Genomic DNA, 288,358 nt, shown 5'->3' with positions numbered 1-288,358 from the left:
CTTGATTAGTTTCCATCCATTGTTTCTTGTCCTTCACTCTGGTGCTTTGGAAAATAAGTTGACTCCCTCCTCTTTGTGACAGCCCCTCAAATACTGGAATACTGCTATCATGTCCCCCCAGTCCTTTTTTCTAGATTATCCAAACCCAAATTCTACAACTGTAGGATCCAAGCCTTTAATCATCTTAGTTGCTCTTCTTTTCACTTTTTCCAAAGTGCAAAGAAAGCACTTTCCATTGTGGGTTTCCACAAATCTCCAATCTTGATATCTTAATCTGGAGCTCTGGTTTACCGCAAAAAAAACCAAAAAAAGTAGCAAGCCTACAGTAGCTTTAGGAATTGCAGGGGAAATCATCATGTTACATGGCAGAGAAAGGTAAAAGGGGAAGACCTGCTTTTAAACATTCAGGTCAGTATTAGTGCTTTTGTGGGACAGATGAAGCAGAGAGAGGTGAAAACCTCTTAACTTTATCATTTGGTCCATGAGTTTTTGTTTTATTTTTCCCCTATACATGCCCAGAGTGGTTATGTGATTACCCACTCTCAAATCTGCTTTAGTTGATTTGTGGTTTATTTTATATCAAAGCCACAAAATTTCCCTCTTATTTGGCTTTCTCCAGTCCTGATCAAAACAACCGCTCCCCACCCATTCATCCAGGAAGAAGGTTTTTTGTTTTGTTTTGTTTTTACAAATAGGATTTCCTTGCATGAAGCTTCCTTTAAGCAAGCAGTCTAAAATATGTCACAGGCCTTCCCCTTTGTAGAAGCTATTATTGCTGGTCATTTTTTTCAGGAGGTTATTATAACTCTTATTTTTAAAAAAATAAAGGATTGTACTGTTGCTCAAAATCTCTGCATCAATTTTAATGAAATTTGCCTTGTGGTACCTTGCTCAATAGTAGTAACTGTGAGAGAGATCTTGGAGTCTTAGTGGAGTCATGAGCCAGCAGTGTGCAGCAGCTGCCAAAAAAGCCAACACAGTTCTAGGTTGCATAAACAGAGGGATAGAATCAAGATCACGTGAAGTGTTAATACCACTTTATAATGCCTTGGTAAGGCCACACTTGGAATACTGCATCCAGTTTTGGTCACCACGATGTAAAAAAGATGTTGACTCCAGGCTTAAAGTTGCCAAGGTTAGAGACCCCTGCTCTACAAGGTGGGTGGGCTCAGTTACAGTATGCAAAAATGGAAGATCTGAAGGACCAGGCTGTAGACAGATTGTTCTGGAGAAAATCTATGTGGCTGCTAAGAACTGACATCAATTTGATGATTCAATATAAAAACCAAGTGTCAACAAATTCAGAACTATCCACCATTGAATCTCTATCTTATTCCAACTTTAATTGCTCCCCTCCCCCCCCGGTTTATTCGAGTATGTCCTGGTTATTCTGGGTGACCCTTTATAGTGAAAGAAAGAACAGAAATCATCCATTTTGGGTCAGGATAGCAATAGCACTTAAGCACTTAGATTTATATATCGCTTCATAGTGCTTTTACAGCCCGCTCTAAGCAGTTTTACAGAGTCAGCATATTGCCCCCAACAATCTGGGTCCTCATTTTACCGACCTCGGGAGGATGAGAGGCTGAGTCAACCTTGAGCCTGGTGAGAATCAAACTGCTGAACTGCAGGCAGCCAGCAGGCAACACAAGTAGCCTGCAGTACTGCATTCTAACCACTGTGCCACCATGGCTCATAGGATGACTATATTCATCTAACTGAGATGACATTTGAGGGCTTGAAAAATTAAATAGACCTGTTTGTGGAGAATAAGATCTCCAATAGCTATGAATCAAATATTAAATGGTTCCTCTAAAATCACAATCAGTATGGAGAAAAATACAGTGTTATTGCCTTCATGTCTGGCTATGGAGGTTCCATTAGCATTTTATTGATTGCTATAGGAAATAACTATATTATAATGGGGTGAGCTCCCATTACTTGTCCCAGTTTCTGCCAACCTAGCAGTTCAAAAGCACGTAAAAAATGCAAGTAGAAAAATAGGGACCATCTTTGGTGGGAAGGTAACAGCGTTCCGTGCGCCTTTGACGTTTAGTCATGCCGGCCACATGACCATGTCTTTGGACAGCATTGGCTCTTCAGCTTTGAAACGGAAATGAGCACTGCCCCCTAGAGTCGGGAACGACTAGCACATATGTGCGAGGGGAACCTTTACCTTTACCTTATAGGAAATAAGATAAGCCTTTTTCTGATCCAGAAAAAAATCCTTATATTTTCAAAAAAAAAAAAAAAAAAAAAAAGGTGGAATGATAACAATACAAAGTATGATTGGTCACTCTTTTTGGCTATGCTTAAGGTTGATTCTGAACTTTAGGAGAGACATTATTCAATTGTTTTTAGGTTTTTTTTAAAAAAAATCTGCTCAACGTAAGGTCTCATAAGCCCTAACTTGACAAAGGGGAACAAATATTTTTTTCAAAACATCTTCCTGACCAAAAAAACCCACAAAACACCACCATTCCCTCAAACTGAATGGGGTTATTTTAGGACCCTTCTAGATTTGGAAGAAGACAGAGAAGATGGCCTCTATGTTATCACCCCATATATTAAAGAGCTCATCCCTAATAACAATTAATCTGATCGCTATGCAGGGCACTGACCTGTGGTACAAAAAGCGGGTGGGAAAACCCAGGGAAAGCAACGAGATGCAATATTGACACAAATGACAGGCCTTTTAACTGCAAAACAGCCTCCAGGATCTGCTGACATTCTGGTTCCTGGAATTCTGTGAAGGTGTGACCTTGGAGAGATAAAACGATTGATCGTTCAGCTGGATCCTTCCAGTTTGAGTGTTGATTGGAAGAGCTTAGAACTTCCAGAGAAAGAAAGCCGAAACTTTCATTTTTGGTCATTGGAATTTCCAAATAATCTTAGAAAACATGGTCCGATCAGGTTCCAGGTCTCTTAATAGCTACTTGATTTGTAAAAATTAGCAGCATGCTGCATCAATATGTAAATATGCAATATGCAAAATTTATCTGCAGGTACTTGAATAATTGTAACTGGGAGTGTTCCTGAAAAATAATCATATATTATTCAGCTATTTTTCTCTTTGTCCTCCCTAAATGGCCATTTTGAAATGGAACTTTGCAGCACCACTTTCAACATGGCTACAGTACATACAGCATGTATATGTCTAGTCTAATGAAAAGAAGGACTAGGGGTGACATGACAACAGTGTTCCAATATCTCAGGAGCTAACACAAAGAAGAGGGAGTCAAGCTATTCTCCAAAGCACCTGAGCAGTGGTGGGTTCCTCCCAGTTCGGTCCGGTTCGGCCGAGCCGGTAGCGGTGACGATATGATGTCACTGAACCGGTTCTCCCCCCCCGCCCTCCCACCCCCCCACCCCCCACCCCCCCATGTTATTCTTACCTTTTATTTGGTCCCACCCCCAATCTATTGCTGCCTCCTGAGTCCCAGCTGATGACTAGAGGGAAAAAAACTGTTTAAACTCTTGCCGCGGGGCTTCAAAGGGCCGTCCTACAGCTGATCAGTGTTAAAAGCAAACAAATGAGTCGGGTCGTAAGTGCGAGGAGTGGTCGTAAGTGCGAGGAGTTTCCAGAAATGACTCTGACCAGCTAGCCACGACCACCTAGTCACATGACCTCCAAGCCACACCCACAAAATAAGCCACGCCCACAGAACCAGTAGTAAAAAAATTTAGAACCCACCCCTGCACCTGAGAGTAGGACAAGAAGCAATGGGTGGAAACCTAATCAAGGAGAAAACCAACCTAGAACTAAGGAGAAATTTCCTGACAGAGTTAAAACAATCAGTGGAATAACTTGCTTCCAGAATGTTATGAATAGATGTTCCAACACTGGAGGTTTTTAAGCAAATATTGGAGAATCATTTGTCTGAAATGGTATAGGGTTGGAAGATGGATTAATTTAATAATCAAAATTTATATCAACACAGCCAGCCTGTAGCTTTTATTTCCACTTTTTAGGAATTGGTCACATGTCAGCACATTGGAAGATTATATTCCTTTCTTCCCAGCATTGATACCATCCAAAAACATCTGGACTCTCACCTTGAGATGCTCTGCTCTGAATTGTGCTTGCTGCTTTATTGGTGGTCCTGGGCATTTAATCTTGAATTAATCCCCTTTAGGGCCAGAAGCAGTAAAGTCAGAAGCAAATGTTCTGAAACCAGGTTGGTCCATTATAGTAGCAAATGCAAAATTATCAACCATTCCTTCTGCCCAGAAGCATGGGGCTCTCAGCCTGTTACACTTCACAGGCAAGAGAAGAAATATGAAAAGTGAATCTTGCTTCTACTATAAATATGGCTTGCATAAGTATAATATAATATAAATATTAAACATACACCAATACATATATGACTTAACATTTTATGGATTTTAAAATGGCTTTTCTAGTTTTTGCAATAATTATAGTTTGTCAGTGAATGTGTCCTTGATACAATATCTGGGTGGTTTCGAATACTTGCGTTGTTTGGGAGAAGGCAGACAATCATCTCATCCTATCAATTCAAGTAGGAATCTGACTATTATAAGATGATTTATGTCACTAGAGAGGCCTTGATACTTTAAACCTAAAAGAAAAACAGATAGATAGATAGATAGATAGATAGATAGATAGATAGATAGAGATATATAGATATAGATATAGATATAGATGTAGATGTAGATGTAGATATAGATATAGATATAGATATAGATATAGATATAGATATAGATATAGATATAGATATATAGAATCGAGAATCGAGTGGATGTGACTCCACTGAGCTAGGGCTGTAGAAAAATCTTGGCTACGTAGGAAAAACCTGGCTAAAAGAAAAACATATATATATATACATACATACACTTAGCCTCTACAGGGAGGGAACATATGGTAAGGGTGTGGCTAACTGATGAGGACCAATCAGTCCAAAATAGATCTATATTAGTCTCCCAATAGGCAGCAAAATGTATACTTGCTGTCTAAAGAAGCCTAGGATAGCGGATATGATTTCACTGAGCTATGGCTGCAATTTGAGAAACTTAGTTTACGTAGGAAAATACCCGGTTGAAGAAAGTGAGTGAATGTGTGTGTGTGTGTGTGTGTGTGTGTGTGTGTGTGTGTGTGTGTGTAACAGTTTAGATTGGCTCAGCATGGCATAAACTAGGAGAAAGGTGGAAATGCCAAACTTTAAAAGCTATAATGTACCATCTTGACCCATATTGTGATATTCCATGCAGATATGAAAGGGCTGAGTTTGCATTATGATTTCAGGATCAATAAAGGAGAATATTTGTAGCTCAGGGTTGAAATGAGCAGTCTTGGTGCTCTCTGAGCTTGATGGTTTTCATTGCTCAAAGGCAACATCATCAGTGCTAGTAAGGAGTGGAGTTTGCTCTCAGTTTATATTCTAGCACAGCGGTACCCAACCTTTATCGCTTGGCAGCCTGGCAGGGGTGGGGGTGGGGAGAGGGGAACTGGGTCATGTAAGCAGTGGGCCGGTGCATGCAGTTCAACCTGAACAAACAGCGGGCTGATGTGTACTTACATGGGCATGCAGCTCAACTTATGCAAGTTGAACTGCAGGCACGCTGCCCTGCTACTCGCGGAAATTGAGCTGCACATACATGTGTGTGCGCCACCCTGCTGCTCATACAGCCCAGTTGCAAATAGGCCATGGTCCAGTAGTGGGCTGTGGCCCAGGGTTTGGAGACCCCTGTTCTAGTGGCTTGCCCTTGGACGGTCTTAAATGTTTTTGGTTGCACTGTTTACTGTTGACTTCTTTGGCAGTTCCTTGATTGGGGTATTGTTTGCTTGTTAGTTTGGTAATCTTGGAATTAATCTATGATAATCTGGGTGCTGATTGCTGGTGGGAAGGTGTTTGGGCGTTTTTTGTCCCTTTTTGGCTGGTTGATTGTCTCTTTTGCATAGTATATAGATATTGTTTACATCTGTGTTTCTACTGATGGCTAATTTGTCAGAGTTCCAGGCTTCTAGAAATTCCCTAGTGTTTTTGGACTTGGTTTGGTCTAGGATGGTCACAGTTTCCCAATTGAAACTATGGTTAAGTCTGTCCATAGGTTGTGAAATTAAAGAGTTTTCATCATGTCTTCTGACTGCTAGTTGGTGTTCATGGACACGTTCTGCCAGTTTTCTGCCTGTTCGTCTTACATAGTAGCTGTTGCAATCATTACACTGTATGTTGTAGATGACTTCTGTCTTTTTCTTCTGGGGATGCTGGGTCTTATAGCAGAACTGGTCTTGCCATTCGCAACCTAGAGAAGAATAATATCAAGAGCAGCTGTGTTCTATACCAGCCTGTGGGACAATCTGTAGCCTTCCAATGTGTTGAGGCTGATACTTTGAGGCCTACGGAGACAGATGCATAGAACTCACTTGAAAATTTACACTCTTAGTACATGGCTCTGACTAGCCTATATCTACTGTTCTGTCCAAAGGAAGGAGCTTTCTACAGCAGTAAATAAAAGTGCCATGGCATTCAGTGGCAGCGTTGCCCGTATAGGTATGCACTTTTCAATAAATTAGCTTATAGCTCAAATTAGCTTGACCTGGCTTGAACCTCATAGGAATGAAAGAGCTCCAAGTAACCTCCAGAGTGGACACCTAAGTTTAGATGAGTGCAGTTGGTAGCCTTTTGGGCTTAGTTTGCTCCCTGCTTATTTTAACTCCCAAGGAATATGGCGGGAAAAATAAACTTTTGCAAGGTTCACTTGTACAATTTAATGGTCGTTTTCAGCTGAAAAATGCCATTTGGAAAAGAAGAAAATAAAGAATAAGAGCTAAAAACAAGGTGAAATAGTTATATAATAGATAGACTTCAGCAATTTAATACCTTCCAGATCTGTTCAATGGTGCAATTTTCAAATTTCTCACACATGTGGCCTTTGGTTACAGTTTTATTTTAATGGATTGACAAAGCAGTGAGGTCACCAAAGTGGGCAGAGGTGGAATGGAAGGGGGTATTTGTTCAGATTTGTTTTGGAAGGGGGTATTTTGGACATAATCAAAGGGCTTCCTGCCTGCTTTTTTTTTCTTTCCTTCTTTCCTTCTTTCTTTCCTTCCTTCCTTCCTTCCTTCCTTCCTTCCTTCCTTCCTTCCTTCTTTCTTTCTGTCTTTCTTTCTGTCTTTCTTTCTTTCTTTCTTTCTTTCTTTCTTTCTTTCTTTCTTTCTTTCTTTCTTTCTTTCTTTCTTTCTTTCCACTTTGTAATGTGTTAGGATGGAAGGAATCCAGTTCCTTTAAAACCACTATTCCTTGAAGGTCAGAACTCTGAAAATTGAAGGTGCCTTGGGTAATTCAAAGTGCTGAGGATGAACAATTTAGAAACAGTCATACTTGAATGGAACATAATGTGCAAGTACTATTTAACTCTTCTAATATTTTTATCTCACTTCATTAGCTCAAAAGGGGAACTCTTTTGTCATATGCACTTACCGAGATCTCATCATTTTTAAGTCCCATTAATTTCAATGGATCTGTTCAATATATGGTTTACCAGACCCTATATATTTACTGATCATATAACAGAAACTTAAAACCCAACTTGCTTACAATGACAAATGTGCACCTTCCATTTGTAAACAGAAGAACTGTTTCTTCCAACCAGGACAAAAAACAATGGTTGGAAAATAATCAAAGAGAGAAGCAAATTAAGGAGAAACTTCCTAACAGTGAGGACAATTAACCAATGGAATAGCTTGCCTTTAGAAATTGTGGGTGCTCCATCACTGGAGGTTTTTAAGAAGAGACTAGACAGTGACTTATCTGAAGTGGTATAGATTCTCCTACTTGAGCAGGGGGCTGGACTAGAAGACCTCCAGGGTCCCTTCCAGCCCATTCTATTCTAGTATATAAGATCGCACCAGCACAAGAAAGAAGCAATTTTTAACATTTCCCCCTTCTTCTCTATAGTCCCATGATTAATCCAGCAGGGCCTTGAACTATATTTAAGGAAGACGCAAGCTGCAAAGGGAAGAGGGGAGCAACTAAAATTACCCACTAGGACCACTGGTGGGAGCATCCTGTGTGTTGGATTCTGGTCAGAGGGATCTTAGAGTAGTAAGAGAGAGCAAACTTGCGAGGCTTCTATAAAGCAACAGAGCAGGAAGTAGAGGAAATTATCGGCTGTAAAACAGCTTCTCACTTTCATTTGTACATGCATAATTGAAAAGGTATCTAAGAATCCTGGCCATAAATCCTGTGGCATGCATGCACACAAGGAAAAAAAAACAAGGGTTAAAAATGTTTTATCTGTTTTGGTCCTAGAAAGAAAATAAATCCCAACGTGGAACGACACCGTGTGGCAGATGCGGGAAATACATGTCTTAAGGATGGAAAATTTCTCTGAAACCATTACGTTTTCGTAACAAAACAGTTGCAATGGGAAGCCCTTCTTGCATCATACTGCTGCTCACATTTTAAGGATACAGAATGAAAACAAGTCTAGAGGATCAGATGTCAGGGCAAAAATGATATGGTAACACATTTTCTGAGCCTTTCTTGGACCCAATAGAATTTCTCATAATCACAGCTGATTTTCCTGATTTTATGAAATGGTCATTTTCTTGCTTCTTGCTTTACACTGCATTATTCCTACCGTAATATGTAATTGGGGCAAAATTAAACAATAACATAGATATGATTTAGCCCCTGAAAGTCAGTTCATTCTTTGACTGTACTGCCACGGGCCCTTTTATAAATGGCAATGGCACTTAGACTTATATACCGCTTTACAGTGCTTTTACAGCCCTCTCTAAGTGGTTTTACAGAGTCAGCATATTGCCCCCCAACAATCTGAGTCCTCATTTTACCCACCTCGGAAGGAGGGAAGGCTGAGTCAACAGTGAGCCTGGTGAAAATCAAACTGCTGAACTGCAGGCAGCCAGCAGGCAACATAAGTAGCCTGCAGTACTGCATTCTAACCACTGTGCCACCTCGGCTCATAGATTGACTGTATTCATCTAACTGAGATGACATTTGAGGGCTTGAAAAATTAAATAGACCTGTTTGTGGAGAATAAGATCTCCAATAGCTATGAATCAAATATTAAATGGTTCCTCTAAAATCACAATCAGTATGGAGAAAAATACAGTGCTATTGCCTTCATGTCTGGCTATGGAGGTTCCATTAGCATTTTACTGAACTGCCAAATTGCAGGTAGCCGGCGGTCAGCAGAAGTAGCCTACAGTACTGCATTCTAGCCACTGCAACACTATGGCTCTTCTTAATGATGAAGTTAAATTGATGCAAAAAAAATTTTTTTTAAAGAATAATGAGATCTCCATATTTAACTTTAAAGAGAGGCATGCACTCACTTGCATAAAAATAAAGCTAAAATCAGTGAATTTGGTGCCACGTCTAAGATTTACAATCATAAGCAAGGCCATTCAGTCAAATATACCTACACTTCCTTTTCAAATTGCCATCTTACATCTCCTATGATCTTTGCAATCAGCCACATACATGCGAATGTGCACCCATGTCTGTATATGGTCTATAGCATTAAGGCAACTATGTGTAATGGTTGCAGCTGTAGATGCAAAATAAGGTATGATTTTGGGATACATGGGATACATTGCTGTGCTGTTGATCACTTAGACCAGGGGTGTCAAACTCACAGCATCACGTGATGCGGCTTTTTTCCCCTTTGCTAAACTGAGGATGGGCATGGCCAGTGACGCATCCAGCTCGTGGGCCGGGAGTTTGACAGCCCTGATTTAGACTGACCTGTGAAGAAATGTCAGTTTGGAATAATTAAGTTAAATGTTGCTTTCTCCCAAAACCGAGAGATCAAATAGGTCAAAAATGATTAAGGACTAGGGCAAGACTTACAGGGATGATCAAGTTGGTTCACTTCTGTTTGTGTAAACAGGTTGTTCAGTTGTTGTTTTTTTAAAGTCCCAAATGGAAGGCAGAAAATCTGTGGTTTTTCATGGCCTGTGAGCAGGAATATTCAGATTAAGGATCCTTGCAAAGAATGGGACGTAACAGGCACCACTCTTTGGTGACCAGCCCTGCCAAAGGTACCTGTCCATAGCCTGTAATTAAGGTCTGTCATGTGATCTAATGAACTTATTAGCTTCTGTCAAATGAATGTTGTTTAACTATACTGTGGGAAATTAACCTAACAGCTCTAAGAACTAAGCAAGACAAGGGGCTCTGCAATCTTACCTAGACAGCCAATGACTGCCTAATTTAAATAAATCTTTTGTTAGCAAAGTATGGGGATGGTCTAATCAAAACAATGTTTAATAGATTTATATACCACTTCACAGTGCTTTTACAGCCCTCTCTAAGTGGTTTACAGAGTCAGCATATTGCCCCCAACAATCTAGGTCCTCATTTTACCCACCTTGGAAGGATGGAAGGCTGAGTCAACCTTGAGCCGGGTGACATTCGATCTGCCAAATTGCAGGCAGCCAGCAGTCAGCAGACTGCAGTACTGCCCTCTAACCACTGCACCACCGCGGCTCCTTGTCATGTAAGATGAAACAATATCAAAAATTCATCTAATATAGCAACTAACCAAGTCATTATCAAGTGGAAGGAACAGCTGCGGGCACACTGCATATGATCTAAGCCAATCGCCTGCCTGATATAGGGAAATCAAGAGGCCTGGCAACTTTAAGAGTTACCTGCTCACTTTCACACCTTTCTCCCTAGTAGTTATCCTTCAGTATTTCCTTCAGTTATCTACTTCTATAGCTCTTCACATTCATTTCCCCCGCTCTGCATAATACATCAAAAGTATGGAAACAATATGCTAATGTTTTTCTCACTCTGTTATTAGAGCAGTGTTTCTCATTGGCAACTTTAAGATGTGTAGAATTTATTTCCCAGAATTCCCTACTCAGCAATTATGTTTGTTTGCAGTTAACTTTTCTGGTATTTTGTTGTCGTTCCTTATAAGTGCATATTGCCTGTAATTAGGTTTCTTGTATGGGGCTGGTAAACTTATTCACATCTGTCAAATGAATTTCATTTAACTACGTAGCAAAAAGCAGACTTTTTTCCCCTTAAATTCTGGATGGGAAAAGTGACGCTTATATCATGTTTAACATCTGTGTCTCCTACATATATATATAATTTGAACTTCTGCTCTGGAAATTCTAATTTATGACAAAAAACATACACTTGGAAGAATTTATTTATCTCTTCTTGATGAACACTCCAGCCAAACAGATGTTTGGCATGTTACTGTTTATTTTTTTCCTCTGATATTTTCATTCTTTCTTGCTTTGCTTCATTAAGTGCTTCTTACTGACTCCAACATTGGAATGATTGGCACTAAGGGGAAAGAGTGTTTTTGGATACATAAATAAACGTGTGTGTAAAAGAATAAGCATAATCAAGCATTATAAATAATGCCTAATCTCAATGTTGAAATAAATCATCTAATAAAGACAGGTAGTCCTCGATTTACAACTCTTTGTTTAGTGACCGTTCAAAGTTACAACGGCACTGAAAAATGTGGTTTATGACCATTTTTCACAGTTGCTACCTTTGCTGCATCCCCAAAATCAAAATTGGCAACTGGTTCATATTTATGACCATTGCAGTGTCCCAAGGTCATGTGATCACTTTTTGCAACCTTCCGACAAGCAAAGTCAATGGGGAAGCCAGATTCACTTAACAACTAGGTTACTGATTTATAAACTGCAGTGATTCACTTAACAGCTGTGGCAAGCAAGGTTGTAAAATGGGGCAAAACTCACTTAACACATGTCACACTTAACAACAGAAATTTAGGGCTCAATTGTGATCGTAAGTCGAGGACTGCCTGTATCACAAAGACATGCTTTCTATGAGATGGTGCTCAGTGCTATTCCAACACTGCTGATGGCTGCAGATTAAAGAACTGTTAAGGACATAATGGCAAGCAAAGTAATTTTAGATTCTGAACTTAACTGTTTTAGGTGTCCCACCTTATGGTATTAGTATTGTTGCGATGGGAACTCTTTAGACCTGAAATGCAGTTCTTCATTTACTTCAAAATGTGGTCAGGAAGGCCTGATTAATTTGGATGGGTTTTGCTGGATGGCAGCCTGTCTTGTGCCTCAAATTGAGCCCCCTTCACTGTCTCCGGACATTGACATCTGTTATACAAAATATCAAATTATTTCCCACAAAACAACAGTATCCAAACTGTTGTTTGGACTAGATGTTGAGACTCTAGATGTTGGACTAGAAGAGCAACCAGGATGATTAGGGGACTGGAGGCTAAAACATACAATGAACAGTTGCAGGAACTGGGCATGGCTAGTCTAGTGAAGAGAAGGACCAGGGGAGACACGATAGCAGTGTTCCAAAATTTGAGGGGCTGCCACAGAGAGGAGGGGGTTAAGCTATTCTCCAAAGCACCTGAAGGCCAGACAAGGAATAATGGATGGAAACTGAACAAGGAGAGATTCAACCTGGAAATAAGGAGAACTTTTCTGAGAACAATCAACCAATGGAACAGAAGTTGCTTCAGTGATGAAGCTCCCACAACAGAAGTTGTGGGAGCTTCATCACTGGAAGCTTTCAAGAAGAAACTGGACTGCCATCTGTCAAAAATGATGTAGGGTCTGCTTGGGTGGGGGGGGTTGGACTAGATGACCTACAAGGTCCCTTCCAACTCTGTTAATCTGTAATCTGTATATCTACTGACCATCTCTATCTCCCGCAGCAATTAATGTTTTATGAATTAAGAATATAATTGTCTTGCTTTTTAGGATATTCTCCCCTGACTGATCAAAAATTCTTCCCTTACTACCTTGTTTTATTTAGTTTCCCTATTTAGTTTCCAGATTGTTGGAACTTGTGGGTGCTTCATTCCAGATGGTTAGAACTTGTGAGTGCTTCATCAGTGGAGCTTTTTGAAGAAGAGACTGGCAGTCACTTGTCTGAAACGGTACAGGATCTCCTGCTTGAGCAGGGGAAGGAGGCGGGGGGTGGACTAAAAGACCTCGAAGGTCCCTTCCAGCTCTCTTCTGATTCTGATTTTGATTTGGACGTGAGGCGCTCGATTCCAGCTCGCTGCACTCTCTACGTCCCCGTCGCATCCCCTACCTAGCGCTTCTTTTCATTGTGACGTCAGCACCGCCTGGCAACAGGAGAAAATGGTTTCCTCGGCAACGTAAACAAGAACGGAGAACAATGAAAGAGGCGGAATGCCGAGGACGCTGGAACCTGCCTCTTGTCCGAAAGCGCTTGCGGCTCTTGAGTTAAATTGGCCAAATCGACTGGCAAAACCTCCGGGACGGATGTTCGCCGAGCAGAAGCAATTAAAAGAGCAACGCGGGACCGGAAAATAACTTCAGTCACTGAATTGTGCTTTCCTTCCATAGAGAGTCATACCTTTTTTTTTTCTTTTTTTTTTTAAATTTCCAATCGGGAGAGAATTCAGGCTGAGCGCGATATGTTTTCTTGAACTTCCAGCGCTGATGAAAAGGCTACGCCTGGGTCGTCGAAAAGCAGGAAAAATCTACAGGGGGAAAAAAAATCTCAATATTGAAATTAAGCATCTATGTCTCTGGAGTGAGCTTACAAACATAGTTACCGTCTGTGGTAATTCATCTTCTATTTCTATCAGGAGGTTTTAAAACTAATTTTTTTTACTACATTCTCCTCTCTCTCTCCCTCTCTCTCTCTCTCCTCCCTCCCCAATTGATTTATATAGTTGTGCTTTCAAATGCAATGTACCTGTTCAAGCACTCTTTTTTTTTTTTTTTTTTGTACTTTGGTTTTTATGTATGTAACCTTTTCTGGGGAAGAGAAAGAAGATGGTAACCTGAGGCTGTTTCCAAACATCAGCAGGATAATATTAAACAGGCTCTTAAACAGTAATCCTGCCCCAGCTTTTACAGTGATGGCAGGCTTCAAGTAAAAAAAAAAGTTTTTTAGGCTTCAGCTTCAAATGGAATTGGCAATGGAATTGTTAGAGTGGTTTGCTCGGCCCATTCCCCTTCAAAGGCAGATGCCAACTTGCTTCCTTACCTGAGCCTTTTCACTCTCTTGGTAAAATGCAAGTAGTTCTTGACACAACAGGGGGCCAGAATTTCCATTGCTAAATTGTTAAATGATTTTATGATTATTATTATTTTGGGGGCATGATTATTAAGTGAATCCTTGCTGTTGTTAAAGAGAATCAGGTGGTTGGTTTATCCCATTGACTTTACTTTTTGGAAGCCCCTTGAGAAGGTTGCAAATGGTGATCATGTTATCCCAGGACACTGCAACCAGAGTAGCCATAGCAATAGCATTTAGGCTTCCTGTATATACTGCCCCATAGTGTTTTATAGCACTCTTTGGTGGTTTATGATATAAGCACTATTTGCATATTGTCCCCAACAATCTAGGTCCTCATTTTACGGAACTCGGAAGGAGGGAAGGCTAGGTCAACCTTGAGCTCCGTCAGGATTGAACTCCAGGCTGATGGCCAGCAACACTGCACTTTAAACCACAGCGCCACCAGGGCTCAAGAATAAATGCACGCTTGTTGCCAAGTGCCCAAATTTTGATCACATGACCACAGGAATGCTGCAATAGTGATTAGTTCAAGGACCAGTCATTAAGTTCCTTTTTTCAATGCAGTTGTAACTTGAACGGTTGCTCAATGAATGGGTGTAAGACAAGGACTGCCAGTAGTTTAGATAATTCTGAGAGATGAGACCTGCTACTCCTAAAATGAGTGAATACAATGCTGAGGCTTCAGGGCTTCAAAAACCATTTCACCAAGCAGAGAGGTGTTTTCTAAATACTCTGATACCAAAGTCAAGCCTTTGAATCAAGCTTGACTATTGGTGACTTCACAGACATAGCCATGCAGTTTTCTAGGCATCAGCATGGAATTTTTTGCCATCTTTTTCTTACAGGATCTTTTTTCTCAACTCCCAGTCTAGCCTACAACCTTAGATTTTCCTGGTGGTTTCTTCTCCAAGTATCTGACAAGCCCTGCTTAACTTCTAGGCTGAGGTAAGGTTGATCAAGGACTACTATCTCTACAGGAAAAAGGTAAAGGTTACTCTGTCTGATTCTGTCCAACTTTAGGGTACAGTGCTCATCGTCATTTCTTGGCTGAGGGAGCCAGCATTGTCCAAAAATGTTTTCCATGGTCATGTGGCCAACATGGCTATATGCCAAAGGTGCATGGAATGCTATTACCTTCCCACTGAAGTGGTACCTATTTATCTATTCACATTTGTATGCTTTTGAATGCAAGGTGGGCAGAAGCTGGGGCAGGAATGGGAACTCTACCCATTGCACGGTAGAGGTCTTGAACCTGGACTCAGTTCTCAAAACTTGTCTGTCAGCTTTCCAGCTGACAAACTCAGTGTCTTTAAGCACTAAGCCATCACACCCCATCATCTACTGATGTACTTTACAGTACATCGAGTTAATTTGTTAGAAGCTACTGAAATGAGTGTGCATGAAGTGAGATCATTTTCTTGAAAATAACTGCTTCAACGTGAACCACTGATGTATCACTGAAAAAACACCTCATAGAATTGGTAGCCATTAACATTATAGTGATCCTTCCCTCTATGGCTGAATGGGTGTTAACAATTGGGAAACAATTTCCAGCTGCAGATTTCCAAATCCCTTTTAAAAAGCAAGCAAGTCATTTAAAATTATGGTGGTGATGATGATTTCTACAGATCTTTTGTTTGGGTTAACACCATTTTATTAGACCCCATGCCTATTTTATGTGCATGTTTCCCTTTTTTGTTTTGTTGTGCTTAAAAAGGAGGGAGGGAACATGCCATCCTTTCTGTGAAAAAGATTCTTTGGATTTAATAGGATATGGCAATAATGATACAAAGATTGGGAGCAATTCAGGTTTTTCTATGGTGAAAAAAACTGAATCTGCACAAAATTCCTTTCTTCTACATGAAATTGTAGAATGTTAATGTTGGAAGGGGAATTACAAATCATTCAACCTAGCCCCTTTCTCAAGAATAAAGTGGATGTCCAGTGAATCAAAGCCCACTATCATTTACAACTGTTTGCCCCAGTCTCAATTTTAGTTATTAGGAGGGTTCTTCAAAATCTTTTTCATTATCATTTCAATTTCTGCTGAAAATGTTAGCAGTTGTAAATTAGTTTCTATGTTGTTAAGGTTTAGCTGACCAATGAATAAAATCACATTTAACAAAGGATTCCTTATACACATCTCTTCATAGGCTAAGATTCAGTGTTGCATCTCAGGACATCTGTTCACCAAGTGGGAATTTGTCAGCCTTCTTGTTAAGCTAGAAGAGTCTCAGGATGTCTGGAGTGTCATTTGCCCCTTCAACTACATCTACTGGCTCAGTGGACTCTGAAGAAATTTACAGTAAGATTCCTTTGTTTTATTTGCTAGAATTCAATGCTTCCTTCTCTTCATTGTTTTAAAATTCATGTTAGGGTGTGGGCAGCTCTTGAAGCAGAATACAGATCTATCCTTATTGTATATGTACTGTAGATTGTTCCTTTTGAAACAGCCAACTTCATTGATGCTTGGTTTCTTTAGAATTTAATACCTGGAGCATAAACATCTCCTAGGTTGAAGTGAATACTTCTTGCAGGTCATTAAAAAAGTATCTGTTGATATGGTGATACTCAGAGGCACCAGGTTGTTTATTGAGAATTTACTGTATGTGTCACCCCCAATGAAAGATACTCCAAGGCTTGAGTTTCCTCAAAGTTCCATTTTATTAGAGATGTCATATTGGCACATCTGGGAAAACCCGAATCTGAAAGTTTCCAGGTTTTTCCCACCCAAGTGAAAGTTCAAGTCCCTGCCCAGCACCCACATGTCCATCATATGGTCCAATCATCCACCGTCCAAATTGGAGATACCTTCCAGTCATCCGACTCCCGGTTCCAGGGCAAGGCGTCTCTGAGAAAGGAATATTATTTTGACTACATTTCACCCATATCCTATGCAATCCCCACTCCCATTTTCCCACAGTAGAAAATATGGCAGGCCTGAAGGCCCAAATGTAAAAGATGGCTTCCAGGTTTGACATCATGTTCGTGTGTGTGTGTGTGTGTGTGTGTGTGTGTGTGAGAGAGAGAGAGAGAGAGAGAGAGACAGAGAGAGACAGAGACAGAGACAGAGACAGAGACAGAAACAGAAACAGAGACACAGAGAGATTAATGTAACTCTGTTCCCAATGATATATACAAAGTGCCCCATACAAATTGGTCTTCAATCTTCAAACACTGAAGTATGGTAAGTCCTATGATGCTGACACTTACGTCCTAGCAACTTTCCCTATAATATAACTTATTTCTGGATAACTAAGTGAAGTTTGTTGTTTATTGGATCAGGGACACGGCTGACAACTCAGCAAACTGGAGATGTGTTTACAATACCCTCCTCTAAGTCCAGCTCTAGACCAAACACCAAGTCATGTAAGTCTCTCATTTTAATTGCTTACTATCAGCTCCCAAATTCCATTATGCAAGCAATCATCAGATCATTGAGCAATTTTAACACAATAGATTGATTTTTAGAATTTCCACACAACAGAGGAAGCCATTGCCATTTTAGCAACTTTGAGCAGATCAGTTACCATTCTTGCATTATTGTTTCTAAACTTCCTTGACAATAGGATCTTTCAGGATCAGAGAATCTTCCAAATCATGTAGAGCCAATGTACTTTGATTTTCTCTTGGGTCTGAAATCCAGTTGTATGTTTTCATGAACAGAAAAACCTTCCCTGTGCAATCTTCCCCACACTTTTGAAATTCTTTTCAGACCGTCTTGAAGTCACAGAGAATAAAGAAAAGAAGAGAAGATAAAAAGAAAGTTGTTTTCAAAACCAATGTTTATCATGTGGGAAATAATAAATTGTCTTGATTTTAAATAAAGCTAAGTATAGAGCTATTCCTAATTTGGAAATCATTTGGACTAAATGCTTGAGATTCCATTAAAATGTGAACATAGCACTACTGTGTCCAAATCGCTTTTCTAGTATGATATATTGCAAGGTTTCCAAAAAGTCTTTTAACATGAAATAGGATAACTTGCCACAGCCAATTTGTCCTGGTCAAATTGCCACGGCCAACTTGCCATGGCTAACTCACTGCGGGACAATTCAATGCCTTATTAATAATTTCAATGTTACTTTTATTATTGGTGACCACATTTCATTGAAATGACTATAACTCTTGTATTTCTGGATTGCCTTTATTTTATTATTATTGGCCACAGTTCTGTTGAAATGAATTTAACTTTTTTATTTGTTGAATTGTCCTGCGATGAGTTGTCCTGCAGTGAGTTGGCCATGGAAAGCTGGCCAGTCAATTATATATGTTCAAATGATAATTCATTTGTGATGAAGTTCACCAACATTCTTTCATTCTTCTTTGCCTAGTTGAACACATTTTGGTTATTCTTATTAATTTCCTTGTTATATTTGGAAGACAAAATGCTTCTCGGCTATTGCTTTCCTAATATTCTTTTTGCTTGTTTGTTTGTTTTGCAGCCGCTCCTCGAAACACAGACTTTCTGTTGGAACAAAATCCATTCAAAATCCCTGCAGATATTGATATTTTTTTGCTGCGAGATAAACAGAAAGAAAAGGCCAGGATGGTATGTAGAAAATACAAGATGTTTCCAAAAGAAATTCTTCCCAGCCATGGCCAATCAGAATGCTGACAGTGTGATGTGCCCTCTTCCCACTCAACGGGTGTACTGTCTCATTGAATTAAGAGATTTCATAGCAGAAATAATGTTATTATTCATGCAATATTATTTTGCAGGGGTTAAGGAGATTCTGAGAGACTTTTAGAAAAACTCTGTGTATTAAATAATAAGATACACTGGTGGTTCTGTAAAAGTGTCAAAAGTGCAACCTAAACTGAAGTGGGGAGAGCTTTTTTTTAAAAAAAAAAAAAGATTACAAATGAGAAGAGAGGATTGAGTGTTCAGACAGCATGGATTAAGAGAATCTTCTTTCTCGTAAGATTAGAATCCAGCACCATCCAGTGAAAATGATTGGCTATGCTTAGCTGGAGATTACAGTAACTGGAATTCAATCCAACTGGAGGGCAGCTGGTTAAGGAAGCCTGATCTTTGTTTTCTTTGTGTAGTCTTGTTCGGCACTAGATTAAACAAATGTGGAATAGCAGCATCAAAGCGAATTTCATAGTAAGTTCTGAGAGGAGGATCCTCTGCCCCATTTTTATAGAGTCCCAGGTGTGTGATGTGGTATAGGGTCTCCTGTTTGAGTAGGAGGTTGGACCAGAAGCCTTCCAAGGTCCCTTCCAACTCTGTTATTCTATATTCTGTATATTTCGTATACAGTATAACTGATCTCACAGAGTGAATAATTAGTTCCAATGTTACAAAATACAATCCCATGTTGACCTCCTGAGAAACTGCATTTTCTTATATGGCCCTTGATGCTGGAGATATACTTTTGCTGGGGCAGCCATCTTGTGAGGCCTCCGATAACCAAGGCAGCATTTAATCAACTCCTTCCTTTAGGAGCGAGAGCGACGGAAGACTTTGAAAGTCCACGAGAAGATGACTTGCTCCACTCTGCAGAGTTCCAAACAGACGGGATTCAAGAGAGCAATCCAAATGGAAGAAGAAGCTGAGGACAAGGAGTTATTAGCAGAAGCCGAACGACTCAAAGCTCTCCGAGAAAGCATCTCCTGGAAGATAGCAATTACTAAAGGTAGCTAAGGAAAGCATTCAGATCCTAGGCTGCAATGTAGCGGGATAATTACTTGGTATCAGAACATAACACTGTATAAACTTCCAGCTTAAGATTCTTATTTTTTTTTCACAGTCAGACTGAAATAATTTTAGACATGGTTTCCCAAAAATCTGATCTAAGTGAGGGTGCAAACTTGCTTTAGGTTTGCTAGTCTTTTCCTGTCTCTGGTTAGCATTATCACTCAAAAGTAAAACACATTTGGAGTTATTTGTTCCAAGCTTTTAAGAGAAAAACAGTTGGGAAGGGAGGATTATTTTGAATAGGGAAATAGCCAAAGCAGCAGGCCTCTGCTTCAGAGGTGGGTTTCAGCAGGTTCTGACCAGTTCTGGAGAACTGGTAACGGAAATTTTGAGTAGTTCGGAGAACCGGTAGTAAAAATTCTGACTGGCCCTGCCCCCATCTATTCTCTGCCTCCCAAGTCCCAGCTGATCGGGGGGAAATGGGGATTTTGCAGTAACCTTCCCCTGGAGTGGGGTGGGAATGGAGATTTTACAGTATCCTTTCCCCTGCCACACCCACCAAGCCACACCTACAGAACCAGTAGTAAAAAAATTTGAATCCCACCACTGCTCTGCTTATCAATCTTTCTATAATCTTTCATTTGTTGGTTGGGATTTTTTTTTTTAAACAAGTTAATAAAGGAAACATCTATGCAAATAATTTCAGGAAAGATCTTACCATAAAGGGGAAAGTATGGACTCTTATTTTTATAGGATCAGCTTAAAATTCGCTTTACATCTTGACCATAAATTGGAGTATAAGATGAATAAAATTTTCTTAAGTCTCTTCAAAATGTTTCTAACATACTCTGTAATATAAATGAGATTCACCAGAGTTTGGAAGTTTCTGATGGGCTCTTATCATATGCCATAGGGTCATAGCATATGAAAGATGTCTATGGAGATTCTCAGTCATCCAGGTCATGGTTGTCCCAAAGGTGCTTTTTTCAAGAGGCAAGTTCAGTCGCCTCTTGAAAAAAGTACCTTTGGGATAGCATATGAAAGAGTTTTTTATGGGCACCAAATTCTACAAAAGCCTGCTGTCTCCAGAAATGGTATCTCCTGCTGTAATACACATTAGTCAGCTGCACATCTAAAACGTCCCTGATAAAAAGATCCAACTGTTATTTACAAACGCTCAGAAAATAAGATTAAATGAAATAAATAGAGCAAAGATGAATAGAAGAGATGAAGAACAGTTTTACATAGAAGCAGAACACTTTTAGTAATGGAACGGGCCAGTTTCTAAACTATAGAGGTGGTAAAATTGTTGGCTGCAAGTGTCTCTCAATCAACTCAGTCAACGGAAAGAGATTTTGGAAGCTCTGCTAAAAGCATTGTCCGCTCACTTCACTGTGAGTGGCTTGCACTGCTGCCCCTTTTTTTCCCCTTCCCTCCTTCCTTCTTTCTTTCTTTTCTTTCTTTTCCCTCCAGACCAGGTTGTAGAGAGAGAGACGATGCATGATTACATCAATCAGAAACGGCAGATGTTCTTGCTGCAGGTATTTCATTTTCTTCTAGTGGTGTTGCCTACACGTCAATTTGAGATAGTAAAGAGGAGCTTGAGATCTGTATTGGGGACAGTTGGGAGTCAAGTCTTTTTTTTTTTTCCCCGCTGTCAAATTCACTGGAGGGCCTTGGGGGAGACTACTCTTTCCAATCATATTGTTGCGAGGATAATATGGGAGGAAAACCAGCACCAGTCTGATTCTGAATGCTTTGAAAAGGGGAGGGCTGATTACAAATGCAGCATTAAATGAAGTTGCTTCAATGCAACTCGATGGTAGCTTTTAACATGAGGAATCATTTCAGTAAATTGCCTGGTGGAAGATGCTAGATGGCTTATGCCCGTGATGGCGAACCTATGGCACGCATGCCAGAAGTGGCACACAGAGCCATCTCTCCAGGCATGCCTGCCGTCGTCCATTACTCTTCCAGGTTTCCTGTTACCAGCTGGTCTTTGCACACGAGAGCGCCAGAAACTGGAAGAGCAGTTCCCTGGCGTGCATGCGCACACCGGAAACCAGAAGCTGAGCTTCCTGGCACGTGCATGCGTGCCAGGGAACTGCTCTTCCCATTTCTGGCACTCCCCCGCGCGCATGCGCACATTCCTGTTTCGGCACTTGGTGCCGAAAAGGTTTGCCAACACTGGCTTATGCAATGGGCTTATCTGCTTACATAGAGTAAGTTCTATGGGAAAATACATAGTCATATCCCATTTATAGCCATAGCATATTTTCCCATGTCTAGGAATAGGCATGTTTGTGTGCTGTATATAGATAAACACAGATACAGATATATGTTACCATGTCTATTTAGGAAATTCTGCACCACCTATCTCTCGTAAGTGGCCGTTATCTGTTATCTGTCTTTAACAGTGTATCTGTTAAAAGAGAAAGATAGAAATCATTGGACAGTTTGGGAGGTAATAGCAAAGATGGGTAGAAGAGATGAAGAGCTGTTTCACATAGAAGCAGAACTCCTTTAGTAATGGAACAGCCAGTTTCTAACCTATGGAGGTGATAAAATTGTCCATTAACTGCAGAGACATTACTGAGCCTCCTTTTCTCAATCACTTTTGGCTTACATTTCAGTACGCTGTAACTGTGAAAAAAGATGAAATTCAGAAACTGGAAAATCTGGCAGTGGAAGAAGAAGCAAAGCTGGAAAAAGCTGAGGAAGACTTGGAAAAGGACGCTGCCATGTTTGATGAGTTCCTGAAAGAGAATGACAGAAACTCTGCCCAAGCTTTGAAAATGTAAAACTGAACCACTGGATTTATGCTGTAATGTTCATAGACATCTCAAGTCCTGGGGAAGTTCTACAGTTTTCAGCAGGAGACACAAAATCTGCCACTAAGTGTTGCAGGAGCTTCCTACAAGCATTTCTGCAATCATATTGAATAAAGGGGCACTTAGTATTTTTGGGGGAAATCTCCCAGGATTACAAGGGACATGGTAGGACATAATATCAGAGGGGGAGGAATTGCAATGTTGGCTTTGGGTTTTTTTCCCTATACTTTTTGTAGGATTAAAATCTTGAAGAAAATATAATCATAGGCACACACAGGCAGACAAAGGTTGAAATATCTGACACATCATTTTCATAACTGGTCTGAAAGGGGAGGCCAGAGATACTTGGTGAACTAAAGAAGTGGCTTAAGTGATGCTCACCTTCTATCTTAAGATTGGAGAACAAATTATTTCAGAAATGACATCCTGAATTTCTAGTTTCAACAAAACACGGCAGCTTATATCAAGAGAGGGAGAGGGAAAGGGAGGGAGAGAGGGGGAGAGAGAGAGAGAGAGAAAGAGAAAGAGAAAGAGAGGGGGGGTCTGTGCAACTTCAGCTTGCTGTGGACAGTTAAATTCAGACAGTCAAAGCTTGCTGTAGAGTCAAATTCTGACTCTAATGCTTTCATTGGAGATGAACCTGCTAAAGTTTCATACGCTTTGAGAATGATTCAGAAATACTTGACACCATATAACCCTGTAGCACACCAAGATTGTGTCAAAAAAGGAAACACGGTGATCTCATCAGACAAATACCACCCTTGTATTAATCCCAATATCTAATACAGGTATGCATGTTGGGTGGTTTGCATCATGGCTCAGAGTTATTCACCTTGACTCCTGCAGAGCTTTGTGATTCAGATCTCATCAAGTGCAGCATCTCTCAGCTACCCCTTAAAGGAACTCAAAGGCTACTCAAACTTCAGCCTAGGCCTGAAGAAAAAAAAAACACTACTGCTTTAAGAAACCCATTCAGAGTTAATGAAATTCTCCATGGAATTCAAAATGGAGACTTGATTTATTTGTCAAATCTTTTCGACTGGGATTCAGATGCCCAATAATTCATGAGTTAATTTATTTCTATACTATTCTTTCTTCTTGTTTAAGAAACACAAGAAAACCCACCGTCTGATATTTTTAAAGAGTTACAAAGCTGCTAAGTAAGCAGCTAAATTTCCTGAAGCTGGTTAGCTAGATGTCTTCCACTTCCCACCCAGACTAACAGAACTTTTTCTATTAAAAAAAAAAAGAAACAGCTCATATTGAAGTTCTAGAATTGAATCTATGTTGACAGTTTAGGAGAGCTGCCTTCTCTGTTCTCCAACTAACATATAGGCTGTCCACCCCCCACCTTAAAGAGAATATTTACCAGACAGAAGTCAATTAAAAGGTCCAAAAGAAATTCACAGGTAGATGAAAGTTGCAGTAAAGCACTATGGAGCACTATATGAGTCTAAGTGCTATTGTTATATGATCCATCCACAGTTGACCATGAAAAAGAGGGTCAGCCCATTCTTGTGTCATCTAATGTGTCAAACCAACTTGACTGAGAATCATTACATTCTACATATTCTTCAGCCAAATTCTCAATCAATAGATGAGTAGACTGGGGGAAGGAGAGAAATGGAACACCACCAGGAAGAAATTTATATCTCCCCTAACCATTGCCTCTGACTTTTCATGGTGGCCTAAAACTTTGAGATCTCCCTTAATTCTGATATCACTTATCTCCAGTCATGCTCTGCAAGTAATTTCTGTCTTTATTTCTTCTTTCTTAGTGCTGAAAAAGAAACCAAAGCAAAACTGGAGAAAATAATTGAGATCCGAGAATTGACAGCGCAAATGATGAACATCCAAAGGTAGCAGTTACAGAAGATATAATCCAGGGTATATTTTCCTTCCTCCCTGTTTCCCTTTCCTGGATGTCCCAATACAGTTAAAAGTACACTAGTTCTATAGATCTTTATGACATGCTAAATGTTTATGCTTGATAAACATTAATTATATGCCTGAATTATGGGTAACAAGATTTTATAGGTTTCCATTTGTGTCTCTCTCCAATGAATTTTAAATCCATAGATTGCTAAAAAATATTATGTCCCCAAAGATAACAATCACTGTTGTTATTTCCATTGATCCTGCCTATGAAACATTTGAGAAGATGCAAATAAATACTTTGGAATGTATTAAAATGAAAATTGCTATTGTTTTTCTAATTCAATATTAGAAAAAATGAATTAGACTTGTTTCAGGAATTATTTTAAAATAAAGCAAAAATTTTTGCTCCAAGAGTTACTGTCTGGTAATTATTATCCAAAAAGACAAACAAATAAAAGGTCTGGAAATAAAAAAAGGAAATCTTCAAGGTGCAAGCTTTCGCTGATGACCTTGTGTTCATTCTAGAAGACCCTTTACAATCGGGTGAGAGGTTAATGGAAGTATTGGGCGAATATGGGGAAGTTGCAGGTTTGAGGGTGAACAAGGAAAAAACCAAAATTTTAGTCAAGAATATGAGTAAAATGCAAAAAAAAGAATTGGCTGAGAAAATTAAAATACATACAGTAAAGAAAGTGAGATACCTAGGTATCTATTTGACGTCAAGATGTGCTACACTAAAGGAGGACAATTACAATAAATTAGTGGATCAAATAAAGGTAGATTTGGATAGGTGGAAAAACCTGCAACTTTCCTTTATGGACAGTCAAAATGACTATTGCCAAAGATACTCTTTCTATTTCAAATCATACCAATAAGATTGAAAAAGGATTTTTTAAAAAATTTAAATAAAATAATAATTAAATATATTTGGCAAGGAAAAAACCCAGAATTAAATTGAAATTATTGCAAGACTCGAAAGAAAGAGGTGGATTTGGACTCCCTGACTGAGAAAAATACTACCAGGCAGCAGCACTCACGTGGATCAGGGAGTGGATTAATTTAAAAAACAGGAGGCTGCTAGCACTGGAAGGACATGATATGCAAACTGGGTGGCACGCAATCCTCTGGGACGGGAAGCATAAAACACACCAATACTTCCAGAAACACCTCATCAGAAGAGCTCTATTGGACGTTTGGATTAAAACTAAGCAACAAAATTATATAGAAATTCCCAATTGGCTGTCGACTCTGGAGATGTTTGTACATCCAAATTTCATGAAATTAGGAAGAGTGATTACATATAAAGACATATTGAATGAAAAGGGAGCACTGAGGTCTAGACAGGATTTACAAGAAGAAGGGATAAAACTAGAATGGTGGGCATATCTTCAGATTCCATCCCAATACATGAGAAATAAAAATGAATGGGGCATAAGAACCGAACCGATAGAATTGGATGAAATCTTACAAGGGGCAGATGTGAAGATGATTAGGAAATTATATAAATATTTACTGGATTATGACATGATAGAAGAGCAAGTGAAAGACACCATGCTCACCTGGAGTAAGAATTTTGGCTATGGCATAGATCTAGATAGCTGGCAAAAACTATGAGAGAGGAATAGAAAGCTTACCCTAGCCATTGCATATAAAGAAAATCAATACAAGATGTTTTACAGGTGGCATTACCCCCCACACACACACACACACAAGACTGGCCAAGATGTGCAAAAATTGGTCACCGAAATGTTGGAAATGTAAAGCAACATTAGGCACCTATTATCATATATGGTGGGGGTGCCTGAAAGCCAAGGACTTTTGGTGCCAAATAAAACAGTGGCTAGAAGAGATGTTAAACAAGACGATAGATATGATGACAGAACTCTTCCTTCTGGGTATAGTAAGGGATAATTACAAAAAAGAAGAAATATATCTTATGGTACACATACTAATGGCAGCGAGGTTTGATATTCGCACAAAATTGGAAATGCAGAGAGAACCCACAGGAGGTAGAAATAATTAACAAAATATTGACCTGTGCAGAAGTGGATAGGTTAACAATGGAGCTCAAAGATAAAAATGAATCGGAATTCTATGTAACCTGGAATACATTTTATAAATGGCTAGAGAAAAGGAGGAAAGGGATAGAGAATTAGAAACAGGGTGAAGGAAAGGGGAGAAAAATAAATAAAATTAAATTAAGAAATATTAGATAGGAATAAATTGGATTTGAATAGGTATGAAGGGAATATGTATGTAATTGAAGTGTGATTGAATGTACAAAAAGTATATATGGAATATGCATGATATTATATTGTAATATACACGAAAGAAAAAGTGCTAGAAAAATATGTACCAGACAAGTCGCACCAAGTTTAATGTTTTAAAATTGTATATTTAATAAAATTATTTTTTTTAAATCAATTAAAATTTCATTTAAAAGATTCGGACTTCCTTGAATTAAGTTTGACCTTGGGGGAATTACATAGATACAAGAATGTCGTCTTCTTGGCAAGAATGTGAAACTAGTTTTCTATTATGTTTTCCAGAGTGGATTTTTTTTTTTTTTTACTATTGCTCTGGGATTTAATGATAGCCATCTAAGAAATACATTTTAGATAGCCATCTAAGCACTTAACAATCTGAACTTGATGACTTGGCAAGGTCAGCTAGATGCTGCCACCTGCTGGGACAAATTTCATTTAGCCTTGTCTGAATCCCTTCTTTGAAGGCAGAAGAAAAGAGAGTCAATGGAGTCCCGTCAGAGGAATTAGCATTATGGTAGCAGTATGGGGCCATAAAGTAAATGGCATCAGGAAAGAGATGGGACTCTTGATAGACCAGATTCTTCTCATGACCAACCTACAAAGAGAATCACACATCAGTATGCCATAAAAAGATGTCTTTTTATGAAGATATCTTAACTTCAGGCAATATAAATTGTTTATCTTCTACCAAAAGCATTCAGAGTAAAATTAAGGGATATTTTAGGAACATCCATCCATCCATCCATCCATCCATCCATCCATATATTTTAGATGTTACCTTCTTGCAGTTTCACTTCCCAGAACTCTTACTGTCTCCTGGTGTCTTATCCAGCATTCTTTAGGTCTAAAGAATTTATGGCTAACAATTTATTTTCTCTGGGAACATGTACAGTGTGCTTTGGAAGTACCGCAGAGTAATCTCCATTTGCTCTTGATGCAATGACTGTTTCTTTTCTTCAGTGAGATAGCCCGATTTGAGGACACTTTGCAGGAATATGTGGTGTTCAAAGATTTCCTCTACCAACTATCTCCCAAAGATTGGTGGGAAGATCATGAAAGACGGCGGATGAAAGGAAAGGCAAATAAACTCAATTCTGATAGTAAAGAGGATAAATCAGGACTGTCAAAAGGTAAGCACTTCCATAATCCCAAAACTGTGTGTGATTCTCAGATCTACATAGAAATAACAATAGATCTTCAGAGGCTGTTGCTGAACCTTATCCATCTTCAGAAGAAACCAACCAGAAGCAAAGCGGTTTGATATAATTACAGAAAATAAAAATAGTATAGAGAACTTCCACATTAAACAGGTAAATTCGACTATCTTGTCAAATTAATTGGTATTAAAGATGCTTCCATTCAGCTATCATTGTTCAAATTATAATCCATACATTCATGTTATCCCATTTTTATGTTTCTTCTTTCTTTTATATTGTTTAAACAGGCTGTGGAGTCCATTGTGAAGCAAAATCAATATAGAGTTATTTTTACATTTTTTTAAAAAAATGGAAGCATTTGAGCCAACTTTTTACCACTGCAAACAATTTAAATTTCTTAAGCTTTCTTAAGGTATTTCACAACAATACTCAAATGATACTCTGAGTATTTTCTTTCCTTCTCCTTCTGAAAGCATTTTGCTTCACATGCACATATATCCATATGGATGAAACAAAACAACCCAATTTTGAGGTGACTTTTGTCCATCCTGTAAAATTACAGTATGAATATGTGTTTTTTAACATGATTAGCTTATCCATTTATTCTGTGAATTGACCCTCAGACCAAGAGAAGAAAATTACTGGTCGTTTACATCATACTACTATCGTTTTTCTATGCAGTTTTTCCAGGTGATGAATAAACTCATTTGCCAAAGAACATAGGAAAATCAATGTACCTATTTTTTTATATCTCATTATGATCTAACAGCTAATGAGTATCTGTGCTTAATGTGTTTGATGTAGGCACTTGTGACTGTTACTGTCTGCCTTTGTTTAGTCACAAGTGTTCAGTCCAGAAGTGTCTTAGCTTGATAAAACTGTTTAGGACAGTTTTAACCTTGACAGGATACTGTATACCAAGTTATGGTAAAATACGTCTTATTGTGTCAGACATAGGTATAATATGGGAAATAGTAAAAGACTCCTGAACCTCTCATGAGGTGAGAACATGAGCAAAATGCTATCATTACAGTATTTAAAATACTTCCAATACAGGATTTCTCATCATGTTTATTTTATTAATTATTACTTACCGGTATATTGCTCTAATTCAGGGGTGTCAAGCCCACGTTGTAACAGCATCATCACGTGACATATCGTGACTTTTTTACCCTTCGCTAAACCGGGTGTGCGTGTGGCCAGCGCATGAGTTTGAAACCCCTGCTCTAATTTCTATTTTCCTTGTATTTGCTTTTATTTAAAGGGTAAATAATGAGACTCTTATAACTTACAAGACTTTGGTCTTTTTCAGTCTTCAGTGTCAGGGAAGATAAGTTTATTCTGCAGTTGCTTACTGTCAAAAACAATGAGCAACACTGAGGAAAATGTATGACCAACACAGATTTTCATTATATGATTTTTCTTTCTCAGTACTAGAGCTGTGTACATATTCATCGGCATTAACAGAAAAAAAGCCCTTCCCTTGATTATATGCATTTATTTTTGAAAGAATGAAAAAGAGTGGTGATATCAATATTATACTAATGATTAGCATTTTATAGAAAGTTTTATTTAATTATTTATTTCTTAAATTTATATGCCACCCATTTCACTATCAAGCAACTCTTATTTCTTGAAATGATGCAATAAACCTAGTTCTATACCTTTTAATTAATCAAAAACATAATGAATTTCAAATGTTATACTTGTAAATCCTTTATTTATTACTAATTTCTTTTCTTCATGCCCTATGGCTTTTTCCATTTTTTTATTGTATGTAGTTATTCGGTTCTTCAATTGTTTTTAACAAATATTATTAATAATGTTAAAAAATTATATCTGGAGCATGTACTCATGACAAAATTCATACTTTTCATATCTTAGCTAACAACCCAAATATTCACAAAAACACATAGTATTAAGGAATTTTGCCAGCCCCAAAGCCAAGAATGACATGTGTCAAGCTGAGTTCTTTATTGCTTCATAAAATCGTATCATACTAAGCAGTGTACTATTTGTACCTATAATATACTCTTTGAACTATTAGGGAGGGGCTGTCTTATTTATTTATTTGTTTGTTTGTTTGTTTGTTTGTTTGTTTATTATTTACATTTTTATAACGCCCTTCTCCCGAGGGACTCAGGATGGTGCACAACCATACTAAAACATGTGTATCTATAAAATTTAAGTCTTGAGTTGACCCCAGGGGTGGGTTCTATTTTTTTTACTACCGATTCTGTAGGTGTGGCTTATTTTGTGGGCGTGGCTTGATGGTCATGTGACAGTTATTTAGGATTTAGCAGAGGTACTGGTCTACCAGGCTTTTAACTGCTTGCAGAGCTGTACCGATGCCATTTATTTTTACAGGCACTGATCTACTCATGTATTTTTGCAGGCACTGATCTACTCATGTATTTTTGCAGGGACCGGTCTACTCATTTGTTTTCTTTTAACACTGATCAGCTGTAGGGTGGCCCTTTGAAGCCCCACGGCAAGAGTTTAAACAGTTTTTTTCCCCTCTAGCCATCAGCTGGGACTCAGGAGGCAGCAATAGATTGGGGGTGGGGCCAAATAAAAGGTAAGAATAACGCAGGGGGTGTGGGGGTGGCCGGGGGGGGGGGGCAGAACCGGTTCAGTGATGTCATATTGTCACCGCTACTGGCTCGGCGGAACCGGGCCAAACCGGGAGGAACCCACCACTGGTTGACCCTCTTTCTCTCACACATAATATCTGAGCTGAGTTGCCTCTTACTCCTCTGGAATGTGCTCCCTCCCTCCTGGAAATCTACCTCCTTACTACATTCCATCACAGATTTACCTTAAAAAAAATATTTCAGAGGACATCTTCACAGAGGTGTAAATAGAGAGGTGGATGTTCTCTTTTCTTTCGGCTGCATTCATAAACTGATGTAGAATCAAACTAGTCATTAAAATGAACTGACAATTGTACCCATCCCTCTTTCTGTCATGGCTTTTTCTGTCTAAACAGTAACACTCAAATGGGGATGACACAATTAATTAATGGGTTTTTCTGTATTCAGGTTCAGGGAAGGATGTTCAAGAACTTCAAGACAAGGGCCGACGTCGAACAACAAGCATAGCAAAACGTTCTAGTATTGAAATGACCAACGTAGAACCTCCCACTTCTAGAACGCCAAGCCAAATTTTGTCTAGAAAGGAATCTTTCAAATTAAGCCGAGTATCTTCTAGGCAGACTCTAAAGTCTCAACAAAGCAGAAAGCCGTAAGTATGTTAGGGAAGTGAGTTGGAAGTAAGAGAGGCAGAGAGGAATCAAAGTCACCAAAATTGGGTATTGGATCTTACAGGAAAATATCATAGTATACTACCCTACCGTAGCACAGCTTTCAAATTATGCCTTTATTTTGGCCTCTCAAATGAGAATAAATGCAAAGATATAGGATGTGTGGAGCACTACATATAGATGTAAGTCAAACTTTGTATACAGTAATGGCCAAAATTGTGGAAAAAGTGTATTTTTGAGGTTTGATGGCTAATAACACCACTTTTTTTTTTTTTTTTTGGAGTTTCAAGATAATCATATTCCGCTGCTGGAATGGCCTGGGAATAGCCCAGACCTTAACCCAATTGAAAATCTATGGAGCCGACTAAAGAAATTTGATAGTCAGAAGTGACCCAGCAATAAAACCCAGCTAATAGAAGCAATCATTCAATTTTGGTTTCACATATAACAGCTGCAGAACTAAAAGACTTGGTTCACTCCATGGGAAGATGTTGTAAGGCCGTAATTCATGCTAAAGGTTACCCAGCTATTAACTGACATGGTGATAATTTTTGTATATCTCATTTTTTCTAAGTGTTTCACTTTTCTTCTTTATACTGTAACTGCTATTCTAGTAGCAAATATTCATAAAAGTTATTGCATTACATTCTTGATTAAATTATCTTTCCATTGATACATAATTTTATGGTACTACTAAAAAAAAAGTGGTGTTATTAGCTAGTTTTAGAAAATACACTTTTCCCAAAAGGTTTCCACAATTTTGGTCACTATTGGATGTTACCAATTTACATGATGTAAATGGTGAAAGAATTTGCTGGTGACATCACCGTTGCCTGGGAGATGCAAGTTGAGGGCTCCTTTAAGGTCCCTGTGAAGTTGCCCACTGAAGTGGTACCCATTAATCTACTTGCAGTTGCCCACTTTCAAATTGCTGGGTTGGCAGGAGCTGGAGAGTGTGACAGGAGCTCATCCTCACTGCAGGAGCAGTGGGTCCTGAATGCAGGCGTGCCGATTGTCAACCCAGCGTTCTAACCTCGTGAGCCACCACACTCCGTGATGATGTCAGTTTACATTAATTTCTAACTGACTGTATCTTCAATGCTTTTTTTCCACTTCCACTCTTCAGAATTATGTATCCATTGTTGTACAAAGAGGTCTCTGCTTTTTTAATGGGACTTCCCTTCTTTTCCCTCTATATTCCCATTTTGAAAATTTGCCATGAAATGTTGTCACACTTACAGGGGGAAAAATGGAAGTATGCAGGAGAGAAGGTAGTCCAACCATTAACTGAAAGGAAACAGGTAGTAGCAAATCTTGTAAAAGCTAAGGAGTAGTAAATCTGGTTAACATTTGGGTAACAGACCATCAGAGAATATTCAACTTGTTGGCTAGATAGGAAAATAGGGGTGGGGGGGGATTCCCAAAGGAAAGTAATGGCAAACTACTTTCATGAGCCGTGGTAGCTCAGTGGTTAGAGTGCAGTACTGCGGGCTACTTCAACCGTCTGCTGGCTGCCTGCAATTTGGCAGTTTGAATCTCACTAGGCTCAAGGTTGACTCAGCCTTTCATCCTTCTGAGATGGATAAAATGAGGACCCAAATTGTCGGGGGCAATATGCTGACTCTGTAAAGCACTTAGAGAGGGCTGTAAAGCAGTATATAAGTCTAAGTGCTATTGCTATTGCTGCTATAACATGGCCAAGAACATTGTCTCATTGCATCTAGGTAGTCATCAGGGCATCTTCAAAATAATCTATAAGAAAAGTGTGTGATTTTCTGGAAAAAAACTACAATTCCCAGAGTTTCAGAGAAAGAGGATAAATGATTGAATCAGTTTAATATTTTTCATCTATGGATAGCCTGTCATCTCTTTCAACTTTCCACAAAGTGGAAAATAGTTGCTTGTAATCCATTTCCAATTCCAGTTCAAAATGCAGGTTGAGGGATTGGCAAGATAAATGATTAAATAAATATTGCATTATAATGCCCTGTAAACAACTGACTCAAGAATAACCTCTACAGGAGTGTACAGATTGCCCCATCAGAAGAAAAATTTAGTCCAGAATTATCTGATGAAGATGATGATGAGGTCAGTAATTCAATGTTTTTAGCATATAACTGGAGAACTAATGGAACTCAGCAATTAATTGTACATTTTTAAGTTGGAATTCTTAAGGTGAAATAGTATTGAAAAATTTTAGTAGCTTAAAAAGTACTGAAACGTTTAAACTAAGCAATGGAGGAAAATCGCGCCATTAAAAATTACAATTTTCATCTTGAATTTTGATGGCACAATTCTGACACTGTGGAAAATGCGGTTAGGCTCTATACAGATTATGAGTTGCCCATCCTGCTCAAGGTGATCACATGTAGATGGGATCTTTCCTTATTTAATCTTTCCTTATTTACTCAATAATCTACTGAAGTAGTTTGAAAGAAGAAATAGTAGCTCAGGGAACTCTGTCATTAAATAGCGACGTGAAATGGATTTTCACAGGCTCGGTCTAACATGTAACTCCTATACTTCATTAGCTGAATTGGGTGTACTCATTGAAGTACAGCACCAAGATCAGAGGTGATATTCAGCAGGTTCTGACCAGTTCTGGAGAACCAGTAGCAGAAATTTTGAGTAGTTTGGAGAACCAGTAAATACCACCTCTGACTGGTCCTGCCCCCATCTATTCTCTGCCTCCTGAGTCCCAGCTGATCGGGAGGAAATGGGGATTTTGCAGTAACTTTCCCCTGGAATGGGGAGGGAATGGAGATTTTATAGTATCCTTTCCCTGGGGTTGGGTGGGAATGAAGATTTTACAGTATCCTTCCCCTGCCACGCCCACCAAGCAAAGCCCACCAAGCCACGCCCACAGAACCAGTAGTAAAAAAATTTGAATCCCACCACTGACCAAGGTATAGATGATAGACAGAGATAGATGATAACTAGATAGATAGCTAAATAGAGATAGTAGATATTTTATTTATTTACTTTTTTATTAAATTTATCTGCTGCCTATCTCATGGTTGAAATAGATAATTGTTTTTCTCTCTTTCACCATTTTCTTGCCACTAAGATTAGCTATTATTTAATTTTTTATCAGTGCTGTGGAGAAATGATTATCAAAGCTTATCCAGGATAAACAAAGATTGCTTTTTCTCTCAATCTGTACCTTTGATTAACAATATGGGAACTCCTTCATGTTAATACTTTCCTTGGCAGGTACCTGAATTATTCTTTACAGATCCACACCAGCTGCTGCAGCTTTTCACAGAGCTGGAAGAACAGAATTTGTCTCTGATTCAGAATTCTCAGGAGACAGAGGAAACCTTGGATGAGCTCAGACACACTTTGGAAACCACACGCAATAAAATGTAAGCAGTTGCAAATGATTGGCCATACTAATCCCTTGCAACACAAGGATGTTCTCTGTTTCTTTCCAAACATGAGCAACTCAGTCATTATTTCTGTACCCTCCAACAACACAGTATTGTTTTTCTGCCCTACTGTTAAAGAACGTTCTACCCTACATCTTCTATAGCCCCAGACATAATAGCATCTATTGTGGGAAACAAAAATGGAAGAGGCATTTGTAAGGTTTGCAAACACTTTCTTCCATTCCACTTTTGAGAGTGAAAGATCAGGAGACACACCAGCCTTCATTCATCTATTTCTGCCAGCTGCTGCACTGAATACATATACAGTCTTGCATGTTTCCATAAGCTAAAATATTTTAAATAGTTCAGATTGCCCCAAATGTTAAGAGTAGCAGCTTGAGTTAAAAGGTGCACAGACTAATGTAGACGATAAAACATTGTTAGCAGCAATTATTATGATTTAAATATTAGTACACAGCATCTTAGCATAGAGAGCCAGTTTGGTGTGGTGGTTGAGGTGCTGGCCTAGAAACCAGGAGACTGTAAATTCTAGTTCTGCCTTAGGCATGAAACCCAACTGGGTGACCTTGAGACAGCCACTCTCTCTCAGCCCAACTCATTTTAAGGAGTGGTTGTTGTGAGGAAAATAGGAGAAGGAGCATTAGGTATGTTTGCTGCCTTAAGGTACTTATAAAATAATAAAAGCGGGATAAAAAATCTAATAAATGAATAGTAGGGAAGACGATGATCAGATTAAGTTTACCCAGATTTTTTCCCCAAGTGTTAACTGGTTCGCAACCTCAAAGACACTGTGCTCCCTTCTGAAAAGGACACCAACCAACTTCTAGACATTTTATATCAGTAGTAATATCCTGCAGCCACTATTCCACTCTTGTACCCAGTTCCCTTATGGAGGCAACCAGCATTTGTGTCAAGAGAAAGTACAAAAAGCTCATCACATGGAGCAAATGGAGGAATGCTAGCAAAACATCACAAAACTTTGCCAATAGTACAGGTAATCCCTAGGTTACAAGCGCTCCTTTAGCAAATGTTTGAAGTTACGAGATAAGTGGCCCCTAGCATTTACAAACAAGTCCCGAAACTACGAATCTTACAGTACCACAGCAGTTGGTTGCCCTTACGAACAACCACAGAGGCTCTGCAACATTCATCCTGCACTTTGCTGGCCAAAATGGAGGTTGAGAGGAGCGGGCCTGCCTCTCGGATGCTCCGTTTAGGCCTGCGCAGGCCTCACCCGGCACATTGCTGGCCAAAATGGGAGGTGCGGAGGTGAGGATCCACCCTTCCAATGCTCTGTTTGGGCCTCACTCGGCATGTTGCAGGCCAAAATGGAGCTCTGTAGGGATGCCCTTCCAGAGCTCCATTTCGGTCTGCAACATGCCGGGTGAGCCTAAACGAAACTGCAGAGGGATGCATGCGACTGAGAGGTTGGAGAGGACACAGCTTGCTAGATTTTCTCACAGTAAGTGATCTGGCACGGCACAATGGATGGAAGGGAAAGCAATGAGATATTTCATTGGATCAGGGTTGCCTTGGGTGGTCTTAGACAGGTGGCCTTTTCCATTAGTAGGCTCCCCCATGGCCTTCCCCACCCTGAAATACCTCATGTGCACTTATCAAGCCTCACATTCCATTAGCAAATACGTGGGCGAAAGGAGGGAGTGATCCTGTTCAAGGTATGAGATTCATTCCCACAAATCTTCAGGTTACAAATGGAATGGGCAGGTTCCATTACATTCCTAACTCGAGGACTACCTGTATAGAGGGGCTGGGAAAATTCAGGACCTGGGCATTGAAAAAAGATGATCTTGCCAGTGGAAAGCTGCTCACTTACAGCTCCAAAAAAAAATGCTTGAAAAACTGGTTTAACCGAGTAAGAATTGAGCAGATATTGAATTAGGTCATCTTTCCAAGTAATTAAAGTAATTGAAGTATAAAATTACTCATGTCAAACTCTTCCAAAAAATGACTTCATTTTTTTTTCTGGATTAGGGATCGTGAAATAGAACAACTGAAAATGCTTGCTATCACTCTGCAAGCCAACATTGTTAAAGAGGAGGAGACAGCAGCAGACCTGGAACTTAAAGCACGCGTCTTTTCTTTTGGGGAGTACAAAGCTGACGTTCAGGTATGTATAACATCAAGTCAATTGATAAAAGCTTGAACCTGAAGATCAGAAGTTACGTGCCGTGCCACAGAATGGTGCAAATAGGAAATGGCTACTTTCCCCCCCCCCCAAGGGGAAATATTATAACAGTTCACTTTTGAGGACTTTTGAGATTAATATAACTGAAAGCTGATGTTAGAGTCCCAATATCTAGATTTCTGAGCCCTGAAAGTTCACTATTGGTCCTTAATTTGCAGGACAAAATGTTGGTGAGTTTGTATCGAAAGGTGTTGGAAGTCTATCGTCGCTGCATTGGAGAGAATGAGGCAAACCTGGGAACCTTGCAGATGCTTACTGTTATAGAACATCAATTAGATGACTTGCTAGAATGCCTTGAGAGGGTGCCTCCAGGAAAGATAGAACAAGCTGAGAAAGCCAAAGAGAAAGAGAGAAGGATGAGGTAAGATAAAAACCCTATTCAGAGTTGGATCCAATTACATTCCTCCTCCTCCTTCTTCTGTGCAACTTCTAGTTAATCTTATTGATGCTATGATTTTTGTTGCCATCAAAACTGCTTTGTAAGCATGGTAAGAGCATCAAAGAGCCGTGGTGGGGCAATGGTTAGAATGCAGTTCTGCAGGCTAACTCATTGTTCACTTCAGGAGTTTGATTCTGAACAGCTCAAGGTTGATTCAACCTTCCATCCTTCCGAGGTCAGTAAAATGAGGACCCGGATGGTTGGGGGCAATATACTGTACTGACTCCATAAACCACTGAGGGCTTTAAAGCACTATGAAGCGGTATACAGTTGCAAGAAAAAGTATGTGAACCCCTTGGGATTACGTGGAGTTTTGCATGAATTGGTCATAAAATGTGCTCTGAACTTCATCTAAGTCATAACAATAGAAAAACACAGTCTGCTTAAAATACTACTACACAAACATTAGATGTTGCCATGGTTTAATTGAACATAACATGGAAACATTCACAGTGCAGGGAGGAAAAAGTATGTGAGCCCCTAGCCTAAGGACTTCTCCAAGAGCTAATTGGAGCCAGGAGTGAGCCAACCTTGACTCCAATCAGTGTGATGATATTGGATGTGTTGCTGACAGCTGTCCTGCCCTTTAATAACACACACCTGTTTTGGGTTTACTGGTTTCAAGAAGCACTGTCTGATGTGAACCATGCCTAGCAGAAAAGAGCTCTCAGAAGACCTACGATCAAGAATTGTTGACTTGCATGAAGTTACAAAAGTATCTCCAAAAGCCTTGATGTTCATGTGTCCACGGTAAGACAGACAGTCTACAAATGGAGAAAGTTTAGCACTGTTGCTACTCTCCCTAGGCGTGGTCGTCCTGTAATAATAGCTGCAAGAGCACAGCGCAGAATGCTTCATGAGGTAAAGAAGAATCCTAGAGTGTCAGCTAAAGACATACAGAAATCTCTGGCACACGCTAACATTTTTGTTGACACATCTACAATAAGGAAAACATTAAACAAGAATGGAGTACATGGGAGGACACCATGGAGGAAGCCATTGCTGTCCCAAAAAAATATTGCAGCACGTTTGAAGTTTGCAAAAGAGCACCTGGATGTTCCACAGCACTACTGGCAAAATATACTGTGGACAGATGAAACCAAAATTGAGTTGCTTGGGAAGAACACACACTATGTGTGGAAAAAAAAAAAGGCACAGCACACCAACATCAAAATCTCATCCCCACTGTAAAACATGGCGGAGCATCAGGGTTTGGGGCTGCTTTGCTGCCTCAGGGCCTGGACGGATTGTTGTCATTGATGGGAAAATGAATTCCAGAATTTATCAAGACATTTTGCAGGAAAACGTACGACCATCTGTCCGCCAACTGAAGCTCCGCAGAGGATGGGTGATGCAACAGGACAATGACCCAAAGCATACAAGTAATTCAACAAAAAAATGGCTTCAACAGCACAGAATACGCCTTCTGGAGTGGCCCAGTCAGTCCTGACCTCAACCCGATTGAAATGCTGTGGCATGACCTTAAGAGAGCGATTCACACCAGACATCCCAAGAATATTGCTACACTGAAACAGTTTTGTGAAGAGGAGTGGTCCAAAATTACTCCAGATCATTGCGCAGGTCTGATCTGCAACTACAGGAAATGTTTGGTTGAGGTTATTGCTGCCAAAGGAGGGTCAACCAGTTATTAAGTCCAAAGGTTCACATACTTTTTCCTCCCTGCACTGTGAATGTTTACATGTTATGTTCAATTAAACCATGGCAACATCTAATGTTTGTGTAGTATTATTTTAAGCAGACTGTGTTTTTCTGTTGTTGTGACTTAGATGAAGTTCAGAGCACATTTTATGACCAATTCATGCAAAACTCCACGTAATCCCAAGGGGCTCACATACTTTTTCTTGCAACTGTATAAGTCTAAGTGCTATTACTATTGCTATCAAATGAACTTGTAATAGTATGACACGGATGAATCTTGTGTTCTTACATTACATGCATAGAAATAGCTGGCCTTATAAGTATCATCTGGATGTTTGCTTTTTGTCAATCATACAGGTTTAGTAAGGACACGGCAAACTGAGTTTGAACTGCACCAGCGCTTTCAATAAAGCTTCTGACCGAAGTAATAAAATGAAGTGTCAGAAAAGGTCCATTTTGCAGAGTACATACTACAGATATTTTGTCAATATACAATACCAATCCCAGAATCAGATGAGACAATGAATCAGATAGCATTTAATCCCTTTGGAGCCAGTTCTTTATCCTAGAAGAGGCTTTCAACGTAGCGTTATGTGAAGAGCAAAGTTCTTTGTGGATGCAATGCTCTCTATGACACAAACCAGTAGAATTCTCCAAGACAATTTTGGGCTTATGTGACTTGCAATTGTAACTTTTAACCTGCTCTTTTATTTGGCCAGGATGAGAGAAGAAAAGATCAGGCAGCAGAGACAATTGCAGGAAGAGAGGCTGCAGCGGGCCCTGGCAAGAGCACAAGCTGATGTTAAGAAGAAGGTATGTTTATCTCCTGAGCACCTGCTGTTGCATCCTTTTGTGATTTTAGTAGCTCAGACTGTTTTATCAATTCTTCCACCCGAAGCCTTTTGTAAATCTAGTTCCAAACTGTCTATACATGAAGTACCAATAAAGGAGGATATTTGTAGCTCAAGGTTGAAATGTGGGGTCCTTGGTGCTCTCTGAGCTTGCTTGTTTTCTTGCAGATGTTTCATTACCCAAACTAGGTAACATCGTCACTAGCACTGATGATATTACCTAGTTTGGGTAATGAAACATCTCCAAGAAAACAAGGAAGCTCAGAAAACACCAAGAATCCCTCATGTCTACACATGAACAAGAATAAAGTCTGACTGGATTCAGTATCTACATTTGTGCCTTGTTTCTATACCTTGCAAGTCCAAAGAAATTTTTGGTTAGTGGTATTTCTTGCTATAAAATGAAAACCTAGCTCAGGCTTTCTCCTTTCTAGACTTTACTATCACATATAAATAGTAAATAGTAAGGATAACTATTACTATGACAACTTATAATAAGAGCTTTAGTGGTGCAATAGTTGCAGTATTGCAGGCGAACTCTGCTTACCACCAAGAGTTCGATCCTGACTAGCTCAAGGTTCCCTCAGCCTTCCATCCTTCATCAGTAAAATGAAGACCCAGATTGGTGGGGGCAATATTGAGTTGAGCAAGTTGTTCATGTTCTGAATCATTGGGATTGACCACAATGGACTAAAAGAAAATCAATCCTATAAATGGGAACAATCTTAAAACAAAGATGCCTGAATGGAAGAAAATAAAAATTGGAATAGTAATTCAGCCAATTTTTAAGTAAGTATTGAATATTCCTTGCTGGAAGAAGCAATGTTTTTTTTCTATTATACTCATATTGCATGAAATAATGACAGAAGGGAAGAAGCATAGTTAGAAACTTCTTTGTGGAAGGAAGAAATAAAACTGTGCTCAGGAAAAAAATGTGGTCAGGAGAAGTTGGGCCTGCTTTTACTGATGCATGCTTAGTGCAAAATGAATTTATTTGCATTATTTCAGTATAAAATGTGCAGAGTTGTTCTTAAGTGTCCCTCTGATCATATTTTAGACTGGCAGAAGATTAATTTTTCGTTCTGAGCCTCCCGCTTTCAAGGAGAAAGAAGATCAGGATCAGGGGATGATCGATAAAGAAAAAGAAGAGCTGCTCTATTACTTTACTTAGCAGTCAAAAGGTGCAAGACATTATGAAGCATACAGCAAATGACAAACTAACAAGAAAATGTTTCAACAGATACTCTGTAAATTTGGGGAGAAAGCTACTCTATCCTAAGTATAGTGACATCTAGTAGATCAAAATATAGATGACATCTTTTCATAGTTGTAAAATTATTATTTTTTTTGGTCAGTAAATTAACTTAGTGATAGAAAACATCTACCAAAGTGATCAAAGATCACAGACTAATCTAAAGTCTTGCAGCTAGGAAAATAGATATACCAGTGACGAGTACTAATTTCTTTTTTAAAAAAATTCAACCTTCAATATCAGATTCATTTTTTTATTTTTTTTTTGTAATTAAGCAGATTGTATGGACATAACAAAAATAAAGTTGAAATGAAGAACTGGACATTAATTAATTTTATTAGTCCTTTTAACTCCGTGATTATAAATATCCATTGCCAGCAATGGACTTTGCCAGAATAAATCTAATGCTTGCTCTCAAGCCATTAGGAATTTACAATGAGTTAAAACTGAGTATATAAACTTCATAAAAGAACACATTTGTCTGTCCACAGAAGCAATTACTTATTCTTCAATAAGCAAGACTCCGTATAGGAGAAGCACCACAACAAATGGATACAATTCACATTCTTACCAATTTAGGGATCCTCTTTGGATTAAAAAGAACAGAGTGGTCTGACTTACATAAACTTTGAAGAAAATGTAGGCCACATCTACTGTGGAAACCACAAAATGTTTTGGTTTTTTTTTTGCTCAAAGAAAATATATGAGGAATAAACAGGCTTCTTATGGTCCACCTATTTAATCTAAATCTACCTCTGTGTCTTTATAATAGACAGTTGTGCTTGGATTCCAATTTATAGAGGATCACTATCACAGTAAGTATGTGAACTATTCCACTGAATTTTTGAGGTGACAATTGTTTAGGACAAAATGCCCCCATTTCTCTTTAAAACTGAACCTTGGTGATAGAAAGAAAAGATGTTTAAAAATAAGCAATTTCTTCACTTTTTCACCGAGAGGTTTTATATCAGAAATAAAAACAATTTGTTTTGATAATGTAAATGTATAGTAATAGGTCACGATAGTCAGGTAAACGTTTTACAGTCAATGAAAAATACCCACTCAAGATTTTTTTTTTCTAAAAAACATCCACAAATGAAATTCTGAATTAATGTAATCTGTATAAAATGCTTCTAAACTACATTCTTCTGAAAATGAAGTTCAAAAGGCACAGGAATCAATTAGTATATTTCTGTTGATGGATAAACCTTCTTAATCTGGAATAATCTATTGTGAATAATCCAAGACAGAAATTATCCATGGTTTAATTAACACAGTAGAAAATAGTATTTCCAAAGCCATTCCAGACAGAGAATCTTCCTGGTATATAGTATAAAGGGACATCAGGCTCAAGAATCTCCCTTCAGATTTCAACAGCTCTAAGAAATATATTTCCTAAGGCTCCTGACTTCCAAAGCATAGATGCCCACATGATGCACAGTAATAGTTTAAAGACCAGAGAAGACTGTTGATCAGTCTTCCTCTTTGTCAGTGCTACTAGAGATGTTGCAGAGCAATAGGGCAAGGCTACTTTTACTTAAGCATGAGTTCCAAGAATACAAATTTCGAATGTGATGGTAGAAGGGTCAATTTAAAGATATTTGTTGCTCACTCCTCATATATTCAAAACAATTAACCTTTAATTTTCTCCTAACTGTAAATAAATAAGAAAAATTCAAAAGTGTTCCTTTGTAGGATATCTTTGTATAAAAAACAACAATGCTCACACAACTTTTTAACGAAGTCATACATATGTATAATTTTAATGCCATGTGGCATATCATGAATAAAATGTTTTAAGTTCCAGACTTAAATTCTTTTGTAAAACACTGACATCTTATTTCTCTGCTGAGCTGAAAGCTTAGTATTTTTCTTAAAAGTCTGCATGAATTAATTCTATTATCTATAATAAAAGATAGGTGTTTTAAAAACATATATATTTAAAGATGTTATTTTCCATTTCGGTCAAGATGTTACTTTTATATGCTGTTACTAGCTGGCAGCTCTGTCTTCAGCCAGATAGTCTGTATGGAAATAATAAGCAGATCATCATATCAATATTAATTTGGGAGTAAATTCTACGGAAATCAGCAAAAGCTATTTTTGACCAAAAATGCACCATGATAGGTATATGTAATAAAGGTAGCTTTGTACAAATTGGCAATACTGTTTTATATTACTGTAAACATAACCAAAGTGATAAGAAATAACATGTGCTAGGCAGCTTTCTCAAGTTCAGTGTAAAATGCTAAATTAGAGATAGCAAGAGCAAGAAATCACATTGCTCTACTAATTCAACCTTTACTATCCCTGAGTATGGTACTATTTTAATGCTCTTATCTCTTTAAAATGTCAGTTTGTAAAAATAAATTGGTCTTCCTGCTTATTCCTTCATTTTAACCCAAAATTTAATTAGGGATTCATTTCAAGAAAAAAAAAGTGCTAAGCTTAATTGTTATCTACTATTTTGAGAATTATTATTAATTCTTAATTATTCTTAAAATCACTGTAGGCTATCACCATTGCGCTCTAATGCAGGACTCTAATTCTGCCATATGTACCTTTTCCTGACTCTAAGATAGAACATACCAAGATCTCCAATTGCCTTATCAAATAAAATTTACTGGTCAAGATTTTTGTTGCACGATAACCATCAAGTATCCCAGCACTGGTGATCATGCTTCCATTGTTCACTTTTTCCTTTAAAAGCAGGAACAGATTCTTATTTCTCAGGATGCTTCAGTGTCTGAATGTTCTAATGGTTCTGTCTCCAACACAATCATTCAAGGTCTTGTAGATTAATGGTGCTTCCTGTAAACTGGGAATTATCAGAATTGGCATCTTCTTCAGCAGAATTGTGTGGCTCCTGTTTAAAGCAAGGTGTTAAAAGGTTCAGAATTTCACAATGTGCAATTGATTAACTACACTCCTTAGATTACACAAACACTGCCGTCTTCAAAACCTATTAACTTTGTTTATAGGAATAAACTACTCATATTTCTCAACAGGTAAAACTCTCACTAAAAAGCCTGCAACATGTTTCATTGTTTTCTCCTCCTTTACCTTAACCTACCAAATTTAAAAGACACAACCAAACACAGAAGGAACCTTATTGTAAACTTAAAGTAGTGGTTAATTTTATTATAATGAAATCAGCTGAAGCTGCATTTTATCCAATTTTGAAACTAAAAAGTTTTGTACCTGAAGAATATGAACTGGTAAATCTACTGTCAGCTGAGAGTGTGAGGAGGAAGATTGAGAACTGAGCTGGAATGGTAGATCTCCTTCTCCTGGAGAATCATCCTAGCAACAAAGGAGACAATATATATATATTTAACAAAACACTTTAACTTCAATTAGGAGCTCCACACACTTTCATTTAGGCAACCCAATTTATATCATTGTCTAACACTGACTTAATACACACATATTAATCAATAAATTCTATTGCCATCAACTTCTTTCAGAAGGCAGGGTTGTTGATGATGTGGGCAAAATAAGAGCTGTTCCAAGTAATGCTCCCTCTATAGCATTTTTTTTTCTATTGCAAGTAATCCTCACTTAATAGTCACAATTAAGACCAGTAACTATCACTAAGTGACACGGTTGTTAAGCAAAACATAATGTGACTGTGACTTGTGATTTTACTATTGGCTTCTCCATTGATTCTGTTTCTCAGAAGCTGATTGTGAAGCAACTTGAATTTATGTCCGGGGGATGCTGGTCATAAGTGCAAGGACCTCTCATAAAGTTACTTTTTCAGTGTTTTTGTAACTTCAAACATCACTAAACAGAGCAGTTGTTAAGCAAGGATTAGCCGTATTCCAAATATTATCTTAATTTCAACTTTAGCATTCTAGGCAGTTCCTATAATCTATATGATGCCATGTTAATAAGATGCTACAAGTCCTCATAGGTTCATCTACAACTGAAGGCTAAGGTAGGTAAATTGAGGACCCAGTTTGTGGGGGCAATAAGCTGACTTTGTATAAATATACAAAAGTATGAAGGCTATTGCTTAACGCATTGTAAGCCGCCCTGAGTCTCCGGAGAAGGGCGGCATATAAATCAAATTAAAAAAAATAAAATTAAAAAAAAATGTGACACTGATCAGCTTGGTTTGTATCATTCTGCTGTTTGGGAACTTTGAACCCTTTGACACCCATGTATTCGCAATGCTCAATTTCATCTATGATTTTTCTCCTCTGAAAATGCTTCTCTGATGCAAAGTGACTCATTCCAGCCCATTTAAGTTTGCCAGTTCCTATAATGTCAATAATGAATCTCGAAATTTCTAATCTGATATGAAATATGTCTTGGTTCATGGTTCTAACATTACATCTACCAGTAGTACCTTTATTGCTGAAGCAGTGTACCAGGGAATTTTTTAGTAGCACATCTCTCTTTTCACAGGTAGAGAAATAGCCACTTAGTTGAGGAGCACAAAATTGCGCTTGAATTCATTTTTCCCCTTTCCCTGACTTTATCAACTGCCAAATATATCTTTTTACATTTCTCTGTTATTTATTACCAGCATTCTTCAAAGAAATAATAATTGCAAATATTTATTTCTGAATCAAAAGGATGGCAAAAGTGATCATGTGATTAAAAAAATCAAGATGGAAATTTTAGACATGTGATAAAAAAAATAATTGGAAAGTTAAATTTTGCAATTATTTTCTAAGCAGAATTTGGATTTGCTGCACCAAATCATAACATACTTGCTCTATCTAGCTATCTCCACCAACATATTGTATCACAAATCCCAGTTACATGTTCTTGGAAAAAGAATATTATTTTCCATAGGTTAAATTGCCAATTGTTACCTGAAGCAATTGAATTTGAACAAACTGTGCGCCAGCTGAAGAATCTCTTACAGTTAGATTTCCATTAGGCAAAATACTGCTGCATAACCGATTTCCATGACTAAAAGAGTTAACTTTATCATTTTTGCTTTTTCTTATAGCAGAATCACTTGAGCCTGAAATAAAGAGGTGGCATTTGTAAATATAAAGCTACATTCTGGAGTAAGCTTCATTACATATCTGAAAATATTTCTCCTGAACAACTTTGAATGCAAGATATGTTCTTACCATATATAGAGCAGATTATTTAAGCACTGTTGTTAAGCATATTAATAGTTGAGGCTGCATACAAGTTGTTCACAAAAAGGAGTAAAAGTAAAGGTTCCCCTTGCACATACGTGCTAGTCGTTCCCAACTCTAGGGGGTGGTGCTCATCTCAGTTTCAAAGCTGAAGAGCCAGTGCTGCCCGAAGAAGTCTCCATGGTCATGTGGCCAAAGGCGCATGAAACACTGTTACCTTCCCACCAAAGGTGGTCCTTATTTATTTTCACACCTATTCATCCCATGGTTACTTTCATCTTCTAAAAACGTATTCCCAAGAATTGAGAGGTATTTCAGAATAGGAGGAAATATTATATATACTCTTATATATTCACTTGCCTTGGAAAGGAAGAATTATAAAAATTACCTAATCTAAAAATGCCATCAGTGCTGTTTCTGTCCTGTATCAAGGCCTGAAACCTGACTAAAAAGGGCCAGATAATCAATTTCAACCAACATCCTCTGGAACTGAAGCTCCACCATCTTCTAAGATTGGATGAAAATTATCCACAATGGTGGGGCCCAGTAATGGCTTCTGGTGGAAAGGGTACTAGTTCCTCTTTAAAAACTGTAAACACCACCGCCCATCAAGGATGAATTCCTCATTGCTTCAGCCACCCACATGAGCAGCCAGGAGGGACATGGATCTAGCTCACAGGTATTTACAGCCCAAAGGAAGGACCCTGCCCACTTCCTCAGGTCCAACAAGGTAAAAGTGTCCCAGATAATGGGTTAAGTCTATTCCCTGGGCATCTCCATAAGACTTGAACCATGCTTGGCATCCAACTGATCCAGATCTGGGCAATTTTATCTACCAGTTAAGCACAAAGTTCCTCTGCATGGCTGATTGTCAGACCTAACCCAGTCTGATCCCTTAGGGAAGTAAAACTCGCGACTCCATTTGAAGTGAAAAGACACTTTTACTACGAGGTGCTTGATTGCAGGAGAATCAAGGGGAATTTAAAATTCCTGCATGCCAATTCAGAAATATAAGCCCTGGTTTCCCTTAGCCCTCCCCCCAGGGTCTGCCGGGCATACCCAATCCAGCATACCATGATGTTTTGAGGTGTTTGGGCTGGTGAAATTCCACACTCAGTGCAAACGGCCTTGAAGATGCCAGTGCGCCAGCACGAACCAGCTTTCAAACTGCTCTGCTCTTCCTCAACTGTCAATCCCCCCTCCCTATTTCCCATAATAAAGGTATACAGCGTTATTGTCCATGTGTTCCCCCCTCTCTTCCCCAATTGATGACAGAAAGCCAGCAAGGCGCCCAGCTGAAGCTCCTTTTCAGCTGCCTCAAGTCTTCTGTGAACCACAGGGAGCAACAGGCCAAGACAGTTCGAATGGGCACAATCCTGTACAAGGCTCTGGCCACCTCCCTACTCAAATAGCTGCCAGAGCATCCATAGGACTGTGCAGGGCATCAAGTATTATCCTCAGCTCCCTTGTAATTGCCATAAAGAAGACTGGAAGCAACTCTTTAATGGTTTTTTTTCCTTTGCTCATCTGTACTGTTTCTATCATTTTTTCTACTTTATATACTTTTTCTCGTTTTATCATTTAATTACGTAAAAACTCTTGATAAAATTATACACACATATATAGAGGGAGAGAGAATGAGTTGCTCTGATTAAGAATTCTAAATACTGTAGCCTACAGCACTCCCAACCCTAAAAATCACTTTGTAAATAGTGGTTCAATATGTATTTCAGCAAGTGGTTTGTTGTGCATGGATGTGTTCAATGGTGTTTTCAGAGGTCTGGTGAGTACTTGGTACCTATAGGTAATGTGTGCTAATCAAGAGTTGGTTGATTGTTTCAACTTCAAGGATCTAGTATGTATTTATATGCTGCAGAAGAAAAGTATCTCACAAAGCTAAAAAATGTCTTGTACAGCCAAGATAAATGTTTCAATAGGAGCTTCAAAATTGAGGTACCCATCAGCCATCTGAAGGCTTGCCATTCCTTAATAAATGCAGATTTAGATAATATTACAAATTTTAAGTTATAACGGATACACTATTTAACCTGGCCGGTGGGGAAGCGGGGGGAGGTTTTGAGTCTTAGCAACAGCCTGGATAAGTTCCTACAGTTTTCTTGGCAAGATCCTTTGGAAGTGGTTTGCCCTTGCCTCTTTTTAGGGCTGAGAAAGAATGACTGGCCAGTCACCCAGCTGGCTTGATGCGTAAGGCAGAACTAGACCTTATGGTCTCCTGGTTTTTAGCCCGATGCCTTCACCACTACAGCAAAGTGACTCTATTCAATTTAGGGTTCTAAATTTAACTATGATACTATCCTTAGATCCAGTTTGATGTATACACAATATACTGTACTGAAATAATTAATACTCACCTACGTCATTCCCATTTCCCTTTTGTTTTCTTTTTTTGGCAAGCTGAATAGCTCGATAATCTGTTCTTGCAGACCCACCACTCTCCTGATGAGATAAAAGGGTTTGTTCACATCACTAAATCCAGGTAGTTAAGATATGCAGCTTTTCATTATGAATTCCATTTTCCCCTAATAACATGTATTAATCCCTAACAGCTTCCTTGCTTATATTTAATTCTGTGTAGCATCCTTCTGGTTAAGTCCATGGGAAAAGAGTCCCTGTTTATTTTACTCCACTAGACGTTGCTGATTACAGATGCTCATCTTCGTTTCAAGGCTGTTGATCCAGCATTGCCCGAAGACGTTTCTGCAGTCATGTGGCCAGCATGATGTCACGGAGCGCTGCTTCCTCCCCACCAAAGTGGTACCTATTTATCTACTTGCATTTGCATACTTTTGAACTGCTAGATGGGCAGAAGCTAGGCGAAGATGGGCACTCGTCCTGTTGCATGATGCTCGGGTTTCCAACTCCGGTTGTTGGCTTTCCAGCCAATAAATGTAGCATATTAACCACTGAGCCATTGCAATGCCCCATCTATGGTTAAGTCCATAGACAAAATAAATTTCCCTTCCTTTTGTAAAACACCAACATCTGCCAATATAAAACCCTGCAGAACAGATTATTTTTCAGAGGGGGCTGCAGAAAAAAAAAGTGTCATTCTACTGTGCAAGCTATCTTTGCATGCAGTCCTGTATATACGTCAGTGTGTATTTTAATAAGTCATGCAATCAAAGGCATATTTCAATAGCATGAGGGAGAAAACAAAGTCTAACAAGGGCAAAATTTTAAGAAACGCCTTTTTCTATAAATATGGAATACACTATACTTTTTCGTCACTCAATCCCAAAGCACTACCTAGTTTTAAATATTTACAATGGTTTGAGAAGGAAGTAACGAATAAAACTAAGCATTGGCTTCTAAACTTCTGCTATGAAAAAGACTATCTATCCTCTTTCACTTGATGCACAACATGTAACAGCGTTGAATCCCTTTCACAGGCAGAAACAATTTATGCCACTTACATTATACAAAATATATGGTGACTTCACTCGGGGCAGACATTCCAAAAACTTTTTTGATCTGGTAGAGAATGACACACAATGACAATATCCTCAAAACCAAGATACTAATAAAAATTAGTTACTTAGAGTTATTGCATACCGGAATAGAGCTGCTAGTCACCGTGCTTAGATCAGTTTCTTTTTGTGCACTGTAACTTCCTGAAGGATTGGAGAACACATACTGAGTGACCACTTTGCTGCCTTCTTGTTGCTCCACAACGTCCAGGCTAGGAAGCAAAGTTTGCTCTGCTTTATTTGGAGCTAATAATTCAGCTGTATTGTTTCCACCAAGGCTGCTAGAAGGGGATAAAGTGGCTGTGTCTGCTGACAAGTTATTGCTGGAAGTCAAACCATGCAAGTCTTGACTGGAACTTCTCGCTGACAAAGATGCTAATGAGCCTAAGGCTTCTGCATTCACTGTCTGTACTTCATCCAAATTTAAAGTGCTTTGCTGTAAAACGGTGGTGGTGGTTCCCAATAAAAGAGAGCTATCCAGGCTCTGTGGAATGTCACTACTGGCCACTAAAATCAGTGGGTCAACTGTCTGAGCAAGGGAATTGCTATTGACAGACAAACTGCCTCCAAGCGTGGAGCCTACTGAAGCGACATCTATAGTAAGAATTCCAGAGTTTATTAGAGCCATATCAGCTGAAATTCCAGAGGAGTTCCCAGATACACTAGAAAAAAGGGATACCAGATCTACATTGCTGAGGTCACTTTGTCCTGAATTGGCAAGTTCGTTGCTAGGTGTGAGGGAACCAATGGTTTCCATCTGATTTAATAGATCTGAAACAAAACAAAACATGTTTATAAGATTACCTAGTTAGTATGATAGGTATCATACAAATCTTGCCTCCTTCCTCTCCCTCCAATTTGGCTACATAGCCACATTCCAAGTATCTGATCTTCCCTTTCTGATCAAAGCAGCCAACACTACCCTTTTTAAATTTGGAAGAAAACAGTACAAGTATTCCTCAACTTACGACCACAATTGAGCCCAAAATTTATGTTGTTAAGTGAGAAATTTGTTAAGTGAGTTTTGTCCAATTTTAAGACTTTTCTCACCATGTTTGTTAAGTGAATCACTGCAGTAATACGGTTGCTAAATGAATCTAGTTTTCCCATTGACTTTGCTTGACAGAAGGTTGCAAAAGGAGATCACATGACTCCTGGACACTGCAACCGTCATAAATGTGAGTCAGTTGTCAAGAATCCAAATGTAAATCATGTGACCATGGGGGAATGCTGCAACAGTCATAAGTGTGAAAAATGGTCATAAGTCACTTTTTCAGTGTCGAGGACTTCCTGTAGAGCCAGAACTCAATGCTACTATGCCACGGTAATGTAACTTTGTTAGGATTTCAGATAATCTCTACTTCCTGATAGCACATATTCAGACCTCAATAATATGCTATGCATCCCTAGCAAAAATGGATGGTGTTAGAAGTGATTTTCAGTTAGCAGTAAGTGCCAGCAGAATTTACAGAGGGTGTGAAGGGAGGCATTATGGTATAGGCTCTATCCTTAAGTATGAGTGTTGTGTTATCTTACTACATATAAAAGGGCAGATCTTTGCAGCATTATGGCACAAGCCCCACCCCTCCTTTATGTGCATTTTGTTATTATGTAAGACAGAATTTAGGGCAAAACACAACATTGCTATTGTCATTCTCAGTTTGCTAATCTTTGCTGAACTAAACGGAAAAGCAGGTCACAGAGAATACTAGAATTTCTACATTAATTATTCAGAAAACATTTTCAATAATAAAGAAGGTATTTGTAGTAGTATCAACTGAGAAAACCTTTGAGCAATACCCAAAACAAATGATTGTTTCACTTAAGTGACTTATTGCTGAGCACATTGTAAGCCGCCCTGAGTCTCCGGAGAAGGGCGGCATATAAATCAAATTTAAAAAAAAAAAAAGTGACCCATTTATTTTGCATTCAATTTTTATGCTTCTCCTAATATACCCACTTCTTGCTCCCATTGAACAAAGTGACATAATCACCTTTGTCCCAAAGGTGCTTTTTCAAGAGGCAACTGGACTTTCTTGTTTTTATTTGAAGACGTTTCGCTTCTCATTCAAGAAGCTTCTTGAGCTCTGACTGGATGGTGGGGAATGGAAGGATTTATATTCCTTGCACACAACTGGTCCATCTGCAAGGAATATGAATCCTTCCATTCCCCTCCATCCAGTCAGAGCTCAAGAAGTTTTTTGGATGAGAAGTGAAACGTCTTCAAAGAAAAACAAGAAAGTCCAGTTGCCTCTTGAAAAAAGCACCTTTGGGACAACTATGACCCAGATGACTGAGAATCTCCATAGACATAATCATCTTTGCCTCTTTTGATGGGCATACATTATTTGAAAGAAATTACTTAAAATCCAACACTCATATTCCTATCTTTCATGAACAGTTTATCAACATTCTTTTACTTGCTGTTATTTTTGCCATTTATGTATAGCCTGCCATCAGTCACTCATTTTGTTTGTTAAATATAACTATTTTGGCCTTTGATACATTAATTTTCAAAGCCACAATCCTGGTTATCATAAAATTACCCCTTACTACTGTCTGTCCATGAAAGTATATACATAATATTTCACCAAACAATACCTCGTGTAACATCACTACAATCTTTTCTTTATTAATTTATCTTTAAATAATCAAGGAGGATCACTCACTCATCCTTGGGTAACTCACTCAATTCTGAACAATCTGTTAAGCATTCCAGTTTTCATTACTTATTACATTCAGCAAATAATTAACGCTATGTTGATATAAAATAGCTCAAAATCATTCATTTTATTATATGTTCTATAAAAATCAATAGTAAATGTTGTTTTTAATATTTATACATATATCAAGTATATACAAAATGTTTATACATATATCAAGTATATTCAAAATAACAAAATTATTTGGGTTATAGGGACTCAAATAATTAGCTTTTGAATAAAGAAATCTTTTTTTTGCAAGATCTTTAGATATAACACATTCTATGCATTATTCAAATTCCCAGATAACTCAAGTCTTCTAAGATAGCAGATCATACCTGCACTAAAGTTGTGTTGCTTGACCATATGTGTTTTCATACTATGCTTTGAATTGAATAATTTGCTACAACTGGATACAGGGCAACGCATCTTCAATGAGTCCACATCCTGAAGGTGTTTTTTGGAGTGAATATACAGACTACTGCGTGCTGAGAACTTTGCACAACAACCTGAAATATACAACAACTGGAGCATATGAATATAATATATACTTATAGATTTAAACCCTATTATAAAAGTTTCCTATGAGATTGCAGATAGCACAATTTCTCACAATTCCTTACTCATAGGCCTCAGTGTTTTGATTCCCCAGATCTTTTCTCATTCAATTTTCAATGATTTATAAAGCCTCAAGACAGATGACAATGCTAAGAAACTGCTAAGGAGAGAAAGCCAGTTTGAATTGTTTGTATGCACTGTACTCTTGTCACATCGTTAGAGAGGAGCAAGAAGGACAGCGATAACTATACTGACTACATTTAAAAGGTGATCTTACAAATCTTAGAACAAAAGTTATGCGATACCAGCTTCAAAATTTTGTGAGAACCCTGCATGCAATTCAGAGCCAAATTAACTAAAACAACTGAACTATTCAACTATGGATGCATTCATCAAGGCAGTGGAAGCTTTAAATATAATACAGAATTTAAATCTCCATCCTGCACCCACTCCAATTTTTTTTTTTTTACTTGTGGATTTCTATAATCCCTAAAAATAAAAAAGAAGTGTTGAAATTAAATAATTTTTGAGGGAACAGCATGCCTTTGGAAGAAAGATTTATTTAGCTCCTTCTTCACAATTATGTTGTAATTTGAAAGTATTTTCTTTCCTGTCATGGAATTCAGTAGCAATTCTTCTGTCTATATAATGTATAGTTTGATCATTTATACATATCATCAATCTATGCAGAAATAGAATCAAGTGTTTGAGTAATACCTTCCACAGGGCATTCAAATGGTTTTGTACCAAGATGAGTTATACTATGGCCTTTCAAATGTTCTGCTCTTGTAAAAGATTTTCCACAACCTTCTACAGAGCATGTGAATCTCCTGTCATCTTCATGTTTCCTACAAGAGCAATTAAATTGACATTAACATCAAGCACTTCGTACACAGAACTGAGAAAATCATATATCAATAGATTGAAGTCTGATAAGTTTGTAAAGCCTATTATTAGACTTGACTCCAAAAATGTTTTAGCTAAGCAGACTGCTTCCCCTCAACTTAAAGTCTATTTATGTTAAGAGCATTTATTCAAGTTCATTTTCTATTACTTAACTTATAACTCCAAAAACTTAAACTGCAGGTTCTTTAAAATTTTGTATATAATATGTGTATGGCATTGATTTTTAGTATAATCAGTTGGAATATTTACCTTTTATGTCTTAATAGCTTAGACATACTGGTGAAGGACCAGCCACAGCCTTCAAAGTCACAAATGAAAGGTCTTTCCCCTGGGGGAAGAAAAAAGGCATACAAAAACTAGCACATTTGTTTCCAAAAATGATTAGCATTTATATTCATTAACTTCTTTACATTGATTTTACCAATCAAATTCTTTACAAGATACAATTAAATCCTTGCCTAAAACCAGATTATCAGTTTTTAAGGATAAATCCATCCAATCAACATAATTGTTCTTTAAGCCAACCAAATGCCAACTTTAACACTACCCTAGTTCACACCTGTGTGACTTCTCATGTGGATTTTCAGCCGGCAAGCTTTGTCATATTGCTTGTTACAGCCTGGGAAGGAGCAGGAAAACAATTCTTGTTCCCTGAAGTGGACTCGATTATGAGAAAATAATGCACTCACTGTTATGAAGGTCCTCTCACAACCTACAGAAAAAAGGAACAATTAACCATGTTCTGCAGGAAAGCAGAAACAAACAAAACAAGTGACTTCAATAGCTCAAAACAATGTTACAAATAAAAACACAATTTTCAAAAGCAGATATGCTGCTAAAAGCCAATAAAGGAATGTTTTCATGTTCAATTTCTACATCTTCATCCAACTAAAAGTTTTTGAAAATAGAATACTAGCAGACTTATTTTGCTCTACGTACCTAAATTACAACATAAGAATCTATTATCTAACTTCCAATCTACCGTAATAGGGCCACTAAGGTATCTAGAAATGATAGAAGTTGAGATCCAGCATTTGCAGAGGACTACAATGGGAAAGGATGCCAATTTTTTTACCAATTCCCATTAATGTTCCTCCTGATAACCTATATAACATTAAATTAGAATTTAGATTTGCAACAAAAATTCCAAATAATAATAAATTCAAGTCATCTTAAAATCAGCGTACCACAATGGAAGGTATATTGAATTGAGGTTAAGGAGATCTGAGTTCAAATAAATCATGGTAAGCGTACAGAGAGATAATATATTTCTGAATATTCCATTTTACAATCAGAACAGGCATACCACATTTCACAAATCTGCTGTTATCCCTAAATGGTACTCTTAATATGAATTCAGCTATGGTAGTCCACAAAGCTTTTTAAAAACTTTCTGTAATATATCATGTAATTATTTTAAACAGAGTATATTTTATTTAAAAGTGTATGGAACAAAAAGGGATTCTTTTCCATGTGGACACACATAGGATTGCAGGTCTGTGAGCCCCTCTAGAAATTCAGAAAGATCAGTTCATATCAAAGGTCACAGAAATATTCATGGGTATTTTTTCTGATAACATGTTCAACATATAAACATACAAAAAACACACCAAGTAATAATGCAACAGAGATTTTAGTACTGGGAATTAGTTCAAGGCTGAAGCTATTATCATATAATAATACTTTGATGTGAATTTGTGAATTGCAGGGTATTTCTTTTACTTTGTACAGGTAGTCCTCAGCAAACATCCTTTTTTTCAGTGACCATTTAAATTTATAGCGACTTATGACCAATTCTCAAAACTCTCGCCATTGCAGTGTTCCCAAGGTTATGTGATCACAAGCTGTAGCGCTTGGCTTGCAATTATGACATATTATGTGATCGACATTTGTGACCCTTCAGTATGGAAGCTGGCAAGGAAGGTTACAAACTGCCCTAGAGTTGGTTCAGCTACCTTTTCTCCTTGAGAGACCAGCTATGGAATCCAAGAATCCAGAGATCTTATACTCTGCAGCACCTCACCCACACTTTATTGTAGGGGTCTCCAACCTTGGCAACTTTAAGTCTGGCGGACTTCAACTCCCAGAATTCCCCAGCCAGCTTTGCTTCAATAGCTCAATAGCTTTGCTGGCTGGGGAATTCTGGGAGTTGAAGTCCGCCAGGCTTAAAGTTGCCAAGGTTGGAGACCCCTGCTTTAGTGCATGCCTGCCCACACCACCTTGTCCTCTGGCTAAGGCCTCTGCCACCCCTTCTATGCCTCCACTGGCCCTCCCATTGGCCCTGCCAATTTGCCATGACACCTGTGTACCCTCTCTACACTCCTGAGTTGGGGTTCCCATCTCTTCCTGCTTAAGAACTTGTGGGCCCTTGGGTTACAAGGGCAACCAGAACTGCTGTCACTAAGCAATGCAATCACATGATCTCTCTTAGCAATGATCCCAACTGCAGTCATAACCCAAGGACTACCTGCACTCAATTATGGATTAAAAGTTAAATAATTGTATACTTCTAACACTTTTAAGGGATTTTTTTTTTACCTTTCTCTTTTTATTTTCAATTCTTTAAAATGTTTAAATAATAGAATGTTAATTTTACAAATTAATTATATTACTGCACTGAAATCTGCAGAGAAATAATACAACGATCCTGATTTGCTATTTTACAATGAAGAAATATCAATGAGTATTTCTGTTTTCGATATTAATTGGAATATGAAGATCTGGAAAGTAACTGGACTACACCCTCGATTTAAAATAGCTCTCCTTTTTCCCCAGTTCACGGCTACACACGAGCAGCGCGAAAGGCAGTTTAGTTTGCCCAAACCAAACCAACCCGGTCCGGATCGACTAGATTACCTGGGTACTCGCAGCGGTAAGGCCGGTCTGGCTCCAGGTGGCTCCGCCGTTGATGCGCCCCGAGCCGGGCGGCGCTAGGGAAGCGCTGCCCGCAAGCCTCGCACTTGAGCCTCGCCTCTTCCTCGTGAGCCCTGCCGTGAGCCCGAAGGTTGTAGATGGTGGTGAAGCGCTTCGTGCAGCCCGGCGCAGAGCAGGCGAAAGGCCGCAGCTTGTCGTGGGAATGCAGGTGGCGCCGCAGTTTGTAGGCCGTGGCGAAAGCCCAGGAGCAGCCGGGAATCGGGCAGCTGAAGGGACGCGCCGCCCGGCTTGCGCCAGCCGAGGAAGCCGGAGCTGCTGCTACCGCCGCGGTCTCTCCGCCCTCCTGCCCAGCGCCGGTTGGGCTCCCGCCGCGCGCCGACAGTTGATGCAGCCGCAGAAGCTGCTTGCGGGAAAAGGTCTCGGCGCAGTGGGAATCCGGCCGAGGATACGACGCCGGAGCCCGCGAAGATGCAGCCGAGGGCTGGGCGGCGTCGGCGTCGCTCGGCTGAGCCTGAGCAGGCGGCGGGGCTGCCGGCGCCGGTCCTCCGAAGCTAAGCGTCCCATTTTCGAAGCGCACCAGAAGGCTCTGGTTGTTGATGGTCAACGTGCCCGAAAAGGAGGAATTCCCCTGGCCGCCGCCGCCGCCACCCTCCTCCTGAGGCCCGCCGCCCTCCGAGAGCGGCGCCGAGGCCTGGCCTTCTCCGCCCGCCTCGCCGCCCGCCTTGCCCTCCCGGGGCCGCTGCGCCGGCGGGGAATCCTGAGAGGAGCCTCGCGAGGGGCTTCCGGAGGCTCCGCCCCGCACCAAGTTAAGCACCAGCAGCAAAGCGTCACTTTCCGGCGGCTGCCCGGGGCCTCCGGCTGGCGGGGATAAGGCGGCCGAGGCGCCGCCCGAGTTAGCAGGTCCCGGCGGAGGCGGCGGCGGCAACTGCTGAGGCGGCTGCGGCGGCTCCGGCAGCTTCCCTTCGAGGAGCAGCAGCACCGGGAATGTCACGTCCAGGCCCCAGGCCCCCGCCGCCGCCGCCGCCGCCCCCGCAGAGTCACGAGGCTGAGGAGGTCGGCGAACAGGCCCTGAGGGGGCAGCAGCCCCGTCGTCCGCACCGGCGCCATGTTGTTGGGTGGCGGGCTCGGGCTGGGCCGCCTCCGCCGCGGCAGGCAGCCCCTGCGTTTCCATCTTGGGGGTCCCTGTAGCAGCGGCTGAAACCGGAGCCGCGGGGCGGAGCCGGCCGAGAGATCGGAGAAACCCGGAGCGCGGAGCGCAGGAGAGGAGTCGATCCTTGCGCGGCCGACTGTAAAACCAGGAAGTGGTGTAGTTCTGCCTGAAACCGGAGGATAGATCAGAAGTCGGGAGGAGATCCTGAAAGATTCAAAGCGTCACTGAAACTGAAGAAAGAAATCCCAATTTGCATGAGATTTTATACTCCTAGGTAAATAGGGATCTTGTAATCATTTACGTATTACTGTAGATAGATTAACAGAGTTGGAAGGGACCTGGTAGGTCATCTAGTCCAACCCCAAGGAGGAGATCATAATCGCGAATAGAATAGAATAGAATAGAATAGAATAGAATAGAATAGAATAGAATAGAATAGAATAGAATAGAATAGAATAGAATAGAATAGAATAGAATTCTTGATTGGCCAAATGTGACTGGACACACAAGGAATTTGTCTTGGTGCATATGCTCTCAGTGTACATAAAATAAAAGATACATTTGTCCAGAATCAAGGTACAACACTTCATGATAGTCAGGGAAACAGTCAATATAAATCTTAAGGATACCAGCAACAAGGTTACAGTCATATCAAAGTTAAGATATTAGAGCAATAATTAACATGTAACTTGTTAGATTCACAGGGCACCATATCTCTTAATACTACTAACAATAGGCCTCGTAAATAAAACTTCGATATGTGTGTAAATGGTGTTTTCCTTCATTCCACTTCCGCGAGGACTATGGAGCGCTCTCATCAGACCTTCGCCTGGTGGGTAAGCTGCTGGGATTGCTAAATAATGTCGGAGAGCTCAGAGTTCTTGGTCCTTTGCCCTTGGATGTTTCATTATTACTGAAACTTCCATCTAACAATACCTTCCTAAATTTAATCTCGTATAAAGTGACTTTCTTTCATCACAGCCTTAATGCACCCTTCCTGTATGTTTGAAATTGATGTTTCCAGGCCAGTTATGACTTTCCAAAAGATTTGTGCTTGCCGGTATTTGCTTTGCCTCCAACAAAGCAGCTACCTGTGTGTCAGAATCATGCCTTTTATTCTGAAGTACGATAAATATTTTAATGGTGCTGGGCTGTTTTAAACTTAATGCTAATGTCTGTTTTTTCTGTAACATAGTTTTCAGTGTATACTTTGTTTAGTGATGTTTAGTCTGATAGGTCCCATTAGGGAGGCGAACTCTCTTAAAAACCAGAAATAAAGAGTAACTGCTGTAGGAGAAAGAGGGGAAGCCAGGAGAAAGGAATTAGCTCCCTGTAGCAGTTAGCAGAGTGGTTTCCAAACATGATGTGAATTCTTCAGTTTACCTGTCCAATTTAACATGTTGAGAAGGACAGTAAAACTGGAAAGGCTAAAAAGTTGGAGAAGAATAATTAGATAAGGAAACAATGAGTGTAATGTTGGGTGGAGATTGAAAAAAGGGTTGCTGGGATGCATGAGCTAAACTTATTTACTTATCTATTTTACACTGCATTCAGATATAAACCGTTCAGTGTAGTGCACACAATTCAAAATACAGAAGTATGGAAAAAACAGCAAGCTGGATAGTTGAGCAAGTGAAGGAAGTGGCAATGAAATCTGGTTCCAGAAGGAACCATCCTTAAACGGGTGGGCAGCCATGGGTAGCTATCCTTAAACTCGAGTCTTCCCAATTGTAATGGAAAGTGAGATTGGTGGCATATAAATTTAATAAGTCAATAGGTCAGAGTATCGTATATGAAGAGAACTATCAAACTTCTAAGAAAGAAGATGGCATGCATTGATATATTGAAAGAAAGCTGCTTCTTTAGTTATTATTTAAAGTTGTTGACATGTTTTATCTATTACTAATTCTCTTTCCATCTTATAGAACTGGACTGCAGCTGATTCTGAGGCTGGACTCACACTTTGTGTTTTAACCAACCAATCTTTTTGATTAGATGATAGTTTGCTAGTTTGCACAACACACTAAACCATAAGTCATTATTTACAAGTCAGCCACTGGGTTTACCCAACACATGAAGCAAAAGCCAGTTGAACCAGGTTATGGTGTGGTTCCAGTCTGAGTGGCACACATAATGTCCTCAAATATTTCCCACCGTGCTGTTATAGATTTTATTAATATTTTAATACACCAACTACTGTAATGTCATGAAAATTGCCATAAAACATTTAAATAGTTAATAAAGGCACTAGAGCAACAACCATTAAAAATGAAAATAAGCATCCATTAACGTATGTTTTAAAATCTAAAATACAAACAAAAGAATATACTTCAGACATCACAGGTAGCAACTCTCTAGTAAATGTGTTTGCAGCAACTATGGGTCAGATATCCCAATAATCTCAAGCATGAATGTGAGAGAGTGAAATTATATGAAAGAAACACAAACAGCTTAGGGACTTAGAGCAATAACCAGCTCTTAATATTCTACCTGAAAATGATTTGGAAGCTGACATGATGCTTTTAGCAAAGGTGTAAATGTTATGTCCTTGACTGGCTCCACAAATCAGTCTAGCTGCTGAATTGTGTGTAACTAAAGTTTCTTTAGTTGCACTAATCAGGCTGGAGGTTACCAGTATGTACACCAGTTCTTAGTCGTTGGCTTTTAGAAAGGCCAGGTTTATGTGTTACTAAAAAATGATAAAGGAACTCCTGGCAATTAACTCAGCACATAGAAAAAGAAATATGGATCCAGAAGCGCCATTAAATTGGATACCAGTTCCTTTGGGAGAAAGGTAACTCCAAGCAGAGCTGGAAAATCTCCCACTTATAAAGAAGGAAAGTAGATCTCAAATTTGTTGAGACTATTAACAATTCTACAGAGAATTTATAAAGAGGTTATGTAATAGCCTGGGGAGATTAATTAATGAAGCATGGCATAAAAAGGTGCACTGACTTTCTGGGAAAAATTAACCAGAGGGAGTAGAAGGAATTGCATTCTGAATCTTTCACATGAAGGAAATGTGCCAATTCATGCCTGTCCAGATGGTTTCTGCATGACAAAATTAAAGTATTAAAACCAAATTGGATACTATATATAGAATTATGTGGAACTAGCCAGGATCTAGTGTAGACTTTCACAGATGGTATCTTTTGGGCATCTTCGGTTATAGTTGCTGGTGAAACATCAGGAAATTTGCTATCTATGCCACAGTCACCATATCCTAAAGCCAAACATTGCCCTCATCAGGATTCACCTAAACCTTATTAATTTGATAACTAAATGATGTTTCTTTCCTTAATGCACTCATATGGTTTGCTACAGTTTTCATCTTACTGCTTTCTTAGACTCCCTACAGCAGCATTCCAACATTTGGTGCCCTCCAAATGTCTTGGATTTTAATTCTCAACTTTGACCATGCTGACTTGAAATTCCACCCACTTAGGAAGAGAGAATTTGGCCTAGAATTAGCCAGGTAATACTACAGCTGAGATTTAGTTTTAAAAATGTAGGAATTGATAAACCTTAACTTATGGATTTCACCCCATTATTTCAGTGAAGTTAAAAAGATATTCTAACATGCAATTTGATTGAGTTAGCAGGTATTGCATGTATATACACTATGATATATATACACTATGATAAACCATAAACTGGTTGGTTTGGTTTTAACATGAAGTAAAACAAATCTTTGGCTCATATTTTCTCAAGTTGGTCAGTCTTCATTTGGTCCTTTGGAAAGTCTCCCCCCCCCCCCATTTTCTATTCATGGATTTTTGCTTTTGTATAAATTTTGAGTGAGTTATGTAGTTGATTTCACTACATAAACACCATCATTATTTTGTAACTTGAAATGAAAACAAATATGCGATATCTAGCATCCCTGGGGAGAGCAGGGATGGGGAGTTAAGTGAGGCAATTCATTTAATGTTCAAACTTTCAACCATAACGGACAGGCTACATTATAGTTGCAATAAAAGAACTACCTATATACCAAACTGCCTCTCTCACATTATTAGTTACAATATAGTATTGTATGGTAATTTTTTCTTATATTATTCAAACACTAGGTGGTGCTATATTACCTTGTATCTGTTTGCAAATAAGCTAATTACTGTATTCATTGCTAAATAGGCCATTGTAGTTTTAAATGAAGCTGAACACACATCTTAACTAATATTGAAAAGCAAAAGGTGCTCCAATATTCCAGTGATTTTACTGATTGGTTACTACATTTCTAGCAATTTGTTATCTCTTACTTTCAAAAATGTTAGATGCGGAATAGCTAGCTTTTAATTGTCAAATTTAACACTGCATGGTTTGTTTTACTAAGCTTGTACTTGTAGTCACAAAGATTTAAACAACAAATCATAGTTTATAAATCAAAATCCTTGGGTTCACATATTATCCTGAACTCAAGACATAATCAGTTTTGTGTGTCTGATCATAGCAATTACATTGTTTAGTAACCACAGTTACAACAGTGATGAAAAAGTAACTTTATCACCAATCCTTGCATTTATGACCTTTGCAGGATTGTAAATCAAAGACAGGCTGGAGTAAGATCACGAGCCCAGTTGCAGTTTCACTTAGTGACTGCTTCACTTAATAATTGAGTTGCCAATTGTCACTAAATGAGGACTATCTACATTACTTTGTATTGCAGGAAAGGTAGCATATGTTATGCTTCCTAAGTAAAAGTTGATTTTTCCAAAATGTGTGCCCCCAGTTCCATCATTCTGCAATTCTCCATGTTTCTCATCTCTCGTGACCAGCTTTCCTTGGTTATTCCTATGGCATCTCATTCTAACCTCTTGTCTATAACTAGTTGATATTGTTGAAGTTGCCAACTAAGACTGCCTCTATCAGTTAATAAGAAGATAACTACCTACTGGAAATGTTTCAAGGAATTGGAGTTGGGAGGGACTTCACACTAGTCCATGCCACTACCACCATTCCCTGCAAGTTCTGCTGAAGCATTTTGGATAGATGGGTACCCAGCACCTGAAGACCTCTAATGAAAGACAACATGATCACTATACCATCTGAGCCTCGGTGGTCCAGTGGTTAAGAGTGCAGTACTGCAGGCTATTTCTGCTGACTGCCAGCTGCCTTGAATTTGGCAGTTTATATCCCACCAGGCTCAACCTTCCATCCTTCCGAGGTGTGTAAAATGAGGACCCAGATTGTTGGGGGCAATATGCTGACTCTGTAAACCACTTAGAGAGGACTCTAAAGCACTATGAAGTGGTATATAACTCTTAAGTGCTATTGCTACTGCTACATGAAACAGAGCCTATTCTACTAAGCCTACAGCTTTTACTGTCAGCAATTTTCTTAACTCAGAAGTCTACTCTCACTGCATAAAAACACTTTGGACAGAAGAAGGATGCTATTATATCTCCCTTACTACAGGATAAATATACCCATTTCCTCCACAGTACTTTTTTCCATTACCCTTGCTATCTTGATAGATCTTCTATAAAATTATTCCAGTTATGCCTTTTTTAGACTCTGACCAAGGAAGACTAGAGTGGAACTTTGTGTGATCTGGATCCTACATCTTTTAATACATTCCAAAATTGCATTTGCCTTTTAAAAGCTACATCACTTTATTGGCAGATGTTAAATTTGTGATCTAGATAGAACACCCAGATTTTTTGAGGTATGGACTCTGGCCAAATCACACCTCCATCTTATACTTGTGCTTTTCATTATTCTTCTCTTGGTGCAGGAATTTATATTTCTCCTTAAATTCTGTTCAGGCCATGGTTTCAACCCATATAGTTTTTTTTTAATCTTTCCTTTTTCTTCTAAAGCATTAGGCACTGATCCTAATTTAATGTCATCATTAAAACAGAAAATGATCCTGTCCAACTTCCCATTTGGCCAAGTCATTAATAAAAATGTGGAACAATATGGGTCCAGCCCAGAGTCCTGTGATACTCCACTTGATACTCTTCTCCAAGCTAATGGATTTGGTGCAGAACTAGCTTAGACTGATAAACAAGGAGTGATTCACTTATAATTTAGCTTTTAAATTGTTGCCATGGATCTGTGGAACAAAATGCTTGCAAAAACCACATTTTGAAGGAGTTTAAATTACTTTGTTCAGCTTCCAAATCAGAGAGTAAATCTCACTTTTAACAATTATCACAGCACATCTTGGCCATGTCCACTTGCGTTTCATGACAGTGCAAACGTCTATCAACCTCTTTCCCCCCCCCACATAATCCCATGATGCCACCTTCACCTCATAGTTTTCTACCCGTTCTAGGAGATATGAAGAGCACTGTAAATCAGTAGTGAGGAAAGATCTTCATCCATCTCTGGCTTTTCTTTGCCTGATGCAGTATATGATATCCAGCCCCCACTTCACATGATCACTTTTTTACCTATGTCTCACCGCCCTTCTAAATCAGAGCCAGACTGCAGTGTGCTCCTCGGCTAACTCCTAGGTATGAAAGTTACTCGGTATGCTCATGTAAATTCAGGATGACAAGAAATAAATCTGGCACATTGGTATGAAACTGAACATCTTGTGCTTCAGACAAAGAATACTGAAGATCCCGTACTTTAAATCCACAGTACATTTTTAAAGTGAAAGTATCCAACTTTAAAATGTCCAGGCACCAACTTCCAAGTGAGATGCTGAAATATGTTGACTGTTGAAATGTATCTCCACCCCAGGCCACCCCAACGATGCCCTTGAAGTGATGTCTCAGTGCCTGGAGGCTGTGCGGATCTGGATGGGGAAGAACAGGCTCAAGCTCAACCCTTCCAAGACTGAGTGGCTATGGCTCCCAGCATCCCAATATAGTCAGTTGACTCCATCACTGACTATTGGGGGCGAGTCTTTGGCCCCCACAGAAAGGGCTCGCAATCTGGGAGTCCTCCTGGATATGCAGCTGTCCTTGGAGGAACATCTGACGGCTGTAACCAGGGGGACCTTTTGTCAGGTTCGCCTGATTCGCCAGTTGCGGCCCTTTCTTGATCGGGATTCCCTGTGCACAGTCACTCACGCCCTCATCACCTCTCGCCTTGACTACTGCAACGCTCTCTACATGGGGCTCCCCTTGAAGAGCACCCGGAGGCTCCAACTGGTCCAGAATGCAGCAGCGTGGGTAGTGACGGGAGCAGCATGGCGCTTCCATGTAACACTGCTCCTGCGTGAGTTGCACTGGCTCCCGGTGGTCTTCCGGGTGCTCTTCAAGGTGTTGGTCATCACCTTTAAAGCGCTCCATGGCATAGGGCCTAGCTATCTTCGAGACCGCCTGCTGCTACCGACGACCTCCCATCGACCCGTGCACTCCCACAGAGAGGGCCTCCTCAGGGTGCCATCAGCCAAACAATGTAGGCTGGTGACCCCCAGGGGGAGGGCCTTCTCTGTGGGGGCACCTACCCTCTGGAATCAGTTTCCCCCGGAGATAAGGAGAATCCAAGACCTCAGTGCCTTCCGCCGTGCCCTTAAAACCCACTTTTTCCAGCAAGCCGGGCTGGCTTAAGAAGAAATTTTTAAAAGTTTTAAATTGGTTTGTGATTTTTAATTTTTGGGCCAAATTTATATATATTTTAATTGTTTTTTAATATTTGTATTTCATGTTCTTAATTCTGGCTGTACACCGCCCTGAGTCCTCAGGGAGAAGGGCGGTATATAAATTGGAAATAAAATAAATAAAAATAAAAATAAATCTGAATATAAGTAGCTCAGGTTGGTAGTTGGGCTGTTGGGCTGTGCTCCGAGTTTGGCAATTTGGTTGCAAATATTTCATCACTGAGAATGTCTCCTTGAATGATGATGAAATGTTTTCAACTAAATTATCAAGTTCAGAGCACAGACCCAACAGCCCATATGTTGACTGTAGCTGTATTCAACGGTATATGCAATCATTCTCTAATAAAATTGAAAGCTTTTAAAATTACTGGTAAATACAAAATATGAAAAATGCAGGAAATTGAATAATGTCAGTGGGATTATTTGGCACCAAGTTAGAAATATTCTGATATTATTTTCATGATTTAAGATATGCATCATCTCAGTGATAGCCTGGAGTAGAATCCATTACTGTAGCAATGTAAGTGGGAAAAAAATTATCCATGTGCAGTCAAGGATAATTTTATCATCCATTCCAAGTAGCAGCCACAATTGTTGTATTCTGCAGGCTGCTTCTGCTGCCTGCCGGCTGCCTGCAATTTGGCAGCTCAAATCTCATTGGCTCAAGGTTGAGTCAGCCTTCCATCCTTCCGAGGTGCGTAAAAATGACCCACATTGTTTGGGGCGATATGGTGACTCTGTAAACTGCTTAGAGAAGGTTGTAAAGCACTGTGAAGCAGTATATAAATCTAAGTGCTATTGTTATTGCTATTCTATCACAACAAAAGCCATTAGTGAAGACATTTAAAGATTAAAGAGCAGAATGATATATTAAAAATCTTTTTGTATATGGAATTCTCAAGTGCAGGTAGTCCTTAACTTACAACCATTTGTTTCGTGAATGTTTGAAGTTACAATGGTACTGAAAAGTAACTTACATCTGGTCCTCAGACTTATGACCGTTGCATCATTCCCACAGTCACATGATCAAAATCTGGGCACTTGGCAACTGGCATGTATTTATAACAGTTGCAGCATCCTGGGGTCCTCTGATCACCACTTTGCAAACTTCCCAGCCATCTTCCAATAAGCAAAATCAATGGAGAAACCAGATTTGCTTAATGACCACATGATTCACTTAAGAGCTGTAGTGATTTGCTTAACAACCATGGCAAAAATGGCCATCAGATCAGGCATGATTCATTTGACAACCATCTTGCTTAGCAATAGAAATTCTGGACCAAATTGTGGTCGTAAGTTGAGAACTACCTGTAGCTAAGAAGATTCATGATTTTAAACGTTAGAAATATCATCTGGTCCTCTCTTTCCAGAAACTTATGGCATACAAGAGAACAAGTAAGAAAAACACAGTTAAATAAGTAAAATGTTATTTTAAATTGCCACAATCACACCAGCCAAGAGACAAACCAGTTGACTTCATTTGGAAAATGCTTATATGGGGAAAAAGACTTACTGTACAGAAGAAGGATAAAGAATAGAAATCAATCTTGATCCTTCTTAGCAGATCATTCTGAAGCCTGTAAACAGCCATTGAAAAGGCTCCTTCTTGTGTTTCTTTCAAATAAACCTCTGATAACAGCCTCTCCCAATGATCTTAAAACTTGACCAGGCTCATAAGGGAGAATGGTTTTTTTTCCCCCCTTTCAGATAGACTTGTCCCAAGTCATACAAAACTAAAAGCCAACTATAACACTTAAAAGTGAACTTACAATTTGGTTGGGACAATTTCCACACTGTATTATGGGCAAAAAAGTGGAAACCTGAATAAACATTGGACCATGTGATAGCTGCTCCTCACCCAGATATAACAAAGAGGAAATCAACAGACTGAATTGTTAGGGAGCTAAGATAAACATATTCTATATCCTTAGTCTCCATATAAATCAGCCAAAAAACACTGTATTGAAATCAAGGCTTTTCAAAATGCATTTTGAATGTACCTCAGCGTGAGTCCGATTTTGCTGTGAAGTTGAGGGTAGGAGAAGAGATGTCAGCGAAATACAATAATGCTGAGTTTTCACCACAAATCTTAAAAAGAACCCAAGTTGCAGCAAGCAGTAACATGATTAGCAGTAGAAAAAGTGTTGCCTGTTGCTTTTTCTGCATGGATTTCTAATCAAATAACAATGGGTTTGCGCACTAATTTTAGAGAGCATACCAAGATTAACCAGTTCCTAGACTAGAAATCACTTGGTGACTTGCGTCTGAAAAGCTTGCATTAATGTTCAACTTGTGCAGAAACCAATGTTACTAATGTGGATTTATTTTAGTATTACATTCCTGAAAGATAAAATTCAACCATTCTTTTATTGTATCATCAAATGGGAGCTTTGGACTAGGACAAGAGGAAAGTAGCAGTTGGAACCTGGTTCAAAAAAGGCAGAATAAATGACGATTGTACAATTAACAACTCAGAGCTTGTTCCAAGATGCTGTCATCTAGCACCTTATGTGGAAGTGTCACTTTCAGATTCTTCTCTTTGTCCATGGCTTGACAGATGGTTTCATAAGCGTTGCTGTTACCAGACCAACAACGTCTAGCAACCTGCATTTATGGAATAAAAATGAGTAGATACAATATTTAAAGTATAAGATAGCCAATTGTTTAAACGTATATTGTTTTAAGAAAAATATATGTAACATTTTTTTTCTAAATTGAGTGATTCCTTTAAATTCTTGCAGTAGTATCCGAGCTGTTACTGTTTAATAAATAACCTGAATCATAAAGATAATATTTTTAGTTCTAATTTAAATGTTCCAGCATAATATCTATAAAGAGATTGACATGGTATAAGGAAGATGTTTTGCGAGGTTACTTCCTTCCGATTAGAAGAATAGCACACCAAATATATTCTGTAACACACTGTTTTATTTTAATTTGTGTCATTTCTTGTGCACGGTAATGAATGCATTTCATGGAAAATATAATCACTTAATGCTGAATTTAGAAACAATGGCTGGGAAAGTATTGTTTGAATATTTTCAAACTTGTCTTCAAATATTGCTCGAAGACAATGTTTGAAAAACATGCATACTGAATTATTCAGCTATAATAACTTTCCCTGACCTTGGTGCCTTTTCCTGATGTGTGCCAATTGGCAGAGTTCCCATCTAGTGTGGCCTTTGAAAAGTTTAGGAATTCCAGTCCTGGTACACTGAAGCTGCCAAGTTGGAAAGAACTATGTCACTGTTTCTCCACCTTGGCAACAGTAAGATATGTGGACTTCAACTCCCAAGATTCCTCAGCCATCTTAAAAGTTGTTAAGGTTGAGAAACACTAAGCTAAGTTAACATATGTTTAATTCAAGATTAATGATTCTGGGGAATAGAATCAGTGGTGAAATTCAAATTTTTTTTACTACCGGTTCTATAGGCGTGACTTGGTGGGCATGGTGTGGCTTGGTGGGCATGGCTTGGTGGGCATGGCAGGGGAAGGATACTACAAAATCTCCATTTTCACCCCACTCTGGGGCCAGCTAGAGGTGGTATTTGCCAGTTCTCCGAACTACTCAAAATTTCTGCTACCGGTTCCCCAGAACCTGTCAGAACCTGCTGGATTTCACCCTTGAATAGAATGACATTTCTTCTGATTACTGTATGTATGCCAGAGCAAGGATGTAAAAAGATGAAGTTTGGGAGAACTCTGGTATTACTTGCAGTATATTGTTCACATCAGTAGGTTATAACAGAACCTTCTCTAGTTTTAAATTTAAAAAATAGCCCTGGAATAAAATAAGCACCTACACTGTTTGGAAGTTACATAATAGAGGATGGTATTAATACCCCAAAGTGCTCTCTGTCTACTCCAGGGGTCTCCAACTGTGGCAATTTTAAGACTTGTGGACTTCAGCTCCCAGAATTCCTCAGCCAGCATGGCTTGTGAGGAAATTCTGGGTGTTGAAGTCCACAAATCTTAAAGTTGCCAAGGTTGGAGATCCCTGGTCTACACTTATTCTAGAACAAGGGTGTCAAACTCGTGGCATCACGGCAGCATCATATGATGTATCAGGACTTTTTTTCCCCTTTGCTAAACCGGGCATGGGTGTGGCTAGCACATGACGCATCTGGCCCATGGGCCACAAGTTGACAGCCCTGTTCTAGATGTAATCAACGCTGAATTGAGTTGAGAGGCACTGCTAGGTTTGAGTGGGCTGAAGGCAAATATGTCTTCAGCCTCTTCTTTACTGCCCATCCTAATTAGCAGCTGTGGCTATAGCCAGCTACCTACACTTCGTCATCTAGGTTCTAACCAATGAGTTTATAACCATCAAGAGAAAAAAAAATGGTGCTGGACTAGAAATTAGGAGACTACATTCTAGTCTTCCCTTAGGTCTGAAAATTTGCTGGGTGACTAAGTCTCTCTCAGTCGAACCCATCTCACTAGCAGGAACACTGGGTGCCTCACTCAGAGTTTTACAAAATAAAGAAGGGATATAAATACAATAATAATAAAAGCTAGTCAGTTGAGAATGAAAACACAGATGAATGGCAGGCACCAAAACTAATTCATTTTTGCCTTAAGTTGGGACCAATGAGGTCCTATTGGCACTTTCTTTCTTCTCAAATGCTCTCATTAACTGTCAGTCATTATATTGTGCAAAGGCAGCTCCTTTGATTGATTCAAATGGAAATTCTTTAAAATAGTGAGCCGCTGCTATTGCTGCTATCAATTAACTGCCTAGTTAACACACCGCTGTTGGTTTCTGGAAGCTATTTGGAACTCAAATCAAGACCAGTATAATGGAGTATGGGAGAAGAACCAGCTTGATAGGATGTTGAATCCAAAAAACTCATAACTGATAAGATACTACTAAGCTGGGGCTATTTGGGTGATTAATGTAATTACTGTCAAAAATCACAGCAACAATATGCTTTACTCTTTTACCTACTCTTGCAGTTATGAAATATGATGATTATACAAGCTGTTCAGATAGCACAGGGTGTGAATGCATGAATTGTGAGATAATGGTATTTGTGCCCCTTGAATGACATTCTCACAGTATTCTAGTTCAGAAAAACCAATTTGGAAGTTATAAACTTTCAGTAAATGGAATAAGCAAGATTTTATGATGCCATGAGCTTGTATAATATAAATATGAAAGCATTTGCAATTAAATATATATTTTATTTGGAAATAAATTAAGAAACTCCCTAAGATGACAAGGTGGGGAAGCTGAATATAGCACAAGATTTGGGTATATTTGTATATGTATCTTCCTCAGGATGGAGCGACTGGAATCATCTTAAATTCTATGTCATCTTCCTTTAGCATAAAAAGGAAAGTGATATGGATTTTGTCCTGAAAAGTTTGTTCCTCATTCTGTAATTATCCAGTACAGATAGTAAGGAAATCCTGAAGATCCTCTCCCAAATTACATCAAATATGTAATATATTGTATATCATTAGAATATACTGTATTTTTCGCTCCATAAGACGCACTCTTCGTCCCCCAAAAGTGGGTGGAAAGGGTGCCGGTCCTTTGGTGAATAGCAGCCTGGCCACGGTGATGGGGTCCTTTTACAGTGCTGAGCCCCCCTCTTCTGTCTTTGTCATTGCCCGCCTCTTCTGTTTCTTTTCCACAGTGCAGGAGTCAATAGGCAGAGCTGGCACATGAGAGGACACCTATCTGTAGTCCTCTCAGACTCCACCTGATAGTTTTGTTTCTTATTTTCCTCCTCTAAACCTAGGCACATCTTATGGTCCAGTGCATCTTATGGAGCGAAAAATACGGTACATAGCAAAGAAATGTACCCCAATATCTTTGCTATAAATAATAAATTTACTAAGTTCCATAACAAAATCTATTAGTTTACACTTCTTTTAAAAGGTACAATTTCAAATTGATCTATTTTTACTTACCCCATTAGAAACATCCCAGTTCAACATCATCTTTGCACGCTCTTCGGCACCTGTTGAACCATCCAGGACAAGACCAAATCCTCCGTTGATCACTTCTCCCCTTCAAATTTAATAACAAAAACAGCTCTTCATTTTTGTGGCATTAATAAGACAGATACACAGTGTGGGGTTATCTGTATGCCAACCAACAATGGTAATCTAGCTCCAAGGTTGAAAAGCACAAAGCAAACAATTTATTAAATTGTGAATAAAATGGAAGAAAGAACTGCTGATTAACTGCTGTAGATATATACAAAAATTTGCACTTTGTATTGACAGAGGGAAATCAACTGTGCAAAGTGGTTCCATTATACTCAAAAAGATATTAACTAGGGAGGAGATGTTAAGTGTGTGGAAAGTTGCATCAAATTCAAAGTCTGACAGCCAGCTGAATTCTAGCCTGGGAATCTGCCATCCTCTTCACCAGAAGTGAAGTTTTCAATGAACAGCTCCAATTTCCATCCTAAACAGGGCTATTAAGGTTTAAGTGGTAGGGGAGTGCACCATGGTAGAAAACCCAGCACTAAAGTAAGAAAGAATAAAGGGGTTTTGTTTTAATAAGGACAGCAAAAGAAAGACTTGAGGAAACAGGATAGCAGAATGAAGGTGTTTAAAACTAAGATCTGCATATCAAAACTAGCGTAGACAAACAGAGAGATGGAAGGACAGAGAATGGGACAAGAGTGCCTCAGTGAGAGAGACGAGTTGTTTAAAACTGTGATGAATAAAAATACATGAATAAAAAACACATACCAAAAATATGGCTATAGAACAGAGTTAAAGCAATACTAGGAAAAAAAGACACATAATCTGGCATAGCCATTCCATATTTTTCCTGCCAAATTTACATTACTGAATGTAGTTCCCAGGGAGATTGGGTAGAAGGTCTACATTTTAGGACAATTCAAACAAAATATACTGTATTTCTTAACCTCCTTGCTTTTCTAAGGACTTCTGGCCAGGGGTGCCTGGGAACCAAGAAACTTCTAATTCATTCTTCCCCTGAATCCCACATCCCAATTCTCATTGGAAGAATTGGCAATTTTAGTTATTTTTCTTTATTTGTGTGTTTATATATTTGTATCCTGCCTTTGTTATTTTTACAAATAACTCAAGGCAGCGAACATATCCAACACACCTTCCTCCTCCTGTTTTTACCCACAACAACAACAACCCTGTGAAGTGGTTTGGGCTGAGAGAGAGTGACTGGCCCAAAGTCAACCAGCTAATTTTTATGGCTAAGACAGGACTAGAACTCACAGTCTAGCCTGGTGCCTTAATAAACAGACCAAACTGGCCCTTTGTGGAATAGTTATTATGGAACACTTTAAGTCACCAGGTAGCCTGTAGGCCTCTAGATCCATTATAGGCTATTCATTTTTAAATTACCCCAAATCTGTGGAAAAGTAGAATTATTGCTCTAGAAAAGCATAACTATTACACGTGCCAGAGAAATTAGGTATAATTACTGTAAGTGTGCTGTTGAGTCATTTGTTGGGAATGTTAGTACTGCAAGTTTCTCCCACAGAGTAGGAGTCTGACTGGATTTATTCCTCTGCTTCTCTCACCCCCCTCCTCTCTCCTTCTGGGTGGGCAGCAAAACACATAGATGGTGACCTTTAAGGAGGCTTTCCATTCTAAAATTAGGTAACTTCATTGTTGAAAATGTCTTAAGGTATTTCAGAAGAAATGAGATTCTTTATATGGGATAAGGAGGCAACCATTTTATTATCTTTACATTATTAGTTTTACAATGTATACAGTACAATGTACTCTACAAGATCAATTGTTATCCTAGTGTGAATGCCAAGGCTTTTTGCGCCTGCCTACTGCAGTTCCCCCGAAGACTGAGCCATCTAAAATGTACTTGTTCAGACAAATAATGAAAATGCCAACATGTCTGAGATTAAGTAGCTGTTGCCTTAAAGTCCAGACGATTTAAGACAAACTTATTTAAGTTTATTGCATGGCGGTTTGAAATTCCATCGTGATGATGTCAAATTAGTTGTTGCAAGTCACGTCAGTTGAAATAAAGTCTCTTGCTTCTGCATTATCAGGAGAAAATGCATTTTTAAAACATAAATAAAATAGAGATAAAGTGAAGAAAACTAATTTATTAAAAGGTAGCGCAAAACAGATGGGTCCTTGTCATGCATGTGGGCAAAAGCAAGAGGATTTTTTTCAATAATGTTTCTTGATTTTTAGGCAATTTTTGGGATAGGATGCTTCGATGAATCAATTTAGAATGGTGTATGTTTAGCTTTTGTGGGTTTCTTGCCTTTAAGCACGCTCACAATTTGGGGCAATTGTTCAAAGACAGCTCAAGGGCATGCATACACCAATGGAGGCCAATGGAGTTCAAAAGCCTCACTTTGTCTACTCTTAGGTCTAGGGCTCCCAGAATAATTATAGCATACCTGAGCTACAATAATCCAGGATAGGTACAAACACATTTGCGGCACTGTAGTGATTGTCTGGTTTTCACCGCCCAAATATGCTGTAGTATACTTACTAATTTACATCTTTAAATCACAAAACAATAAAGTGGCTTGTTGTCCTTGAACATTTCAGTGCACAGCGTAACACACCCAAAAATCAGTTATATTTAACCCAAGGCAGAGCCAGTCTTGCATAGGAGTAAATGAACACTACCTAGTCAAGGAGTAAATGAACATTACCTAGTCAGCGCTATCATGGGAAGGCTAAACCCCCATGTGATTCGCCCATCATCATCGTCATCATCATCATTTAATGACCCCATAATCCCTTGCAGAGTGGAGTCTGGGCAACTGAATGGAGCTGAGTGTTTACTGGCCAGATGCCCTTCCTGTCGCCACCATGTGATTCACCCATATTGCCTACCTAATCATAAAAGATGCTGCAGAGAAAAGGCCACTGAAAAAGCAAGCATCTCTGTTACGGAATTCCTTGCTAGCTTCCTTTTTGGTTCAGGGAAGGAACTTTTGATGTGATGAAACCTTGCCAGACTTTCTCTGGCATAGGGACAAGAGACACAAAGGTGCCTTATAGACAAAGTGGGTAAGGATTCTGAACAACACATATGATTACTTTTGACCCTATTAGTGTGTTTGTCTCCTGCCAGAACCACCACCAAGGGAAAAGCTAATGAGGAAAGCTAATGTAACAAATACTGAGCCATATAGTCAAAGATTTGATATGATATAATATGGCACATATACCATATGGCATATATAACAGTGTCTTCTTAAAGAAATCCTATTTCATTGTCATCAAATTTCCTTTTATCCCAAGTGGTCAGCTCTCTATGGAATCAAATGGAATCAAAATATGAATGAAGGCAAATACGTGTCCCAAGATAATGTTGTAGGATCCAATATGGATAGGTTACTGGGACCAGAGGTTTTGTCTTTCGAGCTATTGTACACTTAAGAGAACTTCTCCCTAGCAGAGTGTGTGTTATTCTGTGTGTGATATTTATAGTGCCTGTTGTGAGTGAACAGCACACGCTCTGCTAGAGACAGGTTTCCTAAAGATGGGCTCCAGCACGAATCTGAAAGCTCGGAAGACGAAACCTCTGGTTTTGGTGTCTGACCCAGATTGGATCCTTGAATCAAAATAGTCCAAGGAATTGAAAAACTCTGTGGAAGTACTTTAACTAACACATGTTTTCTAAAGCAAGGATAGGCAACTCGTGTGCCATGAGCTGTATATGGTCCCAACAAGCACCTAAAAATCATCTCATTGAAATTGAGCAATAGACTGCCCAGTTTCCAGCTGTAGAGTATTTCAAACTTTTGTTCCCTTTAAACATAAAGCCTGAAATGAGAAGAGAAAACTACTGGGAAATAAATCATTCCTATTCCGCCATAACTGCTCTAAAAAAATTATGAAAGAATTAGACAAAATTGTACTGTCAGAGTTTAGCAAATACTCTTTGTGGGGGAGCTGCATGATTTTTAAGCATGTCTGCTTCTTTCTCATTCCTCTCAATTCTACCTTTAAATCTTACTAAGCCTCCAAACAAAGCCCTCATTTGTTTGGCCCTGTCACTACTGGTGACATCCACATGGCATTCAAAAGTCTCTTACAGCTGCAGCAAGGCAGGGGGACTGAGTTGTAGCTTTTACAAGTCCTTTTAGTCCTTGGGATTAATGGACTTGTTAGGGAGGAAGCAGATGTGTTTTTAATGTATTTTATTATTATTTATATCCTTCAAAACATAATAAGCTGCTCTTCTCATCTTTGGAGGCCTAATGCTTAACCCACCCAGTAGGGCAGAGGTGGGTTTCAGCAGATTCTGACCAGTTCTGGAGAACCGGTAGCGAAAATTTTGAGTAGTTTGGAGAACCGGTAGTAAAAATTCCAACTGGCCCCACCCCCATATATTCTTTGCCTCCCAAGTCCCACTGATAAGGGAGGAAATGGAGATTTTGCAGTAACCTTCCCCTGGAGTGGGTTGGGAATGGAGATTTTACAGTATCCTTTCCCTGCCATGCCCACCAAGCCACATCCACAGAACCGGTAGTAAAAAATTTTGAAACCCGCCACTGCAGTAGGGACTCAAATTTCTACTTGGAGGTCCCCTGGAGAGACAAATGGCAGATGTGAGAAGCTCAGAATGACCAAAAGTTCAAATGAGTTCTTCCTCTTATGCTCTTTAAAAAACACACTAAAAACAATTAGGGGCAGAAGCGAAGAAAAAGATGGCTGTGCACCTGATCTGTTTTATGTCAGCAAATCCTGCTGCCTTTAGCATATGGGGATGTTATATTGAAGTCCAAAGATCACAGATGTAAATGTTATTTGATGGGAGTCTAAATGCACAACTCCTTTACAGACACTTTGAAGGCCAATGTGAGAATACAGAATTGGAAGTGAATGCTAATTTAATACACCTACACACCTTAAGGAAACCTGTTTTTTGCTTCATAAATTGAGGTTTCCAAAGGGTGCTATGATCACTGCCTAACTAACATGGGATACTAGAAAATAATTAAATGGAAAAAAAATACTTAGGAGATGTTAAAGTGACATATGGAGAGGAGAGGGAGAAAAAGTGGGGAAGGAGGTATTCAGTGTATATTGTCCAGACACCCATATTGGTAGATGGGAATTCTCCTAATTAAGTGAAGTTGATAATTTTAAAAATGATCCTTTTGCATATCATTCTGAAAGGTTGGATATAGTTGAAACATAATCAGTAATGAAAGAAGCCATCAGCTGAATGCAGATTCTATAATCATTTCACCAGTACTTTTACTTTTTACTTTTATTTGATTTGTATACCGCCCTACTCCCGAAGGACTCAGTAAACATATTAACCTCAGGCAATTCAAGACCCAGAACTTGTATAACTTTCATGTTGAACAATTGTGCAGTATTTACAAGTATTTTATTATATTTTAATTTCTTTTAATCCTAAAGCCAGTATGCTCAAGAGAACTTTTGGGTTTCCTAAGAAACAAGTGAAGATCAAAGACAAATTTGCTAAATAAAAGAAAATAAGAAAAATGTAATCATCAGTTATTCTGAAAAAAATCATCATCATCAAAGAAATACTGCCAGAACTGGGAAAAGAGACATATTTCATGAAGTAGCCTATCTTTTCCTACTGTTTTGGGATGATGGGAGATAAAATTCAATATTGCTGGAGAACACATTTAGGGAAGTAAACCATATCAGATTTCCTCAGCAAAACCTCATTTTGGTACAATGAATAGCTGCAGCACCATATATATATCTTACCATCTGTCTATAGTTTCCATTGCTCATCTTTTTTTCCCCTTTGAAGGTAAAATCTCCTTACCAGCCAACACCACCACCGTTGTGTAAGGCAACCCAGGTTGCTCCTCTAAATGCATCTCCGACAAAATTCTGAACAGCCATATCTGTTAGGGAAGAAAAAGAAAGACACGACAACAGAATTCAATGGTAAAGGAAAAGAAAGATATTTCTTTCAAGAATTGGGATGGGACGCAAAGGTTTTGTTTCAGCACTTCATGAGCTCTATTCAGGTATTGCTGTTTCTCTTGCATTCTTTTTTTTAAAAAAATCCAAAGTTTGTAGGACTTCCCTTCTGAGAAAACAGGACACTGAGAAGCTCCTGCAGATACAAATCTACAAAATAAATAAATCTTCCATGTCCACTGATACAAACAAAAATGAGTCCATGAGACCTTTTGCCTCTCCCAAATCTCTCTTGCATTTATCTGAATTAGTCATTTAGAATTAAAACATCCTATTTAGCCTGAGCTCAAATGAATGCAAATAATATATATATATTTAATAATATATATTTCTCCACTGCTTACCAGTTAATAGCTGGATGTTTAAACTGGGTTTCAGTCCTATGCAAGCTATGCTGGCTATTAGAAGCATCATGATGAGAAGGTTCAATAAAGAACTCTGGTGCCAGTGGGGGTGTCAAAAACTGCAAGCTGGCAGTCATGACAGCATGATTGAAGACCTACCCATTTTGTACCTGAATGGATGTAGTCTGATGTTTTAGTGTGCTGCTGTGATCACCATCTTGGGTTTTTTAAAAATATCTATTACCACTTCCCATCCTGCATGCAGTTGTCAGGGCATTACTGAGCCAGAGAAGCAGATGTTTAAAATGCCCTCCCTTTTTTTCTTCTGTTCAATCAAGTCCAAATCTCAGAGACTGTTTGGACTCTGACTTGCAATGTTCTTGGCAAGGTTTTTCAGAAGTACTTTGCCATTGTCTTTTTCCTAGGGCTGAGAGGAAGTGACTGGCCCAAGGTCACCCAGCTGGTTTTGTGCCTATGGCAGGACTAGAACTCACAGTCTTTCTGTTTCTAGCCTTTCTGTCTTAACCACTACACCAAACCAGCTCAAACATTCTCATAACAACCTAGCTGATATGAAAATAAAGTGACAAAAAAAAAATTTAAATCCTGAAGGATTATCAGGAAGTAGGAACATAACTTTACTATCCTGAATGGCACAAACTATTCACTGCAGTGATTGTGCTAATCTAAAAATTCTTATCGCTGTTCATTCAAGAGAGACAAATTTGGTTTGAAATTTATATTGGAATAAAACCAGGATCTATTTAAATCAGTAGTTCTGCCTGGGATAATCAAATGCAAAAAGAGGGCAGGACTACCATCTGAGATTTCCAGTAGGTACAGTTAGACAACTGGAAGTAGGGAAAAGTAAGTTGTGAGCCCTGGTGTTACAGTGGTTAAACTGCAGTACTGCAGCAAACTCTGCTCACAGCCTAGAGTTCGATCCTGATGGGGCTCAAGGTTGACAGTCTTCCATCCTTCTGAGATTGATAAAATGAGGACCTAGATTGTTGGGGGCAATATGCAAATATTGCTTACATTGTAAACTCCTGAGAGAGTGCTGTATATGGTGCACTATATAAGCCTAAAAGCTATTGCTATTGTTTGAAATTTCTCCTTTTAAAATGCATTTTGCTTTCTGTTATATTTGGCCATTCTAGAACTATCTTGGTCTCAGGTTCAGATTACACATAATTAAGACATACTTTGATGCCTATTACAAAATGTTACAGTCTGGAATACTCTTGGATTCAAAATATTCCATTCTAATCCCTCTTTTTCCTGGTTTCCTTCTGCCCCAAAGATCACCAGCAGAGAACTCCTATGTCTCTTTCCTTCTAAATATTTTCTGTAATTCAGGCTTCAAATACAGATTTCCCCTCCCCTTTTACCCCCTTAACTCTTTGTTGCATCTCATCTTGCAAGATACAGTTTCTCACTGATCATGTTTTAATATTACCTTTTCTGTCTACTCCTTGCACCTGATTAAAGATCTGCTCTGAACTAACAGCAGAATTACTCTCCAAGGTGCTGCAGTTTTGGGGAAGTTTGATTTACAAGCAACCATTATGGGAAATGAAATCTTTACATCAAAAGGTGAACCAGTTATAGGCATGAAATGTAGTTGTTCATTGTATAGAAATTATGTTTACTAGAAATACTTGCAATCTATTCAGCTAACCTGCACAAAATGCAGAACCGTCATAGATATTTGAGGTTTCTCGGTAAGGACTGTCTGCTCCACTCACATCATGGTGGTCTCGACTAAGAACAACTGGTGCCTGAAAAAGAAGTACAGGTTTACAGGGAAAAAAATAGAGTGGAATCAACTAGGCTCCTTGGCATAATTCTGTTCATTTAGATGAAGAGATCAATTGTTCTGTTACAGGTAAAGTTCCTGAATAGGGAAATCAGCAATCTGATATTTGCATTTTTAGTGCCAAAAAAACCTGGAAAATCATGCACCTGAAAACTGATAGTTTCAGAAGCTGTAAAATGTAGGTTGAGAGGTTGAATTTGGTCTTGGGGCTCTGCACCTCATCTGTATAATGAAAGAATCAGGAAGTACACAAGACCTACCTTCATTAAATTAGGAAATACTGTGAGGTTTTTCAATAAGAAATTATTCAGTAATCTGACAGCATGGGATATGTTTACAACCTACAGTTAATATTATATTATAGTCACACTCATTTCAAACAATCAGTCTTTGTTACTTTACTGGAAATTCATTGACTTTACATGGTTTGCATTTTTATAAGAAACATTCTTGTCCCATCATCTATTCTATTTCTCTCAGTATGACCTTTTCAATCTCCAAATCAATCTACCATGTCAAAGAAAATTAACAGGTTACGCTGAATAAAAGCACAGAAGAACTGTACCTTAATTCTTCCTTCAGCAATTCCTTTGTTAATAGCCACTGCAATAGCTACCCGGCCTTTTTGATCAGAATACAGAATTCTGGCTTGGGAACCAACAACCTAAAATATAGAAATAATATAATGATAACATCCATCAGTTATCTCCACAGTCCAGATGTGGATCAGAGACAAATGCCTGTCTGTTTAATGAAGAAAGCAGGACAGTGAATTTACAATTTCTATCCTCCATAATTAAGGATTTCTGCCTATGATTTTGTCTCCATTTACTTTTGAATATATTTGCCATTTTCCACTCATTTAAAATCAAGATTTAAAGTTTATTACTAGGTCTTACATTATTGTTAGATAAAATCTAGAACTAAGGATGAAACTGGAATCTAAAAACATAGTTTTTCTTGCCTGTAATATACAAAAACTTGCAATAATGACTTTCTCCTAGAGGCATTATATGGCTTTTCCCTGGAAAGATGAGCATATTGGCTCCCATTAAAAATGACTCATCTAAAGGATTTATTTTGTATAGTCATCATACAAGAACTTCATTGCAATGATAGCAAATTAGAATTAAGTTGTATTTGGAATTATTTTTTACAAATTTACAAATTCTTCAGGTTAAGTATTCAAAGTGCTTCCTGAGAATAAATAAACTCACAGATTCGGAGTCTGATTTTACCATTGTTAAAGCTGGTGAGGCAATGTTATTGTCCCAGGCCTGGGATATCTGAAAGACACTGCTAATTCTATGGCCTGAAACTCAGCAAGGAGACAGTAGCCTTCATTCTAGTAGGGCCTAATATTGCTTGCCAATGATAGGATGTGCCATAGCATGAAAATCCAAAATTCACATATAGGGCATATCTATGTGGCACCCTTACTCTGTGTTCTCATTGATTTAACTTCAAACCAATTTTAAGACAATCCTGTCCAGACTGAGATGCTTGTAAGGTATTCAGTCTAGAGTTCAAGCTACCATGATTAATTCCCCTGCTGCTGGAAAGAAATTCCTTTCTTTCATCTTCCCTCTGTAACATCTGCTGCAGATGCTGTGACAACAGATGTTCCTTACTAGGATAATAGTTATAACCCTTGCCTGATGTGCAAAATATTCCTGATTCAAAACCCAGCAGAAATATTTTCTTTTACATTGCTATTTTCATTTCCTGAGCTACTGAATTCCTTTTTTTTTTAATGAAAAAATGCTTCAGAAAAATATGTGACTCAAAGAAAGAAAAATATTAATTGAAAAAATACTGCTGGTTTCAAACCAGGGACATTTTGCATGTAAGGCTTTAGAGTTACTATGGGGTCCCTGGTGCTTTCTTAGTCTGGTGTTTTTCTTGCAGATGTTTTATTTCCAAAGTAGGTAACATTTTACCTAGTTTGGTAATGAAGCATCTGCAAGAAAACCACAAAATTCAGAGAGCACCAAGGATCTCCACAGTTCAACCTTGAATTACAAATATTCTGTTCCATTAGTACCATTTAGGCTATAGATGGCAGCCTTCTGCCCAAACTTTTTCTACTTACAAAGTCTAATCTTACATATAAACATCCTTATCTTCTCCTTGGCATCTGATTTTCGAGTAAAAGATTTTTTTAAAATAGAAAAATAACCATGAGGGTCCTGCTAGCCATTTTAAATGTTAAACCCAGGAAGTAGGTCAAGATGAGATTAATAGAAAGAGATTGGATTACAGTATGTGAAAATTGCTTCAACAGACAAGCATGAAGGGGTCTTGACTTTGATTGGATGCCCCACTGTGCAATGGAATTGGGATGATAAAACTGCTACATGTTCTTTCAAGAAATGATTTTAAGGCATCTTTTAACATTGTCAATCACCTTGAGTATCTTATGGGCAGAATGGCGAATTAAAAATCATAAAAATAAATAGAATTAAAATATAAAATAATGGCACTGTATTCCAATTAAGAATCATTGTAGTTGGATTTACATACCAAATTATGTCTTCTGGCTTCCTGAATCCAGCGTATGTTATCATAATACTGCTGTTTCACAGATGCATTTGCTAGGCAAGAGAAGATAATACAAAATGGTTCACCAAAGCAGTATCAAAAGACCACTGGCAGTTTACAAAAAGATTCTGAAGTATCCACGAAACAGTGCTGAAAACACCTGCCTTTGGGAGGAGTCCAGTGATATTATACAAATTATCACAGGAGAAAGGAATAAAATATTCAGTTGTCTTTAGATTTATAGGTAACTACATTGTCTGGAAGCAAGAAAAGGACAGCACAGCTGTAAACAAGTTTAATATATTATTCAAGAGAAATATAAAATGCGCCTATTAATAAATGCTTGATAATGAGATATTTCAGGCCTGCCTTTCTGAGTAGAGTACAAAATCTGAATCAGAATACAAAAATTAACATGTCAACCTTTTAAAGAGAAATAACCAAAATATTTGAGTCTTGCAGCGATTATACTGCATGACAAATTCTGCAAGAAAAACGTACTATATGCAAGTATTTACCAGATATAAATAATATTGGTAACTATTGAGGGTTTGGTGAACTATAATAGGACAGTCTTCCAAAATCAGAACATCTCCAAACATATGAGATAATATACATGTAGTCTTTGACTTACAACCATTTGTTTAGTGACTGTTCAAAGTTACAACGACACTGAAAACAGTGATTTATAACTAGTCCTCACGCTTATGACTGTTGCAGCACCTCCATGATCTTGTGATCAAAATTTATGCACTTGGCAACTGGCATATATTTATTATGACTGCAGTATCATAGAATTCTGTGATCCCAATTTGAAACCTTTTCTGCTGGCTTCCAACAAACAAAGCAGGGGTGAAATCCAGCAGGTTCTAACAGGTTCTGGAGAACTGGTAGCAGAAATTTTGAGTAGTTTGGAGAACCGGCAAATACCACCTCTGGCTGGCCCCAGAGTGGGGAGGGAATAGAGATTTTGCAATATCTTTCCCCCAGGAGGGGAGGGAATGGAGATTTTGCAATATCTTTCCCCCAGGAGGGGAGGGAATGGAGATTTTGCAGTATCCTTACCCTGCCACGCCCACCAAGCCACGCCCACAGAACCGGTATGGAAAAATTTTGGATTTCACCCCTGAAACAAAGTCAATGGGGTGTGTGTGTGTGATTCACATAACAACTGTAGTAATTTGCTTAACAACTGTGGTACAAAAGGTAAAACCGCAGATGACTGCCTTCTTTAGCAACAGAAATTCTGGTCACAGTTGTGATTGTTAATTGAGAACTACCTATAATTCCCAACCACTATGCTGGAAATTTTGGAACTTTCAATCCGATATAAGCAAGGTTGGGGAAATAACAGCCTTTAATTATTTTTTAAAGTCATCTTAGAAAGCAAATCTGATATTCGAAAGAGTTAAGGACCTCAGAACTACCATCTCAATTGCTCTACAATTTTTCTTCTTTTCTTTAAAGTTGCCTCTCATTGCAATGGCGAAATATGTGCCTCCTTAAAATAGTCACAGATTCTTATGGTATGAGATGGCACGATGGCATGATGATGGTTGTCCCACACAATCAAAAAGGTTACATTGCGTAAGCACTAACTGGAATTGTCTTTACAATTGTCAGATAAATGCTGATACAATTGTAATTTATAGACATATTTTAGTAGACATTCTGCAATTTATGTTTTTCAGCATTAACCATTTGACATGCTAATTAAAGCAATTCCCATATAATATCAGTGTAGATAATATGTACATTCCAGTAAATGAAAAATGAGAGGGGACAATTTGTATTCAATTTGGACTGAATAAATCATAATTAATTTTACATTTGAATCTAATGTCTTTGAGGTTTTATTACTTTAAGTATTCTCCATTCAGAATTTTTTCTAAGAATTAAAAAGGAAAAAAGAAATGCATGAAGAAATATGAGGGAAGGGGGAGTTTGATTATTCACCAGGGGCCGGGGCGACAGGGAATATTCCATCAGCCATTTTCCTGCACACAAGTTCCAGTTCAATATATTTGTAATCTAGGTTGACATGAATACAGGTAGTCTTTGGTTGCTGAGTGACCATTTGAAGTTATACTAGACATCTCAAAAGCTACTTACCACCCAGTTCTGAAGTTCCAACGTAACCCCCTGCAGACACATGACTGCATTTTGGACACTTGGCAACTAGACTGCATGTACAGCTCTTTGCAGCGCCATGTGCTCATATGATCACAATTTATGGTTTTTTGCCAAAAACTGGCATTTACTTCCAGTTTCCAGCAAAAAAATGCCTCCTAGTTCACAACCATTGCATTCACTTAACAACTGTCACAAAAAAAAGGTTGCAAAATTGGGTCCGGTCATATGGCAACTTGCTTTACAACCATCACAATTTATGAACAAAATGGCTAGGCTCCATTATGGTCATAAATCAAGGAATACTTGTAACAGGAAAAGGGAAAAAAGAAGAAAGATATAGAGGAGGTGGCACACTTATAAGTATTATATATAAGTATTATAAAAGTATTATAAGTATTATAATATAAGTATTATAAAAAAGCATAAATAAAAAGAATAACAATAATAATTGCAATAGATATAGTGTGTGTGTGTATATATACATACATATATTTCTTTTTCTTTTTCGTAGGCTTTTATGTGCATATTCTTTCTAGCCAGGTTTTACCTACGTAAGCTAAGATGTTCTTCAGCCCTAGTTCTGTGAAATCTCATTCACAAGTTTCTGGGCTTTTTGTATCTTGCTGAAAAGCAACAACTCTGTGCTGCAATTTGGGAGACTCAAATAGCTATTTCTGCCTTGTAAGGTGTCATCAGTGAGCCACACCCTCTTCTCAAGTATCCTCCCTGTAAAGGTACAATGTTTCTTTTTCTTTTTCTTTCTAGCCAGGTAAAACCTGGCTAGAAAGAATATGCACATAAAAGCCTACGAAAAAGAAAAAGACACATTGTACCTTTACAGGGAGGATACTTGAGAAGAGGGTGTGGCTCACTGATGACACTTACAAGGCAGAAATAGCTATTTGAGTCTCCCAAATTGCAGCACAGAGTTGTTGCTTTTTAGCAAGATACAAAAAGCCCAGAAACTTGTGAATGAGATTTCACAGAACTAGGGCTGAAGAACATCTTAGCTTACGTAGGTAAAACCTGGCTAGAAAGAATATGCACATACATATATACATATATATGTATATTTGTTTTCTTTTCGTAGGCGTTTATGTGTATTTCTCTTTAGCCAGGTTCTTCCTACGTAAACCAAGATTTTTATGCAGCCCTAGTTCAGTGAAATCACAATCCACTAGTTTCTAGGCTTTTTTCAGGCAGCCAGCAAGCACCCTGCTGCCCATTGGGAGACTAAGGAGACTAAGATAGATCTATTTCGGATTTATTAGTCCTCATCAGTTAGCCACACCCTCATCCCATGTATCCTCCCTGTAAAGGTACAGTATTTGTTTTCTTTTCTTTTCATAGGCCTTTATATATAGAAACTAGTGGAATGTTTCATGATTTTATCTCTTTTCATACATCTAAATATTGCAGTTCATCTGCCCATCATAGACAGATTAACATCCTTCCACTATTTCGGACTTTGGACATTTTTCCTGAAGTACTGAAATTGTTGGGAAAGCCCTGACAGTCTAATTTATAGTTTTCACACTCCTACAAGAAAATGCACACTTATGACATGAACTTTAGCCTTGTTTCCTTTCTGCAGCTTAGTGTCTTCTTTGTTGAAAAATTCTGGAAACACAAATAGTTGCACACCAGAAATCACCAAGCCTGCATTTTGCACCCATTTGTCTTTCACTTCTATAAAAAGTTACTACTTCAGTTTACTTTGTCATCCCTCCTGTTTATTGATTTTATTAAGAGTATAAAAGATACTGAAAGCACACTTCGATCTCATCAACATTGTCTCAGAAAGGAAGTTGACTCCCAACGTCAAAAATTTGTAATTTGTTTTCTATTTCATTTTGTACTCCATCCAAGCCCATCTAAATATACCGAGGACAGGGAGTACATTCTTTCCTTAAAACTATTTAGCATCACTGCACTCCCATTACAGCCATGGTCTAGGGCAGGGGTCCCCAACCCCCGGGCCACGCAAACAAGCAAAGCCCCACCCAGAGGATGCAAGCAGCACACAAATTCACACCAGGGGTGGGTTCTAAAATTTTTTACTACTGGTTCTGTGGGTGTGGCTTATTTTGTGGGCGTGGTTTGATGGCCATGTGACAATTCTTTAGGATTTAGCAGAGGTACTGGTCTACCAGGCTTTTAACTGCTTGCAGACCTGTACCGGTCTACCCATTTGTTCTTGGAACATTCCGGTCTAGCCATTTGTTTTTGGAGGCACTGGTCTACCCATTTGTTTTTTGAGCGCACTGGTCTACCACCACACTGCCTTTTAACACTGATCAGCTGTAAGGCGGCCCTTTGAAGCCCCGCGGCAAGAGTTTAAACAGTTTTTTTCCTTCTAGCCGATCAGCTGGGACTCAGGAGGCAGCGAATAGATTGGGGGCAGGGCCAAATAAAAGGTAAGAATAATGCGGGGGGGCGGGAGGGCCCACCTCTTGAACAAAGAGAACCGGTTCAGTGACGTCATATCGTCACCGCTACCGGCTTGGCCGAACCGGGCTGAACCGTGAAGAACCCACCACTGATCCACGCCCACTCTGGTCCATGGAAAAACCTCTCTCCATGTAACCAGTCCCTGGTGTCCAAAGGTTGGGGGCCACTGCTCTAGGGATACTGTTTTAGCACATATTCTGGTTCTTTTTACTTTTTACTTGTTCTTCGTATTATATACTTCACATTTATGCTTGATAAGACAGAGGGTTATGAATTGGTTCACAATTGATTCTCCATGGTCAAGCACTCAAAAAATTGTCACAGTGTGCATTCTGTTCATATAGATATGCAAATGTATATCCATACATGTACCCTGAGATACGTGCACATACAATTGATGTAATTCAACATTAAAAATGATTACTTAAGATCAGAAAATCATAGAGTTGAGGGTGACCATTTAGGTCATCAATTCCAGTGTTCAGTGAATTAAATCAGTGCATATAGATGGTTGTCTTGTCTTCACTTGAAAACATCCAACAAAGGGGAATACAACACCTCTCTGGATAATTATAATCTGCATTTCCTATGAATTAAATCCATTATTTCATGTCCTGCACTAGAAAACAAGTTTTGACTTTCTTTTCTGTAACATTGTTTCAGGAATGTGAAGAGCATTATAATAAACCCACTAAGGAATCATTTCTAAAGGATAAACATATCCAACTTCTCCAATCTCTCTTCAGAGAGGTATGTTCCTAATTCTTTTATCATTTTTGTTGCTGTGGCTTTTATGTTCAATTTCTCTGAATGTTTTTTAAAAATGTGACCAAAAACTGGATACAATACTTACAATGAAATCTGCTCAATTATTTCCCATGATCTGGAAATTATACTTGTGTTGATGCTATTTAAAGTTGTATCATTGCATTGTTTTCAAGGTGATTACACACATATTTTTATTTTATAAAACTTTACAAAGCTTTGTGAACTGGTCTAGAATCTTCTCAGATATTGATGGCAGACTGACTGCTCTGTTATTTCCTGGGTCTATTTTTCCTCTTTTGAACATACAGACATTTGCTCTGCTGCCATTCTCTGGCATTTCACCAGTACTCTGAGGTTTCTCAAAGATAATTAATAAGAGTTTGACCAAGAGAATTAGCTGGTTCAAAATCCTAGGATGGATGTTTCCTGATCATGCTTCTACCTACCCCTCCATGATCTCTCAGCAACTTTCAAAATCATCAATCATGAAATCCATCTGGACTGGCTTGGGATGGGTGGCTGGGAATGGAGGCACTGTATTAGGGCTAGTGCTCTTTTGATTCAATCTTCAATAAAAGCTATGGGTTTCATCAGGAAACCAGGGAGGGCAGGTGAATAGGCAGGATATAACCTGTTCCTGATAATATTTTCTTTACTCAGTAATAAACAGTCACCCAATCACTCACAATGAGCGTTTAGCGGCTGTCAGGATATACCCTTTACAACCAGCAGCTATGCTGGAGATTATCTTTATCCTCACAGCTCAACATCTAATCCTTCAAAATACACAGTTTCTCTAGCCACACTCTTCTCTTCCTCCTGATGGAATTCCCTCAGCAAAACTCCTGTTAGTTCTTCCCATTCACTTGCTTGCTCTTGCAATAGGCAGTACTTAACTACAATAATAATTGAAATTTCAGGCTCTTAACATTAAGGACATAATAATAAGTCACCCTCTGTTTCCTTGACCACCAGTATAGTTGCTCCCATATTATTATCAATTTCTAATAAATATGGGGTGCACTATAGGCCAGATTGATGGCAAAGCATTATATGTTCTTCAAAGTACTTTACTCTGAATTTGATTTCTCATTACACTACTATGTTTAAAATAATATTGGTACATGGGAAAGTGAGAAACCACAAGCAGAACACTGAGTAACAAAGAGGACAGTAGGTATTCTAAGAAAGAATAACAGGCAAGTTTCCACTGAGGTTCAGCTATCATTTCTGTCTAAATTCTGTTGCTCATTTCTCTGCCAACCATAATAGCAAATCCAGTAATTAAATTGCCACCAAATCTGCTTCAGTCAGCTGGAATGTAAAAGGTCACTTTAAATATATGTTTATTTAATTCCAGTGGTTATTTTATTACGAAATGAATATATCTTCTCTAAATTTACCATGTATTAAAAATATTTAGGGCTGTTTTCTAGTTTGAACGGTGGGAAATGCAAGGCAACTTTTCCAAAACTGGATAGCATAACTTCAGAGATCTTCTGCTCTTTGGGAATAAGAATAGCCCAGTTTTCATAATATTTGACATTATGGAACACCCCAGTCCTCAGTTAGACGGATGCTGTCTTAATATTATCATCCAACAGTATTCATGAAAATAATCTGCAAATTGCTACAATGCCATGCTAGCAGAAAGTTGTCTGTACCTCTCAGAAGCCCTGGTTCTCAGACTTCGTGTAGAAAAGGTCCTACATTCAATCTGAACTTCTTCAGGAAGGCCAGGAAGAATTCCTGTCTGGGAAGACTACCATAGATGGTGCCAGACTCTATGACTACTGCCTCAAACTGAAAGTAGTTCTTGTGCAAGCATGATTCTCACATAATTTTTTAACAAGATTTGTGATCAGGATGGAATAACAAGCAAGTGAACTATTTTCAATTTAAAATCAATATATTTCCATGATTAAATAGAGGCAGGTCTCCTTGTTGATAACAAGAAAGTTTGCAAATAGTTCTTTATAGTACATTTTTCTAATCTCTCTGGGAACCAACTTTCCTATCTTTAAATTTATCTTAGCAGTCTTTCCTGAAGTCCTTCCTGTAAGACACTGAATACTTGTACAAAATGAAGCTAAGACGTAATATAATGAAAAGCACTCATCCTTCCGGTTTGGCTTCCGTCGTCGTTAGACGGTCTTTTGGGACCACCACCCCCACCGCCCGTAAAGAGCCGCCTTTACAGCTGAAAGGCGGCTCGAAAAACTCCGTTTCCTTAAGGAAATGTGAGATAGAGCCGGCGAGAGCAGGTAGAGCCCTCTGTGAAGTCCCCAGAGTTCTTTTTTTACTCTTGGGGAGGAAGCAGGATGAGGCTCCCTATCCAGCTCACCGCTGCTCCGGGCTTCGGGAGAACTCTGCGCTTTGCAGAGCCAGGCGATGGGACCAACCCAATCAACGAAAACTAACAGATTGTCTGAACAAGCAGGATGAAATCTGCTTGCTTGGGACTCTAAATTGCAAGTATTTCTAACAACCCTATGACTGATTTTAAAAGTGAAGAAAGAGTGAAAGGGGAAAAAAGTTTAAAATGGCGACTGGCTGAGGCTTGAGAAGAAAGCTGAAAGCGAAAGCCCTTCCATTTGAATAGTTTAATACGTTACAAAGTATCTGAAACAATAGTGCTGGCTAGAAGTGAAGAGAAAAATTCTTATTTCATGCTTCTTCCTTCTTAGAGACTTGATATTGATATTGTCTGGAGAGAAGTCTTTTTCTTTTAAATAAAAAATCTGTTTTCGTGGCAGGATGGCGTTAAAACTGACAAAGCCAGACAACCAAGCTGTGGGGGGGGGGCTCCCCCATTTACAAATCACATGAACAAGTTTTGAGCTTGCAGATGCAGAAGAATGTCTTTAAAGACCTAAAGGAATTTGTTTTGGAGGACATGATGAGATTGTGAACCAGAATCTTGAAAAATTTAGACATGAAATTAAAAAGTTGGTACAACAAAAGTATGATAACCTGAAACGATATATTGTAACAGCTTTGAAAAGCTTTTCAGAAATAATTATAAAGATGGATAAAGATATCAACTTAGAAATAGAGTCTAAAATGAAGGAAGTTGATTATAAGATTCATAATCTGGATAATAAAATACAAAGAATTGAAAATGATTTGATAAATATTCAAGAAAATAGCTCAGAAGTAGAGTCTAAAATAAAGGAAGCTGATCACAAGACTTACAATGCAGATAATATAAAACAAAGGATTGAAAATGAAGTCACAATGATGCAATTCAGATCCATGGAATTTGCGGTCAGAATAAGGGGAATACAGGAGAATAACAGAGATGATTTGAGAAAGATGTCTGCTGAAGTTCTGGCTGTGATTTTAAAGGTTAGTCCTGAAGAGGTATCCTGTAAGATTGATAAGGCCTACAGAGTAAATTCTTGGGTGGCAAAGCAAAGGCAGTTGCCTAGAGATGGGGTGATTTACTTTACTGATAAAGGAATAAGAAACGATATTGTGCAAAAGTCTTTTAACTCCACTCTAGAAATGAATGGAAGGAAGATTTGGATATATAAAGAGCTGCCGTCCAAGATGTTAAAAGAAAGGACTTTGGATTTTTGGTGACTGAGCTAAAGAAACAAAACATCCCATTTAGATGGGATGCTCCAGTTGGTATAATATTGAGATATCAAGGAGAAAGATATCAACTAAATACTGTTGAAAAAGCGGAAGAATTTTACTACAAGGTTTTTAAAATGGACCTAACATCTCCACGTATGTCATCAGTGTTAGGAACACAGGAGGGGGATAAAGAAAAGCAAAATGAACAAGAGATTGAAACTCAGGCTAAGCAGATGGAGATGGAGGTAATGGAAAAACAACAAGTTATAGAGGCCTTTTTGGATGAGCCGCTTCTGGATTCTCCTTCAGAGGCTATAGCTGGATCACCTATAAATATAAGAGAGGCGGCTTTGGATTTCGATTTGATGTCTTATCAAGTTACAGACCAGCATGTAACTCAATCAGCTGATATACAAGTCCAAGAAAGGCAACCAGGATGGAGATTTAAACCACAACAAGTTAAGAAAAGAAGAAGCAGGTTCTACAAAACTAAAAAATTTTAAACTAAACAAAAAAATTTTTTTCTTTTTTTTTAGCCAACAGACTAATGCCAGTTACTTAAGAGACGATTAAATATAATAAGCGGGATTTATAGAAGGCTGATACATGAACATATAACTGAGGCAAATTACAGACTTATACTATTTTGAGAAGAATAACAGATCTCTGCAGTGCTGGTGTTTTTGGGATGTGGAAGATGGCCTTTGATTGAGCGGATTGGAACTTTCTATTTTGGACTCTTTGAAAAATGGATTACGTATATGTTGAGTTATAAGGCAAGAGAACTATGGAATTGGGGCATGCAGAAGATCTAGTTGTTACCCTAACGTGGTGGTTGGAATTAATAATCTAGACAAAAGACATTACAGAAGATACTATATGGAATATAAATATAAAGTCACTCGGGTGGTTTTTTATATACAGAAACACTTATTATTGATGGGGGCAGATGGTAATTGAAGATACTGAATATACTGTTGGAAGCAGAACTTGATGTTACCCTAACATGGGCGATGGAATTAATAATCTAGTTGAAAGATATTACAGAAGATGCTATATGGATTACAAACTTAAAGTCATTTGAGGATTTTATTTATATATGGAAATATGTTTTAGTGGTGTGGGCAGAAGAACAAAGATATTAAAAATATTATGTATGGTAGACCTGTAGGAAAGTGGGTGGAGATAGGTTAGGTTACTGATTGTTTAGTTTAGGAAAAGGGATGTTATGTTCAGATATTAATATACGTAAAAGATTTGAATTAAGAGATATATGTATGTGGGTGGAGGAAATGGGTAGATTAGGAGTTGAATAAATGCCAAATTAGGATTTATTATATGATTTTACAGCTGAATGTTGTTCTGAAATGTATAGTATAGGGGGGATATAATAATAATGTTAGAAAGAAAGAAATGGTTAGCATATGGGGGATGGTGTAAAAGGATGGTAAAGTATTATATAATGTGATATCAATTTGGATTTTATTTTGGAGAAGCCATGGGGGGAGGGGAGGGGGAGGGGGGGGTTAGGGAGGAGGGGGGGAAGGGGGAAAAATCTGTATTTGAAAAACTTTTTTAATAAAAAAAAAAAGCACTCAACAACACTATTGGCTGATAGATTAACCCATTCATATTCCATGAAGATTTGAAGTTGTGTCTTATAGTTCCTAAATATCTTGTGTAGGCCTCACTAGATCTTCGTGTCTTCTTTGACCTACATGAACATATCTGAAAATTCTGAAAGTGCTTGTAAATGCTGCACTACAACAGTGCCCAGATACTTGTTATAACATGAATGCTATGGGGGCAAGGCCAGCCATAATTTATTTTTCCAGTTAATTTTTTTTTTATATAATAATACTTTATTGATTTAAAAAAAAATTTAAAAAGAAAACATCAAATCTCGGTTAACATCTGAGGTGTCGTGCGGTTACATATTTACATTATGTACATATCAAGTATCTTCAAATCTACCATTATTAGAAATAGACATATCCTTATAGTCTTGTTCTATTATTCCACCATTTGTACCACCTTTCCCATACTGCCTTAAATTTTGAATTCTCATCGTCTTTAAGAACACTAGTTAATTTTGCCATTTCTGCGCATTCTAGGATTTTATTTATTATTGTCATCTCTGGAGGGGTTTGTTTGTCCTTCCAGTATTTTGCAAAGGTTAATCTGGCCGCTGTTATAACATGTATAATTAATTGTATCTTGTCCTTAGAGAGTCCATCTCCCATCATTCCTAATAAAAAGATTTCGGGGGAAAGTTTTATATCTTCTTCCACTATTTCTCGTAGCCAGATTCGTATTTTTGTCCAAAACTTTTTTGTCTCCGGGCAGGACCACCACATATGAAAGAAGGTGCCAACATCCTTTCCACACTTCCAACATATTGCTGAGGCACTGGGAAATATTTTTGCTAGTCTAGCTGGGGCTAGATACCATCTATGAAATATTTTATAGTGGTTCTCCCTGTAAATTGCTGATTTAGTGAGATTATAATTTCTATTCCAAGCCTCCTCCCAGTCATTGAAATTTAATCTATAGCCAATATTTTTTTCCCAAATGCTTAGTTGATTCCTAGCTATTCCTTCTGCTCTGTCCTCACCTAATAAGAAGTTGTAAAATCTCGCTAGCATTTTCTTTTCAATCCCCAACATAATTTTATCCAAATTGTTGTACTTCGTCTCTATACCAAATTGATCCCTATCTTTTTGATATCTAGAGCTTATCTGCAGGTATCTCCACCAGTCTAAATACTCTGGTTTCTCTTCAGGTCGTGTAAATCTTTCGCCTTTTCCAGTTAAAATTCTATCCAAATTGAGGAAATATCCCAGAAAAAGACAATGGCAAGTTGTTTGCCAAGAAATTTGTAGGGATATACCCAGGGGTGGTTTCCACTTACCTTTACTATTGGTTTGCAATGGGAGCACGCATGCGCACTTGCTTTGGTTGCGCATGCATGTGCTTCTGTGCATGCGCAGATCACCCATGGTGATGTCGTGGTGGGTTGACGGAGCCTCCCACCGGTTTTACTACCGGTTCTATAGAACTGGACCGAACTGGGAGCAACCCACCACTGGATATGCCTATGCAGTCACCAGGCCTTTTGTATGATTCACTAAGTCTGAAGAATATTTGAATGAATGAATGAATGAATGAATGAATGAATGAATGAATGAATGAAATTGTATATATATCCCTTGCCCGAAATACTAAAATATATGCAGTGCTGAATAAAACACATTCAGGTAACAGCCTGAAGAAGTTCAAGGCCACAGTTATGGTCACATGCAAGGAAGTTCCATTGGTAATAATAAACATATACTGTATGTACCTTACAGTACATATGATAGAGATAATTTAGAACAAGTGCAATTTCTCCACACAATACATATGAGGAAAAAAAGCTTTTAATTCCTCACAAAATATAATAATTTGATAGTTATAGTCTAAAATTACAAAGTATAATTAACTGCAAGTTATTTTTCTCGTGTTCTATTATTCACCCTCTGTACCTAGGAGACAACACGTCTTACCTCCCTGGTGTATAAGTTCCTCAAGCACTGCTGTGGATATAAAATCAGTGGTTGCCAAGTCTTCTGGGTCACCAGAGGTACAAACCCACCGAAATGGGCCAAATCCCATAGAAAAAATATCTCTGGGAAGAAAACACAGTTAAATATTGAAAAAGATAGCTTACATTCCTGTTTTATTTATACTTATGGTTCGCGATGCTTTTCTTTCATTAACCGAGGATAGAAGAATTTCAGCTATTTCGAATAGACTAATCCAAACACAAAGCTCTTTGAATCCCTATTTTAGAACTTTAAATAAAGCTTTACTTGCAGACATAAGCAACGTATGTATCTGTGGCCATTTGGCCACTTGAGTTTACTAGTCATTGCTGTGCCAAAGTAACAGGAATCCAGTTGCAAAGTACCTTTAATATCAACTATTACAATTGCCTGTTTTATTCTACTTGTATTTAATTTTGTTTACACCTTTTATCTATGGTCTTTGACTATAATAAAGATTCATTCAGTCACGAGTTGAAAGGGCCTGCTAGTGCATCATCCAGGTTAGTCCTGCAAATGCAAAGGTATGGCTATCATGGGGAAGAGGGAAGCAAAAGAGATAGCCTTAAGTATCTACCCTGTTTTCCCCAAAATAAGACATCCCCTGATAATAAGCCCAATCGGGCTTTTGAGCGCATGGCAATAAGGCTAAGCACTTATTTCAGGGTTCAAAAAAATATAAGACAGGGTCTTATTTTGGGGGAAACACAGTAGCAATGCAGAAGCTGGTACACAGATAAATGTATTGGTCATATTTCACCAAGCCTGAGTGAAGAAAAAATATGTGGATTTATCACGCACACATTTGAATCGTTATTATTATAACTGTCACATTACTTTTCCCTAGTTTAGATTTCTTTCACAACTTCCCAAAATATTTATGATATGCAGCACTCAGAATCCAGTTTATATCCTTTAGCTCCTACAAGGCAATTGAGCCAATGTGAACGTTACTTAAAGTGATTTAAGAAAAAGAAAGCTGACATCTGGCAGCTCTTTTGGGTCTTCCCTTTTCCCATCCCTGTCCCCAGATACATTCCTTTCTAGATAGAAAAGGATTGATGTTTTGTATTTTCCTCTTGTACATACCCCATAATGTGTTGAACATAGGAAGGGTATCGGAATTCTCCCTTGCTGCCTCCTTTTTTTGCAACATCAGCACCTTCCAAAAAATTTAAAGGCAAATGTTCAGTGAGAAGGAAATGCAACACCAAGCAAAACAGCAGTTCAATAAAATAGGACTGGATAATGCTGTGCTGACTAAGAACACAATAGAAAAATGTGGGTTAGACAGTATCACCACCAGATGGATTCGTAACTGGTTGACCAACCGCACTCAATGTGTAGTCCTCAATGGAACTGCGTCTACCCAGAGGGAAGTATGCAGTGAGGTACCCTAAGGCTCTGTTTTAGGCCCATTACTCTTCAACATCTTCTTCAATGATTTGGACAAGGGGATAGATAGGGAACTTATCAAATTTGCAGATGACACGAAGCTAGCAGGACTAGGCAACACTCCAGAAGATAGGCAGAAGAGAGGCTTAAGATACAGAAGGATCTTGAAAGATGTGAACATTGGGTGCTATCTGACAAAATGAAATTCAAGGGTGAAAACAGTAAGGTTCTACATTTAGGCAAGAAAAACAAAATGCACAGGTATAGTATATGTGGTACTTTGCTCAATAGTAGTAACTGTGAGAGGGATCTTGGAGTCCTAGTGGGCAACCATTTAAATATGAGCCAGCAGTGTGCAGCAGCTGCCAAAAAAGCCAACACAGTTCTAGGCTGCATAAACAGAGGGATAGAATCAAGATCACATGAAATGTTAATACCACTTTATAATGCCTTGGTAAGGCCACACTTGGAATACTGCATCCAGTTTTGGTCACCATGATGTAAAAAAGATGTGGAGACTCTAGAAAGAGTGCAGAGAAGAGCAACAAAGATGATTAGTGGACTGGAGACTAAAACCTATGAAGAACGGTTGCTAGAACTGGGTAGGTCTAGTTTAATGAAAAGAAGGACTAGCAGTGTTCCAGTATCTCAGGGGCTGCCACAAAGAAGAGGGAGTCAAGCTATTCTCTAAAGCGCCTGAGGGTAGGACAAGAAGCAATGGGTGGAAACTAATCAAAGAGAGAAGCAACTTAGAACTAAGGAGAAATTTCCTGACAGTTAGAACAATTGATCAGTGGAACAACTTGCCTCCAGAAGTTTTGAATGCTCCAACACTGGAAGTTTTTAAGAAGAGATTGGATAATCATTTGTCTGAAGTGGTGTAGGGTTTCCTGCCTAAGCAGGGGTTGGACTAGAAGACCTCCAAGGTCCCTTCCAACTCTGTTATTCTATAATTCTAACAGGGCTAGTTGGGAACAGGATTGTACAGGAATTTATAACAATCCTGCAGAGAAGTACTTCTGCATTCAGTGTATCAGATAATTTCATCTGATCATGAAATTATCATATACAATACAAGAATAATACAAAATGCCTGCTCCCATTCAGAAATTATGTGATGCACTTCATGCCAGAAAAAGGGAAGACATTCTCTCCTTACCCGCTCTTTGGGCTTCTAAAAGGAAAGCATTACCATAATCCCAAAAAAACATTCCTTGATCAGACAGTTTGTTGATGGCAGCTACTTGTCTTCTAAGACTGAAAAAAAAAAAAAAAAAAAAAAGGAACATTACTTTTGACACCATCTTATATCATTTAAAAAAAACACTTCAGTTTGAACTATGGGACAATAGTTTACTAAGTAAATGTGGAAGATGAGAAATCTGGCTTCAGATTTCACTGCTGAAATAAACAATCTTCTTATTTTATTTATTGGTTCGATTTATATGCCGCCCTTCTCCGGAGACTCAGGGCGGCTTACAATGCGTTAAGCAATAGCTTTCATACTTTTGAATATAGCTGCTTAGTAGGGCTTTCGCCCCCCCCCCCCCCAAGCGGTGTTCTTTTTACACAAAGTCAGTTTATTGCCCCCACAATCCGGGTCCTCAATTTACCTACCTCGAAGGGATGGAAGACTGAGTCAACCTTGAGCCTTGTGAGATTTGAACTTGCAATAATTGCAGGCAGCTGGCTTTAGTTTAACAGCACTTTAGCCACTGTGCCACCAAGGCTTCTTTTTACTAAAAAGAAGAAACTCCAGACTTCAATAGTAATGTTACGATGGGACAGGGCAGGGGAGTATACAGCAGTCCTCATCCACATTCTTCAACCAAGTTCAGAGAATACTAAAGACACCGGATTTTTCTTTAAATTACCCAGTCTCCATAAGATTTCATAGATACTTTTTTGTTTAACTAGAGAAACAGAATGATAATCGGTGGGCAAAAATTCAGGGGAATGGGTTCAATTTCTGACTTCCAATTGGCTTCTCTATTAAGTTTTTTTGTGGGATGCTTGCAGGGAGTGTCAGAAAACTTTCCTTCCTTCCTTCCTTCCTTCCTTCCTTCCTTCCTTCCTTCCTTCCTTCCTTCCTTCCTTCCCCCTCTCCCTCCCCTTCCCTTCCCTCCCCTTCCCTTCCCAGCAGGCAACTAAATGAATGCTGCCAGGTGGGAGGAGTGTGTAAGGAAGAGCACAAGTGGCCAGCACACTGTGAGCGCAGAGGAACTGATCATTTCTCCATTGACACTTTCACTGCAAACTTCTCACAAGCCAAGATTTCTTTAATGAGAAGGTGGCAAGAAGTCTAGAGTTTATAACTAGATTTTGGCAGACTGATCTTCTGACTCTTCTTCAAAAATGAATCATTTCTGTCCAAAACCTAGCACCCCAATCTTCTAAAAGAAATAGAAGAGAATGAAAACGAACATTTTAAGACTTTGCCAGGTGGTTAAAATAAACATGAAAATGATTGCCATACCTTTCTTTTACAAGAGCCTGGAATTTTATGGGATCACTAGACATGAGTTGGTTGGCATCCCTAAAGCTTAGCTGTACTGGGTAATATCCACCGTTAAATGGATTGTGACAAGATGTTTGGTCAGACCCCAAATCTACTAATAGTTCCCCCGTAGTATTAAATTCATCCACCAGTCTCTCCCTACATACAGAAAGAGGAAAACAGGAAACTGAGAAAAAATAAGCAGAAATGAAGAGCATCTTGAGAAAATTTAAACAGAATTATTGATCAATACACATTTGGTAAACATGCATTTTAAGAAATAAATGATTCAGTCAACACATAAAACCTGTACATATCCCACTTATTTCAAAGACGTGTTTCATTCAAAACTTTTACAGATACTTTTTCAAGTGAAGCAAACTGAGTATCATTTTCTCAAACATATGCACACACCCATCAGTCTGCAATGATGATCACAATCAGACATGAAATGCTTTCACTTAACACATTATCAACTTTGTTTCTAAAAAATAAATCACTTTTGTTCTACAAGGATAAACAAAATGTGGCATTGAACCATTCATATTATAAATCAAGGAAATGAATTCCAAATTGCATCAGAGCTTCTAAAAAGAGTTGTTCTCATGTATAAACAACACTAACATACAGTAGGAAAAATACCACACACATTTGGAGCAAAGGAAAGTGAAATACTCAATTAAAAGTTAAAATCTATTTCAGTTTATAGCTATTGTAACAGAGGTGGGTTCAGCAGGTTCTGACCAGTTCTGGAGAACCGGTAGCGGAAATTTTGAATAATTCGGAGAACCGCCCCCATCTATTCTCTGCCTCCCAAGTCCCAGCTGATTGGGAGGAAATGGGGATTTTGCAGTAACCTTCCCCTGGGGTGGGGTGGGAATGGAGATTTTACAGTATCCTTCCCCTGCCACGCCCACCAAACCATGCCCACCAAGCCATGCCACACCCACCAACCCACGCCAACAGAACCAGCAGTAAAAATTTTTGAATCCCACCACAGTATTGTAACAAGGAAGTTAAAATAACAAATATTAAAAACATATCACTGTCAAGAGGATCATTGATCAACTGCCTACTTACCAAAGATCTACCACGTTCCCATGATATCCCAAACTAAGGGTCATCTTGTTCTTCTTTGCTTCTCTGTGTAAATATTTTAAACAGAATTTTAGCATTAAGGATGTAAAATAATTGTTTATGGGGACAGGAAAATGCCTTCAAGTATGTTTTGACTCTTTACTGACTACCTATACTAGCCCTGCAGTTTTGTTGGCAGTGGTTTGCCATTGCTTGCTTCTAAGGGTGAAGTGAGAGTGACCAGCCCAAGGTCACAGAACTGGCTTTGAGGCTAAAGTGGGACTAGTGATTTCCTAATGTCCAGCCTGGTACCTTAATGACTACTCTAAGCTTCTCTCCACAAAGTATTCGCCCAGAATAAAAATGTTACAGGGTTTAACCCAGGGGTGGGTTGCTACTGGTTCGCCCCGGTTCATGTGAACCGGTAGCGGCAGTGGCGGGAGGCTTTGCCCACCCGCCCAGATGTCATCAAAAATGCTCTGCGCATGCGCAGAACCTTCCCAATAGTGAACCGGTAACACCAGGATTTGAACTCCACTACTGGTTTAACCACATATGACAACGGTAGAAATAAATGGTACTTGTGTGAAAGGATATATTGAACTTGTTTCTATTTTTTTCCCTTAAGAAGCTTAGCCTATATGTTATATTCCTAACAAAGATAATTTGGTTAAAGCACCTAATTGACCTTGGCTGGTTTGGACCTGGTTAGGACTTGGATGATGACCTCTGGGCCAGTTTATAACTAACTGCAAAGTCTTGTATGGATGAGAGCTAATCAAAGGTTTGTGGAACCTGGAACCTGCTTGTTTGTCCAACAGTCATTTACAGATGTTGCAAAATATGTCAGTCTTTGAAGTGTAGGTTGTTTTTCTCCAAACTCCAAAGACATTCCCAAGTCTTGGGCCGGCATATCATATTAATTAGTGAGACAACAAAGATGATTAGAGGGTTAGAAGCTAAAACATATGAAGAATGGTTGCAAGAGCTGGGTATGTCTAGTCTAACAAAGAGAAGGACTAGGGGGTGACATGATAGCAGTCTTCCAATATTGGAAGGGATGTCACAAAGAAGTGGGGGTGAATCGATTCTCCAAAGCACCTGAGGCAAGACAAGGAGTGACAGATGGAAATTTATCAAAAAAAGATCCCATCTTTTGAATTTTGAAGAAATTTCTTGATAGTGAGAACAATTAATCAGTGGAATGGGTTGCTTTCAGAAGTTGTAAGTGTACCAACACTGGAGATTTTAAAGAAGAGATTGGACAACCATTGTCTAGAATGATATGGGGGTTTCCTGCTTAAGCAGGGGATTAGATTGGAAGACCTCCAAGATCCCTTCCAACTCTGTTATTCTGTTAGACATTAAAGAACATACTTTATGAGCCATACCTAAGTTGAGCAATGCAATCATCCAGACTTCTAGTTATTTTCATCAGCCATCCCTGATTATGACGTTTTAAGAGGGCAGCTTCGTCAACCTGAGAGATTGTATTATAGGAGGAAAAAATCAGCCACAATTAATCTTTCTATATTTTATATGCATTGTGAGCAAGTAAAAAATTAAAGTTAATCACCATCACAGTGTGACAAGTTTAGTTTTGAACAAGTCTGTTCATAGTCTGAGAAACACAAATTATGAGTGAAATTTCCTGTTAGAACCAATTTAGAAAAAAGATTCTCTCCCAATCAATAGTGAAAAATTATGCAAGTAAATTGAAAGCTTGTCTTGCTGTATTTAATAGCTCTAAACTTGTAACCCTGAAGCTTGATCTACATGAAGCCATTTCATCTCCTTGGGGATTCTTGAATGAGAAAGATATGACCTATTTGTCAACCTCTTTGCAGCAAAAATTAGGCTCTGCCCAACAACATTTGCATCTTCTCAATAGCAAATTCCCTCCTTACTCTGATTTAAATAGACAGAAGAATTTTCTCACGAAGCAAGATTGGAATGGCAGGACTGTATGCAGCTTGTACAAGACCATGGGGGAATTAAATTCATGAAATATAACATTCTATACATAAACATCTGGAAGAAGGCTCTGTTAAACTTTGTGGACTTAATATGCAGTATGTAGAGTTTCTGAATCTGGGCTTCAAGCTTTTGGCGAATTATGATGATATGGAAAATTCTCTTTGTTGTCATCTAGTGGGTGTCTGGAGATTTGCAACCTAGATATGTTTGCCCTGCAATAGATGGCCATACCATCAGACTCTTTAAGCCTATTGAAATCACTGCGGCTAACCTTATCTGTGTATATCAGTTTCTAAGAAAGCAATGAGAAAATTGAGAAATAAATTAGAGAAACATAAAGATTTGGGTTTTGCCTATAATGATTAATTTTACTTACCCATTCTAAAGCAGTGAAACATCTCTATTCTTAAGCATTAAGATTTTAACAATTATTAGAAAACTCTATATAAGATCTCTCTTATTACTTACTCATTACTTATTCATTACTATGTACTTATTCATTAGCCAGCCGTAAAAACCTTACAAATGATACAGGATGGAGAAGGGCAGATTAACACTGTTATTACATATAATTTTTTTTTCGAGAAAAAACCTGGCTTCAACTCAGTTTTATTAATAATAAGATTCCAACTTTTAAACTTATATGTTCTCTTTGCATATTACTGGTATTAAAAATAATTACTAGCATCCATAACCCAGTATACTGACTTTGAAAACAGTAATACTATTGTAATTAGGCTGTTGGTTTGAGCTCCGTGCTTGGCAATTTGGTTGCAAACTTTTTGTCACCATTCGAGGAGACATCGTCAGTGTCAACTCAAAGTGCACTAGCAACGTCTCCTCAAATGGTGACAAAATGTTTGCAACCAAATTGTCAAGCTCAGAGCTCAAACCAACAGCTTAACTAACTACCAATCCGAGCTACTAATATTCAAATACATTTCATAGTACTGTAAGCCAGTTATAAATAAAATGGAGCTGACATCAGAAAAACAATTTAGGACTGCTGTCATTCTAGACAGAAAAAATTAGAGAGACTATTTGAAGGAATGCATCTTTTTTTAGAGAATGACAAAGACTGCTTCCTCCATCCATCATATTTTAAATACCAGAGAGACAAAGGAAGAAGCATGCAAGGATAGCTGCTGTTTTGACCCGTTTTTGGTATACTAGCATTGTTTATTGGGGTCTTCTTAGATTGTTAGACAAGGGATGAAATAACTGCAGTACTTAGACATTAAGCATCCTGAATGTGGTTATTGATGCATAAAATCTATGCAAGTTGCTTGGATGGATATGAAGGGATTATTTAATATGATATTTAGAAGAAGAGCAAAAGATAAAAATAATAGTTCAACATTTCATTATTGGCTAGCCACAAAATCCTTTTGTGGAAGATATGTATCAGGTATCTGAGATTTTAAAAGTTTTTTTCTTAGCAAAACTCCTGTCTGAAGATGCTTTAGATTAGAAGATGAACTGTATATCTTCTTTTAGTGTTGAATTATCCCATTCAGTGGAATCTTGCAAGCTCACTCTGCTTTCATTAGGAAAATGCAAACAGCACTGAAGCATCCTACAAGTTTTGCTCCTATTGGCCTGCACACAGAAAAGGGGCAGGGCTTGCCTTGTGGTATCAGGATGCTGCTTCCATTACTCTGAAACTTTTGCCTACTGTAAGGATCCCATAGAGCCCATTGTCTATGCAGATTCTCAATTATCCAGGTCACAGTTGTCCCAAGGGTGCTTTTCAAAAGGCAACTGGGCTTTCTTGGCGTTTTTTTTTTTTGTTGTTGTTAAAAATGTTTTATTTCTCATCCAAGAAGCTTCTTCAGTTCTGGCTGAATGGTGGGGAATGGAGGGATTTATATTCTTAGCAGTCATATGATCGTTAGCACTCTTAAGATCAGCTGTTAGCTCTCTGAGAGTCATTGAGGCTACTTGGAGGTTTACCTGTACAGGTAGTCCTCGACTTACAACAGTTCATTGAGTGACAATTCAAAGTTACAATGGCACTGAAAAACGTGACCTATGACCATTTTTCCACACTTACAGCCATTCCTATATCCCCGTAGTCATGTGGTCAAAATTCGGATGCTTGGCAACCGTATTTATGACGGTTGCAGTGTCCCGGGGTCATGTGATCACCTTTTGTGACCTTCTTAAAAACAAAGTCAATGGGGAAGCCAGATTCACTCAACAACCATGTTACTAACTTAACAACTTCAGTGATTGGCTTAACAACTGTGGCACAAAAAGTCATAAAGGGGGACAAAACTCACTGAACAAATGTTTCACTTAGCAACAAAAATTTTGGGCTCAATTGTGGTTGTAAGTCAAGGACTACCTGTACTCTGAGGATCACCTGAATCAAAGTGCAAACGGGTATGGAACTTTCTTGGGTCTGCTGACATCTAATGCCAGTTTCTAAACACAGAAAGAATGAATGGATGGATATAACTGGAAAGTGAAGAGTAGGACAACTTGAATGAAAGCAGAAGAGTACAACTAAATACAGAGGTTTACCTCAGCAATAATTCCCACACATCCAGCAATGACTGCAGCTTTTGCTTGGGCACCACTCATTCCTCCAAGGCCAGATGTGACAAAGACTTTGCCAGACAGATTCTCCACCCCCAAGTATCGACGGCCTGCATTGAGCACTGTTAGCTATAATTGAGAAATATAGGAACTGTAGTACGTTTATAGTCTCATATACGTGTTTATGCATGTGAACGGATAATGCATAGCAAACCATTTTAAACAGAATACTAATCATGTGGAATCCCATGTGGCTAGCATGCATGCATGCATATGTAAAGGTGTTTATCATATGGATTTTTTATACATATTTGTGCATCTACATTTAGTGTGCACAAACACCACAAACAATGCTTCAAATTCCCACTGAACTTCACATTCTCTCCATTTGCATTCCAAACTGCTGTGAAGGCCTCCACTGCCCAATTCAGAAGTGCCAGATATCTTTTTGTGTGTGAGGCAAATAGACCTGGTCAGTTTTCATGGGGGAAATTGCTTCATGATTTTTTAAAACACTGTATGGGGAATAATCAGGATACCAATGTCTCAAATAAAGAAAATGGATTTCAAAGCTCTTATTGGCAGGAAAGCTCCATAAGTGCACCAAAATTCCAGTGCCTATAGAAATTAATTTTCTAAATATAGGCATCTCTCTATATCAGTGTTTAACATAGAAAGGCTATAATTTAGGATGCTTTGCCAGGAGAAGTTCCAGCTTTTGAAATTGGCATTTCCAGTTAAAATAATCCCCTTTAGCAATTGATGGAAAAGGCTATCTATCTAAAACTCTTTCAATCAGAAAAGATATTGTAAACTTGAATAAATAAATGGAACTGGCAGAAAGCAAGGTTTCAAAACAGTATTTTCCAAGTTTCTAGATAAGGTAATTTTTTCCCCTACTGAATTAGTACTAGAGTGGCGGTTGACTTTTATCTGTAGTCCATTTGAGAGCCTATTCTGATATACATATCCTAAAGTGTAATTTTGTTATATCTAGACATTGGGTTTTTTGCACTGCTAGTTACTAATAACATATTCTACAAACCAGAATAACAGCAATAAGATCAACATTTTTATGACTATATTAGTAGCTAGGTGATGCTATGGAAAATCAGTAAAATCACTAGTGTGAAAAAGATAAGTGTTTATAAGAAAAAATATATAATATCTGAACTAGAGACATGACAGAGAATTGAAAATCTCTTTAATGGAAAGGGAAAGGAGAAATTATTAAATACATTATCCGTTGCAGGCTATCCTCTGAATAGATGAAGAGGCATTTATTGAATCTGAAATTATCCATTAAATCTGAAGGTTCTCATCAGAATGAGAAAATGTGCATTGTAACATTATAAAGCAAACTCCAGCCCTTGTATATATTGCATATCAAAGTACTATATACGTTTTGTCATTTGTCTCTCTTCATCTGTGTGAGGACACCAATGGGTTTACACTAATCTTTGTGATTTAATTCAAGGGATTCAATTTAATTCAAGATATTTTAGTGAATAGCTCTAATCAGCCTGAGCCAGCATGTTATGTCAGCTCAGGAACCATAGGAGTGTTACCCTCAAATGTTTAAAAAAACACCAGTTTGTGTGCCTTGATCTAATTTATTTAGGGCAGAGTTTGGGGAATTACTGTTTTATGTTTATCCCTCAAGCATTATAAAATGGAGGCTTAAGCCCTGAGTTCAACAAAGCAGTAAAGCTAGTCTAAATAAATAAATAAATAATGAAACATGCGTAATATATACATACATCTATATATTGTGTCTTTGAGTCAGTGTTGAGGCCTGGTGACTGTCTAGACAAAAACCTGCACGTTTTTTTTGGCTAAACTTTGGAAGTGGTTCATCATTGCCTCTTTATTAGGGCTGAGAGAATATTTATTTATTTATTTATTTATTGGACTCCGACTGGACTCCGACTGGATAGTCTCAGGGGGAGGGACTGGGGCAGGTCTTGAGAATGTTATCTGGGATGAGTTTGATCCTGTGACCCCTGAGGACGTGGACAGGATTCTGGGTAGACTGAACGCGACCACTTGTTTATTGGACCCGTGTCCCTCCTGGTTAGTGCTGGCTTCTCGGGAGGTGACACGAGGCTGGTTCCAGGGGATTATAAATGCTTCGCTGGGTGAGGGTGTCTTTCCTGCCGCCTTGAAAGAGGCGGTGGTGAGGCCTCTCCTCAAGAAGCCTTCCCTGGACCCGGCAATGTTGGTAAATTATCGTCCGGTCTCCAACCTTCGTTTTGTGGCAAAGGTTGTTGAGAGTGTGGTTGCGCAACAGCTTCCCCAGCACCTGGATGAAACGACGTATCTGGATCCGTTCCAGTCGGGCTTCAGGCCCGGGTACAGCACGGAAACGGCATTGGTCGTGTTGGTTGATGATCTCTGGAGGGCTCGGGACAGGGGGTGCTCCTCTGTCCTGGTCCTGTTAGATCTCTCAGCGGCTTTTGATACCATCGACCATGGTATCATGCTGCACCGGTTGGAAGAGTTAGGGGTGGGAGGCACTGTGTTGTGGTGGTTCTCCTCCTTTCTCTCTGACCGGTCGCAGTCCGTGTTGACAGGGGGACAGAGGTCGACCCCGAGGCCCCTCATATGTGGGGTGCCGCAAGGGTCGGTCCTCTCACCTCTCCTGTTCAACATTTATGTGAAGCCGCTGGGCGAGATCATCCGTGGTTTCGGGGTGGAGTACCATCAGTACGCTGATGACACCCAGCTGTACATCTCCACCCCGGATCACCCCAACGATGCCCTTGAAGTGATGTCCCGGTGCCTGGAAGCCGTACGGATCTGGATGGGGAGGAACAGGCTCAGGCTCAACCCATCCAAGACCGAGTGGCTGTGGTTTCCGACGTCCCGATATAGCCAGTTGACGCCATCACTGACTATTGGGGGTGAATCATTGGCCCCCACGGAGAGGGCTCGCAACTTGGGCGTCCTCCTGGATTCACGGCTGTCTTTAGAAGAGCACTTGACGGCCGTGACCGGGAGGATTTTTTATCAGGTCCGCCTGATTCGCCAGTTGCATCCCTTTCTGGATCGGGACTCGTTACGCACGGTCACTCATGCCCTCGTCACCTCCCGCCTGGACTATTGTAATGCTCTCTACATGGGGCTCCCCTTGAGGAGCACCCGGAGGCTCCAACTGGCGCAGTGTGCGGCCGCGGGGGGTGGTAATGGGAGCGACATGGCGCTTCCACGTAACACCTCTCCTGCGCGAGCTGCACTGGCTCCTGGTGGTCTTCCGGGTGCGCTTCAAGGTTTTGGTTACCACCTTTAAAGTGCTCCATGGCTTAGGGCCTGGTTATTTACGGGACCGCCTACTACCACCAATAGCCTCCCACCGGCCAGTACGCTCTCATAGAGAGGGACTCCTCCGGGTGCCGTCAGCCAAACAGTGTCGACTGGCGGCCCCTAGGGGGAGAGCCTTCTCTGTGGGGGCACCTACCATCTGGAATGAGCTCCCCCCGGAGATACGGAGGATCCCGGATCTGTGCTCCTTCCGCCGTGCTGTGAAGACCTTTTTATTCCATCAAGCGGGCTTGGCCTGATCTCTTCCCTTTTTAAATATGTAAATTTTAATCTGTTTTTAAATTATTGGGGTATTTTAATTTGTCTGGGCCAAAAAGTTTAATTTGATTTTATCGGGTTTTTAAATTTTGTGTATTTATGTATTTTATTGTTGGCTGTTCACCGCCCTGAGTCCTTCAGGAGTAGGGCGGTATACAAATCAAATAAATAAAATAAAATAAATAAATAAATTGGTTCGATTTATATGCTGCCCTTCTCCGGAGACTCAGGGCGGCTTACAATGCATTAAGAATAGCCTTCATACTTTTTGTATATATCTGCTTAGTAGGGCTTTCGCCCCCCCCCCAGTGGTGTTCTATTTTATACAAAGTCATCTTATTGCCCCCACAATCCGGGTCCTCATTTTATCTACCTCGGAAGGATGGAAGGCTGAGTCAACCTTGAGCCTGGTGAGATTTGAACTCGCAGTAATTGCAGGCAGCTGGCAGCTAAGTGCTACTTTAACAGCACTTTAGTCCACTGCTCCATCAAGGCTCTTGATATGACTGGCCTAAGGTTACCCAGCTCAAGGTGGGACTAGAACTCACTAGAACTTTTGGGCTCAAGGTGGGACTAGAACTCACGGTTTCTTGGCATCTAATCTGGCGCATTAATCACTACATCAAACTGGCTGTCTAGTGTAAATATATTGCGACTAAAACCAACAGCAACAATGAATTGTTTCAAAAAGTATTCTTCTATATTGGCCCAGTTCTTACCACAGTTCCATGGACTATCCCTTGTGGTCCAATGTAGCAATAGCTTCCAGCTGTCATCTGTCCATACCTGTAAAAAAAAAAGATGCTATTTTCTCAAACAGGTATTAATGATAATATGATAGCCAACAACAACAATGGTAACAACAAATATGCAGCTATATATATAAGAGCCGCTGTGGCACAATGATTAGAATGAAGTACTGCAGCCTACTTCTGTGGACTGCCGGCTGCCTACAATTTGGCAGATCAAATCTCACCAGGCTCAAGGTTGACTCACCCTTCCATCCTTCCAAGGTGGGTAAAATGAGGACCCAGATTGTTGAAGGCAATATGCTGACATTTGTAAACCGCTCAGAGAGGGCTGTAAAAGCACTGTGAAGTGGTATATAAGTCTAAATGCTATTGTTATTGCTTACTAGTTCATCAACCTAATGATATAGAGCTGGGGTATCAAACTCATGTTATCACGGTAGCATCATGAGACATATCGGGACTTTTTTTCCCCTTCGCTAAACTGAATGTGAGAGTGGCCAGTGTGTGATGCATCTGGCTACAGGCCACGAGTTTGACAGCCCTAATATACTGGTAGATTGTCCAGTTGATTATCAATACTTTTTCATGAAACTGGAGTGTAATATCAAATGATATCCAACAAATTAAGCCTTGTGCCCACTAATCTTCAGTATTTATATTAGTGGCTTGAGTAAAGAGATAGAGAAAGTGTAAATAATGCTAAATTGGGTGGAATAATTAAAAAGGCAAAAGAAAATTCAACCTATCTTTACAAGTTAGAGAAGAAAGCTGAATATAATGAAATTTGAGTGACAGAACCTAAGTTATAGGATGGAATATTTGGTTTGAAGATGTTAAAAGGTTGATCACAAACTGAGTATGAATCAGCAGTGCAATATGTCTGTTGAAAAGGAAATGAAATTTTAGTCTGCATTATTAGAAGCATAAAAACATATTACTTGAACTGAAACCTGCATAAGTCACAGTGATTCTGCAGTACTGTAATCAATTTTAAAATGGATTCACAGAAACTGGTACAGAGCAGTGAGAATTATCAATGGACTAGAAAACTAAGTCCTACGAGAAAAGATTTAAAGAAATGGAAATGTTTGGAAGAGAAAAATGAAGATGGGGAAAATTTAACAGAACTCTTCAAACACCTGAAAAATATGCCATCAGAGAAGAAAGTCAAATTTTATAATTTACCCTTCCATAGTGCAAGAAACAGAGCAATTAATTTAAGTATAGGAAAGTAGTTGCCAATTGGATATTAAAAGATAAAGTTTAATGATAAGATAAATAAATCCAATCAGTCAGCTCCCCTTCATTAGAGCTATTTAAGTGAGCCTAGACAGATTTCTACTGAAAATACTCTAATTTGCATATCAGCATTGTGTCTTTCCAACTCTATTATTTTATAGAAGATATTAGAAAAGAAACTTGGGAATGGATACTTACATTGTAACTCCTTTTGCAAACATAGACTCATATTCCTCTCTAGAGGAATAATTAGGGATTACCTAAGTAAAGAAAAAGAAAAATTAGTAAGAATGAAGAATTAAATAGTCTCTGAACCAGATTTTGTTTAAACATATTCCATTAAATCCCCTTCTTACAGTGTGTGTATGTGGGGGGGGGGGAGGCTCATATGCTCATTCTTATGGGACATATTGGATTAATTTGATTTAATAAAAGCAGGAATAATTTTTTCAGGTTAACAGAATAACACAGTTGGAAGGGACCTTGGAGATCTTCTAGTCCAACCCCCATTCAAGCAGCAAACCCTGAACCATTTCAGACGAATGATTGTCCAATCTCTTCTTTAAAAAAACTCCAGTGTTGGACCACCCACAACTTCAAAGCATACTCAATCTTAATAAATTTTCACAATGACCAGAAGGATTGTTCAATGGAAACAAATAATCCTTACTAATTGCAAATTGAGATGGTTGGATGATCTGGCTCTCCATGGAACAAGAAGAGAGAGCTATAGAATGCCAAATGTGAACTGGAAAATTAAAGTAAAGTAAAGAAAAGGAAATTAAATGGCTTTATACTTTGTAGTGAGGGGAGAATCTTTTTTCAGCGAATGATTATACTGACTGGCATGCTGTTGGCCATTCTCTAAAATGAGGGGAAAATCAGGACAAAGAAAGAGGAGACCAAAAAAAACCCTAAAGTTATTTTATTCTATGTATTAGATTGGATTCTGTCAATTAAATATAGTTAACAGACATATATCCTATGTATAATAATCTTGTTACTTATATAGTTTGGTAGCATTTTGTGAGAAGATTCTGGGAAGAGCACATACAGTCTTAAAGCTACAGATGTTGTAGCCTTGTCACATGATATCTTTGAGCTATAGCTGACTGACAGCTGAATAGAAAATGATGGGATTCTCATTTAATAAATCCTGTGTACATCAGCATGAGAATGTTTTTTTTTTTTTTTGTAACAGATTCTATTTGTTCTGGATATCCCATCCTTGAAAATTCTGAACCCTCAATCTCCATCTTGGATGGTGGACCTTCCATCCACCTTGAAAATAAGGAGACATAGTAGTGGCCTAGTGGTGGCCTAGTAGTTAAGATGCTTGTTGACTGGAAGGCTGCAGTTCAAGAGCCAAGTACAATGTGACAGGGTGAGCTCCTGTACTTGCCCCAGCTCCTGCCAACCTAGCAGTTCAAAAGCATGCAAATGCAAGTAGATAAATAGGTACAACTTTGGTGGGAAGATAACAGCATTCCATGCGCTTTGGCATATAGTCATGCTGGCCACATGTCTACGGAAGCTTCTTCAGATAATACTGGCTCCCTCAGCTAGGAAATGGAGATGAGCACTTTTAACTTTTATACAAGCTACTGATGAAAGGCCGTCTTTCCAGAAGAGATATGGCTTCATGCTTTATAATTATATAATTATAAATAATTATAGTGGACCTACTGAAAGGTCTAAACTAGATATCACAATGATAAAGAAACAGCGAAGAGGAGACATTGTTGCCTTTATTTACCATGCCATTAGTGATAACTAATCGAGGTGCATTGCAATGGCTTGGGAAGAGTCCTAAGGGATGTCCACTGTACATAACTAATGTCTGTTCTTCAGTCATCTCAGATAAATAGTGCATCACCAGCCAAAACTAGAGAAAGGAAAGAAATAGTAGATTAGCTTCTTGTCCTAAAAGGATCATTATCCTACAGATTTTTAATAGCTAGACAAGACAGAATGGCGGGAAACCATTTGATGAGAATTCCTGAAAAGTGGTGAGGCTGATTAAAAATGCATTATCAGGTGGGAATAGACATGAGCTACTAATCTAATATTTTCACACAGAAACTGTTCCTCCCCTATTGTTTTTATTCATAGCAGGAATTAAAAACTAAACTTTCTCCTACTCCCGGGAAAAAAGAGCTAAACTGATGGGTGAAAATATGGACTGGTTAACAGCCCTTTCTATGATGGCACAGTAGAAATCTTAATTAGAATTATATTGAAATGTGCTGGTAGCTCTGTTCATAGTACAATTCAATATTTGAAACTGTAAAATCAGTCAGAACTTTTCATTCAAGACATTAAAACTATTTAGGCAATATGTAATCCCAACACAATTTTAGGTTTTTGGATTTCCTGTCCAATCCTATTTTTACTGGCCCATTGATTTCAATGAACCCCAGACAAAAGAAAATCCAGGAAAGAAAATAGTGATCTGGGATGCCAGGAGAAGACAGGGCAGATGGGGCAAGGGGCAGGATAAGGATTCTATTTCCCAGGTGCTGTGAACAATAATTTAGCTCCCCTCTCACCTTTCCATACTGCATTTTTTAATTTTCCCTTTTATCAATGGACTTTGGAATGAGGATTTCCTATTACAAAGGTTTACATTAGCAGAAGCTTGGATTTCTGCCAGAAGCTCTAAAGAAACTTGGTTGGTTGGTAGGTTTGATTGATTGGTTCTTTGTATACTTTTCCTGCAAATGAACAAAGTCTCTGTGCCCCCTTCTCAAAGTCTCCTTGCCCTCTTCTCAATTACTTTTTGGAAGGGAGCTGTCATTAGGACTAATGGCAATTTTGATCCTACTCTGGTATTAGCCATTTTCCAAATCATCATAGGTATTTTGTGATAGCATAAGTCTTAGCCATCAAAGCCTTGATGGGAATCTGATTGCCTCTGGAGATCATTGGTTGGGTGACAAGTAGACTTCCTTGTGCACTTGGTTGGCCACTGTGAAAATAGACTACTGGCCAGGGATCCAATCCAGCAGGGCACTACTTATATTCTTATGTAGCATTAACTAAAAGTATCATCCAGCTATTCTTAATCAAATGTTTTCCAAGTGTATTGGATTTCCCTGTTGAGACGTTTAGGCATTCAGTAGAAAAACTTAATGGACTGTTTTTGGGCCAATTGCTATCACTGTGCCCTAACTTACTTCAATAGGTTGTTATAAAGATTAAGGGAGGAAGGGAAGGTTAATCTCAGCTCCTAGAGAAAGAGCAAGATGCCCATAAACTAAATAAATAAATAAAATAATGAGAAAATGTGGGTCAGGCATCTGTTAAAAAAAAAGGTTATTCCAAGGCAAACATGGCAAACTACAAATGAGTTTTTGTAACATTAAAAAGGGGAGAAAAAGGCAGCATTGATAACATGCAGCAGGAACAACATTTTGAGGTGCAGTTTTGCTACAATCACACATCTTTAAAAAACAGTCTCTTTTTCACAATACCAAGCAGGGAGAACAAGCTGGCTTTATCGCAACGGAATAAAATCATTCACCCAATAGCTATTCTTAAGTAACCAGAATGACAAAGAAGTATTGTTTGTTCTGCTGTGAAACTCTTTTGAGGTATCACACTCCTATCAGAACAGGAGCAAAAGTACAGACAGAAGGCGTCCACAGATTGTGTTGTCTCGGTTGCACAGTGCAACTCAAGATGTATGCCCTAAAGTACACCAAGGCACACTAGATACAAAATCATGCTCATCATATATATATTTTAGGAAGCATAGTTGCTATTTTGAGAACAAAAACTCAGAAGGCTCCACTCTGCCTGGGAATCCGGGAATCCTAATTCTCAAAAAAAAAAAAAAAAAAAAAAAAAAAAACCCACCAAGTCAGCAGAACTGGACACTCTGCATAGGGCCTTCCTGCACGTCCATCTATCTCCTTATTGAGAAAATGTTAAAGCAATGCATGAAATTAGTGGGGAATTAACTGGCTTGGTGCATGTAGTCATATAGATCCTCCTGCACATTTCTGTTCAAGCTGGGGTAGTTCTGGGTGCAATCTCCTTTGAACTTTGCTTTATGGGAGCACAAAATTGTGGAGTCCTTGGTGATTTCTGAGTTTGGTTGCTTTCTTGCAGATGTTTCATTATCCAACTAGGTAACATTATCCATTACCTAGTTCGGTAGTAGAATGCCTAGGTAAAAAAACAACAACCAAGCTCAGAGAGAGCACCAAGGACTCCAGAGTTCAACCCAGAGATACAAATATTTTCTTCTATTGGAACAAAAAGAATGATAACATGGAGTCAAGGGGAACAAGCAGATTCATCCTCACTTTTTCTCCTTTTGCATAAAATAAGTAAAAGTTAAAATAGATCTCAATTTATGGTCAGCTGCTCATCAAACTTTGCTTAAACAGAATGAGAATAATTTTTTAAAAAACCATTTCTCACTGAAAATATATCTACAGTATCATACCTGCGCCCAGTTGCTGAACACTTGTCCATTTCCTCCATATGTTACAAGTTCCTGGGGAAACTGCAAAAGGTACATTTTAAATCCATACAAGATTTCAAAACAACTCCTATACAATGATATTAAGTTCTCTTATGTCTGCCTCCAGAACAAGATCTTCATCTTGAGGACAGCTGTTTAGTATCCATAATATATTACCATAAAAATGAAATAAAAATTATGCATTTTTATTTGCCCTCATGATATATTATTTCTTTTTTATGAATAATGATTTTTCCTCCTTTTTAATTGCTATGAATGAATGCAATCCAAGGAAAAATAATTCTATTAGGCAACATGGATGAAAAGATGGAAATGAGATGAGAAGACAAAGAAAAAGTCACCGGACCATTTAGGAAATCAGTAATTAATTAGAAGGGTGACTAGAGAATATTTGCTTAGAAAAAGACTTGTTTTGAATATATGGTTAATCCATATATCTATTCATATATACATATGCAGAAGAATGAATAAAAATCCAAAACAGTATTTAACTGATTTATAATGAAAGACTGAATCAGAAACAGAGAGACAAGGATGATCAGAGGTTATGAATATGGGACAGATAATTTGGAAATGCCAATAACAAAATTGGGGGGAAAGGACATGGAAATGAAAATAAAGAAATGAAAACGAACTGTAGGAAAAGAAAGTCCAATCTTGTATCCAAACAAAATGAATAAAAAGTGAACATAAGGAAAGTGGGTGGATGTTAATTAAAACAGAGTGAAAACAATTATGTTACCAGGAGCCAAAGAAATATGTATGCAAAGGAATACCTGAATGAAGGCATGAAAGAGGTTAATAATGTAGAAAAATTCATATAAATGATGCAAAAAAGATGAAAGGTATTTTATAATATATAAGCACAAAAAGTTGCAAAAATGTAGTCAAAGAGAGAAAATAATGGTTAATATTAAATGAGGTAGGAAAAATACAGAGCAATTTTGATGAAATAAATATTTGTGCATTATATATTGATTTAGAGAAAGAACATGATACAGGCTTGGTTAGGGTTGCTGAATGTGATAAGAAAAATATATGATGGAAGTAAAATGTGTGAGTAAAACTAGAATCCTTAATAAATGGTTCAACTCTGAAAAGGGAATAAGGCAAGGAAGTATGAGTTTCCTTGGTTGTTTAATGTATAATAAATATATAATACTGTATCAGAAATGTACCGTATAAGAAAATTTTGTAATTTATTTATTTATTTATTTTATCAAATTTATATGCCACTCTTCTCCCATAGGACTCGGAGCGGCTCACAGAATAAAAACAGCATAACAATAAAACAGTGCTAAAACAAACCCATTTAAAATCCCCAGACAATTAAAACCTCACAGGGTTTTATCAGGGAATTTGCTGAAAAAGCCATGTCTTCAGGTCGGCGCGGAAGGTGCGGAGGTCAGGGGCTGTCCGGAGCCCGGTGGGTAACCCATTCCAGAGGGTCAGTGCAACCACAGAGAACGCCCTCATTCTGGGGGCCGCCAGCCGACATTGTCTGGCCGATGGCACCCGGAGGAGGGCAGTCCTATGTGAGCGCACTGGGCGGTGGGAGGCCGGTAGGAGGTGGTCTTGCAAGTGATGGTAGAGATATATTGACTTGGATCATGAACATATAGTATGCACTTTGCATATGGATAATGCTGTGTGTAAATCTGAGAAGACAAATGCTTTGCAGGGAATGATAGGTAGATTCAACAAAGAATATAAATCTGAAAATTATTGTACCAAAGACCAAGATAGATACATTTGATAGACAAAATGGAGTGAATGTTTGTAAGCTATATATAAATGTCAAAAGCTAGAGCAAGTTGATAAATTTGTATGCATTGGTAGAATGTTTACAAAATATGGGAAAATGGAGAACTTTTAAGACATGCAAAAGATAGTGGGTAATATGAAATTGTTGTGAGGAATGGAAACTGGTCAAAAGAAGTGAAAATGGAGTTTGCTTATAAGAGCTTGCTTCTGCCCACTGCTTTTCTGGAAATGAGAGCTGGTTAAATGAGGAGATAATAAAAGTTGGGTGCAATAGGAATGGCAAACTTAGAGACGTATGTCTAAAAAGTTATAGAGTCAAGAATGAATGGGTAATGAATCAATTCTGACTAAACACAAAAGTGATTCACCAGTTAAAAATTGTACAGTGAAGTTGATTATCATATAGAGAACACAAACAAGGATTAAATTATAAAGCAAATATATAGTGGGAAATTGAATGGGTTGAAAGGAGGAGAAAGACTATGAAAATCTTACTTAGAATTGATGAAATTCTTAGAAAGAGACAAGTGAGAAATTTAAAGAATAAAAAGTGAGACATGGTGCAGAATATTTATTAATTTATTCAATTTATATGGCTGCCCATTTCTGATAACCTTCTTGGATGAGAAGTGAAATGTTTCCAATGAAACAATCAAGAAAATCCAGTTGCCTTTTGAAAAGCATCTTAGGGATCAAAACAATTGCAATAATACAAAACTTAGAATATAAAGAAACAGAGAATAACCCTCTGGTTTACAATTTCTTTCTGCACTTTGATAACATTGCTTGCCTGAAAGAGAATAGGATGGTGATTAAATATGTATGAACAGTGAGAGCTGGGTATTGTGGTTTGTAAACAATGGTCTATAACTTACCGAGTTTTTCCAACATAGCTAACTGTAGATTTATTCAACAAAGTATTGTTAATACAACCATCACTTAATATAATATATTATCCTAATCACTGACTCCATAAATCACTCCATAAATCCTAAATCACTGTCTCCATTATTTACCCCATAAAAGGCAGTACATTCTCATGAGCATGCAAGGAGATTTCTTTCCTAGACCATGTTTTCATCAAATATTCATTACCTGGGCTACTGCAGGATCAAGGTTATTCATAATCATGTGCATTATTGCAGCAGCTTGCTTGGTTTTGCAAGGATATTCCTGAATGGGATAAGCTCTGAAATTGAAACAGATAAAGGCAGAGATGAATTAATTATTCTCTAACTGTTTTTACCAATGAATTCTTGATCTGATGGATAAATTAAAAGAAAAACCAATATAGAAAACAATTAATGGAAAGATAAAGTCAATTAGGATGTTGGACACCCTATTATGAATAAAACCATCTGAACTCAATTTAGATTACTAATCAGTAGATTTCTCCCTGTCCCCAACCCCCAAAAAGAGATTGGTATTTTAAGGGCTTCTTTCTACATAGTACCCTCTGGATATGTCAGATAGTTCTTATTTAAAGATTTGTAGGCAGGTGTTCTCTTTACATTCCTGAGTGAATCCAACCATGTTTTCCAAATTAATTCTGAACTTCTGCACAGCCCTGACATATATCCATGCACATAGAGAGATAAGAAATAATTATCAACATTAGACTAGTAATAGACATAGTGCCATTCACAAACAGTTTGGTTAGTGAATACATCCACCATCTGCAAAAGAAATAAATATCACAGTGGGGTTTTTTTCCCAGTTTCGCTTGTTCTATATCTATTTTGGAAGGATTCCGTGCTAAATGAAGAAAATATATTGTTTATTCTGACTTTGTTACCTGACCTTATTTATTCAGAATCTGAATTCAGAAAGCCTGTATCAACTCAGCTGCATACTTATAGAATATGAGCTTTGTGCCCTTGGGCACTCATTTTTTAAACTGCTACGCATTTTTGGAATATGGGCAGAATTTGAGCTGTTCATTTGAGAATCCAAATATAAAGTCCAACTGGAACAAACAGATCCTGAGCAATTAACAAAAAAATGCTTCAAAATGGAACACTACATTTGAGGAATGTAATTGCCTTTTATCAGATTTTCAAAACTACAGCTCAGAACAATTACAAAAGCAAGCTTTTTTCAGCCTACAGTCAATGCAGGATCTGTATAGTGCATTGCAGTCAATTCAAACTAAGTTCAAAATAATTTGCACTTTTACACTGGCAGAACATGGTTGCCAAAAACATTAAATGAAGTAAACAAGATCAGTTAATGAGGACAAATGAATTTTGCATTTAATGATTAAAGATATTTGAGAGATCAATGCAACAGTATTTGGCTGTCTCACTTTTTCCTCCTCTCTTCTCTTTGTAATCCTGTGAAATGGGTGGGCTAAGAAAGGGAGATTGGCCCAAGGTTCCATGGCTAAGAGATGACTTGTACTTGGGCCTCTCAGCCTTAACTCAACAGTTTAATCAAAACCTCACACAATGCCAATCTAGTTAGTTAGTTTACTTTATTGTTATTGCACCTCATACAACGAAATTAAATGCCATCTTCAGGGTAAATTATACATAAAAAGAAAACAAAAACACGCATCCTTCACATTCTATACAATTGAATTGAAAACCCCTGATATTGCATTAATATTGTACTATACAGTAGAATTCATTATAGTTACTGATCTGGGATAGAAGCTGTTTTTCAGCTTTTTGTCCTTGTTTTTATTGTCCTGTACCATCTGCCAGACAGTAATAGTTCAAAAAAAAAAAAAAAAAAAAAGGGTGCCCAGGATGAGATGGATCTTTAAGAATGTTTTGAACTTTCTTAAGGCAGCGGGAACTATAAAGCTCTTCCAAAGAGGGGAGAAGGCAACCAATGATCCTCTGGGCAATGACGTTAACCCTCTGGAGCACCGTCCTATCTGCCACTGTGCAATTGGCAAACCATACAATACTCTCTATGGTGCAGCGGTAGAAGGTCACCAGCAGTTTTTCATTCAGTTGTTGTTTCCTGAGAAGTCTCAGGTAGTATAATCTCTGCTGGGCCCTTTTGACCAGTGCTGCAATGTGAGCATCCCAGGTCAGGTCCTCTTTTATGATAACACCCAGAAACTTAAAACTGGCCATTTGCTCCACTCGGTCTCCATTGATAACCAAGGGCTGGATGTCTGATTTATTCCTTCTATAGTCCACTGTAAGCTCCTTGGTTTTAAGGACCAAGTTATTGTCTCCACACCACAAAAGCAACCGGTCCACCTCATCTTGATAGACAGACTCATCCCCCCCGAGATAAGTCCCATCGTTGTATCATCTGCAAATTTAATAATTCTCTACAGTCTGAGGCCATGTCTAGATCTGTACCCTGGGTTTGTTCAATATGTTTAGGACTATGGATTATACATGGAATGCACTATGGATGATGACTACTAGATGGCAGACAAGAGACACATAAAACTAATTCTTTGCTACTATCTGTTGGGTGTCTACATTTTTCAACCCATATAATAGCTCTAAATATGCTTAAACTAAGCTTAAAATGGCATTGAGTGTTTTATAGTTCACTAACAATGCATATTTATATGATCACATAGAACATATTACAAATTTGCATCAGACATTGCGACATAATTATATTATTTAAGTGATGCTGTCATGACACAGGTGTTACTATTTTTACATTATTGTTACTTTTTTTAATGGATGGTACTATGAAAAAGACTTGACATTAGAAAAGCTTATGGGCTGTCAGGGAAATACAGCTCTTATATAGGCTTCATTGGAATCTAATAAGGCACTTGGGAGTCTCTGGCTTGGTATTTTGATGGTCAGAAATAAGCCAAGTCTTGACACTTTGTTTTCTGCATATCTTACTTCTTGTAGAATAAATTTGGTATATGCTGTACTTCCCATAAGAAGTTGGCCGCAGAGAAGAACTGTATTACAAACATACAGATTATAAAGAGTGGATGGACATTTACTGTACATGCTGATGAGTAACAGTCCCCAATGATTTCAAACACAAGTGCTATGAAGATGCTGGAAGTAGACATTCATTAGAAACAAAGGTCTACTGTTCTCTACCCTGTTACAAAGCTGTTAATATTGGCTATAAACCAAGTCAAAGACTGAATTCATACTTTCAATGTTTTTATTTTTACCATGGTTTGTTTTCTAATCCAGAATTAACAGGCTTGGTATATTGTCCTAAGTCATAGTTTATGCCACCAGAAACAAAATAATTACATGATACTTTATTATGATGCTTGAATCCAGTTCAAAGTTCCCAGATGTTCAGCAGCTGCATACATTGACCAATAAATCAACTTGCTTATTTATCAGCCTTGTTTCATCTCATCTTGCTGGTTAATCAGCAAGTGACCTTCTGCTAATTCAGTTTATGATTGGGCTTTGAAGCAGCCACACTGACAAATTTTTGCTAACTTTATAAAGATATCCTGGATTCACTTATGGCACTAAGTAACCCAAACGGTGATTTGATTGTTTTTGACTTAGAGCAGAACACAACCATTTAAGTTTTTAAAACAATATTTGATGGCTTAGGGAGGGTACTGTATGAATTCAAAAAATGGCAGCTAAAAAAATGATGGCTCTGCTTTATATGAGATTGGTTAGCATCCAGTACAAGTTCCAATGACATCATTTGAAACATGATGTCATCACTTGATTTGCATTGTGGGCATTCCCCACCCACACACACACACAGATGCCCATGATGCCCAAGCTACTGAGTAAGGAATTTTGATGCCAACCTGGAATTCCCAATCTTTTGGCAAATCCTAATCCTTACCTCATTTCAATCTGGGGGCAGAACCTGTACATGTAGATATGCCCATAGAGCTTCAATTCTTTGGCAAATTCTGGTGCCAGGATTCCATGCAAGTTAGGCGGGAAATACCGCAGAGAGTTTTTTAAAGCCAACTGCCAAAACAAGGGAGAAAAAAGCAAACATAACTAAAGTTTAAAAATGACTAAGTGGGTGGCTATCACAATTAATTAAGCACATGCATTTTATTAGGCTGAGTGGGAAACATGCCCAGTTCTTATGAAAGGATTCAAGGAGATTGATCCTGAATAAAAATGAGGGTCTATCCACTAAGGTAGTAGCACGTTTTCAATGGAATCTTTTCATTCAGCCCTTTGTATGAATAAGATAAAGCCCGGGTGCCCATTTTCCAGAGAAGAAACGAAAGAACGTTAATGTAGGCCTTTACATTAAGCACAAAACAAAGCAGAAAGCTCTTGGTGGCTCTTTGGCAGCAGAGATGGGCCATGCCAAATCTGCTATTTCATCACCATCCTGAGATGACAGAATATACACAGCGCATGTAAAATTTCCTAATAAATTAAGATTGTCTTTCCCAGTGCAAAGAAACTGTGAAACTCCTGTACTCAATATACAATGTGCTAGGATTACCAAATATCCAGGTGTTCCCCTACTGCCTCTTGAATTATTTCCCCACTAGTGATTTAGAGTCTTATACACTCATTTAACCCCTGATCTGCCAGCATAACAGATAAGGACAGACTTAATGCCACTTTAGCAAGGGTTTGGTGATGCTCTAAATCACCAGTGAGGAAATGGCTGTGGACGATTGCTGAAAAGGAGATGATGAAGTAAAACCAGGGAGAGAAAATTCAAATGTATAGTTTCTCCTGCTAGTCAACTGCTACAGCAGGTATGTGTTTTTAGTTTTCCATGTTACACAATCCCAGCAAATTATGATTTAATCAATGTGGTGAAACAAACCAATAGTTTAGCATGGTATGAACCCATCTTAAGTATAAAATATATATATATATATATATTTGCAATTTTCCCAAAATCTTCACAAACTGGCCACACATCCAGGGAGAATGCCTCTCTTACAAAGAAAAGTGGCACCCATTCAGGAATGGTTTGTGCCATGCTCTGTGAGGGCCACTCCTCTCAGAGGAAATAAGATCTCTGCTGACTTTGATGTACTCCAAAATGTGTACCAAAAATTATGGCTTAAAACAAACAAAAATGCTGACATCTGAAATGCATTCTTTCATAATTTATTCCACTATTTTTTGTTTATTTTTAAATGTTTTATTTTTTATTTATTTATTTTGTTCTGATGCAATGTTCACACAGAGTTTGAAATTCATGGGCAGAAACTAAATCAATAGAGAACCCAGACAAAAAGGACCATACCATTAACAGAAGAAGCAGCACATAAGAATTAAAGTCTAAGAAGGGGTGGGAGCAGGAAAGGCGCTACCATTTTAAGAAGGTTTGCAGAAGTTTTTTTTTCAATGATGTAACCGCCTGGGGCATTAGAATAAATTGCTTACCTTCAGGGAACCAAATACAGGAGTGTCACAATACGTACACTGAAGCTTGATTTGTTCGCACAGTGCATTTCTCTACATGGTTGCTGCTTGTGAACATGTGAATATCTGTGCAAAAACATGCATGAGGAAGTACAGAGCAGGCTACATAAGCTCCACTCTGTCTGATGTATCTAGCAGGCAGACAGGCAGGCAGGCAGGCAGGAAGGAAGGAAAGGAGCTTAGAATGCATTGGTCAGTACCATTCAAAGTTTCTCCCAGACCAAGGATCAGTGGTGGGTTGTTATCGGTTCGCCCTGGATCAGATGAACTGGTAGCAACGGCGGCAGGAGGCTCCGCCCACCCACCTGGACGCTTCTGCACATGTGCAGAAGTGTTGTGCACGAGTGCGCCCACAAGTGAACCGGTAGTGATGGAATTTGAAACCCACTACTGCCAAGGATGCATTGGGGGGTGGGGAGGGAATCTTTCTCTGAATGCTAAGAATGAAAGCTGAATAATTTCAAGTCCAGGCTCACTGAATGATTTTCGGCCAGTTCAACCCCAACATACCTCACACAGGTGTTATTGTAAGCATCAAATGAGGGACATCTCCCAGTAGATGTCCTGTAGCCACCTTTTGCTCTTGGAGAAACAAACTGGAAATAAATCTAACAAATAAACAAATGGTGTACCAAAGAGAGAGGATGACTTCTGACCGAAGGGATAAGATGATTTCCGACATCAAATGTTGGGATATCAAAATAAATGCATACAAAGATATATACATCAAATACTAAGCCAATGCTCAGAGACATTTATTTGTTTATCAAATGTCAATGATGTTCATCTCACTCTTAGAGTGAACTCTGTGTAGTATCCAGGCATAAGATCAATACAAAAGAATACTTTAACAAGCTGGCCACATTTTAAAGAAGATTGCTTGGATTTTTGTTTAAACTGAATTAAAAAAAATACAGTTAATATGCAAGGAAACAGGATCTTTATTGTGGCAGAAAAAGCCTTCTCATTGTATATGTGAGAAAGTATATATATGTGTGTGTGCTTGTGAGAGACACATAGAATGTACTGTATGTGATTACTGCAATCTCAACCAGGTAGGCTACCCAACTTGGATTTTTCAAATGTGTTGGAAATGCAGCTCCCAGTTTTCTCGGACTTAGTCCTCACACCTCAGGAGGACATCCAGCTCAGAATAGCTGGCCTGACCAAAAAAATGTTGTCACTTAAAAGGCGAAATAACAGATTTCAAAGCAGTAGCAATTGTCTACACCCATAAAACTGGAACCTCACATCTTTGCCAGAAGAGTTGGTTTACAACGAAGAGCCAATAAAGAGAGATTCTCCTGAAGCCAAATCCTAAGAATAATGTGATAAAGCCACAGTAGACATAATATTATTCACACAGTTTACATTGTCTTAAAAATATAGGAACAAATACAGATGAGACAAAACTACCCTTATCAGGAGGTGAGCTAGATACAAAATAGGCTTTCGTTTTTATTAAGAGAGCTGTGTTAGTCTCTGATGGCAAACAATTTAGAGTCTGGTAGCACCTTTTCCAACTAACCAATGCTATTAAAGCAACAGCTTTTTAATATGACTTTCAATAAAATAGGCTAGATGGAAAAAGTGCTGCCAGACTTCTGACTTTTTGTTAAAAGTATCCATTTAAAAAAAAAAAGTATTTTCAGTTGCTGAACCACTGCTAGTCCTTGAAAATGGGTAAAATCACACACTTTTTTGGAGTAAAGTTGTTCTCTCTTAAGATATATTTTATCATATATATTTATTTATATGCTGGATCAACTCAAGAGACAGAGGTCACCCCTAATGTTAAAGGTAAAAGGTAAAGGTTCCCCTCGCACCTATGTGCTAGTCGTTCCTGACTCTAGCGAGCGGTGCTCATCTCCGTTTCAAAGCCGAAGAGCCAGCGCTGTCCAAAGACGTCTCGGTGGTCATGCGGCCAGGATGACTAAACGCCAAAGGTGCATGGAACGCTGCTATGAACATAGAATTAGGAACGCCCTAATGTTAGGCAGAGCAATTCCCTCAGATGGCAGTGCTAGGAGGCAGCAACTAAAGTTGCAATAGACATAAAGGTATGTAATCAGGTGTGGCTTTGTGGCTAAAATGACAAGCTGATCGAGCTTGTCGATCAGAAAGGTCGGCAGTTCGGCGGTTTGAATCCCTAGTACAGGTCTCCTGCGTGAGCAGGACTAGATGACCTCCAAGGTCCCTTCCAACTCTGTTACTGTTACTGAATGCTTCAAGGTCTATAACATTCCCCCCACCATCACTCCACAAATTGATCTCCTGCTTTCATATGCAGTACAGAACAAGGTGATCACAGAGTGGTGACGGGGGCGGGGGGGGAGATTTCAAGATAATGCCTGTGATCATATAATTGGAGTCCTATCCTTCTAACATGCAGAGGGGGAAGGAGGAGGAGGAGGAAGTTTCAAAGATGCTGCCACAAGTGTTATCAAGACTTTGACACACAAACCCCTGCAGACATTCCCAGCACAGAATGAATCTTATTGCCAATGCTACTCCAAACTTGTGGGTGCTCCATCACTTGTAGTTTTCAAAAAATAGACTGGACAACCATTTGACTAGGCTGATATACAGTAAGGGTCCTGCCTTGAGCAGGGGGTTGGACTAGAAGACTCTCAAGGTCCCTTCCAGCCTTATGATTCTATGCTCATGCAAACAAACATGACCACTTCTGCTAGCTTATCCAATGAGGTATTGAAATGGATATATCGGCAAAAGCAACTATCCAGCAAAACATTTGGGCACCCTGGTCCCCCACCTGTAAGAATTCCCAAGAATTCTCTTGCCTCTATCACTAGCATTTCAGTCTCCTTTTTGGCTTCTATTCATTGCTGAAAGGGTGTTTTCTATGTTTTGACTGTATGACTGTAATGTTGCTGGTATCCTTAAGATTTATATTGATTGTTTCCCTATGACTATAATTAAGTGTTGTACCTTATGATTCTTTACAAATGTATCTTTTCTTTTATGTACACTACCTGCCTGCCACTTTGTGGTGGGGAGGGTGGGTTTCCTGCTTAAGCAGAGGGTTGGATTAGAAGACCTCCAAGATCCCTTTCAATTATTCTATTCTATTCTATTCTATTCTATTCTATTCTATTCTATTCTATTCTATTCTATTCTATTCTATTCTATTCTATTCTATTCTATTCTATTCTTCTATTTTGAGAGTGAAAAGCAGGAAGACAATCCCAAGTTAACCTTAAGGGAATGGGCAGTGAAAACAAGAGGCAAAGTATTAACCTGCTTAGGTTTCAGAGGAAGAAAAAGAACATGAAAGATGTTACTGTCACATATTTCAATCCACAAAGCAGTTTGGAAGCAAGAGAATTCAGGAAATAACTAGAAGAAAATTCTGGCAAATATGTTTTGATTTATTCAAGGATATTAAAATCAACTAATGAATGGATATTGGCCTTTACACAGTCTTATTAAAAAAAGCTACATATCATTTACAGAAACCAAGGGACATGACATAAAACACTGGAACAAAAAAATTATTATTACAAATTCAAATGGCAAATAGACACAATATATAGGTCTGATCCTCAGGTTATGTTTGCTATCATCGTTTCCTTGAATTAAGATAAGTGTGATAAGTCATTATTATTTCTATTAATACTGCTACTCCCATTTCAAAAGGGCCTTGTCTATGCAGAAGGACCTCACATTTTTACTGAACAGAACCATAAAGAAACACTCAGAAAGTCCCAGCAACAGGACTTCATAATGCTGAAAAATTGGGAATTCCTGAACACCACCATGTTGTTAAGGGTGTGATGAACAGAGATATGCATTGGAACTCAACAGATCTGATAGAAAGACATTAAGGGCAATATAAAAATAGAATTCTGCAGTGTTTATTTTCACAACTGGTAGCTATCAATAATATAGCTGGGAAGAGACCACCAGACTTGCTTTAAGAAGCAGATCTAAGTCTATCAGGGATGATTCGCCCAACTCAGTTCTAGGGGACATTTTAGGAATGCAGAGCCTGTAGCTCTAGCTAATGGAGAGATTTTTCATGGAAAATAGGAGAGAGAAGAATTGTACAAACTCTTACTTTTTCTTCACTTGCAGTGAGATTTGGGCTTCTCACAGGAGCATGAGGGATTCCATTCTTTCGGCCTCTGTTCTCTGGAGGAGGATGGAGGGGGAGCCCAGCACAAATTGCTTTCAGAGTAGACATAGCTTGTAAGGGAAGGCTGGTACCTGACAGACTGCTGTGGCTGAAGGACAAGACTTAGAAAAGGATTGAGGTTCTGTTGCACCTAAGGTGACCTTTGACAAAAGCAGGTCAATGTTTGGCTTTTCCTCCAATCCTCTGGAGGAAAATGCCCTATTTGACCCCCCTCATCATCCTATTGGTTTGTCCTGCTGCCTCCTCCTGAGGAATCATTGACAGGTCTACTGTTTATTCTCCAATCTGGTTCTCCACATCTGGTTGCTCTGTTGCACTGAATCACAGTTGATTTGCTCCTGTACTTTGTACGCAGACATGGGAAGGTTCTTTACATACAGCACCCAGAGATTTTGCAGGCTTTGAATTGGAAATTTGGCAAAACACATCCTTCTGATTATGTATAAGCAAATGTTCAAATATTCAGATATTTTTATTTGCGAGCATGACATTATCGTGGGCCTCTTCCACTTTTCTCTCCATGTCTTTTAATGAAATATTTATGCTTCCCTCTTTCATTCCAGAAATCCTAAAGCATTTTAATGACATTTAAAGTATGATCAACAATGAAATTATTAAACAATATTCTAAAATAACAATACAGCAATAAAATATTTATATGCTGAAACTATAAATAGAATCAATAATGTGTCATGCAATCTCAGGGCCCTGTTAATAAAATTAAAACCTGTTTTAGGCATTTGGAGGCTACCATAAAAGTCCATGCAGGAAAGAAATGCGCTGAATTCTAGTGCACCTACTTGAGAAGTTGATTTTTAAATGTTGTAATAATTAAGTAGGTCTATCCAGAAAAGTCATTCTTCATACTAATATTGGTAAGGATATCCAAACTCTCATGGATGACTCTCTTCTGGAGAAGACACAACTAACACATTCAAGTGACTTCAAGTGGCCAATAAAAACATACTGCAGAGGTCTAGTTGTGGACTTCTCTGAGAGCTGTCTGGGATAGTCAAACTGGATGCTTCAAAAGGATATTGAACAACCTTCTGGAGGATCTGGATCTCTAAGGTTACTAAAATAACTGTGAGAGGGGTCAAGGAGTCCTAGTGGACAACCACTTGAATATGAGCTAGCAGTGTGCTGCAGCTGCCAAAAAGGCCAATATAATCCTAGGCAAAGGGACAGTATCAAGATCACATGAAAGTGTTAGTATTGCTTTATATTGCTTTCATAAGACTACACTTGGAATACAGCAACCAGTTTTGATGACCGCGATACAAAAAGGTGTTGAGTCTCTGGAAAGAGTGCAGATAAGAGTAACAAAGATGATTGAGGAGATGGAGGCTAAAATATAGGATAAATGGTTGCAGGAATTGGGTATGACTAGTCTAATGAAGAGAAGTACTAGGAGTGACATGATAGCAGACTTCCAATGTTGGAGAGGCTGTCACAGAGAAGAGGTCAACCTATTCTCCAAAGCATCTGAGGGTAGGACAAGAAGTAAAGGATGGAAACTTATCAAGGGGTGATGCAACCTAGAATTAAGGAGAATTTCCAAGCAGTAAGAACAATTATTCAGTGGAATGGCTTGTCTTCAAGAGTTTGGGGTATTCCAAAACTGGAGGTTTTTATAGAAGAGATTGGACAGCCTTTTATCCAGAATGGTATAGGGTGTCTTGCTTGGACAGGGAGGTGGACTAAAAAAACTCCAAGGTCCCTTCCAACTCTGTCATTCTGTTAAAATTGATGGCAGTTTTACTAAATATCCTTGAATCATAGGCAGAATACCTTGAATCCTAGTTATATCAGGAAATATAACTACATGGAAATTACTGCTCTCTAGTGAACTACGTAGGTGCATTCAGCTCATGGTGGTTAGAGTATGAAACTAAAACTGCAAAATCTGGAAGTAGAAGGGCCTCTGTTCTGATTCAGGTGTTACAGATTCAGGCCATGTGGGGCTTGCAAAAACTCAAAACAAAGTTCAGAAGTAAACTTAAAACCAGTGAAGTTGTGGAAGAATTGGCATTTAACTTTCAAAAGATCTTGCCATGATCGTTATTGACATCTGCATCCTGTAGTAGTTGCCCTTTTGAATATATAGAACAAAATCTTTGGCCTTTACTAAATTCCAATTATTATTTGTAACATTAAAACTGTACTAAATGCTTTGTAAGTGAGAAAAGCAAATTAAAAAATATTTTTTAAAATATAATAGATCTCAATCGCTTAAGGATGATGCTAATTAAAGGGAAACCAAGGGAGACTGACTGGAAGTGAAATGCCCAGCCAACCTGCTAGAAAATACCTTAACAGGAAATGAGTTATAGTTGAGTCAGAGAAACAAAATACTTGGAATTGAATTTTTGCAGAGCATCTGAGGCAGTGGGTTCCGCCCTGTTCCCCCGAGCCGGTAGCGGTGACGATATGACGTCACCGAACCGGTTCTGCCCCCCGCCCCCCCGCATTATTCTTACCTTTTATTTGGCCCCATCCCCAATCTATTGCTGCCTCCTGAGTCCCAGCTGATGGGCTATAAGGGAAAAAACTGTTTAAACTCTTGCCGTTTGGCTTCAAAGGGCGCCCTACAGCTGATCAGTGTTAAAAGGCAGTGTGGTGGTAGACCGGTGCCTCCAAAAACAAATGAGTAGACTAGTGCCTGCAAAAATAAATGGGTAGACCAGTGCCTGCAAAAATACATGGGTAGATCAGTGCCTCCAAAAACAAATAAGTAGACCAATGCCTCCAAAAACAAATGAGTAGACCAATGCCTCCAAAAACAAATGAGTAGACCAGTACAGCTCTGCAAGCAGTTAAAAGCCTGGTAGACCAGTACCTCTGCTAAATCCTGAAGAATTGTCACATGGCCATCAAGCCACGCCCAAAAAATAAGCCACGCCCACAGAACCGGAAGTAAAAAAAATTAGAACCCACCCCTGATCTGAGGCCCCAAACCCAGTGGTGAAATCCATTTTTTTTTACTACCAGTTCTGTGGGCTTGGCTTGGTAGGCTGGTGTGGCTTGGTGGGCGTGGCAAGGGAAGAATACTGCAAAATCCCCACTCCCTCCCCACTCCTGGGGGAAGGATATTGCAAAATCTCCATTCCCACCCCATTCTGGGGTCAGCCAGAGGTGGTATTTGCCGGTTCTCCGAACTACTCAAAATTTCCACTACCGGTTCTCCAGAACCTGTCAGAACCTGGTGGATTTCACCCCTGCCCAAACCAGTATTCCCTCTATTCTGTACTGATGCCCATCTTGAACAACGGACAAAAAGAGTTGGAAATCTACCGTTTTCTCTCCTTGCAACTTTCCCTTTTAACCAGCGCCATCCTTAGAGGGGTCGAAGTCCCTAACACGGGACGGGAGAGAGAGCTCTATAATTCTAAGCAACGCAATACAGAGCTGGCGATTGGGAGCGATGGGCCGTGTGGTCCGAGAGAGGGCGCTGCAGAGACAGGTGAGGAAATGCATCCCCCTTCAGCGGCCGGGCAAGAGACAGGGACCCGGGCAACCAGCGCAAAGGGCGCGGTGCCGTCCAGCCTCCCCTCTCCCCGCGGTCGACAATCCACTCCAACCAGGAGAGCAGCACCCTTTCCCGTCGCCGTTGCTTTTGGGTGGGCTCGTTTTTCTTCCTCCTCCTCGGCCCTCTCCTCGCGTCAGATGAAAGCCTCCAAGAGTGAAGGCGGGAAATATGTTCCCCAACCCCACTCCACATCCCTCCGCCCAACACAATGCTCGTCTTTAAAGCAGGGGTCTCCAACCTTGGCAACTTTAAGCCTGGCGGACTTCAACTCCCAGAATTCCCCAGCCAGTTTTGCTTCAATAGCTCAATAGCTTTGCTGGCTGGGGAATTCTGGGAGTTGAAGTCCGCCAGGCTTAAAGTTGCCAAGGATGGAGACCCCTGCTTTAGTGCATGCCTGCCCTCAGCACCTTGTCCTCTGGCCAAGGCCTCTGCCACCCCTTCTATGCCTCCACTGGCCCTCCCATTGGCCCTGCCAATTTGCCATGACACCTGTGTACCCTCTCTACACTCCACAGGAAAGCTGGCTGGGGAATTCTGGGAGTTGAAGTCCTCTAGGCTTAAAGTTGCCAAGGTTGGAGACCCCTGCTTAAAAAGAACGTGCGACTATTGCACGAGGCCCATGATTAGCCTCGATTGTGGAGGGACAGGGCGAGGAAGAGGCTCAATAAACCGCACGTTCGGTCCGATCGGGTCCCACCGAGGGGCGGAGAAGTGAACGGAGCGTGGGATGCGATCGCGGACTTCTTGCTCCGTCTATGAAGCAGAAAGCGAGGAGGAAGAGGGGAGAGAGGAGGGAAGAGACCCCGAAGGGTGGCGACCAGGATGCCATGGGTGGTCGTCGGGTTTTGCTCAACCTCGCACGTCGGACTGTCCCCTCTGACTAACCACCTTCCCTCCCCTCCCCCGGCCTGTTGCCTCGGAGTGAAGGAGCCAGAAGGAGAGGCGGTGTAGTAGTGGTGGCGCCCAACACGAAGGCAGCTTTGCCCCGGAATGCACTCTCGCTAGGAGATCTGAGGTAGATAGATAGGTGGGTGGGTGGGTGTGGGAGGGAGGGAGGGGGAGAGACGAAAGAACCAGCCCAGGATAAGAGATTCCCCGGGTGGAATCGAGAACTTCGAGTCCCGGAGACCGATTGACGGTGCCTCGTGTTTTTGACCCAAAAAGTCTGCATAGGAGGAGAAGCAGCAGCAGCAACAGCAGCAGCGATTTTGGCGCCTGCTCGCTGCACGGCTGCCTTTTGCCGATCCCGCGCGACTTTCGCCGAGTCTCCGGAGGGGCGAGCCGGGGAGAGAGGGGTGGGTGGGTGGGGGTGTCTCCCCCTCTAAGCCCGCCAGCGGGGTTTGAGCTACTTGGCGGCGATGGACGGCCGGGATTGACACGCAGCGGAGAGAGAGCGCGGCGGCTTGGGAAAACGCGACCCCTTGGGGAAAAAAGGAAGGGGGGAGCTTAAAAGAGAAATGACAGGGCGAAAACCCGGCAGTCCCAGAATCGTCCGAATAAATTACGAGGGCTTGGAGTTTTGTTTTCTTTTTCCTGCCAAAGGTTGAGTGGGCACCAGACATGTAAAATAGCCTTAATTACTGTTTTCGACCTCACGTCGGTGGCGAAGATGGATTTCCTAGACGGAGTCACGCAACATAAAAGCTTAACGCTGATCGTATTCCTGGAGTATATTATTTTTGCCCAGCTTGGAGCAGGTAAGTAGAAACAAGCAGGAAAGGCGTTTAAACTTGCGGATACTTCAGACGAGTCTTTAAAAGCTTTTCGTATTCGATTTGAGTTTAGTAAAAAAAAAAAAAAGTAAATTAGTAAGTCTCCATTCACCCTCATTTAGATCTATACATTTACAAACTGTTGGAATTTGCTTATTATAATAGCTCTTGTCCTCATTTTAAAACCAGAAAAGTGAGTTCAGAAATTTCCCGTTCTAACAAATTTAATGTAAAGTGTCAGGGAAGACTGTTTAGTTTTGCCTAATTTTCAAGAGGGGGTGGGGGAGAGAGAATGTATTGATGGCAATTCCAGTTTGGAGGTTAAGATTTCATATTCTGCAAATGAGCTACTTTGTTTCATGCCCTGAATATGAATAATTTTGGGGTGGTTATGTATATGCAACTGTAAGCTCAACATTTCTGTACAGCAAGCACCTGACACAAAGTTTAAGTGGAATAAGGCATGATAAGAACATAGAAGAATGGGATGGATGTACCAAATCTGAATCAAGTTGTTCACTTATGTAAAAGTGGCCCCTTGGTTTTTCAACAAAAATACCTTTAGAAAGACATTTAGAAGAACTCTTTTATATTCTAAAAACTATTCCCTGGCATAAGGATTAGAGATGCCTTTGTAACAGGGAGCTTGAGGCAAAACCTGTGTTTAGACAGCCCCCTAGTGTTGCTGAAGCATAAGGCTTCATTTCTTGAGACAGAAGTTCCCCTTAGAAAACACTGATTTAGAAGGCTTAAAAAGACATTGTTCAGCCATGGATTACTTAACAATTAAGTTAATCATCATTGCCTATGTTCCATGGGTGGGTTCTACTTATCTTTACTACCGGTTTGCAACGGGAGCGCGCACGCATGCTCGTTTGTTTCGCTTGCGCTTTTGCGTATGCGCACATCACCCTTGATGACGTTGGGACGGGTGGGCGGAGCCTCCCGCCAGTTTTACTACCGGTTCTATAGAACCGGACCGAATTAGGAGCAACCCACCACTGCTATGTTCATACAACATGCTAAGCTGCAAATTATGGTTTACAAGGCATAATAGCTGGATTCACACATTGCATCAAGCCAAATCAAACAAGTGAACCTATGGTTTAGCAGCTGACTGGCAAAGTCTTTTCCAGGTTTTGCATAGGAATCTTTCCCAAGTGTAGTTTACAACATTGGGGCTGAATGGGAGGCTGCCTGCATGGAAAACATGTACTTAAGGAAACCGTCATATGGAAAACCTGTTCCGTTTCTCTGCTGGCTGGCAGCAGTTTTGATAACAGACTTTTCCAAACTTACCAATAATGCTATCCATTGAAACTGAGGTGGGTGGGAACCAAAGATAGGTCGTCTCCATAGTCACAGAACCTTTTCCCCCTGCAATCTTCACATGGGTGTGCTTTCATTGGGCTGAGGGTTGCCTTCAGCTATTCCCAATGATGTAACACATCATCCAGTTCCAGTGACATGTTCCTCTTAGAACTCCATCCCGCAACATTCCTCCTATTTGGGAAGGGATGGGCAGCTGGATACCTAAATCAGCAACTTTTTCCAGCCTTAGGGATTGTTGTGGAATGACCGCAATGGCCCAAGGGCTTCCACTTGGCCAAAATCTTGTGAGACCTCACACAAGATTGCTTAACTTTTGCAAAAAAACAAAAACAAAAAAAAAGAAAAAACAACAATTTGTGATTCCTTGAGATTACAAAAAAACCGTTATGTAAGGCCAGATTGTTGAGGAATGCTATGGAGGCTGATGAGCACTGCTGGATATTTTTGTTGCCATCTGGCAGAGCAAAACCCCTTCTCAGGATAAATCTTCACATAATAATAGCTGGATAGTGCCACAGATTTCAGACCAGGATTTTCTGGCTCTGTTGTAAAAAAAAAAAAGTCCAAGTACAATGTACTAGTTCCTTTGAATGGCAGCCAAAGATCTGTCACCCCAGAAAGCCATAGAGCCTGCCTAATGATTCAAATATGATTTGCTAAGATTTTCTACTAATCAAATAATAATGAAAGCATTGAAAAAATGGCTGGAGGGAACTGTTGACTGTCAGATCCAAAAGCCTATGTAGGCATCCAAAAGCCTACATAGCCCACTGCAAATATGTAATATGCAAGTTCCATTTCAGTTCAACAGTTTAATCCAGATTTGTGTCTTGCTCTTTGTTCTTTCCAGCACGATAGCTCCCAATAAGATTCAATAAAGATTTTGGTCCAATAGCTATAGAAAATCATAGTCTCTGGCTATCCCTTACATTTGTTCAATAAAACAACAGATATCCGGTATAATGCAGTGTGGACATTACTGCAATAGAAAAAACTTGCAATATTTAGCTTGATTTCTTACAGACATGACAGAATTAAGATGTTGTTGCTTCTTTTTTTAAAAAAAATTCCTCTTCCTGCTGCCAATCCAGATGTTCACAAATTATATTTTGTTAAAGCATTGCAAAATGCCAAGCAAGGAAGGAAGAATCTTGTTTTGTCTCTGCCCTATCTATGTTCAACTATCCCACACCGATGTGAAAAACCGGACGGCTATAATTAGCTGAACATAGCTTTATTGTTTGGCATGACTAAGAACCCCATGGACATGACTTCCCATTTTGTGATGGGAAGCAAATTAAAAGTTTGATCGTTTGACTTTTGTTTTGGAGATCATGTAAAATCATTTTGTGATGAATTACAACATATAGCTGACCCAGGAAGACTTGGTATCTAAGGAAGGAAGGAAGGAGAGAACCTGCCTTTGATTCTTTCCTTTTTCCTTCTTCCCTCTTGGTACCTGATTCTGAGGTGTCGTAAAAGCAAAGTATTGTGGATGAAGAGGCAATGGAGGCAGTCCGTGTTTTGACAGCACAGGTGTCCTTCATAGCCCCTTGCCTCATTCAAGGTCCTCTGGGAGCAAAGGTCAGTGTTTAGTCTGCATGCACTCTGGGCAGCTTCTGCAAAAATAAAGCAGGCCTCGTTCTCTTTGATGCCTTCAGTCCGAAGAATCCTTAAGAATTGTTCATGTTGCCTATCAATCTGACTTGGTAATGGTGAATGGTTTGAAAAAAGCAGGAAGCCCAAGTTATATTGACCCGCTCTATTAGTTTGCAATCTTTTCCCTATCATCTCATAACAAAGACTGGGACTCGTGCTACATGATATGCAGAGAAGATTTCCAACTTGTATTTGTTTAAATAAAACACCACCACTCCTCACTATTTTACCTTGCTCAAAAGTTCAGACTAACCTATATGGTTATTTGTATGAAGGAAATGCAAGCTCTGTTCAGGTCTGTAATTCAAAACAAATTTGTGGACACAGGAATCCTTACTGGTGTGTGTGTGTGTGTGTGTTTCACCAGATTCTCAGACTTGAACAATAAGAACAAAATGACAAGTAGATCCCACTATCCCATTCCTGCAAAAATCATGCAAAATTGAGCTGTTCTAATTTGTTTAATAGCAAATATAAAGATGATTGCATGAGTACAGAAAGGGCACTTTGCTAGACAAAGCTGGTGGACAGTTTTAATCCTGGTTTAAAATTTAAGGGAATAGAATTCTGTGGGGTCTCTGGTCACCCCAGTAACATCATCCATTAGCTGGATGTATATACAGAACAATGTTTGAGGGTCACTTCCCCGCTGCCCTGAAAGAGGCGGTGGTGAGGCCTCTCCTCAAGAAGTCGTCCCTGGATCTGGCAATATTGGCTAACTATCGTCCTGTCTCCAACCTTCGCTTCATTGCGAAGGTTGTTGAGAGTGTGGTTGCGCAACAGTTTCCACAATTCCTGGAGGAAACATCCTATCTAGATCCGTTCCAGTCGGGTTTCAGGTCTGGGCACAGCACGGAAACGGCATTGGTCGCGTTGGTTGATGATCTCTGGAGGGCTCGGGACAGGGGGTGCTCCTCTGTCCTGGTCCTGTTAGATCTCTCAGCGGCTTTTGATCCCATCGACCATGGTATCATGCTGCACCGGCTGGAAGAGTTGGGGGTGGGAGGCACTGTGTTGTGGTGGTTCTCCTCCTTTCTCTCTGACCGGTCGCAGTTTGTGTTGGCAGGGGGGCAGAGGTCGACCTCGAGGCCTCTCATCTGTGGAGTGCCGCAGGGATCAGTCCTCTCGCCCCTTCTGTTCAACATTTATGTGAAGCCGCTGGGTGAGATCATCCGTGGCTTTGGGGTGAGATACCCTCAGTACGCTGATGACACCCAGCTGTACATCTCCACCCCAGGCCACCCCAACGATGCCCTTGAAGTGATGTCCCAGTGCCTGGAGGCTGTACGGATCTGGATGGGGAGGAACAGGCTCAAGCTCAACCCTTCCAAGACTGAGTGGCTGTGGCTCCTGGCATCCCGATATAGTCAGTTGACTCCATCACTGACTATTGGGGGCGAGTCTTTGGCCCCCACTGAAAGGGTTCGCAATCTGGGAGTCCTCCTGGATAGGCAGCTGTCTTTGGAGGAACATCTGACGGCTGTTACCAGGGGGACCTTTTATCAGGTTCGCCTGATTCGCCAGTTGCGGCCCTTTCTCGATCGGGATTCCTTGTGCACAGTCACTCACGCCCTCGTCACCTCTCGCCTTGACTACTGTAATGCTCTCTACATGGGGCTCCCCTTGAAGAGCACCCGGAGGCTCCAGCTGGTCCAGAATGCAGCAGCGCGGGTAGTGATGGGAGCAACATGGCGCTCCCATGTAACACCGCTCCTGCGCGAGCTGCACTGGCTCCTGGTGGTCTTCCGGGTGTGCTTCAAGGTGTTGGTTATCACCTTTAAAGCTCTCCATGGCATAGGGCCTAGCTATCTGCGAGACCGCCTACTGCTACCGACGATCTCCCATCGACCCGTGCACTCCCACAGAGAGGGCCTCCTCAGGGTGCCATCAGCCAAACAATGTAGGCTGGTGACCCCCAGGGGGAGGGCCTTCTCGGTGGGGGCTCCCACCCTCTGGAATCAGTTGCCCCCGGAGATAAGGAGAATCCATGACCTCAATGCCTTCCGTCGTTCCCTTAAAACTCATCTTTTCCAGCAAGCCGGGTTGGCTTAAGAAGAAATTTTTAAATTCTTTTAATCAGTCTGTGATTTCTTAATTTTCAGGCCAAAATTTATATATTTTTTAAATGTTTTTTAATATTTGTATTCTATGTTTTTTATCTTGGCTGTACACCGCCCTGAGTCCTCAGGGAGAAGGGCCGTATATAAATTGGAAATTGGAAATTAAATGTTGTATTTTGAATGAATGTTTGATCAACTACTTTCTATATAATGCTAAGCTATAAACCAGCATTCAATGGAGCTCCACATTATACTGATCTAGAAAATTATTGCTGAAATTATTATTGCTTTAATAAAAAGGACAACATTTTTCTCTTCCTTATGTTTTCCTGCAAGTGCAGGGTACACTTTTCAGAATGGACAGCACATGATATTTCTAAATATAATGTGTGTGTTTGTGATGTTTAATATGCTATGTAAATCCATGCTCACCTTTTCATTGGGCTTCTGTTTCCTGATCTCACTAATTCTCAATTCGAGAACTTGGTTTGTTTATTTGTTGATAATAGAGAGGAATACTAATACTAAAGCACTGATAGTTTGCTTGACAGAGGTTGATTAAATTCAGTTGGATGGTATTAATGGAGCCCCACTATAACATTGCAACTTTTCACAGAAAGTTACAGTAAGTCACATTGCTGTCTCAGGGTAGTCAAAATAGTTTAGTTACAATGGTTTATATTCTCCTTCCTATCCCAATTAGGAACACAGAAGGGGACCAATGAGATATATGAAAAGTTCTGCTGGACACGGTTGAAAACCAAAGGGTAAATTAGATTGCAGCAGAGAGTGTGATTTAATCAGAGTACATAAGAAAATAAGCAAAGCAGTGCAGGTTCAGGCCAACAATTTTGTTTTCTGTAAAACTCTGCCAATAGGAACCTCATAGATAGGACATAGGGACATAATTGTCCTTCACGTTTTCCCACCAACATTGCTGCACAATAAAAAAAAACATCACAATGAGAAGCCCCTGATAACCTTATTCTCTAGGGGAGTTTTCCAGTCCCCTTTTATTACAAGTGCTTTTATACCATTTCAATAAATAATAATAAAAAAGGAAGCTGCTTACATAAGTGGTATGCAGTAAACTATACCCTACATAAAATTTAATTAACATAATGAAGAAAATAACAATAAATGTGACCATTTCATGAAGAGCACCCCTGTACTTCTTAGGTACATACATCTTCCATATCTCAATCCTGAATGCCTCTTTAAATAATAAAAAGTGTTCACTTATTTTTTAATTACCAAATTTATTTCTGAGGCGAGCCAGTTCTACATGGGAAAAGCACCATAAAACAATGCTTACCTCTGTGGGAGAGGTGTTTATTTACCAAATTTTATGTATGGCACATCCAGGGCAAGCAGTTTTTACTTGGATAAGTGGTCCTGGAATTCTCTGTATCCCAAGTATCTATAATTATACATAGGAACTGAAATTCCATACAAGCAGCTTTGAAGTATCACATTTATTTTCTCAGACATTTGTCTTCGGTGGATAAGAATTAAAAAGTTGGCATTCTAGCTATATGTCACATCTGTCTCTGCTCTTCTCCCAAACCAGATATGGGTCATTGTGATTCTACACTGTTACATGCTTCTTCCCATCCTGGACTGTTTCCCTCACTGGCAATTCCAGCTTCATCATTGGAAGCTTTAAGGAAGAGTCAGAAATGGTGTAGGGTCTCCTGCTTGGCTGGGGGTGGGTGGGCTAGATGACCTACAAGGTCCCTTCCAACTTTGTTAATCTGTTAATCTATTAATCTTAATCTGTCCACCTCTCACCTGTGCATTCTAGAGGGACAAGTGAGTGAGAGAGAGTGTAGCCTTTCCATTTGCCTGATTGGATCCCTCTGACATTTTTTTCTCCTTTACAAGTACTGTTTTTCACACAGTACCTATCATACCTACAATACCTTCATATTCTACCCACTTTTCCTTCTGATGTGGTTCCCTTTAGGTTATTCTTTTAAATTTTAAATTAACTTTGGTGCAATGATACAGTTGAAATATATTAAATTCCAAATAGCAAGGATAGGACAATCTATGAAGCACCTCTGAAATACAACAGTACTCATAAGTGGATTTATTTTTTTTAATATAAATGTTATTGCTTTTAAGAGTAATAACAAAGAAAAAACATACAAAGCAAAAGTACAGACATAATAGAAAATGCATAACAGGTGCTTAAAAAGTAAAAAAAAATCAGGAAAAAAGCAAAATATAACGTACGCTACATATTGTAACAATATTAATTAAATACAGAATTACACACTTACAATTCCGTATATAATTAATGCAAACATTCTGCAAGTATATATACATACACACACACATTTTTGGTACACTTATACAACTATCATGCTTTTTTAAACCTACTGTATTTTGTATAAATGAATCCCATATTTCATTATATTTAGCCATACAAAGTCAACCTCTAGGCAAACCGCTTATAAGAAGTGAGCGAAATCAAGCTTTCAATCCATTGAGTAAATGGGGACATGTATTTATCCTTCTAATGTTGCAATATCAGTCTTTTAAATTCAGTAATAGTTCAGAGAAACCATTTATATTGGAACTAGTTATCAAGGTCCATGTACTAGATATATAATTCAAGAGAATACTATCCTCTGAAATGTTTAACTTTGTGCGGTCATACCTATATGTGGTGGCAAAATGGTTAGAATTCAGTATTGCAGGCTAACTCACTGCTCACTGCCAGCAGTTCAATCCTGCCAGTGGTTTGATCCTGACTGGCTCAAGATTGACTCAGCCTTCCATCCTGAGGTCGATAAAATGAGAACCTAGATTGTTGGGGGAAACATGCGGATTCGGTAAACCATTCAGAGAGTTCTGTAAAACATTATGTAGCAGTATATAAGTCTAAGTGCTTATTGCTGTATATAGTCTTAATAGTTTCTTCAAAATCTAGCAAGTGTAGAACATTATAAAGGCAGGATTTTTAAAACAATGCCCAAGTTGTAAACATACAGTGCAAACCCAACTGGAGTCAGCTGGAAGATTTTTTTAAATAAATTTAAAACACACTGACAATAGAAATTCTCATGAAAACCAATACAAAAGGACACAGACCATATAATAATAGTCAAGTCATACTATGGTGTTTTTTAAAAAATCATTTTCTTATATGACAACAGCATCATCTGGAGAAATGTACTTAACAACAACAACAAAAACCCTACAGAACTAAATGGTTTTTCATCGAAGAAAAATGAAGTGTTGCAAAGCACACTTGATGACTGCTGAAAATCTGTAGGGTCCTACACCAGTGATGATTGCATACGTCTTTCCTCCTGAATGTACACATAGGCAGCTGAATTCAGTATGAACATTTCAGCTTTCATTTCCAATTGAGTTCTACATATGATTTCAAAAAGGATAACAAATCACCTATTTACTAGTTAACATTTTAATGTCCATTGAAATTGTCTGTTCCAGCCATCGCCTGTGGAAGAGGTTACCCAGTTTTGCTTTTCCAGCTGTGTGACTCACCCTCAGTGGAGCCACTCTTTAATCAAGCCACCTCCAGCAAGCAGCCACCCCTCTGAACAGCCCCCTGGGGATTGGAATAAATACATAAATAGCCAAGGAGCAGGGATTATTGAACAAGCCATCAATCAAGAGCCAAATTCTCAATGACATGCAGCACCTGGGGCCCAGAGAAGAAAAATGCACTACAATCTTGATTGTCTATCCTTTCTATGAATTATTCAAAGAGACCCATTTGGTATTCAGACTAGGTCCCAAGTTGCTTCTGTCCCTTCATCCATACTGCCCCATGACTGTGACCCCACATTTCAGGAATAAGTGAGTGATGGATGGGCTGCCTGATTGGGAAGCCAAGCAATCACATTGATTTTTTTCCAATGTGAGGCTCTTAACCCCATCATTTGAACCAACCCTTCCCCCACAACTAACTTTTCCCTGTGTTCATTTGCCTTGTGTTCTACTGTTGTTCTTAGCCATGCAACAGTTCAACAGGAACTGTTATTCTTTTTTTGGGTCCTGTCCTGTGTTTTTAAGTCAGTTTTTGACTCCTGGTGATGCTTGGACTAGTCCTTGCAGTTTTCTTGACACCTTTGTACTGAAGTCATTTGCCACTTGCCTTCTTGAGTGACTAGTTCAAGGTCACCCAGTTGGCTTTTCATGGCTAAGGTGGCACCTGAATTCAGAGTTTCCTGATTTCTAGCCTGGTGCCTTAACTAAACCAAACTGACTCTTGACTCTGTTCTACAAGGTAAAAGCTAGAGAACTTAAGAGAGAGAGGAAAGGTTTTCTGACCTCATCTGTAAGAACTGAAAAAAAGTTGGCTTGCTTGCTGGCTGGTTTGCTGGTTTTAAGTGGTGAAACATGTACCTTCATAATTTTCATCTCCATCTCTTGCCCCTGATCATTCTTATTAATACGTAGGCAGGTTTCCTTGTGAAACAAAGTTGGTGCAAAGGTTTCTGTTGGGTTAGAATGTTATGCATATGGAATGCATCTTACTCACCCATAGTGGCTTTACACCTTAAGTCAGAGGATCACAAAGAAGATTTGCACAAGCCGAAGTATAGAATCTGCTCTTCTCCGTGTACATTTCCCCCCAACCTTCTACTCTTAGGGTGCTTCTTCTTCTTTTTTTTTTTTTTTTAATTTGATTTATATGCTGCCCTTCTCCGGAGACTCAGGGCGGCTTACAGTGCGTTAAGCAATAGGCTTCATTCTTTTGTATATTTATACAAAGTCAGCTTATTGCCCCCACAAACTGGGTCCTCATTTAACCTACCTTAGAAAGGATGGAAGGCTGAGTCAACCTTGAGCCTTGGAGAGATTCGAACCAGCAGTAAATTGCAGGCAGCTGTGTTAATAACAGGGTGCTTTAAACCACTGTACTACCAAGGCTCCTAATGTTCTTTAATGTTTTCTCAAGCAATCTTCTGTAAATACAATGTGCTCATTGATTTCTGGAAATGAGTAGATTTAAATCAGAGATCTTTGGTGCTCTCTGAGCTTTGTTGTTTTTTGGCAGACATTTCATTACCCAAATCAGATAACATCAGTCCTAGTCTAAGGTAATCTAGTTTAGCACTATCTAGTCTAATCACTAGCACTGATGATGTTCCCTAGTTTGGGTAATGAAATGTGTGCAAGAAAATAACCAAGCTCAGAGAACATCAAGGACCCCTTATTTCAAACCTGAACTACAAATATTCTCCTTTATTGGAATCAATAATGTATCCTAATTTGCTACCTCTTCTCTCCCTCCATTCCTCCATATAAGGAATAAGAAACACCATAGAACTGATTGGTATTTCATGTTCAACACAATTTAACAGAAGTAATCTGAATTAAAATCAACATATTGCTGCCAATTTTGATTGGGCCCCCAGGTTAAACATTTTACTGCATCTCCATCTCTCTCTCTCTCTCTCTCTCTCTCTCTCTCTCTCTCTCTCTCTCTCACACACACACACACACACACACACACATACACACACACAGACAGACACACAGACAGACACACGTTTGCAGAAACTAAAGGAAAAATAATTACAGATTCGGTTCAATATATAGAGAGGTAGAGAGAGAGAGACAGAGATAGATATATAAAAAATCAAATCTCTGGTTTGCTTTTCCCCCCTTTAGTTCATAGGTGTCAAACCCATGGCATCATGTTGCAGTCATGTGACATTTCACAATGTTTTTTCCCTTCACGGAGCTAGGATGGGCGTGGCCTGCAAATGACGCATCCGGACCACGGGCCACCAGTTTCACACCCCTGCTTTGGTTCTTTCCTTTCCAAGGTGGAGAGGCAAAGAACCCAAGTCCTGCGTACCCCACAACATTAGAAGCCTAGGGCTTGACCTCTCTTCAGCCCAGCAACACTGACTGGAACCAGCCCCAGAAGAAGAATCAGTACAAAAATACAAAACGCACCCTCCACTCTCAATCTCCAGAGAAAGTCCAAGAAGAAACCATGGCCGATGCTATTGAACACTTCTAAAAGATTCAGGAGGGCGGGGTGGATTCATCACCTTCATCCCAAGTCATTCACAATGCTATCTCAGTGCTATAACACGACATGAATTCTTACTGGAAAGGGTCGAGATAATCATTTCATCCAGGATCCTCCAAAGCTGAGTGCCAGCACCCAATTAGCAACCTTCCCTAAAATAGTTGTTCACTATTTTATTTTGCAGATTTTTGCACTTGCTTTATTCTGTTACCTCCATTTTTTCTTCTCATTAACTCTCATTAGATATCTTCACTGATTTCGCATCATATGCCCTGCTTCTAAAATAAAGGATTTCAAATAGTTTAGTATTTTCAAAAATCCAAAATCAACCAACCACTCCAGTGGGGAAATCCAAATTTTTTTACTACCTGTTCTGTGGGCGTGGCTTGGTGGGCATGGCTTGGACGTGGAAGGGGAAGGATATTGCAAAATCTCCATCCCCACCCCACTCCTGGGGGAAGGATATTGCAAAATCTCCATTCCCACCCCACTCTGGGGCCAGCCAGAGGTGGTATTTGCCGGTTCTCCAAACTACTCAAAATTTCTGCTACCGGTTCTCCAGAACCTGCTGGATTTCACCCCGAACCACTTTCTTTAATAGCCACCCATCAATATGAAAGATAGAAAGGCAGGCAGGATAGGTAGCCATGAAATATAGTAGGGCCTTAAGTGTTCAGGAAGCATTTGAGGAAGCAGGTGGAACAGTGCAGTGCAGTGAATTGGTTTGTCATCTCTCTGTTCTTGCAGGTTCAATGAAGCCACGAGCTTTCCGTTGTGATGGGCATTCCTGCAATCCTGCAGTGGGAAATCTAGCAACAGGCAGGATACCAACTACACTTACCACCTGTGGACAGAACAGCACAGAACTCTACTGTTTTTATCCAGAGCACAACCTGCACCACGGCTCCTGTGGAATGCCCAAGTGTACCAAATGCAATGCAAACCAGCCTAATAACTCTCACCATCCTGATGAGATGACTGATGACTTCTTCCTGCATCCTAGTTCCTGGTGGCAGTCCGCCCAAGGGGTGCACAGAGAAGAAATCAGGCTGGATCTGGAAACAGAGGTCTATCTGACCCATGTCATTGTAGTCTTCAAGTCACCCCGCCCAGCAGCCATGGTACTGGAGAGGTCCCAGGACTATGGGCAGACCTGGAGACCTTACAAATATTTTGCTGTCAATTGCACAGCTACATTTGGGCTTCCAGATGATAACAGTGAAGCGGGATCTCTTTGTACTTCCAGATATTCTGATGCGGTTCCTTGCACCAGAGGAGAGGTAAGCTACGGTAACTGAAAAAGTATATCCTTTTCAAAAGTTACCTTGATCTTATGCTTAATGAAATTAGAGCAGGGATATCAAACTCGCGGCCCATGGGCTGTATGTGTCATGCGCTGGCCACGCCCACCCCTGGTTTAGTGAAGGAGGGGGGAAGTCATGATACATCATGTGATGAAAACATGACATCAAGAGTTTGACACCCCTGAATGAGAGAGTCCTAAAGGAATTGCCCCTGGATTATTCATCAATCACACAACTGTTAGCATGTGTCCTATTTTATTGAGGATGGCCCTCCTTTGAAAGATTTTGAGAGGGTAATTCTCTGTTTGAAAGCATGCTCTGATGGAAGGATTGCTCATCAGCCCAAGCGTTTTAAAGTTAAGAAATTAAGAAATCTAGGGAAGTGGCCTTGAAGTTGCCTGTCAACAGCACCTGGACAGCAGATTTGGGTAGGTAGTGAAGTCATATTAGTCACAAAATCCTGAGCCAAAATTCTCTTCTAAACTTCCTGAAAATATTGCCAAGGAAAGAAGTAAAATGAAACTCTTATATTTTATTTTTATGCGAAAGGAGTTGAACCAGGCTGCTTTGTTTGGAATGGATTGTGAACAATCTGAGTGTATGTTGCATCACTCCACGTACACTATAAGTATGGCTGTAGAGAAGTGGCCAAAAACAAGATAGCAACATTTCTAGATTGATACGTTTCATTTGGATTAGCATTCCCTTTTCTTTTTAGCATCCAATGTCTCCTTCAACCAGGGAAGAATTTAGAGATAGAGCATGGGTTTTCATACAGAAAAGCCTTTTCTGAAACTCTGAAAACCTACAGTTCCTGTTAATAATATTGACTAGACAGATAACTGATGTGTCTCAGTATAACACAGTTCTTAGCACACAGTGATATAGCCCAGACCTATTCAGAAATTCCTTCCTAAGGGTGTTTAATGGGCTTATGCACAAATTATATACATAAGATGACAGCTTTAACAGTCGCGTGATCTTATTTTGAATGCTGTTTTACAAATGGATTATATTGAATAGATAACCATAATCTATGCCAAGCATGGCTATAGTAGTTAAAGAAGAAAGCAGTCATCATGCAACACAACTATAAGGGTACCATATTGGGAAATAAAGACAGTGTGCTTGTCAACTGGAAAGCTGACAGTCCAGGTTCGAGACCCGAGTGCCACACAACAGGATGAGTCCCGTTACTTGCCCCAGCTCCTTCCAACCTAGCAGTTCAAAAGCATGCAAATGAGAGTAGATAAATACAGTAGGTACCACTTCAGTTGGAAAGTAACAGTGTTCCATATTTTCATGCTGACCACATGATGATGGAAAGTCTTCAGGCTCCCTCGACTGAAAATCGGAGATGAGCACTGCCCCCTTGAGTTGGTCATAACTTAATCTTTATCTTAAAAATGCGAGAAATTACATCATAATGCAGTTTGTAGAGGATGATTTTCCCAGGACATCTAATACAGCAAGTATTGCTGGTGGGTGGTGGTGCTGATATAAACATTCATATTTAACTTCTATAGCTTACTTCATTTTTTTTGCTACTATGTTGATATAATACAAGCCATTCTCTAATTTCACCTACATTGAACAGAAGTTATGATCAAAAGCAGAAGCTAATATTAAAGTACTGATGCGTTCACCTTAAGGTCCCAAATGAGATACAACTAGTTATAGAAATGAAGTTTCTTTTTTCATCCTGGCCACCTGTACAGTCAAAGGATCTGGGAAATGAGAAGCACATTTTTTAATAAAGCAGAGCATGCGGAAATGAAGATAAGAGTCTCTTTGGAAGGAGGATTTTGGAGCAATGAAAACCAGCTCATTACAACTTTCTACTTTAATGTCACTGGAGCTATACGTCAAACTACCCTTCTAACAAAAAGTACAAACACTTGCTTGTTTCCTTGCTTGTTTATTTACACTTCCATTAGAATGTAGAGAAAGTTAAACTATCAAAAGGCTATTCATTTTAGACAAGAGCCTGTGTGACAGATGACACCAATGAAGTGTGCTGGAATGAGCCCATTACTGGAATTCACTAGGAAAAGAAGAATTGTGTCTGCTTGAATAAGATAACCTGTTGCTATGGAAGCATGTTAAACATGCCTTGCTTGGCAGACTAGTTTAAGCTCTACAGTTCAAGCCATATCCTGCCCAACCTGGGAGGAGTGGGGGAATAATTAAAATAAAATGCAACCAAATATGTTTTTAAAATGTTTGAAATATATTTCAAAACAGAAAGAGGATCAGATCTATTCTGTTCATCTTGTTCCTGAACTGGCAAACATGATTCTGATAGAAATTGTCCTTGGAAAAAGTCCAAAATTTAGGACTGGCAACACCTCATTTGGACTAGCCCCGGACTGTGCTTTTTAAAATGGCATCATAAAAAGATGTCTAGAAATTGTATTCTTCTCCCAGGATCAAAGCCACAGGGATGGACTTTTGTCAAAACTGAATGTGGACTCCCCTAGATCTATAACTGCATGGATGTAAACATACACCTTCCATATATTTATTAAAAAAAAGTAACAAAAATGAGTTTTGTAAAAGAAAAAAAAGTCAAACTTCCATTCATTGTTCTCCTGACAACCATCATAAGCTGGAGCAGGTACCTGGACTTCAGGATACAGCAAACAGGTAAGGCCAGAAATGACTTCAGGGGAAGATGTTGGCTCAAGGGGGTCATGCCCATAAGGAAGATCAAAAATGTATCCTAAAAGTACAAATATACTGAGAGCGAGAAGGAAGGGCCTTCAAGGCTACAAATATCATATTTCTCTGCTTATGAAGCTCCTGAAATACTGGCCTGATAGCATCTCCTAAGATCAAACTTGACTCCTGATGACTTTAGGAACAAATCCATTCAGGTTTGGGGTTTTTTTGGCAATAATATGGCAGCGATTTCTGATTTTTCACCCCCAATTTTCCAGTTTAGCCATAGCCTAAGTATTTCCTGGTGGACTCTCTTTGAAAAGATAACCAAGCTTGACTATGCTTAGCTTGTGAGCCCAGACAGGTCATCCAGCTGCTGCCATGTGACAAGGCAGGGGCAGCATATTTTTCCATTGAAAAGCAGGACTAGGGAAAAACTCAATAGGTTAAGCCAGACCCCACGAGGGCCAAGTTGCAACTTCAGGGTCACCTCTTGAATAACAAGCCTTTGACTCAGCATTTCCGCTTTGGACCTCGTGCCAAAGAAAGCTCATTGCAATTCTGTAGTTATTTCAGCTTCCAGCTGGAAAAGATCAATCCATGGATTAGTCACTGCGAAAGGCAAGTGCCCAAATGTTATGACTAGGGTTGTCTTTTCAATATGTCACTGAACTTGAGCTGCAGAAGAGATAAAATATAGAGGCAGAGGTGGGGGGAAGCAGTTAACCTCCGCAGAATAAACACACAGCCAGCACAGCCAGGTTCTGCTTTCCCCAGAGGAAAGGCTTAGAGTGTGCCTTATGTGCTTTTGAGTGGTAGTAAGGAAGGGAGTGTAAACAGAGAATACGGTCTTGTGCAGAAAAGACAGAACAGAGGCTCAATTTATTGCTGCTCCAATGCAAAAAAAAAAAAAAAAAACCCATATCCTTTCAACCAGCATTTTAATGAGCTACATCAACAGCAGGCTGGCATTTTTCTCCCTCTCCCACCCCCACTTTCCTTTTGACTTGAAATCAGCCAGGAACAAGTCTTAGGTTTTCCCATAATTTCTGCGCTTTCTGACATGCAGATATTCAATTAAATTCCTCATCCTTGCATGGTGATAGAAATGCCTGGTGCTACCGCCGTTTTTATTTATTTAAAGCACTTATATAGCTGAGCTAACGTTGGGCAGTGTTTGTTGAACCCTAACAGAAAAGGGACCATAGAGATGTTCGTAACTGAACTTGAACTTTCTCCGTCTCCTCCTTCCTCTTCTTTTTCTTCCACAACTTATTGTTGCTAGGCTTATGGCTCCATCTGCTTTTGAAAAGCTAGGGGAGGCTATTCATAGGGACCTCAATGATCTCCCATGCAAACGTTAATCAGAAGGGCTTCTACTTAGAATGCACAGTATTATGGTACCAGAGGTTTGCAAAGCCATTTCAGGACTCTATCTTAGGGTATCTCTTAGACCATTGGTGTACTGTATAAGCTTTCCCCCTCCCCCCAGCTAAGTTCATTTGAGTTAACTAGTTCAAATCTCAGCGCAGTTGGCAAGCAATGAAGGTAATGAATTACTCTGCAGTGGCAATGTGTGCATGCACGTGTTTGTGTGTGAAGTGACCTTGATAATTTACTGTCCCAGCTATTCACGCCACATGATTAGTACAGTGACCTTCAGAAGATACACTTGCTACTGTGCGAAAGCAAATGTGAAGAGCAATTAGTTGTTTACATACTGCCATTTTATGTCCATTGGAGAAATCCATTCTTCAAAGAGAATGGATATATCTGAAAAATATGTAAATATGTCTAAAAACACTCCAGGCAAGTCCTAATTTGCCATAGCACTTTTGTTAAGATGTAGTGGAAATATTTAGACAGACACAAAGATTGATACTAGTGCATTTTAAAAACTTCAGAAAGTAAATGCACGATGATCAGCATTAATTTTAAACAAACTTACAAAGAAAGTTAGTAAAAGGGCATTAGAATAAACATGAACATCCCATTTAGTTTGTGTAGTGCAATGGTGAAGGTGAAGGATTTAAATTCTAATCCCCCTGCAGCCGTGGAACCTCACTGTGTGGCTTTGGGCCAGTCATCCTCTTTTACTCCAATCCATTTCAAGGGGTAAAATAGGAGGAGAGACCACCTTGAGCTCCTCTACAATGGGTGGGATAAAAATTTAGAAATGCATTTTAAAAATGCACATGTGATCTAAGGAGAAATTTAAAAAAACCCTGTATACATTATTTGCATTTGAAATGCCATTTGTATGTACAGTATGTATGTGTATACACAAACACACACATAGCTGTAGATGTAGTCAAATATCTCCACCAAAGTTTAGAAGGCAAAATAGAAAGGTGTGCCTATGTATGTGTGTCTGTTTGTGTATGCGTGTGAGAGAGAGAGATTTCAGAACAAGTGTTGCCAGGTGTCCACTATTTGAGCGGACAGTCCGCTTTTTTCACATTATGTTCACTATTTTTTTTCACAAAATAGTGGACTTTTTTTTTATTCAAAAGCTTTATGATGAAATTAAAATGTAATTTAATATTTTACATATTATTATAATATGTTTGATGTTTTGAATTTTAAGTAAAGTTTTGAAGTGATTATTTTAATACGTGTTAAAATGTTTGTAAGAAAATATATTTAATTGTAATTTTTTTTTATTTTTTTACTACTTAACCCCCCCCCCCCGCTTGTCCGCTATTTTTTGGAAGCAGACCTGGCAACCCTAAGAACAACTGTTGAGCTAGAAACAAATTCCTGCTGCTGACCTCAGATAATGGTGTAAGAACAAAGGTCCTGAAGTGATTCTGGAGTGCTCAAAGGACTTTTGTAGAATTAGGGTTATATAGTGAACATTTCCAGTAATTCCTCTAGAACAGGGGTGTCAAATTTGATTTCATTGAGGGCCCCATCAGCGTTCTGTTTCACCTCGGGGGAGGGGACCGTGGCTAGGGTGGCCATGGCCAGCTCAACATAAAACTCATAGAGGCTCTGTTTTCGGCCGTGATGGCCTCCTGCAGCCCTCTGCCAGCAAAAATGGAGCTTGTGTGTGTGTGTGTGTGTGTGTGTGTGTGCACAGGCCTGCAAGAGGCCATTACGGCCAAAAACGGGGCCCACATGGCCCCCCCTGAGCTCTGTTTTTGCTGGCAGAGGCTGCAGGAGGCCATTTTGGCTGAAAACGGAGGCTGGGAGGGCTGCATGCTGCCCCCCTGAGTTCCTTTTTTGCTGGCAGAGGCACCACGGGCTGGTCCTTTGCTGTTACCAGGTCGGTCCCGCGGGCCAGATCTAAGCATCCCACAGGCCGGATCCAGCCCATGGGCCTTGAGTTTGACACCCCTGCTCTACAAGAATCTGTTAGAGACATATCAATTAGTCTAAAACCATCCAATAATGACTTGTTCTTAAGAGACGACTGTCTATATTTATTCAGAAGCTCATTACTCGTTTATGGTTTGTTTTTGAATGTAGTACTTTCAATAGAGAGTGAAAAAATAACCACAATGGATCATTTTGAATTAAATTACTATTTAACATAAACATATAACACATGTTTATTATTCAATGTGTTATTGTTTTGAGAAACTGTTACTGAAACATAATACATTATGGTCTGGTGGAATTAATAATATAAGCAGACCATCACAATTTGCTAACTCAAACATGTATTTTATAAACATAAAATACTTTGGCTTTCACCATCTCATAAGCAGGTGTCTGTTCTTTTTCCAAAAAAAGAGAGCCAGTTTGATGTGGTGAAAGTGCTGGCATAGAAATTGGGAGACTGTGAATTCTAGTCCTGCCTTAGGCATGAAAAGCTGGCTGGGTGACTAAGGACCGGTCACTCTTTCTCAGCCCAATTTACCTCACACTTTTATAGTTGTGAGGAAAATAGGAGGAGGAAGAAACATTATGTATGTTCACCGTCTTGAGTTATTTATAAAAAAATAATAAAAACATGATTTAAAAATATCTAAAATCTAACAATACACCCATTTATGTGTTGAACTAATGATAATGCCATAGTCATGTCCATTTCTTGCCTACCTTTTAGGGACACTGGGTCCCACTCAGGGGAAAAGATTAGGTTTTCAGATTCTGTCTTTGATTGGGGACATTCAGATGATGTAATGATAAGACATATGGAGTGATCTTTCTGGTATAAAGAAAAAAACGTGTTCATATATGTATATAATGGACACATAGTCCATTTACAATTCAGTGCAACTGGGATCGGCAGATCTAATCATTAGAATGCCATCCATCTTTTACATGCCCAGTGAAAACAATGGGAAAATACTAGAAAGGAAAAAAAATTATTCTGTTTTAAGGAATTTTGATTTCCACTAATCACCAAGGACGTGCTGATGGGAAAATGGAGGGGAAGATATAAGAAACACCTCAGTTCATATAGGACACATTTTCCCTCCATTAATTTTATGCCTGAGTAATGTCTTAAGAAAGCTGCAGTTCTCCTGTTGCATATGACCTATAGGAGGTGATGCGTAAAATATCTCAGACTTCAGGCTGAGATATCGGAGTGTAAGAACAGAATTCTAGGCATTAAAGAATCACAACCTGGAGCCATGGATGGCAGGAAATACAAAATCAGAGACATTGTCTCTAGGATAAAGCTGACCTTTCCGAGAAAGATAAAATAAGAACAAGATGAAAAAATGTCAGTTGCTGGAAATAAATTTGGGGGAGAGAGAGAACATTCTTTTCTTGATTGTTGTCAGCTTCAATTTTTATGTAGCTTCGGGGCACACCCAGATTTCGTTAAGTTTGCTAAAGGTCAGGGACAGAGATACCAATATTCTATTTTATTATGAATTGAAGCCATGAGTTTGGAAACAAAAGCTTTTGGGAGATAAGAATGAAAATTCCAGCAACATAACCCCCGCCCCCACGCCTCCAGCATCATTCTGAATATAACAGACAGGGTTTAGAGGGCCTTTTTTATCCAAGTCTAGGAATGTCCATAATAAAAATATGCTTTTGTTTTATTAATCATGAAGAGAGGCAACCAATAGAAGTTATAGTTAGAATGGAACTGACGCTGCAAAGGTCTCCTAACTGCATCTAAGCTTTTAGCTTGTCTGGATTGGGCTCTTCACCTGGCTCACCTGTTCTGGAGGAAACTGGGAAGTCCACATATAACAATAGTTGAGGGAAAGTTAAGATGTGAGTTTAGCTGCCTCAAACACAAGAGAAACCACCTTGATGGACTACAAAACCAAAAGCGGTCATGCACATTATAAGTGAGCAGGCTGAGAAACCAAATCATAGCAAATTAGTCTGCCTTGAATGGTATTCCCCTGGGCACTTGCCCAATGCCTCTGGTTGTTATGAGTCACTGACATTTCCTTTCAGAACTCATTTTTACAGTTGACCACTGCTCCTTTCCAGCCAGAAACATTCGGCATGGTTTTTGCTCTCCATGAAGGCTGCTTCTCTTTCAGAAAGATGCCACAAATGAATCAGCAAACCTCACTTTGATACAGAAGACTGAACTATAAAGAACGAAAGGAAGATCTCATTGGACTAAGGCCAACTTTGCTATTAGGGAGGATAAAGTTGCTGCTAAAACTGATGTGGGAGTTAATTCTCAGCCTGATAAGACCAGCAGTTGCAAAAACAGTCAACAGCTGCATGTGTCCCCCCCCTCCTCTTTAGCAAAAGAGGCTGCTTTCCATCGTGTGTGTGAGAGAATTTGAGTGAGTGACTTTGTCTCTTTCAACAGTAAGGTGCTTGATGGAATTCTTTTGTCGTATCCTTAACCTTCCTTCTAATAAGTGTCACCAGTCAGAGCTCTTGGAGGTGTATTTCCTGCTAAGCTGTGAGGTATTCATGGGAGGCCAAGGGGTGAATGACAAAATGTGCAGATGCAAATATGCATGAATGGTTGGTTTGTATTGCCACATGGCAATGAATGCTTCCCAATTTTTGCATCTTCCCAGTTTATACTGGATGCCTGTGGCTATGATGAGGAGAGAAAGTGGTATATAACAAATGGCAGGAAGGTCAGGAGATCAGAATGAAGATTTTCTGATCTCGCCTCACCCCTTCTGTGCTTATCTTCCCTCCATTTCTTTCTGGAAAATTACCTTCAGAGAGAGGCCTTTGAAATAAGATGGCAAGAAAGATGGATGGAGCACTGGTGCTCTGGCTGCTGTCAAAAAGGACACAAGGAGTCAAGTGTGCAAGCCAGGTGGAGATAGGATTGGTTGGATGTAAGAGGTTGAATAATATGAAGGCAAGGTGGCTTGATGCCAATGGACAAATATACAGTGATAGATTCTGTGTGCTAATAGCAGATATGCATTGTACTTAAAGGCATGACAGAAAACAAAAATATTGGGAAAAAAAACCTTCCTGAGATAGTGTCCAGCTGTTACCTTTGTTGTGGATCTTCAATATCTTTTCCCTTTAGGATTATTTTTTAGATTACTTTTAAACTGGACATCATTCCAACAGAGGATACCTTCAGAGCAAGTTTGTCCATTCAGGGACTTGTCTTCTGTACAGGAGATATATTGCTACTCATGTGACCTCTTAGATTCACCATCATCAACAATTCAGCAGTCAACTAACAGATTCAGATCTTTGGACCTCAGAATATTGGACTTCAGTGAAATGAAACAGTCACAAATAAAGTCATTTAGAGGTTTTGAATTCATGTTTAAATATACTGCTGCCTTTTTTTTTTATCAACAGTGAATTGGTGTGATCTGAATTGAATAAGCTGGTCTGTGAGTCTTTGTTTCCATTACCCAAACCAAGGCAGGCATGTGCATTGAGTAAACTTGGTCACTGGCCCTTAATTCCCTGGGTGGAAGGAATGCTGGGCACCTGTGCTAAACAGAATGGGCTATTTGCGCAGGGTTTCATTCATTAGGGGAATGCAGGCAGCTGGCCGGAAAGAGGCTGGGTTGTTTTCTCATGCTTTCATTGATCAGGGAAAGTGCAAGCACCTGCAGTGCTTACACAGGCTGGGCAAGTTGCCCATTGCTCCCATGAGCAAGAGATATCTCTGGTTTGAACCCTAGGCCATCTGCATCTGTGTCCCCTTAAAGAAAGAAATGGAAAGAAGGTGGAAGGGAGCAAGGCTAAACTTAAGAGTAGCAGACGAAACACGTGCACTGTTGGCTTCTCTGTCATTTCTTTGTCAGGCATGGATGCTTCTGCAGTTCTCAACTTAGGCAGCTGACTTGTGTTTCCTTGACAAGGTTCATCTCCTAGGATCCTATTGCATCCTGGAAATATACCCCAAGTATCATTCCAGAATGTTTTTCCTTAATCTGTAAAGCCAGAAATAGGGAGACATTGTTAGACAGAGTATATTTGGAAAGGAAGATTGTTTATAAAATATATATAAGTTGGTAAAAATAGCTTGAGTAAGTTTCAGTGTTTATATAGAAATATTCCAACCTGACTGCTAAAGCAGAAATAGCTGCTTTAAAATATAGAGCAAGTGAGAGAGCTCACAGTACTTTTGCTGGCATCCCAAATTGTAATTCATGAAATTTGTCACTCTCAAAGGAATTGCTTCAGTGAGCGGTGTTCAGTCTGGACTCTGGAGACTCTGATTCAATTATCTTGAACATTGGGATAAAGCCCCAGTGAATCTCTGGAATATCCTCTGAAACCATATCGCCTGAACTGCTATAAAAACACTGGATGTGTTTTCATAATCCACAATTGTACTTATGTGTGGGCAGCCCTGATGGATGGAAGCCCTGCAAATTACATGTCTGCATCTAACATCAAGATCCGAGTATGAAAAGGTGGCTTTGAGATGTGATTTCATGACATACATTATGTTACATCATTCTTTCATCATCATGGTTTATGATGGATGTCTGAAGCACAAGATACGCATTTTAAATTTCTATGGAAGTAGCCCATTTTTCTGGGTTTGTCACAGTGAATCATGGGCTGACTTTACCCAACCCATTGAGGTGAACTATGCTTGGTTGATTTCTATCAGGTGTGTGTGTGTGTATTGCGTATGTATGTATGTATGTATGTATGTATGTATGTATGTTTATGTGTGTGTGTGTATGTATAAATGTACCCTGTTTCCCCAAAAATAAGACATCCCCTGATAATAAGCCCAATTGGGCTTTTGAGCGCATGTGCTAAAATAAGCCTACCCCTGAAAATAAGCCCTCCCCGAAAATATTTAAACACAGAGCTGGAAATCGGGTAAGACAGCAAGAAGAGCCCCATCTTGCTCCATGTGCCCCATGGCGGTGTTTTGATTGGAGCCAAGCCCCCAACCAATCAGAACACACCTCCACCCAATCACAACACAGCCAAGCTCCCACCCAATCAGTTCACACCCCCACTGGCAGTTAAAAGGAAGAAACAGCTGCGATCACACATTGCTCCTAGAAGCACGAAGCCGAAAACACCAGCCTGAAGATGACGAATGAGACTTCGTCGAAACGTGGCTAAGACACTTCCAATTTTACGCAGGAGAAAACCCGAATAACCAAAGACCTACATACTAACACCCGCGAAAACCTCAGAAAACACACACACACACACACACACACACACACATATATGCAAATCTTGGTGTATTCAGGTCTTTTCACATACACACACACATACATATATATACACACGATACACACACACACACACACACACACATACATACATATGTATATATGTATGTTTAACACCATTCTGTTTCCCTTTTCAGGTGATCTTCCGTGCTTTAATGCCTACTAATAAGATTGAAGATCCATACAGTCCCGAAGCACAAGCTGTCTTGAAGCTCACCAATTTGCGGCTCCTTTTATTAAAGAGGCAAGAGTGTCCTTGCCAAGGCTCAGGACTGCTGGAGAAACCGCACAGATTTGCCCATTATGCCATCTATGACCTAATTGTCCGCGGCAGTTGCTTCTGTAACGGCCATGCAGAAGAATGTCAGTTTGCCAATGGGCCAGGTGTTGGCAGCAATATGGTGAGTATCAATGCTACCCTTTCTTACATTAAGCAAGAAAAAAAACGAATGCTTCTGAATCACCAATGTCTTCATGGTAGCATTAATTTTATCCATTAATTTTATTTAATTTTGCCCGTTTGAATCTAAGTGGGCCAGTACAAAGGTTTATTCATTCCTATTATTCAGCACACAATGAATAGAATAGAATAGAATTCTTTATTGGTCAAGTTTGATTAGACACATAAGGAATTTGTCTCTGGTGCAAAAGCTCTCAGTGTACATAAAAGCTATTAGTGATAAATCATAGTCATCATAAAAATAAATTCATCATAAAAATATATAAAAATTACAAAAATTACAAAAAAACATGTAATGAATAATGTCCTGAGTATGGTAAGTCCTCCTTCCTTAAACTATTTTAATAGTTAAGTCTGCTACTGATTAATCACCATTTTTAATTTTAAGTTTAGTTTGACTTCTGAAAAATCCATATTTGCAAGAAATCTGATAATTCCTTGGAGTTTTTGCAGGGAGAGGGATAACAAGAACAAATTCATGATTACATACTTATGAGTCCTTATAAGAAATAAATAAAAATATATCTAAAATAGAATTACAGAATGGGAGCAAAACTGCAAAGCACAGTTTAATTTTGTGATTCATACGTAGACAAAACCACGTGCACATTTTTTCTTAGCTTTTATCTTTCCCAGTGGAATAAATTGAGATTTAATACAAAGAGACTGGCACATGTTGACAGGATCTGGAAAATGCTGATTATAAAATAGAAGGGAAAACAGTGGTCCTTATAGGAACTCTCTTGACCCCCACACATTTTTTGTGTTCAGTTTCTATTCCCAAGATCATAAAATCTAAATCCATTTTATACATATACATACATATCCATTTTATATATATTCCAAGGGAGTAAACTTTACTATTCATGAATGTTTTGAAGGTATAGACCAGTACTTGGAAACCTCTGAGCCAATTTTCAAGTGACCCCACAACTATTTTTTCCCTAAATTTTATTATTATGATTGCAGACATTCAATAGCATGATTTCCAGTCAACAGGGTACAGAAAAGATATGAGAACACTAGTGTGCACACTAACATTGGCTTAGCATCCTTTGAAATAGAAGGACATTCTTCCCGACTTTGGAAAAATATAGTTCTAGCACATGCATGATAGGATCCCATACATTTTGTATTATCACAGAAAGCAAGAACTGAAAGGTATATGGATCTCTTCTACTCTAAACAGTGCAGTCATTACACAGTTGAAGACTATACTACCATAATTTTAACCACAAGGTTCTGTTTAAGAATCTCCATAAAAGTCCATCATCATCCTAAAATATTTTTGAATATATTTTTTATTGATTGAACATATTTTTCGTGATGGCCAGGTGCTTTTTTGTGTGTGTCTTTGAGTCAGTTTTTAAAAATGATTTGCCATTGCTAACCACTTCTTACGGCTTAAAATCGCCCAATTGGCTTGGTGTTTAAGGCATTGAAACTTAGTTTCTAGCATAATACCTTTAATTCAACAACAAACTAGGTCTTCAACTTAATTCTTTATATTTTAAGCCCATTACTTCTTCTCATTTTTGCTCAAACAACTCTGAAAAATTGTGTTCTATCTTTTAGATAACAGTCCTTCAGATATTTAAAAATAGTACTGTGTTTTTTCCTAATTCTCTACTTCTCCATCCTAAAGAAGAAAAGATAGATTGACTACTGTATATTTATTTAGCCTTGTATGCCAATTTCAACAAATTGACTTGACATACAACACCTCCAACTATTCTCCTTATTTTTCTTTTTCTTCTAGGATTTTTTTTTTTTATCTTAGTTGTCTTCCTCCAGATACACTGCACTTTGTCAGTGCACTTCCTAAAATGTGCTGACAAGATCTAGACACAATATTCTATATCTGGGTTGACCAATGCAGAACAGAGAGAAATTATGACAAATATTGATTTTGATATTATAATTCTCCCTAAAAACTCCTTTAACTGATTTCCTTCTTTTACAACAGATGTATTGATTTTACAAGGAAATAAAGAAATAAAAAAGGAGGCAAAACAAATTTACGTTCATTAAAATAGCTAAAAGTTTCAAAATAACGACTGACCCATGGACCTGCCTGCAGAGGTGGGTTTCAGCAGGTCCTGACCAGTTCTGGAGAACCGGTAGCGGAAATTTTGAGTAGTTCAGAGAACCGGTAGTAAAAATTCTGACTGGCCCTGCCCCCATCTATTCTCTACCTCCCAAGTCCCAGCTGATTGGGAGGAAATGGGGATTTTGCAGTAACCTTCCCCTGGAGTGGGGTTGGAATGGAGATTTTACAGTATCCTTCCCCTGCCACGCAACCAAGCCATGCCCACCAAGCCATGCCATGCCCACCAAGCCATGCCATGCCCACCAAGCCACGCTCACAGAACCGATAGTAAAAAAATTTGAAACCCGCCACTACCTGCCTGCCACTTTGTGGTGGGGGAGGGTGGGTTTCCTGCTTAAGCAGAGGGTTGGACTAGAAGACCTCCAAGATCCCTTTCAATTATTCTATTCTATTCTATTCTATTCTATTCTATTCTATTCTATTCTATTCTATTCTATTCTATTCTATTCTATTCTATTCTATTATTCTATTCTATTCTATTCTATTCTACTCTACTCTACTCTACTCTACTCTACTCTACTCTACTCTACTCTACTCTACTCTACTCTATTCTCAAAGGAAGTCATGAACTGTGATGAAAACTTCATCCCCCATTCACCATTGAAACATCTGCAAGAAAGCAACCAAGCTCAGAAGGCACCAAAGATCCCTCCAGACCAGTGTGTCTACAGTTGACACCTTTCCTATACAAAGTGCACTGCTAGTACAACATTAATACAGTACAGCAAATCCTGGAGCAATGAAAATCAGTGAAAAAAAATACTGATTCTTTAACACAGATTCCAGCACCATGAGAAGAAAGCAAAGTTGCGTTAAGTTTTTCAGCAAGGCTCAATGCTAGTTTAACTGTCAGGAAATCCTTTGTAAGGGGTTTCTCTGAGGCAGGTCCTTGTTTCTTCCAATTGCTTGAGAGAGTTGCATGTGTGGTTTGGGGGCATGACCGAATTTGGACTGTGTAAGAGAAGTTTCTCATGTAGAGAGGATGGAAAAGAAAAAGGCTTGTGAAAGTGGAGAACTTCCATTTTAGAGAGCAGTTTGTGACAGAGTTTTCGTTCCAATGACAAATCTAAATGGATTTGGCTGTTCTTGTCTTAAAGTTCAGTAATCTTATTCTGGAACAATGTCTTCTATTTAGAAAAAAAAGTAAGGACATTCAAGGATTATTATTATTATTTGGTCTTTACTTTCAGAAACAACTGTTTTGTGTGATTCCACTATAATAAGTTTCCTGATGAGCATATTGAATATTTGGCTACATAAAACCAAAGATGCAAAAAGTCTTTGAATCATTGCATAGGGGTGGGGGTGGGGAATTGAATAAAATTGCCCTCTGTGAAAAAGTTTCCATATTGGGGATGTTTGTGGAGTCCAGATTCAGGACTAAAAACAGAATTTGACTCTTTCAATTCTAAACAAGCAACACCAGTCAACTACTGAACTCAGCCAATATCTTTGTTTGGTTATTTGGCTCGCTAAAGAAATACAAAAGCCAAAGCAGTTTGAAATGCTCTAATCTTGGCAGAGCTTGACATTAAAAAGTCAAAGGCTCTTTTCATAAACTAATTTCACATCTCTCTAGATTTTTGTCATTTTGATTTGCTTCCCTCTGAAAGGAAATTCCTGACTTCCCTTTCATTGATAGCTTGACAGACTCAACAACTGCTCTCAGTTCATGAAATTGTTAACTGAAATTCTAGGCTACCATATCTTAATCATTGGTTAAAAAAATAATAAATTACTGTAGAATCATAGTATCCCAGCAACAAAGGATGTTGTTATACTCCACCTAGGACAAATATGGATCCACTTAAGAAACAGCACAAGAAGAAAATAAACTGCTAAATATTCTCGTGGTCTCATCAGATGAATAATACATTAAATTAATACAGCTGGTAGAAGAATAAACAAACTGCCCATCACAAGAGAAAAAAACATAATACGCCCCACACTATTGGCATAGGGAGTGTAAACCATCACTAGATTACTTTTTTTGAATTTTATTTATTTTCCACTGCCTGTTGTGCCATTAAATGACTTCATCTAGCAGCAGAAAATTAAATTGTTTTGTTTAACCAAAATTCATAAGTTACTCATTTCTCAGACTTCAATGGAAAGAAGAATGCATCCTGGAATGTGTACTGACACATTAACAAGAGTTTTATTCTTCTGAGAATAAACTTGATGGACTGTTCCTCCTTTTCACATTAGATGTTTGTTTTATGACCGTGGAAAAGTACATTCCATTTTGAGTAATTTAATTTAGGTTGCTTCCTCTCCTCCTCCTCCTTTATTATCAAGTCTCATCTGCAAACATTAAACATGGTAAATTAATGTTTTAGTAACTGATTTGATTTTGTGGGTGATGCTGTGGCTTTGCAGATGACATGATGATGCCACAGGCACGTAAACACAATTTTGGAAGCAATCACAACCAACAGGACTGAATTAGCAGTGAAAGCAAATGAGATTCAGAAAACTGATAGACAAGATGACAAAGCAGTAGCTGTGGTAATAAAATAAAATCGAAGAACAAAGTTATACTGCCATGGTGTGCATCTGTTAACGGATTGTATCAATTAGGAACTGAGGGAGAACAAAGTTGTACAGGACCAATCAAGCTGTAATTTAGCTGCTTGATAGATAAGTTAATTGTTCCCAGTCAATATTCATCTATTGTGGGACTTTAAGATTGTAAGTACCCAAACTTCCTTCAGTTCTAGTAATATTGGATTAAAATGTCAGTGCAACAATGCAACATTTTTTTGTGAAACAGTAGCCATCATTGCCATTCTGGAAGCTTTTTCTTTCTACAACAAATTTCTGACATCTGTATATAACACTTTCCACTTATCAAATTTATTGTCTTTTATTTGTTGTTCCTCCCTTAGGTTTACACTTGCTGAGTGTTCAATCCTTTCCTCTAGACCAGGATTCTATGGGAATCTTGTTCCTACCACTTTCTTTTTAATCTCATTGCTGATATATATAGCCATGTATCTTTGAGCCATCGTTCCTTTCTGCATTTTTCTGTTATTCTTGTTATTGATGTACTTGCAAACTTTCTGCTCTGGTGCACTTTCAAAGGCAACTAACAAATGTTTTGCTTTCTTTTTTTTTTTTAAAGTTAAAAGTTAAAAATATAGAGTTCGGTAATAGTAATAATAGCAATAATAAAATCAATGCTAAAATCAGATAACTATTTATAGATTGGTAGGAGAAATGTGGGCTTTACTGATTTTCTAAACAACAAGAAAATGAGACCCAAACACAGTTTTTCATGAGATCACATCACATAGGCTGAGCAGAGAGCAGGAGAAGACCCTCTTTGGACTGCCAGAAGATAAGTCTTGGAGTGCAGGGCCATCCAAGGATTTGCCTGGGATGGGCGTGATAAAATGTGCATCATGATAATCATGTTAAAAAAAACCACAAGGTTAAGGGATAAGTATGTGAGGGTGGTGTTTCTCTCATGACATCACCACGGGCATATTTTGATTTGAACCATGTGAGTTTGCTCTGGGTGTCTTGAGAAAGGAACCTTTAAGAAGGAATCTCCTGTTGTTAACAAGAAAGGATTGTTGATTTTGTATTCAGATTTTAATGAAGGCACTAATGGCTTGTGGGAACAATAGTTTCCTCAAAACGTTGTATTGCAGTTTGAGCACCAGGAAAATATATCCATAGGATAGATATCTGAACCTTATAGTAATAAGTAAGAATCGAGACTGACTTACGCATTTGCTAAATTGGGTTCTCAGTGCAGGATCTCCCAATGGAGCCTGGCAACTAGGGACAGCACAAAAAGGAAAGGGATTCATACCCAAGTCCTAAACAACACTATCACATTTCATGTAATCAGTTCTTATTACAAAACTGTACTGTTTTCTCACTATTTCTCACTTTGTTTTGTTGGCATCAAAGAGAAATGAGAAAAGGAAGGCAAGCAAAGATATTTCATATCATTTAATTCCATTCCATTTCTTACTACATTGAATATGCTGCACTAATCATCAATTGATTCCCAAGCAGGGCATCATTTATTAAGCCAAGAAGTCTAATGCCTCTTTTAAAATATTTAAACAATCTGCAAGAATGCTAGTTTGTAATAGCGATGCTCTGGGGAAATGGTCTTTCTTGTGATAGATGAAATAATCCTTCCTTGTGCTTTGGGATCAGGTTTCAGACTTGTGGATCCTCCTGGACTCTATTTTATCCTGTCCAGGAGCACAATTTATCAACAGTCTTCAGGAAGACAGTTTATCAGCTCCATCTGTTGCATCAGTCTTGCCCTGGTCTGAATTCTGCCAGTTGTTTCATGCTGTTATATAGCATTCAGGACAAAGTCCTGTGATCTCCTTTACCTTGAAGCTCGCTCAGCAGGCTCTCCTACAAGAGACACAGAAGGCTCCCTGGCTGCATTTGGGAAGTCGGACTAGAACAATCCTACTTCCCATGAGCTTCTGAGCCCAATTGGTGCCAGGTTTTAACTTTGTAATTTTCTCAGAAAATGGGGAATGGGAACAGTGGGAGCATAAGCGATCTCATGCGTCTATAAAGCAGCATAGAAATCTGGATGATGTAGGATAAAGTCTGCTATTATAGTAACAGATTAATTCACAGAGTTGGAAGGGACCTTGTAGTCCAACCCCACCTAGTCCAACCCCATGCCCAAGCAGGAGACACTACATCATTTCTGACAGATGGCAGTCCAATCTCTTCTTGAAAACTTCCAATGAAGCTATTATCTGGTCTATACCTTATGGTAACTTTTTCCTAGAACATTTGTCTTTTCCTAAGTACTTCTGCACTATAGTACTTCTACTTTCCTACTGTATGCTGGAGAGATCACACAGTAAGTAAGATTACATATTGTGGGTTAGTAGTAGCAGCTGTGGCAGCAGTAGTAGCAGCTATAGCACTATTAATATTCAATCTTTTAGGATTTTATTTTCAGAAGAATGATCTTAGTCACAAAGCCGCTTAACCTACAAAGACATAGAAAAGTTATTTGCTGTAGCCTGGAGGAACTGCGCAGATCAGTTTTTGCTAGGGAGAATTTGTTCATGAGGAGACGACTTTGTGTTGAAAGAAAAATTAGCGTGAAATATCCCAGTGAAGTTTTGATTGTCTGGAAAAGCTACTTCAGACGGCAGAAATTAGGCTGCAGATGTGCTAGTTGGGGAGAGGAAGCACGTCTTCCCTATTTGCTGTTCTTCCCGTCTAACCCATCTTTGTCTGTAAAATGTTTTTCATCCCGCAGGAAGTTAGATTTATGTTTAACTTTATACATGTGCAGTGCATTTGGAATTCCACACTGGAGTGGGGTGGGGAGAGAAGCAGCAGCTGGAAAGTGTTCTCAATAGGAACCTGCAAATCTCATGCTAGATTTGGGGTAACACCTGGTGGTGTTCCTAATTGCCAAAGCAGGCATCCCATCTGAGCGCTCCCTCAGTTGCTTTGGACTTCGACTCCCTCAGCCTTTTGCTATTGAGTCAATGGGAGCTGAAATTCAAAATAACCTGAGACTCTCAGTTGCCTACCTTAGTATAAAATGTGAATAAATCCAGAATAGATTGAGGTTAGATCTGCAACTATTAATAGATCGGTGCTGTGATAGAGATGAATTTATAATGTGGTATGTTAGGCTACAAAAGGTCATAAATTAGTAATCCAGCTGCAGACCAAAGCTAACATCTGTATCCTATTTGGACTGTGATACTTCATATTTTTGGAAGCTATAATGCTAGAACCCTTAAGGCATTATTTCAAATATAAAGAAGGCAATGTGATGAGGAAAATTATTCATTCCTGGACCACACAAAATAGAAAGAGCTATTTCAGCACTTTGGTGTATCATTGGAAGTGTCCCAGCCTTGCAAAAGGAACCCAATAGATGCAGAGATCTTTGTAGGGAGCAGCAGAAAGTCCCTGCATCACATTTCCCCCAAGCACAGAAACCCCACGATGACTCTGGTAAAAAGTCCGAGGACCTGCCAGTCGGGATTTTCAGTTAAGGAAAAAGGCAGGCTGAAGAATAAAGAAATAGACACATATCATATAGATGTATATGTTTCAAGAGAAAAAACTAAGGCACACACTTTATTAAGTTTCATAACTGCTGGGGTATATTTGTGTGTGTATTTTGTATTGTTGAAAGCTACAGAAATCAACTCACAAAGTTAGACTTCTATTTTTTAATAAAGTCCAGGGAAATCTGTTGTTATCCAAATATTGGTGAATTATAGCTTCCAACAGAATCTAGCTAAAAAGGCCAGTAGTAAGGAATGCTAGTAGTTGTAGTTTAGCAACATACTTATAGAATGAATTCGTCACTACTTATAGAATATTCAGATTTTGACATCTTTGTCATCTTTGTCATCTTTTGTTCTTTATTTTTGTTTCTTATTGCATATTTTTTTTCTTTAATGGTTTTCCTTGTGAATGTTCAGGGTTGTTGGGAGTTGGGCAGAATAACATTTTAATATGATTTATTCAATTTCAGTTTCTTTTCTACTTAACTTTAGGAGCATATGGATTAAAATACATTTCTTAGAAGGAAAGCTTACAGACATTTAAAAGGAGACTGATTTGATTTTTAATTGTTTAGCCACTTGTTCAATTAATTTTATTTTAATTGTGGTAGGTATGTCAAATCTGAGCTGCAAAATTCAAGATATTAGATGGCAGCAAAATTAGAAAACTACTAGCTACAGTTGTGATATCTAATCTGCAAAAATCCATGCAAGCACTGGATGACAGCAAAAAGAATTAGAAGTCTTTTACTAATCATTCCTATGGGGAAAATATAATGCCAGCTGAGCCTTTTGATTAGAAATATATATAAAAGTGCTAAAGATTAGTATTCAGTAACTCCTCAAAGCGACGCTACATTTTCCCAAAATAATATTTTGCTATTAAGTACACGCTACTGGGTTCCTTTTTAAAGGAACCATCAACTTGATCAATTGCAAACAAGAATTGTTCTAAAGTATGTTCTTTCCCTTTTTGTCCAATGACAATTAATGGTTGGTTCTGTCTATCATTTGTCAAATTTAATTCAAACATTATGTTCTGCCAATGTCTGAATGAATAGCCTCTTTTCTTCACAGCTGGTAAATGTCAAAAGTAAGCAGAAAAATTCACCTAATGTATTCTCTAGACTGATATAGTACTTGTGATGAAAAGATACAAAGGTGGGGGAGCTTTGGGATTAATTCATGCCCTGTTTTCATTTAAGGAAAATGTAAATAAATTGTCTGCTGTCCTTTCTGAAAATAATGCCAGAAAACAGCATGGTTTAGCTTCTTCTCTGTTCAAGCAATCTCAGGAAGTTGTATGATTTAGGTTCACAGGAGTCAGTTGCAGGGGTGAAATCCAGCAGGTTCTGACAGGTTCTGGAGAACCGGTAGCGGAAATTTTGAGTAGTTCGAAGAACCGGCAAATACCACCTCTGGCTGGTCCCAGAGTGGGGTGGGAATGGAGATTTTGCAGTATCCTTCCCCAGGAGTGGGGAGGGAATGGAGATTTTGCAGTATCCTTCCCCTGCCATGCCCACCAAGTCACACCCACAGAACCAGTAGTAAAAAAAAATTGAATTTCACCACTGGTCAGTTGCCATTTGAAGGGGATGGAAAACAGACATACATGGTTAAGGTCAAATGGGTATGTACCGGTATGTACATATGAAAAAAGCAACACTGCATTGTCACATATACATTCTGAGAGCTTGTGTTATAGCATTCCAACACTACTTTCATGTTTTTGCAAAAGCATCAGATCCTGTGGATACTTTTGCCTCAGAATAACTGGCAATGTATAGAGAAAGTTTTCTTAACATACCTTGATAATCTCATATCCAAACATTTTTAATTATCAGACCTTCATAGTTTCATTAATATAAGTTATTACAGTGCCTAAGTTCCTATCCATTAAAACCTTGGGTTTTTTCATTCTCATTCTTCATTCTTAGGACGCCTTAAACTTTCTCTAGAACCGTGATGGTGAACCTATGGCACGTGTGCCAGAGATGCTACACAGCACCCTCTCTGATGGCACATGAACCATCATCTGAGTTCAGCTCTGCTGTGTGTGCGTGCGTGCCTCCCACCAGCCAGCTGGTCTTCGGGTCTCTGCCGCGCATGTGGGGGGAGTGTACGTGTGAGTGGGTGAGTGGGTGCATGCATGCGGGGGGGCCACACGCACATGCACGGGGGCATGTGCGTGGCGGCACGCATTGCATTTTGGGGATTTGGGTGCACTCTCTCCCGCACTTTGGGCACTTGGTCCAGAAAAGGTTAGTTCTCACTGCTCTAGAACTTCTTTTGATGGGGATTTAAAATGTTTGTGGAGGTTGGTGCATGCTTCCATGGCTGCTCACTTCCTGATTGAAAAAGTCTCAGGGAGATTTGTGTACATTTAAAATTGAAGGTTAATTGCTGAACGAAGAGATGAAGGTAAAGCATGCAAAAGAATAGGTAAAGGTAAAGGTTCCCCTCGCATATATGTGCTAGTCGTTCCCGACTCTAGGAGGCAGTGCTTATCTCTGTTTCAAAGCCGAAGAGCCAGCGCTGTCCGAAGACGTCTCCGTGGTCATGTGGCCAGCATGACTAAACGCCAAAGGAGCATGGAACGCTGTTACCTTCCCACCAAAGGTGGTCCCTATTTTTCTACTTGTATTTTTTATGTGCTTTCAAACTGCTAGGTTGGCAGAAGCTAGGACAAGTAATAGGAGCGCATCCCATTATGCGGCACTAGGGATTTGAACCGCTGAACTGCCAACCTTTTGATCGACAAGCTCAGCATCTTAGCCACTGAGCCACTGTGACCCGCAATGCAAAAGAATAAAGCAATGTTAATGAATGATTCAACAAGGGACTAAGACAAGGATGTGTGATGTCCCCTAGCTCTTTAAAGTGTTCATGTATAAATGTATCAGGAGTGCTTTGTATGTGGCAGTCTGTTGTGTGGAATGATTGTGAGAATTGGAGAAATACAAATTGAATAAGATAGCAACGGGTTACTTAAGTGCGTCTTGTAAAAGGGCCAAGAATGAGTGTCTGTTGAATGAATGTGCTTCGAATACAAAAGTGACTGATCTGTAGAACAAAAAAACATTAAAGTTTAAAAAAATGAATGAGGAAGTAAAAGAATGAATGAGGAACTGATTGCAGAACAAACATGAAGGAGGACTGAATTAGTTGGAAGGAAAGGAGAGATCAAGGAAGTTAAGGCTGAAATCCTCAAAACAGAAATTTGAGCTAACAAAAATAGTGAATGCATGTAGTAAAACAGAGCAAGGATAGAAAGATTTGCAAGGATAGAAAGGTAAGGAGAGAGAGATAATGAGTGGCATTGTTATAAACTTATAAAACATTTGATGACTATCTCCTTGTAATTGTGAAACTTTCAAGTAGAAGACACTATCATGCTTATAAATAAATGTTTCTGAGGACAGATTACTCCTGCCTCAAAATTTTAGGAAACGTAGTCCATTGGCTTTTTGACATTTGTGTTCTGACAGGTGTTCTGACAGGCAAATACCACCTCTGGTTGGCCCCAGAGTGGGGTGGGAATGCAGATTTTGCAATATCCTTCCCCCAGAAGTGGGGAGGGAATGGGGATTTTGTAGTATCCTTCTCCTGGAGTGGGGTGGGAATGGAGATTGTGCAGTATCCTTCCCTGCCACGCCCACCAAGCCACACCACACCACACCACGCCCACCAAGCCATGCCCACAGAACCGGTAGTAAAAAAAGTTGGATTTCACCACTGGTTGAATCCCATCACTGGTCATAGACCAGATGTAGGTACAATTTAGTAGCAATATTATAGGAGGGAAAGGGACTGGGATAAAGATAGCAGACCAATTTACATGAAAGACAAGAGAAAGAAGAGGAAAAGTAGAAATAGCAGAGAAGAACTGGAGTGCCAGATCATATTTAAAGACAGTGAGAACAACAAGAAATACATCAATGTAAGTACAAAGCTATATTGCTGTACAGCAGTCTAGTAGAGTGTTAAAATATAAAGGGAGAAGCCTCGGGTTTAATTCATCCCTTGTTTTTACTTAAGTAAATAAATTGCCTGTTGTCCTTTTCTGAAAATAATGCCAGAAAAAGGTATGTTTTAGCTTCTCTGTTCAATATATTAAAACATTCAGAAGTGGTGATACAATGCAGAAGTATAAATTAAAATAATAATGTTATACCTGGAATTGACAATGAACATAAATGACAATGTTCACTTAATTATTAATTATAATCATAATTTAGAGTTATATAAGAAGAGGAGAGAGAGCGAGAAGGGAAAATGGTTCAAGGATGTTGAGTTGTGTAGGTGATATCAAGATCTGAATCTGAAAGGAGCTAGATGGTACAGAAATAGTCTGTTCTCCGCAAAACTCACAAAAAAATCGAGAGTTATAATTTTGTTTCAAAGATCCTTGAAGAAATTCCAGTAAAGGAGGCTTTAGTTTGTATAAGGACAGGAACACATAAAACAGAAAAAAAATTATATTCTGCTCCCAGTCCCACCATTCCCTGAATGCTTACATATTTTTAGTTAATCTTTGAATCCTGAATATGCATTCCTATGCATTATAAAAAATTAGCATATGAAATACTTTCCTCCATACATCTTGAATATGTATTTTTCAGGGATACATTTCACAACAAACCCAGAAGGAAGAGTTTTCCCTTCCTAGGGCAAGCAAGTTTTGCTGATTATAGGCAAATCTCTCTGAAGCCAAATTGGATTTGGCATCACTACAAAGTGAACATGCACCCCAAAGAGAAATAATTTTGGTAAATGAGTGACTGTTGTCCAGTTCTGGAACAATTCCAAAGTCCTCATTCGAACGGGGTGAGCAGGAGTGGTGGTGGGGGAAAGACTGGTTCCCCAAATATACTGATGACCGCCAGGAAGTCACAGCCAATACTATCGTCAGCAGTAACTACCAGCAAGAGGATGAATGGGGATGAGTGGATAAACAAAAAGGAAGGAGGGATGAAGTGAAATTCAAATGGTGGTACAAAGCTGGGTCACAATAGAAAATAAAGCCATAACCTCTTCCCTGTGGGAACTTTACAGGTTTTGGAAGGCTGCCTCCCCTTAGCCTTCTCTTACTTAACGCTGTTTGAGTTTCATGGGTTAGTATTACATCTGACCTTTCCTTGGGAAAAGAGAGCTGGCAGTCTTGAATAGCAGCAGCACAGCCAACTTCACAATCTTTTCCTCTAGCTTTTCTCTTCTTCTGACACTGACCTGCGGTATGATGAAATGTAAATTCTGAATATCATAGCAATAGCACTTAGACTCATATACCGCTTTACAGTGCTTTTCAGCCCTAAGCAGTTTACAGAGTCAGAATATTGCCCAATTTGGATCCTCATTTTACCCACCTCGGAAGGATGGAAGGCTGAGTCGGCCTTGAGCCTGGTGAGATTCGATCTGCCAAATTGCAGACGGCAGAAATAGCCTGCAGTACTGCACACTAACTACTGCATCACCACGACTCATCCATCATGTTTTTGAGCTTTCGTTCACATAGATCTAATTGAAGCATAAATGTCCCAACAGATGTCGTAACGGCCCATCTTGCCCAAATTCATAAGTGTGACAGGTTTCAGTCACCTTCAGTTATACCAATATTAAGATAGGCTTAAAGTGGATAAAATCTGTTAGGCTTTACTTCAGATGAAAATTAGATGATTGGCAGTGACTAGGAAGAAAGGCAGTAGCGGCAGGAAAGAAATTGGCAGTGGGGGCAGCAACTTGTCATGCTGGCGTACTTTTCCGCCAACTCAAGGATAAGTGGAGAGAAGACCTTCAAGTCAGTGGAGGGAAAAAGCAGCATGTGAGATGGAAAGAAGTCTCCATCCTTTCCCGCAGGCAGCAACTTCTCATGGGTCAGTTTTGAAGACAGAGTATTGCTGTCCCTGCTATATCCCATCAAATGTTTCTTTCAGTCCTGCACTTGTCTATATACCCTTTGTGAGTTACACAGGGAGTCTGAAATGCTAAAGGCTGAAGCCATAATATTCCATTGTTTTCTAAACCCATCCCTAAAAAAAAGTCATTCTTCTTTCATTCTAATCAGTTCAAAGTTTTGCATGACCGGGCTCCTAGAAAGAATACCAAGAGATGCTCTTTATCATGTACCCTATAGAGAGCCAGGAAAGCAAAGCAAACATCAACTAGGCTTTGAAAGTGAAGGGAATCCTCCAGCAATTCTTGGTAGCTGTGGAACCTTAAGGAACCGTTTTACAGTCTGCACTAATGAATGTAACGCTGGTCTAACATCTCTCTGCCAGTTTTCATCAGGAAATCTGCTCTGTTGCTACTCAGAAGGAGCTACAAGCCCAAAATTCTTAGAGCCCATCATATCCATATTTAAGCCTTTCCCAATGCAACTAATTGGGTTGTTGTCAAAGCAAACCCTTGCCATAAATCTTGGAACTGCTGAAAAGGAGACTAGGAAGTAGGATATACTGTAAGTTCTGGGGAGACAGGAAAGAGAAGGCAGAGTTCCTCCTTGCCTTTCCTGGTGAGGCATGTCAAAGCAAAGAATCCAACTGAACAATTCTTTGGAATGCAGGAAACCTATGCCCAAGCCTTATAAGACCCTTTCTTTTAAAGTTCTTGCCTGCCTGCAGCTTTTGTTCAGATCTGTCGGGTCCTTTTCATGCTTGCAGCCACTGTTTCCAAGTATTACTTTTTAAAATGATTTTTTTTTCCTTTGATAGATCCATGGGAAGTGCATGTGCAGACATAACACTGCAGGACACCATTGTGAGAAGTGTGCACCATTATACAATGACCAGCCATGGGAGCCGGGCAATGGAAAAACTGGGGCAGCAAATGAATGCAGAAGTATGTGGAGAGAGGGAAGGAGGGAGCAACACAATAAAGAATCTTTCCAACCCAGGAGCAACGCCCTGGTGACTAAATCTGGATTTATGATGCTTTAGCAGCAGATGGGGAATGGTCTAAGAAAATGTATGAAAATACTTTCAAGACCTCCTCTCTTTTGCTCTTTACATACAGAGAGAGAGAGAGAGATCAGCCATGTTCCGTACCTCAGCAAAATTCAGCTAATATCAAAAGAATAAATTGATTGGAATTATGGACAAGGCAGAAATATTAACATTTAAAAGCAGAATAGTTTTTGACTCCCTCAGCTGCTGTTATATAAATCCTACATTCACTAGCAAGTGTGTTTCCATATAGAACATTGAATCGTATATTCATGAATACAAATATAAATAAATAATATTTGCCCTTCTTGCTATATTGTACATTTATATATATTATACAATAAAATAACTTTCTAGTTTTAAAGAGACTTGTGTTTTTGCCGTTTTCTAATAAAGCCGGTGACAATACGCAGTAGGATTTTTAAAATGTATCAGTTCTTAGCATTATATGGAAGAAAACATTTATTTTCATTGAATTAAGAATTTAAAAAATGGCAACACTCTGTTTGCTGTTGTTTATTGTTATTAGGCAAAATATGGTAGGGATATCAAGCTGGAATAATCTTTGGTAAGAATAAGATGGATAAAACAAAACTTTAGCCATAGTGAAGTTCTTCATATTTGGGTAGATGATTTCTCTTTATAAAACTTCCAACTATCAGATTCCTTAGGTCTTAGAGGTATGTCACAACCCACCTCTGCTTTCACCTCATTTTGCTGGCAATTTTTTATAAACAGGTGGTTGGTACTCCAGAGACAATCAAGTTGAAACTAGTCAGAAGAGGAACAGTCTAAGATTGGACAATGGTTATTAAGGTTAAGTGCAGCAATAAACAAATTTTATTTATATCCCAATGGTTTTATAAGAATTAAAGGAGAAGGAGTTCTGTATCTTTTCATTTTTGTTTAATAGTTAAACAACAACAACAAGGCAGCCAACTCCTTCACAGATCATATTAATACCTTCATTAAGAACATAAAAGAATCAACTGAAATGTTACATTATTCAATTATTTTTGTGCAAACTTAGCTACTCTTAGAAAAGATACCGAAATCAATCTTACATTCCTTTACTTAAGGTATAACTTTTTTCAGATAGATGGATGACAGGCAGACAGACACATGTATGCAGACAGGCAGACTCACTTTTTCTCAACTGTAAGAAAGAGCTATACTTTTCTTTCCCTGAACCTCAACTTGTGCTTTGCCTTCTTTTTCTCTTTATTGTCCCTCTCTCAATTTCCCGCCTCCCCACTACAGAGTGCCGCTGTCACCATCATGCAGATAGCTGCCATTTTGACCAGAAGGTCTGGCTGGCCTCTGGGAAGAAGAGTGGGGGGATCTGTGATAACTGCAAGCACAACACTGAGGGTTTCCGGTGTCAAAGGTGTAAGCCTGGTTTTTACCGAGACAGAGCCAAATCTATGACTTCCCCAGACATTTGCAGACGTAAGTGGTTTTGTTTTGTTAAATGTAATACTGAGAAATGCACAAGGGACATGTTTATTGATAAAATACTTGTAGCTCAGGATTGAACTGTTGATGCTCTCTGAGCTTGGTTATTTTCTTGTGGATATTTCATTACCAACTAGATAACATCATCAGTGCTAATGGTGAAAATGTACCTATATGCATATTCCTCCCATTTGCATGTTTTCTGAAGTAATTGATACCCATATGTTAGGGGTGTTAAACTCAAGGCCCACAGGCCACATCCGACCCATGGAGTGCTTAGATGTGGCCCACGGTGCTGCCCTGGAAACAGTGAAGGACTGGCCCGTGATGCCTCTGCCAGTGAAAATGGCACTTGGAAGGGCCGCATGCAACTCTCACAGGCTCCATTTTTGCTGGCAGTGGGTTGCAGGAGGCCATTGCAGCTGAAAAGAGCCCTGGAGGGCTGCATGTGGCCCTCACGAGCTCCGTTTTCACTGGCAGAGTGCTAGCAAAACAAACTACTAGCAAAAGTGGCATTTGATCACATGAGTGATATCAAGCTGGCCACACCCACTCTGCCCCTCCCCTTGCCCCCCTGAGATCAAACACAACCTTGATGCAACACTCAATGAAATCGAGTTTGACACTCCTGCCATATGTGGTACAGATAGAAGAAAATATTTGTTGCGCATGGTTGAACTGTGAGTTCCTTGGTGCTCTCTGAGCTTGGTTGTTTTCTTAGATATATTTTATTATCAAACTAGTTAGCAGTTAGCAGTGATAATGTTACCTCATTTGATAATAAAATGTCTGCAAGAAAACAACCACAAAGAACGCCAAGGAACCCACAGAACATGTTTGTAGCTATCAAAATGTCTTTATTCATTTCTTTAAAGGTGCTGATTCAGTGCTTTTATTTTGGGAGGTTTCTGTCCTTAGAAATAGAGATATTCATTTAGTTAGCAGTTGAAGGCAAACATATTTTATACTTTTTACTAACGTTCAAAGATTTTTCAGTTTTTCTGTATTTTGCAATTTAATTTGTCAATAATAAAAAGCGTATTAGCACAAAATGAAGTACCCTTCAGAGTTAACTTTTTAATGCCTTTACCAATGAACTCAGGATAACTATGCATGTATTTGTGAAAATAATGTAGACAAGTGTATTCCATAAGAGAAATTTATTTTAGAAAGTGATGCAAAATTGCAAAGCAAAATGTATGCTTAGAGAAATGTCCATCAAACTGCATATGTATTTTAATATGTATATGTATTTTTAAAATTAATTAAGAAATGAAATTTGAACTTGAGATTGTTACAAAAATGGGTTGCTGAAGAAACCAGCATTGATTGATTAGTCTATCCATACGGAAGACTTGCAAGCAGTGGTGAAATCTAAAATTTGTTATTATGGATTCTGTGGGTGTGGCTTGGTGGTGTGACTGGATGGGTGTGGCCAATTTTTTTTTTTTTACTTTTAAAACCATTTTTTCGGCGAAGAGGTTGTAAAAAAATGCTTTCAAAATGCTCTGACGATCCAAGCTGAGCTGTGCGATCATCAGAGGCTTTTTTTTTTTACTTTTAAAAGCATTTTTTCTGCCGAAGAGGTTGTAGAAAAAATGCTTTTAAAAGTAAAAAAAAAAAAGGCTGTGATGATTGTGCGGCTGAGCTGGGCATGGAGGTACGGGCAGGGATTTTTGCTACCGGTTCTCCCAACCTCCATGGCTACCGGATCAGGCGATACGGTCCAAACCGGGAGCATTTCATCCCAGCTTGCAAGCAACCTGAATCTACTATATGCTCCACCATTGATTTCCTTAGTCAAGAATGATTTGCTAACTTTACTATTATAGGGCTTTGCATCTCATGAGATCATAATACTTTAATTCCAGTTTCAGATTTTGAAACCTGGAGACAAAATATTTCCAATGCCTCCCTTAATTAAAGCACAAATTTACATCTGGATAGAGTCTGGATAGCTCAGCAGACTAATGCATTGTAATTTAACTCCAGCTGTCTGCAATTAGTAAGTTCGAATCTTGCCAGACTCAAGGTTGACTCAGCCTTCCATCCTTTCTAAGGTAGGTAAATTGAGGACCCAGTTTGTGGGGGCAATAAGCTGACTTTGTAAAAATATACAAAAATATGAAGGCTATTGCTTAATGCATTGTAAGCCGCCCTGAGTCTCCAGAGAAGGGCGGCATATAAATCAAATAAAAAAAAAAAAAGCTTATTAGAGTTCAGGTTAGTGGGATGAAATTATATTCTGAAATTATTATAGTTGTGGCTGTGGTGTGAAAACTGTTGCAGATCAGCTTTTTAATCATGCAGAATGGATCACACCAGAAGTCCTGTGGGAAGAGAAAAGGATGTCTAAAGCACCCAGGGCTTTTAAATAAGACCAGATGACAACTGACATTCAAAGAATCCTGGATTGCATTAAGTCTCAAAGATGTAGCTTTTCAGCTTTGTTTCTTATATTTACAACCTGCATTTCCTCTAGGGCATTAATGTTCATTTCATATGTAATTGTCTATGGAGATTCTCAGTCATCCAAGTCATGGTTGTCCCAAAGGTGCTTTTCTGAGAGCTGAAGAAGCTTCTTGGATGAGAAGTAAAACGTCTTCAAAGAAAAACCAGAAAGTCCAGTTGCCTCTTGAAAAAGCACCTTTCATACGTAATACTATCATGGGGAGATAAAGTTTATTATTACAAGTAAGCTTTTCAATTGCAAAGCCAGGATCTCTTTTTCCTATTACACCTGCTTTCCCTCCAACATTTCTTGAATCAAGTTACTGACTGACTTCTGGGATTTCTCCTGCTGCTTTGATAGACTAGATCAAGGTTGCCTTTAAACTCAGGTTACATATGCTTTTCATACCGGGATTGCCAGGCCTCTGATGTTGCTCAAGTGACCTCCAGTTCACAACACTTCCTCTGTTTGTGCTCTTTTGTTTTGGCCTGCCTTAAATGCTAGTGCTGGCTCAGCCTTCATACCGTTGCCCACCCCCTCCGCCTTCACCTATTTGTAACCTTTTGTGAAAGCACATGGATCAAGGATCTACATAACCTACTGGGATGCTGGGATGCGGTGGCTCAGTGGCTAAGATGCTGAGCTTTTTGATTGAAAGATCGGCAGTTCAGCGGCTCAAATACCTAGTGCTGTGTAACGGGGTGAGCTCCCGTTACTTGTCCCAGCTTCTGCCAACCTAGCAGTTCGAAAGCACATAAAAAATGCAAGTAGAAAAATAGGGACCACCTTTGATGAGAAGGTAACAGTGTTCCATGCTCCTTTGGCGTTTAGTCATGCCGGCCACATGACCACGGAGACGTCTTCGGACAGCGCTGGCTCTTCGGCTTTGAAATGGAGATGAGCACTGCCCCCTAGAGTCGGGAATGACTAGCACATATGTGCAAGGGGAACCTTTATGCACAGCCGTGGTGCACAACACCAAAAGACTTCTCCTGTGGCTCTTTCTCCCATTCTCAGAAGTTTTCCTAAAAAGGAAGCTTTGTAAAGTCCTTGTTGCACCAGATTAAATTTCAAGATTTAGGGCAGTTGAAAGAGTTTGCATCCTTGTTCTAAAGCCCAGTCGTGCTGCCAACACTCCCTAATCAGAAAGAAGTATTATTAGATAGTCACTTGGATGGGAACAGCTTAGAAGTAAAATAAGCTGTAGAAGCTTTACTAAAGACTGCATGAATGAAACTGTATCTCAGTTTTCTTCAGGGCTCTTTGATCTGATCTGATCTGATCTGACCAGCAACTGCCCAATATGGGGGAAGACAATTTCCACCCCCCAAGTCTGTGTTTTAAATTCACCTCTGTGAGTATTAGCATCGTTAGCTTACCAAATTATTCTCATCGAATAAGCCTCTTTGAAAATTACAAGATATATTGGATGTTGTACTTGACAGCATTGGTTAACTGTATATTCAATGATATTTTTGTCTTTTGAATCCTTTGTCATTTGCCACTCATAGTATTGGCCATGTGATACGGAAATTAATAGTAAACAGGTTATGAGATATCATAATTCCCAACTGTAAATGGCAGATTAGATGCAAAAGAGATATCATAATTCCCAACTGTAAATGGCAGATTAGATGCAAAAAGGTGTAAAGCATGTTAAGAGACAAATACATTTGAAATTATATTTCATATTCTCTGTTTAATTTTTAATTACCTTATCCTTTTTACGGATCAATCCTTCCCTTCTATTGCATATACATCACATACTGTCATCATGCCTCATCAGAAACTTCATCACATTTAGCATTTTTTCCTGGTTTCTCCAAAATCTGGCCAAAAAGAACAAATGAACGAAGAAGGGTTGGGAGGCTACCTGAAAGATGCAGAAACAACACAAGTGCAGCTAGATTTATAGTCATGTGCCTCTTGTAGTGTTTTCGTTCTTCTATGGACTTAGATTTGCACTGCCCATCTCCTGAAGGAGGGTACATAACTATGCTAGTTCATTCAGGTATGAGATGAGGTCCTTGCATCACAAAGATACACATTTGCAAATTAACTGTGTGGCATAAGAGAGATGCTTGTTTCCCATGATTGAATATGCTTATGTAGAGTGACAATCAATATTCATTATTCAATATTCATACTATGTCACTGGGAATGGTTACCTGTAGATGGGAATGACCTTGGGAGATGGGGCAAAGAGATGCAGCCAAGGGTAGATAAAAGGCACTTTAACCTGCCCTGGAAATGTGCACAGGGCCAGAGGCTCAGAAGAGACGCTCCCTAGTTTCTGGCTAAGGGATGTGGGAGGATATATGTTTAGTTTTATCCCACCTTAATTTTTTTATAAGTAACTCAAGGTGGCAAACATACTTAATACCTCTTCCTCCTCCTCCCATTTTCCCTACGACAACCCTGCGAGGTGGGCTGGGCTGAGAGAGAGAGAGAGAGAGAAAGAGAGAGGGAGAGAAAGAGAGAGAGAGAGGGAGAGAAAGAGAGAGAGAAAGAAAAAGAAAGAAAGAAAGAAAGAAAGAAAGAAAGAGAAAGAAAGAAAGAAAGAAAGAAAGAAAAAGAAAGAAAGAAAAAGAAAGAAAGAAAGAACTGGCTCAAAGTCACCCAGCTGGTTTTTCATGCCTAAGGTGGACTAGAACTCATGGTCTCCTGGTTCCTAGGCCAGCACCTTAAGCACTAGACCAAATTGGCTTTACTGATATCCTTTCAGACTTGCAAGATTCTTTTAGTGTAATGTTAACAGTAAACTAGTATTAGCTTATCTGGCCGTGTTTCCCATCTGGTCTACCTTGCAAGACTGACATCGGGATGCTGAAACTATTATTACCAAGTATTATATGGAGCTCCTTCGGTACAAGTGTGTTTCCCAATCCAATCATTCATAGGGTTTTGTTTTGTTTTTTAATTTGACATTAGTCACGTACAAAAGGCAGAGATTCAATACCCCAATCATAGTCAACGTTGAAGATGCTTGGAATACAGCAGCTGTGCCTTTCTTGAGAAATTCTGGCAACTTTTTGGCTCATTTACTAAGGCTAATGACATTTGTGGATCCTTGTCACTTTGATTTTATTCTCCTGAAACCATGCATATACCATATGCATAAAGAAGTCACTAGTAGTGTTTAGCTATGTTATGAGTCATTTGGGTGATGCTAAGAAAATATCTACATGAGGCTAAAAACACCTGACGTTTCTCTCCTGCAATGTATGCATATGCTTGGTATGAATGTTGATTAGAAAATGGAACAGAATACATGATCTCTCTTTTGGTATTAATTCTAAAAAATTACTGGGAAAACATGTGTTGCCAGTGTTGTGTCTGTAAAATTGCTTTAAATATCTGTCTAGCATCAATAGAAGTTTTTAATTAGTATTTCATGCTTCTTGGTTTCTTCATTGGTAGGTGATTTCACAAGAGCCCCATTGCCCAACTAGTTTGAGGACTAGCAAAAACATTTTACTGCCTGATAAACATGTATTATACATACATGCATATAGTAAGTTTGTGTGTGTTTGTCTGTGTATCTTTTTTCTTATCTGGAATACAGCTACTTATCCAGTCATGTTAAGCCTATGAAGTTTTTGCTGTTACTGAATGCAGATTTGTATTTCTGGAAAGTTGATACTTATTTTCATGTTTATTGTGAAGGCTGTTAGTTAGGGACTTCTAGAGAAGGCATGGTGAAGTAAAGCAATATATGTGGAAGGCAGAGCTGGCAACCGTGGCAAAAACCAAAGAGCCAATGGGCAGACTGGTTCTTCAGAACTGTCTTGATAAGGAGAGGTTGGGAGATCATCCACATGTGCTCTAGTTGACTGCTCCTCATGGGGACACCATAGGGCAGCATTCATCTGCAGGTTTGAGCACTAGGAGACAAAGGCATTAGCTATCTTGCTTGCAAATGCAGTAGAGCCTTTTAAAGAACACTTGTATTCACAAGCCCCACTTTATAATGTTTTTCGGAAATTGCCTATTAACCATCTAGAAGCTATTAGAGACCTTCAGTATGACAAGTGTGAAAAGTCACAGAGTTTAGCCTCAACTGAACAAAAAGAAAAAATAATCACAAGCTTAAGAACTTAGAGAGATTGAAATCAAATTCAAATCAAAAAGCTGAACAAGAGTTTGATCTAAGAAAGTCATAAACAGATTTAAGGTTCCAAATGAATTTGGAATAGTGATTTTACTATCAGATTTTGGAATTAATGATAAAAAGTTTTATGATTGATTTCTCAGTTTCTCATGGGAAACAGACTTTTTTATTATTGGCTTATAATAAAAATAAGCAACTTTATAATTTTAGAAACTGAACTCTAGGTAGGATTAAAGATTCTAAATAAAAAGACATATGGCAGTCACCTTCCTCTGACTGGCCAAAGTGAATACCCCTTTATGATTAAGCACAGTAACTCTTGAATCCTAAAATCTAAAGTGTTTTTTTTTTTTTCAAAGACAAGGTTTGTTTTGCAAATAACTCTGGATGTGTTACATTTAAATGACACATAAAAGAACAATAAAAAATAAAATTGGGAAAAAAAAAGAAATGAAAACATGCACACAAACTTCCAGCTTCTGGTATTAGTTAATTGAGACTTGCAAAATGACAAAATGTTATAATTTGGAAATATTAAAGGAGATCTTCGAAGAATCGGCTAGAAATTAGTAATATCAACATTTTTCAGTAATGTTTTTGATTCTATGGGTTAGATTTGGTTCAAAATATGGACAGAATAAAGGAATGAATAAAGTAGAGCAAATTTTGTCTAGTAATTCAGAGAAAGTATTGAAAGTTGCACTACAAATGACAAACTGAAAGGATGATTTGGAAAAGGACGCTTTATTGGATATACAAAAAAAAAACTGCCTAAAGTTTAAACGTTAAAGAGGAATGATAAATCAAGCAAATGACCTGCAAAACTATTTTTATTGGATTCTGAAGAGGTCTGTGTGATGGGACAAAGAAGAATTGAAGAGAAATCAAATCCTATGGCAACATTTGAATGAACTAAACAATAAGAATGTTACTATGCCAGATAACAGTCCAGGTTTTCAACCTGATTTGCCTGATTTGACATCCAAAGAACTGTAATGAAGAAGATGAGATTACACCTCAGGCTCTCTGATCCCTGTATAGTATACTCAGAATAATTCCGACAAAGACTGTGAACAAATTGTAAAAGAGTAGGGTTTCTCATCATACAATCTGAGCCTATCTACACAGGTGGGTTCTTTCATCGATGGAGGCTCCTTCTCAAGTATTGCAGAAGTTGATGGATGGGAATAATCTTATCTCCCCTCGTTATGTACATTGAAGATAAACCAGAAGATGACATATCGGCAGTCAAACTGGTTGTCCTTTAATCGGATTTCATGGTCGGTAGCTAATCCTCCACACAACTCCACAGCTTTTGAGCCTTCATTTGTGCCACACTTTGTCCATTGGATCTTAATTAAGCAAAATGCCTAAAGGGTTTGATATCACGTTCCAGGAATAACTCTTGTATCTGCTTCTTTTCACTGGGAAAACACCATGATAAAAATTGCTGTGAAATACCAAAGAAGAAAACAACAAATTTGTCACAGCAGATAGCACAGATGTTTGTGGGATGAGCAACACAGTTCTCAGCTCCTTTTATGAGAAAACCATCCTGTCTCTCCTTCCCTCCACCCCACCCTCCCTCCACCCCACCCTCCCAGTGGGCAGCAAGTTTCGGAGTGAAGACAGATGAAAAGTCTGAATGAAATATCTCATTAATCCCTTAGTTGAGAGCCTGTTTAAAAGAAGTATTCCATTCAGAGACTAGTCCTTGTACTTGTCTTCAAGGATAAATCCTCAAGCTCCCAGGGGAAAAGAAAGGAACAGGATTCAGATGTGAAGATATCCCTCTGTTTTTGTCATCATGATCAAACATGGTCTCACTTGATCAGTAGCATCGGGGATAGCAAGTTCAAATATTCAAACATTAGTCAAATCCTTCTTTACTGACCTCCTCATAGTAATACCCAAACATCCTTTCAAAATATGGAATGCCTTAGCCAAAATGTAATATTTAACTATGAAGCTCTATTTGAGATTTCCAGTTATTCCAGTAGATTAAATGAATCTTCTCAATGAGGCCTAAAAGTAGAACTAGGAATAAGAAATCATTTTGCCTGAAACCTACGGAGTCATTTCGGAAACTTCAATGAAGCCATGTTCTTTCAGGAGGTATGGCTATAACATAAAATGGGCATGGCCAGAGCTTGGAACAAATAGGGCCGTGGTGGGCCGCTGCCAGTTAGGACTGGTTCAGGCGAACTGGTAGTTCTGACAATCAGCTGGCCCCGCCCACCTGCCCCTGCTCTATCCTGTCCTATATTTCCTTCTTTCTGGCTCAGCTGATTCATGCGGCACAGCTGATTTCCGTGCCTCAGCTGTTCTGCTTACCGGGGCTGCCTTAGAAGGTAAGCAGCTGAGCTTCAAATTGTTGTATTTTGAACGCTGTGCACAAGCACATTAGGCATGCATGTGTGTGAAGCCCACATGTGCACGCAAAACATGTGCTCACAGAACCGGTTGTTAAACCGGTTGCAGTCCACCACTGAAATAAGGCCATTCTTCATTGTGTCATGCAAGAAATCTCCTCATTCTATTCCATCTAACAAACTTTCCAAGTTCTTCCTATGAAGAAAATGGGCACCAAGAAAGAGCAGAGCAGAGCAGAACAGAACAGAACAGAACAGAACAGAACAGAACAGAACAGAACAGAACAGAACAGAATAACAGAGTTGGAAGGGACCTTGAAGGTCTTCTAGTCCACTCCCCTGCCCAAGCAAGAAACCCTATACCAGGGGAGGGCAAATGTGGCTCTTTTACAACCTGTGGACTTCAACTCCCAGAATTCCTGAGACAGCTGTCTCAGGAATTCTGGGAGTTGAAGTCCACAGGTTGTAAAAGAGCCACATTTGCTCACCCCTGCCCTATACCATTCTGGATAAATGGCTGTCCAATCTCTTCTTAAAAATTTTCAGTGTTAGAGCACCCACAACTTCTGAAGACAAGCTGGTTAATTATTCTCACTGTCAGAAGATTTCTCCTTAAATCTAGGTTGGATCTCTCCTTGACAAGTTTCCAACTATATTTCTTGTCTTATCCTCAGGTGCTTTGGAGAATAGGTTGTCTCCCTTTTCTCTGAGACAGCCTCTTAAATATTTGTTTCTATTGATAGGTAGATGAGTTGCAATTTATGTTTTAATAGGATTTATTCCATTCAACTTTATAGGATTATAGCTTAGGCTTACCATCTCCCAGTTTGGCCAGTTTAGAACATTTTATTCATAAAATCAAATCTAAAAATGCAATACTAGGAATAGGAAAGCAATCGAAAATCTGAAATAAGCAGGCAGAAAAGTAAACAGGCAGAAGGTTCATTCCCTACAGAAATCCAAATACTTCATGAGTATGTTATTTATGGCTAGCGATAGAGACAGACATTTGGTTTCCATTTAAACAGAACTGACCTATTCATATTTCCTGACATATTTCCTGAATCAGAATACAATTATCCTTCAACTTTCACATTCTCTGAATTTTCAGATGTATAAGAGGAAATGCGTGCAGAGATTCATCAGTAACAGCTGTATCTAGTCAATATTTGATATAGAAACCTAATGATATTTCATCCTAATTACAGGGCTACACAGCAATAAATAGTCATACCAGTATTGCAACACGAGTTTAAAACTCAGTTGACTTAACCACTTCCTGACCTAGAGCCCTTACTTGAAAATTTTCAAAGGGAAAAACCCCCATAAGGTCTATTATTTTCTATTTTCTTCTTTTCCAGCTTGCTCCTGCCATCCCATGGGCTCACTGAACATAACGCTGAACCAAGCTCAGAAATGTCATCCAAAGACAGGCTTCTGCTACTGCAAGCCAGGTGTTGCAGGACCCAAATGCGACTGGTGTCTATTGGGGTATTGGGGCTTTGGAGAAAATGGCTGCCAGCCCTGTGCCTGTGCTAGAGACTGTAACAAGCATACTGGAGAATGTCTCCACAGGTAAGCCAGTTTTCGGCAGTGAAAGCAGAGGGAATTTGGGAACTTCTTGGGAAGGCTCCCCAGGGCAATTCGTTTTGGGTCTCCCCATCCTGCTTGGCCCTCACCTGGGACTGGTTCATCCTGCTTCCTCCAAATTCTGCCCTTGCTTCTTCTAGTACTTTCTCTTGCTGGCAGGAGCCCCTATGCCACCCAATAAGCTACTTGTCATTTTAAATCTCTATGGAGTTTTTCAATCATCCAGTTCATGGTTGTCCCAAAGATATTTTTCCAAAAGGCAACTGGACTTTCTTGGGGTTTTTTTCTTTGAAAATGTTTCACTTTTCATCCAAGAAGCTTCTTCAATTCTGAAATGAATTGAAGAAGCTTCTTGGATGAGAGGCAAAACATTTTAAAAAAAAAAGTCCAGTTGCCTTTTGGGAAAGGACCTTGAATTGGAATTGGAATTGGTCCTTTAATTTTAAACACAACAAACCCACAGGCTATCAAGCATAGGCAGTTCAACTGATAAGATATTGCCTAGAGCAGGGGTTCCCAACCCCTGGGCTGTGGCCAACTACTGGGCCATAGTAGTGGTGGGCAAGCATGCATATGCGCGCATCCCCGCTTGCAAGCTCATGTCCATGTGCTCCATTTGCGGGAGTGGCTGGTGTGCAGCCTTGCCACTTGTGAAAATGAACCTGTGCATGCATACACACTTGCCCACTGCTCGCACAGAAGCATCCCCTCTCTCCTCCCCCCCCCCGTCTGCTGGTCCGCAAAGCCAGAAAGGTTGGGGAACTCTGGCCTAAGGAAACCTTTAGGCAATCAGCTATGAGACGGCCCTATCACTACGCTAGTGCTTTCCTTGGCCAGGCCCAAAATGGCATCTGATAGGCTCCAGTGCCTGAATTAAGGAACACTAGTATAGCCATCTGCGAGATTAATTAATTAATTAGAGCTTTGGGAGATCAATAAGATAAATAAACCATTATATTTGATTCTTAGAGTGGCCTTCAGTGCCTAACATAAAATATACATCAGGAAGAAAATTATGTTTTGTTTTTTTTAAAGTTTTCAAATTATTTTTAAAGCAAATAAAAAGAGGGTGAAGGGAATGAGATTCTCATAGCACTGGGATTACCACAGAGAAGGGCCTGGTCCTAGTTTATTTCAGCTTTCTAGGCAGCGTCCTTAGAAAACCCCAATGGATCAGCAGAGCTTCCAGGCAGTTAGAAATGTAAGAATTATTTTCCAAGAAGCATTGTATCTGTTTGTGTAGCAACTGCTAACAGTTGGTTAAACGTTCCATGTTTAATTGGTTCATTGGCCCTACTTCTGTATTATTGAAACAGATTAAACAGATGGCTAAATAAAACATTCTTTAATCTCATTCTGTTCTTATCTGTCTGCTCTTCTCTTTCCAGTTATGACAATTCAGCTTTTTTTAATATTCCTGTTGGTGGGAGGATTCCTCACTTCCTCCAAACCCCAGCCAACGAAAGCGAAAATGAATGGCAATGGAATGATCGCAAGCAGGGTTTTTCAGCCTTAAGATACCCAGGTATGATTTCTGCCCCACTCCCCCCCCCCACCCCCAATAAATAGACTGAGACAAATTACAATGTTGATAAGGTACGAGAACATTTCAGATTATTTAGAAATACTTATCATATGACTTACAAAGCATTGACTAAAAAGGATAAAAGTTCTGGGAACTTTTATGGCAGCACATTTTTTATCGAATACTGAAGGAACTGCTGATACAGTTCTACAGAGGAATTGTCGAGTCTGTCATTTGTACTTCTATAACTGTCTGGTTTTGGTACAGCAACTAAACAGAACAAGTGCAGACTTCAATAGATAGTTAGGACCAGTGGTGGGATTCAAGTAATTTAACAGCTGGTTCTCTGCCCTAATGATTTCTTCCAACAACCAGTTTGCCAAATTGCTCAGAAAGTTTACAACCGGTTCTCCTGAAGTGGTGCGAACTGGCTGAATCCCACCACTGGTTAGGACTGCAGAAAAAACAATTGTAACCAGCCTGCCTTCCATTGAAGACCTGTATACTGTATGAGCCAGAAAGAGGGCCGAGAATATATCTACTTACCCCTCACAGTGGGTTCCTCCCGGTTCGGCCCGGTTCTCCCGAGCCGGTAGCGGTGACGATATGACGTCACCGAACCGGTTCTGCCACCCCCACCCCCCGCGCCCCCCCCGCATTATTCTTATCTTTTATTTGGCCCCACCCCCAATCTATTACTGCCTCCTGAGTCTCAGCTGCTGGCTAGAGGGAAAAAAACTGTTTAAACTCTTGCTGTGGGGCTTCAAAGGGCCGCCCTACAGCTGATCAGTGTTAAAAGAAAACAAATGAGTAGATCAGTGCCTGCAAAAATACATGAGTAGACCAGTGCCTGCAAAAAATAAATGGGTAGATCGGTACAGCTCTGCAAGCAGTTAAAAGCCTGATAGACCAGTACCTCTGCTAAATCCTAAATAATTGTCACATGACCATCAAGCCACACCTACAAAATAAGCCACGCCCACAAAACCGGTAGTAAAAATTTTTAGAACCCACCCCTGGTCCCGTCCCCCCCCCCCATGCCATCACTCTGCTAAACACGTAATTCCCACAGAATTGTCTTATGCCTAATGTGTAGTAAGACAGCATTACTATTATCCTTAGTGTCTTTCCTATTACCTGCTCCTGTCTTATGACTATCACTTTGTTGGTTGTATCTTATGATCTATGATTGTATCTTATGATTTATCACTTGTTGCTTGCATGTACACTGAGAGCTTATGTACCGGGGACAAATTCCTTGTGTGTCCAATTACACTTGGTCAATAAAGAATATTCTATTCTATATACTGCCTAACATCTTTAAAAATTGGTGGAATCCCCAAATCTCATGTTCCAAGCGAGCATGAATAGTTTCTGGGGCTGTTCGTGGTTCTTTTGTTTGTGTGTGTTATATATATATATTTACTTTAAATTACAACCTGCTCAGAATTGTTTGGAATCAGGCATCTTATTAATTGTACAGTATAAAAATATCAATTAAAAAAGAGTCATTTTGGGAGAGAAAGTTCTCCAAAATTGGGGGTGGGGCATTTATAATCCATTATTCTAAATTCTTTTAGCAGATAAAATTTAAACAGATTGGAGAAAGTAAATGCTTACATTGAATTATTTTACACACCTTGAAGCATTTACACAATATCTCAACTCGGGAACTTACATTCTACAGCTAATTTATTGCAAGCATTTATGAAAATTGGGGTGACTGGTTTCTCCCTCTCCCTTGTTCTTTTTTTTTTGTTTTATGCAACCCGTCTTCTTTGACACATTGGTTTATGATTTCCTGGCTAGAAAAGTGTGTGTGCAAAGAGAGGATCCTAGGAAGCGTCAGCAATTTTTGTCAGATGAAATACGCCTATGGTAAGTGAAAGAAATTACTTTCTAAAAAAATGGAAATGCAGCATAATTTTCTGGTTGCTTTTTCCATCTTCCAAAAATCTAAACTTTGAATAAGAATGCTTCTGGGTCAAAGAAACTTAAGTTCTAGGCTTCCTCTTGAAATAAAAATTAGGCAATAAATGCCAAAGAGGCCATAGTAAAACCTTATAAGTATTTCCTTTTACATGCACAGAATGGGCTAATCCATGCACACATTTTGCCAGTCGTAATTATATGCCCTGCCCTTCTTAAAGGGGGTGCAACTTTTCTTCTGGATTGGGATGGAAACCTTCTTTAGATGCCAGCCTCATTAGGTAGATCAAACAGGAAATCTGCCAGAAGGCTACTTTTATTGAAATTATCTATAACAACAGAACCTTGAAAGTCTGAATGTGCTATACCGCCTCCTCCTATATCCCAATCGATTAGGAAGGCATCTGCCTGACCCGTTTCCCATGTTATCTTGTTTCTTGGGGTTTTTTTTAAAAAAAAACCTTTCATCTCCTTTTGCCTCAGCAACAGTTCTTGCCTAAAGAGCCTTGGTAGTACAGGGGTTTAAGGCACCCTGTTATTAAGCTGGTTATTAAGACCAGCTGCCTGCAATTACTGCAGGGTTCGAATCTCGCCAAGGCTCAAGGTTGACTCAGCCTTCCATCCTTTCTAAGGTAGGTGAAATGAGGACCCAGTTTGTGGGGGCAATAAGCTGACTTTGTATAAATATACAAAAGGATGAAGGCTATTGCTTAACGCACTGTAAGCCGCCCTGAGTCTCCGGAGAAGGGCGGCATATAAATCAAATTAAAAAAAAAAAAATCAAATTAAAAAAAAAAAATTGTGCAAAGGTCATCTTTCTTACTTTGTACATCGGTTCTGGGATGAGTGTGCTGCAACTTGTCTTTGGGCCAGCAATGTCTGCGGGATGGGTCAAAGCAGTTAAGATGACTGATGTGGCATAGCAATATAAGACCCTGCCTTTTTTGTACACGTGATTCTGTTAATCTGCGCATTGACACTGAATTTAGAATTTGCAGGAATTCTTTGGATACCAGAGAAGGAGAACTGAGGGAAATTCCTAGACTGTAATAAAGCTTAAAACAGGTGTATTAAGAAATTACCCATAAATATTTACAATGTCAGGAAAACATGACCTCAATCAGCCAGGTGAGCTCTAATCAGCGGTGGGTTGCCCCCGGTTCGGATCAGTTCTATAGAACTGGTAGTAAAACTGGCGGGAGGCTCCACCCACTGACCCCGACATCATCAGAATGCATGTCATCAGAGCACACGCGCGGCCCCATTGCGAACCGGTAGTAAAGATTAGTAGAACCCACCCCGGCCCTAATGGTAGGGAAAGGTTCACGTTCTGGAATTCAACTCACAAGGTAGCTGGGAAAAGGGGGAAAATTGAATACCCTTTTCCCTACTCCCCTACCCTTTTGAATCCTCACCTCAGTACTAGGATAATTAGCAAGAGAAAACCAGTGTATTTGTATTTACATTCAGTGGAAAGGATGAGATTACAAGAGAGTAAGCAAGCACACAATGGGGAATACACATTGAAAGGAACGCCTTCGTGCTGGCAAGCTTAGCATGCTCCTGGTCTGACTGCTTAGGATATAAAGGCAAGCCTTTGAGACCAAAATGATTAGGATCATGCCAATTTCAGATGGCAATACAAGCTGGACAATCTAATTAACTAATGAAGGTTGCAGAGCTGAGCTAGCTTGCAGTTTGCACCTTTCAGGGAAGCACAGCCTGTACACAAAGAAAAACAGTTTAGAAAGAGATAGCTTGTCCAAACAATTTCTTCCGTCTGCAAGGAAAAAGATTCTAGGAAGAAGGGAAAAGGAGAAGAAAGGACAAAAAATATAAGGCAATCCTACAGGGCAGCATGTACGGTATGTGTAAAATTGACTCTCATAGAAAAGGAGTGGGGCTTGAATCACGATGCCACATCTGCCACCTTGCTTATTTTAACATCCCCATCCTACTGATGCTGACTTGTGCCCAACCTGCTAACAATGTCTTGTTATCTTTAAAGTGGGTTGGCCTGAAGCTTTTGGCCCCAACTTATATTTTAAGGATATGGGATAGGGGGTAAGGGGGTTATAAGGAGTGAAATAATTGGCTTGGACTTTGTGTGTTGGAAGAAACATCCTTCTAGGTTCTGCTCCAAGTGGGGAAAACAGACACTGGAAACATGGAGACTGCTTGGAAAGATGGTTTAATGGTGGACAGGATCACATAGCTTGAGTTCCTGAACAGAAAAGGGCAGATACAGTAAATCCTCGGGTTTTTATGCTCTCTCTGGCTCTGCATTTCTTGGGGCCCCAAAAGAGTATCCTGATTGGTTGTCAGACTCCCAGGGGGTGGGGGCCTTGCTGGCTGATGGTCACATGTGCTTCCCAGGTCACATGTGGTGAGTTTCTGCTGCTATTGTGTAGAGGGCTAATCCCATCTTTGGCAATTCCTACTATGGCTCTGCCTGAAGGAGGCAGATCTTTGTTATGTAGAATAGACTGGCCCAGGCCTTAATGGCCCATTGACAAAGGGTGGGGGCAGGAAGGTGGGAGCTGCTTTGTCTGTAAAATGTGCTTCTCATATTTCTCATCCAGGGAAATATAATATTCTGCCTTTTTCATATTTCCTAAAATATTTCACTCTTCCAGGAAAGGGGTGGGTGCTAACTTCCTACAATCCCTACTCTTTTTTTTTCAAAACGTTGAGTTTTGAAACAAGTTCTTGGCAAAAGATTAAAATTGATCACATCAGGGAGGCTTAATGGGTGCTTTTAATTTTCTAATGCAAAGGGGAGGCATTGATAGAGGCAACAGAAAAGGATTCCTTCAGTGGCTTCCAAAAGCTTTCAACCATGAAGGTCTAGCAGCCAGGAAAAAATTTCTGGTAAGAATTTTACAGTATCCAATTTTCCATGCCAATTAATTTCAGACTTCAGATATTACTTTCTGTGAGCTTCCAGTCAGGTTTCAAGCAAACACATGTCCCAAAATTTTTCACAGCCATGATTTTCCTTTAAATTGCAGGCTGCCCATTTCCAAGGGTTGGTTACTGAACCTGCCCTAGCTCTTACTGTGGTGCATCCAGGATTTGTGAGTCCAAATTGAGGTTAGCCAGTGTACAATATCCATTCTTTTTTTTTCTTTTTCTTTTTTTTGGTGTTACACATAATGAGCCCTGGGATTTCTACTCATGAGACCACCAGTGCAATATATCTTCCTTTACTGGGCAACTGGGCAGCATCATTTGTAAGTCACAGTCAGGGCTTGGGTTTTGGATATCACTTTTTCTGTTATCTCTTCAAGTGAGGGAATTGCCTGAGGGGTATTGCTTCCTTCCCCATGGAATTAGCAGGGAGATATGACTTCTTGGGCTTTTAGTGCTACAGAGCAAAAATCAACCTAGGAGAAGCTTTGTGTGGAGGTAAGGTAAGGGAATAGTTTCAATCTAATTCTGAATAGTGTGTGTCTCTCTGTGTGTGCATGTGTATGCAGCTACTTTTACAATACAGGCAATACAAACATTTTGGACATATTTCTCCTCTCCACCAGACAGAAATCTAGAGTGTACATAACTTGCTGTGGCAATCACTCCCAAATACAATTCTTACAATAAACTGATTACAATATAAATGAGACAAGAAAGAAAACTTTACAATGAATTTCCACCCTCCACCCATAGTCTTTCCAGCTGTCTTCTGAGGATTGAAAAGAGTCTTTTGGTCTTTACTTGTACATCTCAGGGTCTTTTCTTTCATGTCTGCTGGTAAAATGCTTGGTGGTAAGGCTGGTCAGTCAGGCTTGGAAAGGTCTGCTCCACTCTGGTTGCTGTGCTGACTTTCAGTGGAGACTGGATTCAAACCCAATTCCTGGTTCAATCAGATGGAAGGTCTCCTTTGGAGGCAGCATCTGGATCCATGTGCTCTGCTTCCACAGTTTGCAGAGTCCTTTGTGCAGGGCTGAAAGACATGAGAACAGGGTCCCCTCCCCCCTTTGTGGGTAATCTTCTCAGGAAAGGCATTGTAACAGGATTACAGATGCGGGGGGTAGATAGCTTGCAGAGTTTGAAAAGAAACAACACAACAGTATTGCAGTTACTAAACAGATAATGCAGTTTCAACAAAATGGAGACACAACAGATAAGAAAAAACTGGATTCACCTGCTTCAGGAAAGAGATGAACAGGTAAACCCATTTAAACACATACAGTAAATGCAAGACTGATTTTTTTACTTGTAAACAAACTTAAAACGTTTCCTCATAAACTTGAGTTGTTACTTTAAGATACAGAGAGAGGAGGAGAAAAAAAACAGAAATGAAATGAAATGCTCTCTTTAATCTGTGTTTGTTGGCCAGACAAACACAGGGCAAAGGCTCTTTCTTTCTTTTTTCTCTCTCTCCCCCATTTTCATTGCTTCAACCTTTTTTTTTTTTCTTTTCTAACAATTTAAAATTCTTGTCTCTAGAGATCAGATACATTTTACAGTTACAATTACCTCGAGGGTGCCCAAAGACACACACACATAAAACAAAGAAGATGAAGAGAAGAAAACAGAACTCTGAGATTTCACACACACTGATCATTCCCACATAAATCTCAGTTAAATTAGGGAAGGCACAAATCTTAAACATACCATGTGGTTGCATAGAAGACAGAGAGACAAACAAACAAAACAAACAAAACAAACAAACAAAAACCCAACATTCCTATTTATATATTTCCCTTTTCTTTTAAGTACCTTTATTTAGCCAAATTTGTCTTCCCGGTGTTATCTCTTAGCAAAGCCCATTTTTGACACAATTTTCCTAATTTCCTTTTATCCATGCCCCTCAATATGGGCACCCGCCTGGCGTCCCAGGCCGCGAGCACTTCTTCCACAGGGGTCCCCGCCACCCGCGAACTATCGCTACCCATGACCCTTTCCTTTTCTCCAGAAGGATCACTTCGACTTAGCTGGGTGGCACGCCGTCAGTTTTCAGAGAAAAAGCTCTGGGAAGGACTTCGATTCCCTTACGAAGTATGGGCCCCTTCCTCTTAGGGAATCGCCGTAGTTTTTCGGATCCAAAAAGGGGATCCGGGAGGACCTGCTGACCCCAGCAGGTGGTACTGGCACCTCCTCTCACACACACACGCTCGCCCCGTGTCTGGGCTGGACAAAACCGGGTTTCCCTTTCACAATTTATTTTCCCCCTTCACACGCTTGGCTTTCGCTCGGCTTCCATTCCTTTTAAACACAAAGTTCCACATTTGGCAACCCCCCCTTGCTTTCTCTATCCTACCGGTCATGGCTCAGTGGAGCTAGCAGTAGGCAGAGGTGCGGCTAGAGGTCGCTCAAAGAGGTGAAATCAGACTGTTTTCCAGGTGGAATCCCACACACACACTTCCTCCTTCCCTTACAGAAGGCCCTGTGCTCTGGCAAAACCCCCATGCTCTCCAGACTGTTAGTCTTTCTGCGGTTAGGAAATGCACAGAGGAAGCAAGATCCAACTGTGATTGGGAGAAGGGCCTTCACTCACACACATGCAGGCATACACAAATTTCCCATGCTTTTCCATACTTTAAAATTAAAATTTAGAGGTACTCACCTTCTTTCCAAGCAGCCTTTGAGCTCAAACTCAAAACCCCTTTAAAACCTAGTTCCAAATGGCCAAGGTCCATGAAAGCATACCCACAGACTCAATGGGTCTGCTGCTAGCGAGGGAGGCTTACCTGGGCCAGGTCCATTGGTTAGGTTAGCTTGGAGTCCCATCTGGGTCGCCAATTGTTGGAAGAAACATCCTTCTGGGTTCTGCTCCAAGTGGGGAAAAAGACACTGGAAACATGGAGACTGCTTGGAAAGATGGTTTAATGGTGGACAGGATCACATAGCTTGAGTTCCTGAACAGAAAAGGGCAGATACAGTAAATCCTCGGGTTTTTATGCTCTCTCTGGCTCTGCATTTCTTGGGGCCCCAAAAGAGTATCCTGATTGGTTGTCAGACTCCCAGGGGGTGGGGGCCTTGCTGGCTGATGGTCACATGTGCTTCCCAGGTCACATGTGGTGAGTTTCTGCTGCTATTGTGTAGAGGGCTAATCCCATCTTTGGCAATTCCTACTATGGCTCTGCCTGAAGGAGGCAGATCTTTGTTATGTAGAATAGACTGGCCCAGGCCTTAATGGCCCATTGACAAAGGGTGGGGGCAGGAAGGTGGGAGCTGCTTTGTCTGTAAAATGTGCTTCTCATATTTCTCATCCAGGGAAATATAATATTCTGCCTTTTTCATATTTCCTAAAATATTTCACTCTTCCAGGAAAGGGGTGGGTGCTAACTTCCTACAGTGGATGCTGAAGATAGCTTTAGCTCCTTCAAACCTTCCAACCAGCTTGATTCTGAAGTTTCTGAGCTTTTAAGGATGAAATGGGTGCTCAACCTTCTAGTGTCTGTCAAAAGCCATTGTAAAAAGGCTGAAAAGTTCAGACCTTCTTGCACCAAGTGGCCTCTTGGCACCTACAAATGGGGCTTTCCTGCCCCTGATCCATGTGATTCCTAAGTCATCATGCGTCCAAATAGTTGCTGGGAACAAGCTTCTATAGCTTCAGTAACAGAGTTGCCTCATTTGATTTATATTGTTCTCATTCCAAGGGTATCAGTACTGGTAGTAGATAAATGATAGGAGGAGATAACACCCATCTGCCTTTATACAGCAATTATACATATTGATGCCAGTATGAATAGGAAGGCAGATTTTTTTTTTTAAATTTAAGATTGGAGTGTGATGGAAAATATAAACTTTCTTCTCTTGCATTACATTTCTGGTTCTGTTCTTATGTTCCTTTGGCAGTTGCTGTAATGTAATTTATGTTTCACTTATAATCTAATTGGGCTTTATAAAAGCTGAGATACTCATTAGTCTCTCCTAGGGAACTCAGAAAAAATAGGCAGGACTTTTTGGTTAAATCTGCTATAGCATCTAACTGACCTGGGGATAATCTTGATAGAAACTAAGTGGAATCAGACCAATGTAGCATAATCAGGAAGCCAGTAGGCAACTCTAGGCTGTAGAGTAGACTGGCAAGTGGGAAAAAAAATCTCAGACGGCAAAAACTGGTCATGTCCATATTCTTGCCAGGAAACAGCATCTATGTATTCCAGCTTTGTTCAAAGAAGACTTGAAATTATTATACAAGTGCATTATGCTGTCTTGCAGTTTTAAGAGCAAAAGTTCTATCTGCGCATGACAAAGGAACCCATGCTGAAGTAATTGTGAAGATAAAGAAGGTTCTGAAATCAGGCAAAGTAAAAATCACTAGGAATAACCGAAGCATATATCCAGATTCTTGGACCAATCGAGGGTGTACATGTCCTATTCTAAATCCTGGTAAGTATTCTGCCCCATTATTCTAGTAAGTTGAGGGTCACTGTCGCATCTTTAACACACGATGATGAATCTTGTTTTTCTTCCAACTCATATGCACAGGAGAGATCCCTTAGTAACCTAGTTCATTGTTGGAGCATAGTGTTATCATGTAGTAGGATCCATCTCTACCTGCAATGATTAAAAAGCTCAATTTGAAGAAGGATTTTTTTTTTCTCAGAGAATTACTATCAACACAATATTCATGAGCTCACACATGCTAAATAGCAATAGCACTTAGACTTATATACCACTCTACAGTGCTTTACAGCCCTCTCTAAGAGGTTTAGAGTCAGCATATTGGCCCCAACAATTTGGTCCTCATTTTACCCACCTCGGAAGGATGGAAGGCTGAGTCAACCTTGAGCCTCGTGAGATTTCAACTGCCAAATTGCAGACAGCCAGCAGTCAGAAGTAGCCTGCAGTACTGCACTCTAACCACTGCGCCACCGTGGTTCATCAGCTTTGTTTAATAACAGTTGGCTGAAGTCAGGGTTTGTGCAATATATTTAGTGAAACAAACCATGATGGCTACAATCATAGAACTTAGAATAACACAGAATAACAGTTGGAAGGGACCTTGGAGGTTATCTAGTCCAATCCCCTGCTCAAGCAGGAGACCCTATACTGTTTCAGACAAATGGTTGTCCAGTCTCTTCTTGAAAGGTCCAATTATGGGGTACCCACAACTTCTGAAGGTAAGCCATTCCACTGATTGATTGTTCTCACTGTTAGAAAATTTCTCCTTAATTTCAGCTTGCTTCTCTCCTTGATTAGTTTCCATCCATTGTTTTTTGTCTTGCCTTCTGGTACTTTGAAAAATAGTTTGCCCTCCTCTTCTTTGTGGCAGCCCCTCAAATATTGGAACGCTGCTATCATGTCTCCCCTATTCCTTCTTTTCACTAGAATAGACATACTTAGAACTTGCTAAGCCCAAATCAACAGATCACATTTTTTTCTGCTCATCTATATGGCAACTTCTACCCTGCATTTGGGGTCTGAATTTATTTATATCCATGGGGATGAGTGAGTATAAGGGTTACAGATGGCATGGCTGTGAAGCAGAGGTATCCTCAATGGGTGGGTTTGTCTATTTTCTGTTTTATATATTTTTCATGAAAGTCACATAGGTACATTAAGGACAATTCTACTGATATATCAATGAATTTCAATAGCGTCATCATTGATCTTTGAGGGCTTGGTATGTGCAAAACAAGAATGTTTTTTGGGGCTTTGTGTAGTATGTTGTGTGAACCCATCTACTGTGGTTTTTCAACACTACACTGTTGTATGCACTTCAACAGTCATGGTATATTCAGTAAACTATAGTTAATCCAATTATAGTTTAGCACAATGTGTCAACTAACCCACTGTGAGCCAGCATAAGACTGGATATTAATGTGATATCTTGTGATACAGGAGCAAAGTTAGGGATTAATGTCTACATTCTGAAACATTCTTCATAGCCTGGTGCCTTTGGATAAGTTATATTTTAATACTTGCAGGCTGGCTATACTGACTAGAGATTATGAGAGTCAAATCCAGTCTTTCTGAAGGGCATCAGTTATAAGAGTGCCTTAGAGAACTTGCTAGACATGTGCATGGACTGATACGCAGATTCTGCTGTCTTCTTGTTCTTTAATTCTTCACAGCATAGGCCTAATTAAGTCTCCTGCATTTTGTTTCACACTTCTCTCCAGATGTTTGCTGGTCTTTTTTTCTTTAGCTTATTTTAGAAAACTAGTAACTACCCGTGTTTCCCCAAAAATAAGACCCTGCCTTATATTTTTTTTGAACCCCGGAATAAGCACTTGGCCTTATTTTCGGGGAGGTCTTACTATTTTGGGGCATGTGGAGGAAACCAGAGGAAATGGCGAGGACAAGTTGTGCATGCGGTTAAATATTTTCGGGGTGGGCTTATTTTCACCGGGGGGGGGTATTTTAATGCATCCACTCAAAAACCCAATTGGGCTTATTATCAGGGGATGTCTTATTTTAGAGGAAACGGTATTGCTTTTTCACAATTCAGTTTGCAACTCTAATCATCCCTACAACCTATTGCATCATTTCAAATTGCATATCAAATTAATTCATTTGCATTGATTTTTCAAAATGTCCAACCTAAAACTACATGCTCCATATGGTGCCACAAGTGTGCTTGAAAATAAAGTATTATTCAGTTTGACTCTTGAGAACTTCATAAACACGCCCAAGTATCATCTTGGCAATACCGTGAAATCAGTTTACTATTGCTGTCTTCCAGGATTTTTAATTTCCCAGTCTAGGTTAAGTACAAATCTAGCTATGCGAGGAAACTCAGGAACCTTGTAATTAAGTAATTTGCATTTTAAGTCATCCTGAGCACCGTGTTCAGGTGGAAAGAGAGGGGAAGAAAAATTAATGGATGATCTTAATTAAAATTATCCCTGTGAAGTCGTCAGGGCCAGGGGTGGACAAATATGGCTCTTTTATAACCTGTGGACTTCAACTCCCAGAATTCCTGAGACAGACAAGCTATCTCAGGAATTCTGGGAGTTGAAATCCACAAGTTGTAAAAGAGCCACATTTGCCCACCCCTAGTCTGGGCAATCTTTGATTCTGTAAGAGAATTGATTCTTACAATATGTAATCCTTTTTCAAACCAGGTATAGACTACTTAATAGCAGGACAAGAAGACGCACGGACGAATAGACTCCTTGTGAACATGAACAGTCTGGTGAAGCCCTGGAAAGCTCACTGGGGGAAGTTTGTTGCAGATATACTACGAACCGGATGCAAATAATGTATTTTTTTTTCCAGGTCAAGTCACACACATTAATAATATGGCAGTGAAAAGTTTAGTTAGTTCTCTAATGGTTAATCATAACTTTTATAATTAAGGAGAATTTAAAAGCAAACTCTCTTTCCTCCATTCCATTAAGTGCTTTAGACAGGAATCTTGTTCCGGGATTTCTTTTTTCCAAGACAACGATTTTCTCTCTCGCACATTTGTAAAAAAAAAAAATAAATAAATGTAAAGACTGCTGAATTAACCTCATGTACCTAGGCTCACAGCCTGGCATATAGCTTGTTTTAGGATTACCGTATCTAGAGCTTTCAAATTCCACCAATACAATATATTTGTAACTGAGGCCAAGATTATATTACGCTGTTGATGCACAGTCATTACTAACAGAAAACTAGAACTCCTGCATTATTTATTTTTCTGGAGCTGGATTTTTTTTTATAGTGACTATGAAGGAAGAGCAAAAATTTGCTAAGTTACAGGGCTACAAAACATCAATCGTTGGTCTGTCATATGAGTCTTGCTTATAGTTGAGAGGCCTGTTTAAAAAGCTGTTATTTTAAGGTACCCTACATAGCTTTTGGGTTCTACGACGTCTATGTGTTCTATTGGAATTTGCACTGGAATTGAGAAGATATTGTAGATGTGTCTTTGTGTCTATTTCATCAGAGAAGAAAACAGCAAAGTTATTGGAAATCTGGAAGGCAGCCTGAAAGGACTTGGAGCTGCAGGGATTCTGGGAAGTGGAGGTCCCTGTTCCTGCTGTTGGTGTCCCCCTAAATGTCCTGACAAAATTCATGGGGAAAGAAGATGACTGGCAATCTACACATTAGAATAAAAATAGCTGGCAATCCAAAACTTGATTACCACCACATTCCAAAGATTTGTTTTCTATAGTGTTGTTCCCACAACACAAGAATCCAGAAAGTTCTGGTTTTCAAGTTGGTCCCACCTGCTCTCACCAACAGCCTTCTCCTGTTTTGTCCTGCATTTAGCATCCGTTGCATCCAAACCAATGCAGAAATACCACTGCTATGAAGGATTTAGGAGCCTACCAAGTTCTTTTAAGAGAACGAATGAGGCAAGAACCAGAAGTATTGGAATTTGCTTTGGGGTTATCAGATTTGCTACTGGATTGCATACCAAACTGGTGATTTAAAGACTGACTGCCTCTTGAAACCCTCACATGGTCCTTTTTTGTTTTCTAAGTTAATATTTGATTTTCAATTTCTGTTGTGCTCATTTCACCTAAAATGCTTCATATTACCACTTTGTAGCTTCAGTCACTTGCCTTTTTCATACTGTATGCATGTTCAAGACATCTCAAAGGACAGATGCTTTTATTCATATTTATTTACTACTAGCCAAGATTCTTCTAACAAGCAGTGCTCCAAGGCAGATACAGATGAAAACCACTAACATTGCTGTGATTTGCTTAGGCAGAGACTAGTCAGAAAAGCACACAATCTGCGCTGCAGAAGAATGAGTGATTCCCCAACTCCCTAGTGTTAATTTGTACTTCATTAATCTTATATATTATGGAAAACATAGTTGTGGTCTGAGACATTAGATACCGATGCAGAGAAAGAAAGTCTTCTAAGACAGCCGTTAAAACCCAGGCATTTCCATATAACTTGTGCTGGAGTATGACTGATGTAATTGTTTATATCACTTCTTGTTCTAGACTATGGAATTTCTTTTGAAAGGCACTAAAGTGTTTGCACTAAAAAAAATAATCTCTCCTAAAATATGGGCAATAGGTTAAGGGAAGAAGTTTAATTTTGAATACATAGTTAAATGTCTTTTACTTAAGTTTTGGCCAAGGCATTATAAATCTTATTACCCTTTTAATGTAGAATCTGTTATGCATGTCAGTTAATTTATGGACACAGGACTTTTATTTAGTTCATCACAGTTTCTATTAAAATGCTAAAATCATTTTGGACACACTGTATAAACTATGTTTATATTATTCCGCCTGCATTTTTTTCATATTTTGTCTGATAAATGTTGTCCGATAGAGCTAGAGGGTTTATTGCTAAACCTAAGGGATTTCATTCATATAAAACATATTGTTAGAAGCTCTGGGTTTATAGCTACTACTAAGTCAAAAAGCAATTCAAATACCCAAAATTTAAATGAAGAGACTAAAGAGGAAAAATAGTAGAATAGGATATGAAGAAAAGTAACAGCAACAGAACAGAAACCAGAGAATGATGTTTGCTCCATTTTCACCAGCATTTTCAATGGGGCATGACAGTGTGGATTGGAACTAAGGAGTCCCTGGTTCAAATTCCCACCTATCCAGAGAACTCCCTGAATGAGAACAACTCTCTACAAAGGCAAACTAAAAATAATGGAATTGCTTGAATTGCAGTCCCATTGCTTGCAATGGGGATGTATGGCTTATTTTCTGCAATGATTTCAAATGAACTCACCTTAAGGAAATTTAGTCCACTATAATATTCAAATGCAGACCTAGTAGCGATGCCTTTTGGACACCAAGGTGGCCCTGTGAGAATCCTATAGTGAACAGATGTATCTTAGAGTGCTGTTGTAATGGCTGACAGCATTACCCAAAAGCAGTCTCCAAGAGATGTCTTATTAACCAGATGCTACAAAATTGGTTATATAAAAAATCTTTAAACAAAGGGGGCGGCACCAGCTTCTGATAGTCAACCTCTGATTTTCCTTTTGACCTGGCTTAGTTAAGTCCTATTCACAAATGCACTTCATCTGATTCCTCAGGAACTGTTCTCGTGGATAGCTGTTTCATTGACACTATATGCAGGCTGAAGAGGTTTTCTTGAGTTTTTCTGAAAGGGTCAAACTATTGCTTGCATTTTACTTCAGTAAATGAAAAATGTATGTATGTATGTAAAATAAAAATTAAAATACGTCACATATATTCTGACCCTGTCAAGACATAAAAACGAGTTAATCGAAGTCAGCAGATTAACTGACTGGGGTGCATAGTATTGTGTGCTTCTGTTCAAAGATTATTTGGTTCAGTAGAGGAAACCTTAAGAGAGAACAAATTTGATTTTACAAAAAAAAATAATAAAGAAAACTGTTGACCTCACATTTATTAAATGTCCCTTAGGTTCAAGTACCCACATGTTGGCAGGTGCAGGGCATCAGACTTAAGAAAATCAGTGAAATCACCTCTTTCCTTTCCATCCACTCATATCTAGTTGATCAAGCCTTTGCTTGAATGGAAAGGTAGAATCTCAAAGATTTACATGTGTATTACACTCCTGCAATATTTTGTAGCAGAAAATCTACTTTAAATATGACTTAATCACCATGGCTATATGGGACATGTACTGTACAGTGAAAACTTTAGGGTTAAACTAAATTATTGGATAGGTTAAGATGTTCTTAACACAAAGAACATCTACCGATATCCCTTGATGATTCCAGAGCCACTTTGTCCCAGAATTCAGATCACAGGATGCTAGAATTCTCCTCAGATGAGGCTTGAGGTAGTCCTTGTTCAAAGACCCTAATTGAGAATGGACTTTTCACTGCTAAGCAAAAAGGTTGTTAGGTGGAATATCACATGACCATACCGCTTAACAATGGCAGTTCCAGTAGTCCCAGTTGTGGTCATTAGACAAGGACCACACACTTCTGCTCTGTGCAAACTGTCGTCCCCAGCAGAAGCCTGAGGTTCTTGCCTAACAACTGCAACTGGGACTAGCAGAGCAGGGCCTGAGGAGCTCCCTTTGACAGATGGGACTCTGCCACTGCTGCATTTGCCTCTGGTTCAACTCCCTCCGCTTGTCTATCTCCCACTCCATCGCTGCCCCTTTTTGAATGCCTTGTACCTTGCTGCCCCTAGCTGACCTTTGCCATCTTTCTCCTCCTGCTGGTTGAGGGCCCAGACCTGGGATGTGCACAGCAGACCCTCACCTGTTGAAGGGAACATGCCAGATGTGGATAGGAAGGAAGCAGCAGGATAGAGCTGGGGACAGAAACCATAAGAGGCAAGGGAGCAGTGTGGATGGCTTGCTCAGTTGTCACCTTTTCCAGGGAAGTAGACAGCAAATATCATTTGGAGGTGGTGGTGGTGGTAGGAGCAGACAGCGAAGTACAGGGTGGCCAAAAGGGTGGAGATAAGTGGGGGGCAGTTGAAGTGCATAGTCTGGTCATAAATGTGGGCCAGTTGCCAAATGCCCACATTTTGATTATGTGACCACGGGGTGGTAATGCTGCGGCCTCAATTTTAAAGACTGGTCATAACTATAAATGGTCACTGAATGGTCATTAAGTGAGGATTGCCTGTTTGCCCATTTGAACAAATCAATGTAGCCTGTCAGAGGGAACAGTTATTAGCATTAACAAAAGACACAGAGGCTTGTGTAACGGTAAAAGGAATTCACTTTTAATATACAGTCAAATCACAACACCTATGCAGAGGCTTGTTACCCCAGGTAACATTGCAATTGTCAGCAACCTGCTGGGAGAGGAAACAAAGGAAACCCCTCAAAACAGGGATTATAAGGAACATTAAGGAACACAGTGACCAATGTTTTTCTCTGACTGCTCAGTTACAGCTAGGCCTGATCAACGTTTATTTTAAAATAGAAAATCAATATATTAACATTAATTTTCTATTATTAGAAATTAATTATACATGCAAACTTCCTGTGCCATCAAGCACATAACTGACTAACCGAACATTTTACCCAGATTTCTGAATCTTTCTGGTGGATCTGAGAAATCTGTATTAATTTTAATCATATAAAATCTTGAAGATAGCTAACAACTGACATTTTGCTGATCCGGTGTTCTTGCTTTCCTAAAAGAGCATTAACCATTGCTGTTCTTCAAGCCAACCTACAGACTGAACATAACTCGAGAAGAAAAGTGATAAAGCACTGGTGGCGTCTACATTTCTTCTATACTGACTCTACTGCAACATTTCTTTGTTAAAACCATAGGGCTGAAACTTCTTCACAGTGAGTTTCACATGATACAGTGTACAGAAGTGCATTCCTTGCGGGATCAATGGGGTGGAAAGAAAGAAAGGAGAGAAGATACTCTGCCCTGTCTAAATGTCTCTGAATATGGAAAGGAGACCACAGCCTCCATGCTCATTCATTAGCTAGACCCATCCTTTTCTTTGCCAGCTGAAGGAGTAGTTTCCAAATCTTTGCTTTGATTATCTTCTTCATCTTCATCATCATCATCATTTTCTTGAGGATAAAGATCCGGGTATTTCTGCATACATTCTTGCATTGCACGAAACTGATCCACACAATCTGATCCCTTAATTTCTTCCTTGCTATAATGAAAACAGGAAAATGCTGACTTGAATTGTTCCCCACAAGGACCACTAGCCATTCCACCTAGGCATGGGCAGTTCCAGTTGATATCTCCATTAGGCAATATCAAACCTTAAGAAGAGAGGAAAAAAGGTAGTAAATTACAGAACTATTTTATATTACAGAACTATTTATATTTTACTTATATGTAAGTATAACTACTTACATAATGGCTGGGTTCACACACAGCACAACATAGATTCTTTAACTATATTCAGAGTCAAAGTTTAGTCAATACAGATAAGGCAAGCCAAAAATTAATTACAGTGACTGAGTTGAAATGTTTATTAATTTCAGTTTTTATAAGCTGCTACACTCTGCAGATATGCTTATCATACCCTGAACCAAACAAATTACGTTTTACTGAGCGTTATGTGTGATCCAACTCATTAAGCTTCATAGTTTGTTAGGAACCAAAGTGAAATTCTGTATTTTGGAGTAACAACATATTTGGTGATTAACATATTTTTGACCTTCCTAAAAACCTTAGTGGTGACATAGGAAAACAAAAGATAAGAGCAACTTTGTTTTTAAAGTTTATGGCAAAAGGAAAAAAAAAAATCAAATTTAGGATGGAAAATATTAAGCCAATGAAAAAAAGCTTTTGTTCAAGGTAGCAAAAATAGTGGTGTGTTTTACAAATGAGAACTTACAGAAAATTTTCCCTGATTGTTCAGGTCTTTTGTAAACACTCAAAATATACATGTTATCAGTTTTCAGATGTCAACTTTCCTTTATCTCACTAAAATCACAAAAATCAGCACATGCAGGCCACTAAAATCTGCTGTTGCCCATCTGACATGAACTTGGATGGAACTGGACAAGCAATGGTTTTAAATCTTGATAAAGATTGTGAACTAATGTCCAATAAATGGCTGTAAACAGAGAAAGACTTCTTATAAAATACATGAAAACTAAAAAAAAGATAATCGGAGTGTCAAAAAGTGAGAGAAAAAAGATAATCTGGATTTCCTAGATCAGTGATGGTGAACCTTTTAGACACTAAGTGCGCAAACTGTGTGCGCGCATGCCCAAACTGAAAGGCGTGCATGTGTAAATGAGCCCATGCACAGACATGCGCACGCACATCCATGGACATGCACGCACATGTAGCAGAGACCCGAAGACCAGCTGGCCAGCGGGAGGCAGGGCATCCCAACACTGGAAACGTGGCAAGAGGTAAGATCCTTTTCTTTTGTGAGCTTCTGTTTCATTGTTTGCAGGGAAACAGAAGCTCACGAAAGAAATACTACGGAGATCTGACCTGGGACGACAGCGCACATGCCAGCAGAGAGGCCTCTGTGTGCCACCTCTGACACGCGTGTCATAGGTTCACCATCATGGTCCTAGATCATTTTATTAATATCAAAAGTCACTATTCTATCCTAAAGGAGAAAATAAACTGATGACTGTGTGTAATTCATAGACATGTTTGCACATTTCATTTTTACATAACTTTTATGCAAACCTGTTTCTTGTGCTGATTTGGATGTAACATAAAAATAATAGTTCTGCATCTTATGCATAAACTCAGACCTTTTATTGCCTCACACCCCTTGGCAATCTGTATGCTGCAAAGAAGATATTAGAAGTTTTTTTTTCAATTATCTGTTTTGTTACATTGGTTATGTAAAAACACTGTTTCATAAAAATCCATCCTGATTGTTTATTTGAATCTGGAACTGGTTAATAATGTATCTATGTAGATTCTTAATCATCCAGGTCATAGATGTCCCAAAGGTGCTTTTCTTTTTTCCTTGAAAACATTTTGACTCTCATCAAAGAATCTAACTCAATTAGAGGGGAAGGGGAAGATTTAACAGATGTGGAACTTTGTTGGGAATGCTAGTCCCAAGAAGATTCCACATCTGTTTGCATTCTGATTCAGGTGACTCTGGGGATAGAGATAAAGCTCCAAGTGGCTCAACAACTCTCAAAGAGCCAAGAACTCTCAAAGTACTAACAACCAGATGACTGCAAATAATATAAATCCTTCCATTCTGTCAGAACTGAAGAAGCTTCTTGCATGAGAAGCAAAACATTTTCAAAGAAAGGAAAGTTCCGTTGCCTTTTGGAAAAGCACCTTTGGGAGATTAATAATATATATAATATACAGCTAGCATTGTAAACCATAATTTGAAATTGGCTTATTTTCAAAATAACAATACATGATGTCATACATCATCATCATCATTATGCTCAGGTACAGACATAAGGACAGCAAAAGCTTTTTGTTTCCTTCTTGTGGCAGTGCCAAAAAAGGGAATGGGAGCATGAACAAACATGAAGCTCATTGAGAAAACATAACTCTTCCGTTTAGAATTAGAGGGAAGGTGCAATGGCAAAATAGAAAAAAAAACTGGTTGGTTATGTCAGGGAAACTATATAACCTGGAGAAGAGTTGGTTTAATCCACCACCACACACCTCTCCCCCCCTTGCCAATATATCACAAACTACAGAAACAGACAGGTGTCCCTTATTATCCTTTTTTTAATGGAGTGCTTGAAAACTATAAACCAAACCTCATTATTTGTTTAGTATATCTGTTATTGGCAAGCTTTTTGTGTACTTTATGCATATGCAGAATGGCAGACAGATCTTTGCACATGATATGCAAAAATCATTTTTTGCAGTTTTGTTATCCATTCTTTTGTTTGGCTACAAAAGAATTCCCATAAATAACAAGGGCTGCCTGTGACACACATATTTTAAAGGATTCAGTATGATGGAGCCACAGATTTCTACCAATATACCATCCTGCTTGTGTCTATGCTTGCAAAAGAATTGGAGGATTTTAACGTAAAGATTTAAATTATTAGATTTTACCTAATTTGTTACCAAAAAGGTACTATCTCAGATTAGATATTATTAATCATTCACTAAGACTGATTATTATGCTGGTTACATTTGTTAATTATTGAATACTCATTTGATTTTAATAATGATTTTGAAATGCTATACACAAGGACATTTTTATTTGCAGTACTAACCTAACATTACTTCAAAAACTTTATTCAATTTTATACAGCTTTTAAATTATTTTCTTTTTGCTCCTTTATTTCTTTTTCTGCTGTTTTCATTGTACTTTCAATTTTCTGTTAACTTAAATAAACAATTTTCCATATTAAATATTAAGATTACGTGAAGGTAATAGTAACATTTTCCAAATAATATTTGCATATTAACATATTTCAAAGAAAAATCTTTTTCTTTCTTTCCTTCCTTTCTTTCTGTAAGCAGTTTTGTTCACTTTTGTATTTTGTTTTTAAAGTTTTAACTTAGTTTGTTCTTATATGATAAAAATAAAATTTACATGAACATTCAGTTCATTATAAAAACCATTTTTCCTGATCTCTAATTTTTGTACAGATTTTTTTTAATTGGCATATTTTATAGGTATGGCCATTGAAGAGGCACATCACAACTATAGGAAAAATGACAGTTTTGGCTTGTTGAGTGGGCTGCACACTGATATGTAAAGTTAGTTTTTTATAGAATACAAACCAAAAAATTTCTCAGCTACCATTGCAAAAAGTCAAATAGTAACAAACATAAAATCTATTTGATTCTCTAATGTACTAACTCCACAGGGGGGAAAATCCAGATGGTTCATAAGAGCAATGATGCCCCAGGAAAGCTGAAAATTGGTTCTTACAGTCTCTTGTGACACACAGCTGCAAGTAGATTTATAGGATTAATTTGGTTTCCATTTCTATAAAGTCAATTGGCACTTCTATTTGGAAACAAGGAATTGCTTTTTTAAAAAAATGCATTCAGCTTTTCATGTAGATTTTCCTCTGGACAGACCCTCTTTTCACTAAGGCAAATATAAGGGTGGGGAGGGAAGTTTCATTCATTCTTTGTGTTTATATGTGGCCAATAAGCAATTTTGCTTCAAACCTTTAGAAGCTGTGGCAGGAGTCACAAAGCAGAGATCATTTCTATCCATTCTAAATGCTCAGTCCTGGCTCCGAGCCAGCAACGCAGCCTGTCTGAAATTAGAAAAGCTGAAAGATGGATTTCTGCACATCCTTTGGCTATAATATACAGATGGCACTTAAGGTCTAAGAGCTGAGGGAAAGGGGCTAGCGATTTCTTTTCATCTCAAGAAGGGTGCAAGGTTAACTTTAATCACGTCAAGGCTGAAAGTCATTTTCAGTGTCTTACTATGAAGTATATTGGCTAGCATACTCTAAGAATGGCTGCTCCTAATTATATAACTGAAATTACGTTTCTCCCTAAATGTCTTCCCTAATATCTTATATCATTTTGATGTAGCAGCCCTTGCAATAACCTCATTTAGTATGCAGCACTTAAACATATTGTTTCATCTGAATATTTTGATAATTAATGAATCAGAAATAGAGCTCAGGATGAGAAATAACAAAATTCAAAAATAATGAAAGCATGAAACAAATTTACAAACACAGGAAATAAAATTGAGTGATATAATAAAAACTATTATTGAAAAAATTTATATTCTGATCTAAAATATGCCACAGCTTACACATGCACAATAGGAAATGTATTTTATTATGAGTTCCAAACAAAACCGTCCCACTTTAAATATTGTCTGTCTGAGCAGACTCCACTGTCTTCTGTCAAAACAAAATCTGAAGTATTTTGTTCTCACATTAAAGCAAAATTCTTGGAACATAACTATACTTTATTTCAACCCTAAAATACTCAAACACTGACAGTGGAATATCCCATTTTAAGTTTGTTTTTTTAGCTGCAACTCTGAAAACACAATCACCCAAATCTTTGTTCAAGACCAAAATAAAACAGAGTGCTTTGTTTCAATCTCAAAATGAAACTCCTGGCGCATATCTTTTTTTCATTCAAAATGGCCATTTTGGACTCAAAACATTTTGCTCACCTCTCTTACAACCTCTCCTTTTTAAGCCTGCCCAGGTACTAAGCATGAATTGGATTAAATGCATTATAAATGCCTTGTTATTCCTATAGCATCAGAAAAAAGGACTTTTTTTTCACTATCCTAATATTGTTTTTATAAAACTTAGATTAGCCATGCACCCCAAAAGGCATAGGAGTCATTAAGGAAGGATTACCTATATTCTACAAGCTATCACTGGAGGTTCCATAAGAGATGAGAGATGGCTTCTCTTCTCAAGCCCTGCTTTTAGGCTGTTTTCAGTGGTCAAAGACATTGAGCTTGTCAGGTAGAAAGCTGATAGCCCAGGTTCAAGGCCTAAGCACTGTGCACTGGGATAAGCTCCCATTACTTGCCCCAGCTGCTGCCCATCTAGCAGCCTGAAAGCATGCAAATGCAAGTAGATAAAGTAGTACCACTTCAGTGGAAAGGTAATAGCATTCCGTGCGCTTCCGCATATAGTCATGCTGGTCACATGACCATGGAAGTGTATTTGGACAATTATAGCTCTCTCTTTCTCTCTCGGCTAAGAAACAAGAGTTGAGTACCGCCCCCTAGAGTCAGTGCTGTGGAGTCGGAGTCGGAGTCGGAGTCGAGGAGTCGGAGTCGGAGGAAATTTTGGGTACCTGGAGTCGGAGTCGGAGTCGGCAAACAATGCACCGACTCCGACTCCTACTAAATTTAGATTGGAATTTTAAAAAAAGCAAGTTTAAATGTCCCAATTCACAAAAAGTTATAATTAATGACTTCTCTACTGTAAGAATAAAGACCAATGCATGCAGTGCCTCACGTAACCGCAAAATGAACACGTTAAGTGACCGTGAAGAAGCATGCTTTTCATGTGCTTCACTATAAGGCACGCAACGCACAATTAGGAGTGGCAATACTTATACTTTCCATAGTGTTGTGTTCTGCTGTTACAGGGAACGCAGCGCCCATGGGTAACCTAGCCTCTCACTGATAAGGGATTAAGTAAATATGTTTTTTGCAGGACTAGAGACACTTGCATAAGTGAAGGGAATGGAGGGTCAATAGTTCAAGACTGAAGCTGTAAACCATTGGAAAAACTGCTGTCATTCAGCTAAGGCTATAAAAACTTGTAACTCTGATTGTTAGCTTAAACTTTAAACATGACTAAACACTGTTTAAATTTATGAACCGGCCAAATACTCTGTTCAAAGAAAATACATTGTATGTTTGTATGTGTGTTTCTAATTATTGTTATTTATTCATATTTGTTCTCTTTTATTCTTTAAAGTTTAACAATTCATTCTTTATCTTAATATCTTTATATTTGTTTGGGGTTGGCTTTCTTCCCTTTCATCTTTTTTATTGTACAGCAATCTTTCTCCTCAAACCTACCACCTCTCTCTTTTCTTTCCTTCTTACTTTCTCTTCCTCACCCTCTTCTTCTCCTCCCTACTTCCTCTTCCTTTCTCCTTCTCCTCCTCTCTTCCTCCCTCTCTTACCCTCACTCCTACTCTAATTTCCCTTCCCTTCCTTCATCCCTCTCTATTGCTGTATCCTTTTATGTATATGGACTACTCAGAGGGCTGAAAAAGTTATTTCTGACTGGTCCTCTCCCTTTTGACCAGTCCTCGAACTTACGACTGTCCTCACATTTTACGTTTTTGCCCTATCTTGTCACCATGGTGAAGAGAAGCAGTTGTGAAATGAGTGACATGGTTGTTAAAAATGCTGCACGGGCATAAATGTGAGGATGGTCATAAGTGTGAGGACCAGTCAAAAGTGCGAGGACCTGTCAGAAATGACTTTTTTCAGCCCTCTATACACATAGCCATGGCCACCCGGTCACATGACCAGCTAGCCACACCCACCCAGTCACATAACCTCCAAGCCATGCCCACAAAATAAGCCACGCCCACAGAACCGGTAGTAAAAAAATTTAGAACCCACCCCTGGTTGGGGGTCACCACAACATGAGGAACTGTATTAAAGGGTCGCGGCATTAGGAAGGTTGAGAACCACTGGCTTAGAAGAACTTGGTGGAACAGCTTCTTGGATTCAACTGTAAGTGTTTATATTGTATAGGACAAATCATGTCTAGGTTTAGTGCTGGGATATATAGCTTATTTGTTTGTATAAAGCCATGTACGTACAACTTACAAGACTGTGTATGTTGATATTAAAAATCTAATTATATGCCAGTTAGTATAACATATTTTATATTTTAGGAAAAGAGGCATCCTAAACAATGGCAAAAAGACTGCTAACAACAAACACAACAAAGTCTACTGTTTATGAGCACTTTGCATTATCAAGTGATGGAAAACATTACGTGTGCCAATGTATTAGAAAAGATGATGATGGTGAAAAACAATGTGATGCAAAAATTAGCAGTTTCAGTGGGCCTGATAAAAATGCACCTACAAGAGCATCAAATTTGAAAAGACACTTACAGCGTTTTCATCCCAAAGTGTTAGAAGCCGTGAATGAGAAAGATAGCAATGAAAACATTGCATCTACTTCTGTGACAAAAAACGTTCAGAAATCTACTGGAGAACAATCACAAATAAGAAAATTCTTTATATCTGACAAAGTTACCATAAGGATGACACCAGAAAAATTCAAACATCACATTATTGAAATGGTAGTAAAGAATAGTGTACCACTATCCTTCTTTTCACAGACAGCCTTTTTAGGCCTAAATGGAGAAATGGCAAAAAAACTTGGTGTTTCTCTGGAAAGAGAAAGTATAAGGAAACTTATAATTGAGGAGGCCAAATGTAAAAAGGAAGAACTACAGAAAGTTATGAAAGGACGTTTTGTCTTCCTTAAAATGGATGCATGCACACGTCACAGAGTCAATTATTTCGCTATTAATGTTAGATTTGTGGATGAAAATAACAAAACAATAACACGGACCCTCGGAGTAAAGGACACTCAGGCACATCACACCAGTGATTACCTTCAGAAGTTAGTGGAGGGTGTTCTAGAAGATTTTGAAATTAAAAAGGAACAGATTTTATGTGTTGTGACAGATAACGCTTCTAACATGTTGAGCACAATTGAGAAGATGAAGGCAGATGAAGAAGGTATCAAACAGATATTAGACTTAGAGGAAGACAGCTCTCCAAGTATTAGAGAAAGTTTAGAAACTGAAGAGAATGCTGACATTTTTTTAGACAACTTTGTTGAAGAAGCATTGAAGCTTGCTACTATTCATCATATGCGATGTGCTGTTCATACACTGCAACTTGCCATAAGAGATGGATTAAAAGATCGCCATGCAGCTACATTAATTGGCAAATTACGGCAAGTAACTGTTGCAGCCAGGGCCCCAAAAACAGATGCAATTTTGAAAAGACGTGCAGGAAAAGGAGCCATTTTGGATCAAACAACTCGCTGGGGAAGCACTTATTTAATGGTGAAGCGTTTGCTTGAACTTAAAGACTTCATAGAAGAAATGGACAATGAAAATCTTGCATTAACTGCAAGCCAGTGGACACAAACAAAAGAGCTGGAGAACCTTCTTTCTCACCCCTTCACTGTCACCAAGAGGTTGCAATGTGATGATCTAACCCCGGGTAAATTCCTCTTGGAATGGAAGAGCCTGTTATATCGCCTGAACAAAAATGGAGGGTTAATAGCTGAGGGCATTGCATCTTCAATGATGAAAAGAGAGAGTCTTTTGCTGGAAAATGAAATCTTGTTAGCGGCTATTTATGTCGACCCAATGAGCCGACTTTTATTGAACAGTAAACAGATTGCTACTGGGAAAAAGGCCCTCTATGATGTAGCAGTTCGAATGAAGGGATTACGACCTGAAATACCTCCACAGGAGGATGGAGTTCTTTTAAGCAATAGTGGTAACTCAGAATCATCTTCTTCAAACGAAGAATTAGACTTTGATTCCTTCTTAGACAAAATGGAAGTTGCTAAAGGAAAGCGACGTCGCATAAGCGTTACAGAACCAGTAAATGTCCAAATAAAAAAATTCCAACAGGAGTTTTATAAAGCACTAAAAGAAGTTGAAAAGTATGATCGCTCATCAAAACTTACTGTTGAAGAAGCCATCCTTGTTTATCCAGAGATCGTTAGTGATGTGGCCAGAATAGTTACTGCAATGCCACCCACCCAAGTCAGTGTCGAAAGATTATTTTCAGCCCTAAAAATAATAAAGTCTGACTTAAGAGCCTCTATGAAAGAGGATCTGGCAGAGGCAATTCTCTTCCTTAGAACTCTACATTGAATTGATTTGCATTTGCTAAGCCTATAACTACATTTCAAGATTAATATAAACCATTTCTAGGTTTTACAGATTTTGTTTTTGGTTCATATAGATAAGCTTTGTTTTTGTTCTAAAACAACCAAATAATGTGGTTTGTATTTTTGAACTGGTAAAGTTCCTGTTCCTGATGTTTATGCCTGCTGCTACTATCCAGCAACTTGATTAATTAAATTAATAAAAAAAAATTAATAAAACTTTGTTGTTTTCATTGTGTTTGTCTTTTGCTTAAACTGTTCAATACAGTAGACTGTTGGCTTCCCAGCCAGTAGTCCTGTGGTAATGACATGTATGTTGCCTTTCTTTCCTTCAAGGAATGTATAAAATACATTCGCATATTAATACAGAGGAGTCGGAGTCGGGGAGTCGGAGTCGGAGTCGGAGTCGGAAGTACAAAAAACTGAGGAGTCGGAGTCGGAGTCGGAACATTTATCTCCCGACTCCACAGCTCTGCCTAGAGTCAGACATGACTGGACAGGAGAAACCATAGTTTTCATTCAGGTTTTTATTTTTGTACTTTTGTAAAACTTGAAGCTACTAAAACAGACATAGCTTCTGAGATATAGTCATGGAAAAGCTGGTGTTCAGTATTAATTCAAATGAATCCCGTGTTTTTCTATGAAATACTTTCTAGGCTTTTAAAGTTTGAAATATCTGATTTAATTCGGGGGCTTGATTCTATTTACAAAAGTAAAGAATGTCATATAATCCTTTTCAATAATATACACCTTTCATTATACCAATTTACAAGTTAAATATATAAGCTGCTTTGCTCCAGACAATACATAAAATTAATGGTGTCCATTACCAGCCAAATCCATGTGACTGAGGTATATGTTGGGAAATAAGGCTCAATCTAGAATACAGCCAACATATCTATGTTTGAACTATCAGAGTGAGCAAATGCTGCCCTCTAGAGATAAGACTGAAATACAGATATCTCACTAATATTTTGAAATAAAATTACTTGTGTGCCACCCGACTCTGAATGATTCAAGAATGACTTTTGCGAGTTTGATTGTAGGAAATATGCCAAGCATATAGGAGCACATGTTAAATATACCTAATTAAAAAACACTAAGTATATTTCTCACTTAATTGATAAAACAATCTGTTTTTGTTTTCCTTTGAAAATGCAAAATGACAATCTGCATGTTTTTCTTTAATACTGCTAAACAGAGGCTCTCCAACTTTGCCATAATGAATATTCTCCATACATTATGTGCCTACTTATATCTTATTCCAGGTTAATGAGGATGAGATGTATTACATATTTTTAGATTCATCCACAATCAGAACTCCCTTTTTGAATAAAATGTGAATAAATTGGAACAAACAGTAATAGTCTTAGCACAAAAGGGTATGTAAGTGAAAACTCGTTCTCATGAAGTGGAAACATAGGCTACTGTTATACCTCAATAGGTATAGGCTGCAAGTCATTTTATTGCAAATTGTGCTTTCTTAAGAAAACATAAGAAAAACAATATCATCCACAACATTTGCATATATTTATATTGAACATGGAAGTATTAAAATACCAAAGGGATTACTCTGTATAGGCAAGAAGAGTTATTTAGATTATGTCTTAGTTTCAAAAGGTGATTTAAAAGATTGCCTGCTATTTTTTACATAATAGAGATGTGCAATATAGGTAGTCTTTGAGTTATAACATCCGTTCAGTGGCCATTTGAAATAACAACAGTACTGAACACAGAGACTTACAACTGGTATTTGATGTTTTAGCTATTACAGTACCCCTGTGGTCACATGAACACAATTCAGGTGCCTGGCAAAAAAACTTATGACTAGATGCAGCATCCTTCAGTCACATAATCATTTGTGACCTTTCCTGCTGGCTTTTCCAAGCCAAATCAATAGTTAAGTGTCGTTTCTACAGGCCTTTCTTTGCACACACCCTTTCCTTTGCACAAACTTCCACATCATTTTTCCTTGGCCTCCTTGTGATCACTCACACACTTTGTCTTCCCTGCAATGGCACCTATGATCACATGGACTCTGTGCTCTTTCCCTGGCCTTGTGATCACACACGTATATCATGTTCCCTAATGCCTTTGGATTATGGATTTCCTGTCTGGTCGCTCTCAGAGGGTCAGATTAGGTAATCATAGCTCTTCAGCCCTTATTCTTAACACTGGTACACCACAGGGTTGCGTGTTGAGTCCCTTACTCTATACTCTTTATGTGCATGACTGCATTTCCACTCACGCTAGTAATACTATTACTAAATTTGCAGATGATCTAACAGTGGCGGGATTTATCTCCGGTGTGTGTGTGTGTGTGTGTGTGTGTGTGTGTGTGTGTGTCTGCCTATCGAGATGAGGTGGACCAGTTGCTTTTGTGGTGTGGAGACAATAATTTGGTCCTTAACACCAATAAGACTAAGGAGTTTATAGTGGACTATAGAAGGAATAGATCAGACATCCAGCCCTTGCTTATCAATGGAGACCGAGTGGAGCAAGTGGTCAGTTTTAAGTTTCTGGATGTTAGCATAACAGAGGATCTGACCTGGGGCACTCACATTGCAGCATTGGTCAAAAGGGCCCAGCAGAGATTACACTACCTGAGACTTCTCAGGAAACAATTGAATGAAAAACGGCTGGTGACCTTCTACCGCTGCACCATAGGGAGTATTTTAACTTACCGCACCTGTGTATGGTTTGCCAATTGCACAGTGGCAGATAGGACAGCACTCCAGAGGGTTAACATCATTGCCCAGATGATCATTGGGCATTTCCCTCTCCCCTCTTTGGAAGAGCTTTATAGCTTCCACTGCCTTAAGAAAGTTCAAAACATTCTTAAAGATCCATCTCATCCTGGAGAAACCCCCCCCCCCCTTTTTTTAACTATTACCATCTGGCAGACGGTACAGAATAATAAAAACAAGGACAAATATGCAGAAAAACAGCTTCTATCCCAGATCAGTAACTATATTGAATTCTACTGTATAGTGCAATATTAATGCAATATCAGGGGTTTTCAATTCAATTGTATAGTATGTGAAGGATGTGTGTTTTTGTTTTCTTTTTATAGTTATAATGTACACTGAAGATGGCATTTAATTTCATTGTGTGGGGTGCAATGACAATAAACTAAACTAAACTTTTTCCTTGGCTTCCCTGTGACTGCACACCAGTATGCATGTACCCGGCACCCTTTCTGCTTGATCTCACTGTGTGAGATCATACACAACCAGGACTGCCTGGATTATCATCACTAAGCAATGCAGTCAAGTGTAAATCTCAACATTATTCAATAAAACACAAAACACGTTATTTATATTCCACTAACCATGATCTTCATAAGGATCATTGGGATCATCTGCCACCAATTCAGCATTGCTTGGAGTTTCATGGTCTTCTTTGGTCACAAATATAATTCTGTCCTTTCCTAAAAATTAGGGGAGGAAAGCATACACAATATTAGAAGATCAGGTAATGTCTGTTCTGCCATTACCTTCTGAACAAGTTCATCAGCAGATGACACTGGGCCCTGGAGATGCTTCAATGTAAGCCATGTATATCTTGACATTAAATGTAATGTCAGGTAATAATACTGGCTCAGATTAACATCTACTCTAGTTTAGTTTATTGATTATATTATTAATTTAGTTTACTCTCCAGAGGAAAAAAGAGAAAGTTGGCAAAGAATCATGCTAAGTTTAATTTTCTTTCCTGCATGTTTACTTTGGCAGATAATTGTCAGTATATATACTCAGCCTTTATGTAAGATGGTACCACTTCCTACCAGACTGGGATCTGAGTCAAGTATGCCCAGAACTTAGTATTCTTTCTTATGTAAGGTTCTACTGGAAAAACTTTTTAAATTTCACCCTTTATTTGAATAGTTCTACATGTTATCTCTTTTGCCATCAAGTACCTTACAAGACTATATAAATATGATAAGGAAATAAATAATATGACAAGCTAAAATGAACTTTTATGTTCTTTCTTATTTTTTTTTAATAAAGACCATGTTTATGGGTAGTCCTCAGGTTGTAATAGCACTTTGGGATTGGGATTACTGTCACTAAGCAATGCAACCAAAGAGTGGTATTATAGGACCACATCACTTAACGACAGCAATTCCAGCAGCCTCAGTTGCCACTGTATCCTCAGAACTGTGCAGGCATTTCAGTGAGAAGAAGTAGGAGTCCCAACAAGGGACTTGAACAGTTGCTAAATGAGGTTGTACTCAAGAATTATCTTTATTGTTTGTGAGAATGATCTACCTCAAAGAGGATGTATGTTGTTGCCAATTTCCCTAGTCGCACATCCTGAAGCAGGAGATTGCACTATAGAATTTATTTCCCAATTGTCATTTAGATTTTTTTTTGTTTACAGGTAAATTGCACAGAGTGTGAAAGCCATCTCTCTCTCACACGCTAGGGTTGGTGGAGGAAAGAAACATCTCCCTGGAAAATAGATGGTGTCACCACCAAAAGGAGACAGGAAGACAACGCCAGGACCTGTAGAGCCAGAAGATTTCTAGAAGATGATTCAGATCCGACTTCTCAGTCTTGCTGCTGCAGGAAGGTCCTAATGAAACACTTACATTCATTCATTTCTTCTGATCAGAAAGTTGATATTATCAGCTGACTGCTGGTCAGTCACTCAGACTGGAATAACAATAGATTTATATACCGCTTCATAGTGCTTTTACAGCCCTCTCTAAGTGGTGTAGAGAGTCAACATATTGCCCCCAACAATATGGGTCCTCATTTTACCCACCTCGGAAGGATGGAAGGCTGAGTCAACCTTGAGCCTGGTGAGATTCAAACTGCCAAATTGCAGGCAGCCAGCAGAAATAGCCTGCAGTACTGCATTCTATGGTTAGTTTTATCCACCTATAGAGTCCTTCCCAAAGACCTGGGATTGACAGGTGTTCTTTCTCTGATGATGTAAAAGGGTATCGTCGCAGGATGTAGACTGTTTATTAATATTACAGGTAGTCCTTGACTTACGAAAATTGAGCCCAAAATTTCTGTTGCTAAGTAAGACATTTGTGGAGTGAGTTTTGCCTCATTTTATGACTTTTCTTACCATAGTTAAGTGAATCACTGCAGTTGTTAAATGAATCTCGCTTCCCCATTGACTTTGCTTGTCAGGTCACAAAAGGTGATCACATGACCTTGAGACACTGCAACCATCATAAATATAAGTCAGTTGCCAAGCATCTGAATTTTTTATCACGTGATCATGGGGATGTTGCAAAAGTTGTAACTGAAAAACGGTCATAAGTTACATTTTTCAGTGCCATTGTAACTTTGAATGGTCACTAAATAAACTGTTGTAAGTCGAGGACTACCTGTAATATTCAACATTTTATCTATCTGGGGCAATTCAAGGCGATGATAATATATACAGGTAGACATAGACTTACAACAGTTCATTTAGTGACCGTTCAAAGTTACAGTGAAAAAAGTGACTTATGACTGTTTTTCACACTTACGAGCATTACAGCCTCTCCATGGTCATGTGATCAAAATTTAGACACATGGCAACTGACTCATATTTATGACGATTGCAATGTTCATGTGATCAGCTTTTATGACCTGATAAGCAAAGTCAATGGAGAATCCAGATTCAGTTAACAATCGTGTTACTGATTTAACAATTGCAGTGATTCATTTAACAACTGTGGCAAGAAAGGTCGTAAAGTGAGGCAAAATTCACTTAACAAATGTTTTACTTAGCAACAGAAATCTGGGGCTCAATTGTGGTCGTAAGTCGAAGACTACCTGTAATATAGGTAATACAGGTACCATGTTTCCCCGAAAATAAGACCCCGTCTTATATTTTTTTGAACCCTGAAATAAGCACTTGGCCTTATTGCCATGCACTCAAAAGCCTGATTCGGCTTATTTATTTTATTATTTTATTTATTAGTCATATTTCTATCCCGCCCACTCTCCGAGGACTCTGGGCGGCTTACACCAAAGCCAGTATACTAGATAGTCAGTATACCCCAACAATCTGGGTCCTCATTTTACCCACCTCGGAAGGATGGAAGGCTGAGTCAACCTTGAGCCGGTCAGATTTGATCCGCTGATCTGCTGAACTAGCAGTTAGCTGAAGTAGCTGCAGTACTGCACTCTAACCACTGCGCCACCTCGGCTCATAATATTATCAGGGGATGTCTTATTTTGGGAGAAACAGGGTAGTCCTTGACTTATGACCACAATTGAGGCCAACATTGTTAAGTGAGACATTTGTTAAGTGAATTTTGCGATCTTTCTTGCCATAGTTGTTAAATGACTCACTACAGTTGTTAAATTAGCAAGTGGGCTGTTAAGTGAATCTGACTTCCCCATCGACTTTGCTTGTCAGAAGGTCACAAAAGGGGATCGCGTGACCTCGGGAGACAGCAACAAAGCGTCTGAATTTTGATCGCAGGAGCACGGGGATGCTAGAAAGGTCGTTCACTGTGAAAAAACAGTCACAAGTCACTTTTTTTCAGCGCCGTTTTTAACTTTGTCACTAAACGAATCGTTGTAAATCGAGGACTACCTGTAATACTCCTCCCTCCTCCTATTCCCCCCCGTTAACAACAACCCTGTGAGGTGGGTTGAGCCGAGAGAGAATGACCAGCCCAAAGTCACCCAGCCAGCTCTCATGCCAGCCTCCACGCTCCTTTCGCCCCGGTCCCGTTTCTACTGGGCTCCCTAAAGACTCAGCTGGGGCACAGATCCGTTTGCCGGCTCTCCTCTCTCTTCCGTTGGGCTGCCCTCAGGAGCCGGCTTTACCGTGACCACCGCCCCTTCCTCCCGCGTCCCCGGTACCTTCTTGCCTGCAGTAGGACATGTCTGGGCCGAGCTGGGAGCGACTCCGAGTGACCCACTGACTGAACGACCCGCTTAATCCGCCGCGGGTGCCCAGCTGCAGCCCAGCGAAGCGCGCGCCTTTCCCCACGCGCTCTCAGGGCCCCCTCGCGGCCACCTCTCAGCCCAGAGGAGAAGGACCCCAAAAGAGAGGCGGCCTTGAAGCCGCCTGACCGCTTCTCTCCCCACAACCCCACCCGGATGTTCACATCCGCAGAGGAGCCCACGAATCGGGAGGCCTCCGCGACAGGTTACAGCGCGCTTTTTTTTTTTCCCCTCCCGAGTATCCCAAAGTAGAAACGGGGGTGAGGAGAAACGAACGGAAAGAAAAAAAAACGGATAATAGCCGTTATTCTCATAACGGACTACATGTTCCAAGAGGCTGTGCGAAAGAACCGGCCCTTCCGCCGTTTTCCCGACAGGCTTTGCGACCTTGACTGGTTCTCAGTTTCGCCTCTCCTTCCCGCCTAGAAAGTTCAATGATATTCCCAGCAATGCTTTGCGAAGGATAGGCGGGGTCAGGGACTTTAGTTCTCTCTGGGCTCCAGGTTATATTGCCCCCCCTCCCACACCCACTTTTGCCTCTATATGCACGCACGCGCGCACGGGCCATCCCAGGTCTGTGAAGGAGGGCGGAGTTTGCCGCGAGTGCTAGAAAGAGAGAGGGAGAGGGAAATTCGCGTCTTATCTGTAGGAGACTTTGGGCGTTACATCTCCTCCGGCCATTAGATCTCTTCCACTTTTAAGAATACCTCGGGGAGTTGGTGCATTTATTTAAAAAAAAAAAAAAGCTCAAAGCACACCGATATATGTAAGTATGGGCTTTTTCCCACCCTTTTTTTTTTAAACTAAGAAAAAAAGTTTGGAGATACTTTGCAAATGGGAAGGGGCAATGGGAAGAAGAGGGGGTCAGCCTCTTCTCCAAAGCCCCTGAAGGCAGGACAAGAAGCAATGGATGGAAACTAATCAAGGAGAGACTCAGTTTAGAATTAAGGAGAAATTTCCTGACAATTAGAACAATTGATCAGTGGAACGACTTGCCACCAGAAGTTGTGAATGCTCCAACATTGGAAATTTTTAAGAGCAGCTACTTGTCTGGAATGGTATAGGGTTTCCTGCCTGAGCTAGGGGGTCGGACTAAAAGACCTCTAAGGTCCCTTCCCACTGTGATATTCTGTTATTCTGCAGCATAGAAATACTAATAAATAAATGTATACAACCAGTAAGAAACAGGTAACCCCTTCATGAGTGTTGACAGCCAGGAGTGCGATCCACCACACCTGATTTCAGAGGAAAGAGACCTGGTAGCTGGCCGATTTGTCAGGCAAGGTTTTTTTTATTTTTAGGAGAAACGCATTTGCTTTATCCAAGGGGTGGTGATAGGGTCTCGCTATTTTTTGGTTGGCAAGCATGAGAAATGAATAGTTACCCTTCCGAACAAATTCTGCATAAAAGATAAGGTGGTTGCTGCTGAACGATTTGACAGAATGAGCTTGCGTGTAAGAGTTTCTGCTTGATTTCATGCTGCTTCCAATTTGCACATACATTCCCATGGAAAAGGGCGTCGTCTTGTAAATTGTTCTGGAGTGTTGTCACTTGCAGTGTTTAAAACGGGCCTAATGCATTTCGATGTTTGCATTCAGGCACAGGCTTTTCTGATTGGGTTTAGTAGTCGCTACTACCTTAAGTTTTGAAGTGTCTCACCTTCCACTTTCTGCTCACCATAACTGTGTCCACCCCTGACATGATTGAGACTGTGTGAACAGCAGCTGTATTACAGTGTTGTGTTACTGTATTTAACTGAAAGTAACTTCTTGAACTGAATGAGACTTATTTCTAAGAAGGCGTGCATGCAATTATTTTTTTAAAGAAGTCATGTCTTGAGTATATTAAAAGTGATGATTAATGTAATAATCAGTCTAGTTTTCTTATTAAGCTATCAAAAGTTTTTGTGCTAGTAAGGAACTGGCTAATAAAGAACTTAATTTAGTTTTATTGCTGGTTGATTTAGTTCAGAAGGCACATAATCGGAGAATAAAAGAAAGAAAAAGAAAAATATGCATTTGTTTCTTTTGTTTGTGTTCTGATATTTAGGCTTGATCCTGTTTTATTAGCTATGGTGTAGGGATTGCTACAATAATACCATTACTTCAGATTAATCTTGGAAGAGGGGCTTCAGAAAGCATGGCAACAACACCTGAGTACTATGACTCATTTAAACACCCATGTCTTTTTCAAGTATTCTGTGACTGCTGTAAAGAGGCCTTCATGGCAACCAAGATATTCTTGGGAACAAATCTGTATTTTTTTCAAAGAGTTGTAGGTGGATGTTGCATTCCACTTCTGAAAGTTCTGAAGAGCCTCTTCTAAACTGAATCCAAAGTTTGTACAAACTTTCTGTGCACAGATTACTTTCATGTTCTTCTCTGAAAAATTACGTATCTTTGTTCCATACACGTTGCTCTAAGCAACTATTACAAAATATTATGGCATAGACACGCCTACAACTATCTTTAAATTGGATGATAGGAAATTTGTTATTGCTTTTGTTGCTAAGTTGTGTCTGACTCATAGCATGCCTTATTATTTACTTATATATATAATATATATTTATTAGTATAGCCTTCTTATTTGCTTTCTTAATGCAAATTTTAAATTGTACTATGTAAACCTGTAACCTACTCATTTTGAGAAGAAGCTACTATAAATATTATGGCTTTATATTGAAAAGTCATGCATTACAATAAGCATTATGCAATTTATTCAGTTTTGGCTTGGGATGGTATGTGAAAGCATATGGGTATCTGGCTCTTAGGTTAGTTGAATTTGTATTTTTTCCATGGTTTATTGAAGAATCTTTGTGCATACACTAGACGATAGCAAGAAATATTAATAGGAAGAGTCATACAATGTGCTAAATCAGAGGTAGACAAATATAACTTGTGGGCTGGGTGTTATCCAGCATTTTGAGATTACACTACAAAAAATCAGCAACAAAATAGACTAGTTTTGAGCGTACCTTTTCCAAAGATGCTACAGAGACTTGGAAGGCCTCTGAAATGCTGTTTATTCTGTTTTAAGTCACAGTTAAATCAGTGACATAGGTGAAGCTAATTAGTGCCACATGCTATCATATTGTCTTGCTCCTCTTCTGCCGTTGCAGAATTGTGATGCTGCAGAAGGAGGATTGGACTGAAAGAGTTCTTCCAAGGAAATAGAGAAGTTAGACTTTTCCCATCTGTGGATAGATGGATAATCCATCACATTGAAATTTAGCATCACAGCTGAGTTTCTGCCCTCCAGAAACTCCCAGTTTATGCTGTCATATTTTTGCTCATCAAGTGAAATCCAAATATGTACCGTATGCTATTGTCCTTGAGAAATCATCATTGCCACTTCAGTGCCATTAGTAAGCCCAGTAAGTGAAGCTATGTTTTTCATTATTAATGGATTTCCTACGGTAGTTAGAGAATTTCTTGTAGCTGCTGCTACCCTGCCAATTTCTACAGAAGTCCTTGACTTACGCCACAACTGAGCCCAAAATTTCCATTGCTAAGCAAGGCAATTGTGAAGTAAGTTTTGTTCCATATTGCAAACTTTTTTGCCATATCATGTAATCATTAAGCAAATCCGGCTTCCCCAATAACTTTGATTGTCAGAAACCAATGGTGATCACATGACCCCAGGTCAGTGCAACTGTCACAAATACATGCCCGTTGCCAAGTGCCCAGATTTTGAGCATGTGGTTGTGCGGATGCTGCAATGGTCGTAAGTGTGAATACTGGTCATAAGTCACTTTTTTCAGTACTGTTTTAACTTGAAACAGTTTAAACAGTTGCTAAACAAATGGTCGTAAGTCGAGCACTACATGTACTTGAATTATAATAGTAGGTGGTAGCAGATGTGCCGTTCAGTAACTCTTTCCTGAGTCTGTTCTGGGAGTTTTAATTAATTGTGGGTTTTAAACTGAATTTTAATTGTATTTATTATTGTTGTTTTATTGTGATTTTATTGCTGTGAGCCGCCCCAAGTTCTTCGGGAGAAAGGCGGCATATAAATTTTAATAAACTTAAACTTTCCCTTTTTGTTCTTTTCAGTAGTTCTCTGAAATGGGTGGAAAGAATGAGCACGTGAAGGTCACAACCGAGCACAAGCCTGGATTTCTAGAGCGCCTGAGTGAGACTTCTGGAGGGATGCTTGTTGGCCTCGCCACCTTTGCCCTGTCTTTCTACATTCTTTTTACCAATGAGGTGAGAGAGAATGGGTCAAAATGTCAGATTTCAGCAGTTTCAAGTTTGAAACACTTCTCCTTCAAAATGCTTATGGCATGCTGTTTTATGAATGAACCAGTGAATAGTTCTGACTATGGAGACTCTCAGTCATCCAGGTCATGGTTGTCCCAAAGGTGCTTTTTCAAAAGGTAGCTGGACTTTCTTTGTTTTTCCCTGAAGACGCTTCTTATTCAAGAAGCTTCTTTTTTTTTTGAATTTTTTTTTATTTTTAAACAAAACATAAAATATAAATCCATCATCCATTATAATTGCAAACAGTGTATCGGTCGGTTACAAATCTTTTGTGCTTCATCTCTATATTCAGAATTTACTAATTATCTAATTTCTCATATTGTCAAACAAATAAACATCCTCATTTATTATTTATTTAAGAATGGCTTTACCGCTTCAAAAAAATTATTCTCAGATATTATATTTATAACATTCATTTCATGTTTCATATTTCATTTCCATGCTTTCTTATCTAGCCATTGATAAAATAAATCCCATATCTTATAATATATAATAATATAATATCTCAACGATTCTCAGAACTGAAGAAGCTTCTTGAATGAGAAGTGAAGCGTCTTCAAGGAAAAACGATAGAAAGTCCAGCTGCCTTTTGAAAAAGCACCTTTGGAATGAATAGTTCTAACTTTTTTTTAATGCAATTTCAAGGAAAACTGTACAATCCTGTGTCAGGATGTTTTGCATTTTTATATTTAGCATCAAATTCAGAATTTTAATTCAATGATTTCTTGTGCCAAATAGTTACAAAATAGGTTTTGTAAGCTGCTTTGCACAAACAGTGCATAAAGCTTGCATGCTTATCTTCCTGCCTTCCTAGATATTATTAGTCAGTTAGATTATTTAAAGAAGAGAAGGTTGATCGTTGAGTTCCTGCAACCAAAGTACTTTATTTTTTTTCTTGTGTAAATGAATTTTCATTAAAAGAAAATCTGTTCTGTGTGGTGATTTCAGCATGAGGCTGCAGGGATGAGTCCTTGCTTCAAGAGTCTACTTGAACCACTTTATTTCTCATTTCATCATTCCTAGGGGCGAGCTTTGAAAACAGCCTCCTCTTTGGCGGAGGGGCTTTCCCTAGTTGTCCCGCTTGACAACATCCAGATTATATCCCATGAGAATGACAAGAAACTTGTGCACTTCTCTGGTATCCTTAGAACATCAAAGGTAAATTTCCTTAGTCCAAACCTTGCTTCATCTTTTCACATTAAAGTTTTTTTTAAAAAAATGTATTGCTTTTTCTGTCTCTTTCTCCCCCCACCCCCAAGTCTTGCTTGTGTTGACTCATTGTGTTGGTGGGGGTTTGTGTTGTTTCTTGGTAGGATAAGCAAAGGACATTGGGAGTGTACTTCAAGAGTATATGTATTCCCAGCAAGGCCACCCAAGCCACAAAAGTCATCCCAGGTGCTGAGCTAAAACAAAATGGCGCCTATAATGAACAGTAGCAATATAAAAAGATGGCAGAGATAGATGAGGCGTCAATTAATACTATGCTGGAAAAGGCAATGATAAACCAAGAAAAGGATGGCTGGACTCACAGTGGCGGTGAGCGCAACATTGGGACATGTGAAAGAGCAGGTTAGGGATAGATTGTCATCTGTCTATACTCTAAAATAAGGTTGCTAGGAATCAAAAACAACTTGACACATAATCCAGCAATCCTCTGCCCTGCTAGGTTAAGTGACTTGTGGCGAAAAATTAAATGTATCCCCCCACCCGCCCACTGTGCATGCTGAACATCTAAGGAAGTCCTTTGTAGATAATAGTTCTCTTACCAACTGATGTTTATTTGCATTTGCTAGCCTCTATATGATCCCAGCTATGGGCTCTCTATTCGGGCAGTCAAGCTCAAACGTCAGGTGGAGATGTATCAGTGGGTTGAATATGAAGATTCCAAGTAAGATGTTTACAGTATTCATGTTTTCTCTGCCTTAAACTGTGCATGTTTCTAGTGATGGTGACAGTGGAACAGGTTTCTTTGAATTTTTGTATTTTATGTAATCCAATTTAGGATTAAGAGAAATAATGGCATATTTATTCTTATGTTTACTAAGTGACCTTTCTTTTCTATCTGTGGGAAATATAATAATGGTTTGATCTAGCCTCCTGGTATCTATTTTTTCCTCACCTATAACAACTACGGTAGTGATTCAGAGCTATAAAGAGTGAATGAATACAGAACTATGAGTCATTTGTTTCTAGCTGGCTTCTGGGCTTCTGGAAAGAATGAGCAGCTGAGAGGTGATAGGAAAATAACCAGCAGTTGTCATGCCTACAGCACCCTCCACATTTCAACTTGGATGTGTGATGCCAAACTGTGCTACAGCGAAGCAGCAGGTAGCACGAAACTTGGACTTTTGGCTTTCCTTCAGATTTCTCAGGCCTAGCAAGGATAAGTGTATTTAGTAGATAGCTTATGTAGAAGAGGGAAATTTGCAGTGAAGGGTTGAACTAGCAAGTCACAGAAGGAAAAGAGGCAGGAGAAATTTAACTTGTCTTTTAGATAAATACATCTTCTTTGTCTAGTTTCATTAATCTCAAATCCCAGTATTTCCCCATGCATTTAGATTAGTTCTCTTATTTGGAAAGTGTTATTATTTAAGCTTTAGACAAGAGAGAGATTGTGCTGTAGTAAGATACAAGAATATTTATTTATTTATTTATTATTGAATTTCTATACCGCCCTTCTCCCTGAGGACTCAGGGCGGTGTACAGCCAAAATTAAAAAACATGCAGGACAAATATTAAAAAACAATTAAAAGATATATAAATTTGGCCCAATTAAAACTCATTACCAATTAAAACGTTTAAAACATTTAAAAACAGTTAAAAATTTCATCTTAAGCCAGCCCGGCTTGCTTGAAAAAATGGGTTTTAAGGGCACGACGGAAGGCATTGAGGTCCTGGATTCTCCTTATCTCTGGGGGGAGCTGATTCCAGAGGGTAGGTGCCTCCACAGAGAAGGCCTCCCCCTGGGGGTCACCAGCCTACACTGTCTGGCTGATGGCACCCTGAGGAGGCCCTCTCTGTGGGAGCGCACGGGTCGATGGGAGGTCGTCGGTAGCAGCAGGCGGTCTCGAAGATATCTAGGCCTATGCCATGGAGCGCTTTGAAGGTGATAACCAACACCTTGAAGCGCACCCGGAAGACCACCGGGAGCCAGTGCAGCTCGCGCAGGAGCGGTGTTACATGGGAGCGCCATGCTGCTCCCGTCACTACCCGTGCTGCTGCGTTCTGGACCAGCTGGAGCCTCCGGGTGCTCCTCAAGGGGAGCCCCATGTAGAGAGCGTTGCAGTAGTCAAGGCGAGAGGTGACGAGGGCGTGAGTGACTGTGCACAGGGAATCCCGATCAAGAAAGGGCCGCAACTGGCGAATCAGGTGAACCTGACAAAAGGTCCCCCTGGTTACAGCCGTCAGATGTTCCTCCAAGGACAGCTGCATATCCAGGAGGACTCCCAGATTGCGAGCCCTCTCTGTGGGTGCCAATGACTCGCCCCCAATAGTCAGTGATGGAGTCAACTGACTATATCGGGATGCCGGGAGCCACAGCCACTCAGTCTTGGAAGGGTAGAGAGAGGTAGGCAAAAAACATCAAACAATGAACTAATTATAAAGTTCCTTCTCTGGAAAGAAGGCCTGTGTTTTTATCTTGGAAATGTTTTACTAAAGCTCTACAAAATCTTTTAAAATGATAGTAATGGGGAGGGGCACTATATGAGGGCACTATATGAGGGCATTCACATTCATACGAATTAGTTAAAAATTTTGGCTAATTTTAGCTAAAATTATTTATAGTAAAATTGTGTAAAACATGATGGACTTTTCAGTACTTTATGTTCATCTGATGATGTTTTCCCCCCTTCTTGTAGAGAATACGAAGAAGATGGTGAAGTAAAGAAAGAAACAAGATATTCTTACAGTAAGTTTGCTAGTAGAAAATTTTGTCTCATAAAACAGTCACTTTAATATCCGGCACCTCTTTTCCAGCTAGGGAAGAGCTGTCCTTGCAGCTACAAAAAATGATGGTGAAAGTTGTCTGTTGAATGTCTACTGTCATATAGCTGTTATAAGGGAGAACCACTGAAAGAGAAAAAGTTACCAATTTTATCTATGACATGAACTTGGAACATTATTTTTATTGCATTTGCATTCTCAAGCAGTTAAATCTTTTTAGTTGATTACAAAATGCTGAAGGAAACAAACATATTGTCCTTTTTAGCCAGGATGTTGCATCCACATTACTGATGTTTATCTTATGACAAGGTTAGCTGAACTTCAGTGCTTGCAGACCACAGAAAGCAAGTTTTCATTGGATTTTATTCATAAAATCATAGAGTTGAAAGGTGGCTTGATAGTAATCCAGTCCAAACCTGTCCTTTGGGAAGGGCCTGCTTCAAACAGTGGTTATCTCAATTTGAAAATCTCCAAGTGTAAAGGAATGTGAGAATAACCTTGGAAGATGATGGTGTGGAGAAGAGATCCTGCCTTCCTATAGAAGATATATGCTATTTTACTTTTTCTCAGTCTTCTCTTCTGTAGGCTACATTTACTTAGTCCTTTTAACTATTCCTCACCAGACTCAGTTTCCAATCCTTTCCCCATCTTTACTCTACTTCGTTATTGTTCCTTTTAGACTGCGGTCTAGAACCAGAGTCAATATTAGGAAATTATAGAATGGGAATATTATTTTTCATGATCTGGATTCTATGCTTCTGTTAATAAATCTCAAAATAGAATTTGTCTTGTATTTGTGTCTGTTCATGAACAGTAGAATCCGAGGGGGAAAAAAACCGTAACTAGCATGGGCTTAGAGAAGAATTCTGCCTGTGATGTTCACCAGTACCCATTCCCATATAAGAGCTGAAAAATTATAGGGACAGTGGGAAATATCCATGATCTGTGACTCCTGGGATGTTTTCAAGGAATCAGGATAGTATTCTTCATATTCTTATTTCTTTACTCCCCTTTTAGATACGGAATGGAAATCGGAAGTTGTGAATAGCAGAAATTTTGATCGAGAAATTGGACATAAAAACCCTAGGTAAACTTGATAATATTCTATACTGTGGCTCTTCCAATACTGTCCTTAGGATTCTAAATTAAGAATCTGAGTAACATTTCTAACTGATTCACGAGATTGTATTCTGGATGTTAAGCAAAGTAGCGTTGGTTGTTGTGTTGGGAAACACTGGAGTACATCTTTGTGGTGGTTAATAGCTAGAAGATTTGCTAATTCTTTTGTGACTTTGTGTCCACCATGCTAAAATTCATCTGGTAATTCTTTTTGTCTGTGCAGTGCCATGGCTGTTGAATCTTTCACTGCAGTTGCTTCTGATGTTCAAGTTGGCAAGTTCTTCCTTTCCAGGGGTATGAAGCTTGGATCTGAGATATGTCTAAATATATGCATACTAAGATATACTTAACAAGGCAGATAACGGGAAAATCCTCCCAACTTTGTAACATTTGGAAAAGTAGTTAAATAGCTTTTAATTTAAATCATGGTTTTCCAGTTCCTGTGGTTTACATTTTATGGAGCAGATCATGAGACAGTATCAAAATATTTCATGGGCTTTTGGATTAAGTACTATGTTCTAAGGCATAGTATAGTTATTCTATGCATGAGATATTTGGCATCCCTATCTGGATGTTAGCTAAGTCTGTCTGTAGGTTCTTAGGTCAGGCATGCTGTTCCCCACCACCATGCCTGCTTTTTCCTTTTTTAATTTGGCATGGTGAGACAGGAGAGTTAAGAAATGGTAGAATTAAAAGCTATTTTTAAGCTGTTGAGTTGAACTTCTGCTCAGTGCAGGAATTCAGCATCAAGCATCTCTGACAAATGGACTTTTAGGGCTGTGCAAGAACACATTCAGTGAAGGGACATCCACTATATTGCTGGGTGGTTGTTTCTGCAGTTTAATTATATTTACCATCAGGAACATTTTTCTAACATTAACCAAGAATCTGTCATTGTGTAATTTAAGGCAGTTATTCCATATCTGATGCTATGGGATGATAGAAAATATGTTCTTAACTTGTGTCTATGTGGCATTCATTTGGGTACTTGGAATGCTATGATATTCCTTCTTGGTGACCATTTTCTTCATAGGAAGAATTTGGAAAGTTTATTAGATGGAATAAAATGAGGAAATTTCTGGCAAGACACCATGAAGGATGGCCCTATTTGTTCCAAGCTCTGGCCATGCCCATTTTATGCTATGGGCCTACCTCCTGAAAGAGCACAGCTTCATTGAAGTTTCCCAAATAACTCCATAAGTCTCAGGCAAAAAATAATTTCTTATTCCTATTTCTACTTTTAGGCCTCATTGAGAAGATTAATAATTTCAAGCAGATGAGCCTATCAAAATTGGAAGATCCTCATGCAGATGTGATCCGCTCAGGGGATTATTTCTTTCATAGTGAGAACCCACGGCGTCCAGAAGTAAGAAATGGAAGAGGAAAATAAACAATTGTTCCCCTCTGCCCCAATCACTCTGAATTGCACTTTTTTACTTGAGCTGAGTTCAGAGAATATGAGAATCTTGGATCTAAAATTTCCATTGGGAATCTTTAGTTGTCCAACAGTTTTGTGTTGTTGTTTTTTCTCCCTCTTTTTAGGTTGGGGATCTTCGTGTTTCATTCTTCTATGCAGGTTTAAGTGAAGACTTCTCACGCACAGCTCTACCAGATATGGTAAATGTTCCATATTTCTTCAAGACCTTCTCGTGTAATTAGATAAAGCTCTCCAATTTCAATGTGCAAATTTCTTTAATTTCTCACTTCGGCCCCTTTTCAGGTGACCATAGTTGCTCGTCAGCAAGAAGATCACTTGGTTCCTTACCAAACCAAATCGGGGGATGTCTTAAATATTCTCTATCCTGGAGAGCTCACAGCTGAGGTAAGGGTTACAAATCAGTAGAGGGAGAAAAGTAGGGAAGAGTTATACATGTTCTATTTGCTTAAATAAAGGAGAACAATTCCCCCCTCCATTCTCTTGAATTATTGCTTAATGGAAGTGTCGAAGTGTAAATCAGCCTCATTTCCCCCCTGGGGTAATTGCACTTAATTAGAGATGGATGGATCTTGTTTTCCATGCTGTATACTTTAAAGAAAGAAAAACCGAAATATATATATTCTAATAAGGATTTTATTAAACATAGAAAAACTAGCTAACTACATCTTTACTGGCAGCATATCACACAGACGAACAAAAGAAGAATAAATCAGGAAGTTAGAAAGGAAAAAATGTAGACATGCGCAGTAGCTCAAAGTTTCACAAAGACTAGTCTTATCTCTGTTGCTATAGATACGTGATAAAGTTCTCTGGCAGGCTACCGTAACACTCAGAATGGACGCTCGGCTGACAAACACATAACACACTGACAGGAAGGGCTGTAGCTCAGAGGTAAAGCTCATCATTGCAAATAAAACAACTCTGATTCAGTTTCTGGCTGATGCAGCTCTTGATGGCCTTATCTGAAAACCTAAATGGCGAACCCGAAAGGTTCCTGACGGAGCTTGGGCCGTTCCCTGAGACCCTAACACACGACTCGACTGAAGAGCTGGTGGCCGCCTGGGAAAGGGCGGCCGCTGGAGCTTTGGACCGCGTCGTGCCTTTGCGGCCTCTGACCCGATGCCGATCTCAACTGGCTCCTTGGTTCTCTGAGGAGCTGAGAGAGATGAAGCGTCGGAAAAGACGCCTAGAGAGCATTTGGAGGACTAGTCAATCCGATTCCGACCGGACACAGGTGAGGTCTTATATCAAGACCTACCTAGTGGCGATAAAAGCGGCAAAGTCTAACCACTTTTCCGCTCTTATCGCATCTGCAGAGAACCGCCCAGCCGCCTTGTTTAGGGTGACCCACTCCCTCCTCCGGGGGGGAGTGCGGGAAGATCCCTTGCAGGGTCGCGCTGAGGATTTTGTGCAATTCCTGCACGATAAAGTCGCTCGGATTCGGGATGGCTTGGACTCCGACTGGATGAGTCCACGGGAGGAGACGAGGGCAAGTCTTGAGAATGTTACCTGGGAGGAGTTTGATCCTGTGACTCCCGAGGATGTGGACAGGGTTCTGGGTAAGATTAGTGCCGCCACGTGTTTATTGGACCCGTGTCCCTCCTGGTTGGTGCTGGCCTCCCGGGAGGTTACACGAGGCTGGCTCCAGGGGATTATAAGTGCTTCTCTGAGTGAGGGTGCCTTTCCTGCCGCCTTGAAAGAGGCAGTAGTGAGGCCCCTCCTCAAGAAGCTTTCCCTGGACCCGGCTGAATTAGCCAACTATCGTCCAGTCTCCAACCTTCGTTTTGTGGCGAAGGTTGTTGAGAGCGTGGTGGCACGACAACTTCCCCGGCACCTGGATGAAGCTATCTATCTAGACCCGTACCAGTCGGGCTTCGGGCAGGGGTACAGCACTGAAACAGCATTGGTCGCGTTGGTGGATAATCTCTGGAGGGCTCGGGACAGGGGTTGCTCCTCTGTCCTAGTCCTATTAGACCTCTCAGCGGCTTTTGATACCATCGACCATGGTATCATGCTGCAGCGGTTGAGGGGGTTAGGAATAGGGGGCACCGTTCTGCGGTGGTTCTCCTCCTTCCTCTCCGACCGCTCGCAGTTTGTGTTGGCAGGGGGACAGAGGTCGACCTCAAGGCATCTCGCATGGGGAGTGCCGCAAGGGTCGGTCCTCTCGCCTCTCCTGTTCAACATTTATGTGAAGCCGCTGGGTGAGATCATCCGTGGTTTTGGGGTGAAGTGTCATCTGTACGCTGACGATACTCAGCTGTACATCTCCACCCCAGACCACCCCAACGATGCCCTTGATGTGATGTCCCGCTGCCTGGAGGCCGTGCGGGCCTGGATGGGGAGGAACAGGCTCAGACTCAACCCCTCCAAGACCGAGTGGCTGTGGCTTCCGGCGCCCCGATATAGTCAGCAGGTGCCATCGCTGACTATTGGGGGTGAATCCTTGCCCCCCACAGAGAGGGCTCGCAATCTGGGTGTCCTCCTGGATGCACGGCTGTCTTTAGAAGAGCACATGACGGCCGTGGCCAGGGGGGCCTTTTATCAGGTTCGCCTGATTCGCCAGTTGCAGCCCTTTCTGGATCGGGATGCCTTGCGCACGGTCACTCACGCCCTTGTCACCTCCCGGTTGGACTATTGTAATGCTCTCTACATGGGGCTCCCCTTGAAGAGCACTCGGAGGCTCCAACTGGTCCAGAATGCGGCCGCGCGGGTGGTTATGGGTGCAACTCGTTGCGCCCACGTGACACCCTTCCTGCGCGAGCTGCACTGGCTCCCAGTGGTCTTCCGGGTGCGATTCAAGGTGTTGGTTACCACCTTTAAAGCGCTCCATGGCATAGGACCCGGGTACCTTCGAGACCGACTTCTGCCACCAATAGCCTCCCACCGACCAGTCCGCTCCCACAGAGAGGGTCTCCTCCGGGTGCCGTCAGCCAAGTTATGTCGGCTGGCGACACCCAGGGGGAGGGCCTTCTCTGTGGGAGCCCCAGCCCTGTGGAATGAACTGCCCCCCGAAATACGAAAGATCTCCGATCTCCGGGTGTTCGCTGCGCTCTGAAGACCCTGTTGTTCCGCCAGGCAGGGCTATTAACATAACGTTTTAAATTGGGGTATTTTAAATTTCTGGGATTTTAATTGGAGCCTAATTATTTAATGATTTTAAATTTTAAATTGTTGTCGTGTTTTTGTGTTTTTAAATAGGCTGTACACCGCCCTGAGTCCTTCGGGAGAAGGGCGGTATAGAAATAAAATTATTTATTTATTTTATTTATTTATTTATTTTAACTTAAATTGGCAACCCTAGTAGGCAAAACTGAGTTTAAGTAAGTGGATCAGTGTAGGTTAACTTCCCTATAAAACTAATTTTTCTCCAGTTCTACTAGTGGAATTTGGTTCTGATCAGTGTAGATGTTTCATTTGTAGACATTTCTCCAGTTCAAAAAAAATGAATGCATTCTCATTTGCGTTTCTCATTGCTTTCTTGCTTTCTCATTTAGCAGCATAGATAATTTTGATGGATTAAAAAGTGTTTTCAGTTTCTGCCAAAAAAAGTAATGTGTATAGACAAAGAAAAGACATGAATGTATAATGTTTTGCATGTCAAGAATGGCACAAGGGGCCTTGCAGAGCTTATCAGGGATTGCTTGCAGGGTGGAACAAGAGGAAAATTAGTATGTTCTAAAATCTGTTTTTCTTAAAATTCTACCTACTCATAAATTTTGCCTGTACCTCATTCTTCCATCCATTTTACCCTGTCTTTAAAATATTGATCTGAAGTTCAGCTGCAGTTGAAGAATCATCATAAATGCTCTGATGATGCCATGAGAACAAAATTGACGATATTTCTTTTGTTTTCAACTAATCAAATTAGTTTTAAACATGGTTTGTCAAAACAATTTCAAATTGTAACCTAGGGTTGTTCAAATAATTTTGAAACCAGCATTCCTCTTAGAATATGTTAGCAGATTATGGAGGGGAGGGGGATAGGTTCAGGCCAGCAGCCTCGGCATTGTGTCCAGTTGCATTGTGTATCCTGCTGATCAAAAGAGTTAGCATGATTGGATGCTGATAAAATACCAAGTATATGACTGGAAGTGCTAACTAAATATCAAATATTTTTAGGAAGTATTTCAGAAGGAACATGAGAGTAACAGCATGAAAACCTGGGGCCTACGTGCAGCTGGATGGTTGTCTATGTTTTTAGGCATCAGCCTTATGACCAGAATTATTCATACCCTGGGTAAGTGTTGCCACTATCCCCCTAGTTTGATTTCTAAATAAAGCATTAATCAAAAGTTGTACTGAAGTACCTTCAGGTCTAAGTGTTTTTCTGGTGAGACCAGTCTTATTAGGACAACCTGGTCTACCCAAATATGGGGCAGAGTATACTGCTTCCGCTTTCACCTTCAGGTCTAAGAAACATAGTCATCTAACATGATAAAGAATATTAATAATTGCTGTGAAGCTGAATATTGTTCCTGGGCTCAAATGTTGACTCAGGAAATAAAGATTTTCCTTTCTCATGCTTATGTTAAATGAATAGTCCAAGGGATAGAATCGAAGAGGGTATTTCAATTGTCTCAATTCTCTAGATGAGATAACTCATAGGAATGTGGGGGAAAGCAATTAGTTATTTCAGCACTGTGTTACAGTAAAGAAGTGTTTCTATAAGCTATGAAAACCAAGTACTAATCAAAGCTAATTAAAGCCTGTGGTTAAGGTGAGAATTTAATAATAATACTATTCTTTATTGCTGAGTGCTGAAAACATATTTAGGTAAAAGTCTGTTTTTTTTCTTCCTTTAATGGTCCATAGTCGGTAGAGATGAAATTTCAATGAATTCGGTAGGCATTGGATTAGATTTAAAGCAGATACAGTTTGCTTTTATAAGCTTACCAATGAGATTTTTATTTATTTATTTATTTATTTATTAAATTAATTTTTATTTTTCCTTATTGCAGTGGATTGGTTTCCAGTTGTCCGGGATCTGGTTAACATTGGTTTGAAAGCATTTGCCTTTTGCTTAGCCACTTCTCTCTCATTGCTGACCATTTCAGTGGGCTGGCTCTTCTATCGGCCCTTCTGGGCACTATTGATTGCTTTGTTGGCTGTAGTTCCCATTCTGATTGCAAGATCTCGGGTTCCATCAAAGAAACAGCAGTGACATCATGGAAGAAGCACCTTCTTTGTACTCACATTTCTTTGGAAACTTCATACATTCAATGTTTTTATCATATTTGAAGAAAATACCATCATGGATATTTTTGCTCAAAACAAAACACTTCTTTATATTGCAGTACAGAAAATGCACCATCAGCGTGTTCTATAATCATTTTAGATATGTTACTTTCATTATGCAATCCAGGGGTAAGGAACTAAGCATTTCTGAATTATAGCTCCCAGGAGCACGGGTACCATGGTCAGGGGTACTAAGATCCATATATATTTAGACCAGGCCTGCACAGCTGGTAGAAAAGACCACATTGATAAAATAAGTGCAGGCCACAAATAGCAATAGCACTTATATACCGCTCCATAGTGCTCTGGGCGGTTTAGAGTCAGCATATTGCCTCCAATATTCTGGATCCTCATTTTCTGATCTAAGAAGGATGGAAGGCTGAGTAAACTTTGAGCCCATCAGGATCAAACTCTTTTGACTGGGGGCAGAGTTAGCCCACAACAGTGGCCCCCAACCTTTTTGGCACCAAGGACCAGTTCCATGGAGAAAGGTTTTTCCACAGACCAAAGGGAGCGTGGTTTTATATGCTGCCTACATCCTGTGGATGGGGCTTCACTTGTTGGCACAGCCTGGTTACTGGCATGCCACGGACTGGGGATCCCTGGCCCACAATACCGCATTCTAGCCACTGTGCCACAATGACTCAAAGCAATCTGTGATGTGCCAATTAGTTCTTTGGTGACAGTATTGGAAGTGGCAGTGAGGCCTGCAGGTGTTCGGTAGCATGTCTTTCAGAGTGGCAGTGAATTTATTGACTTTTTAAAGAATGCTGGAATGCGACATGAAGCTGCTTGGCTGGTCAGATGCTGTGCAGGCCTGATCTAAACATTGACAGGTTTCATACCAAGTGGAAACAAACTTGGAAATAGAAAGTTGAATGAAATGTAAAAAAGCTAAGCAAATTAGGTTTCCTATGCAACTTATGTCAAATGTCTTCCTATCTTCATGGAGAATAGGTATATGGACTCAATGGGGATCATATGAGGCTTTGAAGAGTGAGTAAATCCTTGTCAGATTAATCTATTCCTTATCTATAACTTCATGTATTATAGCTTTACTGCATGCAACTTTTTGAAGTTTTTGTCATATTTCACTTACCTTCATTTTTGTTATTCTTACTATCCTGTTTGAATTCTCACGTAGGTACTTACTTTATCTGTAACACCTTGAATTATATGTGGATCAAAGTATCCTACACCACTCTGGTATTTCTGTGATGCTGTTTATTTTCACATTACTATATTCAGCATTATTGTACCTCAATCTTATGATTTATACTTATCCATGCTTCATTTTTTTTCAATAAGTAAAATAATTTATGATTTCAGGTGTTTGTTTGTTTTTACCTGTGACTTGAAAATTGTTTCCTGAACCAACTCAGTAATTTACTGATGGTTTCATGAATTATGATTTTTAAAGACAAACCAAAGATATACCCAAAGGGAGAAGAGACTTTCTGCTGTTCATGTAACTTGCTCCATGGGCAAATTAATATATTTGTTTTTTTACTGAAAAATTATGTAGAGTAAGGTTAGGTACTCAATGTACTAATGGTACTCTGGCAAAATTTTTATTTGAAACTTGCCCAATTTCAGGAAAAAAACAAAAGAGTGTAACACTTTAGAATTGGTTGCTTTAAATCTGTACAACAGTTTGTAACTTTGTTGATTTTGTCCAGACATTGCCTGCTTTATTATATAGTATATAATGCTAAGCTAAAATGGTTAACTTACAAATTATAAAAGCAAATGAATTTCTTTAAATCTAGGACTGAAAGAATATGTTAACTATTCATACCCAGAATAGGTTTGTTTCCCCTATAGCTTCAATCACTGCTTTTTCTGGGTTCAGAAATGTAAATTGTGCACACAACCTTCAATTGGACTATTTTATAAAAACTCTGAAGCAATCAAAAAGCCAGTGTATACCCCATTGTAAGCCATTATTGCCAGCAATGAGATGATCCCAAAACATGGGTTACATAGAAACCTTTTATATGGATGCAATCTACTATGGTAAGAGACCTAGGCTCTGATATTCTGTATCTAAAATAATTGTCAGTATTATTTTCAGCTCATTATTAGAGGTACATCAAATTAGTCTAAGAGAAACAACTAAGCCAAGGCTCTAGAAGTAAATAACAGTTCATTAGCATCATCCTGGATCTGCCCTTTTCTTGAATTTAGATTCATTGGTCTGGTGCTATCTAATGTCATTTCACTAAAGTCCAACTACAATTTGCCATGGAACTAGTTATTCATCATTTTGTTAAGATGTCAGTTGAATCACTGGTGCAGAACGAAGCATGGCGGCTGCTTCCAACTAATTTCTAAGATTGTATTCTTTATTTTTAGAATATCATTTGTAAACGTTTCTATGGATGGAAATGCTTTATCTTCTATTTTATGAATAAAACTTCCAAGAAAAATATATGATTTGCATGTGTGTTTTGAAATCAGAGTTCAGTATTAAAGGTAAGAGAGTTAAGAATAGGAAGGTACCATTTATGTCTCTTAACTCCTGGGCCACAGCCCACTACTGGGACAAACCAGGTTCGGAACCGATGCTTGCTCTGACATGCGTAGCTCCACTTGCATGAGCAGCAGGCGCTTGCACTGGCACGTGTAGCTCCATTCACACAAGCAGGAGGTGCGTGTGCTGGCATGCGAAGCTCCATTCTCACAAGTGGCAGGTGTTCGTGCTCATGTATGAAGGTCCATTCACGCCTGCGGCTCACACAAATGGAGCTCTGTCCCTGCACAAGCCTGCCACTCACACAGATCCCTCCCTCCCCCCCAAACCACCAAGCAGGAAAGGTTGGGGACTGTTGATTTAGATCACCAAGTACAAGCTCATGTTTAATGTAGGAATCCAAAATAAAGTATTCCAAACAGATACCTGCCTAGCCTCTGTTTCAACACATCTGGCAAAGGAACATCTGCCATCTGTGTTAGTTTTCTCCATAAAATGTTCTTACTGCTAGGAAGCTATTTTCTAGCATTCAGTTGGAATCAGTTTTCCCCTAATTTAAAATCAGTTATTCTGTATCCTATATTCAAGAACAAGACCATTCTATACGTGACATCCTTTTAAGTTTTTGAAGAGTGCAATAATTTTTTCCCTTCAATCTTTTCTTACAAACATGTACCTCTATCAATGTCTGTTCATGAGACTTAATTTCTAATCTTTTTAAAGTCTTCTTTGTTCCTCTTCCATTGTGAAACTTTCAAATGTGATACCCAGAACTGGACAAAGTACTTGAGGCAGAGCCCTGACTAAAGAAGGATAAACTGAAATATTCATGTATTTTTCAGATTATTTTTTTAGAAAAGACCTACCCTAGATTTAGAACATTCTAGTTTAATAACTTAAGACATTCCTTGAAAGGGAGACAGACTTCTGACAGGAATATTGCTGCTTATGAGATAATATTTGGAAAGCTTTTCAACTTTCTTAACCCAATGTATAACCGAAGCTAATTCCAGAGCAAATTTCACAATTACTGGGACTGTCAAAATGTTCCTAAGGTGAAAAGGAGGTTCTGAGGGGAAAAACAAACTAAAAATGTTAAGATCTTTAAGAACATTACTTCAGCAACTAAATTAAGTTTTGTTTTAAAAGTTCCTGTTCTTATACTTGTGTATAATTCTGTAAGTTGTTAGCATTTACTGGGGGGAAAAACCCAGCTTGAAATAAACTCAATATATTGCCATTTCAACTTCCAGAACAAGTTAAAAGTGCTGGTTATTACATAAAAATCCACCACAGCAATGGATTGGGCTCTATTATGGACAACTTGATCAAGCATAATTCAAACGTTGAGTGGGCCTGTTAAGATTCCCTCTGCATGTGAGGTAAAGACAGTACAGGCTTCCAAGATAGGGCTTCTTAGTAATGGCCTTCACAATTTGGAACATCCTACAAAGCTACACCTGGCCTGACCACTCTTATTTTCTGAAAGATCTTTAAAATCAGTTTTTTTCAGGGTGACGCTGGCTTGTAGGGAGACTGTGGAAGGTTAGAATATTCCTATTCCAAGAGAAGCTCCTGTGAGATGAGAATCTAATAACGTTGAATATGTAAATGACAATCTTAGGAAAAGGACTGGTGCTCAGGACTTAAGTTTTTATTTTTTACCCAAGATTCAGTATATATTTTTTATCTGAATAAATTTAAAGTGCCCAAATTAGTTCTGGTCAAGTCAAATAGACTAAGCTTATCATGACAGAATATAAACCAAACAATGTACTTCTAAAATTGCTTTCAGTAAGACAACTGCTATAGTTATTTCTTTTGCACAAAAAAGTGGGCATTGGTAAAACATTCAAAATAGCACATTAGGCAATTAAGTAATTGCACCATGCCTGAACATGTGGCAGACTGCAAGCCATTTTTGTAATAAGCCCCACTTGGACTACACCATTTACAATGTCTAAAACTGGAATCTGTCACATGATCAATATACTAAGGTAGAGTTTTCTTGATGATATAGAAGAGGAAAAGGAAAAAGGAATAAATCCAGCTCAGCTAAAAACTACTGGTAGGTATCTTCTACCCAAATGTCCTACCTATACCCATTAATTATACTACTCTACTGTTCACGTTAGTTTCCTCTGTAAAGCTGAATAGAAACTGTTAAAGTTATAGACATTTCCTATCAATTCCCTCACTTATTCCCACCACACTTTTTTTACATATATAATACAACTTAAGCCCAGCTTTACTATTGCAACATGTATAAGTACCCATACATGTATGAGTACATGTGTGTATACATGTTCCTTTCATGACTCTTCCTGGAAGCTCGTGTGTCTAGCTTGCTAACAACTTTGCAATAAAATAATTCAAAATTTCCAAGAAAAGGAATGTATTTGCAGGTATTAAGATCTGGCATTGGAAAGTACTTTGCCCCAACACCAGTGTTCTTGCTTTACCTATCAGCAGCACCTTATAGAAAATGTGTCTATCAAGAATCTAGGAAAAGTAGGTGCCACTGGGCAATATAAAGGTATATAGGCATCCAGCAATGAGTCCAGACCAATTGTCCTGCTTCAAGTCCTGCATGCATCTAGGAATATTAGAAAAACTGGTTGGAAGTTTCCTGAGTTGTTTTAGCTGTTCCTGCTGGCAGGAAAAGCTCCTTGTCACAATTTCTCAAACGGGAACAAATGTTTTGCTTCTCCTTTCTTTTCTCTCTTGTTCTTTTTGGTTGTTTTTCCTTTCTCACTCTGCTCCTCAGCTTGTCGATTTTGGGGCCAAGAAATAGCCACATCTTCAGCAAGTGTTTCTGAGTTTGGTCCTCCTTCATCATCTGATGAGAAACCAGACTCCCTTTCCATCATTATTTTTGTCTCATTCTGGAAGAGAAAGAGTTAAAATATTTAACTGATGCTGTGGAGCAATTCTCCTTTTAAGGAGGGCGTTGCAAAAAAACTAGTACTTGACATTATAAATGTTATACAAATCCAAATATACAGAATTTATGTTTTAAGATTTCAACAACCCTGCTGCATCCTACTGCAGGAAAAAAAAGAACCAGCAGAATGCAAACATTATCAAAATACTTTGCATGAAATGCTATGAGAAAAGAGAACTCTTTTTTCTATTATTTTTGCCCCAAAGAACCCACTGTCTGAAATGGATGATCATACTTCTTTCAACAAATAACATATCCTTGACTGTCAAAAGCCACTTAACATTATCATAAGATAGTGCTTTTGATATTCATACCGTTGACAGAATTTATGATTGAACCCACTGTTAAGCATACCTGCAATCCTATTCAAGTATACTCTAAAAGCCCAATTATCCCTTTCTTTCAGATAAACTTCAGATAAACAAGCAAAATATTCAATTTAATATTTATGCATCAAGAAATAATGCCATCACTTGTCATTTCAAAAGTAACAAAAATTATTATTTTTATTCAGGAAGTACTTGTTCAAATGCAAAGTATGTTTACATATATTTTTTAAAAAGTATTTTACTTCAGATTATATCTTCAATGTTAAGAAATCTGTACTAACATTTTGTTCTTCTCCAAAATAGGCATGAACACTAGTGTCCAGACGGCCTTGAATAACTTTAGATTTGTAATCCATATATTACACCAATGTTTTGTTACCTTGGTAGAAAAGCGCTTCTTTAATCTCTCTTTGATCAGAAGTCCTTTCACCAACAGTTTCCAATTTCCCAGCACTCTCTTCTCCCGCTTCTGTTTTTAAAGTTCACCCAGAATTAAAACCAAAGGGCACATACTCATTAACAGTGCAGTTAGCAAAGTAGCATCTCTATACATTACAGTATTGAAATGTCTTTGAATATTAGACGCTCGGGTTGGTAGTTATGTTGTTGGTTTGAGCTCCGAGCTTGGCGATTTGGTTGCAAACATTTCATCCCCATTCGAAGAGACTTCTTCAGTGAGCTTTGGATTGAGCTCATCTATCAGAGCACTGGCCTTTAAATACCTTTCTGAATCCTGGTCTGATTTTGAGTTGTGTGTGATTGGCTGGCTGTAGTTGCTGAATCATAATTCTTGGTTTTAAATACCATCTATGTGATGTAAAAGGGATGCGGTGGCTCAGTGGCTAAGGCGCTGAGCTTGTCGATCAAAAGGTTGGCAGTTCAGCGGTTCGAATCCCTAGTGCCACGCAATGGGCTGAGCTCCCATTACTTGTCCCAGTTTCTGCAAACACAGCAGTTCGAAAGCATGTAAAAAATGCAAGTAGAAAAATAGGGACCACCTGTTACCTTTGGTGGGAAGGTAACAGTGTTCTGTGTGCCTTTGGCATTTAGTCATGCCAGCTACATGACCACAGAGACGTCTTCGGACAGCCCTGGCTCTTCAGCTTTGAAATGAAGATGAGCACCGCCCCCTAGAGTCGGGAACAACTAGCATATACATGCAAGGGGAACCTTTACCTTTTATGTGATGTAAATTACTGCTGGTATTGTTGTTAGATGTTAGACATCTGAATGACATCATCAGAAGATATCCATCAAAAACACCAGCATTAATTTACATCACACAGACAGTACTTAAAATCAAGGACTATGACTCAGCAACTACAGCCAGCCAATCATACAACCCAAAATCAGACCAAAACTTAGAAAGGTATTTAAAGGCCAGTGCTCCCCCAGATGAGCACAATCCAAATCGCACTGAAGATGTCTCCTTGAATGGGAACAAAACGTTTGCAACCAAATCACCAGGCTCGGAGCTCAAACCAACAATGTAACATTACAGTATCTGTGGCAGCCTCAAACAGCCATCAATGGAAATCCAAAACTACACCAAAATTTCAAAAAATACTCTTCTGAGCCTTAATGAGGAAGAAGGGAGGAATTCTACATGCACAGGATAAGATGTGGTAAACAGAGAAATGTTGCAAGGATTGAATCATTGAGGGGAACCTTATAAGAGTCTTATAAGAATGGATGGCCTTCAAAGTTGAAGTGGTAAATTATATAAATTTATTATGGTCTCCAGTTGGTGCTGGAACAACTCCCTTAGTTCTGAATCATTGTAATCCTTACACATTTGGAGGACACCAGGCAAAAGTATTGTCTGCTAGATCTGTAATTAAATTCACCATTTAACTTGGTAATGCTGCTGATTATTAGCTGTTCACCTCTCTCCCCTTCCCCTAATAAAGACTTCAAAGTGATCCTCACCTCCTTTTCCTTCTTTTCCCTTTCTGACTCTTCGTTCTCCCAGGCTTCAACAAGCACTTCTTTGTACTCTTCACAGATTACATAGCCTTCTGTGCTGTGAAAAGGATCCAGGATGTTATTTTGAACAAAACACAATTTAGGGACTTGTGTTTATATGGGCTTAGGGCGGGGCAACAACTTTTGGCCTTCCAAATGTTGCTGGATTCCAATTTATCCTTGGATGGGCAACAGTGAGAGATGCTGAGACTTATATTTCAACATCTGGATGGCTCCAAATTCCCCATCCCTCCAATAGATTAAATGTCAGTCCGCTCAACAACATTTGGAAAACTAGATGGAAAGTACACAGGAACCCATGAAGGGATATAACTGTATTCATAAATGAGTAGCTAACAAAACTAGGAAGGAATGTTAATTGCTTTAGCATCCTTACCTGAATGATATGGATATAAAAATATTAAATAAGCAGAGGTAAAAGAGGAACACACTCTACATGGGGCTGCCCTTGAAGAGCATCCGGAAGCTCCAGTTGGTGCAAAATGCAGTTGCCCACATGGTTTTGTGCAGACCCTGGTGTCCACATGTATCATCTCTCCTGCGGGAGCTGCATTGGCTGCTGATTTGCTTCCCGGTGCAATTCAAGGTGCTGGTTGTCACCTCAAGTCCTTCATGGCTTGGGATCAGGTTATCTGAGGGACCATCTCTTGATGGTCACATCTACCCGACTTATCAGAGCGGGGAGACAGGGAATGTTGCGGTCCCATCCCCGAGGGAGATATACCTGGTGGGACCCAGAAGAAGGGCCTTCTCTGTGGTGGCTCCCTCTCTCTGGAACATCATTCTTCCAGAGATTAGAACAGCCCCCACTCTAATACTCCTCCGGAAGGCGTTGAAGACCTGGTTCTGCCAGAAGGCCTGGGGAACCCAGAGCGGGGTAGCCCATTAAATGGCTCGTGTGATCTGCTGTCGCTGGGGTGGGAGATGATTTTATTATTTGATTCTTTTTATTAGTTTTATTGTTTTAAATGTGATTTTATATTCTGAAAGCTGCCTTGAGTCGCCATGGGCAAATAGGCGGCAGTATTAAATAAATAAATAAATAAATAAATAAATAAATAAATAAATAAATAAATAAATAAATAAATACATACATACATACATACATACATACATACATACATACATACATACATACCAGGTTAATCCACCTTTGTGAAAGTGGATGGTAAGGAAGGGAGCAAGTGCTGAGCTCTTACTATTTCGGACTAAGCAACTAAGCTGTTAATTCTGCTTTTCTGTAATATTATCACTAACCACGTATGCCAAGTAAATCCAATCTAACAGTATTACTAAGTAGCACATAGGACTATTGTCCTACTAGCAAAACCAGATCATAAGTTTATGACTTACACAGGATGAGAGTAACCACCATGAAAATCAAATCCTGTAACAGCTGGAACACAGTCAATATCTAGTTTACGGGCCACTCTATGAAGGCTAGGAAGGTTTAGCTGCACACAGCCTATTGGTAACATGCAGGGTTGGAAGAGATAGACGTTCCCAAACTCATTCCGAGGAACCTAAAAGAGAAGTGGAATGGGAACAAAATTGGAAAAACTTATACTGAAATAAACTCTGAGGGAGAATAGAGTTTAAAACCTACCCAGTCTATCTAATTGCCAGCTTACCCTTCCATCAACAGCCAGAGGTGGCTGGTATTTCTCAGTCTGCCAGAGACCAAACAATGGCAAATCCATTTTGTCCCGATTTGCAGGTTCTACCATTCGTGCTTTTCTCGCTTGGTTGGAATAACCTTTCACCATCTGTGCAAACACAAAGAGTTTAGAGTGTCGTCATCATTCTTGCTCATAATACTCAACACAATTATCACAGCCTCTTCCTCATGGAGAAACATGTAGGAGTTGGCTGTGTGTATCAGGAGGTTGCCCATCTCTTTAGGAGTGAGAAGTACTTAATCTTCCACTATCCCCCTCACAGTATTTGGCCACAATTCTTTAATTTGTCCCCAAAGAACATTTTGTTTAAAAAAAGTTATTCAGCTTCAAAAGTTTTATATATAAATATTTCCTGCCACAAATTTCAACATTAGCCCGAAAATATTGTTGATATCACTCTACCTTGTAAGGCACTTCCCCAATCCTCACCACTCGAGCTTGTTTTAACCAGGTGTCCTTGGAGTGCAAGGTATGGATACAGTCTCTGAAATTACCCAAATAATATCCTTGGTAAATAATATAGCGTCATATAGGTAATATTCACAATAAACTATGTATTAGGTAATATGTGTAATATACAATAAAGAACAATATACAAAATGGCTCACTTTCCTCTGAATGCTTAGAAGAAATCCCCATACTGTGTTTAATGCAGGGATGGGGAAGACTAGGAAAAAATAAGCATAGGTGGACTTTTCAAGCAGAAAAACAGGTTTCATGGATGTACTCTGAGTAGCCCCATCGAAACTCAAACCTCGTTACAGAGAGGGGGAGGAAAAATCAGATTCATTTTAGGCAGGAAAAGCCAAGGGATGAAAGGGAACTGGCTTCATATCCAAAAACACCAGATCTGCCCTTCCTATATAACTTGTATAAACAAGCTGTGGCTTCTACTGATGGACAGCCAAGGCTCTTTTAGGCCTCAAACAGCCAACACAGGCCTCACTTTTTCAATGAAGCTGAGTAGATGGAAATTTCTTCTGTGCTGAACTGCACCCTTGAAATTCAATCAAGTTTGGGAATAATTATCCCATGCCAAGTTAGAGAAGGTGACTCTCTGTACCTTGATAGATGAATAACATTCATTGTGAGGAGTGCAAACATGGATCCTTGTTTAAATGTTCAAAATAAGAGGAAGTAAGGTATTGCTAGTGGGACAATGTGATGATCCCAGACCAGTGTACCAAATGAAGCTGTGTTTCATGGCATACACACCTGAGAAATGTCTCACCTGGAGTAGACAGCCTCCCCTCGGCAATATCCTAGAATTGAAGCTGTCTCAGGATATATGGCCTCATACTTAAGGAGATGCCTCTTCAAGGCATAAAGCGGATGATTCTTGTATTCTGTGATGGAGTTTGGCAAAGGCTGATCTTGAAGTGTAGCTACAAACTGGGAATCATGTTATTACCAGTAGAATATAGAGGAAACCAATTACAAATATATTATTCAGCTTTTGGAAGACTAGATATAAGACAATATTGAGTCCTGGTATATTAATCCTGCCTTAATGCAAAGCTTTGCATTTAAATAACTAATGGTATTATAGACATTATCTAAGCATCATTGGCAACCCTACTTTTCCCGGAAGGGATCTCAATTTTGCTTGCTTTCACTGTGTGGATTATGCTGGAAAGTACAATAAGGAGTTTTTGTTCAAAGAAGTACGAGAGACCAAGTCAGCTAAAACTATTTCTGGTATGAACTTGCCCAAGTACGAATATATTAGAGGACTTCTTCTATGTAGTTTCAGACTATAGATTGGTCTCCTAAAGATGTGCATTTGGACGCCACTTTCTAGAATTTAGGAAAATGTAAAAATTCATCTCTTCCCCCAAGCTTGTTAATTCATTTAACTGTACTTATTCTAATATCATCTTTTGTATACTTTGTAGTTTTATTCCAGTTAATTTCAGCTTCCATAGTGCTTATACAAACATAAAGGTGGGGAATAAATTTAATCAATCAGATGCAGTACAATTGAATTAAAGTATCAATCCACTAGAGTTTTGCTGAAGATAGAACATATATGTCGGGTGACATCCAAACTGAAAAACAAAGAAATAAATACAAACTAAAGAATGTTGCTCACTTGATTGTTATATACAATTTCTGAGGTCTGAACACTTCTCATTTTCATCAATGGGAAGATGTCTTTGAAACTTGAGACTGTCTAGGCATTTGCCTCTTAATGGTTATATAAGCTAAATAGCTAGCATACTGAGGAACATTTAAAGAGGACACTTCACAAACTCTGTTGTCATTCAGCCAAGAACTGACTTGAACGGAAACTGAATAAAAGCACACAACATCTGAGTTAGTGGGTAAACCAAGAGGAACAGATTAGTTGGAGATCTTGGATGAAAAGCTGACCAAGATAAAAGGAGAGAGCTCCATGTTTTTGCAACCTAAGGATCTAAACCTATTAGAAAAGGATAAAGAATATTCGAGTCCTTCTGGGTGTAATTTTGATTACTGGAAAAATATCCTCCTGTTCCATTTTATTTACCTCTCTTTCTTCTTTTGCATCTCGTTCCACAAAAGAACTTTTGTACGGCTCCAAGGTATCTTCCCACCACTGGGCATCCACACGACACTTCCTCGTTGCAGTCATCCATGCTGGGTCGTATCTCTGTGTTACATCTTTTACAAATCCACTGTTGTCAATGCCAATGATGTAGCACACTGGCTTTGAGGCGTATTTGAAACATTCCAGAGGGTGTCCAACATTGCCATGCATGCAGTCCACACATATCCACCGGTCTTCTCGTTCAAGAAAAACCTCTACCCAATGGTCCGTGCCTCTCGATACAACTGGCCTCTGCTCTTCTTCTTCATCACTAGAAATTATTTTGTTTTTCTTCTTGGATGACTTTGAAGAACATGGACTGACCATTTTCTCTACCGAACTACCAGTTATCTCTGAATCCTTGTGTCTTTTCGACACAGAAGGCATGGATTGTTGCTTGTTAACAATTGCTTTTGTTTTCAGGGTTCCTAACGTTGTTTTAGGGGCTCCTAGTGGTGACTTCAGTTTTTTTCTGGGAATTTCAAAATCCTCATCAGATATGCTGCCATCATCATTTTCCTCTGTAGGACAGAATTCAGAATCATTATCCTCACTGTCTCCACTCTCTTCTTTATAGGACACTTTTGATGCTACTTGCCGTCGTCGGTCATTTTTAGGCCTTCCCAGCCCTTGTTCCACCCTCAAACTCTTCTCATCATTCTCAGATTTTATATCTTTCTGAATATCTTCCTGTGTTGGAGACTTCTTTCTTAGTCTTTTGGCCCTGGAGAGGCTTGGCTTCTTAGCAGTATCTGCTCTTGTGCATTGTCTTGAGCTTTTGGCAGAATTGGGCAATGTCCCAGAAGCTACCGAAACATTCTTGGAGGATTTTCCCTGAAACAAATATAAAGGAGAGATGAAGATTTTGAGAGGCAAAAGTAGAACAACAACAACAAAAATATGAATAGCTCCACTGAATTAAAATTCTAATTGCTGAAATGATCTGTTCTTAAGATTATATTGGCTATTCACTTCTTGCAACCCAAAATGAATTACAGTGCATTGGTGGAGATGCTGGATCTGCGGATTGTGCTGTTTGTTTCACTAGCACAGGGAGTCTGTGTAAGAAAACTCTACCACCACCATTTCTCATCTTTTGGGGCTTTTATGATGATGAAGAACTACAAATCTGGACACCTTTTAGTTCTTTCTCTCTTAATCGTAAGGACTAGAAACACATTTATCGTTACAACCAGACTGCTTCCCTTTAAAAACCATGCATTATGTCAACCTGCAAAATGACTTCAGTTGAAGCCACACTTATTTCTGCTCCATTTCTTGATTGCCATTCAGGGGGGAAGGGGAGGGGGAGTTCAGGAATGCGGTGCCTCAATCGGCTAGCCATAACATCTACCAGCTGGCGTGAGAACCAAGGTCATGTCAATGGACACCTGCTGAAGCTGAGTGGGAACCTACATCTGGACTGATTGGCCCATGTGACCTGAGAGCAGTGGTGGGCTGCAACCGGTTTAATAACCAGTTTGGTGAGTGTGCGCTTGTGCGCAGCGTTCAAAATACAACAATTTGAAGCTCAGCTGCTTACCTTTTAAGGTAGCCCCGGTAAGTAGAACAGCGGAGGCGCAGAAATAAACTGCGCCACGTGAATCAGCTGAGCCAGAAAGAAGGAAATATAGGACAGAGTAGGGCAGGGTTAAGGTGGGCGGGCCAGCTGTTCATTAGAATTACCGATTCGCCTGACCGGCAGCAGCCCACCACTGCCTAAGAGACAAAGGGGGGTGGGGAGGTCTCATTCTTTTAAATAACCCTAAGCGCGGAAATAATTTAGAGCTAGCTTCAACTTTCTAAGTGCCGATATGATGTACTCAATAAAGGATCTCTTCAACCTGAACAAAACATCAGAGTTCTGACTTCCCTGAGTTCATAACTCGGAATGATGACACATAATCTATGTAAACCAGTTCTATTGTTCAGACAACTTTCAAACTGCTAGGTTGGCAGAAGCTGGGACAAGTAACAGGAGCTCACTCTGTTACACAGCACTAGGGATTTGAACCGCTGAACTGCCGACCTTTCGATCGACAAGCTCAGGGTCTTAGCCACTGAGCCACCGTGTCCCTAAGCACACTCATAAACCTAAGGTAAAATATTAAAAATAGACACCAAACAGATTTACTATAAAGTAAATCTCAGGTTGTTCGGGAAGGACTTTCTCCTGAAAAAAACACAGTGACAATTTTTCCATACTGACCTTCCCTGATGGCTCTTTCAGAGGAATGGGTTGTAAAGACAATACAAGCCGGCACATTAGATGCAGTGCTCGAAGAATAAGTAAAAATATCTATTAGGGGGAAAAAAAAACAGTTTGGAATCTGATTTTTGTACCTCTCTTTCCCCTGTTCAGTGTTAATACTATTTACTCACAGGACAATTGCTACAAATGTTTTGAAAATCAAACACGTATATAATTTGTATATAATATGTAAAGTATGTTCCCCTGCCCTACAATTATGACAATTGAAGCTTTAATCTTTTTTCCTAGTGCCATGAATGCTAAAACTGCTGCATATGTGTGTATTTGTGTATATGTGTGTGTACAGACATACTGTACACTCAGGTTCACACATGTATAAAAGATAAAGGTAAAGGTTCCCCTCGCACATACATGCTAGTTGTTCCCAACTCTAGGGGTGGTTCTCATCTCCGTTTCAAAGCCGAAGAGCCAGCACTGTCCGAAGACGTCTCCGTGGTCATGTGGCCGGCATGACTAAACGCCAAAAGCGTACGGAACGCAGTTATCTTCCCACCAAAGGTGGTCCCTATTTTTCTACTTGCATTTTTTACGTGCTTTCGAACTGCTAGGTTGGCAGAAGCTGGGAGAAGTAACAGGAGCTCACCCCGTTACGTGGCACTAGGGATTCGAACTGCTGAACTGCCAACCTTTCGATCAACAAGCTCAGCATCTTAGCCACTGAGCCACCGTATCCCTGCACATATATAATGTCCAACAAATTCCTTGTATGCTATGCTCAGCATAAAAACAGAATTTCCAATGATTACATCAACGGCTAAAGGAGCAAGATGTGTATAGAAATCTCCGGAGGTCTGTCTTTCTTTTTGTATGTGAAAAATACAGCCTCTACCTCCCTCACATTATCCTTCCTATGATTACAACATAGCAGGGATCCAGCATGCCTTGCAAAGCCTTCTATCACTTACCTGCACCAGTTCCGCCTCATCTCGTGCAGCATAGACAGCAAAACGCTTCTCTATAGTAACCTGCCAATCTTCACTGTCGGAGAGCTGATTGTTAATAGTGAAAGTTGCAGAAAACCTTTATTTTAAAAACAAGAGAACCATAATTTATTTATTTGCCTAATCCCATGGGAGCTGGAATAGACGGTAGGGAAGCTATCTCAGCCTTACAGTCAAACTAAAAAGAAGACTCCTTCACACTTACTTCCTTATTCTTGGACTAATCATAGTCACAGAAAGCCAGATTTTCCACTGTTGGACCCTAACTTTAATTAAAAAAGAAACGGAAAAGGAAAAAAAACCCTTACCAATTCACAAGATTTGACAGAAACAGACGGTTGATGCGATCTACGGAGTCTTTGGTAAAGCGAATTGGAATGATAGAAAGGCCAATCGCTTGAAGATCTGGCTGAAGGCAGATCCTGTTCCTATGGAAACCGTTGGCCAATAGGCACAATAAGTGAACCTGTTGGGAAAAGAACATGGATTTTAAGGAAACAAGCAGCCTTAGGGTACATCAGAGATACTGAAGTGATTTTTACAATTCAAGGGACAGGCCAATATAGGCCAGATCCATTCAGCTGGACCCAGCTCTACTCCCCCCACAACACCTCACTGGTTGACAGGAAATATACATTTTAAGCATCCCAATCATCCATGTCACTGTACCAGTTAATTCCTGTTAAAAGTATCTTGTTCCATTCTTTAGTCTAGGCATCCATCATCATTTCGTGGAACAAGACCAGCATTTGGGCTTTCAATGATATGCTGGGGCTAACCTCCCCCAAATAAGCAGGGGCAGGGCAAACTATAGATGTACACCTCAATTTTATACGTAATTAATTAATTATCATAAGTAAGTCATTACTCCTCATACATTTAACAATTTCTTCTCATCTCCATTATGTTAAATATTAGAACTGGATGGCAGCATTTGAAGGAGCTCCCAGGGCCAAGGTTTTGGGGAGCTGGTAGTGCCTCTGAGGTCTCACACTGCACATCCCTACTTTCCAAGACTGGGGGAGGGGGGGAGGGAAAAGAAGAGGAGGGAGAAGAAAAAAGGAAATAAAAATGCATATTTAGGGAACCATTTGTAGAGTTACAGTTCTTTCGTGCCCAACTGGAGTGAACGTTCTGCTTTCAACCAAGGGGTGAAATAGCCTTATTTCTCTACCCTCCTTGGATTATATACATTCATATTTTTATATGAATTTCATAGACTTCTAGTATGCATGGTAGATGGTAATATAACCCTCAGCCCTTAGCTAATACATATTCCAGGCCAAACCCACCTGTTAAGTTTGCAGTGTTAAAGTATGCACTGAGACCAAAAAGAGTTTTCCTGCATTGTTCTAATTATATCATGATGTATTGTGAGAGACTACAGGAAGTTAATATTCTCTGCCTCAAGTCTTATGATGTTTCCAGTGTCACAGAGTTGAATTTTAACTGAGTATCAGTTTGACAGTTGGTTTCTTTTTGAGGCTGTATTTACATCTGCTAGTGTTTTAACTGCTCAGTTTATTTTTAAGATGCATGTGGCAGTTGAATACAAAAATGTGGTTTTAAATTTGCATTTACAGATCATTCGCCACTCTGAGCAAAGCAGCTGCACTAAACAGGCTTCTCAAATAAAATTCAGTTTTATTACAAAATATGCAAAAGTAATTAATACCTTGAGTTATGTTTATTGAGTGCTAACTTAAAATACTGTTATATACACAGGAACCTTTTTTTGAACTCCTTCCAAAATTCAGGATGCTATTTTCCCAGTAACAATATATTTAATTAGTTTTTGGAAATTACTAACGTATATACAGTAGATGAGTAGTATTTATTTATTTGTATTCCCTCTTTATTATTTTTACAAATAACTCAAGGAGGCAAACATATCCAATACACCTTCCTCCTTCTATTTTCTCCATGACAACCCTATGAGGGTTGTCATAGGGAGAATGATAGTCTCAAAGTCACTCAGCTGACTTTCATGATTAAGGTGAGACTTTTAATCGCACGGTCTCTGCATTCTAGCCGAGTGCCTTAACCACTAGTCCAAACTGACTCTCTTATGTTCCTCTGTAATGTTCCTCCAATAGTAAAAACTGCTCAACTGTGAAACAGTTCTGAAACATTCATACACCAATAAGCTCACCTTTCAGAAATTTGATTATGCCGAGCTGGAAGATTACCGATCAGGAATATTTTAATGGCATACTGCATTGTAAGTCTTGCATTGAACAGGGGCTTGATTAGACAACAATAGCAATAGCACTTAGTCTTATATACCGCTTCACAGTGCTTTACAGCCCTCTCTAAGCGGTTTACAGAGTCAGCATATTGCCTCCAACTATCTGGGTCCTCATTTTACCCACCTCCGAAGGATGGAAGGCTGAGTCAACCTTGAGCCTGGTGAGATTTGAATTGCCAAGTTGCAGGCAGCTGGCAGGCAGGAGAAATAGCCTGCAGTACTTCACTCTAAGCACTGCGCCACCGTGGCGCCACCATTAGATGGTCCTAACTCTTCAAGTACCTTCAAATTTAATTAGTTTCATTGCCAGGGTAAATTGAAAAATGTAATAATTCAGATAATGAACTTTGCCCCTAGAAGTCTCCCAATTTTCTGACAACTTAACCCTAAAGATCAAACCTTATGGGTATCTTCGCGGACTTCTTTGCTGAAGCGTTTCACCATTCGACGGAGATATATCTCAAACTCAGCTTGCCGTTTCTCTCTGCAAGATTTCATGTAAACCAAATCAATGAGTTCTATTTAATTATTTTATTTATATCATGCCTTTATTATCTTTAGAAATAACTCAAGATGCCAAACATACCTAATACTCCTTCCTCCTCCTATTTTTCCCATAATAAACATCCTGTGAGTTTCTAACTTAGTGCCAAACTGACTCTATGCTATAATGACTTTAGGATCTCTCTCTCTAAGCAAGCCCCATTTTGTTGTCCCTGAAGGGTCTTTCAAAAATGGTTGCTGGAATCTTATCCACCAGAAATACATGAAAAGAACAGCAAAACCCCAGGATTTTTTTTTTTTAAATCACAGTTCTGATTAATGGCATAAAGCAGTTCTCCATTTCCTATCACTCTCTTAAAAGTGGACAGTCCTCATCCCAATCTAGATTTTGAGCAGTCATTTATAGCAAGAAACCTCAAGGATCACTTAACATATTACAATTTGTCAGAAGCTTTACACTATATGTGACTACTGGTTGTGTGAATTCCTTTATTTGGCAATATGTAAATTGCTTCCTAATAACGTAGGAGTCAATTACAGGTAGTCCTAGATTTACAATTGTCTGTTACAAGAGCTTTGGAAAAAGTGACTTATGACCTCTCCTCAAAATTACAACCATCACATCACTCTCATGATCATGTGATCATCATTTGGGTGCTCGGCAACCATCTTGCATTTAGAATAGTTGTATCATCTTGCATCCACATGATCACAATTTGTGACCTTCCCAGCTGGCTTCTGACAAGAAAAATTAATTGGAGAAGCCAAATTTGCTTAATGGCCTCAGTAAAAATGGTTGTAAAATTTGGTCTTGCTATATGATGACTTGCTTAACAAACGCATCGCTAAGCAACCAAAATTCTGATCTGAATTCTAGTCAAATGTCAAGACAATACAAAGTAAAATGTAACAAGGCATGGTTGTAATAGCCAAAAATAAGGACAACACAAACAAAATATCAATGAATGTTACCAAAATCCTAAGCAAGAAGAACCGATTTTTCTTAATCTTAAAACTACATAAGATTCATAATTATAAATAGCAAAGGTATTTACAAAACTTGGGAAAAAGAGACCATAGCAAAATCTCAGAAAAATCTTTTATATAGATTCTCTTCCTCTAAAAGCCAAATCAATTGTGAAAACCCCAAATATTATTATGTTATTTATTATTATTTTAAATTGATGGGCCACCCAATTCCATTGGGACTCCATCCCATATGGATGTCTGCCTACCTTCTCTCTCTTTTCTTTGCTTGTTCAGGTGTTTCAATTTCTATCTCAACAGTTGGGCTGGGCAGCTTTGGTGCCTTAGCTTCTTTCAGCATCTCGATCTCAGGTTCACAAAGTTCTGAAAACAAAGGTTTAAATCTAACCAATGTGTTTCACAGTTCCAATTCAGCGCTGCTTCCCATATGGTTTCAATGTCAGAAAATTAAGATACATGAAGGCATAAGATATGATAATTTATGAGTATTTCTGAATCACATATTTTGGCAACATAACATAAACAGTATGTGCCTATCAGTCTAACAAATATTTTGCCTATCAATCAGGTAAATATCACATTCTTTTATGAGTCACTCTTCCCCAACTGGGTGCTCTAATGGACACTACTGGCTTTGCTGGTTTGAGTTTTAGGAAGCTATATTTCCAACATACCTGTAAGACATCAGATTGGACAAGACATTTATAAATGTCTGTTATGGCACATAACCCATGTTACATTGGAAATCTAGTATTTAATGCAATATATGAGCCGAGGTGGCGCAGTGGTTAGAATGAAGTATTGCAGGCTAATGCTGACTGCTGACTCCCAGCAGTTCGATTCTCACCAGCTCAAGGTTGACACAGCCTTCCGTCCTTCCAGTCGGTAAAATGAGGACCCAGATTGTTGGGGACAATATGCTGACGTGTTCTGCCCCAGTTACGGACCCCAAAGAACGCAGCACACACAAAGTCCGTTCAAACCTTAGTTTACTAAATAAACCAGTTTTTTACAACAACAGCTGTTAATTAACTGCATTAACAGCCGCCAAGAATTCAAAGAATAATACTGAAAGCTTACTGTGGTTGTCAGAATGCCCAGAAACAATTTGCAGGAAACTGATAAGCAAGACAAGTCATGAAGGTATGTGAACGGAGTTGTTCCCTGCAAATTGCTTCAGTTGGCGTTCCTTCTTAAATAGGCTAAGGGAGTGGCCAATTAGCCCCAAGCCTTACTCTCGAGGAGACCTCCTCCCGAGGAGCCACTCCTGCTTTTTGGCAGCTCTGCGTGCCCGTGCATCGTCCTCTTCACTTAAGGGAGCTTCTGGAGGTTCTGAAGGCCCTGGCTGAATCCCCGCCCCGGCACCACATCTTCTCCAGCCTCCTCATTGTCCGACTTGAGTACCAGCTGCACAGGCTGCTGACGCAGCACCACACCAGCCTCCTCGCTGTCGGAATCAGCTACTAGCTGCACCGGCCGCTGACGGGCCACAACATGACGTTGTAAACCGCTTAGAGAGGGCTGTAAAGCACTGTGAAGCGGTATATAAGCTTAAGTGCTATTGCTATTTCCTTGTGTTTTAACACCAACCCAACAGCCATGTCCAGCCCAAAAGGAATCATTATTAAATGAGGTAATCCTTTTGTTCAGCATAGAAAATAATTATAGAAATGTTGTGCATAAAATATGGGTTCACCTTTCACTTATTTCTAGATTTCTAAGGATTTTTATGAGGAGAAACTAAAGCACAGTTCACCATCAGAATGAACTTACTATATGTAGTCCTTGATTTATAACCGTTTATTTAGTGTCTATTCAAAGTTACAACAGCATGAAAATAGTGATTTATGACCAGTTCTTACAGTCACATATGACTGTTGCAGTATCCCTTTGGTCATGTGATCAAAATTTGGGTGCTTGGCAAATGGCATTTATTTACAATAGTTGCATTCTCCCCTCGTCATGTGATCACTATTTGCAACCTTCCCAGCTGGCTTCTAGTAAGTCAATAGGGGAAGCCAACATGAGTCACTTAACCACGGCAAAAAAGTCATAAAATCAGATACGACTCGCTTAACAATCACCTTGCCTAGCAATGGAAATTCAGGTTCCAATTGTGGTCATAATTCAAGGACTACTTGGATAGATTTTTCATGCTTACTCCCCTTTTTACCATCTTTTTTCATTTTTAATTAATCAATTTATTGTACCATCTTAGCTCAGATAAATTACAACTAGCGGAAACAAATCACAAAGTGGTTATTGTAACGGAAAAAAATGGGTGGTGGAAAAAAATGGGTGGTGGGATTACTATGCAGATTGTCTTTAGTTCCCGATTAAAAGGTGGGATCTAAATTATTTTTATTTATTTTTCACATTTTTAACCGCCCATCTCTCTCAAAAGTTCTAAATTTAATAAATAAGAAAGTTGATTTAAAATTATTATTTAAAACAGTGCTATGTTTTCATTACTTATATCTAAGGATGATCTTTGTGAAAGAGAGGGTTGACATGCTAAATGAAAGTTTCAGCCACATCAACTTCCAAATAGTTCCTTCATCTTATTTGCAACTGAAGAAACAATATATCTATAATTTACTTATTTAATTAATTACTCTGCAACACCTGAGAAAAAGCTTTTTTTAAAAAAAAAAAGTCAACCAGGCTCAGAGAGGCATAAAAGAAACACAACATTCAATAGATCTGTGATAATCTTTGGACAACTTAAATAAGCATAAACCACAAGAAGCCAAAATAGCCATCACTAAATGAGACAAATGGCTCATATAGCAGAAAATGAAAAATATGTTACCTTCCACATCTTCCCATTCTTCCTCACTTTCCTCATCCTCATCTTCTTCTTTCTTTGTAATAATTAATTCTTTTTTTGCATCTGTTTTTTTCTTTAAAGAAGATCTCTGCAAACCACTATTGAATTCAAAAAGAAATATACTATGATATTTTTTTCTTGTCTCATGTACTCTGCATTGCTTTCCCTGATATGATTCACACTGGCAATAATATTAACCACAGTTTATTACTTTAGACAACATAGCAAACTGTGTGTAACCAAAGCAAAAAATAAAAACCTCTAAATTCCTTATAATCATTGCAAGATGGAAAAAGGTACAAAACTCGGATGAGATAACTAATGCTTCGGGAGACATAAACAGACCTCCAAAGAATCTTCACAGGTTAAGTGGGAAGAAAACTGCATGCAATTTAATAGTTACAAATGCAGTATTCTACACTTAGGAAAAACAAATTTAATTCACAGGCATAAGATCAGGAGATATCTGCTTTGATAACATTTAATGTGAAAAAACCACTGCAGTTTAAACTTTGGCAAATAAAAATTCCAATACATTTTGCATTGGTCAGAATCTGCTTTGAAGTACTCTGTTCAGTTCTGGATACATTTTAAGAGACTATTCTACTTTTAAGGAAAAAAAAAACAGAAGAGGAGAAAAGATGATGATAAGAAATTACGTCTACTGAGGAGTGACTGAAGGGATTAGGTACATTAGCTCTGAAAAATGGCAACTGAGAGGGGATGTAATGGCACTTTCCAAGTATCTGAAGAAATGCCATACCTCTTCAGAACATCAAGTGCAGTACTATTATCTATCTTTCCAATGGTCTGTAATTCCAGAAAAAATAAGATTCTGGTTACTTTTTAGGCAACTTTTATATGCCAAAAAACAGTAAGAGCAGTTTGACAACAGCAAAAACACGCCTGCTGGGGTCCTGTTTTCTGTATTCAAGCAGAAGCTAAAATTTATTCTGGATTCCCACACTAAATAGAGGGTTGCACTAGGTAGCCTTAATGGACTCTTTCAATTCTAATAATTTGTATGTATACATTGAAAATGTCTACAAATACCTTTAAAGTTGCTTACCTGCGTTTCCCCGCTTTTGAAAGGAAGCCTTGGCTTTCTATACTTCTGTTCATTTCCTCCTTGACTTTGGATTTTGGTCTTTTTTCATTGGAATTTTTACAAAGTGTCTGAGGGACATGCTCTTTTTCTCTCTTTTTTCCAGATGACAATTTGGGCCTAGTTTTCTTCTCAGGTTTTTCATCTTCAAATTCATCTGTATAAAAATGGAGAAAATTGCCAAAAAAAAAAATCACTAGAGAAAATTATAGATTTTTAGTGGAACTTTTTAAAGCAAAAGCCCACTTAATTTCCAATTATCTTTTCAAAATTAAGCTGCAAGGATTTGCAAACTAACTGAGATGCTTCTGCTTTAGGTATGTAGACAAGCAGATATTTTTTTATTCAATTCAACACACTCAGCATTATAAATGAACTTTAAAACTTTGTATTAGTGACAAAATCTTTTTTTTTAATTCTCCTTAAAGTTTACTGAATATCCATGGTGCATTAACAAAACAAGGGCATCATAACTCAATAGCCCAATCAGCAGAAAGCTATATCCCATTCTGATAGAATAAAGAAGTGAAGTCAGCCTTTGTTTTCACTCTTCAGAAAAAAAAGAGAGAGAGAAAAAAAAGGAATTACACAAGGTCCTTTCCATGACACATTTAGTAATTTTTAAGCATATATTTGGCGACAAAGAACTGTGCACTTACATAACCACAACACTAACTCTACAAAGAAAAGGAGAGCGCCATTCGAAGTGTGCTTTAATCACTGGCACAACAACTCGAGCTTCATTCACAACTTCATTCCGCACTACACTATTACACTTTAGCGTTTATTGCATCTACCCCCAGAAAAGCGTCTTAAATGTATAACTGCAGAAACGGTTATTTTAAAGGGGAAAAAAATTAAAAGAGCTGGGAAACAGTACTGGGGAACTTTCTCTAACCATTTTTTTTTTTTTTTACATAAGCGTTGCATAAGAAGAGAATTCCGCCCGAAGCGATCCAAGTTGCTAACTTCGCGTCGAATTGAAATTATTATACCATAAGAGACAAAAGAAGGCGTGAAATCTACCAGGACCGAGAAAAAAAAACTGCTTTAATTACAGTTGCTCCTTTCCGACTCTGAAATATAACTTTCCAGGCTGTCCCACAGCTCCCCAATCAACATACTCATCCTCAAGATCTGAGTTGTTTTTTTACCGTCTCTCTACTCACAAGTTTTCAGACCCGGGGAAGAGGAGGAGGAAGAGGCGGCGGCGGCTGAGCCCTCTCCCTTGACTTTCTTGCAGGACCGCTGCACCTGCGAGACCCCTTTACGCTTCCCGACCATCCCGGCTGCTATTCCGCGAAAGAAAACAGCCCGATCCGCCGTCACCAGGCGGCGGCGGAGCCCCGAAGGTTGAGAACCGCAACTAAGGGAGGCAGAAGCCCGGGCGGTGCCAAAGAAAGAGCCAAAGCGTCTCTTTCGGGCTTAGCGCAGGGCGTTAAAGGTGGGTGGCCGCGCCTTTTACAAGCCGCCCTCCGTTATTCTCCGCTTCTCGTAGGAGGCAAGCAAGACAGAGCCACGCCGGGAGCTCTCCCGGCTTTCCGTGGCGCCTCCCCTCTTGACGTCCCTTCCGTGCCGGCAACTCCGGAGAAGTTGCGCTGCAGCGGACCGGAGAGGCTGTCTGGCTTGTCCTTGCGAATCGCTGGATTTACTCCGGATCGAGCTGACTGGCTGCGCTTCACATCTCTCTCTCTCTTGCATCTCGGCTCCCTCGAAGAGGAAGCGTAAAAGCGCTCAAGCTTCACGCCCGATCTATGAATATTCATTCATACGGGGCGGTTTTGAACCGGTTCAAAGGGAGATGCATTAAAGAACGGGCTGAGGCGGCTTGGTTTCCACCAGCCTTGTTTTATGTGTGAACTCAGCCTGTTCATCTATCCCAGCGTCTGTGGGGATTCTCAGTCATCCAGGTCAGGGGTCTCCAACTTTGGCAACCTTGACTTCAACTCCCTTTTTCTGATTTTGTTTTTCTGATTTTTTTATTCCCCGCCCCCCCCCCGGGAGTTGAAGTCCGCTAGGCGTAAAGTTGCCAAAGTTGGAGACCCCTGATCCAGGTCATGATTATTATCTCAAAGGTCCAGCTTGTCTCAAAGACTCTTGTCCAGTTGCCTCTTGAAAAAGCACCTTTGGGATAATCTAACCCAGCGTTTCTCAACCTGGGCAACATTGATATGGGCTAGGAATTGAAATCCAGACATCTTAAAATCGCCCAGGTTTGGGGGGGAAATATATACATATATATGGTCCAGTCCAACCCGAGCAGAGTTCAAAAGAAATTGCAGTACTGGAAAGACAAAAGGCGATTTCGATGAACTAACCCGGAAGCTGGACAAACGTTTACACGAGCATCTCTTATTTTCGCAGCTCTATGTACTCCGCTAGACGTTCGGTAGCGCCGCCGTATCAGGCTTGATTTAAAATCTCGCGAGAAGAAAGCGGTCTGCCTTTGAAAAAAATGGCGGACGAGGTGGATCAGGTGGGTGAAACGGCCGGTTTGGCGGCCGCTGAGTCTTCTAGGGGATTTGACCCCTGTTGCGGCGGAAAGTGTAGCAAGCCTGGGGTTTTAACGAGAGCTTCAGTTTCTAGCTCTCGCTTTGAGTTCCGCAAAATCCCAGTAAACGACTTCTGGCGTTGCGTTCGTGTTTCATTCAGCGACCTGCCTCTTGAGGTTTATTTAATCGATTTATACGGCCGCTCATCTCAAATACCGACACGACTCCTACTATATAAGTTGCTTTTGGTTTCCTTTTGCAAAGCCTTAAGTCAGGGGTCCCCAAACTTGGCCGCTTTAAGACTTGTGGACTTCAACTCCCAGAATTCTGGGAGTTGAAGTCCACAAGTCTTGGAATAGAATAGAATAGAGAACAGAACAGAACAGAACAGAACAGAACAATAGAGAAATAGAGATTTGGAAGGGACCTTGGAGGTCTTCTAGTCTAACCCCTGCTTAGGCAGGAAACCCTACACCACTTCAGACAAATGGTTATCCAACCTCTTCTTAAAAACTTCCAGTGTTGGAGAATTCATAACTTCTGGAGGCAAGTCGTTCCACTGATGAATTGTTCTGACTATCAGGAAATTTCTCCTTAGTTCTAAGTTGCTTCTCTCCTTGATTAGTTTTCACCCGTTGCTTCTTGTCCTGCCTTCGGGTGCTTTGGAGACTAGCTTGACTCCCTCTTCTTTGTGGCAGCCCTTGAGATATTGGAACACTGTTGTCATGTCTCCCCTAGTCCTTCTCTTCATCAAACCAGACATACCCAGTTTCTGCAACTGTTCTTCATATGTTTCAGCCTCCAGTCCCCTAATCATCTTTGTTGCTCTTCTCTGCACTCTTTCTAGAGTCTTCACATCTTTTTTACATCGTGGTGACCAAAACTGGATGCAGTATTCCAAGTGTGGCCTTACCAAGGCATTATAAAGTAGTATTAACACTTCACGTGATCTTGATTCTATTTCTCTGTTTATGCAGCCCAGAACTGTGTTGGCTTTTTTGGCAGCTGCTGTACATTGCTGACTCATATCTAAATGGTTGTCCACTAGGATTCCAAGATCCCTCTCACAGTTACTACTATTGAGCAAAGTACCACATATACGGTACCTATGCATTTTGTTTTTCTTCCCTAATGTAGAACCTTGCTTTTTTCACTGTTGAATTTCATTTTGTTAGATAGCGCCCAATGTTCAAGTCTGTCAAGATTCTTCTGTATCTTGAGCCTATCTTCTGGAGTGTGGGCTATTCCTGCCAGTTTGGTGTCATCTGCAAATTTTAAAGCTGCCAAGTTTGAAGACCTCTGCCTTAACTGATACAAACATAAGACAATAGTAAGGTTCGCAGTGGATGAAATGCTATTTCATGGTTTCTGGTCAAATGCCTTAAATCGGCGTTTCTCAAAATGTGGCTTCTCAGAGGTTCCGCAAAATCAAAATTATTTGCCAGTCAGTCTGTGTTGAAAAATAATGCAATATTAAAATCTTACCAGATTTTATAGTGAGAAGCCGACGAAGGATTCTCAGTCATCCAGTCTGGAAGTTGAGTCAGGGCAACTGGACTAATTTTCTTTTTGGTTTGAAGCGTTTTGCTGCTTATCCAAGTGTCCAAGTTTTAATTTTTGATGTGAATATTGATAAATACAACCCACACAAACAAACTATTTTGGGGTCCACTATAATTTTTAAAAGTGGCAAGGAATCCTGAGGGGAAAAAGTTTAAGGAATGCTGCCTTAAATCATTCTTCATTGCTATATTGATCCTTAAACCTTCAGTGACTCCTGGATTAAACCCAATAGGCACCTTTTTTCAAAGCAAGTGTATCACTAGTGTGTTGCTGTGTGTTGCGGGTGTACATATTTGTGTGGCTGTTGAATGCCATTTGTGTGTAAAATTAATATGTTCTAATTTACTAGTACTTGTTGAAGCGGGTAGCAAGTTGATATAGATATGCTGTCTATAAATAGGAAAGCTTACTTTTAGGCTATAAAATCTCAATTGTATGGGCATTTCTTGTTATGTAACTTTTTAATTATTCCTTTATTTGCAGTTAGCAACCTTTTTCAATATTGGAAAATAAATCATTATGAACTTGGAATACAAAACAGAAAAACAGCATATGACAATATAGTTGTTTTGTTTAGGATTGACAAGTATTATAGTCAAAAGTATGTAATACTTTTATTTGTACAGCATTGACTCAAACTGTGTCAGCAAAATACAGACATTGTTATAACCTTTGAGTCTTTCTAGTGAAATGTGCGCCCAGTCTTTTGTTTAAGAAAGTGGTGGTCTTTTCTAAGATTTTTCAAAATCAAATATGAATATATCAAAACAGTTACTAATTTATTTATTTATTTTTTTTGCTTTAATTTATATGCCGCCCTTCTCCGGAGACTCAGGGCGGCTTACAATGCGTTAAGCAATAGCCTTCATACTTTTGTATTTTTTATACAAAGTCAGTTTATGGCCCCCAAAATCTGGGTCCTCATTTTACCTACCTTTGAAAGGATGGAAGGCTGAGTCAACTTTGAGCCTGGTGAGATTTGAACTTTATGTTATGTTAATAACAGTGCTTTAGTCCACTGTACTAGCAAGGCAACCTAGCCCCCTAATGTGGACTAGGTTGAGGAAAGCAGTATGTTTTTTCTAATTTAACTTGCATTTTCCTGTTAATCCAGTCATCACAAGTGAATTCTTGTCCCTCTGAAAGCTGATGAAAATTCACCATATTATATTACAAACTATAACTTAATTGCTTCCCATTTGATTTCAGTACACATTAGTTGTCATCAGATTAGGGTTTTTTGAGAAGAAATGAGTATCAGTAGCCAGCATTTACTATTTATTCATATACAACCTGCTTTTATTATTTTTATAAATAATTCAAGATAACAAACAAATCTAATACTCTCTCCTCCTATTTTCCCCACAACAATAACCTTATGAGGTGGATTGGGCTGAGAGAGCTTGACCAGCCCAAAGTCACACAGCTGGCTTTGATGCTTAAAGTGAGACTTCTCGTGATCTTCTCATTTTTAGCCTGAGCCTTAACTACTAGACCAAATCTCAGGTTTCTTTGCTAACATATATCTCTAAATTTTTATATTTTACAGCAACAAACTACCAACACTGTAGAAGAGCCTTTGGATCTCATCAGGCTTAGTCTTGATGAACGGATTTATGTAAAAATGAGGAATGACCGAGAACTTCGAGGCAGGTTACATGTAAGTAACATTACATAGAAGTGGGGAGAGGGACTGAAATTTTAAAGTAGAGTTGTACTTTCTTTTTAGCTCAAAGACTGCAAGAGGCTTTTGAGAATCACACTCCAAGCATAGGTATAACCAGAGCCCATTTGCAAGTGGTTATAAAGGGGTGAAATGCCTTTGCCAGGCTTAAGTCACCTTTTTTCTGCAGTTTTATAGTTCTGGTTTAAGGATTAGTTTTTTTTTTAAAGTAAAACAAGTTACAAACAATGCTTATTTATTTAGTAATAGATCATTGTGGAGAAAAATTAGTTAAGTTATAATTTATTATTAAATTTATATGCCACTCATAAGCCAGTTAGTTGGTCATACAAGCAAAAACAGAGTCAAAGTAATTATGGTTTGTTTAGCCTATTCCTGATTTCTATTTTCCTTTCTAAATCTTTATTTCTGTTCTATCTCTGGATTTGTTAGAGCTTTGATAAGAGTTCAAACAAGTTAAAAACATGTTCAAATCTTGAATTTCCATTTTTAAAGTCACAGCTTTACACTACAATTGCGATTAGTTAGCAAAACAAATAGAGATTCAGTGAATGGTTTATTAATGATCTGTATGCTTGTATCATGCAATATCAAAAACAATCATGTAGTTTTTCATTGAGTAAGGTGGTATTTTATCCTTTTCTCAGGCAATTGCTTCAGTAGTAGATCATGCTTTTTTGTTTTTAAAAACTGGACTACTTTACTTGGTTGTAAAAGCAAAATATAATAGTTGATGTTCAAAGTTTAAAATTTTTCTTTGTTATAGCAGCATTATATCTGACATAGAGGAATACTTTGGGGGTTCAAATGTTGGCCCTCAGTATTATTTCAGTGGAAAAAGAGTTGAAAGTATATTCAGTTTTATCTAGACAGCATAACAAGAGAAACCTTTTGCAAAGTGATAGATTATCCTCTATCTTCAACTTCATTATGTATATTTTGTATATCCATGTTTTTGGCACATAGTGGTGTTTGAAGTGGGTTTTTTTATATTTGATGCATGCATTAAAGAATGGATGAGCTTTATCGTATCCATAAATTATATGGACTCATCTGTGGTTGTTAAGTTAGACTGCCTCTCCTGACCCAAATAGCAAGATCCATCTTTGCGAATGCATAAAATTATAGATTATATGTAAATGATAGAACTAGGCTTTCTATTCATTGGTATAGTATTAGCAACTGGTCAGTGAATATTGTTCAAAACTGTCCATGCTGTTCACTTAGTTTCCTGCTTGTGAACTTTTCATTAAAGTTTGGCTATGTATGTTGTATGCACATAACATTTATTTCAATATATATTTAATGACGCCAAGGAGAAGTATAGTATAAAAATAAGCAAAACAAAAAATAGAAAAGACTTACAAAGTGAACATTAAAATTTTGAGATATCAGTAGATCAGTACTGCATAGTAAAGACTCTTTTGTATCTAAGATCTGAAAATCATTAAGATTAAATCCATATCCATTCATTAACTAAAGTGCTCAGTATAATTAGTCATAAGTCAAAACAACTTATTAATAAAAGTATCTGTCAAAAATAAGAATTCAAATGCTTATTTAACAATTCAAACAGAAGCTATTATATTAAATCTTATGCTAAGAGCTACCCAAATTTTGAATGTAGTACAGGTCCATGCAGAATTATAATCCAGAAAAGGTTTCCAAGTTGAAATTAAAATTCTGTGCCAAACTTATTTTTAAATATGAAATTAAGTTTGACTTGGATGCACACTCCCATAACTTAATTTGCCATCTTTTAAAGAGAATTATGTATAATTTCCAATAAAGGGACAAAGAGTCCCGACAGTTATTATCATGTAAGAGCTACCTTAGAAATCAAAGTTTTGATAAAATATATTGAACAGAAAAACAGCTGGCAGGAAAGAAAAATCAGCTTTTAATATTTGTTTCATTCTATAATAAATCATTTTCCAGATTGTTAGGTTTTACACTATTGCCACCAAAATATATAAGAATCATCCAGCCTGATTATAGCACTTCCAACAATTATGCATAGAATGTAACTGTAGAAATCAATTTGCATGATAAAAGAGTTAGGTTCAGCAGACTGGAAAATTAAAACAAATTACTACATGTTAAAGCTGGAATTTTAATTTTTTTCTATTTGTGCCACATAAATGATGCCACCAGAACAATATTTATGAACTTGTTTCACTTTCAAAGGCATATGACCAGCATTTAAATATGATTTTGGGTGATGTTGAAGAGACTGTGACCACAATAGAAATTGATGAAGAAACTTACGAAGAGATTTATAAGGTGAGAATTTCTAATATCACTGATGATGTTTAAATATTAGAAGGGCAAGGTGCATAAATTTAAGTACTATCTTACACTTTACTAATCAGATCATTGTATAATACAATTCGATTCAAAACAATGTTGGATGCAAAATTAAATATATCTAGTATTCATTGTGCAAATAAATTTTAATTGAATAATCTTGTTTCCAAATGTATGAATTGTATTTACCGTATTTTTCGGACTATAAGATGCACTGGAGTATAAGATGCACCTTAGTTTTTGGGGAGGAAAATAATAAGAAAAAAAATTCTGCCTACCAGCATCTATCTGGCTAGTGTCCTTAGCAAACAGCCTGCAACAGGTATATTAGCCTGATTCAGCAGCTGATTGGTGGGTGGATCAGCCTCCTGGAATACCCCCAATCAGCTGTTCCCAGAGGTGAACTTTAGCAACAGGTTCGCTGGTTGTGAGCGTGCACGCACAGGTTGAAAAATGCAGTGGATCATCGCAGGGTGCTTCAGTGAGTACAGCAGGCGAAGTGCGGAAGCGGTCCAACAAGGCAGCAGCTGTTCCTGATTGCCATTTTGCCTCTATGCCTTGCTTTTTCAGCCTCCGAAAGCTCCGTTTGAGAAGCTACGTTTTAGGCCTCCGAAAGCATTTTAGGCCTCTGCGCGTCGTGTTTTTGGGTGGTGATCAGCGGTGATGTGCTTTGGCAATCCCTGCAGTCTTGAATGGACTTTCGTAGACTGAAAATGCAGTCTCTCAAACAGAGCTTTCAGAGGCCGAAAAAGCAAGCCAAGGAGGGGACGATGGTCTGTGGCAATCCCTGCAGCCTGGAATAGGTATAAAACACAACACATGGAGGCCGAAGGGTGGGGACCGGCGAGTGGGCGGGGCTACATTCGGTGTATAAGACACACCCAAATTTTCACCCTCTTTTGGGGGGGGGGAAGTGTGTCTTATACTCCAAAAAATATGGTAGTTATATCTTGCCTTTATCTTTTTTAATAAATAAGTGATAAACACACACAATATTCCTTCCTCCTATTTTCCCCACAACAACAACCTTATGAGACTGATAGAGTGACTTAACTAAAGTCACCCATTCAGCTTTCATGCCTAAGGTGGACTAGAACTCACAGTCTCTTGCTGTGAGGCTACTTGCTTGGTGTCTTAATCACTAGACCACTTTAAATAGAACTAGTTCTATTTAATAGGAGTAGAGTAGGGAAGGGAAGAAAAGATGGTAATGGTTGTTTGGTATTCTTAAATGTAGTCTAAGCCTTATTGCTTTTTCTTTCCACAGTCTACCAAGAGGAATATTCCAATGCTGTTTGTCAGAGGAGATGGAGTTGTATTGGTTGCTCCTCCACTGCGGGTTGGCTGATATTGCAGGTCGCTCCTTCACTGTGGGTTATTGGATTTCCAAGACATTAACTCTCACTCCCTCTAAATATTAGGACTATCCAACATTTTACAGGAGAATTCCCAATCCTGATTATGTATTTCAAAAGTTTATGTTTATTTGGCAAATAAGACTTCTTTTCTCTCAAGACTCTTGAGGCAATTCAGTGTCATCAAATCAGTGGATTTTCTTGTTTAGTTAATACCTTTGTTCCCTATGTATATTTTTAAATAAACCAATTCACTTATTTTGTATACGTGTATCTATGAATAGTCTTCATGCTTGTTACAGTTCAATGTAGTGCATACACATCAATATTTTTGTCTGTTTGGGTAAATGCTATTCTGCTGTCAGATGAAATTCATAGTTTAAAAACATCTGGCAAAAAACAAATGTCATCAAATTTGATTTATATTTAAATGGAAAATAGCCAAAAAAGGTTAATCCAGTAACACTTTAAGTTAAGAAAGGGAACATTTTGTCCAGAGTATTACCGTAAGAAGTTAGGCAATATTCATATAAACAAAATATTTGTATGTGTTTGTGTCTATTGTTAATGAAATTATGGAAATAAATATTGTTAGTGAAATTGCAGTAAATTTAATAAAAAAGCATTTGAAAATAAAGCTGACATTAAAAAATGGAAGTCTTCTCCAAATGAAGAAAAATTAAAATTGAACAAAAGAAATATGAAATGAAAAAAATAGGGAACCTGTTGCTATAAAGAATACAAAATATGTAAATGTAATTAGCTAAAATGCCATGTAGTGATCCAGAAAAATCAGAAAAAAAGCAAGAAGATGAGAATGTAGAGAAACTGAATGAGCCATTTGTGTTTGCTTTCATTGTACATAATGGAGGAAAAGTATGAATGTTTTGAACCGATTCTATTTTCAAAGAAGTAGAATTTGTAAAACTAAATTGAATAATGGTGACAAAAGATTAAATTTCTGATTGTGTTAAGTACAGATGTGCAAATTACTCTTCTGCAGCAAGCCAGTCCTGTCACTTAAATTGTCAGCAATTTTCTGGAAAGTAATAAATATAAATTATATGCAATTTGCAGTGTTTAGGGCATAGGGTCCCCCTAAAGCAGCTGATTTCATTTAGAACATTACAATCTGATTCAGATAGTTCAGTTCTAAAAAAAAACCTAAGGAACCTTGGAATAATCAACCTGGCATGGTTTAGAGTAGAAGCAGAACATTTTTTCTCCAAAAAAGTATGCTTTGCACCTACCTAACATGGAAAACAGAGAGTCTAGATGGTATTCACTTGAATGTTCTGAAATATCTAATGTAAACATGCCGTATATAATAAAAATAGAACTGATCTTTTCAACCTATATGAAATGTATTTAATATCAATGTCTAGAAAAGGGTTTATGGAAATCCAGGAAACAATACACCAATTTATTGTTCTGTACTAATTAACTATTTGCCTGTTTAATTGTTTTTTAAATCAATTTAAATGATCAGATATTGAAAAGTACCTTGCAGAAATATAAATTGAAGATATTTTCTACAATATCTTGCTAAATTCTCAAGTTTTTGAGATTCCAAATAATTACATGGTATTAGTTAACATTATTTACTTGCAATTTCAAATACATTTTGCTACGTTGTCTGCAAATTTAGCAGTCATGTCAAAAGTCATCTTAAAGATTGGTAAGTAATTAAAGAACAGAAAATTGTAGGAATGTTACAGTTTTGAAGTGGAGCAGTGCCATTTCCACAAATGTGTGAAACTCACTAATTCAGGAACAGAATGTTCTAAAGATGTTGATTCCCTTTTTGAATCACACTGTTCCAGAAATCCTCAGAAATAGTTGGGGGAATCCTGAATAAAATAAGCCTGCTTTTCGGTTAGAAATGTCAAATCACTTTTAATTCAGAGGAATTAGAATTTATTATCAGAAATTGCCCAACTATCCCCAGAATGGCATGGATGGTTGGGCAATGGAGGAAGATAACATAATCCAGATGGGGAATGGAATGATTCTGGATTGGTGAGTAACTTGTGTGCGGATTGGTTACTTTAAATTTGTTCATAACATATTTGGCCTCAACACTTGAGATGTCAGTATCTGCTAATGACTTCAACTTGCTTATGATTGAAGAAAAGTGGTTAGTAAAGACTTTCACAAGAATATATCCAAAGCAGAGAGGGGAATTACTTCAGTAATGTACATACAAGTGTACAGTGAAATACATTTGTGCAATTGCTAGCTGCATATATATTAATAGCTGACAGTGGCTAACCAAAGGAGAACTACTGAAAAGGCATAAAAATGTGTTCTGATTGTAGGTAGGCCAGAAACCTCTATTACCATTATTTCTTTAATTTGTATATTTAGGTGACTAGAATGAGCTGTGGTGGGCTTCAGTGGGAGGCCTTGGCCTTGGCCTTGGCCAGGCAACAGCTGTTGCTATAATAATATAGTATTATTATTATAGGCTAGTGAATGGAACAGATGGCTTATTGAACATGGCCTGATAGAACTCAAAGTCCTCTCAAAACTAAACCTGACCCTGATCAGCATAATTTTTTTTCATTAACACTTGGTAACCCATAGATCAGAGCAATTGTGGCTCTCAAACAAGTAACTATTTCAATGGGAAGCAAATTAAATTGTTACTAGTTATTTATAAGGTCTATAAAATAACAAGCTTGAATCTCAATCCTAATGTTTCACTGGTTGATTGCTTTAAATAACATTGATTTCTGTGGTTTTAAAACAAGGTACTATAATGAATAAAATTCAAAGGTGTTTCACAAATTCTGGATACCTCAGACAATCAGTGCTTGTTACTTTTGCCTTGCTTTTGAAGATACAGTACAACACAAAAGTTGGAACATTAACTCAGGGTTGGGCTCAGATCAATACTGTAGAACTTGATGTAAATTTGATTGCTCAATGCTTTAAAGACGTATGTGTTATTTTTGGCTATATACTTATACCCACCCAGCAAAGGACAACTACCTTCTGCCTTCCCCGATGGGTTCCATTTTCTCACTGCTTTTTATGAACAGAATATATCTAAAATACAGGTATATTCAGAAGTGGGCATCATATACTGGAACATACTGGAACTAAAAACATGAGCGTGCATGTGTGTGGTATCGAAAAACCAGCAAATATATAGGACGTGATAGAACTAGGGTGGATGGGCGGGGCCAGCTGCTGGTCGGAACTACTGGTTCGCCCGATCTGGCAGCAGCCAACCACTGGGTATATTCTGATACGTATATATACCAGTAGATATATATCTACAGCACATATATGTATAGTACTGTACAAATGATAAATGTAAGCAATATCTAACATTCCCACATGAAATAATTAAAATCTACATGCTAAAAGAAAACAAAATAAAAAAACAGGATATAAGAGGAAAATTAAAGCAAAAAAGCAATATGATGTAGTAAAACAAGCATTTTTCTACTTGTGTATTGAAAGTAAACGAGGTTTCTCATTTTTTTAAAAAAACACATAACCACCCATTTTACAACAACTCTGTGCAGCTTGCAACCAATAAAACAGTACAAAATTCAACAACAATAAAATTAAAACAAGAAAAACCTGGAGCCATACCCACAGTTTTTCTAATGCTAATTCCACACACTCATCCCACCCTGGCCTCTCCCTATCCCAACTCCTAGGGAAAGAGCCAGTTTCGGCACTTTCACAATACAGCATCAGATTTACTTAACTTTCTTAGTTTCTCATTGTAAATTTTAATTTGTTGTCTCCTGGTCATTCTTGTTGCCTTTCTTTGTACAGCAATGTTCCAGTTTCCTTCAAGTTGCCTTAAAACTCAGTGCTTAAAATTGAACACAGCACCTCAGAGCAAGTCACTGTGGAATTATCTTTTTGCAGTAACTACTACTGATGCACCTACAGCCCTGCTACTTGTACATGGATATTGTATTGAAAGGCAGGTGCATATGGGGATCAAGTAGTGAAGGGGGCCAGTGTGAGTAGCCTTCATCAGGCTTCTTACAATCTTTAAGGAGTCATAACTGGGTAGTAGTTAATAATTCTTGTTTTAGTATATTGAGATGGAATGACAGAATAATGACAGAATGGTCTAGAGTTTTAGTATGAGTATGCAAATGTCCTGTTCAGGCTTTTGGGATAATCCGGTTAAACTTTCCATGAGAGCTTATTCTCCAAACCATCCTATTTGCCTTGTTACTATCTAGGAATTTCGCCTTTTCACTTTCCCTTTACAGATCCCCTTGACTGAACACTAGATGGTGCTGCTTGCTTTGGTCACAGCAAATGTGCACACCGCTTGATGGTTATCATAAACTAACACACTGAATAAGTATTTTCATTTTATCTAATAATTAAGAACCAGTTAGATAGATTGTGAGTTCTAGTCTCTCCTCAGGCATGAAAGCCAGCCGGGTGACTTTAGGCCAGTTACTTTCTCTCAATCCAACTCACCTCACAGGGTAGTTGTGAGGAAAATAGGAGGAGGAAGGAGTGTTACATATGTGGTTACCCTCTTGAATTATTTACAAAAATTATAAAGGATGTGTCTGTATCTGCCACAATATGCAGCCTTGAGTGGAAAGTTGTAACATTCTGTGCAATAATGCTTAACGAACACACTGCTTTTTGGTCACTAAATACTAATCGCTTTCCCAAGAAAGATATAATGAATAACCTTAAAACTTTATGTTTTTTTTAATGCTATACTGCCTGGAATAGTATTACTGTAAACATTCCCAGTTGTGGATAAGTAGCTGGAGAAGTAAATGAAGAAACACAAGGGATTGCTAGAGAGGGTGAAGACTTTTGCCAGCAAATGTCATGGCTCATACTTTTTGGAGGATATTACTGAAATGCATCAGGAATACAAAACAGTATGTAGGAAGGATTGGCTTTGAACTTTGCAGGGAAGAATGGTGTCTTGCAATATAAATGTTTTCTGTGGACTTTCAACTGTTTTACCTAATATCACTCTTTGAGTGTAGAAAAGGGAAAGGAGTATTTTGGCTCTATTATTCCCCAACCTGGGGTTTGAGTGGAGTCAATGATGGCATCAATTCTGATATAAGAAAGGTCTCTTTAGTTTAAATTGTGACATAAGCACCTACGGTATTCAAAAATTTGCTACATCACTCCTGGTATTTTTAAGTGACCTTCTTTCCTGCCTCTTCACAGAAAATAAACCTGTCCCTTTGTGTTCCATGTACTTGAGTGGTGGGATGCAACCAGTTTAACAACCAATTCAGTGAGCGTGCGCTTCAATGTTCAAAATACAGTAATTTGAAGCTCAGCTGCTTACCTTCTAAGGCAGCCCCGGTAAGTAGAACAGCAGAGGTGTGGAAATCAGCTGTGCCGTGCAAATCAGCTGAGCCAGAAAGAAGGAAACAAAGGACAGGATAGGGCGGGGCCAGTGGGCAGGGACAGCTGATCGTTGGCGCTACTGGTTCACCCGAGCTGGTCTGGACTGGCTGAATATCACTTCTGAAGTACTTGCTCTAGAGGCCAACCTTGGCAACTTTAAGACGTGTGGACTTCAGTTCCCAGAATTCCCTAGCCAGCATGACAACTGTTAGTTATGGTGATGAAAAAATAACTTTACAAACCAATTCTCACATTTACAATGTTCACAGGTCCATAAAGCAAAGGAAAGTTGAAGAAAGATCATAAGCACAGCTGATAGTTTCATTTAGTGACTACTTCACCTAACAACTGGGTTGCCAGTCCCAATTGTGGTTCCTGTATGTCAGGAAAGGTTTTCTTATTGTTTTAAGGTTTAACAGATTAACAGATTCACAGAGTTGGAAGGGACCTTGTAGGTCATTTAGTCCAACCCCCTGCCCAAGCAGGAGACCCTCCTACACCATTTCTGACAGATGGCAGTCTAGTCTCTTCTTGAAAGCCTCCAGTGATAAAGCTTCCACAACTTCCGAAGGCAACTTCTGTTCCATTGGTTGATTGTTCTGTCAGAAAATTTCTCCTTATTTCTAGGTTGAATCTCCTTGATCAGTTTCCTTTGTCTTAATCAGGTTGTCTTAGCAACTTTTGCTGCATCTCAAGTCTAGGAAATCTATCCTGCCTGCCAATGGTTTATCATAACAGATTTCTCAAAGCAAATCCCTGCATTTGAGTTCCATGGCTTTACCTTTTTATGCTTTTCATTTGGCAGTTTTGCCTACTGCTGCAAGAAACTCCTCTCCATGCTGCTAAAACCCAGGATTGGACTTGCTGCTTACTAGACTAAATTGGTATTCCATAGAAGGCAGTCCTATTGCAGTGTTCCCTACTGAATTGCCCTGTGGGGATAAATTAAGCTGCTGCTATTTGTACAATGTAGCAGAACAGATCATGGATTTCCATCTCAAAGACCATAGCTGTCTTATCTGATTAGGATTCAATGAACCTTTGAAAAGTAAGCAAAAATTTGATGCACATCTTCCTGAATTTTTCTCAACATTTTAGCCAAGGGCTAGCACTGTGCTTGTTGGCTATATATATATATATATATATATATATATATATATATATATATATATATTATGTAAGGCAATTGATGCAACATCTCTGACAGTATCTCAGTTCTCATCAAGAGGCAAAAATTTATCTAGAAAATGCATCTGCAATGAATGTTTATCGGTTATCTCTGGTATCCTTTATGGGCATTGTACTGATCTAGAGAAATAAGCTTTACATTCACATTAAAAAGATTCTGAAAGCGAATTTATCTGAAAGGTACATTGTTACCCCCCCAACACTCACCCACTAACTTATTTTTTTTTAATGGAGAGTTTATATTTGTAAATTGCCTGAGAATGCAGCAATCAAGGCAAATGAGTTTGTGTTCACTGAATCTTTAGGATGAGGAATCTTCCAAAAATTCTAGTAAATAAGATACAGCTAGATTTTCTCATGCCCGCAGAGAAAAGAAGTCTATTTTCAAGTTTTTTAAAGTTTTAGCTCTTCAGAATTGACTACAGTAATAAAATCTTATTCTGAATTTTGATGCTGCCACAGGTCCTGTTAGGCCTAGATATACAACATTATATTGAAAATGTGTTGATATATAAGCTGTCAGTTACTTTTAGTTGAAAAAAATACACCTTAATATTAGTTTAGGATAGTCACCAGAGCCAATTGTAGAGTAATAATTGTGTTAGTGTCAAAGGGGGAAAATGAGTTTCAATTACTCTTTGGCTATAAAACTCAAATTGAGTGACCATAGGACAGTAACTCCTATCTTTAAGGAAGTTCCAGATAGGACATATGAGAGACACATAATATTGTATATAAATATAGATGGTCATAAAGGCATAAATTTTGCAGGCAGAGAGACAGTAAATATAAAAAGTCTTGGCATAAATTTCTGGCAACATCAGCAAAAAGAATTGATGATAAGATTGTTACCATGCACTTAAAAGTTTTGAATCAAGTAACTATAGGACATAAGTATTAACTATACAGAAATTGGAACAATAATCCCCAGACAGATCAGGGGTGATTCAGAGTCCTATTGTGGCGTCATGGGCTTCTCAGTGCCTATATCTAATATTGAGCTAGAGATACAGCTTGTATATATAGCTTGGAATTCATGACAAGGCTACATTTGGCTGATCCCCAACTTATAATGCTAGCAGACTTCAATTTCCATGCCTTGAAGTGCTGCTTCAGGAGATCTCAGTATTCATGGCCTTCCTTGCAATCATGACCTTATTGCGGGTAATCTGCAATTCATTTCACAACAGGCACAAGACTTTATCTCATCTGCAGTTGGTCTACAATCTCAAAATGGAGGAATTCTTTGCCATGGTCAGATCACTCCCCAATTCACCTGAGGCTAGTGCCTGTTTCAAAACCCTGTAGGGTAAGAAGACTCATTAAGTCTTATGGATCTAAATGAATTTCCAAGCTCTGGGAGGTAGTCCCACTATGGGCCTGATAGAATTGTGGACCATGATATGTTTAGACTCTAGAGTGCTTGATGAGGTTGTCCTCAAATGGCATTTTCCTGTTTGCCAATTCTAAGGGGATAATTGAGCAAATAAAATGACAAAAGAGATTGTGTAGGATGATTCTTCCTGTTGGTTAGCTAGAGTCAGTAAGATCTTCCCACAGACTGTTGGGAGATTTGAGGGCAATATTTCACTAATAAAATTCCTCAAATTCACTCATATTCAGACTCACATGAGCAGGATCTTTGGAGATTATATAAAAGATAAAGTCTTGTGATATTATCTGGGATAAGGTTTCATCCTGGGGATACCAAGGAGATAGATAGCATCAAGGGCAAGATAATTATCTGCTGTTTTGCACACCAGAAGAACTTGTCTTGAAACTACCTAGAATTTGCCAAAAATGAAAAACACACTGTTCAACTAGTAGGAAACACAATATTTGTGGGTGTGTTGAGATTATAATTTATAACTATCCTTGGCATGGCCTTTGTCTTTTGAAGAAATTTATGTACTTACTCATCCATGTTATACAGCCCAGGGTTTTGTCTGCAGAAAAAAAAAATAAAGTCCTGTAAAAGAAGACATTAGCAGAACATGGCCTAGTTTTCTTCAGAGCTATGATATTGCGGGTGCCACACTCAGCACAGAGCCTCATTTAGATTCTTGGAAGCAATCTTTGCATATTCCAAAACAGTGGTTAGTAAAACCCTTGGGAGTCATGTTTACAAAAATCAATTAACCCTTGAATCCCTCATTCAGATAGAAAGCAAGTGCTATTAATCCCATAGGTATGCCAACATACTCCGGTGTTCAGAATGCTGATGAAAATTGGAACAATACTCAAGTAGTTTAGACTCATGGGGAAATTTAATGCTATTATAAGTTTGTGTCCCTAACCAGACTCTGTACAAACATCCAAATACCCTTATCTTATTCTGCAAATTGTACACAATAAGTATGTGCAATTAAGTCAGGTTTGATTTCTGGTGACTGATTGGTCAGATGTCATCTACCTCTAGTAATAATAAGAATATGTTTCAGTCGATTATAATGTGATGATAATAACACTTCAGTTGGTTGTAATATAATAATAAAGCTTCATTTGGTTCAAAATGCAGCAGCTTGCATAGAGCTGCATTGGTTACTGGTTTGCTTCCAGGTACAATTCAAGGTGCTGGCTATCACCTTTAAAGCCCTACATGGCTTGGGGGCCAGGTTATTTGAAGGATCACATCTCCCCTTTTACATCTACTCAGCCCAACAGGGCAGGAAAACAAGTGTGCTGTTGGGACCATCTTTTGGGAAGTACATGTAGTGGGACAAAGGAAAAGAGCCTTCTCTGTAGTGGCTCCCTCTCTTCTTAATAATATTATTCTGTCAGAGGTAAGAATGGGCCCACTTTGATACTTTTATGGAAGGACCAGAAATGGTGGTTCTATCAAAGGGCCTGGATTGTTTCCTATGGAGATCGATATGATATGGAGCTGATGAACTGGCTGGTGTGTTTGTGTGGTTGTCGCTTCAGGAGGTGAGTGGGTGTGGTGGAGTGTTTATGAGTTCTTATATTGCGAAATTTTAATGCTGAAGATGCCAGGAGTCATAGTGTGTGATTTGGGCAACCATATAAATTTGTGAAATAAATAAATAATCAAATTTATATGCACCTGATTGACAGCCACTCTCGGTGGTTTACTAATTGTTAAAAATGTTTTTAAAAAATTAAAATAGCACATAAAACAGAAAAGAAACTATGTGACAAAGAAAGCAAACTCAGACTAGGGAAAGGAAGAAAAGGAACATCAACCATTCTCCCCAAAGATCTGCAGTTCTTCCAAGGATAGTCCAGCAAGTGTTCGATCCTGTCTTATCCACCGAATTTACTGTTTTCCCTTTTTCCCCTTCTTTCAACCTGGCCATTTTTTTTCCTAGTTCATCTTCTCAGATCACATGCCCAAAGAATTAGAATACAGGTAGTCCTCAACTTACAACAGTTCGTTTAGTGATGGTTCAAAGTTACAACGGCACTGAAAAAAAGTGACTTATGATATTTTTTTGCACTTATGACTGTTGCAGCTTCCCTATGGTCATGGGATCAAAATTCCAATGCTTGGCAACGGACTCATATTTATAACAGTTACAGTATCCTGGGGTCATATTTTGTAACCTTCTGACAAGCAAAGTCAATGGAGAAGCCAGATTCACTTAACAACTGGCTTATTAAATTAACTGCACTGACTCACTTAACGACTGTGGAAAGAAAGGTGATAAAATGGGGCAAAAGTCACTTAACTGTCTCAGTTAGCAAACAGAAATTTTGAGCTCACTTATGGTCGTAAGTTGAGGACTACCTGTAATACAGTTATGGCTAACCTTTTTGTTGCCAAGTGCGAAAAGCGTGTGCGCACCCATAATGCAATGCGTGCGTGACCCCCCTAGTGCCCTGCCCCCCCTGCACATGCATGCACAATCCCCGCATGATCCCGCCCCCATGGATGCACATGTGACCCGCTGCATGCACCCCACCCCTGCACATGCGTATGCAATCCCCCACATGCACCCCACCCCCCGCACATGCGCAAGGTTCTCCCCCCCCACATGCGCAGCAGAGACCCAAAAACCAGCTGGCCGGCGGGAAGTGCACGCACATGCGTGGTGGAGCTCAGCTGGAGCGACAGCTCATGTGCCCGCAGAGAGGGCTTCGCATGCCACCTGTGGCACGCGTGCCATAGGTTCACCATCACGGCTGTAATATATATAGTTCACCTTCTTTTTCTTAAGGGCTGACCAGGAAGATAAATGTGTTACTTTATATTGTGCCTTCATGTATTAGGTTTTATATACACTATCATCTACAGCAGGGGTCAACAAACTATGGCCTGTGAGGAAATCCAGCTCATCATCACCTGTTTCTTTGTAACACACAAGCTAAGCAGGCAGCAGATCACCATACTCAAACTTCAGCTGAGCACGCAGGGCTAGGGCAGAGGACATGTGGTGCATGCCACATTTCTAGGGGGTCACAGTCTGTATACAACACAGTTTAGATTAATAAACAGTACAGACAGTAATCAACTTTCTTCCAGCTAACATTTACTATGAGAAGGATCACAGAGGTAAATGAAGGTCAGAACACCTCTGATCTACAGATTAAGGTCCTGGTGAATAACCATGAAAAAACTTGGTTTTTCCTGGAGAAATCCTGCTAATCAAACAAGATGATGACCTTTATACCTGCTCAAAGTAGTGGAGTTAGATACTGCTGGTTGTCCATTTCTTCTCTTTCCTACTATCTTTCTCAGCATTATGGACATCTTAAGGCAGTTGGGTCTTTCCATACAGTGTCTAAAATATGATAATTTGAACTGGCCATTTGTGCCTTAAGTGGTTTGTAAAATAATAGAATAGAATAGAATTGATTTTTTTTATTGCCCAAGTGTGATTGGACATACAAGGAATTTGTCTTGGTGCATATGTTCTCAGTGTACATAGAAGAAAAGATACATTCATCAAGAATCATAAGGTACAACACTTAATAATAGTCATAGGGTACAAATAAGCAATCAGGAAACAATATCAATATCAACCGGTTATAAGTGAAGGATCACCAGTACTCTTAAACAATCCTACTATAAGTATACATTTTTCTACAGTCTTCCTAACTTTTACAAATGTTTATCAGTAATGCAAACTTTCCCGTTTTTGGTTTGAATGAATTTCTCAAGGTAAAATTATAGAGCTTTTCTCTGATTTTCTGGTTTTCTGAAATGATATATTTCTCTGAAGTGGTCTGCAGGATTAATGTTCGGTTTGGTGCCATTTTTAACCAGACTTGCCACTTGCAAGAATATTCTCTTTTCCATGCTAAATCTTTTGATCATAGTGTTACAATAACATCCCATCTCAAAAACAGGAAGATGTTTTTCTTGCCAAATATTGTACTAGTTTTGAAATATCTTTGAGAAAACTTACTATAATAACGCTATTACGTTATTATATTACAGCATGTGAAGAATATGAAGGTGGGTTTTTAACAAATGAGGAAATTACTTTTATAATAATATAGAAGTAAGACCTTGTGAGATTTTAAGCAATTACTATTGAGATTATTTTACATTTAGATTTATCAGGAAATAATCCAGAATTAGTCATTTTATTTTAAGCTTTGCATATTTTAGTGATGACCTCTCTGTGCAAAAATTTTGAGTTTTCAGAAGATGAAGGAATTAAATAGAGTCCAATGGAAGACTCTTACTGTTTGTTAATATTGTAGTAACTTTGAGTGTTTGCTCTGAGTTATTTTGCAGTGCCTAGTTTAATCCACAAGATGGCAATATTGAATAAAGTTCGCAAAAAACAATGAGAGCTTCTTTAAGATTGAGTGGGCTTGGTTGCCTTGAAATGCAAGGCAAAACTCATGCAAGATATGCGGGTTACAACTTCTATCCAATATATTTCAAATATAGCTTTGGAATTCACCCTAGGTTGTGTAGGAGGTGAATGAAAGCTCCAGTATGAAAAACATGAATGGAATCCAGTTTCAGCTGCATTCTGAAATCCTTGGTGGCAACCTCAAGTACTGTGGCATGGCTATTGTTCCAGGCTACTCACATGTCAGTCCCACTGAATGTGGCTATTGCTGCCACCACTGCTAGAATTTATGACAGACTCTTTCAGTTGGTCTCAAGAGAGAAAACTAAACATAGTTTCAGGAAGGTAGCAGGCGAAGTCAGAACAAATGGATTCTGGTTACAATGAGGCTTTGTTTGTGTGTGTTTTCCAACTGTATCACTTCCCACATGTAAAATAAATGCCTTCAGTGAGAAATTCAAATTATTCATTGAATCTGACGATTCTTTGTCCCTTCAGATGAATCATTTCCCAATCTCCTGAGAGTTGCTGGCCTGGATTGGGCACCTATACAAGTGTCCTAGGATTGGTCTAATGTTGTTAGATTTCCCTTCAATATTTAGGACAAGAAATTAGTGTTGGGACTTTGTGGAAATTACTCATATGGCTGGGTAGTTTGTCAGTTAGTATATTAGACCACGGTAACCCATGTTCTCTCAGCCCTGAAAGCTCACAAGGTTATTTTGAGTCAATCTCCTTTCTCCCATCCAGTGGTGGGTTTCTACCAGTTCGTCCCGGTTCGGGAGAATCGGTAGCAGCGGCGGTGGGAGGCTCCGCCCACCCACCCGGACGTCATCATGGACACTCTGCACATATGCAGAAGGGCCGCACGCAAGCAAAGCGTGCGCATGCGCTCACAGCTCCAAACCGGTAGCAAAGGTAAGTGAAAACCACTACTGAGTCCATCCTACACCACACAACTTCTCTTCTGAGGAAAAAGTGGGAAATTAAGTTCTATATACAATTTCCTTAATATAACAAACAAGCATCTGTTCCCAGAGTCTTACATTTAGGAGGGTGAAGGGCAGAGAATTTGGGGGAAGGGAGTAAAGCCTGAAAGCCAGCTGAGGAAGAGAGAAAAGAGAAGGCTGTGGGAAGGTAGTGAGGGGAAAAAAAGAGAATGGAGAAGAAAATCAGTAAACAGAGAAATAAACAGAGTAAACAAAGTAAAAAGGGTAGGAAGTACTGCCACCATCACCCCCTTGCACCCCAGAAACCATTAGATGAGAGGCTAGCAAAGGCTGCTGGCCAACCTATGCATAAAATGATCTGGGGGTTTGGAAAAAAAAAAAAGCCCGATTACACGATTAGCCCGATTATTTTGGAAGGGAAGCAGCTGAAGGGCTACCATCTTGAAGGCATTCTTCTGGCTACTTCTGCCTCTTCTGGATATTATACCCAGAGTCCACAGTATCAAAAAGTTTCCTGGTGGCATAAATTTATCCAGATATCAGGTGGGGAATGTTGGGCCAAACCAGGACCATATCTTGAAATTAAGTCTCCCAGCTAATTGTGACCCAGAGCCAGACTAAACAGTTAAGCGCACTTGCTGCAAACTTGTTAGTAATAAAATAACATACTGTTTTGAGGCTTTGCTGTGCTACCTGATGTTATGCCACATACAATAATTTTTTTGTCTGCATGTTTACTTCGCTTAATAGCTAACTGTATTTACTCTTTCAATCTGCTAATCCGGATCCATAGTACAGAATTTAGAAAGCTCTGTTTCAACTGTTTCCAAGTTAAATATGTGTACATTCATTTCTTTAATGTAGCAAGTTAGCAAGTTAATAGGCTTATCCTTGTGTAATATTATTTCAGTCCTATCCAGTCCTTTATTTTTATTTTTGCAGTGTAACACATTATTTTGCATAAACTCCAGAAATAATTATTTGCTGCAATTGATTATAGTTCTTACATTTCAAATTAATAAACTGAAATCTGGACAAGATTTAAATTACTTCTCAGCAAGTCTTATAGCTGAAAGAAAGACCCCTTTTGGATGTTTTAAATAACTCAGCTCTTTATTACTTTGTTTATTTTTTTCTACTGTCACACTTAGGAGTGTAGATGCCTCTGGAATGATCTGCATCCTGTTTTGAAAGGGTAACGTTTAAGACCTGAGCAAGGATAGCCTACTAATGGCCACTGGCTCACATACAGACAGAATAACAGAGTTGGAGGTCATCTAGTCCAAGCGCCTGCTTAATCAGGAGATTAAACATTTCAGAGAAATGATTGTCCAATCTTTTCTTAAAAACCTCCTTTACAGATTAACAGATTTGTAAGGGACCTTGTAGGTCATCTAGTCCAATCCCCCACCCAAGCAGATCCTACACCATTTTTGACAGACAGCAGTCTAGTCTCTTTTTGAAAGCTTCCAGTGATGAAGCTCCCACAACTTCTGAAGGCAACTTCTGTTCCATTGGTTCCATTGGCTCTCGCTGTCAGAAAATTTATCTTTATTTCCAGATTGAACCTCTTTTTGTTCAGTTTCCATCCATTATTCCTTGTCTGGCCTTCAGGTGCTTTGGAGAACAGCTTGACCCCCTCGTCTCTGTGGCAGCCCCTCAAATATTGGAATACTGCTATTATGTCTCCCCTGGTCCTTCTTTTCACTAGACTAGCCATGCCCAGTTCCTGCAACAGTTCATCGTATGTTTTAGCCTCCAGTCCCCTGATCATCTTGGTTGCTCTTCTCTGCACTCTTTCTAGAGTCTCAACATCTTTTTTTATAGTGATGGAGTGATGGAGTATCCACAACTTCTGAAGGCATGCCGTTCCACTGATTAATTGTTCTAACAGTCAGGAAATGTCTCCTTAGTTCCAGTTTGTTTCTCTCCTTCATTAATTTCCATCCATTGATTTTTGTTCTTCCTTTAGGTGCTTTAGAGTACAGGTTGGCTTCCTCTTCTATGTCAGTCCTTTAGATATTGGGAAACTGCTATCATGTCTCCCTCCGCATCTTTTTTATATCATGGTGACCAAACCTAGATGTAGAAACACTCAGTTTGAGTTGACGGGATTTGATTTGACCAGATTACTGATAAGAAGCTGTGAGACTTATTCCAACAGCAAAAGAAATCATGCTGAAAGGCCAAAACAGACAGAATTAATATTTTGTTTTATCAGTCAATCACAGAGTTAAGGTGCGAGATGATTTTCTGATTTACCTTCTTGGTGAAACATTGTATTTGACCGGTGGAGTCATTCTCTCCACAGAGGCTGGTTTCCAATTTTCAAGTACATTTTATATAATTGAGGAAGACAAAGGGCCTTCCTAACAACTTACAATCAAAAGACTCAGGTCTTCTCTCTAACAATCCTCTCTGCAATGAAATTGAATGTGTGCCGAACCCCAAGATTTTATCCAAGCTGGCAATGAGTAACTGCTTTAACTAAATTGACAGCACATACTTCACGTAGAATTCTCTCTGTGTAAATGTTGTCTTCTTTTCTGAGTTTCTGAGTTTCTTTTTCCTAGTAAAGTTTTTACATCTAAAGAGCTGGCTTCGTTGCTTCAATAAGAAACTCATCATAAAACCTTCCGTGTGTGCAAGACAGAACAGTCGTGTATTTACGAGCAGACCCAGTTTTTGTTAAATTCTGTGTTTTCTGAGCTTTGAGAAGGAAAACACAAAGCCCTTTCTTTTCCATTTTCTCTAGACCTGAGTTAAAGGGAGAAGTGTTAAGGACTCTCTGGCTAGGTAGATTAAGAGGTTTAGCCTGACTGGGAGCAGCTTATCATAATGGTGAAGCTTAAATGATCCCTTGCAGAGTGCAAAACAGATCAATGTTCAGCATTTTAAAAAAGTTAACTATAAGATCATATACAAAACTGTTGCTTATTACTGGAGTGGTGTATGATTTTATGAGATAAAGATGGGTAATCTTAGGGATACTGCTACAGTATTAGCTTTGGGGAATCAAAGTCTATAATATGTGACTCTAATCAGAGGTGGATTTCAGCAGGTTCTGACCAGTTCTGGAGAACCGGTAGCGGAAATTTTGAGTAGTTCAGAGAATTGGTAGTAAAAATTCTGACAGGCCCCGCCCCCATCTATTCTCTGCCTCCCGAGTTCCAGCTGATTGGGAAGAAATGGGGATTTTGCAGTATCCTTCCCCTGGAGTGGGGAGGAAATGGAGATTTTACAGTATCCTTTCCCTGCCACGCTCACCAAGTGACACCCACCAAGTGATGCCACGCCCACAGAACCAGTAGTAAAAATTTTTGAAACCCACCACTGATTCTAATGAATGCAAACTGAGCATATGAAATCAGGGGCGGGTTTCAAAACTGGTCACTACCAGTTTGCTTGTGGGTGCGCTTGCGCGCAATGCTTCTGCACATGCACACATGCACAATGCTTCTGTGCATGCACAGAAGCGTCCGAGCGGGTGGGCAGAGCCTCCTGCCACCACCACTACCAGTTTGCCCAATCCATGGCGAACTGGTAGCAACCCACCACTGTGTGAAATGGGTTTCAATTTTTTTAAAAAAGTAATAAATACATTTTAGAACTGACTACAATTTTTGGTGTTTCTTCCTGAAAATGATGGAAACACGCCATTTCCATATGGAACAGAATTATAATCTGGATGTAAATAAGTAAGCAGGAAAAAAATATTTAAAGCTGTGGTTGTCCATGGCTACTATAAGGAGATCTCAAAAACAAAACCCCAAAAAACAAGCCTCACATATCTCAGGAGACTTATAAAATATTTTTCCGCAGACTTGTGATTGTTTAGAGTTTTATGTTTCCACAATAAATTAGACAATGTTCCTGAATCTTTAAACTTAGAAGGCTAGGGGGGAAAAAAAATCAGAAATTCTGGCTCCGTCTGTCATTATTGTCACTCTAGATATTCATGGAATGATAAACACAATTGTTTAATATTGTGTTAAATGATCTTGGTTTCCAAAAAAGGAACTCTTTTGTTCTGCCAAACTTTGCAGACTTAGTATCTTTGTTTTTAAGTTCAGCCTTCACTGTACATTTTAATCTATTAGAAAAGAATGTTCTCCTTAAATCCCATTTAAAAGTTCTTCAAAAGGAGCTTGAACTTTCAATGTACTTTGAAGGTGTCATTTTTCTATGTTTCTGTTGGAAATGGTGTAGAATATCATCAAAGAAAATGAAAATGACTCAAGATTTGAGGCCTCATTTCAGAAAATAAAGGGCATTTAGCCAGTTTCTTTATCCCAGCATGATAGGAGACAGTTGTAAGACTTTGCAGGTGTGCTTCCAAAACAAAGAAAGTATCTTATGAGCCAAATAATAGGTGGAGTTAAGGAGGAGAATGCTGTGAATCAGCCAAAACAAAATATGCTGGAAATCAGCCAAAACAATGGAAAATGCTGGTAATCAGCCAAATAAAAGGGGGAGTTAAGGAGGATAATATGCTGAAAACTCAGCCAAAATATGCTATGCTGGAAATCAGCCAAATAATAGGTGGAGTAATGGAGGAGAATGAGGAGAATATATTGAAGAATAATTATTAATAAGGGGTGAAAAAGAAAATGTTGGGTGATAATTAAAATGAAATGGTAAATTTTGAGATTTCTGTGTAAAAGTTTAAGAACATGATAGGATAGATTGGATTTAGAAAACGAGAAAAATAGAAATTTTGATTAAAATTGAAATAAGAATTGAGTTGTATTCACTTGGAAATTAAGATTTGTGGTGGTAAAATTGTAAGGTAAATATATAGATTAATAGAATTGATTGTCTTTGTGTTTAATGTTGATGCTAAAAGGAGCAAGGGATAAAAAATTTAGATAAAGTGGTATTGAATTTTGATTTATAATTGAATTTATAATTGAATATAAAAAGGAGTTTTGCCTTAGTAGGAGATTAGGATGTATGATGAGATAATAGAAACATTTATTAAGATGTTGGAATTTATGTTAAAATTGTGTGTTTTTCATTTGTTAAATTTGTGACCGGACCAAGACTTCGTTCTTGAAAAAAAAAATATTTTTTATGTTTATGGTGGAAAAAGAAATAAAAAATTCTTTACAAAAAAAAAAAAGAGCTTGAACTTTCAGTGTACTTTTAAGGTGTCATTTTTCTATGTTTCTATTGGAAATGGTGTAGAATATCATCAAAGAAAATGAAAATGACTCGAGATTTGAGGCCTCATTTCAGAAAATAAAGGGCATTTAGCCAGTTTCTTTATCCCAGCATGATAGGAGACAGTTGTAAGACTTTGCAGGTGTGCTTCCAAAACAAAGAAAGTATCTTACGAGGGGGAAATGCCAACATTATCAAGTAGAACTTATGATAGAAAATGCTTTCCTTATATTCCTTAATTAGTGTTCATTCTTTTAAGGTATTTGGAAAATTTTACAGAGCGATGATACCAAAGGGAGGAGGCAAGAATGGAAGAACAGCAATATTTGCAACATGACGGAGATGAAAGAAAGATATTCAAACTTCATAAATGTGGCCAGATAGATATGGTAATTCTGCTTTCATTTGCGGTATTTAACTTCTAGAGTATTGAAACAGTCCGTACCTTCTCTTTTGTTAAAGCTGGTGGGAATTGCAGACTAGCTTCTTGACCTGATTTATATTATCAAAGATGGGATAAGATCTAGTAGCATTCAGAATATGTGACAATTTGCAATACGCTGGCAGTGATTTTTAATTATGGAACTTACACTTTGATCTTTCTAGCAATTGTGAGGGCATCTGTAATTCTCTGAATGTTCTTAAACTACAGTACATTCCCCTTCATCCCTAAGCAGGGGTGGGCTGCTGCGGGTTCGCAGGGGTTCGGGAGAACCTCTAGCTAAGATTCTATGCAGTTTGGAGAACCCCCAAATCCTATTCCTGGTTGGTCCCATCCACCTACCCCACCTCTCCCAGGAGTCCCCACACTGCCCATTTTGGATGCAGGTAAGTGCAGGACACATGCGGAGGCTCGGGGAGGGTGAAAAACGGGCCTACTGGAAGTTCAAGAAAAATGGGCCTGTTTTGGTCTCCAGAGGGCCTCCGGAGCCTGGGGAGGCCATTTTCGCCCTCCTGGAGGCTCGAGGAAAACCTCCGAAGCCTGGGGAGGGCAAAAATGCCCCCCCACCGCCATGGTGCAGGAGGCTGACTAGGCCATGCCCACCATGGCCACGCCTACCCAGCAACCGGGCAGAGAAACCCTTGCTAAAATTTTTGAAGCACACCCCTGTCTCTAAGTAGTAGTGATGAAATCTGAAGTTCTTTGGGATGGGGAAAAGTCAGTCTCCTCTCCTTCTATCCAGTTTTTTACAGGAGTCTTTTCCAACATTCCAAATTCATGAAAAATCAGATCACAGTCTATATATCTTAATTTCCTATTAGTCAAATATACATGTTAAAATAAATTAATCACAGTGTAGGAAAATAAATCTGAATGAATTGGAGCACCACTTTCTCCATTCCACTCAGGTGGCACCAGCGGTCATGAATGTCCTCTTCTCGATGAGGCATGCATTGCCTCCAAGTTCAAGAACCATTTGACTTACAGAATTCTGACCTCCAGATATTGCTTAAACAGACAGTGATGTGTTTACTTTGTGATTCCCTCTCTATACCTGGAAAGAATAGAGATATTGTAGCCAGGTTGTATTTGTTCAGGGCAAAGGTTTGCAGCCTTTCCCTGCTGCCCTCAATGAGTTGTCACTGAGGTTACTGACATCGGTGTTGTGTACACAGGGGTTTTCTCCGGTCTTGTTTATGTGGAAATGTATTTTCAGGTCAAAGCCATTTGCCTGATCTGACCCAATATAATCCCTCCTTATCTGTAATAATAATAATAAAAATCATATAAGAGGCTGAGCCTAAACGAAGATAATATGAAATTTATGTGTGTAGGAAAGAGCTTCATGAGCTCCACAATTTGTTGGGATTGAACTTTCGATTTCTTCTCCTCTCCCCACCCTTTTCTCACAATATCTGTTTCATTCTTGATATCTTTAACATTTCACTGACATGGCTTAACTTTTCTTCCTTTTTGTTCCTCCTTTAATTATAGTCCATATAATGTATGATTTATCTGCCCCAGATAATTTTTTTTTCCTTTGTTGACTAAAGCTTACATTACAACTGGACTAAACTTTAAAATTTGGGTTGCTGCAAATATGTAACTTACTTCTAGAAGACTAGAATGAACCTTGGGAAAAATCAGCTTTTTTCTTTTTCCAGGAGCAGTTTCAATAAAGATTGCATCAAAATCCACCCTTCAGTTTCCTAGAATTTTTCTTTCTCTGTAAATAAGTCTTTGATTGATGTTTTAGATTTTTGTTTTTTTTAAACCCTCATTTTTAGATCCTGTAAAATGTCTTTAGATAGCAATAGCACTTAGACTTATATACCGCTTCATAATGCTTTACAGCCCACTCTAAGCGGTTTACAGAGTCAGCATATTGTTCCCAACAAACTTGGTCCTCATTTTACCCACCTTGGAAGGATGGAAGGCTGAGTTAACCTTGAGCTAGTGAGGACTGAACCCCTGGTAGTCAGCAGCATTAGCCTGCAATACTGCATTTTAGCCACTGTGCCACCACAGCACCACAGATTTTCTTTTGATGATACCTTTGATCTTATGAGTTGGTACAAAATGGCAGAGAAAGCTCTATCACCCTGCCGTCTCCCTGGCTGCCCCTCCTGAAAAAGCTTCACAAGACACATTCACTTTGGGTAGCTTTTTTTAGGGTTTAATGGGACACAGTGGGGAGGGGGTCAAGGAGGGGCAGAGTGCGAATGAGATGGTAAGACAAGAAAGACTGGATGTTTAGGTTCCTTAACCACTTCACAGAGAAGGGACTATAAGCATTTCTGATAATTTCTACTCAGGAAAGTTTTACTAGAATGTTCTCCACCTTTAAAAAAATATAGAAAGGAATTCTTGTTTATCAAACTGAATGAGACTGATTGGGGGAAAAAATGCAAAAACTATTTTTGGCAAAGTTTTTTCTTCAACCCACTAGCAAGTGGTACAACTGAATCATAACAAAGAGGTGGGAGTGGGACAACTTGCCACAGCCATCTTGCTGTGGCCAACTCGCCATGGTCAACTCAGGATGGCCAACTCGCCTTCACACGGGACAACTCGCTGTGGAACAATTTAACAATGCTATTTAATTATTTACAATAAAAATTATTTCAATTTTTGCCATTCACATTTCATTCTGTCCCTCCTTTTGCATCCTTTCTTTAATGATTCTTATTCCACCATTTCTGTGATATTATTGTAACTCTTGTCTCGCAGCGAGTTGTCCTATGCCAAGATGGCCATGGTGAGTTGTCCTGCAGTGAGTTGGCTATTGCAAGTTGGCTGTGGCAAGTTGGCCACGGTGAATTGTCATAGAACCCAAAGAGACTGCAACTCCTGTCAATTAGACAGCTGCCTCAGGCTTTGCATAACATGTCAGAAACCCTCTGCAAACTGGATGGAGTTTCCACTCAGAGGGAGTTTCAAGATTTTTTTTTAGAGCTGAATAGGCTTCTTATTCAGAAGGCTTAAAGTACTCACTTTGCCTCTTAAATCTCTAAACATATTAATGATGCAAAAAAGTGGGGGGAAGATATTTGGAGCGTACCTATCCTAGACTGGGCATATGGTGGTTGGATACCAGCCGATGTTGTTCTCCTGTCCTAACTGCGCTGTGTAATGTCTCAACGCTTACATGCCCTTTTTTTCTACAGCAAATTCACTTCTCTTCTTTGACTTTCAGTCATGGGAAATGTTGGCACCAACCTTGACCACTGTTAATACTAAGCAGATTTTCCACAAGGCTGCATCTTAAAGTTCAGGTCTTGGTTAAAGAGGAATGTTCTTTAGCATTAAGAGCTGTTAAAATATTTCCTTTAACAAGGTTTAAGTGGGAGATTATATTCACTCATAAGAAGCAAAGGGCCACATGCAAAATTTGGCTCCATGGCTTTTCATGGCAGTTAAGAGAGAGGTTATTTTCGGCTTTCCATTAGAGGTGGTCAATCTTAGGTCTTTGAACAATTCATGGCCTTTATTTATTTATTTATTTATTTTTTATTTTAATTTGATTTATATGCCGCCCTTCTCCGAAGACTCAGGGCGGCTTACAATGTGCTCAGCAATAGAAATCTTTAGAAATCTTCCAGCAGCAGCCTGCAAATTATCATTTTTAATAGGATGGAAGGAGAAACCTGTTAAATAGATGGCAGCAGTAATGTTAATTTTTAGGATTAGTTCTATGGATGTTGAATGTAAAATACATTTGCATGTCAATAA

The 288,358-nt window shown here is 39.2% G+C and overlaps 8 protein-coding genes across 10 annotated transcripts; 4 read left to right on the top strand and 4 right to left on the bottom strand.

Moving 5' to 3' along the window:
* Positions 1–16,256: 16,256 nt before the first annotated feature.
* CFAP100 (cilia and flagella associated protein 100) lies at positions 16,257–40,772 on the top strand. Its single transcript, XM_070933606.1, has 15 exons — positions 16,257–16,323; positions 17,304–17,387; positions 18,464–18,570; positions 19,468–19,660; positions 21,136–21,203; positions 22,296–22,459; positions 24,272–24,352; positions 27,599–27,768; positions 30,837–31,038; positions 33,079–33,145; positions 34,271–34,422; positions 36,439–36,574; positions 36,811–37,013; positions 39,470–39,563; positions 40,659–40,772. The coding sequence occupies exons 1-15, from the start codon at positions 16,257–16,259 to the stop codon at positions 40,770–40,772; spliced, it is 1,902 nt and encodes a 633-aa protein (XP_070789707.1).
* A 320-nt stretch (positions 40,773–41,092) lies between these two features.
* ZXDC (ZXD family zinc finger C) lies at positions 41,093–57,657 on the bottom strand. Its single transcript, XM_070936891.1, has 10 exons — positions 56,469–57,657; positions 54,172–54,324; positions 53,862–53,940; positions 53,424–53,554; positions 52,487–52,657; positions 49,532–50,217; positions 48,331–48,415; positions 45,680–45,834; positions 44,055–44,156; positions 41,093–43,719 (listed from the first exon to the last, which is right to left on the bottom strand). Exons 1-10 carry the CDS (start codon positions 57,655–57,657, stop codon positions 43,633–43,635), a joined length of 2,838 nt encoding a protein of 945 aa, XP_070792992.1. The 3' UTR covers positions 41,093–43,632.
* Positions 57,658–67,496: 9,839 nt separating this feature from the next.
* Positions 67,497–126,199, bottom strand: UROC1 (urocanate hydratase 1). Of its 2 annotated transcripts, XM_070933604.1 has the most exons (20): positions 126,047–126,199; positions 120,401–120,531; positions 116,729–116,822; positions 113,831–113,890; positions 111,134–111,262; positions 109,576–109,637; positions 108,106–108,172; positions 103,793–103,936; positions 100,681–100,769; positions 99,293–99,355; positions 98,192–98,371; positions 96,875–96,972; positions 95,410–95,482; positions 94,282–94,403; positions 81,785–81,855; positions 79,827–79,925; positions 79,124–79,223; positions 76,938–77,019; positions 71,111–71,210; positions 67,497–67,795 (listed from the first exon to the last, which is right to left on the bottom strand). In XM_070933604.1, the coding sequence occupies exons 1-20, from the start codon at positions 126,170–126,172 to the stop codon at positions 67,655–67,657; spliced, it is 2,031 nt and encodes a 676-aa protein (XP_070789705.1). In that variant the 5' UTR covers positions 126,173–126,199; the 3' UTR covers positions 67,497–67,654. The 2 variants fall into 2 exon arrangements, with proteins under 2 accessions (XP_070789705.1, XP_070789706.1); XM_070933605.1 differs by lacking the exons at positions 111,134–111,262; positions 113,831–113,890; positions 116,729–116,822; positions 120,401–120,531 and having other exon boundaries at positions 67,498–67,795.
* Positions 126,200–131,140: 4,941 nt separating this feature from the next.
* LOC139309521 (netrin-4-like) lies at positions 131,141–196,118 on the top strand. The gene is made up of 10 exons (XM_070933609.1): positions 131,141–131,350; positions 143,189–143,721; positions 155,120–155,383; positions 170,295–170,421; positions 171,786–171,974; positions 182,277–182,490; positions 183,894–184,030; positions 185,840–185,908; positions 193,130–193,300; positions 195,982–196,118. The coding sequence occupies exons 1-10, from the start codon at positions 131,263–131,265 to the stop codon at positions 196,116–196,118; spliced, it is 1,929 nt and encodes a 642-aa protein (XP_070789710.1). The 5' UTR covers positions 131,141–131,262.
* A 4,363-nt stretch (positions 196,119–200,481) lies between these two features.
* CHCHD4 (coiled-coil-helix-coiled-coil-helix domain containing 4) lies at positions 200,482–217,709 on the bottom strand. The gene is made up of 3 exons (XM_070933603.1): positions 217,395–217,709; positions 213,905–214,003; positions 200,482–201,523 (listed from the first exon to the last, which is right to left on the bottom strand). The coding sequence occupies exons 1-3, from the start codon at positions 217,414–217,416 to the stop codon at positions 201,228–201,230; spliced, it is 417 nt and encodes a 138-aa protein (XP_070789704.1). The 5' UTR covers positions 217,417–217,709; the 3' UTR covers positions 200,482–201,227.
* A 362-nt stretch (positions 217,710–218,071) lies between these two features.
* Positions 218,072–235,872, top strand: TMEM43 (transmembrane protein 43). Its single transcript, XM_070936890.1, has 12 exons — positions 218,072–218,244; positions 221,531–221,683; positions 222,761–222,895; positions 223,531–223,625; positions 225,598–225,647; positions 226,700–226,769; positions 227,025–227,095; positions 228,046–228,167; positions 228,344–228,418; positions 228,522–228,623; positions 232,359–232,476; positions 233,198–235,872. Exons 2-12 carry the CDS (start codon positions 221,543–221,545, stop codon positions 233,398–233,400), a joined length of 1,182 nt encoding a protein of 393 aa, XP_070792991.1. The 5' UTR covers positions 218,072–218,244; positions 221,531–221,542; the 3' UTR covers positions 233,401–235,872.
* Positions 235,873–237,591: 1,719 nt separating this feature from the next.
* XPC (XPC complex subunit, DNA damage recognition and repair factor) lies at positions 237,592–257,820 on the bottom strand. Of its 2 annotated transcripts, XM_070936889.1 has the most exons (16): positions 257,511–257,820; positions 256,306–256,498; positions 255,219–255,334; positions 252,655–252,769; positions 251,315–251,399; positions 248,976–249,133; positions 248,632–248,746; positions 247,664–247,753; positions 245,395–246,288; positions 244,117–244,277; positions 243,288–243,369; positions 242,838–242,972; positions 242,560–242,729; positions 241,150–241,243; positions 239,600–239,689; positions 237,592–238,832 (listed from the first exon to the last, which is right to left on the bottom strand). In XM_070936889.1, exons 1-16 carry the CDS (start codon positions 257,623–257,625, stop codon positions 238,620–238,622), a joined length of 2,826 nt encoding a protein of 941 aa, XP_070792990.1. In that variant the 5' UTR covers positions 257,626–257,820; the 3' UTR covers positions 237,592–238,619. The 2 variants fall into 2 exon arrangements, 1 of the variants encoding a protein (XP_070792990.1); XR_011599983.1 differs by lacking the exon at positions 237,592–238,832 and having other exon boundaries at positions 239,605–239,689; positions 241,150–241,238.
* A 960-nt stretch (positions 257,821–258,780) lies between these two features.
* On the top strand, positions 258,781–267,067 carry LSM3 (LSM3 homolog, U6 small nuclear RNA and mRNA degradation associated). Its single transcript, XM_070933602.1, has 4 exons — positions 258,781–258,817; positions 261,946–262,056; positions 264,268–264,363; positions 265,655–267,067. Exons 1-4 carry the CDS (start codon positions 258,797–258,799, stop codon positions 265,733–265,735), a joined length of 309 nt encoding a protein of 102 aa, XP_070789703.1. The 5' UTR covers positions 258,781–258,796; the 3' UTR covers positions 265,736–267,067.
* Positions 267,068–288,358: the final 21,291 nt, after the last annotated feature.

Source organism: Pituophis catenifer, unplaced genomic scaffold (genome assembly GCF_029215685.1).
Source record: "Pituophis catenifer annectens isolate HBS135680 unplaced genomic scaffold, rPitCat1.0.hap2 SCAF_2, whole genome shotgun sequence".
NCBI lineage: Eukaryota > Metazoa > Chordata > Lepidosauria > Squamata > Colubridae > Pituophis > Pituophis catenifer.
The sequence above is the reverse complement of the archived record's forward strand: the minus strand, read 5'-3'. Positions and strand labels throughout refer to the sequence as shown.

Coding starts and splice junctions, on each gene's coding strand:
- UROC1 (XM_070933604.1), bottom strand. CDS start 126,172: ATGTCTACTCTGAAAGCAATTTGTGCTGGGCTCCCCCTCCATCCTCCT. Junction 100,770..103,792: donor GTGTGGGAATTATTGCTGAG/GTAAACCTCTGT, acceptor ACAATCTCTCAG/GTTGACGAAGCTGCCCTCTT. Junction 77,020..79,123: donor CGGTTCTGCATTTTGTGCAG/GTTAGCTGAATA, acceptor CTTCCCTAACAG/ATATGGCTGTTCAGAATTTT.
- CHCHD4 (XM_070933603.1), bottom strand. CDS start 217,416: ATGTCCTACTGCAGGCAAGAAG. Junction 214,004..217,394: donor GTCCTACTGCAGGCAAGAAG/GTACCGGGGACG, acceptor CCTAATTTTTAG/GAAAGGACAGAATTATATTT. Junction 201,524..213,904: donor TGATCCTTATGAAGATCATG/GTTAGTGGAATA, acceptor TCTCTTCTTAAG/GTTTGATATTGCCTAATGGA.
- LSM3 (XM_070933602.1), top strand. CDS start 258,797: ATGGCGGACGAGGTGGATCAG. Junction 258,818..261,945: donor TGGCGGACGAGGTGGATCAG/GTGGGTGAAACG, acceptor TATATTTTACAG/CAACAAACTACCAACACTGT. Junction 262,057..264,267: donor AACTTCGAGGCAGGTTACAT/GTAAGTAACATT, acceptor TCACTTTCAAAG/GCATATGACCAGCATTTAAA.
- TMEM43 (XM_070936890.1), top strand. CDS start 221,543: ATGGGTGGAAAGAATGAGCACGTGAAGGTCACAACCGAGCACAAGCCT. Junction 221,684..222,760: donor ACATTCTTTTTACCAATGAG/GTGAGAGAGAAT, acceptor CATCATTCCTAG/GGGCGAGCTTTGAAAACAGC. Junction 226,770..227,024: donor ATTGGACATAAAAACCCTAG/GTAAACTTGATA, acceptor TTGTCTGTGCAG/TGCCATGGCTGTTGAATCTT.
- ZXDC (XM_070936891.1), bottom strand. CDS start 57,657: ATGGAAACGCAGGGGCTGCCTGCCGCGGCGGAGGCGGCCCAGCCCGAG. Junction 53,555..53,861: donor AAGCTATTAAGACATAAAAG/GTAAATATTCCA, acceptor TTGCTCTTGTAG/GAAACATGAAGATGACAGGA. Junction 48,416..49,531: donor TGACTAGCAGCTCTATTCCG/GTATGCAATAAC, acceptor TTATCTCATCAG/GAGAGTGGTGGGTCTGCAAG.
- CFAP100 (XM_070933606.1), top strand. CDS start 16,257: ATGTCTGGAGTGTCATTTGCCCCTTCAACTACATCTACTGGCTCAGTG. Junction 19,661..21,135: donor GAAGATAGCAATTACTAAAG/GTAGCTAAGGAA, acceptor TTTTCCCTCCAG/ACCAGGTTGTAGAGAGAGAG. Junction 21,204..22,295: donor GGCAGATGTTCTTGCTGCAG/GTATTTCATTTT, acceptor CTTACATTTCAG/TACGCTGTAACTGTGAAAAA.
- XPC (XM_070936889.1), bottom strand. CDS start 257,625: ATGGTCGGGAAGCGTAAAGGGGTCTCGCAGGTGCAGCGGTCCTGCAAG. Junction 248,747..248,975: donor CTGTCAAATCTTGTGAATTG/GTAAGGGTTTTT, acceptor TTTAAAATAAAG/GTTTTCTGCAACTTTCACTA. Junction 246,289..247,663: donor TGAAAGAGCCATCAGGGAAG/GTCAGTATGGAA, acceptor TATTTGTTTCAG/GGAAAATCCTCCAAGAATGT.
- LOC139309521 (XM_070933609.1), top strand. CDS start 131,263: ATGGATTTCCTAGACGGAGTCACGCAACATAAAAGCTTAACGCTGATC. Junction 143,722..155,119: donor TTCCTTGCACCAGAGGAGAG/GTAAGCTACGGT, acceptor TTCCCTTTTCAG/GTGATCTTCCGTGCTTTAAT. Junction 185,909..193,129: donor TCAGATGAAATACGCCTATG/GTAAGTGAAAGA, acceptor GCTGTCTTGCAG/TTTTAAGAGCAAAAGTTCTA.